This window comes from Amblyraja radiata, chromosome 8 (assembly GCF_010909765.2).
Source record: "Amblyraja radiata isolate CabotCenter1 chromosome 8, sAmbRad1.1.pri, whole genome shotgun sequence".
Lineage (NCBI taxonomy): Eukaryota > Metazoa > Chordata > Chondrichthyes > Rajiformes > Rajidae > Amblyraja > Amblyraja radiata.
This window is the reverse complement of record NC_045963.1, coordinates 48,626,370-48,873,563: the sequence shown is the minus strand read 5'-3', so window position 1 is coordinate 48,873,563 and position 247,194 is coordinate 48,626,370. Positions and strand designations below refer to the sequence as shown.

At 44.5% G+C, this 247,194-nt stretch overlaps 1 protein-coding gene and 1 long non-coding RNA gene across 4 annotated transcripts; both read right to left on the bottom strand.

The window, feature by feature from the left end:
- Nucleotides 1–21,014: 21,014 nt before the first annotated feature.
- crim1 (cysteine rich transmembrane BMP regulator 1) lies at nt 21,015–223,811 on the bottom strand. Of its 3 annotated transcripts, XM_033025830.1 has the most exons (18): nt 222,856–223,811; nt 217,621–217,794; nt 126,826–127,068; nt 121,890–122,010; nt 120,673–120,794; nt 93,623–93,805; nt 90,322–90,519; nt 67,639–67,767; nt 60,163–60,319; nt 55,813–55,934; nt 48,184–48,381; nt 44,144–44,359; nt 40,690–40,911; nt 37,603–37,797; nt 36,479–36,607; nt 29,183–29,364; nt 25,395–25,571; nt 21,015–24,663 (listed from the first exon to the last, which is right to left on the bottom strand). In XM_033025830.1, the coding sequence occupies exons 1-18, from the start codon at nt 223,166–223,168 to the stop codon at nt 24,649–24,651; spliced, it is 3,096 nt and encodes a 1,031-aa protein (XP_032881721.1). In that variant the 5' UTR covers nt 223,169–223,811; the 3' UTR covers nt 21,015–24,648. The 3 variants fall into 3 exon arrangements, with proteins under 3 accessions (XP_032881721.1, XP_032881723.1, XP_032881722.1); XM_033025832.1 differs by lacking the exon at nt 25,395–25,571; XM_033025831.1 differs by lacking the exon at nt 217,621–217,794.
- Nucleotides 142,351–154,903, bottom strand: LOC116976178. Its single transcript, XR_004412887.1, has 3 exons — nt 154,450–154,903; nt 152,556–152,562; nt 142,351–142,360 (listed from the first exon to the last, which is right to left on the bottom strand). It is a non-coding gene; the product is annotated as an uncharacterized LOC116976178 (long non-coding RNA).
- Nucleotides 223,812–247,194: the final 23,383 nt, after the last annotated feature.

Below are 247,194 nucleotides of genomic sequence, written 5' to 3'. Positions count from 1 at the left end.
AAAGTGAAGCTCACAAACTATAATTGACATTGTTCAGAGTGATCACATTTCATCAGCTGCTTTATGTCAGTTGTGGATAATACTTGCCTCTGTGTCAGAAGGTTGTGGGTTCAAGTGCCATTTTGGCAGCTTGATGTGCAAAATCTAAGAATTCCAATATATTTTTTCAGATGAAAACTTAACCTCTGGTCACATCTGTTTTTCAGGATATAAAAGATATTTGAAAGGGAATTGTAATAAATGTCCTTAGCCAATATGTATTCCTCAGTCAACCTCAATGAAAGTGATGATCTGGTCATTATCACATTACTGACTGAATGTGGAATTTGCCAATCGGCACAGCTTGCTCTGAAGCACAACAGTGACAATACTTCAAACGTGTTTTTGATTCTACATTATAGGTGCTTCTGAATAGGATTGTAACAATTTCATGTTTAAGAAAAAACTGCAGATGTATACTTTTATAAAGAATCTCTACGCTTTCTTGGTGAATGAGACTTTCCATTATAAGTATTAGGTTTAGGTTTAGATTTAGGTTAATTATGATCACGTGCACCGAGGTACAGTGAAAAACTTTATTTTTCATGTTATCCAGACAGGTCAGATATACCATAAATAAATACAATCAGGTTAAACTCAGGTATAATAGATAGAGCAAAGCGGGAAAAACACAGTGCAGTATATACTGTAGTTCTCAGCATTGTAACACGTCAGTACCATTGAAAGAATCCAATGACCACAATGGGGGTAGAGGTGAATCGGAAAGTATGTTAGTTTATGGAAGAAACATAGAACATAGAAAAATAGGTGCAAGAGTAGGCCATTCGGCTCTTTGTGACAGCACGGCCATTCAATATGATCATGGCCCGTTCCTGCTTTTTCCCCATATCCCTTGATCCCTTTAGCTCTAAGAGCTAAATCTAACTCTCTCGTGAAAACATCCAGTGAATTAGCCTCCACTGCCTACTGTGGTAGTGAATTCCACAAATTCACAACTCTCTGGGTGAAGAAGTTTTTCCTTATCTCAGTCCTAAATGGCCGACCTTTATTCTTAAACTGTGACCCCTCGTTCTGGACTCCCACAACATCGGGAACAATTTTCCTGCATCTAGCCTGTCTAATCCTTTAAGAATGTTATATGTTTCCACCCTGCTGGCCAGGGTGGATGCTGTCCGCCGGTTGCCCCGTCTGACCACAGTAAAGGGCCTACAGGAATTTGTGGGGATGATCGCCTTTTATCACTGTTTCTTGCCGGCAGCGGCCGCAATCATGCATCCGCTTTTCCACCTGATCGCTAGAGGTTGAGTGGTCCAACGAAGCAGCAGCAGCGTTCGAGAATGTTAAGGAGGCCCTGGATGGGGCCACAATGCTCGTCCACCCACGAGAGGATGCCCCGACCACCCTGATGGTGGACGCTTCTGAGGTTGCGGTTGGGGCAGTGTTGGAGCAGCTCGATGACGGATGAAGAACTACTTCTTCAGCAGGCATCTCAGTGGTGCTCAGCGCTGTTACAGCGCTTTCGACCATGAGCTCCTTGCTCTGTACCTCGCCGTTTGCCACTTTCGCTACTTCCTGGAGGGGAGGCCTTTTACTGCATTTACGGATCACAAGCCGCTAACTTTCGCGTTTGCCAAGGTTTCAGACCCGTGGTCTGCCCAGCAGCAGCAGTTGGCGTACGTGTCCGAGTACACCACCTCCATCCGTTTCGTCGAGGGCAAGTGTAACAGGGTGGCCGACGCCTTATCGCGACCTGCGGTTCACGCGGTTCTCCAAGTCGCAGAGGATATTGATTATTCCGCCCTGGCAGCCGCACAGCTGGTCGATGAGGAAATGGCCGCCTATCGCACGGCGGTATCGGGCTTGCAGTTGGAGGACGTTGTCTGTGGTCCTGGGGGCGCAACGCTGCTGTGCGATGTCTCCACTGGATTTCCGCGACCCATTGTCCCCATCGCCTGGCGCCGCAGGGTGTTTGAGGTGCTCCACGGACTCGCGCACCTCTCCATCCAGGTGACAACGGCCCTTGTAGCCTCCCGCTTCATATGGCATGGGCTGCGCAAGGAGGTTGGACATTGGACATGCACCGGCATCCCGTGCCAAACCGCCAAAATGCAGCGACACCTACGTGCGCCGTTGCAGGAGTTCGCCATCCCTCGGCAGCGATCCGACCTCATTCACATGGACATCGTGGGGCCGCTGCCGCTGTCCCGGGGCATGACCCACCTCTTCACCGTGGTGGACCGCTTCACGCGGTGGCCTGAAGCCATTCCACTAGCTGATTCCTCAACGGCCGCTTGTGCTCGGGACTTGGTGGCGCACTGGATCGCCCGGTTCGGGATGCCGCTGGACATAACATCCGACCGAGCGCCTCAGTTCATGTCGGAACTGTGGTTGACCATGGCACGCCTCCTGGGAATTCGCCTACACCACACGACGGCGTATCATCAGCAGGCGAACGGACTGGTGGAGCTGTTTCACCACCAACTCAAGGCTGCCCTGAAGGCACGGCTCAATGATCCGGACTGGGTGGACGCTCTGCCGTGGGTTTTGCTGGGAATCCGCACCGCACCCAAGGAGGACTTGGCCTCCTCCTCCGCCGAGTTGGTGTAAGTGGGTCCCCGTTGACGGTGCCCGGGGAGTTCATCCCACCAGCGCGGGGCCAGGTGGAGCAGCCTTCGGATGCCCTACAACGTCTTCAGCAGACGGTGGGCAAGCTGGTGCCGGTGCCCACGTCTCGTCATGGGTCCTTCCGTCCGCACGTTCCCTCTGCTCTGGAGGACTGCCAGTTCGTCTTCCTGCGCGGGGATGCTCATCGGACACCCCTCCAGCGGCCGTACCAGGGTCCCTTCTGGGTCCTGGAATATGGCTCGTCCACATTCGTCCTGGACATGTGGGGTCGGCATGAGACCATTTCGGTTGCGCAGCTGAAGCCGGCGCATATTGTCATTTATCAGCCGGTGCTGGTAGCGCGGCCCCGCAAGCGAGGGTGCCCTCCGTCTAGTGTACCTCCTCCAGTGGCTACTCCATCCCCTGCATCTGTTGGTTTGTTGCCTCTTCCTGTCCCGTCGCCGTGTGCGCCCTCCTGTCCGTTTTGTGCCTCGGGTTCTGGGGGGAGTCCTGTGGAGGTCCCTGGAGATTATGCCATTCCTTGGGTCATCCGCCTAGGCTCGGGACAGGGACGATTGTCTGCCCACGGGGTTGCCCAGGTCCTGCTCGCTGGTGTGCGGTGTGTTCTCAAGACTTCGTTAAACTACTTCTGAACCTGCCTGGCATCTGGCCTTTTCCTGACCTCGTCCAGGTCGCTACAGTATCATGATTTAGTAAATCTAGCTAAAGCTTGAACCATGTCTGTATGTGGACTTGAGGTTGGAGTTGAAGGAAAGAAGTGGATTTTCCACAGCAGTTGGACAATTTCTCACTGTGACTTTTGAAGTAAAGTGAATGAAAAATCCCTGACAATGGTGTAAACCATCATTAGTCCCCATTTTCCCGGGGGTTCTACCTCCACCCCTGGAAGAACCACACAAAAATTCCAAACATGTGTGAGGACAGGTCGTAGCTGAGCGAGAATATTTGTTAACACTGAGCAGTTGGCTAGCAGCAAGATATTTCACTGGTGGGGAAGGGTTGAGGAGTGTTGATGCACTTTCAGTGATATCCTCACAAACTCATAATAGAGTGCACTCACAACTCAGCCTCACTCTGCTTGGGCACAAGGTCAGATTCTATAAAGTCTCTGGCACGTGCAAGGAAAGTACCATGAGAGCAGTTTAACTGGACAGGGGCACTTTGAATATAAAGTTGTTTTGCTGTGTTAGACTCAATACCAAGCCTCAACTTAATGTGCAAGCAGTAGCTAGATGTTGTGTACAAAGATTTGGACAGACCACCTTGCCCTCAATTCCACACATGTTAAATTTGGCATTTCATCCACTCTGATGAAAGTTGAAAATTGAGCAAGTCAGTCCACTTCTGTATAAAGGTGTAAATAGGCTCTTGTATAGCTTACCCCCCAGTCTAGTTCAGACAAAAACCACTGAGTCAAGCGCTGGAACAATTAATCTTTATTTTTAGATTGAACAGCAAATTCCCCTCGTGCAAGCAGAAACACTCCAAAAGGTCACACAGTCCCAAGCGCACTTCCAGACTGTGACCTAAGATGGAGCCACCTTTTATAAGTCCAAGAACCTTGAGGGGCCGAACTACATAGGGGTGGTCTCTTTACAATCCAATCAAACATATTAATTACATTAGTACATTATAGACAGTTCCCCAAACCAATAACAGATTCTCCCATACATTGTATCAGGAGAAGCTTCTGGAAGAAAGCTAACTTAACTTGAATAATGCAACATTTACCCTGGAATTCAAACAAACCTGCCAGGGCTTAACATTTTAGCCAATCAACAAACAGCAGGGTAACTGTTTAGCAACATTATTTACAATATTTACAATGCTGTTGCAGTAATCCAATCAACTTCATGCATTTTACACTTCTTTGGAGGTCCTCTGCAGAAATCTCATTCATTCTGTCAATTGAAGAGATACTCATACATTTCTTATCTGTAACACTAATCTGGGACCTAGACTTACTGGCACCGTTCAGCAGCTTTCTTATATCTGCAAAAACACAGACCTGACCAAAATGGCCTAACAATGATTGAATCCGTTACTAAATGTTGGTGCTATTCCTGCTCTGTTTTGGCCAGGATTTACAATGGCACTGTTTGGGGAATTGCCTGCGGGGTCTTTCAATCAGCAGGATTAAAAGCCGGTTTTAACTTTGTCTGCAACTCTCCCTCTGTTTTTAAAAGGTGACACACCCACTGTATATCTCCAAGATAACTCCCACTCTATGACTTGAAAACAGAATGTGACATTTCAGTGGTTAATTATTAATTTGCAGATGGTTAGAATTTTGCGCAGATCAAATGGGATGACGGCCGTTGACAAAAGTATGGAGGCAACTTTAAAATGAATGAATATGCTGTGATGCATTGGGGCATGATGAGGATGTGAAAAAGCATTGTGTACATTCTTACTTTGCTCTTTCTCCATCAACCTATGTAAATCCCAACTGGTTTAGCTGTCACATTTGTTGCAGCATTTGCATGCTGCTGAATCAGTACACTAATGAATATAGTAAACCTGTAATTGAATTCCTTATCAAAATGGACATCAGAATCTGCAGGAACCGGGTTTTTTTACATTTATGTGGAGTGTTGTTCTGTGCTGATTAATTTCTTTCATATGCTCCAAGCTGTCTAAAATCATGGCCCACGCTTGGGATTTAATAACTAATTGGGAAATTATGGCATGAAAATGCGGGAAGCCCACACGAATGGAACAATAACAAATTATTTGCAGTTGCAGGGGACATAGATCACTCCGTTAATGAAGTTGGGGATATTCCCTTGCAAACATAACTACTGATCGCGTTTTCTGTCCCTATTCTAATGTGCGTCCGCACAGTTTCTGATATTAATCTACTTCCGTGAGCAGCTACGTTTATTGGAAGCATTTCTTTATGACTTGGCTGGTGTCTGCAAGTCCCGCAAACCTGGGCTCGCAAATCATGCTCCCAACCATCTTTAACAAAGGCCATAGATCAGACAGCACGGGAACAGACCCCACAGCCAACATGACAGTGTCGAACATGATGCCCAATTAAACTAATTCCTTCTGCAGGCACGTAAACCATTTCCTTCCATTCCCTGCATATTAGAGTTAAGGGCCGGTCCCACTTGGCGATATTTTCGGTGACTGCGGCATCATTGACTGAAGTCAAGTCAAGTCACATTTATTTATATAGCACATTTAAAAAACAACTCTCGCTGGCCAGTGCTTTACATTTGTTATAAGAATAGTATAAACAAACAAACTACACACATATATACATATAGCCCTCGCTCAGTGGACGTCAGGAAAGGCTTGGGAGTATAGATAAGTTTTTAGTCTTGACTTATAGGAGTCGATGGAGGGGGCAGTTCTGATGGGAAGGGTGATGCTGTTCCACAGTCTAGGAGCTGCAACTGCAAAGGCGCGGTCGCCCCTAAGCTTATGCCTAGACCACGGGATATTCAGCAGCCCCAAGACGGCCAATCTGAGGGACCTGGAGGTGGAGTGGTGGGTGAGAAGACTTTTAGTGTAGGAGGGGGCAAGCCCATTGAGGGCTTTGTAGACATAGAGGAGGGTCTTGAAATGTATATGGAGCCGCACAGGGAGACAGTGGAGAGAGGCCAGGATCGGGGTGATGTGGTCCCTTTTTCGGGTGCCCGTCAGGAGTCTCGCTGCAGCGTTTTGGACCAGTTGCAGGCGGGACAGGGAAGATTGGCTGATTCCAGTGTAAAGAGAGTTGCAGTAATCTAGGCGGGAGGAGATAAATGTGTGGATGATCTTTTCGATGTCATCAAAGTGAAGGAATTGTTTTATTTTAGCTATCGTCCGAAGCTGAAAGAAGCTAGCTTTTTACCACGGCATTGACTTGTTTGTCATATTTCAGTGCTGAGTCAAATATCACGCCGAGGTTTTTGACATGAGGTTTGAGTAGTGGGGTAAGTCATCCAAGGCTGCCTGCTATCATTTTGATTGAGTCCGAGGGGCCGAGAAGTACAATGTCACCGAAAAATACGCAGCGTGACGATGTATGATGTGGCGGTGACGCGGTGTAATGACGTATGATGTGGCGTGATGACGTATGACGCACGGTGTTTTTTCAAGTGTCGCAACGACTTTTTTGTCGCTGCTGGATTTTGGAATGTTCAAAATGTTTTGACGACACTGATATGACGCTGGAAAAATCGCTGTGGGACAGACCCTTGAGTCATTGAGCATGGAAACAGGCTTTTCAGCACTATTTGTTTATGCCAACCAAGAAGTCCCATCCTATTGTCCCATTGCTCATATTTGGCCCATATTGCTCTAAACCTTTCCTATCCAAATGTCTTATAAATGTTCTTATTGTACCTAACTCAACCACTTCCTCTGGCAGCTTGTTCCATATACCCACGACCCTCTGTGTGAGAAAGTTACCTTTCAGGTTCCTATTAAATCTGTCCCTTCTCACTGTAAACCTATTCCCTCTAGTGCATGATTTTCCTATCCTGGGTGAAAATTCACCCTATCTATTCCCCTCATGATTTTATGCATCTCTTTAAGATCACACCTCAGCCTCCTGCATTCCAAGGAATAAACTCCTAGCCTGCCCAACCCGTCCTTACAGCTCAGGCCCTCTAGTCCTCGCCAAATTCGCAAATGTTCTCGGACTCTTTCCTGTTTAACAGCATCTTTCCTATAGTAGGGTGGCCAAAACTGAACACAATACTCAAAGTGCGGATTCAGAGGTCTCATACAACAGTAAAATACGTCCCAACGTCTATACTCAATTCCCTGACTGATGAAGGCCAGCGTGCCAAAAGTCTCCTTAACATCCTATTTATATGCAATGCAACTTCAGGGAACAATATACTTGTACATCTAGATTCCTCTGCTGTACTACATACCCAATTCTGTGTTCAGTTAACTACCTCCCCTTAAATGCTATGTAATCTAACTTTCTAGAGCAGCCTACCATGTGGAACTTTATCAAAGGCCTTGCTGAAGTCCATATGGATTACCTCTCTGGCCCTGTCCTCACCACCGTCTTGGTTACTTCTTCAAAAAACAATCATATTCCTGTTTTCTTCCTACTTCCTTTTAAGATATAGCAGCAGCAAGTAAGCTTTTCTCTTCAGGAATCTCTCCCCTGCAGACTATTTAGAACAAGGGCACATGAACAATGTTTGTGGGAAGAATAGGACTTAAATGATGCTGTTGCAAGTCTGTATTTACTTAGGACCACGATGAGAAAATATTTTATATTATTTCATCAGAAGTCCCCCAAAATAGACGGTGAGCGTGGGTCTGCTTGACGGTTTATGGCTGAGCTAATTGTTCTATTATTTTGATAACTATGGATATACTGACAATAGTGGAGGCATCTCCAAGATAAATATAGATGATGTCATGGTCACAGCTGGAAAACTGTTAAAGCAGCATGGATTCTTTCCTCACGTTGATTTGCGGACTTTTCTTGCAGAATATTGCAGATTTTCATCACCAGCCAGTCCTTGGCGAGTCGGATTAAGGAGAATCCTTTGGCATTTTATACATTAAAAGCACGTGGGTTAGCAAGAGTGAGGTAGGATCACTCAAGGACAATGGAGGGAATTTATGCCTAAAGCTAGAGGAAATGGGTGAGATGCCAAGTGAGCATCGATATTCACCTTGGTGAATATTAGGGGATCGCTTGGGGCTTGCCAGAGATTTTTGATTCCCCCAGATCCACAGGTAAGGACCCAGAGGGCTGGAAATAGCCAACACTGTGCTTTATTCAAGAAGGGCAACAAAGTAAATCCTGGAAGTTATAGGCCATTGAACTTTACATCAGTGGTGGAGAGATTAGTGGAGAAGATTCCAACAGATAGGATTTACACACATTTGGAAAAGCATAGACTTTATGTGCTGACATAAAGACAGAGACGTGCTGACAAGAGTCCAGGACATGCACTTTCCTGTTAGAGTGAAAGGAAAGGCAGGTGAGCGTATTGGGCCTGTCCCACTTAGGCGACTTTTTAGGCGACTGCAGGAGACTATGCAGTCGCCACATGGTCGCCACATTTTCGCGGGTGGTTGCCGGGGAGTCGCCTTCATGGTCGTGAGGAGTTCCCGCATTCTGGGAACTAGTCGCGGCCTCATTATGGTCGCCATGAATTTTTCAACCTGCTGAAAAATTAGCGGCGACTAGAATGAAGCCGCCATGGAGAGTAGCGAGAATTCTCGAGCCGTAGGTGGGTCGCCAGGAGATCAAAGGTTCTCGGAGGTTCTCGTAGGTTGTAGCCGGTGCTGACCAGTGAATTTCATTGGCTCATTGGAGAAAAAAAAGGTAAGCAGTAGTTTTCAGAACCAAGGATAACCGACCGGTAATTTTAAATGTCCGCTGAGCTTCTCAGCTGTGTATCTCTGGCTTCTTAAAAATTGTCTCCACTCCTTCTGCCCCCTCTCTCCCCCCTCTTTTAAAGGATTTACCGTACACTGTGCTTTAGCCGTCTTTTTACAGCGCCAACCTTCCTGTTCATCGCTGTGTGTGTCCCTTTCACCTGGGCTTTGCACCGTGTGAATTTTTTAGACAGAGCTCCCCCCGCTTGCCCTGTCCCCCGCCTGCATAACGGGCTGGTGAAGGAAGCGATGTGTTTGTGTGTGTGTTCCACTCTGACAGTCGCAGTTCCAGTTGCCGGTTTTTCAGGCGACTGCTGGCAACTTGACAGTCGCCGGCAGTCCGCTGAAAAATCCCCTAAGTGGGACAGGCCCATAAGGAAGCTTGGATGACTAGGGAAATTGAGACGGAGGCATGGGGCAGGTATAAGCAGCGGTGATTAAGTGTATCCCTGGAGGAGTTTCTGGAACTAAGGAGCAAGTTAACAAAGTAAATCAGGGGGCAAAAAAGGGACCGGTGATAGCTCTGGCTGATAGCATTAAGGATAATCCCAAGAGATTTTATAAGTACATAAATGGAAAAAGAGTATCAGAGAGAGAAAGTGGGACCCCTGAGGAATCTAAGCGGTCAACTCTGCGTGGAGCCACATGAGGTGGGCAAGGTCCTCAATGAGTATTTCTCTTCTGTTTTTACCGCGGAGAAAGACATGAGGACTGGAGAACTTGGGGCAGTCAATGGAGGTGTCTTGATAGCAGCCATTATTATGATCGAAGAGGTGCTGAAGGACCTGACATGCATGAAGGTAGACCAATCTTCCAGACCTGATCAGATCTATCCAAGGACACGGTAGAAAGCTAGAGAGGAAATTGCAGTTTCCCTGACTGAGATTTACGAGTTGTCATTAAATACAGGTGAGGTGCCAGAAGATTGGAGGATGGCTAATGTTGAGCCTCTATTCAAAAAAGACTGCAAGGAATAGCCTGGGAACTACAGGCCAGTGAGCCTAACATCAATGTTTGAAAAATTACCAGAGAGTATTCTGAGGGAAAAGATATACATGCATTTTGATGGACAAGGGCTGATTAGGGATGGTTAGCATGGTTTTGTACGTGGGAGGTCATGTCTTACGAATCTAGTTGAGTTTTTTGAAGATGTGACCATAAAGGTTGATGAGGGCAGAGCTGTAGATGTTGTATATATGGACCAGCAAGGCATTCGACAAGGTTCTGCATGGTAGCCTGCTCTGGAAGGTTAGAGGGTATGGGGTCCAATGAGGGATAGACAAATAACTTCATGGAAGAAAGCAGAGGGTGATGGTGGAAGGTTGCTTTTCGGACTGGAGGCTTGCGAGTAGTGGTGTGCCTCAGGGTTCGATGCTCTAGATCGTGGCTTGGTTCAGCAACTAGAATGTCTAGGAGCGGAAAAGACTACAAAAAGTTGTGACCACTGCCCAGTCCATCACCGGATTTGACCTCGACCCCATCGAATGGATCTATCGTAGTCGCTGCCTTAAAAAGGCAGCCAAAATCATCAAAGACCCACACCATCCTGGCCACACACGTATTTCACCATTGCCATCGGAAAGAAGGTACAGAAGCCTGAAAACTGTAACGTCCAGGTTCAAGAACAGCTTCTTCCCTACAGCCATCAGGCTGTTAAATACAACAACGAATAAGCTCTGAGCTCTGAACTGCAAAAGATTATATTATTATTGCCCTATATTTGTTATTTATTGAACTTTTTTTTTCCTCTTCCCCAATTATGTACTATGTTTACATATTCACAAATTCGGTTGTGCTGCAGCAAATAAGAATTTCATTCTCTCATCCGGGACATATGACAATCAAACACTCTTAACTCTTGAAAGTCCTTCTTCCTTGGTTGGAAATGTCAGATACTAGAGGGCATAGTTTTAAGATGAGAGGGGAAAAGCCTGAGTAGGATTTGAAATACTTTTTTCTTTACGGAGAATTATAGGTACTTGCAATGCAGGGATGATGTGCAAACACCACACAGCACCAGAGGACAGGATCGGACCCAGGTTGTTGGAGCTATGAGGAAGCAATGTTACAAGCTGTGCCATTGTATGCCATCAAACATGTGTGATGATGATACACAGGGAAATGATGCTGTACAATTACCGCAGAGTGAATTCATAATGCATTCTCCACAATTTCATCATATTCTTTTCTCTCAGATGCTGCTAGCCTGTATTGGCCTTATTTATCATCCATCCCTTGTTGCCTGAGGGAATTGTGGTGGGTTTCTCCGTGGCTTTTTTCACTCTTTGTGCTGGTGATGGCTCAATGAAACCTTCAGGTTGGGGAAATCAATTGAATGGTGATAAATAAAAATAATTTGTGTCCAAATTGCAATAGTTGTGACTTACAGTAATTGGGTTACGTTACCCAGGTGTAACAGATTTGCAGCCAAAGAGCAGGATGGTGCAACAATAACACATATGACAGGCTGAATGTCCTCCTCTGCCACATGTTTTCTGTGGTTCAACGAGTTACTACAGTATAGTATATATCTTGTAACTGCTACGAATTTCAATTCATGGCACGAGAGGCGGAATTAGATAAACAACCATAAGATGAATGTATCGAGGGAATTTTTTGAAAATGAACCATGTTGGGATATCATCTCATTGGAAACTAACAAGCTGGCTTTGCTGTTCACAATTTCCTTGGAATCTGGTGATCGTGTTCGGTTTGTAAAATGCTTTCAGCTGTCTGTGTGTCTGATAATGAAGCTTCAGTTTCTGCATTCCTGACAAGAGTACAGGGTTCTCTGAATCCTATTATTTCAGAGCGATGATGACGTATTTAAGTTAAGATCAAATGCCAAAGACAACGCAGATTTTTTTCCTTTCCTGCAATTCTTGAAACAAAATCACAACCGTTGAAGTGGCTCAACACATATCAACTTTGGATGCTTTATGGATATTTTTAGGGTGGAAATTGATAGATTTCTGATTAGTAAGGGTGTCAGGGGTTATGGGGCAAAGGCAGGAGAATGGGGTTGAGAGGGAAAGATAGATCAGCCATAATTGGTTGGCGGAATAGGTTTGATGGGCCGAAAGGCCTAATTCTGCTCCGAGAACTTATAAACTTATAAGGCTGCAATGAGGTCGATAGGGAGATCGGGATCATGTCGTTAAGTTAATGAGAGGAACACACAGTGGTCTTGAACAATGATAAGGCCAATATAGGAAGGAGTTAGTGAGCTTTGTAACCTGGATGTTTATTGTTAAATATTCCTTTTATATAATAATTCCTTATCCATGTTTAATAGTGTTTATTCATAGGATATGTCCAACTGGGTAAAGGCTGTTACCTCGGCTGATTCTACAATTCAATGTGGATTTGCCCAATTGAGGTTGATTTAACCCATACAAAGCAAGTTTTGTATCTTCTGGTTTGTACTATCAGCAGGAATCATCCCATTCTAAGTCTGCACTGATTTGCTTTGGCATTTAGCTTGAAGCCTTTGGCAAGTTTTTGACAATCTTTACTTAATAGAGTTGGTCTGCTTGGCTACAATTACATCCTGAGAAACTACATATGGCATCTAACAATGTGTTTTCAGTATTTCACAAGAATCTATCTATACATAACTAAAGCTCTGATCTTGTTATCTTTCGGTTTGAGCGCTCATTCTATTTGCGCAATAACGGTATGCGATAGCGCTACTATTTTTCCGCCAGCTTACTAAAGGGCCTTGTAATGTTCTCTGTAAGGCCTTGTTGTGACTAGCACAAAGAATTCACGTCCGCCATTGTGTAAGATAAATTTAATCTGCAATGACTGAAACTTCCAGAAGGTCACGAGGCACAGGTACATTTGCCACTTCTGCTTTTGGCCTCAAGGGGCACTGGCATTTACATTAGATATTACATTACATTTATTACATTACATATATTCAGGGCTGCCAACATTGGGTGAGAGTTGAGAGTGAGAAATTGCGAGGCAGCGTAGCGACCGAGGGGGGGAGGGTGTGGGAGGGGGTGTTCCCCCTCCCATAGTAGGCTCCGGAGGCGGCGCCAACGCTCTGGGCTGGGGTTAAAACTCCATGGGGTGTGGACAGAGCTGTCGATGGACGTAGAGCAGCCGGAGGTGAGGGTGGGAGGGGTGTGCCGTGCCTCAGGGAGGAAGGGGGAGGGGGGTTGGTGCCGGTAGTTTGATAGCCCTGCTTTAAACCAATCCCCTCTAGTGCTTGAATCACATATCCTGGGAAAAAGACTATGCATTCACCTGATGTTCCCCTCATGGTTTTTAATCACCTCTAAAACAATTTTTGTTTTATTTTGAACTTTCAGCACCCGCAGATATTTGAGCGTGAGAAATTTTGTGATCAGCGTGAGAACACGAGAATTTTGTGAAATGCGTGAGTCTCACGCTCAATGCGTGAGTCTCACGCTCAATGCGTGAGATTTGGCAGTCCTGCTAATAATGCAAACATTTTATGCACGTTCCAATTGTTTGGACAAAAATCACTTATTACTGCTTTATAACAGTTAAGTTACTCTAAGACCATTTCTGAAATGATGGCACTCAACAAACAATCAACTAACAAATTAAAGCAAACTAAAAAGAAATAACATGTTCCTTTTCCTGACTCAACCTCATAAGTACTTTAACGCTGTTAACAGAGCAAAGGGATATTAATCTCAAGAATCAAAATGGGGAAAGTGGGGGCAATTTTGCTTAAATGTTCATTCTAAGCGCATTCAGATCTTCATAGAGTCAGAGTTATACAACACGTACATGGCTGGCCCAATTTGTCCATAATGATCAAGTTGGTATTCTGCGTGCCCAGGGACTGGCTGCCATTCCCAGATCAGCTCGCGTCCCAGGGACTGGCTGCAGTTCTCAGGTCGGCTCGCCTGCCCCGACCCTGCGAAAACAAATTGAAAAAAAACGTGGTTTTTTTGGGTTACGGGCCGGATTCAGCCTGGTTGCCGAACCCTGTCCTAGATGTTTGGCCTCATTGTGGTCCTCCCCGCTGCCTGGGCCGACGCGCTTCCCCAATCCGTGCAGATCGCTGTCATGTGACGCAAAGAGACAAACTGTGCAGCAAAGATCCTATGACTCCGCTATAGGATCTTTGCTGTGCAGGGACTGAAGTCAGCGTTAGAATTCTGTCTTCAGCGTGAGGGCGTGAGAATTGGCTGAAATGCGTGAGTGCCACGCTCAAAGCGTGAGAGTTGGCAGCCCTGTATATTACATATAGTACATTACCAAGACATCACAGGCCTGTCCCACTGTACGAGGTAATTCAAGAGTTCTCCGGAGTTTTCCCCTGATTCGAACTTGGAGAATGTACATAGCGGGTACGTAGCGGGTACGTAGGAGCTCTTGGGTGTCTCGTAGTGGCTCGTTAATGCTAACGGCAGGTACTCGGGATATGCGGTAACTCGTGAAGTTTTTTCAACACTGTGAAAAATGGCCAAGAGTAAAAAAATACTCGTGATGAACTTACCACGAGTCTGATTTTTTTTTAAACTCGGGAGAGCTCTTGGATAAACTCGCATCGTAGGACAGGGGCTTTACCATTCTACTGTGCTGCGATCACACCAAGTTTCGTTCCAATCGGTGGTCTAATGTAAAAGTTAGCAAGGTTTAAAAAATCTTAAAAACCGTGCGTGTGCGCAAATCGATCCCTGTTAGGTATATGGAACAAGCTGCCAGAAGAGTTGTGAGAGGGAAGTCCAATCACAGCATTTAAGAAGCATTCGGACAAGTGCACGGATATGAGAGAATAGAAGTCATGAGCCAAATGCAGGAAAATAGGGTTAGCATAGATAAACCTCTCAGTCAGCGTAGATGAGTCATGTCTATTTCCATGTTGGATGACTCTAAAATATGAAAATAATATGATGTAATACATCACAATTATTTACATAATTTACAAGAATGCTTTAATATGCCTGAAGAAGCTGCGTTGAAGGACCCATTTGGGTTCCCTTAAGTATGTTGCTGTTGAAGAGATTACATTTAAAGGGAAGATGTGTAGGAAAGAACTGCAGATGCTGGTTTAAATCGAAGATAGACACAAAATGCTGGAGTAACACAGCTCGACAGGCAGCATCTCTCCATTCCTTCTCTCCTGAGATGCTGCCTGTCCCGCTGAATTACACCAGCATTTTGTATCTATCTTCGATTTAAAGGAAAGTTCTACATCACTCTCCGAAGTTTATAATCATTTGATCCACCAAGTCTGCACCAGCAAAAGTACAATCTGTTAAGCAATCTGTTAAGCCCCATTCCCTCATTTTTAACCTTCATCGTACATTGTATTCTCTCAAGCATCTTTCCCATTTCCTTTTAATAGTATTGACTGATTCTGTTTCTGGGACCCCAGAGACAGCAAATGCTGGTTCATTTACTCTCTGACTAAAGAAATTCCTGCTCACAACCATCTTACATCTTTACTCAAATTTTATCCACTCTCTGGTTAAAAAGTAGCTGTGGGGGCATTTGAGTTGTTATGATACAGCACGGAAACAGGCCCTTTGGCCCAATTTGCCCACACCGACCAAGATGCCTCATCTACACTAGTCCCAACTGCCCACATTCGGCCCATCTCTCTCTCTCTCTCTCTCTCTCTCTCTCATCCTTTCCTATCCATGTTCCTGTCTAAAGATCCTTTATATGTTGTTATAGTGCCTGCCTCAACTACTCTCTGGCAGCTCCTGCTATATAGCCACCACCCTCTGCATGAAAAAGTTTCCCCTTGGGTTCCCCTCTCACCTTAAACCTACGTCCTCTGGTTCTTGATTCCCCTTCTCTGGGTAAAAGACTCTATGCATTCACTCTATCTATTCCATTTATAATCTTATACACCTCTATAAGATCACCCCTCATTCTCCTGCACTGCAAGGAATAGCCTGCCCAATCTCTCCCTATAGCTCAGAACATCGTCCTGGCAAAATTCCCATGAATTTTCTCACCATTTTTTCCAGCTTATTGACATCCTTTCTATAGTATGGTGACTAAAACTGTACACGTTGCTCCAAATGAGGCCTCACCAATTTTTCTACAACTGCAACATAACATCCCAACTTCTCTATTCAATACCCTGAATGCCAATGTATTAACGTCCTCTTGACCTGTGATAGACCTGTGATGCCCCCTTCAAGGAACTATATACCTCTACTCCTAGATTCCTCCACTCTACATTCCCTGGGGCCCTGCCATTCATTGTGAAGGTCCTGCCCTGGTTTGACTTTGCAAAATGCAACACCTCACACTTGCTTGTGTTAAACTCCATGAAGCATTCCTCAGCCAATACCAATTTGCAATATTTTTCAACGTATCTTTAAAAAATACAAGCCCAAAGCTGTTTAATACAAATAAAATTAGAGCTAAGAACACCTACAAGCCTCCCATTACAGGACTGGTATCAAATAAGGTCATAAGGACGTAAGTAATAGGAGCAGAATTAGGCCGTTCGACCCATCAAGTCTACTCCACCATTCAATCATGGCTGATCTATCTTTGCCTCCTAACCCCGTTCTCCTGCCTTCTCCCCATAACCTCTGACACCCATCAAGGGTTCTGCCTCTGAATGTTGTGGTCACTGATATCAGTCCTGTAAAGTGAAGACCTTACTAAAGTGGAAAGAGGCTGTGTCTGCAGGTGAGCCTGACCATAAGGTGGAGTGGAGGGAGAGAACTTGAAGAATGGAGAGAGGAAGCCAATGATGATCAGAGCTACCTGCACACTAGCTTCCTTTTGTACACAATCAACTGGCACCTCATTGCAAGCATTTAGTAAGCCCCATCAGGGCTGTCACATCTTGTTTTTATCAACATCATTGATGTGGCCACAGGAGAGCTATGGATCTTCACACATCATTACCTGAACAGCAAGAAAGCAAATATTTGGTAACAGTTCAAATTTACAGTGCTTTCTGATAGAGCAGGTAAATGCCTAATAGGCCATTATGTAAGAACCGTTGTCCCAGGGCATTTATTTCTTGGCTCCCTGCTTTACTCCTGTAGAAAGCCCCTCAGCCAGACTGCTTCAGCAGCATCTGTTCACTGTCCACTTGTTCCTTGTCTCATTTTTAATTAGATGCGGCTAAATTTGTCCTCTGTCAAAAGTGCTAAAGAACTGAATACCAGGCGAGTTTACTCTGTGTGATGAAATTCAGTGAAACCAAATTTCAGAAGCAAATGTTAAAGAGCACATTTTGCACAGTGCACATATTGGACATGGATTGTATATTGAGCGAGGGTGAATTTCTGTCCCAACAGACTATCCTACCTAATTGTTCTTTGTTTCAATTCACAAGTTTCAATTCTACTAACCCATCAGGTGTAAACGGTGCTCTGACACTCCTATGGATTTATTCATAGATTATTTTATTCTCCTGTCTGCATAGAACATTACAGCAAAAGAGCAGGTCCTTCAGCCCACAATGCTCATGCTGAACATGCCAAGTTAAACTAACCTCCTCTGCCTACACATGATGGATGGATGTCCCTCCATCCCCTGCATATCCATGTGCCTACACACAAGTCTCTTAAATGTCACTATCTTATCTTTCATAAAAGGACAGATTTGTCCTCCCTCTGTCCCATCAAGTCCCATAATGGGAAAACCCACATGGTCACAGGGAGAAAGTATAGACTCCATACAGACAGCACCCATCGTCAGGATTGAACCCGAGTCACTGGTGCAGTGCTTTATGACAATTCAGCGGTTCTGCAGTCGTAATATTAGTGTCTATATTCCAGAGTATAGACTGAATCACAGCTGTCATTTCCATGGTGGGATGCATATTCCAGCTAGATTCTCCATCTTACATTTGTCTAACTTTCCACATGGCTTGAAGCTTTCTCACTCCACCGTCCATATGCTAACCTGGTCTTTTCCTTACACTTAATTTCTCAGGAGTCAAGAAGAGTGTTCAATGGTCATATGCACCAGGACCAGAACAATGAAATTCTTACTTGCCACGTTATTGCAACAACACAAAAAAATAAATATGCGATAAATAATAATGCAATAAATAATGTTATACCAGATAACCAGACCATAATAGTGCAAGCCAAGGCACATAGTGCACCATTATACAAAATCAATAGTAGTCGATGCTGAGGTAGGATTGTGGTTAGGGTTGTGCAGTGTGGATCAATAGCTTGATGGTTGATGGGAAGCTGTTCTTGAACTTGGAGGTAACAGTTCTCAGGCTCTTGTATATTCTTCCTGATGGTGGAAACAAGAAGAGAGTGTGACCAGGGCGATGTGAGTCTTTGATTATATTAGATGTCTTCTTGAGGCAGCATTTACTGCAGATTTCTTTGATGCTTGCAACCTGGCCTTATTCACTGCTTTCTGCAGCCTCTTTCATTCTTGGGTGGTTGAGTTACTGAACCAGGGTATGATGCAACGGTCAGTATGCTCTCCAATGTACACCTAAAGAAGTTTGATACCTAGAGATTATTCATTGACATAGCAAATCTCCTCAATCTTCCAAGGAAGTAGAGGCATTGATGGGGTTTCTTTATGAAAGATTACGGAAAGATCCACAGAGATATACCTGGAACTTGAAGTTGTTGGCCTCTCACCACTGCCATCGAATCGATTAAAACATTTACCTGGATCCTCAAGATTACCTTCCTGAGGTCAACAATTAGTTACTTGGTCTTGCTTACAGTAAAACAAGATTTTTGTTTGCGGCACCACTCAAATTATCAGGAAACTCTGAGCCACTTGCGGGAGGCTCGCCCCAGCACCACCTCAAATACCAGCATCAGGGGCTGTGCTAGGCTGGGGAGTGGCAGTGTGCACTTGTCACTGATGATTTACTGGACATCAAGTTGGAGGTGGCAGAAACTTTACAGCAGGGACTGACTCACCGGAGGGCAAATTCCAGTTCTCCTTCAGAGTATCCAAAGCATGACATTGTGGGCCCAGGTTACTGGTGAAAGTTCATGGAGATAGACTAGTGTAGGTGTGTAGGATTCCAAGCATTAGGGAGATAAGGCCTTGCACTTTGAGTATTTAATGATCATCTGTGTAACATGGTTAGTAGTGGGCTGCATGAACTCCTCACTTTTGCATTTGCTGTCAGTTACTGCTGCTATGCAAGGTCAGGTTTGGGAGAACATTATTCTTCACTTTGTTCAGGCATAGAGCTGCAGGAGCATCAAGATTGTGACTGTTTCAGTGGGGCACTTGATGTTCACCTGACTCAAGATGACCGTGATTGCCTCGCCTTAGTCTGTGCATCGGGCATGAAAGTCAAAATACTGCAGATGTTGGACATATAGATGGAAAATTCTGGAAAAACTCAACAGGGAGCCTCGATGGAAGAAGAAACATGTAACTTTTAGCTCATTTTCCACACGAGCTGACAACTTTCTCATGCCATCACCCATAAGCTTAGTTAGTTGTGCACACAGAACACAGGAGTGACCCTGAGCTCTTGGTTTCATTCACAAACCCACTTCCACTCCAACCTCTCTGCCCATGGTCTGCGGAACTCTTACAAGACCCAGGCTCAACCTAAGCTTGGCCCAAGCTTGACCCAAGTTATTGCAAGCCTGGGCTGCAACTCCTCACCTTTGTCTGGTACGTTGCAACCTGGAAGACTTAACATCAAATTCTCCAACGGATGTCTGATCCTTTCTGTTCACACGAGAATCAACCATTTTTTGCCTGCAACTTTTTGGTGTGTTGTCAGTCTATTACACAGGCTTTTCAATGTTGGTAAAATATTACACAAAGAAACGTACTTAATGGCCTCATTATTTCACCCCATCAGAGAAATTCCTCTTGTTCCACTTACCACGTTCCCTGCTATCTAGAGTAACTCACTTCTTCCAGTTTTGAAGAGGAATGCTGACTCAAACGTCTTCGGCCCATTTCTCTGCCTGACTTGCTGTGTTCCTCCAGCAGTTTGATTTTTGCTCCAGGTTCCAGCGCCTGCAGTCTCTTGTGTCCCCCTCTTCCTTGTTTCCATTTCCACAGATGCTGCTTGACCTGCTGAGATTTTCTAGCATTTTCTGTTTTTACCTTATTTTCATGTAAATGAGCTGGGTTTCACAGCACGCAGTCGTCGTTTCCATACAGCTGCCAAAGAACATACAGCCCCTTGAGAATCTGCTGCATAGCAAATCCAATCTATCATTTATTTGCTTGAAGTCACTCACCGTTGCCATCCTCAGTGGCCTCAACAGAAGGCAGGAGCTTTTCCCAGTTCTGCATCCAAAGCATTAATAGTCTCTCTGACATCAGATACTGCCTAACCTGCTGCATGTTCCCAGCACTTTCTGTTCTCCTACCCTTTCCTCCTGACTTGGAAGCTGAAGCATTTGTTAAATGCTGTACCTGTGCAGGAGGCCATGGATGGATCAGAGTGTGAGTGGGATGGTGAATTAAAAGAGCAGTGACAAGGCCTCTTATAATTGCCAGCATGAGTGGCTCACATGTACCCGAGCCTAAATTGTAGATTTCCTGTCAATCCTGGTCAAGAATGGTTTTCTGCTTAATCCCAATTTCCAGTTTGTAATCCTATAAAATTCACCATCATTTAAATGCATGTTCACACATTTTTTAACTGCGTTGAGGGTTTCTGCCTCCAGTACACTTTCAGGCAGTGAACTCTACACTGGTTGATTGAAATAAGTTTTTTCTCAACTGTCCTGTAATCCTTCTACAAATTAACATGCATCTATGCTCTGTATTTATTGACCTCTGCTAAGTTACTTTCTATTTATCCAATTTTTCCTTTCTCATAATATGAGAAGGGAAAAATCAACTATAAAACAATTAATTTCCCACCAGTTTACTTCATTGCAACGAAATCAACCCCAGCCTAGTCCGTCGCGCCTCAGAGCTACAATTTTCCAGCAACAGTATGTTCCTTGTAAATCTCCTCTGTGCTCTCACATACCATCAAACAAGGGCATTGACATCCAGTAATCGAATAACTGAAACCTACTGCTGTGTGAATTCGACTTGAAAATGAGCATGTAATGCGCATCAATACCACTCCAGATTCAAGATATTGACAATGCACAGAAACATGAGGTTTAACATTGTTTATTGTGCTGTCAAGAGCAAATGTACATGAAAAAAATGCCTTACATTTAAAAAAAAAGTAAACAAGCAAACTGCAGAACACTCCAAGTGCCACATACGCATCTATTTTAGAAATATTTTGCATTATTTTACATTAGCACAACAGTAACCAAAGTACAAGAATGTCAGATACAGGACGGAGTGGACAGCTATCTTGTTTTTCTCCTTCTCAGTTTTTTTTGTTGTAAAAAGCATCTTATTCCAATGTCCTGTATCTTCTTTCTTTTTTCTCACCAGAACACAACCACAATCACAAAATAAAAACAAGCAGTGAACGATACCTGTTTAAAAAAAACACTTCTCAACTTAAGTCTTTTGGTTGGGAAAGCAATGAGCAATCGGTCTTGACAGAACATAACTTTTTTGAGCCAGACAGGAACGATCCAATTCCTGTACACAAGGGATGGGGAAGGGTAAGGTGGGGAAGAGGGGAGCAAGAGACAGCAGCTAAGAAAGGTCTCATGAAGTAACTTTGTGGGAAAATAGAAAAGAAAAAGGTCACATAGATAAGAAAATCTCGACCCTTACTTAAACCAGATCACCTTTCTTTTTCTCCCGTACAAATAACGCAAAAAAAAAAACGTACATCTTGCAATGTTCTAACTTTTCATTAATCTCCAGATTAATAAATTAGGGCAAACAATAAATTAGATTTTTTTCAGCCTAAAGTTTAACAAGCTCTGAGCCCAAGTATCTACAACAATACTTGGGAATTCCACTACGAAACAAAAGTACAAATGTTTTCACATTAAAGCAAAATGGGTAATGGATTCCCTCGTGAAAGCACTTTAAAAAGGTTATTACACAAAAAGGGGTAATTAGTACAAAAGTGCCAAGACCTGTCAATTTTTTTATATATTTAGTAAGTTATAACCACTAAGAGGCTTACTACAAAGAAAAAGTCCAGCTTATCAATGCCAGCATTCCAGTAGTTCTTTTGTTAGTAACTCTTCAGCAACAGGAAACATAAAATCTTTGTTCTTGTCTCTCCCTCCAGCTCTCCAGAAATTCCGTCTCTGCGATGCCTTCAAAGTCTTCTGCAGTTCGTCACAATTACCCATGATACAAACTGCATGAGAGAGAATACCACCTCACACTATCCCCACCTCTTGACAATAACATGCATTTGTACAGCAATGAGGTCCCTTGGCACTGCACAGGAACACAATCAGACAACAACCAACACTGAGCCAAAGTAAGATAAGCTAAAGTTTGGCCAGAGAGATCAGCTTTAAGGATGGGATTATGTAAAGGTTGCCAGAGGTTGTGCAAATGGCTATAGCAGGAAATAAGACCCAATTGAGGAGATTGGAATTTGGGACTTGGAGGCAGCAAAGGGTTTGAAGAAAGTGGAGATGCGATCATGTGCTAAGATAGAGGAACTAAGTAGTGTTTGTTTTGAATTGGTTGTTTATGACAGTTGCAAAAGAGAGGGAAAGAAAACCTGATGAGGGAACCTTTTATCAGGTTAGCATAGGATTTGTATGGAAAGCAAAGAAACCATGAGGGAAGGATCTGGGTTCCACAGACAAGCTAGGAACATGCATAAAGATATATGGAACTCAAAGAAGGCATGATTTCAGGGGTCGCCTGGGGATTATGAGCAAGAGAAGGTGGAGGAGGAGAGGGGGTGGCAGTGTGTCAGGCAAAAGACACAACTGAGGGGATAGTCCTGATCTTATTGATAAAATAAGTTCATCACGTTGCATATGCTGTTGGAGATGAAAAGGGAAGGAGTTTACGGTGGCAATTAACTGGTGAAAAGAATCAGAGGCAAGACAGCTATTTTTGGGGTTTCAAGGCCATCCTGAAGGTGTGAGTGGTTTTGACAGGTCACTTCACATGATGCAATTAGATCTGCTGATTGAAGGACTTGCCTGGCAGATATGGGATTGAGGGTGTGTTGGTGGAGGCTATGCTAGAATGTTAGAATTCAGATGCAGATTGAGGATGAACACCACAGGATCAGAACCACCGTCTTTGGCTTAAATAAGGAGTATGGGGGGGGGGGGGGTCAAAGATGGCTTGGTGTTGGGGTAACAGATTTACTGGGATAGATCAAGGGAAATGGTTAGAAAATATTACAGCAATGTAATTGCAGATGGCAAGTTAAATGAGGAAGCTATGAACATAGTTCAGTATGTATATGTGGAATGAGGGATTTAGGGGGGGCTGCAAATTCAGAGCAGGGAGCAAGAAAGTGAGGTGTTCACTCAGGGCTGATCTCACAACCTTGGGCAATCTGATTAACTATTTTTGTCTTTATTGCTGTTTCTTTCCCACCTCTCTCCATCCTGTTGCCCCTTCGTCCATGGTCCATGGACCATGTCTAATGTTTGCTCTTGGTGTCTGTTCAGGGTGTTCATTCTTCACAGGTGCTTGGAAAATGGCATGTTGAGCCTGAAAAGGTATCGCCAGAGTAAAACCTGACCCCCAATTCCATGCATGTTCTTTGCTCAGTTAGGAAATTGATCAGAGGCAGGCAGCCTAGTTGACTGAATTCCCACAGCCTGCTCATCACCCGAAATCTGCATTCCCAACCTGTGGACCGTGTACCTATTGTACTGTCCCTCCTATCACTCTATCCAAGAGGGACCAGCTCAAGTATGACCTGGGTTCTGAATCAACAATCTTCTTGTTCTGTGGACTGACTGTCTCTCCAGGATGTGCATCCCTTCACTGAGCCAACAAGACATTTTATTTTTGATGAAGCCAAAGTCTGGAGTTCCCAGAAGGATCTGGAAGATGGAGGCTCTTTGACAAACTTCCACAGGGGAAGGCAAAAGGAAGAAGCAAACGCAAAGCACACTGTTTATAACGAGAACCTGAAATCATGTGGCCCAGTACGTGATATCCCCAATGTGAACATGACCAGGGATCGGACAACAGATGGACAGACAAGCTGCACGGATTTGTGTATGCTGCAATGGCGGGACAAAATAAAACAGGGATAAAATAATCAAGATCGGCACACATTGGCATTGTATTATGGATAACTGTGAGACCCAATGTGCGATCTTTAAAGCCCTTTGTAGCATGAAATCAGAAATAGTGAGAGGAATGCTGAGGCCATCAGCAAAAAGGCACAAAATCTGAGGCAAAAGGAGATGCTCTTTCCTTCCACGAGTCCTGTGAGCCACCAAGCACTAAAATGGAATGCCTGTTAAGCTAATTTTTTCTTAAACTGGATAAAATCTCTCTAGGATATAAATACATTAAACAGGAAAACATAGAAAATTATATATATGTACAAATACTTTTGTTTTAGCATAATATATATTAACATAAATATTCCTATAATGCTAATGTTTCACAAAGCATAATTTCCTTTTTCTCAGTTTCAAAAAAGGTGCTTGAGTAATATATAATTACGAAGCTTCCTACCACGGAAGCAGTTTCTAATCTGCATACCAGTAAGTACAAAAACCCAGTCTCTTTTCTCTTTCAATATCGAGCAGGAACTCTGTCCAACAAAACGTCTTCTATGTTCACCTTCAGAAACTCTTAGGAAGCCACCAGAGAGGCTGGGAGCATAATGGGAAAAGCTTGCTGTGGTTGTCCTCATCTCTGGTAGTATCTTTACACGATCCAGTGCTAATATCATACAAAACAAAAAAAAAGGATGTTTAGGCCGCAGCCTCACGCTGTCCTTGCCAACCAACTGGCCATCGAAAAGCAGCACACAGTACACTTTAATATGACTCAGTCGACCCACCCTTAACATCTGCCATGCTCTTATAAACAGTAATAAAAAAACGTATTATCTTAATTTTCCATGTGTACTGAAAACATTGCCCCTAAGGCAGGCCAGGGACTATGTTAATTCTCTTATATAGTTTGTACTTGTGGCATACTCGAGGACATTCATGTCAAGGGCTCTTTCTCTCTAGTTTCAGTGAGTTAGACATTGTCAATAACAGATACTGAGAGCGAGGAAACTTAAGAGTCCACGAGCTTGGAAAGTTGCTGTTTGGTAGTCAACCAGAAAGGGTTTTCTTCCCACACAATGTCCTTCACCTCTCTACAGCTATATATTACATGCAGAAAAACCATAGTAACTGCAACTTTGGTGCTAAAGTGTTCCAGCAAACACTTGGTCAAATATCACAAGGAAAAGCGGGAATGATTCATTCTTTCTCTCTGGCACACTGTTGGAGCGAAATGGAGCCCGTCCTGTTCATGTCTCAGAGTTGTACATGAATTCACCAACCCAATACAGTCCATTAAGCAAGTGCACAATTGTAGCTGTTTTTTTTTGTATATTTTTTGTGTTTTTTGTAGCGGGTAAAGAAAAAAGTCTTTCTGTTTATAGAGGTGTCTCACACCGTCTGATAGAAGCTGTCCGCCTGCAAGTTGTTTTGCTTTGTGTTTGGCATGCTGTAAAAACCACTGTGTCTGGAATCCGGGTCCGCCATTCTCAGCATCCTCTGGGAACTATCTACTTGAACCATGGTTCCTTTCTTACAGTCCACGTACACCAACTGGTTGTTCAGACACGAGGGCTGTTGGGATAAACAGAATTAATTCACTAACTTAATACCCACAACTTTGTTCTCTTTTCCACGTTTCCGTCTGTCATGGAATGCAGGTATTATTGTAAAGGCCAGCAGCTATTGCCCATCCCTCAGTATATTGGCATTGGAGGCAGTCCAAAAACAAATTCTTGGGAAGAGCGGGTTGTCTTTTCACCAGCTAAAGAAATATAATCTATATTCTTTGGAGTTTGGAAGAAGGAGCAGTGTTTTCAGTGAAACATATGATAGTGACAGGCATAACAGGATAGATATCAAGATGTTTTCTCACCAGTAATAGAATCTTAACTGGGAGTGTATAGTTATAATGTTGGGGGGGGATCATTTAAAACTAAAGAATAGAGGTTGGGGAATGTGTTGAAAATTTCTACCCTAGCAGGTTATGGAGGCTTGATCATTGGGGTTATCTAAATGGGAAATAGATAATTTTTGAAAGATCAGGGAATTGAGGGCTAGGGGAATCTGGCACAGAAGAGGAGTTGAGGCTTAGGCAGATTGGCCATGCACATATTAAATAGTGGGGTAAGCTTGAGGGACCATTAAGCCTACTCCTGTCATTTCCTTCTATTTCTTATGTTAAACTTAGTGGCTTGTCAGGTTATTCAGGAGGACAGCAACATGTCAGCCATTCTGCTGGCAGTCTGGATCACCTACGAATAACAAGTGTTCTGAAGAAATGGAAGGATTGTTAAATAGAAACAGAAAATACTGAAAATTCTCAGTGGGTCAAGGGAGCATCTGCAGAGAAACAAACAGATTGATCAGTTCCATTTGTTGACTTAGAATCATAGTCACAAAGCTATTCAACATGAAAACAGGCCCACCTTGACCAAGTTGGCATATTGGGCTAATTCCATTTGCCTGAATTTGGCCCATGGTCCTCTAAACCCTCCTATCCATTTATCAATCAAAATATCTTTAAAAGTCATAATTGTATCCACTTCTATAGCTTCCTCTGGCAACTCATTCCTGATACAGATTACCATCTGTCTGAAAAAATAATTACTCCTCTCTCACCTTAAGCCTATGCCCTCTAAGCTTTAGAATTCTCTACCCTGGGAAAAAGACTGCAAGCATTCACTTTATCATGATCTTGTACACCCCAATAAAGTCACCCCAATAAAGTCTCCTATGCTCCAAAGAAAAACATCCCAGCCTATCCAACTTCTCCCTATAACTGAAGTTTACAAGCCCAGGAAACATCCTGGAGAACCCCGTCTGATAACTGGTAAAACATACTGGTAAAACTCTCCACACCCTTTCCAACTCAATGGCATCTTTCCTAGGATTGAGTGACCAGACTGCACAAATACTCCGTTCGATATCACCAACGACTTGTACATCGTGATGTCACATCTTTTGTACAATTGTGTCTTTTTTTGTACTCAATACCCTTCCCAATGAAGGCAAGCATTGCCAAATGTCTTTTCCACCACATTGCCCACTTGACTCTTTTGCTTTCAGAGAACCATGCACCTGTACTCCGACATCGCACTGTTCTGCAACATTCTCCAGGGTTCCACCATGTACTGTGTTACGCTTTACCCAGGTTTGACATACCAAAGTGCAACACCTCACATTTGGCAGGGTTACATTCCATTATCCATTTCTTGGCTCACCTTCCTAACTGACGTAGATCCTGTTGTAAACTCAGATATCGTACTTCACTGTCCACTATACCATTAATTTTGGTGTAATCAGAAAATTTACAAATAACATTAAATACATTGTCGTCCAAATTGTTAATGTATACGATAAAAAGCTGTGGAATCAGCACTGACCACAGCAGCATTCCGCTGGTCCCAGGCCTCGAACGCCAGAAATGCAATCTTCCACGACTAGCCTTTGATTCCTTCTTCTAATCCAATTTTAAATTCAATTGGCTAGCTCAGCTTGGTTTCCATATTATCTAACTTTCCAGATTAGTCAACTATATGGGATCTTGTCAAAGGTCTTTGTTAAAGTCCATATAAATTATGTCCACTGCCCTGCTCTAATCAATCCTCTTGGTGATCTCTTCAAAAAAACTCTCAGATTTGGGAGACAAGATTTCCCATGCACAAAGGCATGCTGACTATCCCTAATAAATCCGTGCCTATCCAAATGCTGGTAGATCCTGTCCCAAATAATTCTTTCAATCAACTTTCCAACCATTGATGTCAGGCTCACCAGCCTGTAGTTCTCTTGCCCTTGCTGCCTTCCTAAATAATGGTACAACATTATCTATCCTCCAGTCTTCCATAAATTCACCTGTGGATAAACATGATACACATATCTCTGCAAGGACATCCACAATTTTCTCCTACTGTAGTTTCTCACAGGGATGTATTTGGCCAGCCCTGGGGATTTATCCACTTTAATAGTATTAATTTAATATCTCTTCCATCTCCTGCAGTTCTACACAAAGGCATCTGTGCTGATCTTTAAGGGAATCTATTCTTTTCCAAACGATCCTTTTATTTTATTTTAGTTTAGATTAGTTATGCTAAATCTGTCATGTGTCTCCATCATTTTCCTGACCAGTACCTGAACATCTCTCATCAACCAGGGTTCCCATAATTACCAACCTTTCCCTTCACCTTAACAGGAACATTCTGCCCCTGTACACTTGCTATCTCACTTTTGAAAGCCTCCCACTTGCAAGCATCCCCTTACCTGCAAACAGTCTAGCCAAAAGTGTAACCTCTACAAGTTCCCACCTTATTCCTCCAAACTTGGCCTTGTCCCAGTTTGACCTTAACTTGTGGGTCCAGCCCTCTCCATCTCCAAAATTACTTAAAGACTAATATAATTATGATCACTGGTCCCAAAGTGTGTCCACTGTTGCACACACTCATTCATGGTGACTATTGGAAGGACCATAATACAGTCCCAAAGTGATCATTCCCTTCCTGTTTCTAAATTCTACAAATAAAGCCTCCCTGGACAACCCTCTCAGCATGATAATTATGCTTCTGTGACTGGATAGCACGTAACAAAAGCTTGTCACTGTACTTCAGTACACATGACAATAAACTAAACTGAAACTGAGATCTCCACGATTTAAAAACCAAACCTTTGCCACTGCACCAGCTCCTCAGTCACGTATTCAGATAACCCATCCTTCTATTTCTGCTCTCACTTGCACATGGTACTGGAAGTAATCCAGAGAGTCATGAAGAAGGTGCAATAAAATAACTACAACATTTTGTAACTACATTGCCACATAATGAATGACATTCCTCACTTAACACCATTATGGTCACCAATATGATAGTCAGTTACTGAATTTAAATTTACCAGGTTCTATAGAGGGATTTGAGCTTACACATTTGGATCATGGGTCTAGGCCCCTCAATTGTTAATCAGCAATTTAGTCCTGATGGAACTTTAAGTTTCCTCCCACTCCAGTTCTCAGTCTTATTGGGACCGCTTGCTCAATCATCAGTTCCACAAGCTTGACAATGGACAGATGCTGTTCCACCAAGGAGACGCGCATTATTTCACAGAAACCCTGCTGCCTAGAGAATGCACAGAATCTCTGGTCCTTTATCTCGATCATAAGTATACACGCGATAAGGAATTAGTTAAGGATGTCGCACCTTTGTAGGAGCTCTGTAGCAGGGCACTGGGATCCACTGCTTCTTCTGGTTAACCAACAGCAGAGCGATGACGAGAATGAGGGCAATCATAACAGGCACAGCTACCCATGCCACTGAACGCATGGCAGAATCTTCATTGTCCCGCGGGTAGTCTCCACCTATGGCGTTCACACGGAGATTCTCTGTAAGGGTAGTGAGAAACAAAGGCTTGTTACTGGAGATAGGCACAAAAACTAGTGTAACTCAGCGGGTCAGGCAGCATCTCTGGAGAAAAGGAATAGGTGACGTTTCGGGTTCAGACCCGGAGGTGGGTTGCCAAGGACATTGAGGCAGAGAAACCAGGTACAAGCTCACGGCAGAGGTGATGTGCATCTACGACAGCAGCGCAACCACTTCAAAACTCATTCTAAATTTCCAGAGGGATAAAAAAAGACACAAAGTGCTGGAGTAACTTAGCGGGTCAGGCAGCATTTCTGGAGAGCATGGATAAGTGACGTTTCACATCTGGATCCTTCTGCAGATCGACCTGCTAAGTTACTCCAGCACTTTGTCTTTTAAAAAAAAAATCAGGACCTTTCTTCAGACTGATGAAAGAGTCTGAAGAAGGGACATAACTGTCTATTTCCCTCCACAAATGCTGCCTGACCCACTGAGTTCCTTTCTGTGGATAGAGATAAAATGCTGGAGTAACTCAGCGGCTCAGGCAGCATCTCTGGAGAAAAGGGAATAGGTGACATTTCGGGTCGAGACCCTTCATCAGTCCTGACCCGCTAAGTTACTCCACATTTTGTGTCTATCTTCGGTGTAAACCAGCATCTACAGTTCCTTCTTAAACATAGTTCCTTTATGTATGGTTTTGAACGAGAAACAATCTCTGACCATTGTTGGAAGTCTGCAATAAAAGAGAATGCTGAAAATACACTGGAGGTCAGTCAGCATCTGTATAGAAGGAGAACGCGAGTTAATATCACAGATTGGTGCTCAGAACTGATCACCTCTTACAAACTGGAATGGCTGTTGGTCTGAAATTGATTAACGCAATTTTGGGTCCCAGGGTGTGAAGCATACAGTATTTGGCAGATTGGAAAGCTAGTGAATTGCCGGAAGGACTTTGAGTCCCTGGATGGTGGGCAGACATATCGAAGGATCAGAGGAGTAATATCCAAAATATTATCGATATTACTGTTCAAAATAAATTCCCTATTAATTATTTTTTACCTTCCTTTGTAACTGTTGTCTTTTTATAGGACGATGGATTCTGCAACCGCTTCCCCTCTTCAGCCTAGTGCTCTGAGGTTACTGAGGATTAGAGGGCTATCTAACCCCTTCTGTACTCATTTGGCTGAAAGCACTGTGATGTGAAAGGTGCAACACAACTGCATGTCTCTATTGCATGAGGTTATCCGAGTACCATCTGGGCCAGCAGTGGGTAGGGTGATGCTGCTGTTCCCAGTTGCAACCCTGGGCAGCATGATGGCGTGGATCAGCTGTGACTGGGCTGCGACATTGTTGCACTCAAGCAATGTGACTGTACTGACAGTCAGGAGTTGTAATAAGTCGAGTCGTACGTCAACATACAACACATATTTATTAAAGTCCACTTACAGATTTGGTCTGCAGGACATTACAATCACTAGCAGCTACTCAGACTGAATTACGTAAGCAAGATCTTGGTAATATAAATTGCATATTAGGCGGAGCAACTACTAACAAGCACTACAATTGGTTAGTAGGAAATAACCAATCTACATCTTTCCTTGTAGAAACAAAATAAAGCATAGATACGTGGGAACATGGTGGCTAAGTAATATAGGAACCGGAACGTTAATAACGCATATGGGGAAGTATAAATGTTTACACAAAATCGTCGTATCTAATGGGTGGCCTGCTGACCCGTCCAGTGTGTGTGCGGTACGAATCCACATCTCCTCCTTTCACCGGTGAAGTGACTGGGGAGGAGACAGTGGATGTGACCGGGGACGGCACCGGAGACCCACCGGGTAGAGGTGGTAAAGTAGGTGAGCTGGGCGCTGAACGCCGTGGAGAGGCCACGGGGGACACAGTCTCTGGTAATGGAGCAGCCGGCCCGGTAGTGGGAGGGTATTCAAAACGCGAGACCTCTAGATACGGAGTTGTAGGACGTGGTTCCTTCACATGAAGGGGATGTTGACGGTTGCATCTGTAAATGGTCCCGTCCGCGCTAACCAGGTAGGAGCGCGGTTCTTTGGCAGGGCTGTGAATGTGACCCAGACGGCCATAGCCCTTGTTGGTCTGAAGGCGAACAACCTGTCCACTGGAGAGAGGTTTAAGTGGCTTACTGGACTTGTCGAAAAAACGTTTTTGTGTATCGCGCTTGAATTGTAGTTGTTTCTGGACTGCGGGCAGAGAATGGACCTTTGGCTGCAGAAGCTGCCGAAGTACAGGCAGGGCAGCACGGGTTTGACGAGACATAAGTCGTTGGGCTGGGGAACCCAGTATGGGATCCCTGGCAATGTACCTTATGTTGGGCAGGTCCAGATAGACGTCGGATTTAGCAAGGTAGGAACGTTCCATTAGTTGTTTTGCACTTCGGACGGCCCGTTCGGCGAGTCCGTTGGACTGCGGAAACTCAGGGCTGCTGGTGATATGTCGAAAGTCCCATCGCTGTGCAAAGTTTTTGAAAAGCTGGCTGGTGAACTGACTGCCGTGTTCGGATAGAGGGCGTGCAGGGGAACCGTGCACGGAGAAATGGCGTTGCAACTTCTGGATAACTGCTTCAGATGTGATGGTTTGGAGTAGATCAATGTCAAACCAGCCCGAATAAGAGTCGACGAGAACCAGATAGTGTTTCCCATGACATTCGAATATGTCGGTGGCTACCGTGGACCACGGTAGAGGAGGAACCGGGTGCGGCAGTAAGGGCTGCTTCTGCTGGTGTGGCATCAGGCTTTTGCAGATGGTGCAGACTTCAGTTTTGTCACGTATATACAAGATCATACCAGGCCAGTAAAACATGCTCTGTACCCGTTGTAAGGTTTCCTCCACACTGGGGTGGCCCCTGTGGACGGCGTCGAAGTACTTGTCCCGGAGGACGGCTGGGACAACTACCTTGTGGCCCTTGACCATAATCCCGTCCTGTAACACCAGTTCGTTGTGAACCAGGAAGTATGGGCGGATCGTGAGCGTGGTGCTGTGTTGTTTATCCGGCCAGCCACACCGGAAGACTGAGGACAGCAATTGTAAAGTCTCGTCAGTAGCCGTGTACTTTACCAGGTTGCTTAGGCAATCAGTGGGAACATACGATACCTTCATTACTGAGAACTGGTCCTGTTACATAGGACCTGTTGTTCGCTGGTTTTGCGTGGGGCCCTTGCTAGTGTGTCAGCTATGTGCATGTCCTTGCCTTTTTTGGAGACAATGTTGAAATCAAAACGGTGAAGCTGCATCATCATCCGTTGCAAGCGAGCCGGAGCAGCGTGAATGGGTTTATTCAAAATGGTGACCAGCGGCTGGTGGTCTGTTTCTATAGTCACAGACTTCCCAAAAATAAAGTCTTTGAATTTTGTGCAGGCGAAAACCACTGCAAGCAATTATTTTTCAATCTGGGCGTAACGTTGTTCAGTATCGGTTAGTGTGCGAGAGGCATATGAAACAGGCTTGCAGTCGCCATTGGTAGTGGTCTGCAGGCAAGCAGCGCCAAATCCGTACTGGGACGCATCACATGTGAGTGTTATTGGTAACTCCAAAGCGAAATAGGCGCTGGCCAACTGCAACTTGAGGATATCAAAAGCTCTTTGGTGCAGTGGATACCAGGACCATGCAGTGTCTTTGTGTGTCAGTTCCCGCAGGGGGGCAGGTATGTCGCTGAGGTTGGGAATAAATTTCCCCAGGTAGGCAAAAGTGCTGGAGAAACTCAGCAGGTGCAGCAGCATCTATGGAGCGAAGGAAATAGGCAACGTTTTGGGCCAAAACCCTTCTTCAGGTTTCGGCCCAAAAAGTTGCCTATTTCCTTCGCTCCATAGATGCTGCTGTACCTGCTGAGTTTCTCCAGCACTTTTGTCTACCTTCGATTTTCAACATCTGCAGTTATTTCTTAAATAAATTTCCCCAGGTAGTTGACTATTCCAAGGAACCTTTGTAGACACGTAACGTCAGTAGTAACCAGCATCTCGTTGATAGCAGCAGTTTTTGTTGGGTCTGTTCTGAGACCATCACTTGTGAAAACATGTCCGACGTAGGTAACTTCCGGGACTAGAAACTTGCACTTCAGGGAATTGAGTTTGAGCTGAATGTCTTTGGCACAGTCCAACACTCTCTTCAGATTGGCGTCATGCTCAGCCAAGTCGCACCCGTAGACGAGAATGTCATCAACAATGATGGCACATGGATACCCCGCAAACAGTTGTTCCATCGTGCACTGAAAAACCTCGCTGGCAGAGTTAATGCCAAAGGGCATTCTCAGGAATTTGTAACGGCCGAAGGGGGTACCGAACGTAGTAAGGTTGGACGAGTCTGGGTCCAGCGGAATCTGCCAAAACGAGCTTTTGGCATCCAGAACGGAGAACACTGATGCGTTGCCTATTTGAGTGGCAATTTCCTCTACCGTTCGCATAGGGTAATGTGGGCGTTTGATAACTGTGTTGAGATCCCTGGGGTTGATGCAGATACAGATTTCCTCCTTGTTTTTCTTCATTGCAACCACCATGGTAGAAACCCAGTCAGATGGGTCAGTAACTTCAGCAATGACACGGAGGGAGACGATCCACTTGAGCTCATTGTGTACTCTGTCACGCATAGCATGCGGAACACGATGTGGTGCTCGAACCACAGGAGTGACTTTGGGATTAACGGCGATGTGGTACTTGAGGGGCAGCTTGCCAAGCTCATCGTTAAACAGTTCTCTATATTGAGACAGTATTTGCTGAGTGGAGTCCTCAGTGAGAAAGAGTTGATGGACAGCGCGGCCAAAGTAGACTAGGCCTAGATCGTAGACTAAACTTCATATAAACCTTCAGGGTATGAGACTGCGAGTCTATGATGCAGTTTAAATCAGTTTGTCCAAGCGGGTGTAGAACATCACCCCCGTAGGCCCGAAGCGTGGCCGAGGCCTTTTCAACATGTTCAGCATTACGTTTTTTTTTAAAACTCAGATAACGAGATGACACTACATTTCGCGCCGGTATCCATCTTTGCGATCACAGGCTGGTTATTCACAAACATCGTTACCTCAGGGTCAAGTTGCAAGTTAGAGGAAGGTAGGAGGGAGTGGATGGCTGAACTGTTATCTTCACTTGCAGAGAGCTGAGCGGGGGATGGCTCCTCAAGCTCCTGGCTTTCGTTATCAGCAAGCTCATGTTGTAATAGGTGCAAACTCGTCCTTGGGATGGATTGAGTCGCACGGGAACAGCAACATTTTGCAAAGTGGTTGAATTTTTTGCAGAAATTGCAAATTTTACCGTAAGCAATACAAAACTCCTGACCCGGAGCATGAGAATAGTTACAATTAGGACATCGAGCAGCAGACCTTCTCTGCTGCCAGGCAGGGGAAGGCTGCAGACGCTTGTTACAACAGGAGGTGCCTGTAAGGTTAACACTATACTGGGATGGCTGCCCAGAGATCACAGACTTTGTGTGAGAGACCGTTATCTCAGCAATCCGAAAGGCGTGTTCGGCTTGATTTAGAGTCAGTTCAGTGTTACAAAGTAATTCGTCTCTCACCTTGTCACTGAGCATACCTCCAACGAGTTTGTCGCGGATCAGTTCATCGCATAAATCTCGAAAATGACAGCGCGCAGCCATGTGTTTTAAGTCACCGATAAAGCATTCCACTGGCTCGCCAACTTGTTGCTTACGAGCAAAAAACTTGTTACGTTCGATAATAGAGTTCGAGAGGAGGTCACACAACTGTCTAAACTTTGCAAGTAGGACAGCAGGGTCATCAATCGTTTCTGCAGGCAATTGGATCTGACCATTTGCGTCTAAAACAGCAGGCTCAAAAGTAAAACGGTCCGCACGTTTCATTACCTCAGGACCAGCCAGGTTTAGTAACACGGAAGCACGTACATCTGGAGGATCGTTGCGATGAACGATGCGAATGTAGTGAATGTAGTCGCGCTCGAAAATGCGCCAGCGTTCAGCAATGTCAGAGTCAAAGATCAGAGGACTAGGACGGCTAGACGAGTTTGCCATGATAGAGATAACATGGACATAAAATAAATATAAAAAACAAAACCCGATAAACGTGAATGGAGTAGGTAAGACTCACTTCTTGACAATATGTAATAAGTCGAGTCGTACACACGTCAAGATACAACACATATTTATTAAAGTCCACTTACAGCATTGGTCTGCAGGACATTACAGTCACTAGCAGCTACTCAGACTGAATTACGTAAGGAAGATCTTGGTAATATAAATTGCATATTAGGTGGAGCAACTACTATCAAGCACTCCAATTGGTTAGTAGGAAATAACCAATCTACAGGAGTGAAGCAACTACCAAGGCAATCGAGGCCAAAGGACCTTCGTGCAACTGTTCCCCTCCTCCAACATGAACCAACAGCTGGGAGCAGGGTTCAAAACAGACGACTAAAGAAGAATGGTGATGAAAAATGATCTGTAAATAGTAGTAATATGTGGTGGATAACACACAGTATGTGCATGATGCAATCGATCACTCCTATTGTACACATTGGGAGTGGGTGACACAAACCACATGACAACCCTTTAAAATGCTGATGGATTACAGCAGGGAATTAAGGCATAAACAGTAATGTGGCTATCTTCAGTCTGTGATGTAGCTGAATAGTTAGTTCCCTTACTCTTTTTCAAATGAAAGACATTGATCGATTGAAAGATACAGCACGGAAACTGGTCCCTCGGCCCACTGAGTCCATGCCGACCATTGATCATCTTCTCACACTTTTGTTTTGCTTCTTCCAGAGAGAGAGCACAATGATCTCAGCGTGGGACTTCACCTGAAGAATAGCGGCTCTGTCAGGCTCACACCCTCACTGCTGCACCTGATGCGAGGTGGTGAGGGTGGAGGCAGCAGTGTTTGGCCAAGATTTTCACACTTACAGTGGAATTTAACCCCACAAGTTTTGATTCAGAGGCAAGACCTCTACTTGGTGATCTACATCTGACACAACAGAAGAGCTAACCTTGGGAAACACAAGGCAGTATTTACAGGTCATTACATCAGAAACTGGGTCCTGGAAGGAAAGTTAACAATGGCTGCAATTCTACCGACATGCAACAGCTCAGAGAATACAACCGAGGCCCGTGTGTCGGGGAGTAAAGTGCCCCCTGACTTACCATCATCCCGAAGGTGGGCAGGGATTTCGTTCCCACTGGGAGTCGGCCAGAATGGTGCTTCCACCTCAATCTCTCCTCTCTGGTCAAATTTTTCAATGGGAATGTTGGTTGGTTCCGGCATGTGCAAGTCTAAAGGAGAGAGCGAGAGCAGTTAAAGGCATGGGAAAGACCCTGTTCCTCGGCGATTGGGTAAACACTGCTAGGTCACATGGAGACAAATTGATGCTGTCCTGTAATGCCCCTGTCCCACTTAGGAAACCTGAACGGAAACCTCTGAAGACTTTGCGCCCACCCAAGGTTTCCGTGCGGTTCACGGAGGTTTTTGTCAGTCTCCCTACCTGCTTCCACTACCTGCAACCTCCGCCAACCACCTGCAACCTCCGGGAACCGCACGGAAACCTTGGGTGGGCGCAAAGTCTCCAGAGGTTTCCGTTCAGGTTTCCTAAGTGGGACAGGGACTTAACACTGCTGATCACCAGGACTCTCAGAAAACCTCTCTCCACGGACATGGATTAGAACATGTTCCCTCCTTTGAGATTGTCCCATTAGTGGAAACTTCTTAACAACTACCCCGTTATGTCCATTGGATCTTATATGTTCAGCAAGAACACGCCTCACTCTCCTAAACTCCAAAGAATACAGATCTCACTATTAGCTATAGCAACGCTCTCCTCCCAGGAAGTTACTTGGTGAATTTGTTCAAGCCTGTCTCCACTGCTAGTATATCCTTTCGTAAATAAGGGGACCAAAACAGTGCGCATTGTTCCTGAAATGGCCTCACCAATACCCTGTGTCATTTTAACTTCTCCATTTCTAAAGATGACACAGGAGATGGTGGAATCTGGAGCAACAAACAGAGAAACTCAGCGGGTCAGGCAACACCTGTGTTTGAGAAACAGTTGACGTTTTAAATCAGGACCCTTCATCTGTTCTCTGCTTCTACACTCCATCCCCTTGCAATAAAGTCCAATCTGCCACTTAATTACCTGCTACACCTGGCCGCTACTTCTTGGTGTTTGGTTAAAGTGTACCATTCTCTGTGTTCCCTGTGGGCTTTAGATAGGAATGATCGTGGAAGAGGGCTGAGGACAAGGTGCGGTCACTAGCCAAGGCAATACATTTACCTGGACACACTGGGCAGCAGCTTCCCTCCATGTAGACAGGCTCCAGGCAGGAGAGGGGTGGGCAGCTGACCGTTGAACAAAGGGTCTGGCCCTGGAGGCAGTAACAGTGGGTGCAGCTGTCGATATCCCAACGCTCCTCATCCGCGTACGTCCTCTCATTGAAGTGGCACACCACTTTACTCGGAATGGTCTCCTCTGTGGCAGAGCGGGGATCATGGGAAACAAAATGGAGCCACATTAGTGTGTTGCCATGGTTGTTCTATACTTCCTGCAGTTGTTCTATACTTCCATGGTTGCTCTATACATTTCTTCAGTCCCTTCAGTCAGTTTCATAATTAATTCAAATTCTTTGGCTCTGCTGTTAGATTTCTTGTCAGCTTGGATCCTTTCCCTGCTGCTTACTGATGGAGCATAGAATCATAGAGATATACAGCTCAGCACCAAGTCTGCTCCAACCATTAGGCACTTGTGCTTCTTCTCATCCTACCCTCAGCTATTTAATTCTCCCCATATTCCTATCAACTGACCCCCAGATTCCACCATTTATCTAAACACTAGGGGCAATTTGCATCAATTAATCTACCAACTGGCATGTCTTCAGGATGTGGGAGGATACTAGTGCCCCTGGGGAAATCCTCACAGTCACAAGGAGAATGTGAAAATTCCACGACAGGAGATCAGGATCAAATCGGGTTGCTGGAACTGTGAGGCAACAACGGTACAAGCTGTACCACTCTGCCACCCACTTAACTTGCTGCTTACTGAGACAGCAAATACTGGTAATATAAAGGGACAATTTAAGGACCTAAAATGCACTGCATGAGGGAGTGATGAGGATGGAGGCTCTCACGACATTTTAGAAGCTAGCAGATGAAACTAGTGCTGGTAAATGGTGCAGATGAGGCTTTAATGGTTGACATGGACATTCTGAACTAAAGGACCCCTTACTGTACTGCATAACTCTATGATTCTAGACTCCCAGGGCATTCGCTAACAGCCTGGCACTGGTGTTATTCGAGCAAAACCATAGTCACAGACTCCCTAAACAGGGAGTATGGGGAAAAAAGTAAACAATTCCCCGTGTGCATTCGCTGAGACTTCATATCCAGCTGCTTTGATCTTTTGTGGCTATGGTTTACAGATCACCAGTAGAGGGAGCAAGAGCACCATGGACAGAGGAACTGCTGTGCTCAGCCTGTGGAGAGGTCAGTGCAAGCATGGGGTACAGAGTCAGGCGTGGAGCAAAGAAAGTTGGGAGGTTTGTCAGAGTTGGGTTTGGTGGGCTGCAGGGACTCATCAAATCCCTCCCCACCTATGTTCTAGACACCTCAGACACTCTCCGCCGCCTCCACGCATTCCACTCTCTGGGCCCTCACCCCCTCATCTTCACCATGGATGTCCGGTCACTCTACACCTCCATCCCCCACCAGGATGGCCTCGGAGCCCTCCGGTTCTTCCTCGACCAGAGGAGCAACCTATACCCAGCGACTGACACTCTCCTCCGCTTAGCGGAGTTGGTCCTCACCCTCAACAACTTTACATTTGACTCCTCCCATTTCCTCCAAACACAAGGCGTAGCTATGGGCACATGCATGGGCCCCAGCTACGCCTGCCTCTTTGTCGGGTACGTTGAACAATCCTTGTTCGAGACGTACCAGGGCCCCATCCCCGACCTCTACCTCCGTTACATTGACGACTGCTTTGGGGCCACCTCCTGCACCTACACACAACTGACTGACTTCATCCACTTCACCACCAACTTCCATCCGGCACTCCAATACACCTGGACCATTTCCGACACTTCCCTACCATTCCTTGACCTCACCATCTCCATCGCAGGGGACAGACTCCTGACCGACATACATTACAAACCCACTGACTCACATGGCTATCTGGACTACACGTCTTCCCACCCTGCCCCCTGTAAAGACTCCATCCCCTACTCCCAATTCCTCCGCCTACGCCGCATCTGTTCCCAGGATGAGACATTCCATACCAGGGCATCGGAATGTCCTCGTTCTTCAGGGAACGGGGATTCCCCTCCGCCACCATAGATGAAGCTCACACCAGGGTCTCATCCATACCCCGTAACACTGCTCTCTCTCCCCATCCCCGCACTCGCAACAAGGGCAGAGTCCCTCTGGTCCTCACCTTTCACCCCACCAGCCGGCAAATACAACACATAATCCTCCACCATTTCCGCCACCTCCAACGTGACCTCACCACTCACCACATCTTCCCATCTCCCCCCATGTCTGCCTTCCGCAAAGACCGCTCCCTCCGCAACTCCCTCGTCAATTCTTCCCTTCCCTCCTGCACCACCCCCTCCCCGGGCACTTTCCGTTGCAACTGCAAGAAATGCAACACCTGTCCCTTCACCTCCCCTCTCGACTCCATTAAAGGACCCAAGCAATCGTTCCAGGTGCGACAAAGGTTCACCTGTATCTCCTCCAACCTCATCTACTGCATCCGCTGCTCTAGATGTCAGCTGATTTACATCGGGGAGACTAAGCGTAGGTTGGGCGATCGTTTCGCCGAACACCTCCGCTCAGTCCGCAATAACCAACCTGACCTCCCGGTGGCTCAGCACTTCAACTCCCCCTCCCATTCCCAATCCGACCTCTCTGTCCTGGGTCTCCTCCATTGCCAAAGTGAGCAACAGCGGAAATTGGAGGAACAGCACCTCATATTCCGTCTGGGGACCTTGCGTCCGGATGGCATCAACATTGAATTCTCCCAATTTTGCTAGTCCTTGCTGTCTCCTCCCCTTCCTCAACCCTCTAGCTGTCTCCTCCCACCCTCCCATCCGCCCGCCCTCGGGCTCCTCCTCCTCCCCTTTTCCTTCCTTCTCCCCCCCCCCCACCCCCCATCAGTCTGAAGAAGGGTTTCGGCCCGAAACGTCGCCTATTTCCTTCGCTCCATAGATGCTGCTGCACCCGCTGAGTTTCTCCAGCAATTTTGTGTACCTTCACTCATTTGATTGAGTTGGGCATAATGGCGAGTGGTTTGGAGAGGATAAATAGCAATAAATCTTTTCCATGAATCCAGGGGCCCTCCTCCCTCGGTTGGTTTGGCGCTGGCACTCACCGATGCAATAAGGGCAGCACTGGCCCTTCCGCAGGACGGGCCGGGGGCAAGTGACGGCTGGACACGACTCTGAGTAGCAGCTGATGATGCCCTCCAGACAGATGCAGCTGGTGCAGACGTTCGGCTTCCAGGATTCAGCCTCCAAGAAGATGTCGCCCTCATCGTTCCTGCAGTAGCCAGGTATGCTTCTGTTGCTTGGCAACAAGGGTTGAAGTGGCTCATCTTCAGACATAAGATACAAAAGCTTATTAGCACGTACCACCAGATTCAGGAATCCCCACTATTATCAGTCTCACTTCATCCCCATTGTTATCAGACTACTGAACAATCCTTTCATAAGCTAAGGGTGTAGTCCTGATCTCCCAACCTACCTCATTGTATCGCTTGCACTTTTTAAAAACCTGTACTTTCTCTGTAGCTGTACCACTGTAATGCTGTGACACTATATTCTACATTCTGGTATTTTACTCTGCACTATATTGATGTATTTGTGTAGGACTTGATTGTACTCATGTATGGTATGATTTCACTTTTTCATTGTATCTCCGTATATGTGAATACTAAACCAATACCAATGCAAGGGAGAGAATAGGCAACAGATTAACAAAGGAATGGTGAACTTCCCCTGATCTAATGTGCTCATCGCATCAATCACATCTATACATCTTGCTGCCTTGGGAAGGCAGCCAACATTAGCAAGGACCACTCACAATCTGATCATTCTCTCTTCTCCCCTCGTCTGTCGCACAGAAGATACAAAAGCTTGAAAGCAAGTACTAGCAGATCCAAGAAAAGCTTCTTCTCCACTGTTATCAGGCTGCTGAACATACCTCTCACAGGCAAAGGATGTATTTCTGATCTTCAAATCTACCTTGTTGTAGCCCTTTTGGGGTACTTTTTTAAATATGCATTTCGACTATATTCTGCACTCTTTTGCATTATCTGTTGTACTCATGTGTGGTATGATATGCCTGGACATGTCTTGAAGTTTTTCGCTGTATCTCAGTACACAAGACAATAATAAAACACCTGTGCCAATACAAAATAAAATATTGGCTATGCTTTAACTGGAGTCCAGTCTGTAAGTAAATATGTTTACCCAGAGGGTTGTTCAACTCACTGTCACAGAAGGAGTGGGGGAAAGTGGAGGGAGGGAGGGAAGATGTTCCCATTATTTGATGGTTTAAAAGTTTCAGCTAAAGATAAAGGGGGAATTGGAGAACCATTTTGTTTTATGCAGACTGGTGATATTGTCACTCTCTGTAGAAATGGTTGAAACAGAGTCAATCAGTTCCTTCAAAGGGAATTGGATTAAACGGCCCTGGAGAGAAGGAGGGGGGTGGGATAGATGGGGGCACTGCACCAGGAGCTGGAACAGACCTATTGGCCCAAATTGCAGGATTCTATGAATACATCGATAGATTTAAAGGGATACTAGCAAAGGCTTCCAAGCTGACAGTGCCGCCTAACACTGCAAAATAACCCAGTGAGGAATGTGGAGGGAGTGCTCAAGCTCCGTGGCAATTCACAAAGGAAGAGCTTGTGTGGCGCAGAAACATTGCCCAAGGCAGGATGGCCATGTTTCTGCATGTGGGTGATTTCATTTTTCATACAAACTATGGACAAGCAAAGCTGCCATTTTGAACAGGATACCTCGTATCTATGTGACTGCATGCTCACATAGATTTGATCACCTAGCTTGCATTGACTTCAGAACTATTGTTGCAGTTTCCGTGTTTTAGTACAAAAGCTCATCATTTAGCCTATTCCACAGGGGCTTTTGGTTCATCTCATTTCCCAGCTCTCCCACAGCACATGGCTTTCCTCTCTGGCAAGATCTGTCAAGACTAAGTTCTATTCACCACCTTGATTGTAATATGTACTGGCCTTAAAATAATCACAATTAACATTCCCAATTTTCCTAGTCTTTATGTCTTTCTCTGTGGTAAAAACAGAGGAGAAATATTAATTGAGGAATTTGCCCATCTTCTTTGGCTCCACACACGGATAACCATTTTGGTTTCTGAGGGGCCTTATTCTCTCCCCAGTTACCCTTTTTCCCCACCCTAATAATATTTATAAAATCTTTTTGGAAACTCCTTAATCTTATCCGCCGAGCCATCCCATGGCCCCTTTTTAGCTTCCTGATTTCCTCAATCCCCTAAACTTCTCCAGTGATACAATTGAGCGCTGACCAGGGCCTCAATTTCTCCTGTCATACAGGGTTCCTTACTCCTACCTGCCTCGCCTTTCACTCTATCAGGAACATGCATACTTTGAACTCTCACAATCATACTTTTAAAAGCATCCAACTTTCTGGATGTCCGTTTGTCTGCAAACGACTGTAATCAACTTTTGCAAGTTCCTGTTTAATACTATCAAAGTAGGCACTCCTATATCTGTTGGGTAAACAAAAAATAATCTCAAATCCTCACTAATCTTTATCCCTATCACTTTTCTCTAACCAGGAGATCATTGTTTAAAATGTTTAATAAGTCCACTCCCTCTCTCCCTTATTCCTAAATGTTACTGAGGAATTTCAGCTGTACTCAGGACCTTAGGGTAATCTAGACTAATAAATGTCTGCTCATGGTTGTGAGCTGAACTTTGTCTCTGTATGTACAACTGATGTATTTTTATTTAACCTAAATAGCTTTACAGACCTTAAAGTTCATCCAGTTTACATGTAGAAATAATTATATACAGAATGAGACTATTGATCGGCACAGCATGTTCCAGCTTTATTGAATTGTAAGCTGCTGTACATAGGAGTAGGTACAAAGGGCAGAAATGAGGAGGCCCAAAACAGCTGAAGTGCATTTACAGAGACAATCTGACCCTCTTGTTTCTGTAACTTCTTAACATCCATTAAGCCAGTTATCTTGTCGTTCTACCACTGCCATTATAAATTGGTTGCTATTTATTCTACTCATCACAGAAAGGCTACACTTCAATGAAGCACAGTGGCACAGATGATAGAGCCTCTGCCTCTATCCTGGATTCAATTTGGACCTTGGGTTCTGCCTGTGAGGAGTTTGCATGTTCTCCCTATGACCGCATGAGTTTCCTCTAGTTTCCACCCACATCCCAAAGGTGTGCAGGTTAGTTGGTTATTAAGCCGTTATAAATTGCCCCTGTTGTGCAGGTGGGTGTTAGAATCTGGGGTGAGTCGGTGAGACTGTGGGGAAAATGAATGATGGGATTTAGCAGAGGATTGGTGTAAATTGGTGGTTGATGACCAGTACCGACTCAGTGGCCTGTTTCCATACCGTATCTCTTCATGACACCATGGTTTTCAGTTTTATCCTGATTTTGAGAAAAGTGCGATAAAATGCAATATTTCTCCCATCTGGACTCTCATAAAACCTGTTTTGCGTTCTAGCCAGACAAATCATTCCATAGATCAGTACATCGGAGAAAATAAGCAAGAACAATAAACAGGTTGAGTGCCTACCTGGACACTGCGGGCAGCAGGAGTCTGTGGTCCTGATGGGATCCTGGCAGAGGATAGGTGGACACACCTCAGTATCGCACAGCACCCGGCCACTGTGGCAGGTGCACTGCGTGCATGAGTCGATGTTCCAGGTCTCTCCCTCTACGTAATACTCTCCACCAGGAGCATGGCAGATCGACGAGTCACTTTGTTCTGGCTTCCACAGTCCTAAGTCCTCTGAGAACACAGCAAACAGGAGGTGATGAGAACCAGGGTCTCTGTAGCAGAAATACCCACCGCGGCAGAGATTTAGATACGAGCCAGGACCAGGAGTAGGTGAGTCAACCTCTCAAGCCAGCTCCACAACCCAGTAACTCACAGCTGATCTGACTCTAATTGCACCCCTGCTTTCTTGTCTATCTCTGGTAACTTTTTATTTTTTAACTATCAATCTACCTCTACCTTAAAAATGTTTAGGAAATCTATTTCCACCACCTTTTGAGGGAGAATTTCAACATGAGGTGAAATGGAAATGCTCATAAAGTATTAAAATAATGAGATATAGAGAGGGGGCAGAGAAATCCAGGAGCTGACGACTCAGGTTTAAAAGGCAACACCTATACAGGCATCAACTAGAAGTTTTCCTTTGCTTCAGTCATTTCCTGCAGGTTGTGAATAAAAAGATCAGGTATCGGAAGGAAGGAAAATAATTTTCCTACTGCACATAATAAAGCTCTATATTTATTTCAGTTGATTGCTCCTTTCTTATACTTTGAACATACTTCTGTGTATTACATGGGCAGAATGTATCATGTGCTGCTGGTGAACTGTGGCTCACAGCTATGATTTTTTCTTTCCATTTCCCATATTTCCTTTACAATATAAAAGTACACCTTGGCTCATCGAGTCTGTGCCGGCTCACAGGGCAATCTCTTTCTCTCATTAATTTACCTTTAAACTGTTCACCCCACATTGCTATCACCCCCCCATCACATCACCGTCTCGCTATATCCTACCATTCACCTATCATCCAGAAGTGGCGGCGCTGGTGAACGGCTGCGGCTCGCCTGCAGTCCGTTTGTCTTTACTTTTTTGTGTTGTTTTTTTTCATTTTGTTTAGTTAAGTTTTTGGTTTTTAGGATGTGTTTATGTGGGGGGGGGGGGGGGGGGGGGGGGGGGGGGTTGAAACGGGGCTTGCTGTCTCTCCCTTCGGGGGAATGCGACTTTTTTGTCGTATCCCCCTTCTCTGCCTCCGTCTGCGCTGAGGCCTAATGGTGGAGCTGGCGACCTCGAGACTCCGGAGGCAGCCAGTCAGGACTCACCCTGGGCTCGCTCCCGTGAGGGCGGCCCAGCTCGGGGCTGGAACGGCGCTCCCGTGAGGGGCTGCGATGCTCCCGTGAGGGCGGCCTGGCGAGGGGCTGAGACTCTCCCGTGAGGGGCTGTGGCGCTCCCATCGGAGCGGCCCATCCCGAGGGTGGAATGTCGCTCCCGTCGGAGCGGCCCAGCCCGAGGTAAAATGGCGCTCCCGTCGGAGCGGCCCAGCCCGAGGTGGAATGGCGCTCCCATCGGAGCGGCGCAGCTCGAGGGTGGAATGGCGCTCCCGTCGGAGCGGCCCAGCCCGAGGTGGAATGGCGCTCCCGTCGGAGCGGCCCAGCTCGAGGGAGGAACGGCACTCCCGTCGGAGCGGCCCAGCTCGGGGGAGGAACGGCACTCACGTGAGGGCGATCCGGCTCGGGGCTGGAACGGTGCTCGGGTGGCTGGAACGGCGTTCTGGCGGCGGTGACCTGAGTCCTGGGTTCGAGGGCGGCAGCTTCGACCACCCCGGGCCGCGGTGTTTGAGCCGGCCCGTTTGCGGGGTTCGGTGAGCCGCGGGACTGTTTGTGCCATCGCCCGGTGGGGAATCGCCTCAGCGCAGAGGGAGAAGAGGAGGGAAGAGACTGCAGCCCTAAGATTTTTGCCTCCACCACAGTGAGGAGGTGCTTGGAGGATACACTGTGGTGGATGTTAATTTGTGTTTAGTGTTGTTTATTATTGTATGATTGTATGTATGACTGCAGGCATGAAATTTCGTTCAGACCGTAAGGTCTGAATGACAATAAAGGAATTCAATTCAATTCAATTCAATTCAATAAACTAAGGACAATTTAAAGTGACCAATTAACTTACCCATGTCTTTGGGGTGTGGGAGGAAACTGGGAAGAACCAAAGGATGCCAACATGATCACAGGGACAATGTGGAAACTCCACACTGACTGGATATGGGTCAAACGCAGGTAGGTGGGACTAGTGCAGATGGGGCATGTTGGTTCGAAGGGCCTGTTTGCACGCTGTATGAACCTAAGACATGTGAGAGGACCAGGGCAGATAGGGGGAGAGAGAAAGGATAGAGAGGATGTGCAGGTGAATTCAATGTTCATGTCTTTGGGTTGCAAGTCCCCGAGATGGAACATAAGGAGTTGCAACAACACCTCTCTGCACCTTCAGTTCCTCTTAAACCCAAAGTTCCACTTTCCAGCCCTCTTAAACCCAAGTTCCACTTTCTAAGCTCAGCCACTCATGATTCCCAGTAATAATGCTGCTGCTCCATTTACAATGGCCCAGGATTTCCTTTTCCTTTCACCTTGTTTATGGAGTTTCTACGTTCTCCCCGTGGCCTGCATTAGTTTTCCCCGACAGCTCCGGTTTCTTCCCACACTCCAAAGACGTGCAGGTTGTAGTTTAATTAACTTGGTATAATTTTAAGTTGTCCCTAATGTGCATAGGATAGTGTTAATGTGCAGGAATCGCTGGTCAGAACTGGGTAAATGTTCTTTTAAAAAGATAGCATTGTAAACAATAGTGTGTATGGAGAGTCAGAAGAGGTGATCTCAAATTTGGGGCCACAATTCAATGTTTGTAAGGAATAGGTAGGTCGAAGGGCCAATTTCCACGCTGTATCTCTAAACTAAATTAAGCAGACTTGCAGGCCCAGTGTATGACGACCTCTGGTTATAGGGAGGCTAGATTTGATGCCAGCTTTCACATGAATGCAAGTCTTCTGTAAGTCAATCTACAAGTCTGAATGCAGTAGACAGGGAGAGGATGTGTTCTCTGTGGTTCAATCATCTAGAACTAGGTTACAGCTTAAAAGCAAGAATTCACCCATTTAACAGAGATAATTTGAATTCTGAGACTTTTCACTGTCTTCCTCAAAGGGTGGTGGAAGCAGTGTCTTGGTTGAATATTTTTAAGGCAGAGGTAGATAGATACTTGCTAAGCAAAAGCTTGAGAGATTACAGTGGATAAGTTTCACACAAAATTGAGAATTAGATCGGCCATGTTTTTGTTGAATGATGGAGCAACTCAAGGAGCTAAAAGGCTTGCTCCTACACCACGTGTTCATAGTTCTGCCAGTTTAAATCCAGTACAGCGTGAGGTGTTTACACACTTATTGATTAGTGCAGTGTTCCATTGGTAAAATGCTAACAGTGATAATTTGAATGAGATTCAAGGCCCGATTCAATCCACAGCTCAAAATCCATTGGGGATCCACCATGGCACAGGAGCATCTAAAATTATTCTGTACTGTCTGTGCTTGGTCTCACTCTCACTTTAAATTCAGTGCACATCTAAAAGGCAGAGTGTCTTATTACCATCGAATAAAATTCCCCTAAACGTAGGAAATCCGTCCCTTCACTGAGCTGTGGACAGCTCTTTTCAGAGCCAGCATCTTGTGACATGGTACCTCTTCCCGCACTACGGAATGGATTGATGATGCAAGTTTCTGAATTCGGAAATTTGGAATTGAGATCAGTAACGGTGGCCAAGAAAACGAGAATTTTGTGAACACACGTGTGGTTCAGAAATACCTTTCAGGAGAGGAAACCCGCCATCTCTATCTGTTGAGCCATAATTGATTCCACTCCCAACAATATGGCTGACTCTGAATTGCCCCTTCATTCTGGGAACAATTAGGGATGCGTAAGAAGATGGCAGCTTTCTCAGTGATGCCCATTATTCCGCCAATGAATTTCCCCTCCTGTGCTGTTGCCCAGACTGGTGTTGGTTTGAGTGTTTCTTACCTGGACACGTTGGGCAGCACTGTCCCGGGCGAATGGCTGGGTTTCCACAGTTGGGCACAGAGCAGGTGATGAGCGCGCACATCTCACGCCCGCTGTTGCAGTAACACTCCCGGCAGCCATCGTGCCAGCTCTCACCGCTCTCGTGTCGGCGGCCATCCACGCTCAGGCAGGAGCTGGCCTTCATGGTGGTGGGTATCTCTGGAGGGAAAGAATGAGAGTCAGCTTCTGGGAGGAGGGGCGGCACAATTTCTCCCTCCAAGCATGCAGCAATTTACAGCAATGTTGCTGTGGAGTTTTACACAGGAACATGTGTAGGTCCTTTGCTTCCAGAGACCTGGAGATTAATGATTTGGCCATAGAGTCACATGGTGACAGTACGGAAACAGGCCCATTTGGCACACCTTGTCCATGCCGACCAAGTTGCCATTTCACATTTGGCAGCATTTGGTCCATAAACCCATGTATCTGACCAAACGCCGTGTGAAAGTCATAGTAGTATCCATTTCTATTGCTTACTCTGGCAGCTCATTTCAAATACCGACTAGTGAAAACATTTCCTCTAAGGTCTCTCTTTCTCATCTCAAGCCTGAATCCTCCAATTTTGGAGTCCTCCGCTCTGAGGAAAAAAAAACTGAGCATTCACTTTATCCATCCCCTCATAATCTTGTACACCTCAATAAGGTCACCCCTCAGCATCCTACGCCACAAAGGAAAAAATACCAGGCTATACAACCTCTCTATAATTCAAGCCCATTAGCCCAGGGAATATACTGGTGAATCTCTTCTGACCTGAGTTTGAATCCCACTTGGTAGCTGAGCAACTTACATTTGAACAGTAAAATAAATCTGGGATTAAAAGGTTATGCTTAACTATAGTGACCATTAAAACAATGGCTTGGCATTAAACTCAAGAGGTTCCTTATTGCTTCCTGGGAAGGAAGACTGCTGCCTTTGTCCGAATATGACACGTGACTCGCCAAATTATTTCACTCCAAATGGTCTGGCATGCCATTCAAGTAGGGATGGGTAGTAAACATAGAAACATAGAAATTAGGTGCAGGAGTAGGCCATTCGGCCCTTCGAGCCTGCACCGCCATTCAATATGATCATGGCTGATCATCCAACTCAGTATCCCGTACCTGCCTTCTCTCCATACCCTCTGATCCCCTTAGCCACAAGGGCCACATCTAACTCCCTCTTAAATATAGCCAATGAACTGGCCTCGACTACCCTCTGTGGCAGGGAGTTCCAGAGATTCACCACTCTCTGTGTGAAAAAAGTTCTTCTCATCTCGGTTTTAAAGGATTTCCCCCTTATCCTTAAGCTGTGACCCCTTGTCCTGGACTTCCCCAACATCGGGAGCAATCTTCCTGCATCTAGCCTGTCCAACCCCTTAAGAATTTTGTAAGTTTCTATAAGATCCCCTCTCAATCTCCTAAATTCTAGAGAGTATAAACCAAGTCTATCCAGTCTTTCTTCATAAGACAGTCCTGACATCCCAGGAATCAGTCTGGTGAACCTTCTCTGCACTCCCTCTATGGCAATAATGTCCTTCCTAAACACCAGCCATGTCAATGATGCCCACATCCTGTGGACACCTAAGAAATGATAAGGTGTTCCGGTTTCCACCCGTGTCCAACAGACATGCGCGTTGATTGGTTAGTTGCCCCTAGTGTGTAGGGAATGGTGGAATCTGAGGGAGTTAATAAGAATGTGGGGAGAATAAAAAAGGAGATTAAAGTAGGAATAGTGTAATGGGGTAATTGATGGTCAGTGTGGACTCCATGGATTGATGAGCCTGTTTCCATACTGTATCTCTCTATGATTCTAGAAAATAACTAAATTAAAGTATTAACATAGTGTATTTTACAACCTTAGGGTATTCCTAGAATACAAGATCGCATTGAAACTTATAACTTTATTACAGGGTTTGAAGGGCAGGGAGGAGCCAGTCATTGAATTCAGGAAGCATGATGGAAGCATGATGGAGTACATGCCCCAATCAGTATCAATGGTGCGGATGTGGAAAATGGTCGAGAGCTCCATTGGGTTAATATTACCAATGATCTGTCGTGGACCAACCACATTGATGTGACAGCCGAGTAGGCACATCAATGCCCCTACTTCCCGAGGAGACTAAGGAAATTCACCATGTCTCCAGTGACTCTTACAAACTTCAATAGATGCACCATAGAAAACATACTTTTGGGTTGCAACACAGTTGGGTTTGGGAACAGCTCTGCCCAAGACCACAAGAAATTGCAGTGTTGCAGATGTAGCCTAGTCCATCAAACAGACCAGACTTCCCACCATTGACTCCATCTACACTTTATGCTGTCTTTGAAAAGCAACCAATATATCAAAGACTTGTCCCAAACTGGTCATTCTTTCTTCTCCCTGATCCCATTTGGTAGAAGGTACAGAAGCTTGAAAGTGTGCACCACCAGACTCGGGAACAATTTCTTCCCTGTTATCATACTTCTGACTGATTCTTCCATAAACTCGGGTACTGTTCGATTCCCCTCTATCACATTGAGGACATTCGACTTTGTGTAAGGAACCGAAGTGCTACAATGCTGAGAATTATATTCTGCACTCTGTATCTTGCACCTTTGCTCTATCTATTGTACTTGAGTTTGAACTGATTGTTTCTATGTATGGTGTATCTGATCTGTTTGGCTAGCATGCAAATCAAAACTTTGCACTGTACCTTAGTACATGTGACAATAATAAACCTAAACTTGAGAATCTAAGGCGTTCCCCACCTTGGAGGACTGTTGAGGTTGCAGAACAGAGATCAATAATGTTCCAGAAATTAAGACATCAAGGGATATGGGGATAGCATGGGAAAATGGTGCTGAGGAGAAGAATCAGTCACGACCATGATGAAGGATGGAGCAGGTTCAAATGGCCTCCTCCTCCTCTGACTTTCTCTGTTCAAATCTCTAATATTTTATCGGCAATGAGAAGCTCTACAAGCGTAGCCACTTTTGTAAAGTTGCACACAGCCAGATCTAACAGCAGCAACGTATTAAAGACTGCATAATCTGTCTTTGTGATATTGAGTGATGGACAGGAGTGATACCTCTTCTGTTCTCCTTCAAAGAAATCATTCACATCCATCCAGCATAGTAGATTGGATATAGTGACACATCCATAAAAGGAGACACAAGAGACTGCTGATACTATTCATTTTCCTAGCTTTCTTCCGCCCACTCCATCAGTTTGAAGGAGGGTCCTGCCTGAAACATCGTCTGTCCATTCCCTCCACAGATGTTGACTGGCCCGTTGAGTTCCTGCAGCACTTTTTTCCCCCTCATCCATAAAAGGACATTGACAGCACTGTGTTCCTTCAGTAGTTCACTGATGTGTCAGCATCTTTCTGGAGGGGAGCCCTGACCTCTGACCTTTGGACTCAGAGAAATGTGTTTCTCACCCCAGAGCTCCAGGTATCTCTCAACGCTCCCTTTCCTCTTTCCCAATAAGTGGATAATCAGAAACCTTGATAAAAAGGATCCTCCTTTCATTTGTCTCTTCTGTGTGTTCCAGATAATGGAGTCCTGCTTGTATCTTCAACAATGTCACCTCTCTCCTGACCCAATTTCATTGGTTTTAGGTGGTTAATATTCCCCACATTGCCTTCATATTTTTAATGTATCCCAACCTACCACATTGCAGACCATGCACTTTAAAAAAAAAATCTGCACTTTCTCAATAATTGTAATGCTCTTATGCTGTAACATTATACTTCAGTCTCTGGTATACTTCTTTTTGCACGACCTCTTGTACTTGTGTATGGCTTAATTGTACTCATGTATTACATGATTTGACTGCATAGCACACAAACAATATTTTTGCACTGACATTAATAAACCAATACCTCTTCTGCACCACACTATTGGGACTCCTCACACCTATCGATCTGCTGACAGCCATTGCGGGTTTAATCTCTGTGCTGGATGAGTGGCTCTGCTGCTAACCCGAGTGCTAGGATGGGAATCTGCAGTTACCGTAAACAATTGCTCGACAAAACAGCTCAGTCCAAAATCCCATGTGTTAATTGTGCTGAACTGATGCATCGGAACATTTGGCTGCCAAACACATTTCCTCACTCTCCCTTTCTGTTTTAACGGTTTGACGGGCTTCGTGTTGTCATTTGAGAAATTGTGCTTCACATATTCAACATGGGGCAAGAATGAACACACACACACACACAAATCCTCAAATGAGACAAAAGGGTAAGCAATAAATTAATCAATGGTACTTAACTCTTACTGTAAAATTACTTCTGAGAACATAGTCCCAGTCCCTGGGATCAATCCTTCCAGGTGAGACAGAGGTTCACGTGTACCTCCTCTAACCTCATCTACTGCATCCGGTGTTCCCAATGTGGCTTCCTGTACATCAGAGAGACACAGCGACCATTTTCGCCGAACACTTGTGCTTCATCCATGGAGACGAGGCAGGACATGGAGATATTGCAGAAGTTTTGAATGAAGGAGGGATGGGACTAAAGGGCCAAATGGCTTAGCCCTGTATCTATTAGTTATGGTTCACAGGTACGCCTAGTTGACCAGGTCCCAGCGTGAGAGCTAACGATGAATCTTATTTGATCATAAGGGGTATCGAGTCCAATACTGCCCCTTTATGAATCACCCAGATAACGATTGAGAGCTGGAAGTTCCCCTTCCCCAGAGAGAAGTAGAACGGTCCAGTAGCTCACTTCCAAAAGCACAATTTAGTACTTTGCATGACAACATTCCAAATAATTTAATTTAAATATTCTGTTGTTTTTAGAGAGTGACCTAAATAATTTCTGATTTGCAGTAGAGTTCCAAGTGATTCAAAGTGTAGTGATTAAAAGTGGAGTACTGGGAGGTTCCTTGGAGACACTGGAATTGGGTCATGCACAGGGAGACACTGTGATGCCTTCTTTCTTCCATCATATTTCTCTTTACCCGCTCCCACTTCCCCTCTAGGCACAGACTCTCTTCAAAATGACTGCATCTCCGCCAGCACCGAACATTCTCCAATCCCTTGGCCCACTTGTGCCTTCAACTGCTACTGCCTCAGCTCAGACTCCTTCATCAAGAGACAGAGGACATCAAGTGTCCTTTTACCTCGCACCAGCCACACTTCATTCATTCAATCACTGCTGCCTTCACTCTGTCACAGATCTTTTCCTTTTAAATTATACATTCCCTTCCACAGCCTCACCCTTCTCTCTCTCTGTAATAACTCTCTGTGAGTGTTAGGTTTGTCCCTGCCTTCTGCTCTTGGAATGGTTGTCCCTTTAACCTCAATGTCTAATTGCTGAGAGTAGGCTCATCTTGAAATCAATTAGAGGCTAAATATTCTTCAGCCACATCCTGTGATTAATTAGAGGGCAATTACTCCCCACATACCTTGAGGTCAATTGGAGGTCAAGGGCATTCTGAAATATTCTCCTTTAAGATCGTCTGGATAGGCACTCGCTAATACAAATACTTAAAATCTTAGTGGACTAGATGGTAAAGTGGACTTTACCATCGCAGTGCGAGCCGATCCCTTGCCGGGGATCCTCCGGAGAAGAGCTCCGACCACCGGCCTGCGGCCTATAACATCCTGAAGCCGCGATCTGTGGTAAGGAAATGGCCGATTCGGGCGATCCAAGCCGCAGAGTGTGTTCGATCTGTCCCGACGTCGGAGTTTCGATCATCCCGACGAGAAGGCTTACACATTGGGCCGTCCGTAGCGGCGACTGCGGAGGTTCAAGGCCCCCGACCACGGGTGAACAAAGGAGGAGGACTTTATTGCCTTCCATCACAGTGAAGAATGCTGTGGTGGATGTTTATGTTAAATTCTATTGTGTATTGTGTTCTTTTTAATTGTATGGCTGCATGGTACCTCATTTCACTGTACCTTAATTGGTGCATGTGACAAATAAATGTGAACCTTGATTAGAATATTTGCCAAACACAAACCATGCGTCATCTGCTGTCAAGTTAGTTTTAGATTTATTATTGTCACGTGTGTAATGAAAAGTTTTGTTTTGCTGCTATCCTACCAGATCAGATAATACTATTCATGAATACAATCAAGTCAAACTCAAGTACAATAGATAGAACAAAGGGGAAGATACAGTGCAGAATATAGTTCTCAGCAACGTAGCGAATCAGTTCCAGAGACCAAGTCCTATGTCCGCACAGTACGCTAGCTTATTGAAGGACCCTTTCCTATCAATCTAAATCAGCATGTCTGACAAAATCCAAAGAAACGTAGAACTATTAAATCTTCCCTTAACGTGGAAGGGAATGTAAACACATCTGCGTGGGTACTTATTCCTGCCTCAGGAGGGGTTTCGGAGAGCGAGGCTCAACAGCAGATGTTTAAAATTAAATTTTACTTGGCATGGTGCAAATAAAACAGGAATCATCATGCACAGTGAACACTTCTCATCCTTGCTCTGCAGCAGGGAAGGCTTCGAGCTAATGTGCAACAATTAAATGAAAAACATCCGGGTGACTGTCAAAGACCTTGCGGCAGAATTAGCTCGCAGGGCTGGCATGACCACATGTTTCCAATTTGTCTATTCCACGGAGGTTTAGAGAACATTTTGGGGATTAATCAAAATTGGCACTAAACACAGTTGATGTGACTGCCTCTTGCTACACTCTCGTAGCATCAGGTATTTGGTCTCTCCTCACTGCCCCGACTCACAACAACTTCTATTGAAGAGGCATCTTGAATCTGTAAAATGTACCAAGGTGTAATCAAACAAAATCTGACACTGAGTCGCATAAGGTTAAGTGACCTGGACACAGGAGGTATTATATGGTATCGGGACAGAGCAGAAATATAGTATTGCGGTAGAGGATCATCAAAGATTGTAGTGAATGATGAAGCAAGCTCAAAGGGCTTGCTCCATGTTCCCAATTCGCAGTCCAGGAAAGAGGTTTTAAGGAATGTCTTAAAGGCAGAGAGTGAGGTGGGAAATCAGGGAACTTCAGGGAGAAAATTCTAAAGCATTAAGCCATTGTTTGGCTGACAATGCTGGAGCAATTAAAAATCAGGTGTGTTGTAGAGGACAGAAAAAGAGTCACAGTAATCTCAGAAGGCAGAAGGTAACTGATATAGGGAGGTGATGGGATCTGAAAACAAGAAGCTGAAAGTTGTTTAGCTTACAATGGTTGCCAGAGTCTGAGTGACTATTACCTCACCGGCCTCTGGCATATTAGCTGTTGAGTTAGGATTCAGCAGCAATAGCTTGTTACTCACACAATCAATCTACTAATACAAAATAAAAAAATACTGTCAGCATGTAACCTCTCAATGGAATTCTCAATTGTTTCACTTACCTGCACGCCAATGTCTTCCTGAAAGGCAGTCTGCACTATGTAAATGGTACATATGCAGTGTGAGTGATTAGCTTACACTCTCCACTTCCCTTGAGGGAGCTGGATACAATCAAACCCCTTCCAGGAAAGGTGCCTTTGCTGAAGATGACGATCTTAATTAACACCAGAGTCGACACTGCAATTTTCCTTCGGCCTCAGAAAAATGGGATTCCCATGGCAATTATTGTCTCCTTCCTTAGGACCAGTGCAATAACAGCTCAATACACCAGGTAAAAGCAATTTGCTCCCCTACCTCTGCATTTGCAGATAAGGCAGCCATATACGTCCTGCTCGAATCCCATTGGACAATACTTGTCACACGGGCGGTCAGGGCACTTCTTGCAGCGACAGATATCACAGCCATGTTTGTTCTTTCTGTTTTGAAAAAAAAAGATAATGGCGAATGAATTCCCAAACTATCATATCCAGCCTGTAAAACTTGATGAATATACTTCCCCAGAAAGGATCTGCAGTCCAGCAAATTGCTTTCAAATTTTCAAACCCACGGTTAGAATGTCAGACCCAACCCACTTGGATTTTGCATTACAGCTTGCTGTAGCCTTGATTTTCCAATTCAAAGGCCGAAGATTGGGGTAACAAAAGGTCTCATGATCGAGTATCACACGTGCAGGAATTTTCTTTTGATTTTTGGGATGTGGGTGTTATTGGTAAACCAGCATTTTTTGCCCATCATTAATGATATCTGAACCTAGTCTGTTCAAACCCAGTTGTCTATCTCAGTGAGGAGGTGATGAGCAAAGGCTAATAAACTAAGAAGAAGGAATGGTGGAGTCCTACCACATAGAAGCAGGGCATTCAGCCCATTCTGTCCACGCCAGCTATTTCTACAATTAATCCAACTTCCTTTATCAACACCCCAGCATGTTTCCTAGCTCCTTTTGGAAGGCACCATTGAATTTGGTACCATTGAATTTGGATTGACTTGCGTATCACAGTGCAATAAGCCACTGCATATAAAATCCACTTGTGCTTCCTCCAACAATTACTTTAGATCATAACACAAAGTGCTGTTGTAACTCAGCAGGTCACAGACAGCAACTCTGGAGGACATGGATAGGCGATGGTTCAGATCGTATCCCTTCTTCAGACCAATTCACATCTTCAGGTCAATGATTCTCTAGCTACTTTCCTACCCTTTCAAAAAATTGGTCCTAGTTTTGAACATTTCTCTTGATGAGAAGAAATATTATAACTGGATCACTTATTTTCAGAGTGGTTGAGATCTGGAAGAGGTACAGATGGCTGGGATTTTAAACAGGGGAGTACATAAAATATTACCAACGTAGAGAAAGATAGGAATTTAGTTATTACATTTGAGAAAGATTATTAATGATGATTATGTTGAAGAGAGAATTAGATTGCCTGTTATTAGCATTGTTGCAAGTATTGCTGTGGACGAGCTGGAATAACTTCAGCTGAGATTAGTAAAGAATAATACTCCAGTGACTGTAGTGTTGTGTGTGTGCAAGCATGTGTGTCTCTGCGCATGTGGCATGAATATGTATGTGTGTGTATATGCATGCATTCGTGTATGTTTGTGCGCACGCACATGTGTGTGCGCGCCTGTGTGTGTTGCATGAATGTGTGTGCTTTCCAGTCCCCCCCCCCTCTCTCTCTCTCACACACGCACATAACTGAGCTCAGTGGCATTTCAAAGGCAGCTTCATCTCTTGTCCCTGCCCTGGGAAGGAAAGGTCATTGAGGGTTCCAGGCCCTGATTGGAGCCGAGCAGAGTAAAAATGTGCACCTTGAGATTGGGGAAGGGCTGATGTGGGTTTCTCTGCAATGGCATCAATGTTTGAAGAGCCTGCCAAAATGCCATTCTTGAAAACAACTGTCTTGTGGTAAATATTTCTCTTTTGAGAGCCTGGGTAACACGACTGAGTTTGCCTCAGCCTGTTGTGCATGTATCTGCCAATCTTGACCTCCCTAAATCACAGGCATTCACGACCACATTGAGATCCTATCTTTTATTATTAAATAATTACCCAGCTTAGGCATGGCTCATGATCTGAGTGCTGATAACAGAGATGTCTGCTAAACCCTTCTGCTTGCTTTTGCCTCATTGAAAATAAAGAAATGTCTGTGTGATGGTTCAGTGAATAAAAGCACCACATGGTGATCTGCTGATTTTTCTAGACCCAAGCAAGCCCTTGGTTTCATCACTGCAGTGTGCTCAGTACCAGGGGCGGGGCCAAGGAAAGAGCGTTCACGTCGCGGCCCTGTTTCAACCAATCTTTCCACCACCACGCACAAGAAGCACAAGAAGCGCAAGACAGACACCATTGGGCAGATGCCAAGAAGTGTGGTCAGCTCTGGCTGAACAACTTCTAATCTTGTGTGTGGACTCGATAAGAAGAAGAGTACCAGGGGCACAACAACACAAGGCAAAAATATATAACCAGGTGCCTGTTAGCAACACCTGGGAGCAAGCTGTTAATAATAACTACAGGACAGATGTTTAGGGAAGGAAGGGATATTGGGATATTGGGAAGGAAGGAAAAGGGCACTGAGGTAAAAGATGAGCCATGATCATACTCAAATGCAGAACAGGCACGAGGGACTGAATGGCCTAACCTTGTTGCTGTTGCTTTCATTTTTACGTTTAATCTTGCTGCAGCCAAGGTGACACTGCAGGTATAACTGCTGCCTCTCCACTTCAGTGACCTGAGTTCAATCCAAGCCTCTGGTGTGTGCAGTTAGCATATGCTCCCTATGCTTGTGTGGGTTTTCTCCCTAGTGCACTGTATCCTCATGTATCCCAAAGCCATGCTGGCTGGTGGGTTCATTGGTTACTGTAAATTACCTTGAGTGTGCGTGGATGATAGGTGCTTCATGGTGGAGTTGGTGTGCATGTAAGAGAGGTTACAGGAAAAAACTAGGGAGATGGAGAGCTGGTACAGGCTCAATGGACCGAATGGCCTCCTCCTGTGTCATCGAGAAATATGTTTATTCTACCTGCTTATTACAGGTAAACAGAGTTTCCGAAGCACAATGACGAATAATGCACATTCTACTTTTTTTTTACTCTATGTAAAACCATGAGGCTGATAGAGTCATAGTAATGCAGCACAGAATCTCACTTTTTGGCCCAACTTGTCCATGCTGACTAAAATACTAAAATGCCAGAATAAGTTTGTATTGAAATACAGCAAAAAAAAAAAATAATTCAGGAAGTCTGCAGTTTGGCAGCTGGGAGATAGGTATGGCAGCCTTTAAATGTCCTCGAATGGTAGGCTCACCGGGTCCGTGCCGACCAGCGATCCCTGCACATTAACATTATCCTACACCCACTAGGGACAATTTTTACATTTACCAAACCAATTAACCTATAAACCTGTACGTCTGGAGTTGAGAGGAAACCGAAGATCTCGTAGAAAACCCATGGAGGTCACGGAGAGAACGTACAAATTCCGTACAGACAACACCCGTAGTCGTGACCGCCCTGGAGTTTAACTCCCTGGGATTTGAGAAGAATCCTTTATTCGGTGCGAAAGACTATTGCTGTTCACCTTATCTATGCCACTCATTATTTCTTAAGGTCACCCCTCAGCCTCCTACGCTTCAGGGAAAAAAAGACCCAGCCTATTGGCTTCTCCTTATGACTCAAAACCTCCAGACCTTGTACCATCCTTGAAATCCTTTTTGCATTCTTTTCAGTTTAATGCATTTTTACTAAGAGTCCAAGAAACATTTAGACAGGCACATAGAAAGAATAAGCTTAGGTCGCCGAAATTTTCAACATGTTGAAAATTCAGTGGCGACCAGAAAGACGCTATGACTCTTTGGAGACCTCTCACGACCATAGGAGACCTCTCATGACCATACAGCCAATATGGTTGTGAGAGATCTCCTATGGTCGTGAGACGACCTATCACGAGTGCCGGCAGTCGCCTGTAAAGGTCGCGTAAGTGGGACAGGCCGTTTAGAAGGATATGGGCAAACGCAGGCAGGTGGGTCATGTTGGTCAGCGTGGGCAAGTTGGGCCGAAGAGCCTATATCCATACTGTAGGACTCTATGACATCCTGTGTTCACACTGTGTTTTTGATTTTCTGTTTTTGGATTGAATCCTGTTTTTAATTTGTGTCTCTGTGATGTCTTTATTGTTATATTCCGATTATATGTTATTCCGATATACTATGTAAGGTGTCCTTGAGATGTTTGAAAGGCGCCCATTAAATAAAATTTATTATTATTATTATTATCCTAAACTAACACCGTGTTTGATTCATGAAAATGAGTCCTTTAGATGCATATTTGATACTGACTTCCAAAAAACATGAGATATTTATTACAGAGCAGGCTCGAGGAGTAATTACATTGTCTGTCATGTGCACAAAGATATGAAAGACATTAAGAGATGGACAATAACTCACAAAAAAAATCAAGCGAGCATAAGCTCTAATATATGACACTTTGCAAATTAGTACTGATCATCCTCAACGGAAAGGAAAATAATCCTGGATATGAAACAATGCTGCCAACTTTACTCACTCACCCCAGCCAGTGCCTTGATATCTCTCTTATTTCACTGTGTCAGTATTGGGAAATGCAAGGTCATATTAGTAAGAAAGCACATACGTGTATCCGAATGGGCAGTACTTGTCACACACAACGGGCTTGCACTTCTTTGGTCGTGCCCGACACTGGCAGATTTCGCAGCCGTGTACATCAGTCTGCAGGCCAAATGGACAGTCCAAACCACAGCCTGAGATCAGGCCCGTACAAAGCTCCTCTCCTGCAATTAAAACAAAACGAGATTAAACACAAACTCACAGATCTGATGCTATTGAAAGGAAATGATTGCATTTGTATCGAGTCATTTATAACCTTGGGGAGAACCAAAGCCTTTCGTGGTCAATGAGAGGCAGTTAATGTTGCCTTGAAGGAATCAATTTTGACTTTTAGTATAATTACCAGAACCTCCGTGACTAAAGCACAGGAGGCGAGCGACTCAGTGGGTCAGGCAACATCTGGGAAGGGAACGGACAGATTGTGTTTTGGGTCGGGACCCTTCTCCTGAGCTGTTCATTCCCGACACAGATGCTGCCTGACCTGCTGAATTCTTCCAGCACTTTGTTATTACTCAACATTCCAGCATCTGTAGTCTCTTCTGCCTCCAGCCTCTGTGAAACCTGAGAATGCTGGAATAGCTTAGAAGGTCAGGTAGAATCTGTGGAAAGAGAAGAAGAGTTAACATTTTAGATCAATGGCCTTTCACCAGATCTGAAACGTAAACTCTGTTTCCCTCTGTAATCTAAAATTGGCCTGCTCCTCTTAGGAAGTCTGCGTGTGTCTTGCTTTATGTCTCTCTTCTCTACCTCCCAGCCATTGGGACTTAAGAAAGTTGTAATTTTGTAACACATTTTATGCCAAAAGCCAATGCCACAGCCGACATAGGGAAGATGAAATAAATAAATTAATGCTGGTAATACATAGCAGATCATATAGAAAATCTAGAGAGAGGGCAGGATTCAATTCACTCTGAAACATGAACTGTTTCCATTCCCAGGAATACTGCCTGACCTGCTGAGAATTTCCAGCAAATTCTGTTTTTATAGGCAAAGCTGAAAGCTAATTTGATTCAGAAAATTCCCACAAGTAACAATTAACACAGGTCCGGATCATTTTATTTGCTGAGAAGAATGTTGTCCATGACCTTAGGAGAACTGACTGCTCTTTTTCAATTATACTGTAAGCCTGGAATCTTTCATGGATATAACACCTCTGTTTCATTTCCTCAAATTGTAATAGCAAAGATTTCATTCCTTTGCTTTCTCTTTCATACACCTCCCATCCCCTTCCCTTCCCTGGCCCACCAGTAGTTTAGTCCAAATCTCACCATGCGGGAAAGCCACAGAGCAATCACTCCAGGGTAGACCCTGCCAAGAGCAACTTTGGAACAATTCTTGTGATCTCTGGCACCACATTGGCATGGGGGTACTTTTATCACCAAGTTCAATCTCCTGCCCTCACTTGAAAATACACTGCTGTTCCTTCATTGCTGTTGTTTCTAAATCCCGGAACTCTCTGCACTGAAGGAGTACCTTTACCAGAAGGACCATGGTGGTTCATCACTACCTTCTCAAAGGCATGTGACATTAGGTAATAAATGCAGGCCCACGTCATTTAAATGAAAATTAAAATAAATATGGGTATGTCTTTGTGCTTTAATATATATGATGATTTCCATTTGAATTTTCTTATGATAGGGAAAGGTTAGAGGGATATGGACCAAACATAGGCAGGTGGAACTGGCGTAATGGGGTATCTTGGTCAACATGGATGAAGGGCCTGTTTCCATGCTGTATGACTCTATGACATTGGCTGCATTATGCACTGTCTACTAGATACAGTATATTAAGCATCATACAATGGCTAATTCAAACTCCTTGCTGCCGGCCTCCAGTGTGGCGCCCTCTATGGAGCTCCCGACCTGGCCAGACTGTGTCTCTTTCGAGCTCAATCCATTCAAACATGGCCGATCTTCTATCTAAAATCCCTATCCATAACTTGCTGGCTTTTATGGAAAGTGAAGAACACATTCCTTGTGGCCAATAAGAGTTGGGATGTTTGTGTAGCAACCTTACAAAACATTGGTTAGGACAAACTAGAAGTGTGGTTGCCATACCATCAGAAGGACAAAGTACAGATGAGATTCACTAAGATATTGCTTGCATTGGAGGACTTTAGTCATGAGGAGAGGCGGAATGGGCTGGGCTTGTTTCCCCTAGAGTGAAGTAGGCTGAGGGGTGACCTGAGAGTAGCTGGAAAGATTATGAGAGATCTAGTTAGGATGGAAAGACAAAACATTTTCCTCATGGTAAGGGTATTAAGGGTCAAAGGAAGGAGATTTACAGGGAATGTGCGAGGTTAGTCTTTTGCACATAAAGTGGTTTATACCATCAGGAAGATGGTGGAGTGAGATACAAACATTACGCTTAAGAGGTTTTAGACAGACTCATAAACAGACAAGGCTTTTAGACAGTCTCTTAAATAGACAAGGTGCAAAAGGAAACAAAGTGCTGGATTAACTCAGCAGGTCAGACCAGCATCTCTGGAGAACTTGGATAGGTGATGTTTCGGGTCAGGATCCTTCTTCGGACTGATTATAGGGATGTGTGGGAGGGAATAAAGCTGGGAGAGAAGATGGGCAGGACAAAGCATGGCAAGTAACAGGTGAACACAGGCGAGCGGGGTTTCTCATAGGCAGATGGTTGAACAAAGGATAGACTTACAAAGAAGTGTGAAAAGTTGTGTAGCCAGAGGAAGGAATGTAGGTGAAGGAAGATGGGAGAAGGAAATGCGTACAGGTGGTGCACGGTGGGGGGTGAGGAAGAACGGGGATGTGGAGGAGAAAGGAGATTGGGAGGGCGGGTGGTTTGTTAGCGGTACCTATAATCGGAGAATTCAATAGTCATATCGTTGGATTGTAAGCTACCCAAGCAGAATATAAGGTGCTTTTCCTCCAGTTTGCGTATGACCTCACTCTGACAATGAAGGAAGTCCAGGACAGAAAGGTCACTATGGGCATGGGAACAGAAGTTTAAATTGCTAGCAACTGGGTAAACTGGTATGCCTGGTGGACCGAGCGCAAGTGCTCAGCGAAACGCTCACTGAGTGTACCCTTGTTCTCGCCAATGTACAGGAGGCCATGTCGGGAACACCAGATGCTGTAATTGAGGTTAGAGGAGGTGCACATGAACCTCTGTCTCACCTGGAAGGAATGCTGGAGGCTTTGAGTGAAGGCAAAGGAGAAGGTAAGAATGGTCCTGACCAAAAACATCACCTATTCATGTTCTCCAGAGTTGTGGCATGACCTGCTGAGTTACTCCAGCACTTTGTGTCTTTTTTTTGTGATAAAACCAACATTTGCAGTTCCTTGTTTCTACAACTAACAGAAGGATATGGATGTGGGCAAATGGGATTCATATAGATGGGCAAAAAGGTCAGCATGGATGTGGTGGGCTGAAGAACCTGTTTCTCTGCAGTATGACTCTGTGTCTCTACCTGTCCCATGGGGTTGAGTTGACAAGCTTAAGGTGGGTTCTCCCTCAGAGGCTTACAAAGGCCAATAATTGGGTGTAGCCAATTTTTGCCAAGGTGTTCTTTCCAGCTCTTTTTGGAACACTTCCATACTGCCGGGAGCTCTCCCATCACCAAGCTCAGGGATGGGGCAGGAATGGTCAAACATTTCTTCCTTTCTCACCAGGGACCCAAACAGTCTTTCCAGGTGAAACAGTGTTTCATTTGCACTTCCTCCAATCTAGTGTACTGCAATCTGTGTTTGGTTTCTCCTCTATGTTGGAGGATCCAAGCACAGGTTGTGTGACCACTACAATGTTAGCTCTATTTCTCTTTTCACGGACGAGGGCTGGCCTGCTGAGTTTTTCCAGCATTTTCTGTTTTTATTTTGGATTTCTAGCTTCTGCAGGTTTGTTGGAACTCCTTGCTTTAGTTGCTTGGCTCCATGGATTGGCATTCGTCAAACAAATAAACTATATCAACAAACATACAAGAGGCACAAGAGGTGCAAATTGATGGCAGATCACCACATCTGAGTCGCGCACATCAAGCTTTCCTTTCTAACATCACCATGGGAACTCCATCATTACAAGTATATCACCAGTTCAAAGAGATGGTTTGCCATCAGCAGCACATTCATACCAGCTCATCGAGCCCACATTAAAAAAAATAAGTAACAAACACTTTGCAGGAGAAACTCAGCAGCACCCATCGGTGGAAAGGAATGATCGACGTTTTGAGTCAAAACCATCCATTTCTCTGCACAATGCTGTCATCGATTCTGCTTGACCTGCTGAGTTCCTCCATCAGAATGTTTCTTGTTCCAGATTCCAACCTCTGCAGTCTCAAAACATTTTCAAAGTCTTTTCCTTCCATGGCCCTGATCCTATCACAATGGTGATGCTCTGATTTACCATACTTATTTCTTAACCCTCTGAAGCTTTCTGATATTCAGAGGTTGCAAATAAAGGCACACGTGGAGATATTCATTAACTATGTTAAAAATGTAAAATACAAATAACACACCGTTGATTGCTTCAGGGTGGTCACTGTCCTCATAATGAATCAGCTCTTAAATTCCTTCCAGCAGGATAATTAACAAAATGTATTGTAGGAATTCCATAAAATGTGGTGAATGGAATTTTTATTGGTTTCTGAACAAAACATTCTGGGCCTGGGTTAGACACAGCCTGAGAAATACTGGATATGCATTGCCAACCGTAAAGACAGATAGCACTAAACAAGACAAAGGAAACATAGCTGACAAAGAGGGAGGATATTCAACATTGGTACGCATTTCTCTATAAAATTTACCTCATGCCTTTTAAGACGTGTAAGTTCATGAAACATTTAATGACTGAGAGCTACTCCCTGGATATGTTTATGGAGGTGATTCTGGCATATATTTAAAGTCTACAGGTGAGAGCTTCAATGCAATCTTCACATTTTTCCTCCTTTTCTAAAATTCACTCATGGATTTCAGGCACTGCGACATTTATTGCTTCATCCACAACTGTTCTTCAAGAACTCAAGATAATACGAGAGGGTGTAGGCCACCAGGCCCCTCAAGCCTACCATACCATTCAATATGTTCATGGGTGCTCTATGCTGGCCTATCTCCTCAACTTGACAAAATGGTAGTGACACACTTTCTTGAATTGGTCCTTTAGTTTAGTTTAGGCATACAGCGCGGAAACAGGCCCTTCGGCCCTTCAAGTCCGCGCCGACCGTCGATCCCCGCACATTAACACTATCCTACACACACTAGGGTCAATTAACAATTCTACCAAGCCAATTAACCTACAAAACTGTACGTCTTTGGAGATCCTGGAGAAAACCCACACAGGTCACGAGTAGGACGTACAAATTCCTTACCGACAAGCACCTGTGTACAGAATCGAAACTGGGTCCCTAGCGCTGTAAGACAGCAACTCTACCGCTGCGCCACCGTGCCATCCTGACCAAGGTGCTCACAGAGTACGATTGGAGAGGTCGGGTTAATTTCCAAATCAAGATGAGGTGTCACTTCGAAATAAATCCTCCCTACCCAACAACACTGTGAAGAGGAACTTGCTGCTGTCGTGCCTGCTGTTCTTTCTGCGTGGTGGAAGTCCTAAGTTTGGGAAGCACTGCTGAAGTAGAGTTGGCGAGTTGTGGCAGTGCATTTATGCATGGTACACACTGCTGGCTTCCTTTGTGGGGAAATAAATGCCCTTTCCTACCTCATCTGTGGCAGACAGACCACAATTGTGACAAACTATTTGACCACAGGGAGCTCGCGTCAATTGTATTCCTAGCCAACATCCATAGGCAGGCACAAAATGCTGGAGTAACTCAGCGGGACAGGCAGCATATCTGGAGAGAAGGGATTGGTGACGTTTCGGATCGAGACCCTTCTTCAGCCATAGGCAGGCATTGGGGGAACTGTGACTTATCTTTTGTGTTGGAAGGAACTGCAGATGCTGGTTTAAATCGAAGATAGACACAAAATGCTGGAGTAACAGCAGGACAGGCAGCATCTCTGGAAAGAAGAAATGGGTGACGTTTTGGGCAGAGACCCTTCTTCAGACCCGAAACATCACCCATTCCTTCTCTCCAGAGATGTTGCCTGTCCTGCTGAGTTACTCCAGCATTTTGTGTCTATTTTTGTTTGTCATTTCCTCTATGGCACAAGGATGTTATGATCGCCTGCCACAACTGGTAACAACCAGCTCAAACATCAATCGGTCAATGAAACTGGGAGTTTCACGGTTTAATGTGAATCAGTTACTCACTTGAAAATCTCACTGAGCCATTTTAGAAATGGAAGCTTCGACAGAAACAATGTGTTTTTTTAGACCTTGCTTCCTCATTAATCTTTAAAAGGATTGTTAAACTTAGGCGAGGTGTTATTTTAGAATGTAGAATTTTAGAATTTCCCTGCTTTGGAAAGTCTCCCTCCATAGGCTGATGTTCTACGGCCAATTAAAAAGCCGGCTAAAGCCTGATGGGAAAGCTGACAACAGCAACTGCACATTGAAATAAGTTCCTTTGTTGACTGGAAGGCATTTGGAGATGTCCTGAGATTGTAAAATGCAATTTTTTTCCCCAACTTCAAAAAGTTCTGGCAGTGTCAGAAACCACACTACCGATTGGGAATGTAAATCCTGAGACTTCACACATCTGGGGATGTTACCTGCTATTGCCGTGCTTGGGCTCAGCTATCCAGAATATATACTGTATCAAAGTGTATAAGCACATGAAAGGAAAGCCTAACTTTTCCTTTTTCCCCTTTAAAACTTAAAAGATACTGAGCATCGAGTGCCATGAAGTGAGATATCACTTCACTTCACAGTTGCTCTCATTTGAGAGTATGTGAAGCAACGCCAGGCAAATGAACAAACAGAGGCATTTCCCTGGCACAAGACCACAATGTTGAAGTGTCACAACAACAGCGTTTCACTTCACTTACTCTGTCTACAAAGAAATTCTTACTCCCTGTCTGATACCCCATAACAAAAGCCTCATGAGCTGAATATGTGGCAAACTGCAATAAATGATATATTTTCCACTTGTTTGGCTGCTCTTACCAACTTGTGAATCATTTGCTTCACAAATCTTTAGCGATCATACACAGAGTGCTATTGCAATTCCTATTTATAAGCCTGTTAATAGATTCAGGTGGCAACGCAGACTGTTTACCATCTGTGGCAATATCGTCACACAAACTCGAATGCATGTTCACAGACAACCTGCGTCTACACACAACACACGTACACATGCATACACTCAAGCATATGCACAAACACATCTGCACAGGCACACACTCCAGTAGTACATACATGTGCACAGGCATGGATACACATGTGCATGTGTACACATGGTCACAAACACATTCAGTTGCATAGACACACCACCCACCAGCACACTCACACATGCACACATGATCTATCTCACACACACACACACATAGAAGCGCACACACACACACACACACATACTGTGCTATGTGCCAGCTGATAGGTGATGTACAGAATGAGATGGTGTACTCACTGGTTTTGCACAGGCACACGCGGCATCCACTGCTGTCTAGCTTGAAGCCGTAGATGCAATCCCTCTCTGTCAGTGTGCAGTTGATCAGCAGCTCGCAGATTGGCGGCCCGATGGTGATATACGTCGGCTCTGCAGAAGCAAAGGAGGAAGGGAGGAGAGTGAGAGGTGTTACAGAGGATCAGCCGAACACACCATTCCCTTCTTTCATTTTGCTTGGCAACATACACACTCTGGCATCAGAAAGTTGCCAGAGTGTGTCCCTAGCCATAACCTGAGCTGATCATTCAAACTACACAGCACTTCCTTGGTGCTGAACTATCTGATGTACTGTCCATTGTCTAAGGTGCTGTGCACCATCTGTTCCAATGGATCAAGTGGATGTTAAAATGCTCCTATGACACTACTTAAGAAGTTATGATGTCTGCCACTGCCTTGACTGAACCAACACTATCCAGCCGAACAGACTATAGGCTTATAATAATAATAATAATAATAATAATAATAATAACTTTATTTATAGAGCACTTTAAAAACAACCACTGTTGCAACAAAGTGCTGTACATGACTAATCATGGACAAAAAATTATTACACGACAATAAAAACATTAAAAGAGAGAGTAAAAACAATAAAAAAAACATTAAAAACACTAAAACAGGAGCAAAGTCTCATGCAGGGTCAAAAGCCAAGGAATAGAAATGGGTTTTAAGATTGGTTTTGAAGATGGACAGTGAGGGGGCCTGTCTGATGTGCAACGGCAGAGTGTTCCATAACGCCGGAGCAGCAACAGAGAAGGCTCTATCCCCTCTGAGCTTCCGCGTAGACCTCGGTACCTCCAGGAGCAGCTGATCAGCTGACCTGAGGCACCGGGCAGGAGCGTAGGGATGAAGCAGCTCAGAAAGGTAAGGCGGGGCTTATCATTGCACGGCCAGTTGTTGGGCTGTTTCTTTCAGAATAGCTATTGGAATTGCCTGTAAAGCCACTCCACTTCAATAATAATTCACTGCATGTCGCACACGGCCACATTCCAAGTGAATAGCATTGTGCCCGTGAAAGCCTTTTATAATTTTAATTACACATCGACGCACCGCAGCTAACTGGGTAACATTTCATGCTTGGAATAAAACCAGAAAATACTGGAAATGCTCAGCGGGTCAGGTCGCACTGGTGGGAAGAGAAACATAGTTAATGTTTCAGGTCAAAGATGTCTCCTTGACTGGAAAAAAGATTTCCTTAATCAGCGTGTTCAATTAATTTTATCATTTAAATCTAATGCCATTTTCACTCACCAGACATCTCCCTGGAAATGTGCACATTATTTTTCTCTGCAGCAGCATGTACAAGGAGGTGGGCAGAGAATCGTAAACAGGGGATCGCGTCGGCATCTTATGGAGTATCATTCAGGGACTTAATTGATCAGCCAAATGAATACTGTGGGTACAAGATTGTGACAGGGGCTGGGTATCCTGCAGAGAGCGACTCACCTCCTGACATGCTGAAGCCTTTCCTTGATTTATAAGACACAATTCAGGATTGTGATAGACTGCTACTACTTTGACTGGATGAGTCCAAGTCCAAAACTCAAGAAGCTTAATGCCATCCAGGACAAAGCAGTCATTTTTTTCTCCATCAGGCAGATTGGCTGCAGTGTATATTGTCTACAAAATACACTCCGACAGCACCTTCCAAACCTGACTTCAACTACATAATATATCTCTCTCTGGTCAGGGCGTTTGCAAGTTGTAGAAAGCCACCTGAAGACTTCATTCAGTCAGTCTGAAGAAGGGTTCCGACCCGAAATGTCACCTATTTGTTTTCTCCAGAATGCTGCCTGACCTGCTGAGAAGGGCCTGTCCCATGAGCATGCGATCTGCATGCGGCAAGCGCGACCTAAAGGGCCGGTCCCACCAGCATGCGTCTGCATGCGGCAAGCGCGACCTAACGTGGTCGCTTGAACCGTACGGCATGCGGCAAGCGCGTCCAAACCAGAAGCGGGAGCCGCACGGAGCAGGTCGAGTGAGTGACACGGCGTCGAGGCGGCTGCGGGTTGGCAAGCCGTTGCCGCGCGGAATTTTTAAACACGGTCAGTTTTTCGGAACCCCGCGTGATGTCGGGACCAGCTCCGCTCAACTCCATACGGCTCCGGCAATCGAAGTGGGACCGGCCCCGCGGCTCAAGCGACCACGTTAGGTCGTGCTTGCCGCATGCAGGCGCATGCTGGTGGGACTGGCTCTTTAGGTCGCGCTTGCCGCATGCAGGCGCATGCTGGTGGGACTGGCTCTTTAGGTCGCGCTTGCCGCATGCAGGCGCATGCTGGTGGGACCGGCTCTTTAGGTCGCGCTTGCCGCATGGAGTCGCGTGCTCATGGGACAGGCCCTTTACTCCAGCATTTCGTGTCACTCTTCATTCTAATGTTATTTCACAAAATTTGATAGTGATCAAAATCGAGGCACAGCAGGGAAGATGGTTGAAGAATTAGTTTTGCAATTCTCCCTGTGAGGAATTTGCACAATTTCCTATGACCGCATGGATTTCCTCTGGGTGCTCCAGTTTCCTCCCATATCCCCAAGACGTGCGAGTTTGCCGGACAGTTAGCCTCTGTAAATTGTCCCTATAAATTGTGGATGAGAAATTGGGATCAAATAGAGTATGAATGGGTGATTGATGATCAGCATGGAATTGCTGGGCCAAAAGGCCTGTTTACATGCTGTGTATCTAAATTCAACTAAAGGAGCATTTAACAGGAGGAAAGTGGAGCTGGAGATGCACAGATTTAGATCCCGGTATGGTTACCATTGATGGAGTGATTACAATTTTGTCTGAGCAAGAACTGAAAAGGTGCCAGGACTTCTGAGGGTGTGAAGCCAGAGGCAGTTAAAAGATTGGGGAGGGGTCGGAAAATAGCAATAAGAATTTCAACATGAAGGCCTTGCCCAACCAGTGACCAAGGCAAGTCACCAAGCCTTTAAGTGAAGGGGATTTGGAAAGTGCAGCTGGGAGGCCAGCCAAGAATATATTGGGAGAGTCAGATCCAAGAGCTATAATGGAGGCCAAAGCATTGCTCGCTGATTATTTCATAATTTGAGAATTAATTCCATGCAGATTGCCTACATAACCAATATCAGGACATTCAAGATGCTTATGTTACAATGTTACACGTATATTAGTCTGCTTAAACAATTCATGCTCTGAACACTGATGAAGGTGTTCTTATACTTTGAAAGATTCACCTGGAGTTAAGTTACTGGTCAGTTAAGATCTAACTCTCTACGGAACAGGCTGGATGGGACGAATAGCCCCTCTCCTGATGTACAGTATGTGTCTATTACATAGAACAGTACAACACAGGAACAGATCTTCAGCCCACAAAGTTCATACCTAATGTGATGGTAAGTTAAACTAATTTCTTCTGTCTTTGGTTTGCATAGTTAAGGTAGACAATCAGAACATATTTCCAAGATGGAAATATCAAACACTAGAGGGTATACTTTAAAGTGAAAGGGGCAAAGTTTAAAGGTGCGTGGGACAAGTTTTTTTAACATGGAGGGTCATGAGTGCCCGGAACGTGCTGCCAGTGATGGTGATAGATACAATAATGGCATGCAAGAAACATGTTGATAAGAGCATGGAATGGAGGGATGTGCATGCAGATAAGGGTTGGTTTTAACAACATGTTTGGCACAGAAATTGTGCGCTGAAGGGCCTGTTCCTGTGCTATACTGTTCTATGTTCTATGTGATCCATATCCCTCTATTCCTTGCATATCGTATGCCTATCTGATGGTGTCCTAAATGCCATGTATCATATCTGCCTCCACCACCACCCCTAGTAGCGCATTCAAGGTACTCACTACTCGGTGTAAAACATTTGCCCCGCTCATCTCTTTTAAACTTTGTCCCTCTCACATTAAAGCTATGTCCTCTTGTCCTTGATATTTCCACTCTGGGAAAAAGGATTTGATTGCCTACCATATATGCCTCTCATTCAATTGGTTTCATGTAATGAACTGCGTAACGTCTCACGACAAGAAGTAAATCACCACCTTTTGTGAAAAGCACCTTCAGGTTCTTAGAATCATACAACACAGAAATAGATATTTCCGTCCACCATGTACAAGTCAGCCGTCGATTACCTATCCATGCAATCACATTTAACAGCACTTGTGTCCATAGCCTTCTGCCTCTTGGTGATTCAAATCCTTCTTTAGGTACTTTTTGTGAGAGTCTCTACCTCCACCCGCACTTCAGGAATGTGTGTTCAGATTCAAACCACCCACTGATCCCTTAACTTAAACCCATGCTCTCTAGTTTTAGATGCATCTGGTATGGGGAGAGGTTTCAAACTATCTACCCTATCTCTGCCTCTGTGCCCTATCTAGGTCCACGTCCCATCATCTAATCTTCTCCGAATTCCCAACCTAGACTGAGAAGAGGGTATGATATTAAAGTAAAACACAAAGTGCTGGAAAAGCGGAGATGTTGCGGGTCAGGCAACATCTGTGGACGAAATAGACTGGCAGTGTTTCAGATCGAGACCCTTCATATGATTAATGTGATATGAAAGTGTTCAGTGATGGCCCATGCTGAAGGTGACACTTGTAGTGCATGAAATTGATGCATTCAGAACATGATCTAAATCCTGGGCCCTCGCTCATAATAAAGTAGGGTCATAATAAAGTAGGGTGGCGCAGAGCGCTGGAAGGTAGCTGAGGCAAAGGTCACAACTGTAAGCCTTTCTGGAATTCATATGAAATCCTATGAGATTGATGCCTATTCAAGATTTAAAAATTAACTGGACTTTATTCCACTTAGCCAAGCAAATTGATCGAATTGTCCCAAACCTTTGTTTTTTATTACAGTTCTCTAAGTAAACCTGCCAACACCTCAGTGAGGGGAGCATATTTCACATTTCATGCAAACCTCAATGGCTATTTACCGTGCAAGGAATGTCTCCTGGACTGAAGCTTATGGTGGCCATAGGGTCAAAGGGCACTGGCATGGCCCATTTGTCACCAGTCAGCTGTAGCTGTGCAGGAGCATGACAGTCCCAGCATTACATTTACAAAGGACTCGACAAAACAAAGTAGCTGATGGTGCACCTGGTTACATGCAAAAAATGCCATTTAATTTCCGGCAAGGCAACTCAGGAATCTTAAACACGGCCACAAAGGTAGGAGTTTTACATGGCTGGTCACAGAGGTTGGAGGGAAACGAAACTGGCTAAAATAAGGATTTCCACAGACCCAAAACTGGGTTAAAATCCACCATGTGCTACATTGGGTAAATACCCACTTCAGGTAGATAGGGACTCATGGTTGTACTAATCCCCCTTTTCTGGATTTGAAGCAATTTATTGTAAGTATAACTTGCTGGCACAAACGCAATTTGATGTCTTGATGCACCAGTTGAAAAGCATTTGTGATTAAATAACAACTACATAATATATAACCAAACTTGTATAAAGCCGCAGATTGCTGAAACATAGAGACACACAACGAGATCCCACGTAAATTTGTGGACACTTGGTCAGATAATTTAAGTGATGTCTGTGCAGGGATTTTCGTGTCCATTGCTTTGTTTAACATAGGCTAATAACTTGGACCTGGATGTGAAGGGCACAATTTCTTGAAAGCAGATGCAAAAAACAGAGGAGTAGTGAACTATGAGGAAGGATGATATTGACCTCAAGAAAATACGGATAGGCTGGTGAAATATATGGTTGGGTAACATGCGACATTGCATCCATCTGCCCATTACCCCCACTCTTCCCTTTGGGTCCCTCCCCCGACTGTTCGTATCTGCCTACTCTGCCTCCCTTATTATGTCCCATACTCCACCATCCCATCAGATTCCATCATCTGAAACTCCTTGTTATCTCCACCAGTCATGTCCCAGTCCCTGCCACTATCTTGACCCTCTCTCCCCCCACCTGACTACATCCATTAATCCACCCCTCCTCACCTGGATCCTCCTATCGCTTGCCAGCTCTTGCACCACCTCCTTCACCTCTTGATGCTGGCTATTTCTCTTCCATCTTTTAGTCTAGAGAGAGGGTCTCGACCCAAAACTTCGACTGTCCTTTCCCTTGACAGATGCTCCCTGACCCGCTGAGTTCCTTCAGCATTTTGATTTTATGCTCATAATCCCAGCATCTGCAATCTCCTGTGTGTCCATGTTGTTCCAGCCACCAGGAGCATGAGGCAGCTTGATGGACCAGTTTCCCTGCCTATTCTACTGCTGTGCCTAAGAATGTGACCACCCCTCTCAAGCAGGAGTTGTGAATTTGTGGAGGTCTCTGCCTCAGAAGGCAGTGGAGGCCGATTCACTGGATGCATTCAAAAGAGAGTTAGATAGAGCTCTTAGGGCGAGCAGAATCAAGGGGTATGGGGAGAAGGCAGGAGCGGGGTACTGATTATGGATGATCAGCCATGATCACATTGAATGGCGGTGCTGGCTCGAAGGGCCGTATGGCCTACCCCTGCACATATTTTCTATGTATCCATGTAAATAGCGAGGTTGTGGGAGCTCACTAACAGTCACAGGGAGAAGCTGCAAAGTCCATGCAGACAGCACCCGGGGTCAGGATTGAAACTATTTTGCTAGCATTGTCAAGTCACAGGCTTAACTAGCTGCACCACTGTGCCAGCCATTTACATCCTCCTCTCTCTGAGGAACTTCACAATCCCTGAGCTAGGGAGTTGACAGGTGGGGATAACCTGAACAGTTTCACCTTTCCTGCATGGGAATGATGGGCAGAATGGCCCACTTTCTTGCCATAAACTTAGAAGGTTCTGTCTTCTCTCAGAGGTATATGAATCATTGGATTTCTTTATCCAGAGATATGTATCTCAAATCACTATACATATTCACGGCTGTTGGACTGCAGAGGAATCAATGATTATAGGCAAAAGGCAGGATCTGAGGCCAGTGATTACATTATTGAATAATAGAGTATGATCAAGGGGCTGTATCGCCTATTCCTGCTCCTGTTCCTAATGTTTTCATGAATGAGCTTAGAGGGGAATATATTACTGAAAAAGGATGGCACTGATAACATATTAACTGACTTCCAGGCCTTGCTTTGAGAAAGAAAATGTCAACTGAACGTATGTCCTGTTTACGAGTTAATAACTATTTTCCTCCAGGAATTAAGTTTGGTTTATAGCCAATAACCACTTCACTAATAATTGTATTTTCTGGGGGAGGAATCTCAAGTTTAGGGCATCTACACGCACATCAACATGGCAATAATTTAAAAAAAATTAGCAATACTATTTTTATGTGACAGCTTAAGAGCTGCAATAGAGGAGAAGAAACTGCTGAGCCTCTTGGCTATAGAATAACACAAACATTGTTGAGGGCTGTAAAATATAAATAAGAGTGCGGGCAGGAGAGTGGAAAAAAACACTATTTGAAACGCTCTTGCACAACATTTCCATTTTATCCCACAAAAACATTCCATCAGCTTTTCTGCCTCTCATGTGTAACATTCTTTCCACTTGCTCAAATATCTGAGCATTTACAGCATCGGCTCCGATTAGGCCACACAATCCCAGGTATCTGTAATTCTTTGGCAGAAAAGACGCTCACTCTGAAAAGTCAGCCTTGCAATGATTGTTTCACTCATTAGATGGTCCCCGTTCAAGGTCAAAGGCAGTCATGGCAGCTCAGAGTTGCCATGGAAACCCACATTAACCCAAATTATATGGAGGTTGGGGGCACCATCAGAGAACGACCGTGACAGCGGGGTAGAGAGACAGGCAGATGCACACACACATGCGTGCACACAAACTCAGCCCAGAGTTCTCACAGAGCAGAACATACATGGGCACAGGAAAATCATGCACACACCTGCATACGTGATAACCCACGCATGCAGATGCAACACAAACACACACATCCCCCACTCCACCCCTATCCAAATGCGTACACGATTGCCATAATAACGTGTGGTCAAGCCGCAAATTCATGGAGTTGGAGCATCCTTCACAGCCCCGCAGCAGCATGCTGCAACAGCTGCTAAACGTGATGGGAGTATGGAGTAAAGTTCAACTTATTCCTGCTATTAATCATCTGAGCACGGACAATATCTTGTAGCCCGAGGTAAAGTTAGATATGTTTTTTATCACTTATCTCAGAAAATGAGAAACAACGTGAAATGCAGTCCCTTGGGGTCCCGTGCGCTAAAGTCAGACTGAGTATCAACACAATGTGGTTAAAAAGAGCAAAAGTCAATACAAGTTGGCATTTAAATCTCATTTTGATCTATACGTTCCCACAGGGTATTTTCTTCTTATATTAATTTAGCTGCTACTCTTGTCTGCATTATTAGTGATATAAAACAGTTTCTCTTATTTATCGATCTATCAATCCTACATGTTCAGTTGATGTACATTCCGTCAACATTGGCTGCTAAATCACCTCTCATTAACCCCCGCCTCACACATCACCACCACCCCACTGCCCCACCTAAAATGACCATCTGAATGAACAATCGGGGAAAATAATTGCGTGAAGGTTCTCCACAAAGCAACAACTACAAAAAACTTCAGTAACAATGTGCTCTCACCAACTCATATTTTAAGGCATGCTAGGTGGCGTAGACCCAAATCCTGGAGAGGGCCATTAAAGAAGTGTTCTTGTCACCACCCTTCATGAGAAGCCCTCAGTAAGTGTGTACAATACATTGAAAGATGTGTGACCTTGCACTTTCTCACTTGCTGACACCAAAAGGTTCATTTTTAAATCTTCCTTTGATTTACTACATTGACACGTATTTTACAGTAAGAAGTGGGACCTATACAATAAGAAGTCTCACCTTCCATGTGGAATTTATGTAGTTTGACAAATAAGAAGCATTGTGACATACAGCACAGAAACACGCCCTTCGGCCCATTTGTCTTTGCCGACCAATACACCCCATCTAAGTTAGTGACATTTGCTTGAGTTTGGCCCATATCCATCTAAACCTTTCCTATCCATGTACCTGTCCAAGTGCCTTTTGAACATTACTCTGGTACCTGCCTCAACTACCTCATCTGGCAGCGTATTCCACATACCCATTATCCTCTGAAATAGTTTAACCTCAGGATCCTGTTAAATCTTTCCCATCTCACCTTAAACCCGCATTTACCCTATCTATTCCCCTCATGATTTCAGAGGTTTCTTTCTTACTCCCGTACTGCTATTTCATCAGCTGGGGCAGGGATAGTAGTGGTTGGTTGAAAACCCATGTGGTCACTGGGAGAACGTATAAACATTACTCAGTTTGTATTCAGTTTACACATACTCAGTTGAACTTGTATTTTGCTGGCAATCCCCAATGGAAAAGATCAAGAACTCATGGCAACAATGGAAATCCAACAATCTTTTAGTTTAGTTTAGAGATACAGCGCGGAAACAGGTCCTTCAGCCCATCGAGTCCAGACTGACCAGCAATCGCTGCACATTAATACTATCCTACACTATGGACAATTTTTACATTCATACCAAGCCAATTAACCTACAAACCTGTACGACTTTGGAGTGTGGGAGGAAATCGAAGTTCTTGGAGAAAACCCATGCAGGTCACAGCGAGAACATATAAACTCCGACCAGACAAGCACCCGTAGCCAGAATCGAACCTGGGTCTCAGGCGCTGTAAGGCAGCAACTCTACTGCTGTGCCACTGTGCGTCATTCCAACATCCGGCACCTACTCCTGAAGAATTCACGTTCTACTTTGACAGGAAGACCCCAGAGTTTAGGCAGACTAGCCTCAAATATCAATTAGAGATGGGAATAGAATCCTAACATGGCAAACGCTACAACACCAAGGCACACAGTATAGCCTGTATTTTAGTTATGATTTTCACAGTTTCAGGGCATCTCAAAGCACAAAGAAGGCAACGATAAGTCTGAAACCATCCTGGAAATTCTTTGTGGACTGCAAGTTCTCATAAAGAGAAACATGACTTTGACCATCAATCCTGTTTTAGCTTGTATATATTCCAACGTATATATTTCCAGATATGTTTCCATATATTCTCTGAAGTATGGATTCAAAAAGAGATTAATCTGACGTAGAAGAAGACCATTAGTCTGTTGTCCACACTGACTCACTGTGCAGTCCTATTCCCCACTATTTTTTCCTGTTACCTATTCTCCCCAATCAAGCCAACTTCAATCTCCCTGATTCTTCTTCAACTCCCTTCAGATTCTACAGTTAACCTGCACTAGGAGCAATTAGCTGTGGCCTATTAAAGTACTGCTCCGCATGTCTTGCGATGTGGGAAGAGCATCCGAAGGTCACAGGGAGAACATGCAAACTCATGCGGTTCCATAAGTCGGGATTCATCCTGGGTTCAACGCGACCTCTACCTGCTGCTTATGACCATGAAGCTTATGCTTCTTCTTCTCTCATCTTCTCTCCTAGAAGAGTCATACAGCACAACAGCAATTACAGTACAATGGTTCTTTGACCCATCATCACCCTGACGACTATCCGTTGTTGTCCACTTTGAAGTGTGGACTTCAGCTTGAAGAAAACACCTTCAACACTGTAGCACTTCTGGGCTGCATTTAAATATCAGCCTGAACTCATGTACCTGGAACAAGAAAATGACAATGGAAATCTGAAAGGAAAGCAGAAAATGCTAGAAACACTCACTTCACACTGGAAGGTCAATTCTCACAGCTGCTGCCTGACCTGCTGGAGTTTTCCAGCATTTTGTGCACTGATACTGGAAGTAGAACTTATAACATCCCTACTGCCGGGTAAGAGTGCTACCCATTGATCTATTTAGAGGAACTGTGGGGCTGAGGCTGGGAAGCTCAAAACTGCTTTCCCCATTGGCATGTGTGAAGTGCCTGCAGGCAAGAATTTGTGGACAGGCTTGTGTGTGTTATTTTATTCATGTCAAGGTGCATACAGTGCCCTCCATAATGTTTGGGACAAAGATCCATCATTTATTTATTTGCCTCTGTACTCCACAATTTGAGATTTGTAATAGAGAAAAAAAAATCACATGTGGTTAAAGTGCACATTGTCAGATTTTATTAAAGGCCACTTTTGTACACTTTGGTTTCATCATGTAGAAATTACAGCAGTGTTTATACATAGTCCCCCCATTTCAGGGCACCATAATGTTTGGGACACGTGGCTTTGCAGGCGTGTGTAATTGCTCAATGTGTTTAATTCCCTCCTTAATGCAGATATAAGAGAGCTCTCAGCACCTAGTCTTTCCTCCAGTCTTTCCATCACCTTTGAAAACTTTTATTGCTGTTTATCAACATGAGGACCAAAGTTGTGCCAATGAAAGTCAAAGTAGCCATTATGATACTGAGAAACAAGAATAATACTGTTAGAGACATCAGCCAAACCTTGGGCTGACCAAAATCAACTGTTTGGAACATCATTAAGAAGAAGGAGAGCACTGGTGAGCTTATTAATCACAAAGGGACTGGCAGGCCAAGGAAGACCTCCACAGCTGATGACAGAATTCTCTCTATAATAAAGAATTCTCTCTATAATAAAGAAAAATCCCCAAACACCTGTCCGACAGATCAGAAACACACTTCAGGAGTCAGGTGTGGATTTGTCAATGACCATTGTCCGCAGGAGACTTTATGAACAAAAATACAGAGGCTACACTGCAAGATGCAAACCACTGGGTAGCTGCAAAAATAGGATGGCCTGGTTACAGTTTGCCAAGAAGTACTTAAAAGTTCTGGAAAAAGATCGTGCGGGCAGATGAGATGAAGATTAACATATCAGAGTGATGGGAAGAGCAAAGTATGGAGGAGAGAAGGAACTGCCCAAGATCCAAAACATACCACCTCATCTGTGAAACATGGTGGTGGGGGTGTTATGGCCTGGGCATGTATGGCTGCTGAAGGTACTGGCTCACTTATCTTCATTGATGATACAACTGCTGATGGTAGTAGCATAATGAATTCTGAAATGTATGAACACATCCTATCTGCTCAAGTTCAAACAAATGTCTCAAAACCCATTGGCCAGTGGTTCATTCTACAGCAAGACAATGATCCCAAACATACTGCTAACACAACAAAGGAGTTTTTCAATGCTAAAAAATGATCAATTCTCTAGTGACCAAGTCAATCACCCGATCTTAATCCAATTGAGCATGCCTTTAATATGCTGAAGAGAAACTGAAGGGGACTTGCCACCAAAAGAATCGTAAGCTAAAGATGGCAGTAATACAGGCCTGGCAGAGCATCACCAGAGAAGACACCCAGCAACTGGTGATGTCCATGAATCACAGACTTTGAGCAGTCATTGCATGCAAAGGACATGTAACAAAATACTAAACATGACTACTTTCATTTACATGACATCGCTGTCTCCCAAACATTATGGTGCCATGAAATGGGGGGACTATGTATAAACACTGCTGTAATTTCTACATGGTGAAACCAAAATGTATAAAAATGGCATTTATTAAAATCTGACAATGTGCACTTTAACCACATGTGATTTTTTTTCTATTACAAATCTGAAATTGTGGAGTACAGAGGCAAATAAATAAATGACGGGTCTTTGTCCCAAACATTATGGAGGGCACTGTATTTGAACACTGTTATTTATTTTATGCATGCCTGTGATTAAATGAGCTGCGATCAGAGGACAATGGAAATAATTTCACAAAAAAATGCAGTCTGAAAAATAAGTATCTGCCCTTTTCACTTCACTGGGCAAGACCCAACACATAAAGCCAGAGCCAGTACCAGACTGGTGCGCACTTGAATAGACAGACATAGTTAACTTGGAAAACAACTAACAATCTAATCTACTTTGACTACTGTGCTCTGATAGTGAGACAAACCACCAGATTCGAGGGAATAAAAACAAAAGATGGGGGTGGGGGGTGGAGAGAGAATTGTTACAGGTCACTGTGAGAGCTGATACAGAGACACAGATCCCACTGACCCGTCAAATTAATCCTCTTTGGTTTTACATCGTCACCCACAAAGACTCCACCCCGTCACCCTGACATCGCCCCCCGTCTCAAGTATTCTCCTACATACAGGGGTACAGTCATTTACTGAGACCACCTTACTTATTTAACCCTCGCCTGCTGACTTCCTGACAATATTCCATGACCACCAAGTCCCTACCAAAAAAAGTTTGCATGGCACTTTGGTTCGCTTCTACAATACAATCAATACAATCACAATCAGTTTTATTCGTCACATTGCACATAAAGTGCAAGTGAAATGAATTTGCCAGCAGCGGTACAATGAAAAAGAACACACAAAAACACACTAAAAATTTAACACAAACATCCACCACAGCATTCATCGATGTGGTGGAAGGCACAAAAATTGTACCGGTCCTCCTCCATTTTCCCCCATGGTCGGGACCTCAACCCTCCGCAGCCGTCGTTGCGGGCGTCCAGATGTGCAGACAAGGTAAAAAGTCCAGGTAAGTCCTGAAACGGTGCCTCCACCACCGGAGACCGCGGCTTCAAGTTGGTGTAGGCCGCAGGCCTGCGGTCAGAGATTTAAAGTTCACGCCGCAGCCAGAAGCACCGCAGACTGCAGGGCCGACAGACGAAGCTCCCCTCCAGGGATCCCCGGCGAGGGACCCCGCCCCTGATGGTAAGTCCACGCCGCGCCCGCGGTAGAAGTTGGCCGCGGGCCGGCCGTCGGAGCTTCTTCTTCCCACGGGTCCTCCACGAGGGATTCCAGGCACAGGACACCCAGCCAGCTGGTGCTCTGCAGACCACGGCTTCAGGCTGCCACCGGCCAGCGAACGGAGCGCTCCCCTCCGACGAGGGCTCACCCGCTCCACGCCGAGAGTCCGCGCTGCGCCCGCCGCTGAAGCCCCGGGCACGTCTCCGGGAAAGGCCGCACCGACCCTTGCTGTTAGGCCACGGGGGAGGCGACATGAAAAATGTCGCCACTCCGCGGAGGTGGCGACCGAAGCGGTTTCCCCCTTACCCCCCCACACAAAACGCACAGAGGAACATTAAAAGCCACATTAGGACATACTATAAAAACAAAAAAAGTAGAAAGAACTAACACGCTGCTGGCAGGGCTGCTGGCTTGCAGCGCCCCCACCGACCACTGAAATAAAAACAAAAAATGCAGCCAACACTCAGTTGGTCAGGCAGCTTTGGTGGCGAGAGAAACAAAGCCAATGTACCAAGGAGATGATCTTCGTTAAGTCTACCACAATATAGATGATGAAAGTCAGATTTTCTGAGCCATCCACCAACGTCAGCAACTCTCTTTCAACCTTGGACTTTGTCTAATTATCTCAATGGATATCACTGGCAGGGCCAGCACTTCCTGCCCATCCCAAAGTTCCCTTGAGAAGATGATGGTATTCTACCTAAGAAAGACACAAAATACTGGAGGAACTCAGTGGGTCAGCCAGCATCTCTGGAGAAAAGGAATAGGTGACGTTTCGGGTCAAAACCTTTCTTCAGACTGAGAGTCAGGGCAGAGGGTAACTAGAGGCATGAAAAGGTTCAGGAGATGCTACCTACTTGATTCACTGCTATCTGTACTACAAAATGCTGTTCCAGGAATTTGATCCTGCAACTATGAAGGAATTATGAAATATTTCTAAGTTTGTCCATTTGGTTTTGTCTTAGTACGTATTTTTAAATTAAGTTGTACATAGAACGTGGACATCAGTGGCAATGTTGGAATATCCTTAAATGAAAGAAAGATGACAATACGATTCAACAGTATTGCTGGGTCTGGAGTTACATACACATTTCCCTTGCTGATGACCCTTAGTGAATAAGATTTGTTCCAACATGATTGTTCCACTAGCTCTTTAACAACATTTCAGATGTCATGAGGGATTTGCTCTCGTCCTTCAATCATGTGGCCCAGATGTCCAGTGAACTAGTCCAGGAACATAACCATGATGCTACTATACCTCAACAGCAAAGAGGTTAATTTAAAGAATTTTGTAGTCATTTTAGTGTCACTATTAGACACCAGACTTCTTTCCCTAAAAGATCTGGTAAACCAGACGATATACAACAATTCTGTAGTTTCCTGGCCATCATTGCTGATGAAAATTAAAAGATTCACATGCTAGAAACCTGAAATAAAAACAGATAATGCTGGATATATTCAGCAGGGACTGCAGTATCTGTGGAAAGATAAATAGTTCATGTTTCAGCAAAAAAACAAACTGCTGGAGGAAATTAATGGATCAGGCGGCAGCTTTAGGATCAAAATGTTGTCTGTCCATTCTCTCAACAGATGCTATTTGACCCGCAAAGTTCCTCCAGCATTTTGCAATTTGCTCAAGATTCCAACATCTGTAATTTCTTGTGTCTCCGGTTAACATTCCAGTTCTGATGATGAAGGGTTTATCAGGTGTGGCTGATGAAGGATTCCAGAGCTGAAATATTAATTGTTTCTTTTTCCACAGATGCTGCTTCACCCTCTGAGTGTTCCCAGCATTTTGGTTTTTGTCTCAACAATTCTGATACTGGTGTTTTAAATACCAAATTCTGAAATTATCTGAATTTGAATTACTCAGATGCATGAAGGGATTTAAACTCACATTATTCGTGAAAGCACCAAGGTCCCCACTCTACTATCATACCATACATGAATACATCAAGTAGTGCAAAATAGAAAATAAACAGAATGCAGAATAGAGTATTACATGTCCAAAATTATCTTCTCACTCCCTTTCATCTTCATCTTCCACAGGTGGGATTGTCTCACTAGAAGCAAGTCTAGTAGTAAATTTCTTCTGCGTCCGATCCCAAGCACCATTCGTTCCTGGAGAGTAAGTCGTGCTTGGTTTAGAATGCCACAGTGGAAATGAGGCCCACTGCTGGGGTTTCCTATCCCAACACTGGAAAAAGTTTCCAGTGTTTAATGTTCCCTCTACCTCGACGACTCAAATTTCACCCACCACCAAAAATGAAGGTTGCTCTGCTTTATAAACAAATGAAATTCAACTGCTGCTGCCCTAATTTAAGCAGTAAATACCTTTGTCTATTCTTTCTGATGTTATTATTAGTACATCTGTTTATCCTATCCTGCAGTGTGCACTGATTTCCTGCAATCTATTATAATAACAACACTTGCCTCTATGCACTATCTTAATACCAGGAAACATCTTGAAGTGGTTCAGACAATGAAGTACTTTTGAACTGTGCTGATTGCTTCAGGAGACCCCCTACAAACAGTTATTGTGTAGATTGGGTAAGGGTTGTTGGGGTGAAGGAAAGGAATCTCCGTGATGATAACTCTTTTGAGTGGCTTCCAGGAGACCATGTCTAATACCCTCATTAATGACTTAACCAATCCTGGTCAGCTCCAATCCATTAAACTAATCATTAAGACCTAATAGGGAATGACTGGAAATTAAATCAATAACTGAGGTTATTGCTGGCTGTGCACATTAGTGTTGGTTGTGGTACAGAATATGCAGAGGTGTGTTCCAAAGTTCTTTTACACCTCAGCGCAAGTGATCAAATATTTAACCTCTTTCCAGAGATACTAGATCACTGGGTCAGTAAACATTAGGCAAACCTAAACCATTAGAGTAGGTTCATCAGACTAGGTGCTCATTACAAGTCCCAGGTGCGTAAGGAAGAATGAGGGGTTATGTTATTCAAACATATAGGATCCCAAGGGAGCGTGATGAGGTAGATGTTGCAATTTTTTCACTGCCTGGGGAGTCTCAAATGAAGGACATTGCTGCAAAATAGAAGGAGCTGGGGCCAACTTAGGTCAACAAATATCTAAGGGCAGGGTTAAGGGGTTGAGTGGCTCTTACTGATCAGGTAATAAAGATAAAGTTTAGCACTTTCAGAGAAATAATAGGTGACATAGTGGCGTAGTGCAGTGAAAATTCATGTCACTGCACCTTATGGTGCATGTGACAAATAGATTTGAACCTTAGTGAGTGGAACCACTGTCTCGCCGAGCTAGAGACCCGGGTTCAATCCTGGATTTGGATTCCAAATGTGTGGAGTTCACGTTCTCCCTGTAACTATGTGAGCTACACCAGATGTACCAGTTTCCTTGCACTTCTCGGACGGTGGAGGGTTGGTGCAATAATTGGCCATGGTAAATTGCCCCGAATGTAGATGAGTAGATGAATCTGAAGGAAGTTGAAAACAATGTGGGGAGAATAAAATGGGATTAATGTAGAATTAATGTAAATGGGTGGTTGATGGTCAACGTGTGCTGGATGAGCGTAGACTCAGTAGGACAAAGGGCCTGCTTCTGTGCTGAATCTTGCAATGACTTGAAAATCTGGGTTCTCAGGCCCAAAATGTCAACATTTCCCTTCCCAAGGATGGTGCTTGCCCTGTGAAGTGTATCCAGCATTTTCTGTTTTTATTTCACAAACCCAGCATTTGTAGTTATGTTTTAATTTTCATTTAGAGAATGTCGTTATGCTACAAAATAATTCTCTTATTCAATTAATTTGTGGAAAAGCAAAATATTCTTGTTTTGTGGAAAAGATACTGCTTTATTTTTAAAAGACTTGAACCATGGCCTCCCCTCCAACTTCTTTTTGCTGTTGAGGAACCCCCTGAAGAGTGTTGTTCCTTCCGTTGGTATGCAGGGCTTTGCTTGCGACAGCTGCCATGAGCTAATTCTGAAGTGTTACCCTGTCACTGATGATGTGTTCTGAAAAATGCAACAAAGGTTGTGCTGATCCGCAGAACTGGCAGCCTGGGATTGCTCTTTTCCGTGTGAAACTGCTGGCATTTGATCCCACTCTCTGTACGGCAGTCCCTGATGGGTATCAGGTGACACGTGCTGTGCTCCTCCAAATGACTATGAATAAAAATCTTACCGCTTGCGGTGATGGCTCACTGCGAACGGATCTCGAAGCTGGAATGTGATGGTACCACCCATCCCAAATTCTTTCAGAGGATATGGGTCATGGCAGCTTTGGATCTTTGTGCTGAAAGCCAACTAGGGTAGTGTTGGCTTATGGCACCTGCTGACCTCATTGGGTTACATAGCCTTTATAGAGTTTCACAGAGACATATAGCATGAAAACAGGCCTTTCTCACCAACGTGAATCATGGCTTCCAAAATTCCTATCTATGTAAATCCCATTTGCGTGCATGTGGCCCATATCCCTCTAAACCATTCCTATCCATGTACCTGTCCAAATAAATAAACTGTAAACAATGTTTACAAAGATTCCACGTTTACTCAATGACCCAGGTAACCAATCGTGGCCTGAGCAGTGTTTTGGGCAGGTTCAACAGAACATAGGAGTGACAAATGTGTCATATCGCACCCAATCACACGTTCATTAAGTTGATTTCAGCTCCCTGTATCCAAACAGTCAGAGCTGGTGCAATGGAGTGGGAGATGGGGGTGGATGAGGGGGACATAGTGCAGGAGGGAACTCTAACATCCTGATTAGTCTTCACAATGCATGGCAACCAAAGACCTAGCTGGTCCAAGGGAAGCATTGTTACACTCAAACTAACCAGGCCCTCACTATCAATAGTACAATAGAATGTCCTCATATATGTGGGATCCTCCACTGCACAGATTGTCTGTCTGAAGTCCTACCATTCATAAAAAAGCACTTCATTGGCTATGACGTGCTTGGGTTATTATGAAAAGAGTTGTGTGAATGTCAGCATTTTTGTAGTTAGATACAAAGGAGAGTGTTGCCTCTCGTGCTTTTTCTTCTGGCTAATGGGCACTGGGGTGTAGTGAAGCCTACTGATGATACTGAGAGGTCTGACATTTTTATTCTGTGTGTAACACTGTACAGCAGGCACTACTGGTAACATATGAACACTGCCAGGTCTCTGGGAGACTAGTTACTCTCTGGGCTTTGTTAATACACTTCTCCTTGTTCAGAGGCAGAGGCAGAGTCATTGATTCAAGGTGGAGATTGATGGACATTTAAGTGAGTGAGTTGATGGGCGTGGTGAGAGAGTGAGGTGTTGTGGCTAAGACAAGATAAGCCATGATCTTAATAAATGGTGGTGAGCCTCAAGGGGTCCACTGGCCACCTCCTCTCTCGTTCTTATGTTATTGATTTTAAGGCAAAATAACATCAAGGTTTTCTGGACAAGCCATTTCCCTATAGCAGTTGGGAGATCAGGGATGGACCTTAATTGGTACACGTGACAATAAAAGACCTTTGAACCTTCGAAACAGGAAAGGTATCAAAATGAGACACAAAATGGTGGATTGGGCAGCATCTCTAGAGAACATGGATAGGTGACGTTTTGGGTTGGGATCCTTCTTCAGACTCTGATTTCCTGGTTAGATACGAACTAGGAGGCATGGAAACAGTGTTGGAAGCCAGCATCTGCAGTTTCTTGTATCCACATGGTATCAAAATGAAACTGATTTATAAGAAACATAATCACCCTAAACTGTTCGAATTGTGGGTGTGATCCAAGGTAGTTAACATGGTTGGGAAGTGAGGAAGTTAAGAAAAACAAAGTGTGAGCTACTGGGATTAATAAAAGGGAGCAGTGTTGACAAACAAGAACAGTTAATGAAGTATATGGTTTCCCTCTGGTTACCACCACTGAAGAAATCCTCGGACCATGTCCCAGGAAATTCCCAACCTCTGTGGAAAACATTTATGCTGCAGAATTCAGGATAATAAAATGTAAAGGGGAGAGCGAGAGGGAGAGCTTGAGGGCACTAATTTAACAGTAGTTTCAAAAATAAACACGTGAACTGCTTCCAGTTTTTGTGATTGAGACATTGCCCCACCTTAATGATATATGCTCAGGTTCATTACTGCTGCTGCAAGATTGTGCTTGTTCTGCAGACTTCCTTCAGGCAAATCTTAGGCGGTAATCAGTGTTCCATTCCATGTACACTGAAACAGTCCCTGTGTGATGTACTGGCGTGCAGTTTCAAGTTCCGACCCCTGTTCGATACTTTTTTTAAATGGGCAACCCCATGACTGTTCTGGCATCAGGCTGGCAAGACATATTGTGCACACCATTTAACAACGGCCTCTCATTCGATGCCTTGGCTGTTTTGTCCCAGGATTTCGCCTTCTCTTCTGTGCCAGATCCGCATCGTCCACAATTCCTAGATCACTCAAAGATCTATCTACTTCCACTTTAAATGTCTGCAGAGATTCAGACTCCACAATGCTCTGTGTTGCAAAATCCCAGAGATTCACTACCCTCTATGAGAAGAAGTTTCTGCACCCCTCAGTTTTAAGTAATCTATCCCTAATCTTGCAGTCATGCCCCTCGTTGGAGATCCACCTGCAAGTGCAAACATCTTGACATTTACCCTGTCATGCTCCGAATAATGTTATACGTTTCAATAAGATCACCCCTCATCCTTTTAAATTCCAAACAATATAGATCTTCTATCTTTAGCTGCTCCTGCCAAGACAACCCTCTCTTCCCAGGAATTTGGTGAGTGAATCTTTTTTGTCCCAATAGACCAGGCAGGTGCTGACATTCCTTATGAGTTGCCTCCCCCCTTTCTTCATTTCACCCAGCCAAAAATATTTGCATCCAATTTCTAAGAAAGTTAACATAAGTTTTACTGGCTTGTCTGTGTTGTACACACTGCTTCTGAAATTCAGTTGCAATTACCTCAATGGAATGGAATTTTAGCAGTACAGAGGCCAATTTTTTTACTCGTGACCTGATCAAACTGCGTTGCTGTTTGGGAGCCTATCTACCTGGAAGAATCATTAGGTCTAGGGTTTAATGCCTCACGACAATAGCAGTGACCAACTTATACCACTCTGGAATGTTGACCGAGGGATGATGCGCACATCCCTGCCACAGCTGCCACAAATAGTCAATCACACTGTGTTGCATTGGGTCTGGATTCGACCAGCCCAGCAAGCATGGCACATTTCCTTCAAAGGACTTTTAATACTTCCAGTAGTTTCCTGGTCAGCATTACTGATATTAACTACTTGTTCCTTAAGTTTCTCAGCTGGCTTGGTGGGATTCCAAGTCGTGTCTCCAGATCACCCAGTCCAAGCCTCTTAACACCAAGTGCGGTAACTTAACTATTATGCTGCAGAGTGTAAACATATGGCTCAATTATCAAGGATGGATCTTGAACTGGTGGCATTCTAACTTAGTTTGGGACAGAAAAAAGAAACCCAGACAAATGCTTTTGGATATTGCAAGACAGAAGGGCATGGTATCTATAGGATGAGGCACATACATGCATTTGTGCTTGCATGCACACACACACATGGTCACACACACACACACACACACACACACACACACACACACACACACACACACACACACACACACACACACACACACACACTCTCTCTCTCTCTCTCTCTCTCTCTCTCTCTCTCTCTCTCTCACACATCAAATTACTGCAGGTCTTCCATGTCACCGGGTTCCAAGGGGTGAATGTCGAACTGAATTACCAGACTCAGTACAAAAACATACCTTACACCGAGGTACATACTGGATATACTATAAAGCACAGATCACAGGGAAATAAATCAAGCTCTGTTTCCTTGTTGCCTCAAAGCAGCCACCTGCTAGGCGTGAATTTGAAAATGTACTCTAAATGTTGTTGTAAGGTCCCAGTGAAAACATACAGATCAGTCCAAAAATAACTTTTCCTTTACCACTCGCATTCCTCAGATTCCTGATTTCCCATCTGAAACAGGGGAATTACCTACTTTATTTGAAGCAGTGCTGCCTAGCTTCAGTCAAGCTGTGGGTGTGTGTCTGGATAAACCAAAGGGGCTATATTTCCAGTAATCCCATCTCACAAGTACTTCCCGGAATATGTGCGTCTGTGTGTGCATGTGTGCTCCACTTGCATGTGTGCATTTCTTATGCGTGTACCTTTGTGTTTGTGCATGTGCATGTTTGCACCCTTATCTGAGCCGTGTTCATGCATGTGTGTGCAAGCACGTGTTTATATGTATTGTGAGTACATGTACATGTGAGTCTGCATTTGTGTGCATGCTTACATGTGCATGTGTCTATGTTTGCATGCGCATTGATTGTGGGCTTGCTTAGTTACATGTGTGTGTGCCAACTTGGGTAAGAGTGCTGGATTAGAAAGAAAATAGGTGCAGGAGTAGGCCATTCGGCCCTTCGAGCCAGCACCGCCATTCAATATGATCATGGATAATCATCCAAAATCAGTACCCCTTTCCGGCTTTTCCCCCATATCCCTTGATTCCCTTAGCCCATAGAGATAAATCTAACTATCTATTGAAAATATCCAGTGAATTGGCCCCCACTGCCTTCTGTGGCAGAGAATTCCACAGATTCACAACTGTCTGGGTGAAAATACAACTCTCTAGGTGAAGAGGGATTCATCCTTCCCTCTTACTTGGAAGCACATGCATGCAAGGCTGAGTGTGAATGGCCGTCATTTGGATCTGACCCACGTGCTTGTGCCATGAAGGTCAGGAGCCGACACTAATCAGGGCTGATGCTGCAATAACGATGCTTGTCACTGGATGCTGATAACACTGGTGCCCAATGAAATGGGTTCAGAAAGAACCATTGCATTATGCTATAGGTTCCCTGTGGCTCTGGAGCAGCAGGTGCTTGGGCCTGTCTTGCTTCAGACTTGACTGCTCATTGTGGCCACCCCCACAAACAATTTTCTAAAAGCTGCAGCATATTCATGCACATTGCTATCAATTATTGCGTTCCACACTCTACCTTCAGAGAGCATTTTCTCGGCTCCCAGGACACGCTGCACTAATTTTGCGGCTCCTTACCTTCGCATACGGGGCAGCACTCTCCGGGAATTTTCACTGGGTTCAGGCAGCTCTGTCCGCAGGCTGTGGCCATGCAGTGCGGCTCGCCGTTGACACACTGGCAGAAAGTGCAGTCGTCTTCTCGCCAGCGGTCGCCGTGCGCGCGGATCTGTCCATTAGCGTAACAACCGGCAGGATTGTGGATCGGGTAAATCGGATCTGTTGGAGTGGCAGTGGAAAGAGGTAGAACAGGGTTAGCCAGCTGCACAAGTGGTGACTATTCGATGGGGGAGATACAAGTGTACGGCAAAGAGGCAGGCAGACATGAGCAGGGCAGCACGCACAGCAACTATGATTTAAAGTGTGCAATATAAAGTGTGGAAACTACCCCACCCTATTAAACAAAGGAGCCCAGAGCAAAACAGTGCTATGGCAGGGTAAGAGATCTGCTACAATGCAGCTCCGTGATCTACTAACCTTTCCTGTTTCTATTTCTAATAAGCTCATCCATTCAATGAAAACCAACTGGTGAGCAGAGATTGTCATTGATCACTGGACACAAATACATTCATCAGGATCAACATCTTAAGAGTCGTACAGCATGGAAACAGGCCCTTCAGCCCAACGACTAAATGCCATCGAAGCCAGTTCTATCACTTTCCACCCTTCTCGAAAGCAGGGAGTATTCCTGCTTTTTTCCACCCAATCTTTCACTCATATCAACAGTATCAACAGTAAATGAAGGTTGGCAACATTTGACTGGGATGGTATTTCAATTATGAGGAGAGAACAGAAACATAAGAAGCTGCAAATGCTGGAATCTGATGCAAAAAATTCAAACTGCTGGAGGATCTCAGCAGAACATCTGTGAGAAAATTGTCGACGTTTTGCGTCGAGACCTGCATCAGGACCATGTGACATTGTCCTCTTGCTGGTTTTGATCCAAACATTGACTTCTCTGACTTCAAGTAGCCCTTGCTTTCCCTCTCTCTCCATCCCCTCCCCCTCCCCTCCCCAGTTCTCCGGCCTGTCTTACTGTTTCTGACTACATTTTATCTCCGTACCGTACCGTCCACGCCCATTTCTCTCTGGAGATGCTGCCTGTCCCGCCGAGTAACTCCAGCATTTTGTCTCTATCAACAATTCCTTTCCCCCCCTCAGATGGTGCCTGGCCCGCTGAGTTCCGCGAGAACTTTTCTTTTTGTGTAACGAGAGACTAGATGGGCCGGACTTGTTTTTCCTTGAAGCAGTGGAGGGACTTGAATGAGATTTACAAAATTATGAAGGTATAGATAGGGTTGGCAGTAAGAAACTTTTCCCTAAAGTAGAGGGAATATTATAACATTCAAGGGCATAGGCTTAGGATAAGGGGGAAGTGATTGAGAAGGAATCTGAGAAACAAATCTTTTACCCGGATGGTGGTTTGAATCTGGAATGCACAGCCTGAAGGAATGCTGGAGGCAAGTACTCTCACAACATTTAATTATTTACAAGAGTCTTGAACAGAAGGCTTGAAGGCAATGGACTAATTACTGATAAATGGGGTTAGTGTACATTGCTAGGTGATGGTTGGCATGGACCTGATGGGTCTAAGGAGCTATTTCTGTGCTGTTCGACACTATGAAAGGACATGTTTAACATAAAGTCATTGAGCTGAACTGTACAGAAACAGCCCTTTGGCCCCATTTGTCCATGGGTGAACATGTAAGTGTCCTTAACATGATCAACGATTATTGGGATTGGATTTGTGCCCTTGCTGCCCTCTCATAGGTGTGAATTCCCCTATGTGTTTACTGCTCTTCCAGATGGTACATGTCGTCTATACTGACAGAGGGGTGACAAAAGTCAAGACAGTAAGCCGAGCCAAAAGCTTGGGTACTTCCGGGCGGGTAGCATTGTGACCATGTTAGATATAGATCTCAGGGCTAACCATGGAATATGGGGAGAAAGCAGGAATAGGGTACTGATTCTGGATGATCAGCTATGATCATATTGAATGGCGGTGCTGGCCCGAAGAGCCGAATGGCCTACTCCTGCACCAATTTTCTATGTCTTTGTTTCTATGACCAGAGGCCAGCATGGGGGAGGATTTTAAACATGGAATTACACAGGCAGTACAGCATTGAAGCATCAATGTTTATGCTCCACATGAACCTCGATACATCTCAGAGGCAACAAAACTGACAACAACACCTTAGGCCCTGCCAGCAAAAATGTACTGTGGATCTAGGCTTGAATCCAGAGTCCTCTGATCTGTGCAACTTGGAGCTAATCTTCAACTCTAATTATAGATGTACCTAATGTTCAATCTTACGCTGTCTTCTAAGGTTAAGCCCCACTCCAGGGACATCAGTATTGGACTCTAGTTCTGCATGGTCAGAGGAGCTGGCGTACCTCATCTGATATAATGGATGCAGCTGGTTGAGTAAGAGAAGGGGATATGTTCTCCTCTGTGCTTTGTTTGTTTGCCTTGAAAGCCAGCATCATTAAACAATTTGTTGACTAAAACATTGCATTTTTTGGACCTTGTAATGGACCGATTAACTGCTACATTCCGTCATGTGACCAGCCATGAAGTGTGTTGGAATATCCTGAGGTTGTGAACGGCGCTACATAAATGCAAGTAACCTACTGCCTTCAGCACAGGGGCAGAATTGCTGCCTTACAGCGCCAGAGACCTGGGTTTGATCCTGACTACAGGTGTTATCTGTACAGGGTCTGTACGTTCTCCCGGTGACTGCATGGGTTTTCCCTGGGTGCTCCAGTTTCTTCCCACACTCCAAAGGTGTACAGATTTGCAGGTTAATTTGGCTTTGGTAAAAATTGTAAATTATTCCTAGTGTGTAGGATAGGGCTAGTGTACGTGGATCGCCGGGCCGAAGGGCCTGCTTCAGCACTGTATCTCTAAACTAAACTAAACTAAAGCTCACTTCAACCAGCCCAATCAGCCTGGGTAATCAAATACATTGATCACTACTTTTAAAGTGTTAAAATGTTTACATTTAAAATACATTTGGACATGTATGTGGATAGGAAAGATCTCGAGGGATATGGACTAAATGTGGGCAAATGGAATTAGCTTAGATGGGGTGTCTTGTTAGACATGGATGAGTTGGGCCAAAGGGCCTGTTTCCATGCTGTATGACTCTTTGACTATCCATGTATCGCCTGTACAATTTTTTATCCATTGGGTCTATTGGGAGGAGTAGTGGTAGAAGGAGGTTGACATGTTCTAGGCTAAATAGGGTTGATGAAGGCTCCTCCCCGCTCCCCCCTCAACTCCCCATCCAGTGTAATTGTACGGGGAAGCGGCAAGTCTTACCTTCACAGACGGGGCAGCACTCTCCCTCCGGCACGTAGTATCTGTCACAGTGCAGCTCACCGCACTGGGCTGAGAAACAGATGGAGACACCCCCTTGACACCTGCAGAAGCGGCAGGCATCCATCCGGAACATGTTTCCATCGTAATACTCCACGCCGTTGAATATGCAGGTGGGCTTTGTCTCTACAAGGACAGAGCAAAATAAACCGGTTCTATCAGAATCTGTCATAACACAAGGGCACTTCAGTGAAAACTGGATAAGCTTGAAGAAATATATGGCTGGGTGCAAGAAGGAAACAAACAAGATGAGGAGGCCATTCGATCTATCTAGTCAATGCGAGCTCTCACAGAATTTCCATCAATCTTATTCCCCTTCTAATTTCCCTGTAACATGTCCTCTCTAGAAATGCACATCAATTGCCCCTGACTCTCCTGCTACTCACCTACACCAATGGTAATTCTACAAACACATGCTTATTTACAGAAAAATACACAAAGTGCTAGAGTATCTCATCAGATCAATGATGGCGTTAATTTTACAGACGTCAATTAACTTGACAGTGCATCTTTTGGATGTGGGAAGAAACCACGGGACCCAGGGAAAATCCACAGTGAGACATGCAAACTCTATAGAGGGAGAGGGAGAAGAGTAGATCGGAGGTGTCAGTGTTGCAGTTGAATAAAGGGGAAGTTGAATAAAGGGGACTATGGGGCTATGAGGGAGGAGCTGGCCAAAGTTGACTGGAAAGATACACTAGCAGGGATGACAGTGGAACAAAAATGGCAGGTGTTTCTAGGAATAATACAGAAGGTGCAGGATCCGTTCAATCCTAGGAGGATGAAAGATTCCAAGGGGAGAAAGGGACGACCATGGCTGACAAGGGACGTCAGGGACAGTATAGAAATTAAAGTGAAGAAGTACAACGTGGCAAAGATGAGCGGGAAGCAAGAGGATTGGGTAATGTTTAAAGAACAACAGAAGATAACCAAAAAGACAATACAGGGAGAAAAGATGAGATACGAAGGTAAGCTAGCCAAGAATATAGAGCAGGATAGTAAAAGCTTCTTTAGGTATGTGAAGAGGAAAAAATTAGTTAAGACCAAAGTTGGACCCTTGAAGACCGAAAAAGGTGAATTTATTATGGGGAACAAGGAAATGGCAGATGAGTTGAACAGGTACTTTGGATCAGTCTTCACTAAGGAGGACACAAACAATCTTCCTGATATAGTAGTGGCCAGAGGATCTGGGGCGACAGAGGAACTGAAGGAAATCCACATTAGGCAGGAAATGGTGTTGGATAGACTGATGGGACTGAAGGCTGATAAATCCCCAGGGCCTGATGGTCTGCATCCCAGGGTACTTAAGGAAGTGGCTCTAGAAATTGTGGATGCATTGGTGATAATTTTCCAATGTTCTATAGACTCAGGATCAGTTCCTGTGGATTGGAGGGAGAGAGAAAACAGGGAATTATAGACAAGTTAGCCTGACATCGGTGGTGGGGAAGATGCTGGAGTCAATTATAAAAGATGAGATAACCGCACATTTGGATAGCAGTAACAGCATCGGTCTGAGTCAACATGGATCTACGAAGGGGAAATCATGCTTGACTAGTCTTCTGGAATTTTTTGAAGATGTAACTTGGAAAATGGACAAGGGAGAGCCAGTGCATGTAGTGTACCTAGACTTTCAGAAAGCATTTGATAAGGTCCTACATAGGAGATTAGTGGGCAAAATTAGGGCACATGGTATTGGGGGTAGAGTGCTGACATGGATAGAGAAGTGGTTGGCAGACAGGAAACAAAGAGTAGGGATTAACGGGTCCCTTTCAGAATGGCAGGCAGTGACTAGTGGGGTACCGCAAGGCTCGGTGCTGGGACCGCAGCTATTTACAATATACATCTATGATTTGGATGAAGGGATTCAAAGCAACATTAGCAAATTTGCAGATGACACAAAGCTGGGTGGCAGTGTGAACTGTGAGGAGGATGCTATGAGAATGCAGGGTGACTTGGACAGGTTGGGGGAGTGGGCAGATGCATGGCAGATGAAGTTTAATGCGGATAAATGTGAGGTTATCCACTTTGGTAGCAAAAACAGGAAGGCAGATTACTATCTAAATGGCGTCAAGTTGGGAAAAGGGGAAGTACAACGGGATCTGGGGGTCCTTGTACATCAGTCTATGAAAGTAAGCATGCAGGTACAGCAGGCAGTGAAGAAAGCGAATGGCATGTTGGCCTTTATAACAAGAGGAATCGAATATAGGAGCAAAGTGGTCCTTCTGCAGTTGTACAGAGCCCTAGTGAGACCCACCTGGAGTATTGTGTGCAGTTTTTGTCCCCTAATTTGAGGAAGGACATTCTTGCTATTGAGGGAGTGCAGCGTAGGTTTACAAGGATAATTCCTGGGATGGCGGGACTGTCATATGCTGAGAGAATGGAGCAGCTGGGCTTGTACACTCTGGAGTTTAGAAGGATGAGAAGGGATCTCATTGAAATATATAAGATTGTTAAGGGCTTGGACACACTAGAGGCAGGAAACATGTTCCCGATTTTGGGGGAGTCCAGAACCAGGGGCCACAGGTTAAGAATAAGGAGTAAGCCATTTAGACCGGAGACGAGGAAACACTTTTTCTCACAGAGAATGGTGAGTCTGTGGAATTCTCTGCCTCAGTGGGCGGTGGAGGCAGGTTCTCTGGATGCTTTCAAGAGAGAGCTAGATAGGGCTCTTAAAAATAGCGGTGTCAGGGGATATGGGGAGAAGGCAGGAACAGGGTACTGATTGGGGATGATCAGCCATGATCACATTGAATGGCGGTGCTGGCTCGAAGGGCCAAATAGCCTACTCCTGCACCTATTGTCTATTATCTATACTGACTGTATCCTCGGACTTGGATCCAGGCCACGGGGCTATGAGGCAGTGGCACCTTGCCACATTCACCCCAGTGTCTTTTCTGTGTGGTAATCACAGTGCAATATTACCATTGCATGAAGCGTGATTTATCTCACGTTGTCAGCAGCTGCTTTACATGCTGTCTTGTTCCAATTTTCCCTACTATTTCTGTAGTGATGACATTTTAATTTGAGCTGCTCTCTCTCTCTCTGTCTCACCTTCACTCTTCCTTTCATTATTTCTGTCCATCTTTCCCTTTCTTTCCATCCCCTTTCTCCCCCCCCCCCCCCCCCCGTTGACCCTCCTCCCTCTCGTTTCTGCACAAAGTCTCCATTCCAAAAACGTTGGACTGGACTTTTCTCCATTCACCAACGGATGGTTGGGAAATGTGGACTGAAATTCAGAGTTATATTCAGTCAGAATATCGATGCAGTGAAACTAAAGATGAGCCGCACTTGACTCTGCTGATAAGTAGCCATCTGAAACTTTACTGCAGAAAAAAAATCTGGCATGCTCAGGTCTTTGGTCATACTAGACGGGTACATTTTCTAAACTACCAATGTTGTTCCATTCACTTTTTTAAAAAAGATGTTACACAATCCTACAGTAATTTTTCCAGTGAACCCAGAAAGTTTAAAGCATAGAAATTAGTACTCTGGTGAGATTAAAGGGTGTGTGGGTTTCGATAACTTGAAGGGCAGTGCAGGAATCAGAGCCCCAGTGTGTTACCTGGAGTATTGCGTACAGTTTTGGTCTCCTAATCTGAGGAAAGACATTCTTGCCATAGAGGGAGTACAGAGAAGATTCAACAGACTGATTCTTGGGATGTCAGGACTTTCATATGAAGAAAGACTGGATAGACTCGGCTTGTACTCCCTAGAATTTAGAAGATTGAAGGGGCATCTTATAGAAACTTACAAAATTCTTAAGGGGTTGGACAGGCTAGATGCAGGAAGATTGTTCCCGATGTTGGGGAAGTCCAGAACAAGGGGTCAAAGTTTAAGGATAAGGAGGAAGTCTTTTCGGACCGAGAAGAGAAAAACATTTTTCACACAGAGAGTGGTGAATCTCTGGAATTCTCTGCCACAGAAGTAGTTGAAGCCAGTTCATTGGCTATATTTAAGAGGGAGTTAGATGTGGCCCTTGTGGCTAAGGGGATCAGGGGGTATGGAGAGAAGGCAGGTACGGGATACTGTTGGATGATCAGCCATGATCATATTGAATGGCGGTGCAGGCTCGAAGGGCCGAATGGCCTACTCCTGCACCTATTTTCTATGTTACAGTGAGCGTAGGAACTCGGTCCTTGGTGTGTTAAAGGAAGTATAGGAACTGAGGCCTTGGAGTGTTAAAGGGAATGCAGGAACTGGGGCATAGGTGTGTTACAGGGAGGAAAGGAACCTAGGCCCTGTGGCATTTACATCACCCTGTCCCTAGGAGGCTGGGTGGTCTTGAGCCTGGTTATGATCTCCACTGCCTCAACTAAGCCCAACTAGTTCAGCCGAGGACAAGCCAGAGAAACCTGATGCCAGAGTAATGCAATGCCCCAGCGACAGGTAATAATGGCATCCAGTGAGTCATCCGCATGTACCGTCCAACATCTGCGGTGAGGTTGTGGGAGGGAATTGTTTCTGCAACTGATTGTTCTGTCAACAAGCCTGTGGAACCAGCTAACCTCAAGCACTGAGCCCAACCACAAAATAAAGATCTGACACTTAGCTGTCCTGACGAGTTTGCAGCATGAACTCCAGCAGATGTTTTTCATTGACAAATCTGAGCAGCCAGCTTTCAGAAGAAGCCGACAAAATTCCTCTGATCTGGAAGTCAAAAATAGCAAGCCTTCACCCCGTGATCGCAGTATCTACTGGAACTGACGATAACAGCTCAATGGACCGTGAAAATAACTTTTGAACTGGTGAATGATTGCATGTGACTTCATTCCCATTTTTGGGAAACCTCACTTTGCACAGGTTGACACTGGGAACAGGAAGTTGGTTCCTACAGACGCATAGAGAGCCCTAGATTTTTCAGACGATCCCACATCGAACTGCCTTGCCCAAGCTTACATGAGCAAAAATGGGGAATTATGGAAATTTACAGTATTGGAGGAGGCCATTCAGCCCATTATGACCATACCAGCCCAGAACAAAGCTATCAGGTCAACTCCCATTTTCTAATTCATTGTCCTCCCCATCAAGGCACATCCGTGTTCTTTAGAATGTGGTGGGTGTTTAGTTTAGTTCAGTTTAGAGAAACATGCCCTTCGGCCCACCATGTCCACGCCGACCAACGATCCCTGAATATTAACACTATCCTACACACACTAGGGACGATTTTTACATTCACCAAGCCAATTAACCTACAAACCTGTACGTCGTTCGTGTGTGGGAGGAAACCAAAGATCTCGGGCAAAACCCACGCGGTCACGGGGAGAACGCACAAAGTCCGTACAGACAGCACCCCATAGCCAGTATCGAACTCGAATCTCTGGCGCTGCAAGCGCTGTCAGGCAGCAATTCTACCGCTGCGCCACCGTGCCGCCCTATAAGTGGATTCTTGCCATCCACTACCCCTTTGGGCAGTGAGGTCCAGGCCCCACACTCTCAAAGTGATTTTTATTATGATATGTTTTACCTATTACTTTAAACTCATTATTGACACCTTTGCTGAGGAAAAGGCCCCTCCTTTACACCCTATACAGGCCCCTCCTAATACTATGCAGTCTGAAGAAGGGTTTCGGCCCGAAACGTCGCCTATTTCCTTCGCTCCATAGATGCTGCTGCACCCGCTGAGTTTCCCCAGCAATTTTGTGATGCTTCTTCATTACTTTGTTCTACAAAGCTCTGGTCTAGCTCATGACTAAACTTCTACAGGACATGGCAAAATCTTTGTGAATCTCTTCTTCATTCTCTCAGCCTTCGTATAGTGATCACGGAACATAGAGCATAGAAACGTACAACACAGTAATAGATCCTTTGGACCACAATGTCTGTGTTGAAAAATGATATCAAGCTGAACTAATCTCATGTGCATCGGATCAGAAGTATACACAGTACCAACTGCATTATCTTCTGTCTAAATTATGCTGCCTCGTTAGTCTATGGATCCACAAAACGATCAGAATAAGGCAGGGGAGTTTACCGATACAATGGGAACTTTGGTCAGGCTCTCTCCAACAATGAAATGCAGGACAGCATTTGTGTACACAGACACACGCGGGCACAACATACATACACATATGTACCATCACACTCACACAAACATGCATGCCTGCATAATATACATACACATGCCAGCACACACACACACCAGTAAAAGAAAGACGAATACAGATAGAGATGTAGTGAAATGAACAGAATGAGATACTGACATTATAGGAAAGTGACAAAAAGAGATTACGACAGGGACAGGCAGAAAGCTAGAGGACGAGAGCCCATTTTTACTCCAGTAATTGGTGCTTCATTTATCTAAGCGCAGTTGAAAACTCCTGTCCCCAGACAGTTAGCTACTGCTGAACTCAGTCAACAATCATTATTCAAATTGGAAATAGTGCAATAGACAGTGTTATAGAAAAAAGACAAAACAAGCAAAGAGCAATCATGCAAGCCTCAAAAAACCATTATTCACTTTGTCTTATACTAGCACTTCAACGGTTGCTGCAGGAGCTGTTTCATTCCCCGAGGCTATACCTGGAACATCTTACTGACGCTGAATAATTGCAATCTTGTTGCTGATGCTGCCTGCTGAATGAGGCTGGATTTTCTGTGGGCACCTTTGGTACTGGGCAATTATCCTGAATAAGTGTGCTGAAGACCAGAGAGCTTCCATCCATTTCGCCCTGAGATATTTAGCTTCAGGAGAAAGGGCAAGTAATGCACCTGCCACGTTGGGAGGGAAGCCTTTGCCTTGCAAACAATAGCAGCTCTCCCACAAATCTATAATGAAATGAGAGGAGGTGGAGGGTTGTTTTCCACGCCAGAGGTTTGGGCACTGTCGACGAGGATGTGTCGCATCGTCACCTTGCAGACAAGACCCTGTTTGCCCTCTCACGTGACCCAGAAAGAGATGGAAGCAGGTTGGGGAGGGAGTTTGCCCTGGTGTCCTAGTCAATATTTAACCCTCCCCCTTCAATCAAGCACGTTAGTCCGTTTAATGTGAAGTCCGTTCAATGGAAGTAAAAGCTTTAACTTGAGTCTTTTAACATCAGTACATGTTTCAAGGGAGTGCATTTTCCCTGAATATATGCTGATGATTAAAAAAAAATGTTTTTTTACTTTGCTTTCTTAGAAAGACCATTGCTCTTTTTAAAATATGTTTTATTACCGCATGTCTTCCATGTGGTTTATGGGATCTTGCAGTGCACAAATGCACTTCAGGAGTAGCCTGTGGGGTGCCAAGTGCTTTGGGCTGGGTTGCACTCACAGGAGGTGCTGCATAAAAGGCAAAAAGTTCCCCTTTGCAGAGGGGTCCGGGGTAAATAGGATGCAGAGATGTGGTCACGACCCTGCAGTGTCCTGAGATCAACGTGCAGGTGATCTGACGAAGGGCCTGGCTCATAGGTTTGTCCCTACACCCCAGGGGCAGCTAAGAAAATAAAATACAACATGAAGTGATTTTAAAAAACAATTACGTTAAAAGAAGGGAATGCACATCTGCTAACACTGCTGGCAATGCATGTCCCCGCTGAAGCATATTTTTATAGAATTAACCGTGATTAGGGAGCCTGTTTTCAGCACGCACCAAGAAAGGCCCTGCTGTGATCTCACATGGCAACACTTCTAACATGGCAATGCAGACTGCAGCCTTCTAAATTGGGAATCTGGAATGTTCTGGGAGGGAGCCAGGGCTCTGGTTTCTATTCTCATTTCATGGGGTACCATTTGTGGCAACATTTGCCAGGGGGCAGGCTTGAATGTTGGGTGCGCTCCAATACAAGGATAAGCGAGAGAAACAGTGCTTTCAATCATGCTTACTTAAGAAGTCAGTGACACTTCTAAAATTGCAGTTGTCCAGGTTGTTTTTTGGAGTCAGGGGCCCGACTTGCCTGCGGGTGTCATTACCAGACAAGTGATGACGGCGGGTTTGAGAGACTGCTGGGAGACCTGGGAGACCAGGGCCTCCTGTTCTAACCTTGGTCTGAACTCGAGATATAGCACGGGTTGGGGACTCCCAGAGCATGAACTTCCTCAGCCTTGACCTGGATGTCTGGGTCATGAAGGAAAACAGGCGCTCATGCATCAGTCCTCGTGCTAGACCCTGTGCTTTGCACATGTATGTATCCCCACTTAAAGGGCAGCTGGGTGATATAAGGGTGCTGGAGGAAGGGGATAGAAAGAAAGTCTTATTTCTTTGAGAGCATGACATTTTCCTGTTGCTCTCCAATTCTCACGGTCCTGTTCAAGTGTGGATAAATACACTTTGTCTGGCAGCTTGTTACATGTACCCAACACCTGTGTGAATCACTTGCCCCTCAGTTCTCCTTTTAAATCTTTCCCCTCTCAACCTAAACCTATGCCTTCTAGTTTAGACTCTCCTATCCAGGGAAAATACTGTGACTTTATGATTTTCACGATTTTATAAACAGTAACGTGACCCCTTGGCTTCCTTTGCTCCAGGAAAAACAGACCCAGCCTAGGTTACAACTAAAGCCCTCCAGTCGTGGCAACATTCTTGTGATTTTCTTTTCTGTACCCCACTAGCCTAATCACATCTTTCCTATGGGATGGTGACCAGAAATTGATACAGTGTTCTAGATGCAGTCTAACCAATGTTTTGTACAATTGTAACATGATGTCCCATCTCTTGTACTCAGTGCCCTGACAGACGAAGGCAAGCATGCTATATATCTTCTTCGCTAATCTTTCAACCTTTGTTGCCCCACCTCCTTCCCCCCCCATAGTCCTGAAAATTTGTTCTTCTTTCTTTAGGGGGATCCATTTCGTAGCACATCGAACAGTACTGCACAGGTACGATGTCCGTGCCGAACATAATGCCAAGTTAATCCCCTTTGCTTGCATATGATCCAATTTCCTTTATTCCCGGTCACAGGGAGAATGTACAAACTCCATGCAGACAGCATCCATAGACAGGATGGACCTCTGTGAGACAGCAACTCTTACTACTGTGCCACTGTGCTGCCCCAAATCTGTGGGTCTCATCTCAAATCTGTGCCAGATTTGTGCATTCCAGTTATCGGTTACCAGAAACATTTTCCCTCCATCTGCTCGATCAAAAGCTGGTGTTATATTTATAATGCGTTAAGGGCTCAAAGGATGACGATTCCTCTGTCACAGCATGCTGCAGTCCTGACACGCTCTGCAGGGGTGGGCTGTAGGTGCAATTACTGCATGCAGTGTGAGCAGCCTTGAACATAGATTCACATGAAACTGGAGCAGGACAAGGCCAGTCAGCCCTTCAAGCCAGGCCCGCCACTCATTTGTCATATCCCAGCCTAGGGAATTATTCTACCCTTATTTAGTCTATCTAACCCTGGGTCTAGATGTTTGGCACAAACATGGTGGGCTGAAAGGTCTGCCATTGCTCTATTCGAGTTTGTATGTTTCAATTAGACACCCTGTCGTTCATCCAAAATCTATTGAAGAAAGGCCCAGTCAATCCAATTTCTCCTTATACAACAGTCCAGCGTCACAGAATCAGACTGTTGAACTTCCATTACATTTCCTCTATGGCAAGGATACACTTTCTTCATAAATAGCTATCAGGCCACACGGTGAGCAGATGAACAATGTCAATACTGCTGGTCAATATCTCTCATTAGAATCTAGATGTCTCTTGGAGCTGGGAGTGTTAAAACATGTTGGGTTCACCTGAAGTCAATAAGTTGTTGGTTGGATGTCTCGTGCTGACAATGGAGCAGAATGTGATGGAGTAGAAGATGTGCACAGCTAATCACTGAAAAGGCGGAGGTTGTAGACTTCAATGAAGACTGGTAATGAATTTAGATAGATGAAGGAATATCTTCCCACAGAGCACTTCAAGTAAACTTTGCACAAAACACGATGTGGGTAGGAAGATTGAGAAAGGAAGAGGCCTTTCAATCAGATTATGGCAGCTCTGCTTTTAACTTGGATCTATATGCATCAATACCCTTATTCTGGTAGAAACTGATTGCAGATTTTAAATTATTAATGGAACTTAATGTGACATAACCCTTTTGTGAGAAGTGTTTGTCAACTTCTCTCCTGGACAGACTAACTCTGATGTTAAAGTTATGCCTCTTCATCCCACACTTCACTTTTTGACATTGATTTATTATTGTCAGGTACATTGAGATATGGTGACCCCGATCCCCTGGCTCCATCAATGGTGTGGATGTGCAGTTTACCAGGGAGTAAAAATACCTTGGAGTGTACCTGTACAGTAAACTGGACTGGTCCAGGAATGCTGAGGCCCTGTACAAGAAGGGACAGAACCACCTGTACTCTTTGAGAAGGCTCCATTCCTTCAATGTCTGCAGTAAGATGCTGCAGATGTCCTACCAATCGGTGGTAGCCAGTGCCATCTTCTTCACTGTCGTGTGCTGGGGCAGCAGGGCGAAGGCCGCGGACACCAATAGGATCAACAAACTCATCAGGATGGCTGGCTCTGTTCTGGGGGTGGAGTTGGATTCATGGGAGGTGGTCTTGGAGAGGAGGATGCTCCTCAAACTGCGAAGCATCTTGGACAATACAGCTCACCCCCTTCATGACCCCCTGGTCAACTGAGGAGTACCTTCAGCAACAGACTGGTTCCACAAAGATACAGTACAGAATGCCACAGGAGATCCTTCTTCCATGTGGCTATCAAACTGTACAGTTCCTCCCCCTTCTGTCGTGGGGTAGACTGACTCCCTCCCCCCACCCCCCTCCCCCCCCCCCCCTCCCCACCCCCCAATCTTTGTGCATCCCCAATCCTTTCCACTCGTCACTTTAATTTCATGTATTTTGTGTTTTATGACTGTTGGCAGATTAATTTCCCTCCTGAGATAAAGTTCTATCGTATCCTAACTTATTTCCACTGTAGAGTGATTCTCTCTTCACTTTCAATTCCTTTCAAAATCCCAAACACCTCAATCATGTCCTCAATGGAGAAATATTGAGACCGTTGGAATATTGCTGCTGCTTTGGAAACCTTGTAGCTCTGATTATACCGATGGATTCATACCAAAGCTAGAGATGGCCACAATATCAAGAGTAGTGAAGCTCTCCCTGCTGCTTTGGCACACATTTATTCGTAATTCAACATTAAAAAACAAATGATCTGCTTGGTTTGACATTGGTAATTGTGGGAACTTACTGCGCACAAACCAGCCACTGGGTTTCCTGCATTGAAGGTACTCCATTGACTGTGAAAGGGTTTTGGGATATCCTAATATCCTATATAGAATTTGTAGTCGGAAGAGATCAAACGGCCCGAAACGGCCATCAATCCTGAACCTTCTTGCAGGAAGTACTCTTTATCTTTATATCCAAGTAATCATTGCTATTTGGCACAGTAATGTTAGATGCTCTTCCATTTTAGACTTAACTACTGCAATAAGTATGTGTGCATTTGTGAAGGGTTAGTGATCACCCTCCTTTTTATCTTCCAGCACCTCTGGAATGCAGAATTCCACGAGTTATTTCTCTCTTTGACCATTGATCATCCTGTTAAATTATTGATCACCTTTTGTGCTGCTACATATTTTATGAAGTGCTTTCCCGATGGTTGATTTATCACTGTCTGTGTCGAATTTCACGGAAGCTGCCGTGCCCACGACAGCACTTTGTGGCTTTACATGTGCTCTCTATCTACTTGCTTCACTTCCGATAATTTGTAACATGGTTACACACCCTCTTGGAATTGTTCAGCTATTCTACACTCTGCATTCTTTCTGGGAAGAGGAGCTCTGTGTAGGAGTGCTGGAAGAAAGTTCTGGTTTTGTTTTGTGTGCTATTTCCTGAAAATTCCAGACTCGTGAGTACTTCTTCCTGACTGTTGACACCGGGAGCTCAAAAGCCTGCACACAGCTTGAAAACAGAATGCTGACAATTTCCACCCCCGGAGATCCCCTTCACCATCCCAAACCCCCCCAGCTCCCCTCCCCCCATGACCCATTAATGGTACAGTATTGAGTTAGAAATGCAGTGGCGTCCTGAGTAAACACACAATTCCCCTATCACCCAGCCTTAGCCCCAGCCACCCCCACTCGACTGCTGTTCGAACAGAAATGTCCTTCAACTTTCTTTGAGAATTTGCCGTGAAGCCTCCGTGTCAATAACATGTGACCACTTGCTTTCTTTTAATCAACACTACGCCAGTTTAAACCACTGCGTGTTTCACAGGGGATTGAGATAGGGAACGTCATCTGTCAAGATCTCTTTTGTTGCTGCCTTGTAAAAAAACTATTTTTCCCATCTTACATGAATACAACAGTTCTGCAGCAAGGTGGGCAATATATTTGTCAAAGGCAGTCTTTCAGCTCCGTCCTCTGCATGAAGTTTAAATATACAGGGAGCAGGTTCAGTTATATCTCTGAATGGAAAACACGGGGCAATTCCTGTCCCTCTCCTCCAGTGGAGCAATATGTGAGGAATGGAAGAGTCTGGAAAGGGCAACTAAAAGTAATAAGTTAATTTCTGCTGTGTAACATGCTATTCCACCATGGGCAACCATGGAGATAGCATACGCACACCTCTCTGACCAGGGTAAATTAGCAGTTAGGAAAGTGGAACCACGTTGTTAGTGAACAAAAAATACGAAGGTTGACTGAAGATTATAGAAAAGGAGTTGTAGTATTGAAATGTGTAGGAAGGAACTGCAGATGCTGGTTTAAACCGAAGATAGATACAAAAAGCTGGAGTAACTCAGCAGGACAGGCAGCATCTCTGGAGAGAAGGAATGGGTGATGTTTCTGGTCGAGACCCTTCTTCAAACCTATTCAAATAGTGCCTTTCACAAATCGGGGAACAGTGATTAAGGTACTATTTGAATTACACAGATATAATGCAGTAAACAGAATGCAGCACAAACGATAATGCATTGAAAAATCATAGAACTATAAAATAACCTCTGCTTCTTCTTATTATAGCAGACCCATTCCTACTCTTTCCCCAGAGCCTTCTCTTAACTAACTGTTCAATTATTTTTACAAATCCCTGACATATTGCTTTCATACTCTTTCAGGCTGTGAGTTTCAGATCTCTGTATAAAAATGTTTTTCCTTTATTTTGTATTTAACCTAACACTTTAAATCTGCTCTTGAAACATCCATTAATGGGATCCCCTCCCTTCTATCTACCCTACTATCTAAACCTGCCACTGCATTAGACAACTCCTCTTAACTAGCTTTCTCAAAGGGTAATCCCCTTGTGTCCTTGGTTGAAGGAGGAAGATTGCTTAGGACATTTTACATTCTCCCCCTGTGACTGCCAAGGTTTCCTCCATGTATTCTCTTTTCCTCCTATATCCCGAAGATGTGTTGGTTGGTAGGATAACTGGAATTGATGAGCATGTAAGAGAAAATAGGTCATGAACAAATGTGGGGAAATGAATTATTCTGAGAGCTGGCATATACTCAATAGAGTAAATGGCCCTCAATGTTGTAAAAATAGCATGAAAACTAAATAAATCCATGTATTTTTCAACGAGTATCTCAGAAACCAAACAGAAGCTTAGGTGCACATCTCATGCAAAAGACAGAGACAGTGCAGCTTCAGTGCCACCCTTCAAGGTCTCGCCGACTTTTGTCCATTTTCTCTCAAACAGGAATAAATGCAACTTAAATTTCTTACTGTCACTGTCAAAATATTAACAATGCAAATTTAACCCTTTTAGTCAAAGTGATAGTGTGGAAACAGGACCTTTGGCCCAACATGCCCACACCGACCAATATGTCCCAGCTACACTAGTTGGTCCATATCCCTCCACACCTGTCACATCCATGTACCTGTCTAACTGTTTCTTAAACATTGGGATAGTTCCAGGTTCAATTACCTCCTCTTTTGTATCGATTGCATCTACCATGTTCCTACTGGATTAGCCGATTTTTACTTTAGATCTAGATTGAGACTTGAGATTCTGGCAGCCTGATGAGTCACATCTGCTAAATAGGGTTGACTTGAGTAGAGGGCAGGTTGGTTGTTGGTTGAACGATGAATGATTATTCTGCGAAGATGTCGCACTGCAGTTGGAGACGTTTCAACACGCCTAATATCCTACTGAAAGCCACCTGGTACCTGCCTGGTGAGTCTGCACCCAGACTGATGCAGGCAAAATAGATTGGAACAGCAAAGTAGGGCGCTAGAGAATACTGAAGAGCGGTGAGACCTTGATGTACATGTCCAAGAGGCCCTGAAAGTGACTGCATTTGGTGGTATGAAGCTAAGTAGACATACAGGAAACTTGTCTTCACTTGCCTTCACATTGGGTTTGAGAGCAGAGAAGTTAAGGCAAGACAGGAAGGATGTTATTGAGCTGGAGAGGGTATTGTCTGGGATGGAGCATTTCAGTTATGAGGAGAGACTGGATAGCCTGGGTCTGTTTTCCCCGGAGCAAACTAGGCTTGGGAGGGGAATAGGGAGGGGTTGTTATCTGACAAGTTATGGAAAGTTATGAAGTTTGGAGATACTTTTCTCCGCAGCTGACCTGTGAAAAATTAGAAAGCACTAGTTTGGTTTGGAAACTTGGGAGGCATGATAGAGATGGGCTGAAGGGCCTGTATATTTGCCGTACAGCTTTATACCTTTAAATAACAGGAATGAAAGGTAAAATGCGGTCAGCTTCAAGAGCTTAATGGTCTAGGGCAGACTTAAAACAGTTCAGATCCATGAGTAAGATGCGAGTAATGAGAAAGGAGTCCTTGAGACTGAGCTCAGATATTTTGACACACAGGAGTATTAAAAACTCACTTCCCTTTTTGGTGACCATTGTGGAGTCTGTTCAAAGAATTCATCCCACAAACATTTGTGAAGCATTACTAATACAACCACACTTTAAACCTTTCATTTGTTTTGTTTTTTAGTAAAGAAAAAGCAAAAAAAAGGCTTAATTTCTTGGCACAAGTTAAAGTTATTTCAATGTGTGGCCCCCAGATGTCTGTGACGACTTCCTAACAGAAGCAAGCTCTATGATGTTGATTGCCAACAACTCTTGCACTCTTTCAATCACAGAGCCCAGCCCTGGTATGGAAATGAGTTTCAGGCTGGTAAACCACAGGAATCCAAGAACGTCCGTCATCACAGAGTTTGTCTGTCTACTCCTGTGTGCTGCAGCCCTGTTTGTCTGTGTTGTGAATTCCTGAGCAATGACAAAAGAAGCTCAAGCATGAATACATTCATATCCACAGACCGGATTCCTCTTCAGCAGCCCACACCCTGCACCCCTCTCCCTTGTAAACAACTGCCCCCCCCCCCCCTCCCTCCTGCTACCACTGAACCCTCTGCTCTTTCCCACTTCTGGCTTGTGTAAGCACAGCTGCACACGTGTGCATGTGTGGCCACACTGTTTCACGTGTACTGAAAGGTGGGATACATCCATGTACCTGCACAGCATTCAATTTCCAAAAAAGTCAGCTTCATGGAAAGTGTAGAAAGGAACTGCAGATGCTGATTTAAACTGAAGATAGACACAAAAAGCTGGAGTAATTCAGCGGGTCAGACAGCATCTCTGAAGAACAGGAATAGGTGACATTTCGGGTTGAGACCCTTCTTCAGACCTTCTTCTAAATGAAGGTCTTGACCGGATTTGATGAAGGACCTCGAGGTTAATGAGCCATCAGGAGGCAGTGACCATAACATGGTCAGGTTTAATCTACAATTGTAGAGGGAGAAGAGTAGATCGGAGATGTCAGTGTTGCAGTTGAATAAAGGGGACTATGGGGCCATGAGGGAGGGGCTGGCCAAAGTTGACTGGAAAGATACACTAGCAGGGATGACAGTGGAACAAAAATGGCAGGTGTTTCTAGGAATAATACAGAAGGTGCAGGATCAGTTCATTCCTAGGAGGAAGAAAGATTCCAAGGGGAGAAAGGGACGACCATGGCTGACACGGGACGTCAGGGACAGTATAAAAATTAAAGTGAAGAAGTACAACGTAGCAAAGATGAGCGGAAAGCAAGAGGATTGGGTAATGTTTGAAGAACAACAGAAGATAACCAAAAAGACAATACGGGGAGAAAAGATGAGGTACGAAGGTAAGCTAGCCAAGAATATAGAGCAGGATAGTAAAAGCTTCTTTAGGTATGTGAAGAGGAAAAAATTAATTAAGACCAAAGTTGGACCCTTGAAGACCGAAAAAGGTGAATTTAGTATGGGGAACAAGGAAATGGCAGATGAGTTGAACAGGTAGTTTGGATCTGTCTTCACTAAGGAGGACACAAACAATCTTCCTGATATAGTAGTGGCCAGAAGATCTGGGGTGACAGAAGAACTGAAGGAAATCCACATTAGGCAGGAAATGGTGGATAGACTGATGGGACTGAAGGCTGATAAATCCCCAGGGCCTGATGGTCTGCATCGCAGGGTACTTAAGGAAGTGGCTCTAGAAATTGTGGATGCATTGGTGATAATTTTCCAATGTTCTATAGACTCAGGATCAGTTCCTGTGGATTGGAGGGTAGCTAATGTTATCCCACTTTTTAAGAAAGGCGGGAGAGAGAAAACGGGGAATTATAGACCAGTTAGCCTGACATCGGTGGTGGGAAAGATGCTGGAGTCAATTATAAAAGGTGAGATAGCCGCACATTTGGATAGCAGTAACTGGATCAGTCCGAGTCAGCATGGATTTATGAAGGGGAAATCATGCCTGACTAATCTTCTGGAATTTTTTGAAGATGTAACTCGGAAAATGGACAAGGGGGAGCCAGTGGATGTAGTGTACCTGGACTTTCAGAAAGCATTTGATAAGGTCCCACATCGGAGATTAGTGGGCAAAATTATGGAACATGGTATTGGGGGTAGAGTGCTGACATGGATAGAGAAGTGGTTGGCAGACAGGAAACAAAGAGTAGGGATTAACAGGTCCCTTTCAGAATGGCAGGCAGTGACTAGTGGGGTACCGCAAGGCTCGGTGCTGCGACCGCAGCTATTTATAATATACATCAATGATTTAGATGAAGGGATTGAAAGTAACATTAGCAAATTTACAGATGACACAAAGCTGGGTGGCAGTGTGAACTGTGAGGAGGATGCTATGAGAATGCAGGGTGACTTGGACAGGTTGGGGCAGTGGGCAGATGCATGGCAGATGAAGTTTAAAGCGGATAAATGTGAGGTTATCCACTTTGGTAGCAAAAACAGGAAGGCAGATTACTGGCGTCAAGTTGGGAAAAGGGGAGTACAACGGGATCTGGAGGTCCTTGTACATCAGTCTATGAAAGTCAGCATGCAGGTACAGCAGGCAATGAAGAAAGCGAATGGCATGTTGGCCTTTATAACAAGAGGAATCGAATATAGGAGCAAAGAGGTCCTTCTGCAGTTGTACAGAGCCCCAGAGAGACCACACCTGGAGGATGGACATTCTTGCTACTGAGGGAGTGCAGCGTAGGTTTACAAGATTAATTCCCGGGATGGCGGGACTGTCATATGCTGAGAGAATGGAGCAGCTGGGCTTGTACACTCTGGAGTTTGGAAGGATGAGAGGGATTCTCTTTGAAACATATAAGATTGTTAAGGGCTTGGACACGCTAGAGACAGGAAACATGTTCCCGATGTTGGGGGAGTCCAGAACCAGGGGCCACAGTTTAAGAATAAGGAATAAGCCATTTAGAACGGAGACGAGGAAACACTTTTTCTCACAGAGAGTGGTGAGTCTGTGGAATTCTCTGCCTCAGAGGGCGGTGGAGGCAGGTTCTCTGGATGCTTTCAAGAGAGAGCTAGATAGGGCTCTTAAAATGAGCGGAGTCAGGGGATATGGGGAGAAGGCAGGAACAGGGTACTGATTGTGGATGATTGAATAGCGGTGCTGGCTCGAAGGGCCAAATGGCCTACTCCTGCACCTATTGTCTATTGTCTAAAACGTCACCTATTCCTTTTCTCCAGAGATGCTGTCTGACCCGCTGAGTTACTCCAGCTTTATGTGTCTATCTTCAGCCTCACGGAAATCCTGGAACAAATTTTCAGATGTGGAATACAACACACAAAAGTGACCACAGTGCACTTTTACTTGAACATCTCCCTGAATGTGAATTAGGTGCAGACGTGTCAATCAGCATTTGTCAGTACACTTCATGCCAGGGTCAGCAAGGAATTAACTGTGGACTTCAAAAAGGGAGGTCAGGAGACCACGTGCAAGTTTTCACTGGTGTGTCGGCAGTGGACAGAGTTAGCAGCTACAAATTCCTGGACGTTAACATCCCAGTTGACCTGTCCTAGGCCCAGCACTTAGATTCAATTACGGAGAAGGCATGCAGTGCCTCTACTTTCTTAGATGTTTAAAGAGATTCAGCATGTTACTGAATAGGCTAACAAAACTCTACTGATGCACCGTAGAAAGCATCTCGATTGTTTGCATCATTGCCTTGGACGACAATTTTAATGTAAGAGGCTGCAGAGAGCATTGGACTTAGCTTGGTCCATCATGGTGACATCTGAAAGCATCTACATACAGAGGGTATTTATCATCTACGATCCCCACTCAACCAGGTACAGCCGCCTTCTCGTTGCAGCTGTCAGTTTAGTTTAGTTTGGAGATACAGCGCAGAAATTGTCCCTTCGGCCCACCGAGTCTACACCCACCAGTAATCCCAGCACATTAACACTTTCCTACATTAGGGACAGTTTTGGCATTTATACCAAGCCAATTAACCTACAAACCTGTAGGATTGGACTGTGGGAGGAAACGGACGTTCTCAGAGAAAACCCACGCAGGTCATGGGGAGAACGTACAAACTCCGCACAGACAAGCACTCATAGCTCAGATCCAACCCTGTCTCTGGCGATGTAAAGCAGCAACTCTTCTGCTGCACTACCGTGCCGTCATTGAGGTCAGGCAGGAGGTAAAAAGCCCGAAGTTCCATACTTCGAACGACAACGGCAGGAACGACAACTTTTCACAACTATCACGTTCTTAAACTGGTACGACCCTAATCTTACATCGACAATTGAATGCCATGGACCATCTCTTCAACTGACATGGTAGTGCAAGAGGTTGTCTGTAGATTCAAGTGTAGTTTTGCACATTTCTTGTATTTTGCTCAGTCGTTTTCTTTTTACAATTTATGTTTTTGTGTGTTGTCTGAGTCTATGTTCATGTAATGTTGTTACAAGCACGATTTCCATTGTATCTGTACCTCAGCGTACTTGTATGATAAAAATCTTGACTTGAGTATACTGCATGCCTGTGTCAATATCTGTAAGTGTGTGAGTGTGTGTGTTTACTGCAGTTAAGCAACAGACTGTACACCTGTTCAAAATCAAACAGATAAAAATGTCTTGTGGGTAGAATATATTCCATTACAGACAGCAGACAAATATAGAGACAACTTATACATGGGTTGGCAACAAACCAAAATATAAATTGGTAGTTGTCAATGGGAATGGCTTACATCAGCTTTTAAAAATAAGTTGCTTTTCCTGCAGACGAAACAGAATTATTGTTTTGTTGCTCTAATTCTGCAGGGCACATGGTTATGTTGGGGAATCATGATTAGCTTTAACTGGCAATTATTCCCCCACCCTCTCAGAAAGAGCCCTGCCATGAAAAGACCAATGGTAGCAAATACTTTTGAGTTGAGATAATCTCTCACAATGGTCTGCAAAGGTGCAATTCTCTCCCTACCCTTTGTTCCTGCCTGGAACAACACAGACTGATCATTAATACTCGGACATTACATCAGCTTTGTACCCACCAAACTTGCCATTCCTCATTGGATTTCACTGGAAGTTTCTGATACATGACACACAGGAAACATGTTGGCAATTTCAGATGAAGAATGCTAAACAAGTTCTCGCCACTGACTGATATGTTGTTAGTGTTGTTAACCCTTTAAAGAGATATATGAAGCATATCTCATGAATGTGTGAGGTTCTGAATGAAGTAAGCTGCGTGTCTTTAATGGCTTTCCCACTCAATGCATCTCGTTGATGTACTTCTGACCACCTAGACTGCCCCCTACCCTTAGGCATGAGAGTGACTGGCTGTGAAATCAAACAGAAAATGCCAAAATACCTAGTAGGTATGGCAGCGTCCATGGAGCAAGAAAGTCACAGGAAACATTCCAGGTTTAATAAAGAAACAAAAATGTTGAAACACTCATCAGGTCAGACAGCAGCTGTGGAAATAAACCGGGTTAACAATTCTGTGGAAGGGACTTCAACCTGAAACATTGACACTGTTTATCTTTCCATAGATGCTGTCTGATCTTTAATTTAGTTTAGGAATACGGTGTGGAAATGGGTCCATCAGCCCACTGTGTTTGCGTCAACCAGTGATCACCTGTACATTTGTTATCTCCTACACACGAGGGACAATTTACAGAATTTACAAACCTGCAAGTCTTTGGAATGTGGGAGGAACTTTGAATCACTTCCCCTTGGAAGGCGACTCCGGACTATCAAAGCTGCCACAACCAGACATAAAAACAGCTTTTTTCCACGAGTTGTAGCTCTACTCAATAACCAAAAATCTTCCTCCCTTAGCTCTGGTATTTTATTTAATTCACATGTTTAATCGATAATGTTTTATTATTAATGTTTAATGTTTTATGTGTCATTCTTAATGTTGTCACTTGTGAGCAGAGCACCAAGGCAGATTCCTTGTATGTGAACAAACTTGGCCAATAAACTTAAACTTATTCACAAACTTATTCACAAGGGAAACCGGAGGACCGGAGTAAACCCACATAGTCATAGGGAGAACGGATAAACTCCATGCTGACTGCACCCGAGGTCAGGATCGAACCCGGATCTCTGGCACTGTAAAGCAGAAACTCTACTGCTGCATTACTGTGCAACCTAGTATATCCAACATTTTCTATTTTGATTTTAGATTTCCACCATCTGAAGTTTGGGGATTTTTATAATCTTTTGGAAAGACAACACCTCAGTATGAACTAGTGAACAAGCACATACAGTGCCCTCCATAAGAGTTTCAGGCGAGAGCAGAACTGTGCTTTCCGTTTCACATGCAGCCTATTGAAGGCTTGGAACTAGTATAGAAGCAAATCAGCCGTCATCATATTGAATGGTGGGTAGGCTTGAGGGGCTGAGACATACTCCTGCTCCCTTTTTCTTCTGTTCTTAAATTTGTAGGCAGTTAACAGGTTGTTGGGGTCAAGGAAAGAGCGTTCACGTCGCGGCTCTATTTCCACCACCATGCACAAGAAGCACAAGGTGCAATTGTATGCAGATGCCGAGAAGTGTGTTTAGCTCTAGCTGAACAATATCTAATCTAATCTTATGATGTGGACTCGATAAGAAGAACAGGCTGTTCAAATATGCTGAATACAGCACCCTCAGATCTGTTTCTCTCTCTTCAAATGCTGCAAGACCTGCTGAGTATTTCCACCTCTACAATATTTTGCTTCTGTATTATTGAACGGTGTGATGAGAGGATGTGGAGAGTTTCAAACGCTGAAATACTTCAGAACTACTTTCTTTCTGGGTGGCACTGCGGTAGATTTGCTGCCTTACAACGCCGGAGACCCAGGTTCGATCCTGACTACGGGTGTTGTCTGCACGGAGTTTGTATGTTCTGCCTGTGACCACGTGTGTTTTCCCCGGATGCTCTGGTTTCCTCCCACATTCCAAAAGATGTACAGGCTTGCAGGTTAATTTGGCTTTGGTAGAAATTTTAAATTGTCCCTAGTATGTAGGATAGTATCAGTGGACGGGGATCGCTGGTGAGTGCGGACTCGGTGGGCCGAAGGGCCTGTTTCCACGCTGTATCTCTGAACTAAACAGTTTTGACTAAATGTCAGTACATGGAGTGCAAGTTAATTGTGCTGTTATCAAGTGCATTAATTTATCCTTTCAGACATGATTGTCATTGGGCCAAACATTTCAGTGAGACAGAGCACAGCAGTCTCTATATTTAGTTTCCAGCAAGGTTTAAACATTGGGCTATATTTAAATAGCCAGCTCCTGCTGAGGCAGTGTTGCTACGTTGACTGTTTAGAAACACCACAGCAATAATAAATGTTATGGGCAAGGTATCATTCACACTTTGCAAAATACATTCTTTCCAGTACGATTCGTGTTTTTCTACACCCCATCTCCATAAATAAGTCGATATGAAACTTCACTCGGTAACAAGGACTTATGTAGTTACCTTGTTCTTTGAGTTATTGGTTGAAGAAGTGGTAGGGAATTTGAATGCTACGCATAGATCTTCTTGGGGTGACGGAGGAACAGGTTCTGCCAAGGTGCGGAATGTTTATGTCAAGATTGAGCATTCTTACATTGGTTTACGAAAGGATGATTAGTACGGGCATCAGAGGTTATGGGGAGAAGGCAGGAGAATGGGGTTACGAGTGAGAGATAGATCAGCCATGATGGGCAGAATGGCCAAATTCTACTACTATCACTTAGGATGATCTATATCAATAGACTGGACTGAATAAATAGACCACCAGAACTTTGGAAGAGCTTCCTCCCATCCAAGTGCTCAGGGAGGACATGAAGATGGGGGATTTCTGGTCACAATGATCATGGCTTTAAACACTTTCTGCCAACTTTCTGACAATCATCTGCAGTGCATGTCAGATGGTACATAATAACAGGAGAAACAGAACAGGAGCAGGCCACTTGGGCCTGTTTCACCATTCAATGGCTAATCTTACCTCAGTGCCACTCTTCTGCACTAACCATATACTAACCATATCCCATAACTTGCTTCATATCCAGAAAAATCTATCAATCTCTATCATGAATATATTGAACAACTGAATCTGCACAACCTTCTTGGGTACATTCACAGACCTCCAGGTGAAGGCATTTCTTCTGATCCGAGTCATAGAAACATAGAAAATAGGTGCAGGAGGAGGCCATTCGGCCCTTCGAGCCAGCACCGCCATTCATTGTGATCATGGCTGATCGTCCCCAATCAATAACCAGTGCCTGCCTTCTCCCCATATCCCTCGATTCTACTAGCCCCTAGAGCTCTATCTACCTCTCTATTAAATCCATCCAGTGATTTGGCCTCCACTGCCCTATGTGGCAGGGAATTCCACACATTCACAACTCTCTGGGTGAAAAGGTTTTTTCTCACCTCAGTCTTAAATGACCTCCCCTTTATTCTAAGACTGTGGCCCCTGATTCTGGACTCGCCCAACATTACGAACATTTTTCCTGCATCTAGCTTGTCAAGTCCTTTTATAATTTTATATGTTTCTATAAGATCCCCCTCATCCTTTTAAACTCCAGTGAATACAGGCTTAGTCTTTTCAATCTTTCCTCATATGACAGTCCCGCCATCCCAGGGATCAATCTCTTGAACCTACGCTGTACTGCCTCAATCACAAGGATGTCCTTCCTCAAATTAGGAGACCAAAACTGTACACAATACTCCAGATGTGGTCTTACCAGAGCCCTATACAACTGCAGAAGAACCTCTTTACTCCTATACTGAAATCCTCTTGTTATGAAGGCCAACATTCCATTAGCTTTCTTCACTGCCTGCTGTACCTGCACGCCAACTTTCAGTAACTTGTGTACAAGGACACCCAGGTCTCGCTGCACCTCCCCCTTACCCAACCTAACCCCATTGAGATAATAAACTGCCCCCTTGTTTTTGCCGCCAAAGTGGATAACCTCACATTTATCTATATTATACTGCATCTGCCTTGCATCTGCCCACTCACTCAACCTGTCCAAGTCACCCTGCAACCTCCTAACATCCTCTTCACAGTTCACACTGCCACCCAGCTTTGTGTCATCCGCAGACTTGCTAGTGTTGCTCCTAATTCCCTCTTCCAAATCATTAATATATATGGTAAACAGTTGCAGCCCCAAGTCCTGAATGGTTATTCTTTATTTTAATACTGTGACCTCTGGCTCTTGCCAACCTATTCAGGGAAGCATCATCCCTGCATTTACGCTATCACGCCCAGTAATAATTATTACAAAGGTATCTTGCTTAGTGTTCTGGATGTGTTCCCAGTAATGAGAGAGCGTTCATGGATTTGGCACGAAGAGGAGTCATTATAACCTTTTATCCATAGAGATGGTTAGCTGGCAATGTTGCTGTGCCTGGAACCTGGTGCAAACCCCTGTTTCCTGATGCGGTTCGCACAACCTGCCAGAAACTCTCCACTGGTGTTCCTGCAGCAATTAAATGGTGTAAGTGACCTAATTGCTGAATGGTTTTGTGTAGAGTGAACAGAGGGTACCTGAGAGGGCTGGTGTCGAACAGGATGTGGTAGGCAGCTTGGCTGCTCCATGCTGATAAGTGGCACACAGGGCTGCACCCTGGCTGGCATGGTGAGTGTGAGCAATTGCAGAGGGTTGACTGCACCTGGTCTATGTGTCGACAGACTGCCCGGATACAATGATCTCTCTCTTCAACTCTTGTCAGATGTGGTGAAAGCTAGTTTCCCCTGATCTATATTTAGGTACACAGCTCTCTCCAACTCTGAGATATCGAGATGGTAACAAACTCTATGTTGTCTCTTTTAACAAATACTTAAAAAAACATCCATCTCTTCCTTACAATCTTACCCTCCTTACCTAAATACATTTAGTCTGTGTGTCATGGATTATTTCCTTGACTGTCTGCTGCTCTTTGCCTGTCTGTTAATCTCTTGGTCCAGTCTACTTTTGCCAACTCTGTCCTCATGCTGGTATAATTCCATCTATTTAAGCTGAACACTGTTGTTTCTGACCCAAGTTTTACCTTCTCATATGGAATGCAAAATTCTATCACTTATGATTAGTATTTTCTATGGAATCTTCTAATCTGAGATCATTTGTTAAACCTGCTGCATATCCCTTTACCAGGACCAAGTCAAAGGGGCAAGGTTAGCTGGACAAACTACTGCTCCAGAAAAATCTTCTCTATGAATTCATTCTTATCGCCACCCTCTCTAACTTGATGAACTTAATCTAAATGAAGATTAAGATCTTCTATAATTATTGTACTGCTCTTTTTACAAGGCCCCATTATTTGTTCATTAGAATCCTTTCTCACATAGTAGCTACTGTTTGAGGGTCCTTACACTACTACCAGTGCCTTCTTTCCAATGCAGCTTTTAACCTCCACTCAAATGGACACAACCATGAGCTGCACAGCAGTGCATTGGGTAGATCTGCTGCCTCATAGCGCCAGTGATCTGGATTCAATTCAGATTTCCAATGCGGTCATGTAGTTTGCAAATTCTGCTCAAGATTGTTTGTGCTTCCTCTGGGTGCTCAGGTTACCCCCACAGCCCAAAGATGTGTGGGTTGTTAGGTTACTTGGCCACTGTAAAGAGCCCCCAGCATACAGGTAATAGGTAAGGGGAGACTATGTGTTCGGCACGGACTAGAGGGGTCGAGATGGCCTGTTTCCGTGCTGTAATTGTTATATGGTTATATGGTTATATTCTAAGGGCACTAGAGAATGTGCACGTAAAGAGAATAGATAGCAAGGAAATATTACAGGGGAATGGGATGGCTCTCTGACCTATCACAAATTCCAAGGGATGCTAGGTCTTTTACATAATGGAGTCTTACAGCGTGGAAACAGGCCACACCGACCAACATGTCCTATCTACACTAGTCCCACCTGCCTGCATTTGGCCCATATCCCTCCAAACCTGTCCTATCCATGTACCTATCTAAATGTTTCTTAAACGTTCTGATAATACCTGCCTCAACTACCTCCTCTGGCTGCTTGTTCCATACACCCACCACCCTTTGTGTGAAAATGTTACCGCTCAGGCTCCTGTTAAATTTCCCCCCCCCTCACCTTAAACCTATGTCCCCTGATTCTCAATTCCCCTACTCTGGGCAAGAGACTGTATTCCTCTCATGATTTTGTACACCTCTACAAGATCACCTCTCATCTTCCAGCATTCTAAGGAATAGAGTCCTAGCCTGCTCAACCTCTCCCTGCTCAACCTCTCCCTGCTCAACCTCTCCCTGCTCAACCTCTCCCTATAGCTCAAGCCCTTGAGTCCCGGCAACATATTCATAAATCTTCACTGCACGCTTTACAGCTTGACAACATCTTTCCTATAACACGGTGTACATAACTGAACACAATACTCTAAATGCGGTCTCACCAATGTCTTGTCCAACTGCAACATGGCCTCCCAACTTCTATACTCAATACTCTGACTGATGAAGGCCAATGTGCCAAAAACCTTTTTGACTACCCTATCTACCTATGATGCCACTTTCATCGAACTATATACACGTACTCCAAAATCCCTCTGCTTCACAACACTCCCAGAACCCTACCATTCACTGTATAGTTCCTGCCCATGTTAGTGCTCCCAAAATGCAATACCTCACATTTCTCTGTATTAAATTCCCTCAACCATTCCTCAGCCCACCCTCCCAACTGATCAAGATCCTGCTACAATTTTTGACAACCATCTTCACTATCTGTAATACCACCCGCTTTTGCGCCATCTGGAAACTTGATGGTTACATCGTGGGGAAATATGAAATGTCCTGTTCATGTTCAGCCTTTGCCGTGGAGTTAGCCTGTAGCATAACTGCTGCAGCAGCTTCACCACAAGACCTGAAGCTGTTCAAGGAGATGTCTCTTACCACACGAAATGAGCAAAGAAATTCACCCTTAATCAGAGGGAAAACAAAATTGAAAAGGCCACCATCTTGTTTCCACAATCCAAGCAAATCCTGAGGAAAAGGGGTAATGCAGGGTTTGCAACCCAAACAACTGGCTTTTCCTATCGTACTCTTCAAAATTAATGATACATCGGAGCAGGCAGAGCATCTGAATGGAGTAATAAAAGTTTCAAAGCAACTTTGTTGCAAAGGCAATCAAACCTTGAAAATAGCATTGAAAGCATCTCCAAACACATAAACATAAATGCTATATAGACTCATTTTTTAATTAGACTAAAGTATTATCAATGAAGACCAACAACATCCTCGCTCCTGACCTCCCCCACACCCCTGTTTCTCCTTCTGGCTGTTTCCCTGACCTTCACTGTATCCCCACTCGCCACTCTGCAGTGAAGATTTTGGGTCAACATTTGTACAGCAGGCTCTGAAGACATTGGTATTAAATCTGTACGTACCGTTGATGCATTCAAACCGATCGCAGCAGTTGCCGGGCATGCCATCCCCGGGAGAGATGATCCGTGGCACCATTCCAATCTCGCACTTTGGGACCAGGCAGATTCCCAGCAAACACTTGCACCTGGAACACAAATCAGACACAATTATTGAGAGGCAGGAATGCACCAGGACTTGTAGCTGTCTTGCAGGAAACCCAGGCTCGCGAACGATGTGTTCGAGGCAACATTCTTTACCACCAGGCCTTTCAAGCCTGAGTCTTCTATACAAACCAAAGCTCCTGGTTTTCTTATGTCTGGGCCTTTCGACTAAAAGCTCAAGGGATGGACTTTGTTTTCAAACTTGCTTGAAGATGCTTACCTGGTACCCACCCCTCCAATGTTTTCATCTAACAAAATGCCTGGGGAAAGCTCCAGGGATACACATTCTGAAACAGGCCTCCGGCACCAGCTTGGGCCCTGCATGTCAATCATCCATTCATTGATTATGCTGTGGCTGACTAGTCCAGCATTACTGCCCATCCTCATTGTTCTTGGACTAAGAGGACAATTAAAGGGCACTGCTGTGAAGGTGTGTGAAGATAGCAGATTTACTTCCAAAAGGGCAGAAGCAAAACAGAGAGGTTTGACAGCAGTCTTGTAGTCTATTCACCACTTTTGGTGATACCAACTCTCTATTTTGGAATTATTTAATTTGAATTTCCTGGGAGATTGGTGGGATTTGAATTCACATCTATGGATCAATAATCTAAATGAGTGAATAACCAACATGCTAAGTACCCATGTCAATGCCTGCCATTGTTTGACAGAATCTATCATTTTTATACATTAATCTACCGGCTGAACATATGGCTGCAGAATGGTACTGAATGATACATACTACAGCCAGTAGAGCTACTGCCTCACAGTGCCAGCAACTAGGTTTGGTCCTGACCGATGCTGTTTGTGTGGAGTTTGCACATTGTCTCTGTGACTGTGAAGGTTTCTTCCAGGTGTTCTGTCTTTCTCATACACCCCTAAGACATGCAAGCTGATGGTTTAACTGGCCACGGTATATTGCCCCGTGCATGCAGGCGGGTGGGAGAATCTGGGTCAGATTAGGTAAATGTGAGAAAGTCAGACCACCCCCGACAGAGCAAAGTAACATTTGAAGAGTAGCTCGTGTGTGGATGGTGGTGAAAGGGAGTCCATTCACCGAGCACAACCGCCGACAGACTCACCGTATCGGGAGAGTGCAGCAGCCATCTGTGGTCAATCGGGTCGGAGTCTCCTGGCTGTCGGGAGGGCAGTCCACTGGCTGGCTAGCAGGACAATCCACCATGCTGCAGTCCACATTGTAGACTACAAGAGACAAAACAAAGCGTCAACATTGGCCACATTCTCCCCACTCTTTGCTCAACCAAGATACATGCGTAAACCCATTCGGGTGCATGCAGCAGTTGTGTACTGCTGCTCCGTGGCTCCTCGACATTCATTTCTCCTTCACAGACTAAGGATGTTGGAGAGTAATGTAGAGAGATACGGCGCTGAAGCAGGCTCTTCAGCCCACTCAGTCCGCTGCCTCTGAATTTATCACCAAATCAGTGGAACCCAAGTGAGTGTGAATTCACAACACCCCTGCTTAGTGAACTGGAGGGACTCCCCTATCATCACACACGCAGTAATTGATTCCTTTGGTCTATCCTGAAGCTCTATCCTCCTCTACCTATATGGAGATTTTACATTTACTTTAATAGTTACTGAAATCTGCGTGCTTGTGAGTAAGTAAATGAGTGTGAGAGAGAGTGTGCATGTATCAGTGTGTGCTCGTGCATGTGTCTGTATTTCTCTGGTGTGTGTGCGCATGTGTGTGTTTAATTACTTGTATATCTGTGGCTGTCGGATGGATGAGGGCAAAATGAATGTCAGTTTCTTGAACCTGAACAGATACAATGCTCTGTGAATGTAACAAGGTTTGAAAGCATGTGTCACTATACTAGTACCAAATGTGTTCATGGTTTCACTTAAAATTCTTCTGTGCTGTTTTAAAGACCTCAACGTGGATTTTGCATGACTATGCTAATGCTTTCACTTGCAAGCATTGTAAAATGTCTTCAGCCCAAGTATTCCAAAATAGCAACTACATTTAGTTAATGCCGTTAACACTGAACCAACCCAAGGTACTTTGCTTAATAGTGTTCATCAGAATAAAATCGATGCAGTGGTACAGCAGTAGAGCGATAGAGCTGCAGACTCACAGCGCAAGAGACTCGGGTTCGATCCTAACTATGGGTGCTGGCTGTGCAGAGTTTGCACATTTGCCTTGTGACCATGTGGTTTTTTCCTGGTGCTCCGATTTCCTCCCAAATTCCAAAGACGAGCACATTTGAAGGTTAATTGGTTTCTGTAAATTGCACTTAGTGTGCAGGATACGTAAGTGGGATAACATAGAACTAGTGTATGGGTGATCCATGTTTGGTGTAGACTCGGTGGGCCGAAGGGCTTGTCTACATGCTGTGTCTCTACACTAAACTAAAACAGAAGTAAAGGAAGTGTGGTGGTTGACACAAGCTGAGTCAAAGGAATCTGAAAGGAGCCTGAAGGAGGTCAGAGAGATGAGGTTTAAGGGAATGCTGGGATGTGGAGACTTGCAAAGAGAGATGCCAACTAGTAATAATGAATGACAAAGTTTAAACTCAAGATGCTGGGCGAGTGAGCTTCATGTGAACAAGAAATGTAATTGCATTCTGGTGTATACGATAATAAACTAACATCACCATTGTTGGACAATTTACAGATGATGAGTCGGAGTATAGGAAGGAGATCGATCGACTGACAAAATGGTGCCAGAACAACAACCTTGCTCTCAACCTCAGTAAAACCATGGAATTGATTGTTGACTTTGGAAGAGGAAGGTCGATGATCCACAAACATGTTTTCATCGATGGGACCGTGATGGAGAGAGTTAAAAACTGTGAATTCCTGAGATTACATATCTCTGAAGATCTGTCCTGGACCCAACACAGGATGTAATCATAAAGAAAGCCCATCAATGCCTCCACTTCTTTAGAAGTATGAGGAGATTTAGTATGTCAATGAATGCTCTCTTAAACTTCTACAGGTGTGCAGTAGAGAGCATATTGACTGGTTGCATCACAGCCTGGTTCAGTAACTTGAATACCCAGGAACAAAGAAGATTGCAGAAAGTGGTGAACATATACTGAACTTTTGTTTATTATGGTGTTTACAAAGTACTATGTTTACATATCTGCTGTGTTTCTGCAAGTTAAGAATGTCATTGTTCCATTTTGGGAGATATGACAAAAAAACTCTTGACTCTTGAATCTATATCTAAAACTAGGTGGCCAAACGGTGGGATGATGGGTGAGCAGGAAATGCGTGGGAGAGGACATAGCTAGGAAGGATTTCAGTTTGGTTGAATGGTGTGGAGAGTGGAGTGCAGAAGGCCAGTCATGGGAGCAATGGAAGAATCACATCTGCAGGTGATGAAGATGTGGATGAGCATTCTGGCAGGAGATGAGCTGAGGTTGGGGATGTCATCCAGGCATGTTGTTGTCTTTGAGTTGGATAATGCAGTGGGGTGGAAGTTCAGGCCAGGATCATAAAGCAGCCAGAAGTTGCATAGCATCTGGGATATAGAGAGGATCGGTGAATGGGAGAAGGTATGGCAGGGGGAGTGTAACGTTTGGCCATGTGCATTTATTTAATCACTTAGTTAACTAAGGCAAATGAGTTACCAACCAAATCACTTAACTTAGTTGGTGAGTTGGTTGATGGCTCACAGTTTGGTGAGCCACCTTGAAGCACTGTAGTGCTCCTAGTGAAGATACCCCCAATGCTACTGGGGAGTGTTCCAGGATTTGTGCCACCAGGAGAGGTGTGGAGAATCTCTGGTTGATGCAACACTTTGGGATGCCAGCGGAGTTTGTCAACTAATTGCAATGACAAAACCAGTGAGCTTCTTCCAATGCCTTCACTGTTGCTGACAAATTAGGAACACTGGTCACTGAGCAGTTTTCTTACTTTGTGTTATACCGGGTGTGGGGAAATTCCAGGATTGGCTAGACTAGAGGCTCGTCAGCAAAATAAACAGCACCTGGATGTGCAGAGGATTTAATTTTGTAATCTGCTAAATGCCGCTGTCAGCAGTTTAAGCCAGCTGATGAGCGAAGGACTGCTCCCAGATCTCACAGGTTTGGATGTTATCGCATTCGGCAGGAGGCTGGATTCAATCAGAACTTAAAAGGGATGTTGAGCTTGGATAGGCCAATTGCTCCTAAAAATACTCATGTCCTCATTAGTGCTATTTTTAATCAAGACACAATCATGGTGACAAAATGCAGGCCGAGGAGGGGGGCTGGGTGGAATGCAAGGGCTGAGAAAATAGGGAAAGGGGCGTAGAACAGGAAATGGGAAACAAAGCAGGTTTTGGATTCAATGGAGATTCCACGTGACATGTCACTTCTCTTGCAGAGGGTTTCCCCTTTCTCAATGGCAAAGATGTGTTCTCTGTGTTTTCTTATTTCTATGGGCCTGTCCCACTTAGGCAATTTTTCAGGCGACTGTCAGCAACTGTCAGGTCGCCGGCAGTCGCCTGAAAAACCGGCGGCTGTCAGAGTGGAACACACACACATTCTTCATCAGTCCGTTATGCAGGCGGGGCCAGGGCAAGTGGGGGGAGCGCGGTCTGAGTGAAAATCACACGGTGCAAAGCCAATGTCCAGCCACACACCGTGATGAACAGGAAGGTTGGTGCTGTAATTAAGACGGTGAAAGCACAGTGTACGGGAAGGGTCATGTAAGTCCTTTAAAAGAGGGGGACGAGGAGGGGGGGGGGAAAGGGGGGAGAAGGGGAAGAAGGGGGAAGAAGGGGATAGAAGGAGTGGAGACCTCACCAAACACCTTTGGTTCGGAAAACTACTGCTTAAATTTTTTTTTCCCAATGAGCCAATGAAATTCACTGGTCAGCACCGGCTACAACCTACGAGAACCTTCGACTTCCTGGCAACCCACTAGGACCTCCTGTCGAATTTTAATTTTCCAAGGCAACATAAGGCGTCAACATGGCAGCGCTGCTTGTCGAGGTTTTCGGGAAGCCTAAAGGGCCGGTCCCACTTGGCGATTTTTCCGGCGACTGCCGACATCATTGACTGATGTATCAGGTCACCGAAAAAATTCACGGCGCGATGACGTATGACACGCGGTGTTTTTTCAAGTGTCGCAACATTTTTTTTGTCGCCGCTGGACTTTCAAATGTTCTAAATCTTTTGGCGATACTGATATGACGCCGGCAGTCTTAGAAAAAATCGCCGTGGGACAGGCCCTTAAGTACTGGAGGTAAGCACACCCGAGGTGAATTGCTGCAGGTGATTGTAGTTTCAAGGTTGCAACTTGCTTGGATGGTTTGGGTTAAATTATTGTTATTCTAACTTAAAAAAGACTTCTTACACTTTGAAAATGTACAGAGGGGAACGAAAGGCAGAGTTTCTGTCTATACCAGTCACTGGTAGATGGGAGGGGCTAACTGAACCTGATAACAATAGCAGTTATAATTGATTGACCTTTCATACATTTTTTATCATCAGACTCAAACTGCTCCTCTTAGCCTGACAGAGGTTACAATTTCCCCAAAGGAATGATGTGCATGTTGAGTGGAACTGAGTTGAAAGGAGGTGATAATTCCTCTCAAGTGTGCAGATGTAACCAAGTTGCTGTCATGGGCTAAAGGGCTGTTCCTGCAGTGTAGTATTTGTTCTATGTTTCATATCTTAAAAGTCATACTCCCCATTATTCCCCTTATATATGTGACACATGTTATGGCCCTTTGTAAAACAAGAAATATGCTTGATTTGTCGATTTTCAGTGCTGGTGGAATATACACAGGGTGACAAACTTACATAGAAAGCCTTCCATTATCAAAGTGCCCACATTTGAGAACAAGAAGACCATTCGACCCCTTGGATCTTTACTATCTTTTTGATTGCACCAAGTCCATTGACTGAAGTGTGGTCATGTTGCCACTGAGACTGCGTGCCTATGATTAGCCATCAGGGAAATACCATCTCCTCTTCTGAAACTGGAAGAGGAAAACTAACAGTGTGACTAGGTCACTCTTAACAAGTAATCTCTAAAGGATGAAATGGATTTTCCCCTCACCTTTCTTGCATTCATAGAGGTCGCAGCATTCCCCTGGCTTTCCTGAAGCCTTGGAAACCAGAATACTCTGGTATCCGGGCTGGCAGACTTTCCTCAGGCAGTCGGCTGGATTGCACATGCAGCGGCTCGGGAGCGGGCAGCACTCGCCGGGTGGGGCATAGCCTTCGATCAGGATGGAATCCTCGGGACAGCGAGGCGAGAACTGGACCTCACATCTGGCTTTTGAGCAATCCGGCTTCTCTTCTGCAAAATAAATAAGGGAGGTTGGTGGAGGGCAGATGTTAGAGACAGTTGTTTGACCCACTGTGTTGGCGCGTTGATACCATGTCGTCTGGGCTGCTGTTTTATTGTTGGTTTCTCTGCACCCATCCCTCTGCTCATCCTACCACCACATGGGTCTCTACCCCCCCATCCATCCAGTTCAGGATCTTAAGCCACAAGATCAGCTGGGATTTCATTCTGCACTACTGATCTCCATCTTCTTGTCAACCCTATACCCAGGTCATCCTCTATCTTTCTGCAGTAATGTTCTGTCCTTCTATCATTTCTAATGTTCTTCTTTATTGCACCTTTCCATTCTTTCCCTTTTCTTCCTTCCTCTCATTTTTCTTACTTCCTTGCCTTCCGTCTTCCTTATTTCCCTCCATTCTTCCTACCTCCCTTTCTCTTCCTATCCTTAGGAATAATGCCGGAGAGCAAATAGGAGTCCCAGATAATTATTTGCTTTGAACATTGATCTCTTGCGTTGCCAAATCTGAGGTCAACACTATTCCTGTTCTCCACGTGTCTGCTACAGTTCAATGCTCAGCAACACAATCTCTTTCTTGATTTAACTTTCTTTTATCTGTTACATATTTTGTTTATTTTTTGAATCTGACATCTGCCTTCTTTGAAGGTTGCTGAGTGCAAGCCAGGGTAATACAGATATGGGGAATGTGGGAGGACGAAAGGGAGAGAGGCATGACGTAACCAGTAAGCATTGCAGTGTAATGGGGGCCTAATCTTGGGTAGCAGTTAAATTATTAGCACAATGGAGGAAAATACCCAGCTCTGTATTGATCCCTGACTCATGGTCCATTGGCCCAAGTTGGCCTGAGGGAGGGCGATATCCGGGTACAGGTTGCAGAGAAGATCCCACCTCCTGATCAGTCTGGGGAAAATGTGTGCGACACTAAGCGAAAATAAGATTGGGACTGGCTGTGTTTACTGGAGTAGGATTACAGAGTTCTGGACTGACGATGTGCAGGCATGTGATCCCATCCTGTCAGTGCACTGGGGAACATTTAAACTCATACAATTAAATAACACTGGCATGAAAATAACGGTGCTCGTGAAACGTAGATTGTCATCACAAACCCATTTATGTTTATAGCTCAGCCTGGACTCCATGCAATGATTGCCCCATGGAAAGTAGGCTAGTCTTAACTATTCTCTGGAATGGCCCTGCTGCTGTGACGGGGGATGGGCAATACATGGCAGCTTTGCCAGCCACCTTCACTCACAGTGAATGAATAGTGTTACCAGAAATCCATAGTAGCCCTCAAAGCTGTATTCCAAGAGGTGGCTTCAGGAGGGAGGAACAGGGAACAGAGGAAGAATGGAAAAAGATTACAAGCCAGAGGCAAGATGGGCTGAATCTGCAAAGTACAGCAGCTTGAAAAGAGCAAAAAAGAAAATGGGACAACCAACATGAAAAACGAAGTGGGAGCTCATTATGGAACTGAGGCTTGCCAACGTTGCTCTGCTGTTACAGGCCCTTGATCCTGGGCACTGGTTGCTGTCCTGTGCAGGAAATTACACTCTAGCTTTACCAACAGAATCAAATAGCAATCTTGCCACTATTTATAAAGAACTTACTACCTAGAAGATTGGAAATTCCATCATGACCTTTTCAGGGTCCATCTGGCATACAATCGCAAAAGCCTCATATGTGAGATTGAAAAGCTCTGCTTGGTTCCACTGTGGTACAACCCTGGTCCTTAGTCACAGCCACAAATGGGTTGGCACTTTTCATAATGATGTCCTTAACCCGGTCACTATCACTGCCGCCCTGGAAGACATCACGTAGACATCTGTGCAGTTCTTTCACTCTTTGCCAAACAATGTAGCCCAGTGGGACGTGTCCCTGGACAATGGCCACAAAACAATAAACAATAGGCAATAGGTGCAGGAGTAGGCCATTCGGCCCTTCGAGCCAGCACCGCCATTCAATGTGATCATGGCTGATCATCCCCAATCAGTACCCCGTTCCTGCATTCTCCCAATATCCCCAGATTCCGCTATTTTTAAGAGCCCTATCTAGCTCTCTCTTGAAAGCCTCCAGAGAACCTTCCTCCACCGTCATCTGAGGCAGAGAATTTCACAGACTCACCACTCTCTGTGAGAAAAAGCGTTTCCTCGTCTCCGTTCTAAATGGCTTACTCATTATTCTTAATCTGTGGCCCCTGGTTCTGGATTCCCCCAACATCGGGAAAATGTTTCCTGCCTCTAGCGTGTCCAAACCCTTAACAATCTTATATGTTTCAATGAGATACCCTCTCATCCTTCTAAACTCCAGAGTGTACAAGCCCAGCTGCTCCATTCTCTCAGCATATGACAGTCCCGCCATCCCGGGAATTAACCTTGTAAATCTACACTGCACTCCCTCAATAGCAAGAATGTCCTTCCTCAAATTAGGGGACCAAAACCTATCTTACTAGCTGACACCTCTCACACTGACTTAGATTGGATTCTAACACACATTTCATAAATGCTCCTATTGTAGTTTAAGTACCAGACTCTGGTGACCAGCAGCGAGCAAATGCTATTTGAATTTCAAATCTCCAGCAGCCGAGCTGTGTCCCTTCAGTCACCTTCAGAGCAAACTAAACGTTACAGAATTTATTTTCTTGTAAACGCTTCTCTTGCTGCTACCTTCTCTCCGCTCATTCTCCAGGGCACGGTTTCACATCCCCCAATCTGCCTGCCAGGCTACTTGTCTATTGCAGATGAATCTATTCTGTATACACACACACCTCATAGATCAGCTGAGGCTTTTGGCTGTATTTCTACATTCCAGCAGCACTGTGGCCAAACTGTGTGTGACACAGTGATGCAGCTATCAGGCCTGCTGCCACACAGCTGCACAAACCAGGCTTTGATCCCAATTTCCAGTGCTATCTGTGTGGAGTTTAAGTGTTCTCTCTGTGACTGTCCCAGATTCCCCTCAGGTGCTCCAGTTTTGTCACACATTGTAAGGTAGCGAGTTGGTAAGTTAATTGGCTGCTGTAAATTCCATGCAATGCTAATGGGTAGTAGGAGAGTTAGAGGGGAATTAATGGGTTTGTGAGGGAAAAATGGGTTATGGGGAAATAAGGGATTGCTCTGAGAGCGGGTATAGACAATAAGGGCTATGTTGTAAGGAAATAGTAAATACTAGACCAAGTGCAGACCCGTTGGGTCTGTTCCCCCAATGTGTGGTTGTGGGGGGGGGGGGGGGAGGCGGCATGCAGCGTCACACACACTAACTATAGAGAGTGAGGGCAAAGAGAGAAGGGGCAGAGACAGAGAGAGAGGGGAGGAGAGAGAGAGGGTGAGATTGAGGGGGAGAGAGAGGGGGTGCTGAGAGGGGGGTGAGGGGGTGAGGTGGAGAGCAGGGAGGGGGACAGTGGAGAGAAGATGGTAGGGGGTGTGAGGGGAAGGTGTTTAGGGGAGGGAGGGAGGGGATGGAGGGGAGGGGGGGAAGAGGAGAGGGGGGGAAGAGGAGGGGGGGAAAGGAGGGGGGAAGAGGAGAGGGGGGGAAGAGGAGAGGGGGGGGAAGAGGAGAGGGGGGAGGGGGAGAGGGGGGGGAGGGGAGTGAGAGGAGAGAGGAGAGAGGGTGAGAGGAGGGGGGAGGGAGAGGAGAGGGGGGGAGAGGAGAGGGGGAGGGAGAGGAGAGATGGGGAGAGGAGAGGGGGGGGAGAGGAGAGGCTAGAGGAGAGAGGGGGGGAGAGGAGAGGGGGGGGAGAGGAGAGGGGGGGAGAGGAGAGGGGGGAGAGGAGAGGGGGGAGAGGAGAGGGGGGGAGAGAGGAGAGGGGGGGGGGAGAGGAGGGGGGGGGGGGAGAGGAGAGGGGGGGTGAGGAGAGGGGGGGAGGAGAGGATGGGGAGGAGAGGGGGATGGGAGAGAGGAGAGGGGGGGAGAGAGGAGAGGGGGGGAGAGGAGATGGGGGAAGAGGAGAGAGGGGGAAAGGAGAGAGGGGGGAGATGGGGGAGGAGAGGGGGGAGAGAGGTGAGGGGGGGAGAGAGGTGAGGGGGGGAGAGAGGAGAGGGGGGGAGAGGAGAGGAGAGAGGGGGGGGAGGGGGAGAGGAGGGGAGAGAGAGAAAGGGAGAGAGACAGGGGGGGAGAGAGAGAGAAAGAGAGAGGGATAGGGAGAGAGAGAGAATGCCTTTTTACTCAACCCAAACCCCCCAAACAACCATTTGCAGGCAGTGCTTTTTTCCCTCAAACTAACCATAACCATATTTTCATTTTCAAACCAAATTAAGGGTACTTACTCACAGCTGTGTAGACATTTGTTCAGTCATTCAGAGCTCAGACCTCCATGTTGTAGAGACTGATTGGGGCACACCACTTCCTGGTTTTATAGTCCCTCCCCCTCCCACCAGCAGGAGCAGCAGAGAGAATGGGTAATTTTGTAAAAGCATTAATATCTCTGTCATTTTTCATCGACGGGAAAAATCCTCGGCACACATACGGCGGAGGGGGGCTCCGAGCAAGGTGGCCAAAAATGACGGCCGTAGGTGGCGGCGTTCTCTCGGAAATCGCAGCACAGAAGGCCAAAACAGGTCAAGAACAGACTTTTAGTAATATAGATAGATAATAAATGTGAGTGGCCATTGTGCAATACAATGTCAGTATGGCAAAGAATCACACTTGGTCATTACATTATATTACAGATACTACATTATCATGCCATTGGGAGGAACTCCTAAAAGATACTTTGACCATGTGAAACACACTATCCTTTTTCCCCTTCTCTTTCTACCTGTGTCATGTGTTGATTGCAGAGTGGCACTGTAACAATCTGGTCCTCCTGTGGCTAAGAGTGTCTATGGGCACTGTGGATTAGCAGTACTCAAAGGGCACGAGGCTCAGTCACAGCGACTCCTGGATCCCTGGCATTTACTCCTGAACCTCCCTGTCAGAAGAATGGAGTTGGAACTTTGCAGCTGTCTACACTGCTTGCAGGCCTCTGTTTAGCACCAGTAGAGTATGATGGGTGGCACCACTGACAGAGGGAACTGGCGTAACATGGGCATTTCAAGCCTTTGGCTCTTAACACTGTTTCGTGGAATTATAGAAACATCCAGCACAGAAATCCTTTGGCCCACCATGTCTATGCTGAGCATCAAGTATCTATCTATTCCAACTCAATTTATCATCTTTTGATCCATAGCCTTCTATGCCCCGTCAATTCAATTATTCTTCTGAAAAGACTTGCATCCACCACTCCCTCAGGCTGTACATTCTGCTGCTTCTCATCCACCTTCCCACCCCATTGCCTTCCTACTACCTATAACTGCAGCAGACTGAAATGTATCTGTCCTGTCTTGTGTACAAGAGAAAACAATGAAGCAACACTGAACCCACAGACACAGTTAGCTCTTCAGTTCAAATAGCATTAGTAGGACCACTGACAAAGACCTCATATTCCTTTTCACTTTCATCATCTTTGTATTGATCAAAGCACTGACATTTGAGACGATTAAGCATTCTGTGTGTAAATTTAGGGCAATTAACCTTTGGTATATTGTCAATCACTTTCTACTTTAAAAACCAGGCAATTGGAAAATGAACCCAGCCAACAGAGCGCAGTAATTGGTTTCAGTACAAGCTTTCTGTCTTTAAAAAAAGGAATTGATTAGACTGATTTCAGAGTTTTTAAAATGATAACCCATAGCTTAAAGTTACTGCAACATATTAAACAAGGATATTTAATTAAATGATATAAGTTAAGGGACATCTAGCCATATGGGAATCCAATTGCCAACCAGCTTTCTCTCAAGGGAGAAATTGCAATTTCTGATCAGTGCATCCTCAAATATTTTAATGCCACTTTAATGTTGATCTGCTTCTTCCCTTCAACACACAATTTATCATCAGCAACATTGTAGGGAACTCAATTCCCTTTGCCATTGGTTGTGCCTTTAGGAAGGAGGGAGATTAAAATGGAACTGGGTTGTGATTATTTCTGAAAAAGACCAGGTTTAGGACTTTGTACAATCAGACAGGCACATTTATGGATGTGCACGCAGACACACAAATGCACAAGCACATAGGTTCAACCGACTTATACATGTAATCTCATGTGCACACATATATACATACACGCATACACTCATTTGCACATGCACTCACACTCAACTACACTTAATACACATCATCACCTGCATGCACACAAACATTTGCACGCACACACTCATATATACATGTATTATCTACATCGACCTCTGAGCTCTACCGCAGGTGCCTGCGGATTTTAACACCATGGAGCCCGTGGTCTCAGGTCAGAGACTGACATCGGGAACTCCACGCTGCAGGAGCTTCGATCGCCCGAAGCGAGGGCTTCGACTGCTGGCTGCGGGAGCTTTGATCGCCCCGACGGATGGTTCAACTGCCTCGACCGCAGGGAAAAAGATTGGACTTTATTGCCTTCCATCAGTGAGGAATGTGGGGAATCCGCTGTGGTGGATGTTTATGTTAACTTTTATGTCGTTGTGTGTCTTGTTGCTTTTTTTGGTATGGCTGTATGGTAATTCGCATATTACTGTACCTTAATTGGTACACGTGACAATAAAAGATCTTTGAAACCTTTACTCACATGCAGACATGCTCATATACACATTCATGCATGCTTGTACCATAGATTTCCATTTTAATAATATAACAGCTGTCTACAGTTCAGTCAACTGTGAGCATGTATAATTAAAGAGAAATGTTGGCTGTGTGGGACATGTCTGCAAAGCAGTGAAATCAAACAACATCTCAGACACAAGACTCAGCAGAAGCAGGGCTGCGAATGACCCATCCCAATGTGGCTAAACTCTCTGTGAATGCCTAATTTGCCACAAGGATTCCTTTGAGTGCATCTTGCTTTTGTACAGGCAGAAACAAGACTGCTAACATTGCTGAGATCCAGTTTTGATCCACCACAACAAAGCCACAATCTGTCGCCAATTTTATCCTTAATGATATTCTATCAACCAGTTCACCATTTTTTCCCACATTATTAATCCTTTTTCGCTGGCACACATGCAAGGGCAAACTCACAACTAACGAGATCTAGTGTTTAAGGAGCTCAGTTCACAAGTGATGTGGTGGACTTTCTGAAGGTGTGCAGATTATTCAGAATAAGCTAAAAGCAAAATCTGCAGTTACAGGAAATCTTAAATAATAAAAATACCGAGGCTACTCAGCATGAGAAGCATCAACTGTGGAGAGAGAAATAAAGTGAATGTTTCAGGTCTATGATCTGAACTGATACAAAGTTATTGCTCTGAAAGGTTGACTTAATTTCTTTCTCCACTGATGCTGTTTGGCTTGCTGAGTGTTTCCAACATCTGCAAGATTTTGCATTCGGAAAATTTTGCATAGGTAACACTAGAGGTTTGGTCTGCTTTCTTAGAAGCAGCTAATATCTAAAAGCAAGCAAACTAAGTCCTTAATCAGTTAAATGATCACGCTGCTGGGTGGAGCTGCTCATATTGCTTCTATCCAATGTGCCATGGCAGCGGCTGCTACTGACAAGTACCTATAGGTGGTGCAGCCATGTTGGACAGTAAAACCCAGCAAGAAGTGGATGGGGACACTGCTGATAAAGTCAGCAATTACTGCCCATACCCAACTGTATCCTCAACTCACCTGGGCATTTCAGAGGGCAGTCAGGAAGTATCTGGAGTTAAAGATAGGAGAAGGATGGCTGATTTCTTCCAATGAAGCATATTAGTGAGCCAGAGGCTTTTCATGACAATGTTAAAGACAAAACTTAAAAACTGCAGATGCTCGAAAACTGAAATAAAATAATATCAGCTCATTGACCAGAAGATTTCGCTCTGTTCTCTCTAATATGCTGCCCGGTGTGCTGAATGCTCCCAGCTTTTTATGGCTTTGTCAACATCACTGATGCTTGCTTTCCTTTTAATTACAAACTTGTATCTTTTTTCTTCATTCATCTGGGGTTTGTGGATGCCATTGGCAAGGCAAACATTTATCATCCAATTCTAATTGCTTTTGATTTGATTGGCTTGCTGAATCTGGAGTCACGTAAAGGACAGAGAACAGACATTCTCTCAACAACATTAGTGAAATGAATGAATTTCTAACAACAGTCTGGTGGTTTCATGGTCACCATTACATTGCCAGATCAAATCCCACCATGGCAGCTGAGGAATTTAAATTGAAGTTTTTAAATAAAAGCTAGAATTGTAATCATTCTACCATTTTATTATGGATTTATTTAAAAACTTCAATTTAAATTCCTCGGCAGCCACGGCGGTATTTGAACAGGCAATTTAATGACTGTGCTGCTGTGATGAAAACAATGTTCTGGAAGCGCTCAGTTGGTCAGGCAGCAGCTTTGTTGACTGAAACAGAGTTAATGTTTTCAGTCTGAGAACTTTTCTCAGAACTGGGAAAGTTTTAAGTTAAAAGAGGAGGATGGATGGATGCGACAAACATCTCGGTAAAATGGGGCTAGGATTAACCAGGTAATTTCAATGACGACGTAGCCATCAGGTTTATAGATTGTTAAGGGGATTAAAAGAGAGAGAAAGCAAAGGAACATGTTGAAACTGTGAAGTACAGGTCAGAGCTGGTGGAGAGAATTAAAACAAAGAGAATGCTAGAAATGTCCAGCTAGTCAGTGGAGAAAGTTAATATTAATCAGGGCTCTCACTTAACTTTTTTTCACTGTTGCCAGCCGGGCAACCTAGGCAGCTTTTTAAGTTGCCAAATGACAGTTTAGGTGGTCATTTAAGACGGTTTGCATGACGCGTGCGATAATGTGCTCGGACGAAGTGCGTAGTTACCAGTCGGAATTATGCTCAATGAAGCATTCACATATTATTTCTGCTTCAAATAAAGTCACAAACTAAACATATTCACCAATCAAGACATGATATATACCACAATGACATGCAGCAACATTACAATACAGTATCTCAACTCTTTTTACACATTGCAATTAATGCAATTTCTATTAGTTCTTTCCACTTCCAAACAAAAATTGGATTATTCAGCGTATGATCAACCTGTGTCAATAAATCCTGGACCATGGTAACATATATGCTTAACCATTCACACTACAGATTGATGCAAGCATGTTTTCTGTGAAGGACCGAAAATTATCATGACATGGCCATAGCATGGGTCGTTATTGCTATTGGCACAGAAACACTCTCGCTTCCCACGTAATTTATCCATAACAAAATAAACAGGTTGCAAGGAAATTTCTAAAGGCATTTTATGATAATAGCTGTTAAAACTGACTATACCCATCTGACAGGTTAAACATTACACTAACTGACAAGAGATGGCCAAAGGACATAACTGCAGCAAATGTTCTTTTGGTAATATGTTTAAAGGTGTCAAAACACCACATTACCGGACATTCAGATTAGATGTACGTGTTGTGAACAGCAATGAAGATACCCAGTTTGTACGCACCAGATTAAAAAAAATTATTGATAAACACTGTTTCCATCATTCCCACTTCAGAATTAACGTTAAAATTTCAACTGAAATATCTCCTGACCATATTTGTGATGTATATGACCGACTGTAGAAGTAAAACCTGGATAAATCCAACGTATAGTTGTGAATGTTGCTCATTAAATAGCTACAGATACTCCATATTAAGAGCATTGATTTGCCGTTAAAATGAATTCTGCAATAACGTGTCAACGGTAGCAGTGACAATTGAATACTGCGGTTTTAATGTTTCACGTTTTCACAATTTAATTAATCCATCTTTATGGACTAAAACAAATAATAACATTGGGAATTAAAACACATTTGATTGCATTCCGTTATCAAACATAGTAAATGTTCGCTCTGAAGACATTTCCAGCACAATAGGGTCAGGGAGGGGGGGGGGGGTGTGAATCAGTGCGGATGGATAGATGGCGGGGGGGGGGGGGGGGGGGGGGGGGTGTGAGAAGGGAATCGGTGCGGAATGGATGGATTGAGGCAGAGGAATTAGTATGTGTTGGTTGGTGTATGTAAAATTGTGAGGGGAAAGCATGGGGGATGTCAGTGGTGTTGAATTGGGGGGGGGGGGGGTCAGTACGGGATGGATGGGGGGGGTCAGTACAGGATGAATGGGGGGATCAGTACAGGATGAATGGGGTAGACCATAATGCTGGAGAAACTCAGCGGGTGAGGCAGCATCTATGGGGCGAAGGAACTAGGCAACGTTTCGGGTCGAGACCCTTCTTCAGACTGTTCCCCCCCATTCTTCTTGAATAGGGTGGATCAGTACAGGATGAATGGGCGGATCAGTAAAAGATGAATGGGGGATCAGTACAGGATGAATGAGGGGATCAGTATAGGATGAATGAGGGGATCAGTACAGGATGAATGGGGGGTGCAGTGCAGGATGGATGGGGGGTTCACTAAAAGGTGAATGGGGAGATCACTACAGGATGGATGGGAGGATCGGTGCAAGATAAATGGAGGGTGGGTCAGTACGGGATGAATGGGGGGTTCAGTACAGGATGGATGGGGAACAGTGCAGGATGAATGGGGGGTGCAGTGCAGGATGGATGGGAAGGGGGGTCAGTACAGGATGAATTGGGGGACGAGTGTCAGATGGATGGGGGGGAGGATGGCAGGAGAATCAATGCGAGGTGGATAGGGTGGTCAGCGCAGGCTGAATAGATGGGGGGGGGGGTAGATGGGGAGGGGAACACAGGTGATGTCAGTGAGGACCTAATAGAGGCGGGAATGGGGATCAGTGTGGGATGGAGAGGAGGGGTCCCAGGATAAGGGGGAGGGGTGGAGAGGGGCGTACAAGAGAGTGAGAGAGAGAGGAGGTCGGGAGGAAGGGAGGTCAGCGCTCCTCGGACAATACAGGCATCATCGCCTTATCCGTCCCTGTCCACCACCAAGTGCTGCCGCCAAAGGAGGAGGCATTTGGGATCTCCTCGGCACTGCCTCCCCTCCTCCGCCAGCCAACATGAAGGTGCGGGGCCGAGCGGTGCAGCTGCTTCAGACGGCAGAAGGAGGCCTCCCCCTCCCTCCCTCCACCTGGACTCGGCGTGCGAGAGGGTTTGTTTTGAAAGCGCCATTGGCAAGCAGCGGCCGCTATCATGGCGGGCTGGGTGCGGGAGGAGGTGGAGCCGCTGTCGCTGCTGCCGCTGTGGGCCCGTCATTCGCTCTGACGCTCCGTCACCCTGCACCTAGTATCCTTGCCCCGCACTACAGCCGTCGCCGACACAAAACGTCACATACCTTTTCTCCAGAGATGCTGCCTGACCTGCTGAGTTACTCCAGTTTTTTGTGTCTATCTTCAGTATAAACCAGTATCTGCAGTGCCAAGCTGGGCAAAATGACTCGCCGTTTAGGTTGCCCGGTGGCACTTTGGGTGGTAATTGGCACCCGGGCAACCGCTAATTTCGAGCCTCTTTGTACCTCTTTAAGGGGCTGTCCCACTTGGGTGAACTAATTGGCGAGTTTAGAAGAGTTTGAAAAAATGACATGTTGAAGACCTCCTTCGACTATGTAGAAGATCTCCTTCGACCTCCTTCGAATATGTTGAAGACCAGCTTCGACTAGCTACGACTAACTTCGGGAAAATTGGACACCGAATAGTGGAGAGTGAAGACGATCTCCTTCGATCTCCCTTCGACTATGATGAAGTTTATCTACGACTACCTTCGACTACCCTTGATTACCTACGACTAATATGCCGACCTACTACGTCTAAACCTACGAGTAAAAAAAGTATCGATTTTTTCCATGGCGACCATTTATTACTCGCGGGCATTTTTTAACATATTGAAAAAAACGCCGCGATCTAGCTGAGGCCTTGGGTACGCGGAGACCACTCTCGAGCATGAAGGAGAGTTACGAAGACCTCCTACGACCTCATGTCGACCATGCTGTGAGTACGAGTCGAGGGCAAACTCGCCAGAACTCGCGGATTAGGTCGCCCAAGTGGGACAGGCCCTTTATCCTGCACCAATCCCTGAATTTAAACTCCACAACTGCCCTGCTACAAAACATTCAGATCAATAGTTCAAGCCTCTGGATACTGGTTCAGTGCAGTGACAGAATGCACATCTTATGCCAGTATATTCAATGTAATTCTACAAGTAAGCTTTAAGTCATCTTGGGCTTGTGAGCAAATGGGTAAAGATTTCCGTTAAATTATACAAGTAACAGTATAATTAAATGTGAATGCAATTTATATTTGCCCACAAAATCAAGTCATTCTTATCCTACGGTAAATAATGAATCAACACTCACAGAAAGAAGCTGCAAAAATAGACATGCCTATCACAGTTTATCATTAGCATGACCTATGGTCAGTTTATTAATGTGCTTGATCGCAGCTGAATATGACAACCTGAACATGATGAATGTTCTTCTTTTTTATGCACAGGCAGCTTGGAACTGTGATTGGGAGCAGGGGTCGGCAGGGATATAAAATAAAAACCTGGTCCAAACCGAGTAAGACCAACCAAAGCTATATTGAAGGCAAGTACTAATGTCCTTCTTCCATTCCTGTCCTGACTGTGAGGCGTTTGCAGACAAGCTGAGAAAAGGACCGGCTATGCTGCCCATGCACTGTCATCGATCACACGCAAAGCACAAATATAGCAAAACTACGCATATCGTCTAGACTCAAATACAGAACACATTTGGGCCAATAAGGAATTGCCCAACCAGATGTGCTTGAATCGGGAGCATCTTAAGCAGCAAACTAAGTGACGGTTACCAATGGCTCCCACACTACAAACAGATTTGTTAGGGCTTGAATGGTTTTTAAATTTTTTTATTAAATTTTAATTCCTCAGAGCTTTTATTTTTATATTAGCGTTCAGGTTTCGAGTATTTTTAGCAAAACAAATCTCGGCCAAAGATATGCTTCAACTGTTGATCAAGATGGCGGCTTCTGTCATCAGGGATCATCACCATCCGGGCCATGGCATCTTCTCACTGCTACTGTCGGACAGGAGGTATGGAAGCCTGAAGTCCCATCCCCACCAGGTTCAGAAATATCTACTTTCCTGCAGCCATCAGTTTTGAGAACAAACCTGTATACACCCTATCCCTAACAAAAATGGAACACTGGACCACCTCATGCACCACCATGTTTTTTTCTAATTACATTTTGCACATATGTCTTTTTTTTGCAGTCTTTTCTTTGAATGTCTTGCAGAGGTTTGTGCAATTTATGTTTTTGCATGTTGTCGGGTCTATGGGCCTGTGATGCTGCTGCAGGCAAGATTTTTATTGTACCTGTACCTCACTGCATATGACAATAAAGAACACACTCAACTTGAAACTGGGCACACCTAAATCAAAAGCATACAATGTTCTGGAGTAACTCAGTGACCAGGCAAGATCTCTGGAGAACATGGATAGGTGACCTGCTGAGTTACTCCAGCACCTTGTGTCCCTTTGTGTAATTCGGCATCCGCAGTTTCCCCGTTTCCGCAGCTAAATCAAAATCCGTAACAATAAGCTACAGAATTGTCCAGGCTATAGTGTGATTAGTCCTTCAACACCTTAATTTTCATTCATATATCTGCAAACACATTTTGTTTTTCGACCCCTTTCCAGGCACATTTTTCATCTTCCATTCCCTCTCACCAGCAAAATGTCACTGACCAAAGCCTTGGACAAAAGGTCAATTTGTCATCTATATGAACATATTGAAAGCTTTGCAAGACATTTTTAAAACAAACTGAATGTAAATGTAAATTATGGTGTATGTTTAATGCTTCAACTTCATCAGTGAAATGAACCGTCAAGGGGGTCTTCTGGAGTGCAGGGGGCTGAGGGGTGACCTTAGAAGTTAATAAAATCATCAGGAGAATAGATAGAGTGAATGCACACAGTTCTTTTCTCACGGTAGGGGAATCATGAACTAGAGGGCATAGGTTTAAGTTGAAAGGGGAAGGGTTTAATGGGAACCTGAGGAGTAACTTTCTCACGCAGAGGGTGGTGAGTATACAGAATGAGCTGCCCAATGAAGAGGATGCAGGTACAATAATAAAATTAAAAATACATTATTTCAGATACATGGATAGGAAGGGTTTAGAGAGATAAGGGCCAGGAGCAGGTAAATGTGACTAGCTTAGATGGGGCATCTTGGTCAGCATGGACGAGTTGGACAGAAGGGCCTGTTTCCATGTTGTTTTACTCTTTGACTCTTTCTTTAATTAGTTACAAATGAAGAAGTCAAGACTCAGATATACTTAATGACAGACAATTCAAGATAAAGGGATGATGCTGATGCTGCCTGCAAGGTCAATATTTTTTGATGAATTATAGTATCAGAGAGCTGTTACAATGGAGGTCGAGGACATTCAGCCCATTTGTATTGCTAGTAAGAGTAATTGCTCGAGTAGAGCAATCCCATCAGTCCCTTGCATTGTATCCCTGCAAATTATTCTCTCTCATCCTGATCCAATTTGAAGGCTGAAATTGAAACAGCATCCACCACCTCTGCACCAGTGAGTTCTACAACAATGAGTAAATAAACTTTTTCCTTAAATCCCTCTTGAGCTTTTTGCCCTTCACGTTAAAACTGTGTGCAGACCTTGAATGACCTACTGATGGGAACATCTTTTCATTCTCCACCTATTTTAATTAAACGCAGGCAAGATCTTGTTCACCGCTTCTAAATCTCACCTCAACCCTAAATTTCAAACTTCTGACTTGTTCCCATCTACCGAGACAACACTGTGAGGTTTCAATGAAGGCACACTCACAAGTAATCAGATCAGCTCTGCAGTTTCTTTCTTTCTTTCTTTCTTTCTCTCTCTCTCTCTCTTTCTCTCTCACTCTCTCTCTCTCTCTCTCTCCCTGACATCTGCCTGGTTTTTCAGTATAACATTCTGCTTAATGAATCCAGCATTAAAAAATGCCTCTGGAGCTCGCCTCTGACTGGAACACATTCCCTCAATGGCTCCCAGGAGGGCGGAGGCTTGGGAAGGCAATTTCATGCAAAGATCCAATGTGACTTCACTGCCAATAACTTTAACGGCATGCGTTAAGAACAAACTGACATCTTAATCCAACTGCACTGCCAAAGAGGCCGGCGCCTGCCATTTACTTTTGTATGCCAATCTACTCCACCTTGTTTTGGACAAGCACTAATGCTGAAAGTTCTCATGTGACCCTGCGACCAAGCACTAGAGACAATGAGCAGGATCTTGGAACTACCAGAGTGGAAGAAAACACATTTCTTACAAAGAAAGCCATGAAAGAAACTGTGTACACACAGGGCGAGACAGGATAAGAAGTAATGAGGATTCATTTATACAAATTTGGCTCAGGCTGCCTATGCTTCTTTCAGTGCAAACTCTCGTAGAGTCATAGAGAGATACAGCACAGAAACAGGCCCTTCAGCCCACTAAATCCTCACTGACCATCAACTATTCATTTTTTAAGAAAGAACTGCAGATGCTGGAAAAATCAAAGGTAGACAAAAATGTTGGAGTAACTCAGCGGGTGAGGCAGCTTCTATGGAGCGAAGGAATAGACTGGAAGTGTCTCAACATGAAACGTCACAAATTCCTTTTCTCCAGAGATGCTGTCTGACCCCCTGAGTTACTCCAGCTTTTTGTGTATCTTCGGTTTAAACCAGCATCTGTAGTTCCTTCCTATACAGGAATCAGGAGGATCTGAGAACAAACCCCTACTCAAGGAACAGAGACCTAAGCTAACTTGCCTGTGCAGTTCTGATGGTGCTGTTTATCAGATGAAATATTTTAGGCCAAATTTGTTGTCTCAGATGCACATAAACAAAAAGCTCACAACACAATCTGCAAGTAACATATTCCTCATGCCCTGGTCCAATTATCCTCCAATTAAAATGTTCTGGGCACCAAATGCAGTGTCTTTATTGCATGGCTGTTTAAGGTATTTCTCTGGTGTAAGGAGTTTCATGAAAGGCACAATGTAAGCACAAGCCAGTCTTTCCTCCTTTATTGTCAGAGGAATCTCCATCTGTGCCTGAACAACATTCCTCCCACCAGTATCAAAAGGAGAGGTTTACTTTAGGGTCACAGCATGGAAACAGACCCTTTGGCCCACACCAACCATTGATCACCTGTTCACCCCAGTTCGATATTATTTCACTTTCTCATCCTCTCCTTACAGAACAGGGGCATTTCCAGAGGTGAATTAATCTACCAAACCACACATCTTTGGGATATGGGAGGAAACCAGAGCACCTGGAAGAAACTCACGCAGTCATGAGGAGAACAGGCAAACTCCTCACTGACAGTATCCGAGTCAGGATTGAACTTGGGTCCGTGACACAGAGGCAGCAGTTCTACCAGCTGCGCCACTGTTCTGCCCTGCACAGTTCTGCCAGCAGCCATTGTTTATACAACAGTTGGTAGGGCGCATGGTTTCATCAAAAACATGAACAAACTGTGGAGCAACTCAGTGGTTCAGGCAGCATCTATGGAGGGAAATGGACAGACCACATTTGGATCTTGACCCTTCATCAGACACAGGATCCTGACCTCGAATATCGTCTGTTCATTCCCCTTTATTTTCCGCCCAAGATTCCAGCATCTCGTGTCTCTGCAAGGCATCAAGGTTTTACAGCACTGCATTTTAATAGTGTTAGCTCAATCATTTCACCCGAGGAGAAATCTAATTGACGGCTTGCTAATGGTATTTTTCTTGTTATTTTCTTGTCGATGCTGGGATTAGATGATTCTTTTGTTCAGCTGATATGTCGATGTTCACATTAGCGGTTTGAGATGGTTCCCGGTAAGTACTGCTTTTGTTGACACTGTCTCCCTTTGCCCCCAAAGGAGTGATGGCTGCAAGATTCCTTTCTCCTGCTCTCAATCTCCATCTCTGAGCTCACCAGGCCATGCCCATGTTATCTCTTCATTTTTTAAAATTCATTCTCAGCATGGACATGCCACTGGTTAGAACTAGGAGAAAACAGGCCCTTCAGACTATAATGTCTGTGCCGAACATGATGCCAAATTAAATCATTCCCACTTGCCTGCACATAATCCATATCCTGCCATTCCATGCATATTCATGCACCTGTCTAAAAGCCTTTTATATGCCATAACTAATAGTAACCCAGGCGCTCACCAATCTTTGTGTAAAAAAAACTCACCCGCACATCTGTTTTAAATTTTCCCACTGTCATCTTAAAGCTATGCTCTCCAGTATTTGGCATATTCAACCTGCAAAAATATTCTGTCAACCAGGCACATGCCGTCAGGGTAGGCAAGGTAGGCACTGCCTATCCAGACTAAAATTATAAAATGATAATTATTAAATATAAATAGTAAAGGCATGGGAGAATTATGCCTACCTAAGAGATCGATCTCTTAGGTAGGCATAATTCTCCCTGCGTTTCATGCGCAGTACATGTAACACGGGAAAGTGTGTGCAGCCCACGTGCCGTGGATGCTGCGTCAAGCCGTCAATTTCAAGCAGAGCTGAAGGCAGCTGAAATTCTGCCTTTGCAGCGTGGACTGTGTACTGCACATGCACAGCGCAAGCGTCTGTAAAGTGGGAAGCGGCTGTAAAAGGACAGTGCCGCTGGGGGGGGGGGGGGGGGGAAGAGTTCCTTTAACAGCATGTGGGGAGTCTGGCCAGCGGTAAAGTTGCGGGAGGGCAGGAGCGTTGAGAAGGTGGGGGTCGGGGGTCAGCGGGCGATGGATAACAGGACAACGGGCGGTGGAGCTTACTCCATGTGTCAGTGCGAGTGTCACTGATATGACGCTGGCTGTCGCCGAAAAAATTGCCAAGTGGGACAGGCCCTTAAGGAAATTCAGTGACTCCAACAAGTCTTCCAAATATTTGCTGATGCAGCACAGAAAGCTTGCTATCTGCATACATCACAGCTTAGTTTGGCAACTGCTCTGCCCAAGGCCACAAACAATTGCTGAGAGTTGTGAGTTCAGCCCAGTCCATCGTGTAAACCAGCCTTTCTCCCTCATACCATCGACTCCATCTGTACTTCATGCTGGATTGGGAAAGCAGACAACAAAATCAAGGATCTCTCACACCACAGTTATTCTCGCTTCTCCCCTCTCCTGTCCGGCACAAAAGCTTGAAAGCCTGCACCATCAGATTCAAGAACAGCTTCTTCACTGCTGTTATCAATCTCTTGCATGGACTTCTCATCAGCTAAGGTTAAATTGTCAATCTTCTAATCCACCTTGGTGCAGCACATAATTTTTAAAATCTGTACTTTTTCTGTATCTGCAACATCATTTTCTGCATTCTATTTATATTGTCTTTTGCATTACCTGACATTCATGTACGGTATGACTTATCTGGACTGCACTGTGTCTTGGTATACTTGACAATAATAAGCCAACACCATTACTAAAGTCACCGTAGACACATGTACTGCTCTACTCTCATCAATCACCATCGTCACCCCCTCAAAAAAATCAGTCAGATTTATAAGAGGGATAATCTGGTATTTGTCCAATATATATATTATTAATAAAATTTCCAATTACACACAGAACATTCATCTGTTGTCATTCACCTCCCCAAACATTTCAATGAGTTTGCTTACAGTATTTATAATAGGTCAACGTGGCATCAATGTTTATTTTCCAAACCTTCCATCAGTGATGTGTTTGATAGGTAATTACAAAAAAAAGAGCAGTGGGAGGAACCTAAACTGTGGCCCTTCTCCTATGTGTGGTGGCTGCACAAACACCTTTGTGTGTGTCCATCAGCATATAGCTGAGTAGTACAGAATGTGCCAATCAGGGGCATTTGTTTGCAGACAGTTGTATGTACTCAAAAAACAGTAACTTTTGGGTATATCAAAGTGCTCTATTCATTGAGTTGACGATCTTCCTGAAGTGATCAATGTTTGATTTCTGTGTATATCCCTGGGAGGAGCACATAGAACACATCATTCCATGTCATCTGCTTCTTGATTCCTCTACTCCGGCTAAAAGATTCCTCGCATTCACCCTATTTATTCCATGTAGACAACCTCAACTGCCCTACCCTTCTGGCTGCTCAGGATGGAGATGATGGGAAGGACCTTACCCACTTCCAGCCAAGCAAGAAGGGTTCCGACCCGAAACACCACCTATCCATGTTCGCCAGAGATCAACCTGAAGAAGGGTCCTTTGTGTCTTTTTTGTTGTTGTAAACCAGCATATGCAGTTCCTTGTGTCACCTAGCAAGTTCCTGTTGATTGTATGAAAGTTCTGAAGCTGAGGAATTCTGCCAAATTAGTTTGACAGTCTGCTTGAGGGATTATCTAGAGGATCCACAATTGTTTCCCCGCAGGCACTCAAGGATACTGCAGACCACTGCCTGAATGATTTGTGGTCAAAGATATTTGCACAAACATTTTTACAAGAGTCGCGTGGTATGGCACAGTATAACAGAATGCACTTTTGTGAAACAGGTTTTTTTTTACTACGGTAGCAATCTGTCACCATTTACTGTCATCATTCCAATGCTGTTTTTTTTAAATATTTACCTAACTCAATTTCAGTTCCCCACAGGCCATCGTGAGTTTTGAATTCACACCCCCAGATCTCTGGAATGCATCACTGTGCAATATATGTATAGAGCCATAGCATTGTACAGCATAGAAACAAGCCCACTGAGTTCATGCCAACCACCAATAACCTACTTTCACTAATCCCATTTTATTTTCTTCAGACTCCTATTAACGTCCCAAGATTCCTCCATTTACCTTCACACTAGGGGCAATTTGCAATGACCAATTAACCTGCCAAGTAATCCGCATGTCCTAGGGATGTGGCAGGAAACCTATGCCATCGATGGGCGAATATACAAACTCTACACAGGCAGTACTCGAGGTCAGAATTGAATCCACTGGGGCTGTGTGAGGCAGCTGCTCTATCACCTGGACCATGTTGCAGGACCACCTCCTCCACCAAGGCTGAACCTGGGTCCAATCCTGCCCTTGGTCCACCACCAAGCACAAACAATTACCAGTCACTGGACAATGGCAAGGGGATGTGTGCAGGCTTTCTTTCTCCAGTGGAAATAGCGACCTCAGCACCGAGCGACATCAGCAGCGTCACATGACACTGTCCACGGACACGGCCTTACTTGTAGTATTTCCAGTTTTTATTTCAGATTTCCAACAGAACATCTTCAGAATGTTATAGTTTGGGAATTGGACACGAAGGTAACAAGATTTTGCTTCAGGTATATGGGCATTAGTGTGACCACACCTGGAGTACTGTGTGTAGCACTGATGCCCTTCCTTAAGGATGGATGTCAATGCTTTGGAAACCACAGAGAAGAATTCTGAACTAATACCTGAAATGGACAGTGTAGGAGTCATTAAGCTTAAGTCAGTATATTATAGCCATGTCTAACAAGTAAGAAAGGTGTACTTAGTAAAAAAGAAAGCACAAATTTCACCTGACCTCGTTAATGGTTGTTCTTCATCAACATCCCTAAAAGCAAAATCTGGTCATTATCCCATTACTGCTTGTGGAAGCTTGCTGTGCATAAATTGGCTGTAACATTACGGCATTCCAAAAGTAACCACACTTCATGAAGTATCTCACTAGTTTTAAAGTGGTTCTACAGCCCTGAGGACGTAAAAGAACCATATCAGTGCAAATTGTTTTTTATTAGATCCACGCATAACTGACAACCACATGCAAGAACTTTACAGCAGAGTGACAGGATCATAAATTGCAAGAGGTTGGAACCCCAAGTACTGTTTTACCTCCGCTGACATGAGTGCCAGAAGTTCAAAGTTACCCAGTTCACCATCAACCAGAGCATTCACCGGGAGCAGTGTCAGCCCATGAGTTAAAGGCAGTATGGAACGTGTGGTAGGACTTGTAACAAGCAGTCTACATGACAACTTGCACTTACTATGGTAAATCATCATATAAGTGCTTTCTAGGGGGTTATCAAATACCAGAACAGCACAGTGGTGCAGTTGGAAGGCATGGTGGTGCAGTTGGTGGAGCTGCTGCCTTACAGTGGCAGTAACCCAAGTTCGATTCTGACCTCTGGCCTTATCTATGTGGAATTTGCATGTTTTCCCATCATTATTTCCAGTGCGTAAATCATGATGACTATCCTTTATCAGTTCTTGTCTATCCAAATGTAAATGCAACCTTCCCTCAGTATCCCTCCCAGTGACTTGCCAACCACTGATATTAAACTGTGGTGCCCTGGCTTCCTGCTAACCTTCTTAACTAAAGACACACTAACTATTCTCCAGTCTTTTACCTCACCTGTGCCTAATAAAGATCCAAAAGTCTCAGCTGGGCCTCAGGAATGCCCTTCCTTGCTTCCCACGACTTGCTAGGATGCACATGGTCAGGGCCCTAGGATTTATCCCAGGCACGTGCCGTCAGGGTAGGCGAGGTAGGCACTGCCTACCCTGACTAAAATTATAAAATGGTAATTACTAAATATAAATAGTAAAGGCACGGGAGAATTATGCCTATCTAGAGATCGATCTCTTAGGTAGGCATAATTCCCCGTGCCTTTCATCCGCAGCACTTGCAGCACGCGAAGGTCTGTGCAGCCCACGTGCCGTCAGCGCTGCTTCAAGCCGTCAATTTCAAGGGGAGCTGAAGGCAGCTGAAATTCTGCCTTTGCTGTACTGCGCAGGCACAGCAGCCTACTGCGCATGCGCAGCGCTAGTTTCTTGGCGGGTTTTTCAAATATGGATTGCCATTATCTGAAGAGTATCTTACGAAACAAAGAGAGAAGAATGGAGTTCATATACAAATGATGTGGTAAGTACATTTCTTGGTGTTATATGTTTTTAAATAACGTATTTCCCGGGGTGGGGGAGTTCCTTTCACAGCGTTTGGGGAGTCCGGCCTGGAGTAAAGTTGCGGGGAGGGCAGGAGTGTTGTGAAGGAGGGGGTCGGGAGCATGCCACTTGCAACGCTCCTTGCACGGAGGCGTGCAATGTCACTGCATTGAGGACGGGGGGAGAAGTAGCTCGGGTGGCTGTGAGCGGCCGCCGGGCCGGACAGCGGAACCAGCCGCCACCTTAGCTCCTTCTGCCGGCCCCCGCTCACCTCCGTCTAAAAACCTCTCCCCTGACGCTCGCTGGCCTCATTTATGTCAGCTGCTTCCCGCAAATCCTTAAATTTTGACAGCGCGATTGAGTTTACTCGGCTGTGGGAATTTAAGGATTTGCGGGAAGCGACAGACATGAGCGAAGTCGGCGAGCAGCAGGTGTGAGGTGTTCAGACGGAGAGCACTGCCAGAGGTGAGCGGGCCGGCAGAAGGCACTGAAGTGGCGGCCAATTCTGCTGTCGGGTCCCGGCGGCTGCTCGCAGCCACTCGAGCTGCTGCTATTTCCGGCTACAATGTGGTGGCGCCCGGAGGGCCGCAGTGAGTGAGTGAGTTACTGGCATTATCCCCGACCCCTTCCTTCTCAACACTCCTGCCCTCCCCGCAACTTTACCCCTGGCACAGACTCTCCACACGCTGTGAAAGGAACTCTCCCCCCCAATTGGTCCCTTGAACAAGTGTTGTCATTCAATTAGATGACAGCTGATTCAACTTTTTCCTGTACTCCCGTTTTTCCCACCATCTCTCCACCTGCCATCACCCTTCACCCATTCAGTAATTCAGAATAAAGGAGACTTGGAAGCCTTGGGAAAATTTAATTATTACTGTCTTTATTTTTATTTTTACGGAGAGAACAATCTGCGCATGCACGTTTAAGTTTAAAAAAAAAAGCCGACTGACTGCCTACCTTGAGTAATTACTGACGGCACGTGCCTGATTTATCCATCCTAATGCATTTCAGGACCTTGTGTAGCTTAGTTCTGTGTGATTAACTCTATGACTGCCTCCCCAATCCGCTCACACCTCTATCCCCTTTAAGATGCACCTTAAAAACTACCACTCCTTGCCTAATGTATCCTTTTCTGGCACATTTTTACATTTTCCATATTCCATATCAACATGCCATTGAAGGTCATTTGTCACATCTAGACTATGACACCTCTCAGAGCAATCCTACTTTTACATTGATTTTCACTGTAACCTTACATCTCCTTACATTGCTATCAACATTCCTCCTCTCGGCACCAAACCACACCTCTTTGGATATGAAAGGAGCAGTCTACCATTTGAATGAATGATTTACAAATTGTATTCCTTCTTTTGAAGAGAATGATGAATGTAGGGCAGCAGACAAGGTCAACATGGACTTTTAGCAAGGCCTTTGACAAGGTCCCACGTGGTAGTCTGTCTGGAAGATTAGAACTCATGGGATCTAAGGTGAGCTAACTGATTAGATACAAAATTGGCTTGGTGGTAGGAGGCAGAGGGTGGTAGTTGAGGGTTGTTTTCCCCGATTGGGGCCTGTGGCCATATATATATAATAAATAAATATAAACGATTTGGATGAGAATGCAAAAGACTTTTAATGAGTATGTTTGCTAATGACACTATAAATGGTGTACAGTGGAGAACGGTGTCTAAGGTTCCACAGAATATCGATAAAATGGGAAGATTGTCAAAGGAATGGCAGATAGAATTTAACATGCGAAGTGATGAATTTTGGGAAGTCAAACCAAGGTACAACATACATAGTGAAGGTCAGGGTCCTCGGGAGTGTTGATAAACAGAGTGGCCTAGGGGTACAAGTACATAGTTCCCTGAAAATGGCCACACATGTGGACAGCGTGAAGAAGGCATTTGGCATGCTTGCCTTCATCGACTGGGGCACTGAGTACAAGAGTTGGGACTTCATATTACAGTTGTATAATACATTGGTTAGACATTGGAGTATTGTGTGCAGTTTCAGTCACAAATGCAGGAAAGAGATTGTTAAGCTACAGAGGGCGCAGAACTTGTCCTTTAAGGAGATCTGCGGGGTAAATATTTCTCAAAATGAGTAGCTAATATTTTAGTTTTAGTTTTAGAGATACAACGTGGAAACAGGCCCTTCGGCTGACTGAGCCCATGTCGACGAGCAATCAGCTGTACACTAGTTTTATCCTACACTAGGGGCAATTTACAGAATTAACCTCCAAATCTGCACATCTTTGGGATGGGGGAGGAAACCGGAGCACCAGGAGGAAACCACGCAGTCACGGTGAGAACGTACAAACTTGTACAGACAGCACAAGTAGTCAGGATCGAACCCGGGTCTCTGGCGCTATAAGACAACAACTCTACCGCTGTGCCACTGTACCAATATCTGTAATTAACTGCCAGAGGAGGAGATGGAGGCAAGAACAGTAACAATAATTAAGAGGAATATGGACAGGTAGTTGAATGTGCACAGCATAGACGGATATCGAATTAATACACACAAGTGAGATTAGTATAGATAGACATGATGGGCTGGCATAGATGTGGTGGGTCGAAGGGCCTGTTTCTATGCTGAACAACCTGATGATTGTGTTGAACGAGTTGAGTCTTATATTACAACTGACAGTCTTCAGATTCTATTTAAATGTTGTCTCTAAAAACTAGAAAAACACTGAACTCATGCATGACCAAAGCTACAGCAGTCTCCTGAGAAAACCAGCATGATTTCTCCAGCAAAATAAAGACAGTTTTGGATCATTCCATAATTCAGGTTATGTAACACCATTCCCAGCCACATACAGCAGTAAGTTTCCTGCAGTTCCCAAAGAGGGTATTACCTAATCTCTTAATTATGTCTAAGAATTGCTCTAGCTTTGCATGCAGCTATCTGCTATACAACATCTTATCCCTGGGACACTGGGGTCAGTCACACATATATGTTTAACTATCGCCCTGTACCTTTGCCAAGAACCACTGAGGAAAGGTCATCCTGGCATTGATAAGAGACTCTCAGAATTTTCCATGAGCAGATGGTTCAAGGAGCACAGTTTATAATTTTGGCCAAAAGATAGAAGGGAGATAAGAGGAAAATCCTTTCATTCACAACCAATTTGCTGCTGGATCTCAGCGGGTCAGGCAGCACCTGTGGAAGGAAATGGACAGTTGACACTACCGGTTGGGACCCTTCACGTGGACATGATAAATTCCTCCAGCTGATTGTTTGTTACTGCGTGAATGATCTGGATGTACGTGGGAATAGTGGAAATATTCTGTGCCTTCAAAAGGGAAATGGGCAGCCCCTCGTATTTTGCAATGCTTTGGGGAAAGAATGGGGAATGGATCTTACAGGTTTGCGAGAAGGTGGCACAGTCACGTATAGGCCAAATGGCTTCTGTCAAAGCTGTACAATTGTCCTATTCTATTCCTGAATCTCTCCACCTCTGCTATATTTGCCAGCAGAAGGCCCATTCCACTCAACAGCTAATTAAGGACCCCCTGGACATGGTGTTGCCATTTTGCATGTCGATGTGAATGTCCAGTGAAGCTGCACCCAAATCAATTGATTGCCTTGCAAATGATGGCCAAATATGTACTGTATTTTTGTCACAAGAGATTTGTGAAATTTGAAGCACTACATGTGAGCAATAACATCCTGTCTCTCTGTTACCAAGACTTACCTGCAGAACACATTCCATGTCTGACACACCTATGATACACCAATGGTGGGCACCTAAATACTGAGAAAGTGCGGCAGAGAGGGTGTGGGAGAAAACTAGCTATGAATCTTCATGAAGAACTAATAAGAAACTTACTAGTAGACGCGTACTATACTCTGCTTTCCAAAGCTTCATTCCATTGACGTCACAATATTGCCGCAACACACATTCATCACTGCTGACTGAGGAAGTATGGGTTGAAAAAAAAAAAAAAGCTGATGAGGAGAAAATTATTCAAAAGCTCTTCTTGAAGATTCGTCACCAGTTTTCTGTGCCGAACGACGTCATTGAATATCAAAGAATGCACACACCAGCTGAAAACAACCCGTCGACCTTGAAGGTATTCAAGCTACAGTCTGGCTGGCGGAGCCCCGTGACCATGGCCGGCTGGATCCTGGTGGAGGAGGCTGCACTGCTTCAGCCAGAGGGGAAATTTTAACCATCTTTATAAGTAAAACAAGAAAACAATTCCACTGCAGCAGTGATTTGTCGGCCACTTTGAAGGGACAACGGGCTGCTCGAACGTGTCAGGACAGATATCGCAATGGGGGCGCTGAGGAATGTCAGCTCGACTGATTGATGATGCCAGCTAATCTCAAGTGTCTGCAAATTAGTGTGAAGTTGGCAGGCAGCGCAGAGGGAGGAAATCGGGAGCTACAATTTCCTAGATGTATTCATGACCCATGCTCACATCTAGAAAAAGTCTGTTACAGGAGCACAGCTCAGTGCCCTCATTTATTTATTAATTGCATTTTCAATTTCTAGCATCTAGCGCACATAAATGAAATTATTTATGAGGATGGATTAAAAATTAACGCATTTATGTCATCGGTAGCAAACATTCCAGGTTGTACTGGCATCGTTTCCTTACATTCAGCTGCATCCAACAAAATGGACTGATGGTGCTACACTGGGAAATAGGATCCAGTCTTCTGGATGGTGACCCTATCCTGCTTACCAATCAGTGTTGGGTACTTTCATATGTTCCCGATGTTGGGGGAGTCCAGAACCAGGGGCCACAGTTTAAGAATAAGGGGTAAGGCATTTAGAACGGAAATGAGGGAACACTTTTTCACACAGGGAGTTGTGAGTCTGTGGAATTCTCTGCCTCAGAGGGCAGTGGAGGCCAGTTCTCTGGATACTTTCAAGAGAGAGCTTGATATGGCTCTTAAGGATAGCGGAGTCAGGGGATATGGGGAGAAGGCAGGAACGGGGTACTGATTGTGGATGATCAGCCATGATCACATTGAATGGCGGTGCTGGCTCGAAGGGCCGAAGGGCCGAATGGCCTACTCCTGCACATATTGTCTATTATCCCTCTTCACTAGATGTCATCAAGATAGGATACTCGAATGAATGACTGAGTTGATACAGACAGGTCTGTAGTGTAATGAGTAGCATACAGTGTTATGCTTCCTATTTTAAATAAGCAATGAGTCATTTGCAGGGGTGTGAGGCTGAGGAGATTGGGGTACAAAAAGAAGGCACAAACTGGGCTATAAAAAAAAGAACAGCAGATGCCTGTTTATACCAAAGATAGACACAAAATGCAGGAGTAACTCAGGCAGTATCTATGAAGAAAATGGATAGATGGCATTTTGTTTCAGGTCAGGACACTTCAGACTGATTGTAGGTGGGGGGACTGGAAGCAAGAAAAGACCAGGACTACTCAGGGCCGGCAACAGATGACCTCAGGCAGGAGGTTCCCTAATAGGCCAATTGTTTGTTTGGAATAGTGTGATCTCAAGAGGGATAAATCATTGCAAATTGTGGAACTCGGTTAACCGACTTTGAGAGAAGAAGGGAGGTGTGTGGATAGGGGGAATGTGGGGGGGAGAGAGAGCGAGAGGATGGGGGAGGGAGGTGTTTGTAGAAGTTACCTAAAATTAGAGAATTCATCGTTCATACTGAAGGTGGTGTTCCTCCTATTTGCATGTGGCCTTACTCTAGCAATGGAGGGGGGCCATGACAGAAAGGCCAGTATGGGAATGGGAAAGTGAGTTAAAATGGTTGGCAACCAGGAGATGGAAGCGAAACGGTCATCCTGTCTATGCTTTGTCTCACCATTCTACTGTAGGCCACATTGAGAACATCAGATGCAGTAGATGAGGTTAGAGGAGGTACACGTGAACCTCTGTCTCACCTGGAAAGACTGTTGGGAGTCCCTGTTGTTCCCAACTTCTAGCTCTCTTTTCACTCCCCTACCCCATCAATCTGAAAAAGGGTCCCGCCCCAAGCTCCGTCTGATCATTCCCTCCAGACATACTACCCGACCCAACGAGTTCCTTCAGTACTTTGGGTTTTTTAAAATTCAGGAACATTACTCATTGGAATTCTATAGCCAGGAAGGCTGCAGAACCTCAGACACTGAGTATATTTGAGGAAGTTACAACCTGACATAAATAATGTACATTTTTAGGCCTAGCCAATTGTGAAACATGACCCATGCCAAATACATTGCAGAGGGACAGACATCAATGAGAATGTACAAGGCATGATTAGTAAGTTTGCTGACTAAATGACAGTCATTTATGACTCGGATGTCAGTAAAGTAGGTGATATCATAGATATATAAGGTGTTTATCAAAAGTCACAGCAGGACCTTGATCACTTGGGAGAGTGGGCTGAGGAATGGTTAATGGAGTATAATGTAGATAAGTGCGAGGTGTTCTGTTTTGGGAAGTCAAACCAGGGCATGACCTACAGTGTTGTAGAGCTGAAGGATCTATGAGTGCAAGTACATAGTGTCTTAAAAGTGGTGTCCCAGGTAGATAGGGTGGTGAAGGTGACTTTCGGCACATTGGCCTTCATCAGTCAGGGTATTGAATTTATAAGTGGGGATGTTATGTGGGACAGTTGTACAATATGTTAGTGAGGCCACATTTGCAGCAATGTGTTCAGATTTGGTCACTATAGGAAATACTAGACTAAGTGGGACCCGTTGTGTCCCAGCATCACACGGGAGGGCTGGTCCCCCAACGCAATATTCCACCTCTCCACCAATTCCAACATTGGTGGCCAGTGGGGGAGGGCGGGGTTCTGCAGCGCTGGTATGGGTGTTGTGGGCTGAAGGGACTGGTTTCCAGAGGGCTGGTATGGACATTGTGGGCCGAATGGATTCCTGGGCTGGCAGCTCAGTCACTCAAGCCTGTTGTGCTGGCAGCTCACTCACTCATGGCTGGTGGGCTGGCAGTTGACTCACGGCTATTCCTTGAAATTCCATTTCAAGCAGGGTGCAAGGCCACCAAATTCAAGTGCAGTTTCATACCAATTCAAGCAGGGTGCAAGGCCACTAAAGACAGCAAGTCGTGACCTCTCCCTCCTCCATCTTGCAGAGACTGAGCCATGCCCACACTTCTGGGTTTTATAGTCCCTCTCCCCCTCCCACCAGAAGGGGCGTGACCTTCATGGGATGATTGACAGGAGAGAGAATCTCAACATTTTTTAAACACAAATAACTCTTTTATTTTTCATCGATGGGAAAAATCCGTGGCACCTGATGAGCGGAGGGGGACTCTGAGTATACTGGCCACAAATCACAGTCGTACGTGGTAGCGTTTTTTCTAAAATCAATATAAAGCTCAAACAGGAATTGGTCAAGATTAGACTTTTAATTATATAGAAGGCAAGGCAACTTTAATTAGGCAAGGCAAATTTAATTTGACAAGGCAACTTTAATCAGGCAAGTCAACTTTAATCAGGAAAGGCAACTTTAATCAGGCAAGGCAACTTTAATCAGGCAAGGCAACTTTAATTAGGCAACACTGCTTTAGCATTTCCAAACCAAAGGCAACACACTTTAGCATTTCCAAACCAAAGGCAACACAGCTTTCGCATTTCCAAACCAAAGGCAACACAGCTTTAGCATTTCCAAACCAAAGGCAACACAGCTTTAGCATTTCCAAACCAAAGGCAACACAGCTTTAGCATTTCCAAACCAAAGGCAACACAGCTTTAGCATTTCCAAACTATATTTTCAAACCACATTAAGGGCACTGACAGGTCAGTAAAACCACTCATAGTTTAGTAGACATGTGTTCAGTGTTAGTCACAGCTCAGACTGAGAGAAGTGACCCTCTAGCTCCCCCATCTTGCAGAGACTGACTGAGGCACTTAACACTTCCGGGTTATATAGTCCCTCCGGAAGGGGCGTGGCACTGCAAGGAGAGAGAATCTTAACATTTTTTAAACACTAATAACTCTTTTATTTTTCATCGATGGGAAAAATCCTCTTGTCCTGCACAGCGGAGGGGGACTCTGAGTAAAGTGGCCAAAAATCACAGCCGTAAATGGCAGCGTTTTTTCTAAAATCAATATACAGAACGACAGGAAGTGGTCAAGATCAGACTTTTAGTAATATAGGTGTTGTTGAGCTGGAAGGAGTGCAGAGAAGATTTACAAGAATGTTGCCAGGGCTTAAACTACAGGGAGAAGTTGAACAGGCTAGGACTTTATAACTTGGTGCATAGGAGGATGAAGGGTGATTCTTATAGAGGTGTATTAGATAATGAAGGGAATAGATAGGGTAGATGCACAATGTCTTTTACCCAGAGTTGGGGAATCAAGAGCTAGAGCAGATAGGTTTAAGGTGAGAGGGGAAAGATTGAATAGTAACCCGAAGGGCAACTTTTCACACGAGGGTGAGGAGTATATGGAACGAGCTGCCAGAGGAGTTAGTTGAGGCAGGTACGATAACAAAATTTAAAAGGTACTTGGACAGGTACATGTATAGGAACTGTTTACAGGGATATGGGCCAAGCACGGGCAGGTGGGACTAGTGTAGATGGGACATATAGGTCGGCAAGGGCATGTTGTGCCAAAGGGTCTGTTTCCATGCTGAATAACTGACATTATTTCATTCCTCTGTTTGTGGAATGTGGATATGCAAAACCCAGATTTATTATCAATTTGCCTCTTGCCTTTGGTGGATAAGGAGTCACGTACAATTCTTTCCTGTTACACTGGTGAATCAGGTGGGTTCTTAACCACTATCCCGTGGCTTCATGATCTGCTTCATCACTACTAGCATTTTATTCCAGACTTACCTCAAAAATTTGAATTTAAATTCCCCAGTTGGTAAGATGGGATTCGAACTCCTGTCTCAGGATAAGGTCCTGAGAAATAGAAGCCAGAGCAGGCCATTTGGCCCTTCATGTCTGTCCTGCCATTCAGTTTGAGCATGGCTGATCTTTAATTTTTCTCAGCTACTTCCGTGTGCTAAGCCCATATTCCTTCTTTGCCTTAGTAACTGCCTTGAATAAACTCAGTGTCTGAGGTTCCGCAGCTCTCTTGGGTACAGAATTCCAATGATTAATGTTCCTGGCCTCTGGACAGACGTACAGTAACAACCCCCAAGCTGTCTTATCTTTAAAAAAGAGCCAGGCAGCCACAAATAGATGGAAAACCCGCAAGGCTCCAGGTAGAGCAGGAAAGGTGACCACGTTCTCCCCCGAGTACCGAACATACAGGAACTATGAGAGCCATAGGCGCAGAGAGTATACAACACTGTCAAAAGCAGAAACAGACACATAGCGAGTGAGCTGGCAAGGGAAGGCATGCGAGGAGCAAAGTGAAAGTCGAAATGGAGTGTGTGAGTGATATGCAGAGTTAGGAAGTAGGATTCAGACAGGAAGATAACCACAGCAAGAAAAAGGGTGACGGCTGCTCTCACTAAATACACGCAGGTGTGTCAGCTGCTGGGTGTATCACCACAGTACACACAATGCAGGTTATGTCAAGTGACAACAGAGCTCCTGGCGATTTGGTTTCAACTTTGTAAATGAGCAGCCCCACTGGAGATCAGTCAGAGGCCAGACAAAAAGAAAAAACCATGGCTTCAAAATGAGGAGAGGTAATTTATTTTACCTCTGATTCCTCTGCGTGCTGCCTGTCAAACTGCAATGTTACTGAAGTCAGTCATATTGGCAGCAAACTCAATGTGATGACAACACTTGTAATTAAATTTAGTGGGTTTTGCGGTTTATTGTTTATTGTGTGGGATCTGATGCTGAGGAGCACTGTCAACTTGCTCATCCATGCAGACGGGTTGGAGAATGAGCCTGAAACCCTAATCGATGGAAGAATTTAGCAAAGCTACATTTAAAGAAGGTCTTATGGTCTTCTGGTTGATATCTGGCCAGACTGACAGGCTGCCTGGGATTGCCATGGGGGATACACTGTGTAGAAGATGCTTGAGAAACAGGTAGGAGATCATGTACGCAAACTGGTCTCCAGAAGGAAGTTGCCTTCGACTTTGCAGTAATACTAATAACTGTGCTGTTGTCAGCCATTATTACTAAAGGAGAGAAAACTGGACAGTAGAGATCAGACACTAATGGATCAGTTTCAACCACCATCCCCTGCAACGCGTTCCAGGCACTCTCTGTATGAAACTTGCCCTGTAAATTTCCTTTAAACTTTGCCTCTCTCACCTTAATGCTATGCCCTCTATTGCTTCTATCGGCAGAAAAAGATTCTTACTGTTGTATCTATTTATGCCTCATAATTTTATATACTTCTCTCTCAGGTCTCCATACGACCCCCAACGTTCAAAGAAAACAATCCAAGTCTGACCAACCTCTCCTTTTAGCTAATACCCTGTAATCCAGGCATCGTTCTGGTAAACCTCCTCTGCACCCTTTCTATAGCCTCCACATCATTCATGTAATGGGGCAACCAGAACTGCACACAATACTTAAATATGGCCTAAGTCCTATAAGGGCCCAGACTTCTTGCTTCTGCCGTTCTTTGATTTAACAAAAACAGGAAGGAGCTTCGTATTGGCAAAAGCAGCTCATAAATGGAAACCTTGTCAAAAAAAATTGAGTTAAATTAAAACTGTTTTTCTGTAAAACATGTACTATAATAAACAGCAGGGAGGTTTTAATGAAAAGGGACATGGTATACTGACATTAATAAGCATTGTGGCAGCCTATCGGATTCAATATTGAATTAAACAATTGTGGATCATTTATTTTCTATGTTCTGATGCAGCTTACCCAAGTACAATATAAATCAGTCTTTCCTTTCTCCACTGACATTGCTGATCTCCTGGGTATTTCCTACAGTTCTGACCTGCATTTCACAGCTTTTACATGTTACTTTATTTGTTTTCCCTCTCTCTAATTACCCTCATTAATCTATTAAAAAAAGGTAGCCTCATCAACACTTTATCCCCAAGGCAACCCTATTAGAGATATGCGCTCTCTTATTAACCCTTTACTGCCCTGTCTGCAACTTGGAACTGTTGTAAAACTCCGATAGTCTGATTTGGTTTGACATCTGGGTCACCAGGTGCTGTTTCCCTGCTCCTATTAAACACACCCCTGCCCCATTTCCTGTTCTCCCTTTAAATGCAAGTCGTCTATTGTTATTGGCACACAGATAGTGACAATGAAAATCTTGCTTGCAACAGCATCAGGCACAAAGACTCAGACAATACACTAAATCATAAATTATACCTAAATTATACATAGATTCTGCAGGACAGTGAAAGGAAAAGCACTATCCAAAAAACAAAGCATTAGATACATCAGGACCCATTTCTCATACGTGTTCAAGAAGGAAATGCAGATGCTGGAAGATCGAAGTCTGAAGAAGGGTTTCGGCCCGAAACGTCGCCTATTTCCTTCGCTCCATAGATGCTGCTGCACCCGCTGAGTTTCTCCAGCAATTTTGTGTACCTCCCATTTCTCATACTCCTGTTAAACATAGCAGGGCCTGTTTCCTGTTCCCCCTTAACCCTATAAATACACCAGAGCCCATTTCCCTTGTTCCCCTTAAACACACCCGGACACATTACTCGTGGGCCTTTTAGACTCACCACAGTCACTGGAAAGTTTGTTAAGCTACTGTGTAAAATTTTGAAAAAGTGAATTTGTTGTGTCTAGTGGTATTAAATAAGAGTAATATCCAATATTCTAGAAAATTTGCCAGTGTGGATCATCACAGTTTTACTGTAACTAGTTTACTTTCTCTCAGTTCTGAAGAAGGGTCTTTGATCTGAAATGTTAACCGTGTTACTCTTTCCACTAATACTTCCTGGCCCATTGAGCATTTCCATACAGCCAGACAATAAATCTTCATTTAAAAAAAAAAACTTTCATTGATGAGCATCCACCAATAAATTCAGGTTGTTTATGGTATTGCAGCCAAATAACCACAAGGTAGATTGTGATATTGATCTATGATTAGCAACACCATCTCTTCCTGGTGACTACACACGTAAATAGGAAACCCTGGCAATGATCAATGATGAGGCTGCTTGGGAGATTACAGAGGTCCCTGGCAGATAGCAGGAAGGCCAGGATTTCCTCTTCCAAGAATATTAAACATATTCTTCCTGTTCTTATTATTGTTGCTGCAATAATCCATCACTATCAAAGGACAACAAACTATGCTAAAGTCCAATGGAGGCAGGAAAAGATCTCCCTTATTGAAGTCTGGCAGTTTAACAAATCAGTTTTATGGGCAATATGGATAAATATTACAATAAATGTCTGAATAATGGTTAAGTATTCCCTATTGTGAAAAAAATGGATTTATCATTAATATCGAACATCCATAAAAGACATAAAAATCCCACTGCAGGAAAAGCAGCTGCTGAATAGTTTAAATATCTCCAAGGAAACATTAGGACCCTAGTTTCCATGCTTTACTTTTGACCTTTCATCTCTATGGTAACATTTTGTTCAGGTTGCCATGGAAGCAGTCTAACTGAGCATCTGTTGCCATTAGAGCTTCTGGCAAGGTGACAAGGCCCAGGCTTAGAGCAAACATCAGGAACGTCTCTTGTCTCACATACTGCAGGTAGAACGCCAAAAGAAAGAGGGATAACAAAAACAAAAACAGCCTATATCACAAGGAATAATTCACAGCGTTCACAAATGTTCTGCTCTGGGCTAAGACCTGCCTGGAGGAGTATAGCAATATTAAGTAGAGTTCTCAGTGCATGTGCCTGTGCAGATAACGTTGCCTACAACAGTAAAGGATGTGTGCAGCTCTTCCTCTGAAATTCAGTTCCATTGCTTTCACCAAGATCGAATTGTAGAATCAACATTGAAAATTACCACATTATGCATTTGTCGTGTGGAATTAGTGGACAAATTCCTACCCCAATTTTCAGATTGTATACCGTTGACGTTCGGGGTGATGGTGGAGAAATGAAAATTAAAGACACGATAAAAAGTCTGCAGAATGTGCTAGCCAGAGGACCAGGGAGGCAGGGCACTTGAAAACAACACTAAGGGTGTTCAGGTCCAGCGCCTGATGCTGGATCCATCCAGTGAGTGCCAGCATAGTTGAGCAGCATCCTTGCCTCTGACGAGGATGAAAAGCTGAGGGAGAGTCCCACAGCAAACGAGCACTGATCGAAGCACAGTGGGGGCACTGCCTGTCAAACTCGATCTCATTCCATTCTCTCGGGTGAGATTCAGATGATCAGATGGTTCTGTCCCAAAGAGCAGGGAGTTATTCCTTAAGGCAGGCCGGCTTTTACCTCCCAATCAACCTCACCAAAGTACATTATTTGGATCTTACCATGTGGTTGCTTTTGAAGCTTGCTATGCACAACCTGGCTGACAGATTCCCCACATTACATTAGTGACTGCACATCAAGAGTACTTTTCTGTCTGTGAACCATTTGGAGAGGACATGAAACTATGGAAAACCCTGAAAAAAAGCATCCTGTTCTTTTGTTTTCCCCAAGTCATTCTTCCCCTATTATTTTTTCTTCAACTGTCAGGGTCCAACTAATCTTCCATGGTTGTGTCCATACTGTAACATTTCTTCAGTGGCAGGTTGAAGGCAACTATCCTAATGTTATGCCCATAAATTCCCTATCCACGAGTCAGTGAATGTATTATTTCACAATTTACTCCTCACAGCTTTACTTGATTCTTTTCTCGGGGAGGGTGCTGGTTAACCTCCCTGGGTTGTGTGATAGGAGTAACTGGTGCATTAGGCAAAAGCAGGAAGAGCTGGGATTAGGAAGAAATTAGTTTGGAAAATGGAAGCCCGCAGCACCATGGGATCAATGTCAAGTGAGATTAGTTTTTATTTAAACAACTTTCTCTGTTGACAACACCGACATGTGTTCAAAATGATTGCTGCGTATTGTGAACTGCCAATACCCTGATGATATGCCTGTACTCTCTGCATGTTTAAATTGGTCATTAACAGTGGCAAATTAATCCATTTAACATGTCTCCGCCCACTACTCTCTCCAACCCCAGCATCCACACCTTCTTCTCCCTGTCCCTCTGTCCATGGGCAATTCTGAAGATGACAGGCAGTCTTTAAGTGATGCAGAGAGGAAATTCCTGGAACTGCTGCATCTTCAAACCTAACCCCCTCTGTCGTCCAGTGGCCACACACCCTTCTGATGAAAGAGTAGAGCCAATGGAAGAGAAACTTTCCCAAGCCTATTGTAACTCCCAGCTCAGTGCCCCAGAGCTATGACCCACTCATTCCTGGGCTACACTGACCAACCATGTATAATCATCAAATTTACACGACAGAAACAAGATTAGCACAGGGCCATCTACTTTGCTGGAAAGGTTTAACAATACAAAAATGCTGAATTCTACTTGTACGCTGCAAAGTACAGAAATTGTTATTTTAACATTACACACACAAAGTACTCCAATATAAAATTCATCGTTGTTTTTCACCACAGGTGTTAAATGACACAACAGGTGATGTTCAATTGGCTTAAGGTAACAGAAGGAATTGAAAGGTGGATGGAGAGCAACTTTTTCTTCTGATGGTGGAGCTTGGGAGGTAGTGATTATCTCAGCAATTGTTTCTCCACTCAAGGCCTGATGAAATCTTGAATACCTCTCACCAAATCTCAGCAGAGGCTGGTGGCGGGTCATGTAATAATTTTTTCAGGCAATGCTAATTAGAGTTACCATAATTAATGCTGATGTTTAAGAAAGAACTGCACATGCGGGAAAAATCGAAGGTAGACAAAAAAAGCTGGAGAAACTCAGCGGGTAAGGCAGCATCTATGGAGCGAAGGAATAGGTGACGTTTCGGGTCGAGACCATTAATGCTGAACTACACAGGTAGGCAGCTTAATATCGAGATAGAATTGAAGAGCTCTAGTCTGCCCTTTCTTGCTATTTCCCTATGTAAAATAATTCAGCACCCCTTATACAGGTCTGTGCGAACTGAACATGAAACTGTTGCTATTCCTGGTATCAGCGCCTTGAATCACTGTAACCAGATGTTGAAAGTCAACGCCACTCTTTCTCAGTGGTTTCAAAATCAAATAGTGTCAATCGCTCAGAGCATAGCCACTGTACATACATACTGCTTCATCAACAGTATTCATGCAAAGCAGGTAAGGTCTCCAGCTGATTAAACATGGACTAAACTCCCTGCAAGGGTAAACGTGCTTTAAACAGGCAACTGTTTAAACCTTACTGTTTACAGGCAACCCCACATTACTGGGGCTTGACCATCCAAGGAAACAGTCTTTTTCACGGTTTTCCAATAAAGCAATGCTAAGTCAAAAGTACATGCATCAAAAAGTGAGAGTTGAAGAAAAGTAAATGATGTGTTTATTTGCTTGCTTTTTTTCCTCACTTAAATTCCATTAGAACTAATTTTATTAACCTCAAAGTTATGGTGGCGATTTGTGAATTCTGTAGGGATGCATTTCTGTTACCCGAGGGTCACCTGTATTGCTTCGATGTGTGTCTCAGTTGATTTACATTTTGAGAATTTGGACTTTGGAAAAGAACATGATTGCATGGCTCAGCACAGTTCCAATGAAATCTACATATTCACCAATGACACCACTGTCTGAGCAGCACAGTGGTAGAGTTGCTGCCTTACAGCACTAGAGATCCGTGTTCGATTCTGACTATGGGTATTCTCTGTATGGAGTCCCCCCCCCGCCCCCACATCAGTCTGAAGAAGGGTCTCAACCCGAAGCGTTGCCTATTCCTTCTCTCCAAAGATGCTGCCCCACCCGCTGAGTTTCTCCAGCATTTTTGTCTACCTCTGTTTGGAGTTTGCATTTTTTCCCTGTGACCACGTGGGTTTTCTCCAGGTGTTCCAGTTTTCTCCCACATTCCAAAGATGGGCAGGTTTGTAGGTCAATTGGGCTCTGTAAATTGTCCCTAGTGCATAGGATAGAACTTGTGCATGGGTGATAGATGGTCAGCGCGGATTCAGTGGGCCGAAAGGCCTGTTTCCACACTGTAGATGTAAACTAAACTAAACTATTGGCTGTATCATGGGTGGCAATGAGACAGCATACTGTAGAGATATAACACCTGGTTGAGTGGAGCGACAACAACTATGTCAATCTGCTCAATGCCAACTAGACTAAGTAACTAATCGTTGACTTCACAAAGAGAAAGTCAAGAGACAAGTGGCCAATTTTCATGGTGGGTCAGTGACGGTCAGTAGCTTCAATTCCTGAGCATTTACATCTCGGACGACCTGTCCTGGGCCCAGCAGATGGGTGTAATCACAAAGGCAGCGTACCAGTGTCTATGTGTAATGTCACCGAATACTCTAATAGACCTCTACAGGCGTACAGAAGAAAATATCCTGCCAGGTTGCATCGTGGCCTGGTACAGCAATTCCATTGCATAGGTACACAAGAGGAACTCAGCCCAGTCCATCACAGGCATCACTACCCAACATCAAAAGCATCTTAGGTACAGCCTCAAGAAAGGACCATCTATTTTTGTTTGTATGTTTGCATGATTTGTGTATATGAAATGCACGCATGTGTGCACTACTCTCTGTTGTGTGCACCGTGCATGTGGCAAGTATATTGTGTGTGTGTACGTGCTGTGTGCTTATGTGTATATGTCTGTGCTTGTGTGTATATGTCTGTGTATGTGTGCATGCCTGCATATGCTGTGTGCATGTGTCTGTAGGTTTTGTGCATACGGTGTGCATGTGTGTCTTGTGTCTGCTGGTACAGTTGATGTGTTTGCTTTGTCTGGTATTGGGGGACCCAGAGCCTTTCAACTGGATCAGCATTTACTGGCCTCTACCACCTACAATTTCAGTGGCCTTTCAAAAGCCAGCACAACATAAATTAACCATATCTGCATTGTCTTTCAAGAATCCCAGGAAAGCTGCCTTCTTGTAACATGCCTCCAGAGTTCATATCACAACATGACTATAGACTAAAAGCCCAATAGTGCATCAGTCATTGTGTTGGCTGTGAATTTGGTTACACAAGATGCGAGTCCCAGTCTAAACTCTCTGCTGTATATGTCTGAAGTTTTTCCATTGAACTATACAAGGAATTCACTGGCACTTCATCTAATGTTCCCTTCAAACAAATATTCCATTAAGTGGATGATGCAGTGAGTTATAACACTGTCCTTTCACCTCTGGGAGCAGGATTTGAAGTAAAGCCAGTCCATGGAGAGTGTGGTCTCTTTGCTGGCTCTGTGCGTCCTATGTGAAGTGATCTCAAACCACAAGGCTTGGTCCCAGGAGACAAAATTGCTTCTGACAACGAAAATCAATGGCATACAAAGGCTTTCTCTGCTGGATAACCCAGCAAAGACTGCACATGTACTGGGTGTATTCCTAGGGACCACTAGTGTTAAAACACTGAAAGAAAAGACCTAAGGAATGCTGTATTGTACTGCTGAAATGTTTTTTTTTATTGGAACCCAGAACCAGAATTGATCTTAAAATCAGAGAAGGTTGAAGCTCAAAAGAAAGTCACAACCGTCCAAAATAGAACTGGAGAGCGATTCCTACTCCCTTGGTTCCTTGCCACATTGTTTTTAACATATAAAGTACACTTTAAACATGGTGAGGTAGCGGCTTCGAAGCCGTCCATTGCCCTCACCCCATCACTCCTTGAGCAAGAACATTTCTCTCAATCTTCCCTCCTAATCCTTTCCCAATGTTCTTAAATCTATGCCCCAAACATGGAAACAAGTCAATAGGACACAGCACCATTCAGCTCGGCGATCTCCTGTATTGCTGGGAATCCCCTCACATTTGCTGGGGTCCAGTGCGGTGCAAAGCAAGTTGGTATAATTTGGCCCGATATAGGAAAAGGATTAACGCTAATGTATGCAGCAGACGTCATTGCTCTGAGACTGAGTATGCAGTGCTTTGGTGATCAGAATAGAGCGCGTGTTACTCTGCACATGTACTGGCAGTGATTTATGCAAACACTAGCTGACACAGAATCCCGTCAACAACACCAGCATCCCAGTGAAACAATTGGTGCAAAGCGTCACTCATAGTTGCTCACCACTGGAAAAGGAGAACGTGTTTCCCCTCTGCTGTTGTGGGAGCAGAGTGTAAATCCCCACGTCCTTCAGGTACTCAAACTGGCTTCACCACCGATCTTGTTCATACACAAAGAGATTCAGCACAGCGGTTAAGCCAATCACTTGGTCCATGACGGAGGGAAAGGCCTCATCCCCACCTGTTGGTTTTATGGTGCCCACCCTGCTGACTTGTCTCCCCATCACAATGCACCTCTAAGCACCTTGGGTGTATTATGGCTGGCATTGACTTGGTGGACTGAAGGACTTGCTTCTGTGCTCTCAGACTCAACCCGCCTGCTAACATGAACTTCTCACAGAAGCTTTCCCTTTGTACACCTGATTGGTGACCTGACACCCACACTTAACCTGGGGCTTTCAAGGGACTGCATAGAATATCTGGCACAGAAACAGGCTCTTTGGCCCATCTAGCACATTCCAACTCCACGTCAGCCCCCTCCCATCTTTCTTCATACAAATCTCTCATCTAATCCACAATTCCCTTGTCTCTCGTATACTTGTCATAAATGCATCCGCACTGTATGCTTTAACCATTCCCTGTGGCAGAGTTCAACATCATCACTGCTCATTTAAAAAAAGTGGTTTCTTCTGAATGTTCTATTGAGCTCTGTCAACACTCCAGGTGCTCAAGTTATTATCCATTGGAACAAAGCCAAGGAGAATATTCCCACCTTGTGAGGAAGTACCCTGAGTCTGGAAGCATAATCAATTAAGATTGAGAACTTGACAAATAAGGAACTCTGGTAACCAGTACCACAGATCCCCTCTATGTGAGAACCCATTTATGAGAAAATGATGCATTATAAGGGAAAGATATGAGACACATTAAGCTGATTAATCACCCACCAGTTCACAACGAGCTTTCACTAACACTGAAGCAAAATAAACCAGCAGTTCACTCAACAGCCAAATGGTAAGGCAGAGATAAAATCTAACTGATTGTTCACATCCTCCACTTCCTCTTTGAGAAGATGAGAATATGCTCAATTTAATGATCACAACACTCGGTTTATGTGGATTGCAGATGTTTCTTTATACATCCAATAATGGAGACTGTTTTTACAGAACACTATTCTTGGCAACCAAACAACAGGCGGGTCAAACGGGGGGGCCTTTCCGTACACTTTCACTGTTGGCCGAGGAGACATAAACAACCCGAGGTCACAGCACTACAGACAATGTGTTACTGGCGGTTGCCTTTACCACAGCCTCAACACCAATGCTACACACACAACCAGTTTAGTTTTGTTTAGAGATACTGCATGGAATCAGGCCTTTTGGCTCAACGAGTCCGCACCGAATATGGATCACCCATTCACACTAGCTCTATATTATCCCACTTTTGCATCCACTCCCTACACATTAGTGGAAATTTAGAGGTCAATTAACCCACAAACTCCCATGTCTTTAGGATGTGGGCGGAAACCGGAGCACCCGGAAGATACTCATGCCATCACTGGGAGAAATGTGCAAACTCCACACAAAGCAGTTATCGAGATCAGGATACAACCCAGGCTTCTGATGCTGTGAGGCAGTAGCCCTACCAGCTGCACCATTGTTCGACACTACCAATTGATTGCTTCAAGTCTGGCAATGATTGGCAACAGAAGCAATAAATGAAATGGTAAGATACTCTACTGATGTAAACAAAACATTTAACTTTTCTTACATTGAGGTGCAAGTCACTCGTGTGGGAAGGGTGGGTTCCCCAGATATTGCAAAGTGATTCTGACCAATCACAACCACCTATGACCCAACCCCAGCAAACCTCAGAGATTCTGGGTTGGGCACATTCCCAAGAATCCAGACTCACAGAGCAGCTGCCTAGCAGCACCGGAGTTCCAGGTTCAATTCTGACCAAGGGTGCTATCTGCGTTCTCCCAGTGGCTGCTTGGCTTTCCTCTGGATGTCCTGGTTTACTTTCACATACCAAAGGGATGTGGGATGGGAGGTTAAAGGCTGCTGTGAAGTACGCAGGTGAGTGGTAGGTTTTGTGGAGAGAGCATGAGAAGGTAAGGAGGATGAAGAAGTGGGATTAATGTAGGATTAGTGTAAATGACTATTTGATGGTCAACATGGTCTAGCGGGTGGAAAGGCGTGTTTCTGTCCTGTATCTTCCTGACTGTATGGAAGACACCCAGCAACTGGTGATGTCCATGAATTGCAGATTTCAAGCAGTCATTGCATGCAAAGGATATGCAACAAAATACTAAACATGACTACTTTCATTTACATGACATTGCTGTGTCCCAAACATCATGGTGCCCTGAAATAGGGGGGACTATGTATAAACACTGCTGTAATTTGTACATGGTGAAACCAAAATGTATAAAAACGGCCTTTATTAAAATCTGACAACGTGCACTTTAACCACATGTGATTTTTTCTATTACAAACCTCAAATTGTGGAGTAATGAGGCAAATAAATAAATGATGGGTCTTTGGTCCAAACATTATGGAGGGCACTGAAAATTCACTAATGCAGCATTTCACTTCTAATCCCAATCTTGTATCCTGGGCTGACCTTTATCTGTACCTCACTGAGACCGTAATGTGCTGGGAACTTACTCTGAACAAATTAACTCCCATCCATCCTGCATTAAAATAGAGAGAATTCTGTTGTCTGTGATGTGTTCAGCAAACTTGATACTCAGAGGCATACCAATAGCCAGCTGATGGCCAGGATTGCCACAGCACCAAAGGTAAACATAGAAGCTGCCAAGTGGGATTTCACATGGACGCTTCAGAAATGCTGCCTTGCTGGAGGAATCAATTAAAAGTGTCAGTCTTTGCTGCCCTGGTTCCGCGGAGCTGCCGGTAATGTACAGCACCTCAGCTGGCTGCTCGCAGAATGTCTGTGATTATCATTAACCCAGGACACTGCAGGGGACAGCATCTGATTCTCTTATTGAAGTGCGACTCAATAAGAGGCAGATTAAAAGGCAACAAAACCGGCGATTAGTAAGATAATAGCAGGAAAGAACATCACAGGATTAAATGGGCCCACGAATGCACATAATACACAATAAAACACAACACAGTAACAAAAGAGACTGACCAAACAGGAAGCAAGGCGATACACAGACGCGTGCACGCACACACGCGCACACACACACACACACACACACACACACACACCCACACACACACACAATGGAAATTAGTTTGGAGAATTCCACAAAACCCTGGAGTAATTTTGTGCACATTTCTGGACACCTAATGCGGAATGGGAAATTCTTCTTGTTTTTCCATTCTCCCGAGCACTTTTTTTTCTGGTGTAAACCTCCCCCAAATGACACATATTGTGCAATGCACAAGATTTGCCTGCAGAGAGGTTTTCTATTTCATTAAGTCTGAAAAATTACAGTTTTTATTTTCTCACAATACCATGCATTTTTACTAATCCCATTTCTTCTAGCATTGTGCTAGAGGGCTAGCACTCAAACTGCACTCGTCTTCACTGAGATCTGTGATCGCCTATGACTTCAAGTTTCACCTCATACGTGTGCGACAAACAGCCTGCTGAAAGAACTCAGTGGGCCGAGCAGCATTAGTGCAGTGACATCAAAACCCCCCAGCCCCCTATCACCCAGCTTCCTTCTCCTCCCCCACCCACTCTAACTGTACATCACCCACACACTCCTTCCTTTGGGCACCCTCCCCCCATTATACACATGTGCCCACCCTACCTCCCTTATTTGGTTTCATGCTAATGTTCCGTCTTATCCGATTCTATTATCTACAGACCAGTTAGCCCGACTTCGGTGGTGGGAAAGATGCTGGAGTCAATTATTAAAGTGGTAATAATAGGGCATTTGGATAGCAGTAAAAGGATTAGTCCAAGTCAGCATGAATTTATGAAAGGGAAATCATGCTTGACTAATCTGGAATTTTTTGAGGATGTGACAAGTAAAATGGATGAAGGGGAGCCAGTAGATGTAGTGTATCTAGACTTTCAGAAAGCCTTTGATAAGGTCCCGCACGGGAGACTGCTGACTAAAATTAGAGCATATGGTATGGTAGGGTGTTGACATGGATAGAAAATTGGTTGGCAGACAGGAAGTAAAGAGTAGGAGTGAACGGGTCCTTTTCAGAATGGCAGGCAGTGGCGAGTGGAGTGCCGCAAGGCTCGGTGTTGGTGCTACAACGGTTTACCATATATATTAATGATTTGGAAGAGGGAATTAGGAGCAACACTAGCAAGTTTGCGGATGACACAAAGCTGGGTGGCAGTGTGAACTGTGAAGAGGATGTTAGGAGGTTGCAGGGTGACCTGGACAGGTGGAGTGAGTGGGCAGATGCATGGCAGATGCAGTATAATATAGATAACTGTGAGGTTATCCACTTTGGTGGCAAAAACAAGGGGGCAGATTATTATCTCAATGGGGTTAGGTTAGGTAAGGGGGAGGTACAGCGAGACCTGGGTGTCCTTGTACACCGGTCACTGAAAGTTGTCGTGCAGGTACAGCAGGCAGTGAAGAAAGCTAATGGAATGTTGGCCTTCATAACAAGAGGATTTCAGTATAGGAGTAGAGAGGTTTTTCTGCAGTTGTATAGGGCTCTGGTAAGACCACATCTGGAGTATTGTGTACAGTTTTGGTCTCCTACTTTGAGGAAGGACATCCTTGTGATTGAGGCAGTGCAGCGTAGGTTCACGAGATTGATCCCTGGGATGGCGGGACTGCCATATGAGGAAAGATTGAAAAGACTAGGCTTGTATTCACTGGAGTTTAGAAGGATGAGGGGCTATCTTATAGAAACATATAAAATTATAAAAGGACTGGACAGGCTAGATGCAGGAAAAATGTGCACAATGTTGGACGAGTCCAGAACCAGGGGCCCCAGTCTTAGAATAAAGGGAAGGCCATTTAGGACTGAGGTGAGAAAAAAACTTTTTCACCCAGAGAGTTGTGAATTTGTGGAATTCCCTGCCACAGAGGGCAGTGGAGACCAAATCATGGATGAATTTAAGAGAGTTAGATAGAGCTCTAGGGGCTGGTGGAATCAAGGGATATGGGGAGAAGGCAGGCACGGGTTATTGATCGGGGATGATCAGCCATGAATGGCGGTGCTGGCTCGAAAGGCAGAATGGCCTCCTCCTGCACCTATTTTCTATGTTTCTAAGTAGGCACGGCACAATGATTGTGCATTGTGGTAATGGGATCAATCTGATGTGCAGGCTCTGTGGTGCAACCACAGTCAAACCCATCTCTAGTTGCCATTTACAGCAGGAGGTGTTTAACAAGTGGATACCATCCCTCCCACAGTACCAACCAGGAGCTGTACTATGCTACACCAGCTGACATTAACTCTCTCAGCAAGCACCTCACATCAAGTCAGCGGCCTTAAAGATCTGCTTAGCTCAAAGGAAGGCAAAAGCATCACTTCTCAATTCTCCAGCCCACTGAAGTCTTTTGATGCGCAATAGCTGTTGTAAGAACAGCAGCCAAGTTGAACAGGACAAGGTGTTAATTACCAGATAATCTGTTCCTGTGATGCTGGCTGTGGTGGCAGTCATGACTCAGTAGGCAGAGCTCTCACTTCTGAATTAGAAGGCTGCCAGTTCATGTCCTCCTCCAGAGAAGCCACAAGCCTACACTGACATTACATGTGCAAGTGATGCACTCCTGTGGGTATCAACTTTCAAGTGAGTTTATTCTATGCCTCTTCTGTATTGGTATTGGTTCACTATTGTCACACGCACTGAGATGCAGTGAAATGTTTTGTTTTGTGTGCTGTCCAGGATCTTACCGCTGTATGACCATCCTCCAACCCACCCAATTGCACCACCTCACTGACAGCCCCTGCCTCACACCTCCCTCTCACCTCTTAACTGGCTATCTCCCCTCTACACTCTTAATGCAGGGTCTTGACCCAAACATTGACCATCTGTTTGCGTCCACAGACGCTGCTTAACCTGCTGAGTTCCAGCAGCAATTAATTTTTTTGCTGTACGATCATGTTCTGATCTAGTCCTTGCGTGTGCCTTTTCCAAATATTTGTGTGTGTATGTGCATCTCTGCCTTTACCTGCATGTTTGTGATTGTGAGCATGTGTGCATGTGTTGTATGAGTGTGTGTGTGCGAGTGTGCGCAAATATGTACGCATGCAAGTCTCTGCAGCTCTTTATGTGGTATGTGCTGATATTGGGTGCACGCATGTACGCACATACATTCTCAAAGTCTGAAAAGATGTGATATTGTATGTGTGACTGATATTGGGTGCATGCGTGTATGGCAGGTGTACATGCACGGAAGGTTTGCGTACATGTGTGCACGTGTGTATGCATACATTCTCAAAGTCTCTGAAAAGATGTAATATTCTCATCAAATCCTCTTTGGGAATGAGGTAGGGCAGGTGTGTGAAGTGTCAATGGGGCAATATTTTGGAACCATCATTTTTATTAGATTTAAAGTAGTTATGAAGGATAGGACTGCCCATAAGTTAAGGTCCTAAATTGGGCAAGATCGATTTTGGAGGTGTTGGCTGGTACTTGCATAGGTCTAAGGTACCCCATCAGCATTAATGGTCTGAATGGGAGATGGTCGAGAGTTTCAAGTTTCCAGGTGTAAATATCACCAACACTTTCTCGCGGACGAACCACTTTGAAGCTATGGCCATGAAAGCACACCAAGAAAACACAATATTTTACCCAGAGTAGAGGCCAAGAAAACTAAGGAAGTCCAGCAAATATCCCACACCCCAAGCAGCAACATGATTTTGCTGACTCTGATAATGGAAGCCTTAAGACTGAAGAACTCACATGGCATCACGGTTTGCTTGATACAACCCAGACCCTCAGATGCAGGCCTTGTAATTCTTAATAAATTCCATGGTTGAAATCTATAGTCCTTTCATTGTTTTACAATATCCTGATTTACTGGATCTTCTCTCCTGTAAGTTAGATTTGGAGTATTGTGTTCAGTTTTGGCCACCCCGTTATAGGAAAGATGTTGTTAAGGTGGGAAGAGTGCAGAGAAAATTTTCAAGGATGTCGCCCGGACTTCAGGGCCTGATCTATAGGGAGAGGTTGGGCAGGCTATGACTTTATTCCTTGGAGCGCAGGAGGATGAGGGGTGAAGCTTATGAGGGGAATAGATAGGGTAAATGCACAATATTTTACCCAGAGTAGAGGAATCAAGAATCAGAGCTCATAGGTTTAAGGAGCACAGAAAGATTTACTGGGAAGATGTGAGGCAACATTTTCACACAGTGGGTGGTGGGTCCATGGAATAAGTTGCCAGAGGAGGTAATTGAGGCATGTACTATAACATAATTTAAAAGGCATTTGGACAGGTACATGCATAGGAAAAGTTAACATAGATATGGGTCAAATGTGGCCAGGTGGAACAAGTGAAGATGAGGCATCTTGCTTGGTATGGGCAAGTTGGGCCGAATGGCCTGTATCCGTGCTGCATGACGCTATGACTCCAAGTGGGCGATGTTTTGTTAGTTCTTGGCTATGATGTTCAGGTCACAAATCTTTTCATGCATTAATAAACCAGTACAGAGACTGCGCATTCTTAAAAGTCTTCCCATTCTTAAGTAGCTTTGCTCAAGGCTTATGATTCACGATAGATTTATCACATACTATTTTCCTTCCAATAAGGGAAGTTAATGTTGCTTTAAAGGACACCAAAATACCAGCAGCATCACGTACTAAGAATTTCTAATCAGGATGTGGATCAGGATGTTCACAGGGAATTGCTGTCCAAGATATAACACTGCCTTCCACATGCACAGTGGCATGACTTTATATTAGAGCCTTTAACCCATGGATGGAAGTGACAGGCTACACTTTCTGCATCAGTTCCTCCTGGCCATCTCTAACAGTAGCACACAATGACCATGCTGGTTAACTGATGCTCCTCTCTCCTTTGTGTCCTGGCCGATATTAAATACAAATATAAATACGTCCCAAGGGAAAAGAAAACGTCCCTACACGATGTGTGAAATCAGACAGATTGACAGTCAGTAAAACCTGTCGGCCAGGGCAGGAATGGGCAAAGGGCTCTGTGTTACACAAGAAAACACAAGGGCATTTCCAAACCTTCACTATCCACAGAGAGAACCTCAAGCAGGGGTCAAGCAGTGATCAGTGGCTTAGTTTAGTTTAGAGGTACAGTATCGAAAAAGACCCTTCAGCCCACCAGGTCCACGCTGACCATCGATCAATTGTTCACACTAATTCCATGTTATCCCACTTTCTCATCCACTCCCTACACACTAGGGGAAATTTACAGAGGCCAATTAACCTGCAAACCTGCACTTCTTTGGATGTGGGAGGAAACCAGAGCACCTGGAGAAAGTCCATGTGGTCACAGGAAGAACATGCAAACTCCTGTTAATGTCCTTGGGGGCACAATGTCCACCGTCATAGGTGTTGGTGAGAATTTGTTAGGTGCATCTAAGAGGGTTTCTTGAAACATTATGTGGATAGTCCAACTAGAGGAGGGCCATACTGGACCTTGTACTGTGCATCGAGCTTTGCCTGGTTTTTCACTGGAAGAGTATTTTTGGGAACAGTGATCACAACTCCATAAGATTCAAGATAGTTATGAATAAGAATAAGCCTGGACTTTTGGGGGGAGGTAGGCAGACTTTAACATTGTTAATCTGGAGCTAGGGAGAGTAAAGTAGGAGCAGCTGTTATTGGGCAAGTCCACATCAGACACGTGGAAGCATTCAAAGATCAGCTGATTAAAAGAACTCAGGATCGCAATGTTCCAGTAAGGAGGAGGGATAAGGATGACAAGGTAAAGGAAACTTGGATGACCAGAGGGGTTGTAAATTTGCTCATAAGGGAAAAGGAAGGCATATATGCAAGCTTTAGGAATATGAAGTCAAATAGGGCCTTTGAGAAATATAAAGCAAGCAGGAAAGAACTCAAGCAGGGAATATGAAGGGCCAAAAGAGGCCATGGAATGTCATTGGCAAGTCAGCTTTTTATACCTACATTAAATACAAGAGGGTAACTAGGGGATCTGTAAACTGATTTATATCCTGCTGTATCCTTGGATAACTGTCTTCACTGTCCCTAGCTCCACCAATTGTGGTTCACCTGCTGACTTGCTAACCATCCCTTCTATATTTTGTGTAGAAACAAGAAATCACGGATGTTGGCTGACACAAAAAGACACAAGTACCGACCGAGCAGGTTGGGCGTCACCTCCGGAGAACATGGATGGGTGCCATTTCAGGTCGGGACTCTTCTTCAGACTGAATGTGTTGGGGGTGGGGTGGGAGGGGAAGAAAGCTTTATTCCCCCTCCACACCACAATCAGCCTGAAGAAGGATCCCTGCCTGACCCGCTGAGTAGCTCTAACACTTTGAGTACATTCTGTGCAAGTCATTTATATATATCACAAATAACAGAGATCGCAGCACTGATCCCCACGGAACACAACTGGTCACACATTCTGGCCTGAATAACACTCCTCCATTATCCTCCTCAGTCTGAAGAAGGGTCTCGACCCAAAACGTCACCCATTCCTTCTCTCCAGAGATGCTGCCTGTCCCGCTGAGTTACTCCAGCTTTTTCTGTCTATCTCCGGTTTAAACCAGCATCTGCAGTTCCTTCGTACACACTCCTCCATTACTCCTCTCTTCAGTGTGTAAGCCGATTCTGAATCCAAAGTACCAAATCGCTGGATCCCATGCAACAGGGTTTATGGCCCCGACCATGGATGAACAAAGGAGGCGAACTGACTGAACTTTGTTGCCTTCCTCCACAGTGAAGAATACTGTGGTGGATGTTTGCGTTGAATTCTAATGTGTATTGTGTGTTCTTTTTAAGTGTATCGCTGCTGGCAAATTCATTTCACTGCACCTTCGGGTGCAAGTGACGAATAAAATTGACTTTGACTTAATGTGTAGGAAAGAACTGCAGATGCTGAAGAACTGCAGGTCTGAAGAAGGGTTTCAACCCGAAACGTCACCCATTCCTTCGCTCCAGAGATGCTACCATGCAACTTAATATTCTGTATCAGCGTACCATGACGGATCTTGTCAAATGCCTTACTAAAATCCAAATAAACAACATCCACTATCTTACCCTCATCAATCACCTTTGTTGCCTCCTCATAAAAAGCAATCACCTGCCCCAAACAAAGCCATGCTGACGATCACTAATTGTCAAGTTTTTCAAATGCAAGTAAATCCTAATCTTAAAAATCCTCTCTAATAACTTCCCGAGGCTTTTTAGAGGACCACAGTCCTATAATTTCCTGGATTATCCCAATTTCAGTTTAGAGAGAGAATAAGGTGTAGAACAATGGGGAAATATGTAGCTGGAGTATAGGACTGATGAATGAATGAATGAATAAGTTTATTGGCCAAGTATTCACATGCAAGGAATTTGCCTTGGTGCTCCGCCCACAAGTGACAACATGACATACAGTGACAGTTAAGAATGATACATAAAACATTAATAATAAAACATTATTGATTAAACATGCGAATTAAATAAATTACCAGAGCAATAGGAGGCTACAGATTTTTGGTTGTTGAGTAGAGCTACTACTCGTGGAAAAAAAGCTGTTTTTATGTCTGGCTGTGGCAGCTTTGACAGTCCCTTTCCAGAGGGAAGTAATTCAAAGAGTTTGTGGCCAGGGTGAGAGGGGTCAGAGATGATCTTACCCGCTCGCTTCCTGGCCCTTGCAGTGTACAGTTCGTCAATGGAGGGAAGGTTGCAGCCAATAACCTTCTCAGCTGATCGGACGATTCGCTGCAGCCTCCAGGTGTTGTGCTTGGTGGATGAGCAAAACCAGACCATGATGGAGAAGTTGAGGACAGACTCTAAGATGGCCGTATAGAATTGGACCATCATTGCCTGTGGCAGATTGTGCTTCCTCAGCTGCCACAGGAAGTACATCCTCTGTTGTGCCTTTTTGACTGTGGAGTCGATGGTAGCCCCCCACTTAAGGTCCTTGGAGATGATGGTTCCCAGGAACTTTAAACTCCACAGATGTGACTGTGGTGTTGTTGATGGTGAGTGGGGTGAGAGGAGGGGGAGCTCTCCAAAAGTCTACAATCAATTCCACTGTCTTTAGAGCATTGAGCTCTAGGTTGTTGCAATGGCACCAGGAAGCCAGCTGTGACACTTCCTGTCTGTAGGCAGATTCCTCCCCATCCTGGATCAGTCCAATCAGGGTTGTGTTGTCCGGAAACTTGAGAAGCTTGACAGAGGAGTCAGTGGAGGTGCAGACATTGGTGTAGAGATAGTAGAGGAGAGGGGAGAGTACACAGTCTTGCGGTGCTCCTATGCTGAGGGTTTGCGGGTCCAAGATGTGCTTTCCCAGCCTCACATGCTGCTTCCAGTCTGTCATGAAGCTGGTGATCCACCGACAGATGGGTTCAGGCACAGTCAGCTCGGAAAGTTTGGAGTGTAGTAGCTCTGGCACAATGGTGTTGAATGCAGAGCTAAAATCAACAAACAAAATCCTCGCATAGGTCCCCTGGCAGTCTGGATGCTGGAGGATGAAGTGCAGGCCCAGGTTGACTGCGTCATCCACAGATCTATTGGCCCGATATGCAAACTGCAGGGGGGTTCGTGATATTTTTCAGCTTGGCCAGCACAAGCCTTTCAAGGGTCTTCATGACTTCAGGCTGAGAACTTGCTCCTCAACTTCTCAGAGTACCTTTCTTTGGCAGCTCTGATTCCTCTTCTCAGCTTGTACTTGGCCTGCCTGTAGAGGTCTGCATCCCCGCTCCTGTATGCCTCCTCATTAGACTGTCGGAGCTGTCTGAGTTCTGCAGTAAACCAGGGCTTGTTGTTGTTGAACCAGGTCTTGGTCCTAGTTGGAATGCAACTGTCCTCACAAAAGCTGATATGATGATACAGTGTCTGTATACTCATCGAGGCTTGTGGTTGCTTCCCTGAACACATTCCAGTCCGTGCTGTCAAAGCAGGATTGTAGGTTCTCAATGCCTTCGCTTGTCCACCTTTTCATTGTTCTGACCACAAGCTTAGCAGATTTTAGTTTCTGCCTGTAGGTCGGAATAAGGTGAACTAGCCAATGATCAGAGCGATATGCGTTCTTGATTGAAGTGTAACAGTGGTCAAGTGTTCTCTGCCCTCTGGTGGGGCAGGTAAGCTGAAGTCTGAAGGAGTGATTACCTCCCATCAGGGAGGTCCTGAGGGACCAAATGGTCACCAGTTGTAATAATGAAGTCCGATTAGTTAGAGTATTCTTCCAGTCAAGAATACAATGAGTCTGATTAGTTAGAGTATTCTTCCAGTCAAGAATACTCTTTTACCCACTCGGGGCACCTACATTAAATTAAAATATGACTACAGTACCCATTAACTCAAAGCTAAACAGCTTTCCTTTACTTTTATGTGATAGCTTTTCAAAGAAGTGAGATTTAGTTAATGAGATTGACTTCTCCAAATGCTTTAAATAAATGAATGGTTTAACTAACATCTCGTAATCTGTTTCTAAAAGGTCATTCAATAAGGCAAACTCTACTGGAAAAAAAGAGCTTAGAGTTCTCCTAACTGTTTGTAATTAGCTTCTGACTTATGCCTAATGGCATTTATTGCTGTAGGTTCTGCCCACATTCCATAGCTGTTGATTAAGGTGGTCTTTCTACCTTAATTATCAGACAGCAAACTGAAATAATGTGACATTTGGACTTAAGTGCCTGTGGACCAACAACAAGGTTGTTATAAACCAAACCAAATTACCACCTTGTGACAGAAAGATATTCATTTTACCGTGTTCATAGTCAGGGGAGGGAGAGTGGCGACAGAGAGAAAATGGATGAGAGAGAGAAAGGCAGAGGGACATCAGCAGAGAGACTGCAAGGCAGGAAAGAGAATGTGTAAAATGGATATATTTAGAAACAGAGATGAAATAAGAGAGAGCAAAAAGCAGAAATAGTGAAAGGGAGAAGAAAAAGAATTGGCATGAGAGGATGGGAAAATAGGAAGAGAGGGGAGAGTGGAGGGAGAGAGCGTGGAGGGAGAGAGCGTGGAGGGAGAGAGCGTGGAGGGAGAGAGCGTGGAGGGAGAGAGCAATGAGAAGGCAGAAGTGTGCATGTACACTCACCATTTTTCCGATATTCATTTTTGTTGTATAAAGAATTTCATGTCAATTGCACAAACCTACAGTACTTGTAATTAATTCCCCGAGTTGAATCAATGCTATTTAGATTACACAGTACAAAGTGAATCCATCTTTTTTCACATAACTTAAGGAATGCACTACTAAAGAAAGTCGAGTTGAAATTCATTTGCTTTGATTTATCACTCCAGTGGGATGCCAGGAAGATTTACTCCTTGATATATTACTGTTTCTGCCATCAAACTGAATCTGAGAACAATTTAAATGTTGCCATCCCGCTGACTAACAAATCTTCATTTCCCTCCTGTCATACCTCCTGCTGGAATTATGGCGAGCATGAAGTATCTGCATCACCCTCCAAACCCAGGCCTGTTGCACAAAACAGTCGGCTCATAATGGCCTTGTGGTGGGTGGGTGTGTGGGTGAGGTGGAACTCTCCCATCACGGCAGACAGGATGTGGCTGTTGAGAGCACTGTAAAACGATAGTTTTTTTATAAGGAGATTAGGAGAATCTATAGGAGATAAGGAGACATTTCTTTAGTCAGAGGGTGGTGAATCTGTGGAATACTTTACCACAGAAGGCTGTGGAGGATGTCAGTGTATATCTTTAAGGCAGTGATAGATTTTTGATTAGTGCAGGTGTTAGAGGTTATGGGGAGAAGGCAGGAGAATGGGGTTAGGAGAGAGAGATAGATCAGCCATGATTGAATGGCCGAGAAATCTTGATGGGCCAAATGGCCTAATTTACTCCTATCCCTTATGACCCAAGTCCAGCTTTTTGTGTCTATCTTCAACCAGAGGAAAGCCACACGGTTAGAGGGAGAACCTGCAAACTCCACGCTGACAGCCTCGGAAGTCAGGATTCAATTCAGGTCCCTGGGCCTATGTTCTACTAAATCCACCACTGAATGTCTGGGTAGTAGAATGTGTCTGTTAAAAGCTAGCACTGGCCTGAGAGGTCTGATTAGATGGAGGGAAGAGGGCAAAGAGGTATAGATAAGGTTTATGCTGCATTCCCTTTTTTCCTTGCTGATTTTCAACCCTCCCTCCCATCTGGGAAGCGGCTATCTGTCTCATATGATCATTCTCAACACGTGTGTATACAGAGCATTGACAAAGCAGCGGTAGGGTGGGCGTACATTGGAGGTAGAACTGTCGACTGTGTGGCAGATTATTCACTGGGCATCACAGCACAGGCAAAATGTCATCCTATGCTTGCATGGCATCACCATTGGCAGGTAGGCATGAAACACAATGGGTACTGCAAGTGGTACTGCCATTCTAGTTCGAGCAACCCAAGTTCAATCCTGGCCTCTGGTGCAATCTGAGTGGAGTTTCCCTCCCACCCCAAAGTAAGATTCTCTGCCGCAATAAATTCTCCCTGGAGTAGGTGGCTGACAGGAGAATTGGGAAAAGGAGAATGTTAACAAAATAGGTTACAGATAACAGAGAAATAAGTGGGGGAATGGTATTGCTTTAAGACTCAATATGCAGAACACTCTACTTTTACACCATAGGAAAATATCTGGAGAATAAAATGAAATGAATGTAGGAGTACAGAGTTGGGATATCTTGCTGCAGCTGTACAAAACATTGGTCAGGCCACACTTGAGTATTGTGTACAGTTCTAGTCATCATACCGCAGGAAGGATGTGGTTGCATTAGAAAGAGTGCAGAAGAGATTCACAAAGACGTTGTCTGTGCTTTATTTACGAGGAGAGTTTGGATAGGCTGGGTTTATTCTCACTGGAATGTAGGAGGTTGAAGGATGACTTTACAGATGTTCACAAGATTATGAGAGGCAATATCAGAATCTTTTTTCTTAGGAGGGGGAAGTCTAAAACTAGAAGAGATAGACAATAGGTGCAGGAGTAGGCCATTCGGTCCTTCAAGCCAGCACCGCCATTCAATGTGATCATGGCTGATCATTAACAATCAGTCTAACTCTCTCTTGAAAGTTTCCAGAGAACCGGCCTCCACCGCCCTCTGAGGCAGAGAATTCCACAGACTCACAACTCTCCGTGTGAAAAAGTGTTTCCTCATCTCCGTTCTAAACGGCGTACCCCTTATTCTTAAACTGTGGCCCCTGATTCTGGACTCCCCCAACATCGGGAACATGTTTCCTGCCTCTAGCGTGTCCAAACCCTTAATAATCTTATATGTTTCAATAAGATCCCCCTCATCCTTCTAAATTCCAGAGTATACAAGCCCAGGCGCTCCATTCTCTCAGCATATGACAGTCCCGCCATCCTGGGAATTAACCTTGTGAACCTACGCTGCACTCCCTCAAAAGCAAGAATGTCCTTCCTCAACTTTGGAGACTAAAACTGCACACGACCAGGTGTGGTCTCACTAGGACCCTGTACAACTGCTGAAGGACCTCTTTGCTCCTATACTCAACTCTGTGTATTGGTTTACTCTCACTCAACATAGGGTTAGAGTGAGAGGGGAGAAATGTAAAGAAGATCTAAGGGGAATGTTCTTCACACAGATGATGATGGTTACATGGAACAAGTTGCCACAGGAAGTGGTAGAGACAGGTAGAATTACAATGTTTAAAAGGTATTTGGACAGGTACATGGATAGGAAAGACGAGGAATATGAGTCTGTTTCTGTGCTGTAAGATTGTAAGAAATATGGGAATATTACGGGTCCTGTCAGGATTTAGAATGAAATAACCTGCCTTAACACAGAGCCTTTCATGACCTCAGTGCTTATGACAATGACGTGTTTTTGTTCAGACTGACCACGGCAGTGCAGGATCCCAGCGCAGAGCAGCAAGGTTCAGATCATCTGGGTTTTTAAGGTTGTGCTTGTGAGTGGAACACATCAACCACAACATTGCGGTTGTTTTATTTCAAAAAACTGTCATGGGATTATTCCAGTATACCTGAGAGAACAGACAGGTCCTCAGTCCCGTCTTCCATCTGAAAGACAGCAGCTCCCTCAGTGCAGACTCCCTAAGGCATCACAGCATGAACCAAGAATCAAAATGGGACTAGTCTACAACAGTGGCTACACTTCAAAAGCATTTTTTTTTAGCTCTAAAGCACACTGAGCTGTCTTGGGTGTGAAATGCTCTACGAAATTCAAGTTCAGCTTTTCGTACCCTGGTGTATGTCATTCAGCAGCATGGATGACAGAGTTGACATGCAAACCGAAGCACGAGGCTCCTTATTCCTTGTGAGTTGTACGTCTCAGACACATATATTCATCAAATAAACGGTACAATACATTCATAAATAAACTTACACCAATCAGAAACTCAAACATGTAAACGCACTCTCTACATGTCTAACTCACTGACACAATGCTCTCCCTTGGTCTTGTTCATTCTCTCCCTCACACATACACTCCATCTATCCATTTCTCTCTCTGCACCCATGCTATCCCTGTCCTCCGTTTTTCTCTCACACATTCCTGTCTTACAGTCAACCCTCATGCATTATGTTTGTCACACATGCATACCCACTCGTCCTCACAAAACTTTCACTCGTCCTCACACGCACACATTCACTCTCTCATGCATACACATTCTTCCATACACACACACACACGGTCTTCCATACACACACTCCTCTGCACCCTGTCATGCGCACACTCCCACATATACACCCATACTCTTCCTCATACACACTCTTCCTCACACACCTTTCCTCCCTCACACATAATCTTCTCAACACACACACAAACTTCCTCTCACATGCTCTTTATCCTCCCTCTTGCTCACACATATGCAGACACATAAACACACATGCACCACACTTGCCCCCAGCAATGCTTAATAACAGAGTTACCTGTCAAGTTCAGTCGCTCTTCAGAACACTGAGGTTTCTTTAAAATTAAACAAGTTTCTCTAGCTAAGTGCATTTCCGTGCATGCACAATATCTCAACGCCCTGTCACATAACACTTATCCTCCAATTACTCAGGTTACTCTGCACTCTTTCACTGCCATTCACCTCCCTCTCACTCTTTATGCTGACAGTGCCACAGGTTCTCTCATTACAGGAGCCCTCTGTCAACACTGTGCACACAAAGGAGAAACTTAATCTGTGGATTAAAATGTACTTTAATATATGATATTGTATCTGAAATTCTTTTTACAACATCTGACAGCCACGTAAAATAATACCTTTTTGAAGCAAGGACAGTCCATATAAAATAAATGATACAAGTAACAATGCTCTTAGATTTCTTTGAAAGGTATTCTGTTTGATTCCCGTGTTTAAACTGCAGATTTATTTGAAGGATTTTTTATTTCAGGCTTTTTTGGGAGAATGTCGGTGAATTCTGTGATCAAACAAAGGTACCATTAGGGAAACACAGCAGTATACTGTCTTTTTAAGGCTTGTGTGGAGATCAAACTCCCAGAGAGACACAAACACAAACTACTGCTGCTGCAACTCTGACAATGTTCAGCAATCCTGTCAACAGCCAAGGAGAAAGCAGACAGACGATTGACATCACGGGTCCATTATTCTAGTCAAAGCCTCTTTTGTGCTGCTGGAGTTTGGGTATCCCAAATGTCTGGCATTGTGTCTCCTGGTTATGTCCTTTCTAAATCCAGCCCTCACATTCTGTTGCTGGCTGTACAGTGCTGGGCCACGACCTGGAAAACTCTACACTCTTTAATCCCACAGTCTGCGAAAAACTCAACAGGATTAATTTTTTCTTTGGCTGAGGATCTGAGATGACTAGCATTGAATCAGTTGAATCCATCTCTCCGCCTTTCAGTTTCCTTTGAAAACACCAAACACATTAACTCAGTATTCTAATGTGGCATTCCTTTTTCATCTCGTTATCAAGTAGACTTTACCAAAGGAGACCTCTTCATGGCAAACACGCAATCAAGATTTGCGATCATTTTTTCACAGCTTTCCTTACAAGGTCAATCTTCTAAAGTATTTTTGTTTCATGCAGCCGTAGGAAAAGTTGATCCCAATTTTGACATTTCTAACTGATCTCCACCTTCCATCACAAAATCTCCTTGAGGGGCTACTGATACAGATGAATGGTAAATTTGGCCATTCTTATGTATATCACAATAACTCCAGCACCAAAGTTTTGTAAATGAATTTTAAATTGCCAAAAGGCAGTGGTGAGATTTGAACTCACACTCTGGATTCTGAAGTTCATGAAATTGCAGGCTAACACCACCTGAAACAAGGAGAATTTTCAGCAGTCTGCTGCTGGCAACTGGAAACTAATGCTGTCTATTTCGGTTTTTCTTTCTAAAAACACTACAGAAAGCCAGGAATTGCAGCCAAGTCATGAAGAATGTTTTTTTTGGGGTACTTTTTCCATAGTCTTTTTTCTTGTAAGTTTTCGTAAGGTTTAAGGCTCCAGTTCCTTCCAAAAATAAAAAGCTAGACAGAGCAGCAGTGTAACAAACCCCTTCAGGACCCAGAAGTGACTCTTTGACACAAACACACACAGTGCTGCCCCACCCCCAAAGTAAATTACACCCAGTTACTTTACATGGGTCAAGAGCATGGTACTGCTTCACAAAAAAACTTTATAGCTCCAAAGCAGCCACAGTCAGTTACTCACTGCGCAGCCACACAAAAGAGTGATTATACTTTTCAACTCTGGAGAACCGACTGCAAGAGAAATAACCGTCAAGAACAAACTCACGACATGCGGTAATTGAAAAGATGCCACAAGCAGGCTGCTTGTGACACGGCAGGCAGGTAAATGCACTGGTGGGCCCTTAAGACAGTGTTTTAACTGGATCAGAACGTACACAGCAGTGAAGGAGGAAGTACTGAGCAAGGGCGGCCAAAGAACTTGGCTAGAAAGGTGGGTTTCAATGGATGCAAGGCATGTGGAGTCAGTCACACAGCAAGAAACAGGCCCTTCGGCCCACTGAATCCATTCTGACTATCGCACACTTTTTTTTACACACACACACACTAGACCAATTCTAAGCCATTTTATTCTCCCCATATTCTCATCAACCCAGCCCCACTCCCACATCATCTACCAGGTACTTGATGTAAACGATTAGAGGGCATAACTTTAAGATCAGAAGGGGAAAGTTTAAACAAGATGCCCGGGCAACATTTTTTTTTACACACAGTGGTGAGTGCCTGGAATGCACTAACAGGGGTGGTGGTGGAAGCACATACGATAGTGGCATTCAAGAGGCTTTTAGATAGGTGCATGGATATGCTGGGAATAGAGGGACACGTGCAGGCTAAAGAAATTAGTTTAACCGGGCATCATGTTCGCACAGACATTGTGGGCTGAAGGGCCGATTCCTGTAATAAACAGCAACTGCAGATGCTGGCTTACATCAAAGATGGGCACAAAATACTAGAGTAATTCAGTAGGTCAGGCACACTGATTGTAGACTCCCCCACCCCCCCCCCCCCCTCCTCCCTCCCATTTGCAATCAGTCTCGACCCGAGACATCACCTATCCATTTTCTCCAGAGATGCTGCCTGACCCACTGAGTTATTCCAGCATTTTGGGCCCATTCCTGTACTGTTCTATGTTATGTATATACGCTAGTCAATTTACACTGGGTAATTAACCTAACAAGCCATATCTGTGGATGAGAGAGGAAACCAGAGTATCTGGAGACCAAAAACCACGCACTTATCGGGAAAATGTGCAACTCCACACAGACAGCACTGGAGGTTAGGATTGAAGCCTGGTGCTGGAACTGTGAGGCTGAACCACTGCATCACTTGCCACTGTTGCTGGAGGCAGTGGGGTTTAAGGAAGCTCTGAAAGCTATCCACCTCAGTGCAGTAAGAAGATGCCATACACAAGGTAAGAATCAGCATTCCTCAGCGCTGGATTGGGGGTGGGGGGTGGAGTGAAGTTTAAACATTAAGACGAAAATGTTCAATGGGGAGGAGAAAAATAGTAGCAGTCACTATCAGTAAGCAAAGATGGGATGAGAGATGGTACACAAAATTGCTGGGGAAACTCAGCGGGTCCATAGATGCAGCAGCATCTATGGAGCGAAGGAAATAGGCGACGTTTCGGGCCGAAACCCTTCTTCAGACCGCCATGAGAGATGACAGCTGAATGATTCATGTACGTAATGCTGCAAACCACTGACTGCTAGTATGATTACATAATAAACTAGAAACAAACTTTATTTCAAAACCACAAGATTTAACCTACATTTGTCATACTTTATGCTTTTCCACGGGGTTATGTTAGGACAGTGTTTATCTTACCAGTGCCAGCCCAGAGACAAGGCACTGTCTTACAACATTGGCGATGTTATGCCACAGGAGGAGGCCAATTGGCCAATCGAGTCTGCTGCAGCTCCTCGAAGAACAATCCCATTGCTCCTACCATTTGCCCCGTAATTCTGCAAATTTTTCTCTACTGAATCACACACATTCAAACTTCATCACACCATCTGGAGTATTTCATTCAGTTAATTGAATTAACTGTGGAATGTAAAGAGCTGGCGTCAAAGACAGTAAACATGAAGCTACCAGCTACCATAATGGCAGGAGTTATATAAATTGGGTTTTTGTTTAGAATCATGGTGTAATACAAGAGAGACAGGCCCTTTCGCCCAATGCCAGCCAAAAAGTACCCATTTACACCAATCCTATACTAAGTCCTTTATTTATTCTCCCATATTCCCATCTCCTTCAGATTCAACCATTTACCTAGGGGCAATGTACAGTAGCCAATTAATTCACCGGTCCCCACGTTTTTGGGATGTGGAAGGAAATCAGAGCACCTGGGACACACACCCACCCACGACGTCACAGGAATAACATGCAAACTCCACACAGACAACACCGGAGGTGGGAACTGAACCCAGCTCACTGGAGTTGTGAGGCATAAGTTTTACTTGACACGCAACACCAATTCCTCAAATGGTGATATTAATCTGATTATTACTTCAATACTCCTGATGGGAGCTTGCTGCAGGTAAATTGGCTGCTGATTCTCTTATATTGCAACAGAGGCCATCCTGCAAAACAGGGCTTCTCAGTGGCCTGGGTAATCCTGAAGCGGTACATATACCAAGTTTACAATGACGGGGCCGAAGTAGAGATGGTTGAAAACATCAAATTCCTCGGAGTCGATATCACCGACAACTTCTCCTGGACCACCCATATTGAAGAAACCTGTGGGCCGAGGAGCTTTACTCTGCAGTTTTGTGACCCAAGTCACCAAACTACATGAAATTTTCACATATTGTGTAAAAAAATGTATATAAATCACCCCTGAAACTCGATACGAAGAAGACTTGCACATTTTTATTAAATTAGAAAAAAACCGGAAAAATGTCGGGAATTTTTTAGTCCAATCAAAGCACGTTTAACATTGAGTTGTCTGCCAGTTGGCCAATCACGCGCTTTGTTTCAGGCTAGCACACAAAATGGCTGAGGGGGCTTCACAGATGCCTGTTTTACTGGAGATTCCGATGTGTTGTTCTGTGGAATAAATGTCGTGGAAACTTGCAGCAGGTAATTGTATTTAGTGGGAAAAGCATTAAAAAGGCTGAAGAAAGTGCTGCGAAGGGTATTAAAGTGCAAGAAAGTCTTCAAAGTCCCTGCTGATGTGCTGGAACACAAAGAAGGCCCCCATGAATCAACTCTAACTGAAAGGTAAGATTAAAGCCTGAATTTATGAAAATCTATCTGTATGGACTTTAATTAATTTAATTGCACCATTTTATAATGTGAATAAATTCATTCATTCACTCACTCACTCACTCACTCACTCACTCACTCACTCATTCATTCATTCATTCATTCATTCGTGAAATTGAGGGCCTAAACTATAACACAGTCAATTAAACATTTTCACTAATGCCAGCCTGTAGTAGAGTAATAAGTCTTTAACAAATAATCTCGGAGCTGCCTGCGAAAACTTACCGGGAAAAAGTGCTCCGACCGCGGGGCCTAGGTACTCGCGGTAAAGAGCCATCAATATCCCTCCGTTTTTCTCCCGTTATCGGGGTCTGAAAACGACCGCTACAGACGGCACTATGTACAGCCTCCTCCTCCCCCCCCCCCCCCGCCTGCGGAGATGATCCGTGGCTCCGCGATCGCGAATCGGCCGCTTATTAATTGAGACCGCGGCTTCACTTTACCGCGAGTACCTAGGCCCCGCGGTCGGAGCACTTTTTCCCGGTAAGTTTTCGCAGGCAGCTCCGAGATTAGTTGTTAAAGACTTATTGTCACTAATGCCAGCTTGTTGTAGAGTAATGTTTAATTGACTGTGTTATAGTTTAGGCCCTCAATTTCATGAATGAATGAATGAGTAAGTGAGTGAATGAATGAATGAATAAGGAATGAATGAATGAATGAATGAATTTATTCACATTATAAAATGGTGCAATTAAATTAATTAAAGTCCATACAGATAGATTTTTAATAAATTCAGACTTTAATCTTACCTTTCAGTTAGAATTGATTCATGGGGGCCTTCTTTGTGTTCCAGCACATCAGCAGGTACTTTGAAGGCTTTCTTGCACTTTAATCCACTTCGCAGCACTTTCTTCAGCCTTTTTAATGCTTTTCCCACTAAATACAACTACCTGCTGCAAGTTTCCATGACATTTATTCCACAGAACAACACATCGGAATCTCCAGTAAAACAGGCATCTGTGAAGCCCCCTCAGCCATTTTGTGTGCTAGCCTGAAACAAAGCGCGTGATTGGCCAACTGGCAGACAACTCAATGTTAAACGTGCTTTGATTGGACTAAAAAATTCCCGACATTTTTCCGGTTTTTCTCTAATTTAATAAAAATGTGCAAGTCTTCTTCATATCGAGTTTCAGGGGTGAATTATATAAATTTTTTTACACAATATGTGAAAATTTCATGTAGTTTGGTGACTTGGGTCACGAAATCCTATATCTAGACACATTTTTGATGCTCGGCCCACAGCCATAACTTCCTTAGAAAGCTTAGGAAGTTCGGCATCTCTATTATTATAAAACTCTGATCTTGGATGTGGATGTATTTATTCGTAAACACAAATAAATTAGTCTGTGATTCACATCTCCTCGTAAACACGATGTGCTAACGGTGAAATTTTTACATATTCCGATAGAGATTTACCTTGTCTGAAAATTCTAAAAAATCGCGTCTGAAAATTTGATTCATTATTTCTTGAGTTTTTTAAATTAAAATTGTCCACAAATCTGAGATATTTTTTAAAGCTAACGAGCTGATGATGTCACAAAAGCTCTGCTCCTCGCGTCCCGCTGCACACAGTTTTCAAAGCGCAGCCTGCTGGCCACTGTTTTTGCACGTGCTGCGAGTTACGTTAACCCCCCCCCCCCCCCGCCCGCTGACTCGGTCATTTTGTCGTCTCCTGCTCGTAGTCAACTCGCACTCGGCCGGCCGTCCGCAGCGCCCCACCCGCAGCCCAGCCGCCCTCCCCACCCCCAGCTCTGGATTGAAGCCGCTGAACACGCAGTAATTTGGTTGGGCTTCTGAGGGCTTCAGAGGTCCCGAGGCCCGCTCGCCGAGTTCAAGTCTGCCCTCTCCCTCTCTGCTTCCATTCCCCCACTCCCCCTCCCTTCCCCCCCCCTCTCCATCCCCCTCTCCCTCTCTCTCTGCCCCTCGAGATAGGGCGGGGATGGGGTAAAAGGAGCCAATGAATAATATTAATATATCAAGAAGGGTGGTTAGTGTGTATGTGAGGGAGGGGTGGTTAGTGTGTGTGTGTGTGTGAGGGAGGGGTGGTTAGTGTGTGTGTGTGTGTGAGGGAGGGGTGGTTAGTGTGTGTGGGGCTGGGTGGTTAGTGTGTGTGTGTGTGGGGGGGGGGTCAGTGTGTGTGTGGGGGGGGTTGATTAGTATGTGTGTGACACCGCAGGACGCCGTCCCCCACCCTCCCTGTAGATGGATCGATTGTAATCATGTATTGTCTTTCTGCTGACTGGTTCTACTGACTGCACGCAACTAAAAAGCTTTTCACTGTACCTCGGTATACGTAACAATAAACTAAACTGACCGTCTTAATTTGAGTTCTTGAATTTTACGGGGGGAATCAGTGCTTGGGTGGCACAGTCGTGGTAGAGCTGATGTCTCATTGTGCCAAGGACCCGATTCCTCGTGCAGGATGGTGGATTAAATCATTGTACGTGTACCTCACATGACAATAAGCCTGAACTTGAAGTTAATTGGATATTGTAAATTGACCCAAATGTGCAGGTAACTGTTAGAATCTGGGATGCGGAGGAAGCTGATGAGAATGTGAGCACAATAAAATTATATTAGTATTGGATTTGTGTAAATGGGTGCTTGTTAGTAGTCGCTACTTCAGTGGGCCTAAGTCCGTGTAACTACTATGCTGTATCTTTCCATACGTGGCTCTTGACTCTTTCGGGAAAGAGGGAATAGAGTGCAGAGAATGAACTGGCAACAGCTGCGAGTTTGCCCTTTGTGCAGCAGGAGTACTCTGAATCCACGGATATGTTCTCATCGAGGACCTCCCATTACTAGGCTTCCCTGCCACAGTGGATAGCTGTGATGATCACAGGATGCATGCGGCGAGCAGACTCTCATGGTCCCGGGAGCCTGCAGCAAAAACAGGTCACCAGTAATCCTCTTGTATAAGCTGCAGAGATTCTACAGCCACAGCCCCGCTTCACCGAGCATGCTTTGGCATGCGAGAACAGGAACAACACAGAAACCTCAGATGTGCTAATGCACACATAACAAATGCTTGACTTCCTGCCTCTGTGGTCAGAAAGTGAAACTGCCTCAGCCTGGAACGCCTGTGGTACAATAACACCCTGTCACCACAGCACCATGCTCTGCCTGAGGCAGGGTGGGCTCAAAACCAGCAGCCTGTTGTGGGTGACAAAGTTAGATTAGATTTAGATTAGATTCGTTTATTGTCATTCAGACCTTTCGGTCTGAACGAAATTTTGTTTCCCTGCAGTCATACATATAATTTTAAAAAATGACAAAAACACACAATCAACACAAATTTAACATCCACCACAGTGAGTTCACCAAACACCTCCTCACTGTGATGGAAGGCAAAATCTTAAAGTCTCTGTCTCTTCCCTCTTTGTTCTCCCTCTGCGCCGAGGCGACGGTTCAAACTCCGCGGGTGGTCGCTGCCTCCGCCACAGCTCCAGGGCCGAGTCGGGTCTCCGCTGCCGCTGCCGCCGCCACAGCTCCAGGGCCGAGTCGGGTCTCCGCTGCCTCCGCCACAGCTTCAGGGCCGAGTCAGGTCTCCGCCGCCTCCGCTGCCTCCGCCACAGCTTCGGGGCCGAGTCGGGTCTCCGCTACCGCTGCTGCCGCCGCCACAGCTCCAGGACCGAGTCGGGTCGCCGCTGCCGCTGCCGCTGCCTCCGCCACAGCTTCGGGGCCGAGTCGGGTCTCCGCTACCGCTGCTGTCGCCGCCACAGCTCCAGGACCGAGTCGGGTCTCTGCTGCTGCTGCTGCCGCCACCGCCACAGCCACAGCTCCAGGGCCGAGTCGGGTCTCCGCTGCTGCTGCTGCCGCTACAGCTTCGGGGCCGAGTCGGGTCTCTGCTGCTGCTGCTGCTGCTGCTGCCGCCACCGCCACAGCCACAGCTCCAGGGCCGAGTCGGGTCTCCGCTGCTGCTGCCGCCGCTACAGCTTCGGGGCCGAGTCGGGTCTCCGCTGCCGCTGCTGCTGCCGCCACAGCCACAGCTCCAGGGCCGAGTCCGGTCTCCACTGCTGCTGCCGCTGCTGCTGCCACCGCCGCCACAGCTTCGGGGCCGAGTCGGGTCTCCGCCGCTGCTACCGCTGCTACAGCTCCGATGCCGCCAGCTCCGCCATTAGGCCTCGGCGCAGACGGAGACGGGGAATACGACCGAAGAAAAGTTGCATCCCCCGAAGGGGGACCATGGGAGAATGAAGAAATGCGTTGATGGATGCATATTAGTTCCTCTGTCAGCTGGAACCTAATCCTGTCTGCAGTCTGAGGGAGGACGTGGGCCGATAACAGGAGGGATTAGTTCACCCTGGCTGCCGCTTTCCTTTCTCTGATGAATTACAGATCTGATTAAAACAGGAGCTGGGTGGCTCTCCCTGCCAGGCTGCAGGATATTTAAACTTGCCTTTAATGCCACTTTTCTTCTCTAAGACAAAGTTCGATTTATAGCAGGTCTTCAGCAGTAGAATCTTGGCATGCTGGGTGTTGGAGAACCCTGGTCCCTCCTGCGGTATAAGCTGGAAATCTGGGTCCTAGACAATGTGGGACCATCATCCAGGCTTTACCGTGGCAACCAGCCAAGGTTTCTTCTCCCACACTGGGTGTTATCTTAAAGGACCAGGCCCACAAGCAGTGGTGCAGCTGGTAGAACTCCAGCAACTCTGGTTCTGTCCTGATCTTGGGTGCTGTCTGGGTGGAGTTCACTTGTTCCTCCCCCAGGTTAATTGGCCACTGTAATATTCCCCCTAGAATCCATACGAGTGCAAGTATATAAGGGGTGAGGGATGGGATTGATTGGAATGTGGGGAGAATAAAACAGGATGTGTGCGCCGTCTACAAACTTGTCATGGAAACCAAAGGAGAACGGTTGTTGAACTGCGTATCAGTGTCTCATGAACATGACGATGGTAAAATCATGGTTTGGTCTTTCTCCAAGTGTAGCTACGGTGACTGAACAATCACGTACAAGAGTGAATGAACTTTGCTTTGCAATTTTCTTGGTGGAAGTTGCCCTTGCTTAAAGATATTTCTCTTGTGTCCTGCTCGTGAGCTCCTAGTAATCAGTCATCTAAGGTCAAGTCAAGTCAAGTCAAGTCTATTTGTCACATACACATACGAGATGTGCAGTGAAATGAAAGTGGCAATACTCGTGGACTTTTGTGCAAAAAGACAAACAACCAAACAAACTATAAACACAATCATAACACACATATACCTTTACATAATAAATAATGGAAGGAAAAACGTTCAGTAGAGTTAGTCCCTGGTGAGATAGGCGTTTACAGTCCGAATGGCCTCTGGGAAGAAACACCTTCTCAACCTCTCTGTTCTCACCACATGGCAACGGAGGCGTTTGCCTGACCGTAGCAGCTGGAACAGTCCGTTGCAGGGGTGGAAGGGGTCTCTCATGATATTGTTGGCTCTGGAGTTGCACCTCCTGATGTATAGTTCCTACAGGGGGGCAAGTGAAGTTCCCATAGTGCGTTCGGCCGAACGCACTACTCTCTGCAGAGCCTTCTTGTCCTTGGCAGAGCAATTCCCAAACCAGATGGTAATGTTCCCGGACAAGATGCTTTCCACCGCCGCTGCGTAGAAGCACTGGAGGATCCTCGGAGACACTCTGAATTTCCTCAATTGCCTGAGGTGGTAAAGGCGCTGCCTTGCCTTACTCACGAGTGCTGAGGCGTGTGATGCTCAATATCATATCCTCGGAGATGTGGACTCCCAGATATTTAAAACAGTTCACCCTATCCACAGGATCCCCATTTATCCTCAATGGAGTGTACGTCCTCGGATGATGTGCCCTCCTAAAGTCCATGATCAGCTCCTTCGTTTTTTTGATGTTCAAGAGGAGGCTGTTATCCTGGCACCAGAGTGCTAGATCAGCCACCTCCTTCTCATTATTCTCAGTAGGCCTTCTCATCGTTGTCTGAGATCAGTCCCACCACCACAGTGTCATCAGCAAACTTAATTATTGAGTTGGAGCTGAACCTAGCCACACAGTCATGTGTGTACAGGGAGCACAATAGGGGGCTGAGGACGCAACCCTGGGGCGATCCTGTGCTCAGGGTGAGGGACTTCGATGTATTCCCTCCCATCTTGACTACCTGGGGCCTGGCGGTGAGAAAGTCCAGGACCCAGGCACACAGGGAGGTGTTGAGCCCCAATTCCATTAGCTTCCCGGCCAGTCTGGTGGGGACTATCGTGTTGAAGGCTGAACTGTAGTCTATAAACAGCATCCTCACGTAGCCCCCCTTCTGGCTGTCCAGATGGGAGAGAGCGGTGTGCAAGACCTGGGAGACCGCATCGTCCGTGGATCTGTTCGGACGGTATGCGAACTGCAACGGGTCCATGTTCCGAGGGAGGAAGGCGCAGATGTGTTTCTTCACCAGCCTCTCAAAGCATTTCATGACTACCGAAGTAAGGGCCACCGGACGGTAGTCATTCAGACAGGCTGGGGAGGCATTTTTTGGTACCGGTACAATGATAGATTTTTTGAAGCAGGCAGGGACCACGGACTTGTCCAGGGAGAGGTTGAATAATGTAGTGAGCACTGGAGCTAGCTGCGTAGCACAGGACTCGAGTACTCGCCCCGAGATGCCATCGGGGCCTGCAGCTTTCCTCGTGTTCACCCGTGTCAGAGCCCTCCTCACGTCGTGCTCGGACAGCGAGAATGTGTGCACATTCCTCCCTTTAACAAAGTATGACAGGGAAACCCTCTTAAATCCCTTTAGCTGTGGAGATCTCCACCTGTATACATACACGGGGTGCATGCCGGAATAACTAACTGAAACTCCCTTTACCTGGACAATGCCTGCTGTTTCTGCACAGCAGTCATCCTTAGGACAAACTCAAGCCTACAATATACTCTGGCAGAGTGATGTGTAAGAAAGAACTCAGCGGGACAGGCATCACCTCTGGAGAGAAGGAATTGGTGATGTTTCGGGTCGAGACCTTTCTTCAGACTGATCGAGTGATACTGGTAAAGCAGGGTATTTGCTGCGAAAGGGAAGGAGGGGAAAGGTGAATAATTTAGAAAAGTTCAGAGAGAAGGAAACAAAAACTATGGTAAATGATAATTCTGAGGGAAAGAAAGAAAATCTATTGGAAAGCACATTGGGAGTGAGGAAAGAATAATTCTGGGGAAGAGATAGGAGAATTGGACGGCAAAAAGAAGGGATTTGGTCAGAAGAGGAATTAAGACATCTGAGTTTTGGTGAGACGGATTAAAGAAGAAATATCACACACAATAAAACATCCTTAAAGGCAATGGGGCGACCATTAAAAGCAAGGATCCTTTAAGGAAAATATAGCAATGGTATACAAAGGATGATTTCAACCATGGAGTTCACGTCACAGGACATTAGTAACAGTAACATAATGTACTGAAAGAACTATTGAAGGATAAAGCACTATGGGACTGTTCTATGCCATAGTCCGAGCATTAGGCTCCAGTGCCAGGGTGATAACTGTCAATGAGTTAAGTGGTTTACTGCCAATTTCTCAATGATCATGAGTGATGGCGAGGTGCTGTAATGTTATTGTGATAACATCCATAATCAGGAACATTGGGCACAAGAACAACTTCAAAACATTTGCACTTTATTTGACAATAAATTGTGGTACAGCAGGGATTGATTTCAAGGTCTCTACATGGGGGGGGGGGGGCACAAACTGCTAAATATATTCTCAGAATCTGTTGATTAGATTAGAGCTGTATAATCCTCCTTGCGACGGTAACCATTATTCTCCATTTAGGTTAATATGATTAGGATTCTAATTCATTTTCAAAGAGATTATGTAAGTGGCAGGAGACTTCTGATATGTATAAAGGAGGAGAGGTCTCACAGGGAGAACAGAAGCTTTTAGCTGTCTTTAGTCCTGCCCTCCAGAGCTCTCTTCACACATCTTCCCTCTGCCATGTCATTCACTGGTTTTAAGAACCTCCTTAAAAGTTAAAACTATTCTATCCATGTTTATTAATTTTACCGCATTTAAACACACACTTGCCTGCCTGAAATCCCTTGGAAGAACAGGACTGCATTAAAGGTATATGATCACTGCAAGTCACTGTGCATTGGACTCTCATTTCTTCAAAGTTCCTATTAATATTGGCTTCACAGTGTGTACCATCTACAAAATGCAGTTGTTCATCTAGGCTACTCCCACAGCACCTTGAAAACCTGTGAGCTATCACAGAGCAGGCACTGGGAACACCACCATCTGCAGATTCCCCTCCAAGTCATATGTAACCGACTTGGAATTGCACCGGCATTCCATCATCATGACTAGTCCAAATACTGGAGCTCCCAAAGCAGTAGGATTTTGGTAGTGTCCCTACCAGAAGAATTGCCACACTTTCAGACAACATCCTAAATAAGGGCAATTGATGATGGGCCAATAAATGCCAGCCTTCGCAGCAATGCCAGGATTCTATCAATGAATAAGACTGATCTGCATAGCTATCTATTAAGATATGCTGATTTCACTGTTGCTTGTGCAAGAGAGTGAACTCTACTTGGTGTATGCAACTGAAAGGATAGATGCAGCTGAGACCAGGGACTGGTTGCCATCCTCCTTTCTCTTCTTCATCTTCCGAGACTGTCCTTTTGAACTGAGGAATGATGTGTTTTGATTCAATTCTGAGAGAAATTGAAGATGACTTTGCTTGAATTCCTTTTACATGGAAGCTGCTACATACCAGTAACCTTACAGTCCTGATAGAATAAATGATAGAATCAATCAGCTCAGTTACAGGGAGGTCTAACAGAGGAAGTGCAGATCCTGCTCTCCAGCCCAAGCATCCATCCACATGCGCACACACCCGCACACTCTTTTCCTTGAACCATCCATTTCTTTGCATTCTACGATTCCCCTCTTTCCCCTTTCCTCAGCCTACCTTTGTCCCATTCAATAATTACCTACTTCAAACGTCCCCCTCCCTCATAGCTCCCTCCCTCACTTCCTTCCCTCTTAATTCCTTTCTCCCTTTCCATCTTGATTCCCAAAGGGGAAATTAAGGACATAGTTCAATCCTCCACCATGCATCAAGTGATTCATGACTAGGGTTATAAATTGAATCCATTTACTCGCGCTCTGGTTATGCGAGTTTGGCACGAAGCTTCACTTCACTACACAGGTCATCAGCATTATCAATCCTACATTAGTTAACTGCTCAGACCAGAATTGATTAAACTTAAATGATGCTGTTTGTATTGAACGCCCTTATTCCCACACTGAGTACTGTTGTGTGATACCTTGAAGAGTCTCTCAAACTCAGTAATCCATCAATCTCCATTATCCACCCAGCAGTACAGTGTGATGGGAATCTCCTCCAGTGAGGCCCACTTTACCCACAAACTATATTTCTTGAACACAACTGATAGACAAGAACTTTGAATGCCCAGGCAACTGAATCTCATTTGTGTCAATGATTTTAATTTGCTGATTTATCCTGTTTGGACAGCCTGGGCCTGGAGATTTGGAAAAGGACTGTGTGCAATGCCAGCCCGTCACCAGAACAAATAAATCCTAGCAACACACGCACTGCATGTACACAGCTTGCTCTCCTCACTTTCTACACAGGGACACCAACACCTTGATGATACTTATAAATTCTGCATCAGATCAACCTGCAAGTAGATACTTTCCACAGATTAGTTAGTGCAGCAAGCAATGTGGAGCCCAGCAACATGAGCTGGCCATTTATCCCTTTGAACACATTGTGTCATTAAAGGAGATCATATTTAAAGCATTGCTTAACTCCATCCGCTTGCTTTAGTTCCATATCTCTTACTCAACAGCTTTTTAAAACCCTGCCTACATTTCAATGGTTCAACAGTAAAATTACCAAAGTGCTTGAGGGTGTAAAAAGTGTGAGTTCTTTTTAATGGAAAAGCGAAACAAACAATATAACTGTGAGCTGCACTTTGCTTCAGATATTCTGGCCAGTCGACAGAAGAAATATTGGAAGGAGGTGACAATGTGGTTTGACTATCCAGCAATAAAGGTTTGGTTTCTAAACCTTGTTTTCCAAGCAGTGAATGTATGAATTTGTAAAATGTTAAAATTATCTGTAATTTCATGGCATTTTTCCCTGATGCACCACCCAAGTAATGCGGCATTCCACAGATGGCTGATCACAGCCCTTTCTGGACCTCCATACCCCTGGCTCAGCTTTACAACCCTCTCAACACTGATAGCTGTCAGTCCATGTGCTTGGAACCTAAGAAAATGGGTATCACAGGCGACTGGCATACGTGGGTGTCAAATAGGAGCGGCAACCCATCTTCAGGCAGTTTGTGCCAGTGAACAGGGAGTGCAGCCTTCCAGTGCAGTACCAGGAAAGCAAGGCTCCCCCTGACCTTGTATCTCTTTCACATCCCCCGCCCACATCACCAGCAAAATAATGCCTTCTCTGCTAAGAAAATACACTAGTATTTTTGTAGAGGGGAAAATAGTTAATCACTTACAGACTAAACACAGCCAGAACACGTTATTATAAACTCGACAGCACCAACACAATAGATTATTAAGGTTTGCCTTCCTATATTAAAATGTAGCTGTAGCTACAACCACAGGAAAAAATTGTGATAATGACAGGAGTATAATAATAGTTTGTCTTTAGTGGATGGGGACCATGGAAGGTGGTAATAATTTTCATGCTTCGGGAGATAGCAGATGTTAATGTAAACTCATGTAGAGGGTTATCAGGTGCATTAAGTAACCAATTTTATGAACCCTATTTGCTATCTGAGATATTGTATGGATCTGTTCCGTTTCCTTCCCAACCCCTACATTTAAGACATTTGGACAGGTTCATGGATAGGAAAGTTTCGAAGGATGTGGTTCAAACATGCAAAAAATGAGACTACTTAGATGGGCATCTTGGTCAGCATGGATGAGTTGGGCCAAAGGGTCCATTTCCCTGCTATATGGCACTATGACTATGATTCTACATCTACGTGCATTGGCTAGTGTTACCCAGGGCTACAGTTATATCATAGTGCAGCAACAGATAGGTTCCAATGGGATAGGACATTGGAAGAGAGATCAGGCCCTGCACAGGGCTGGGAATATCTTTGTTTACCTCAGAGCCTTTCACTTCCAGAGTTCTTTTGTTGTTCCTTTCAGTCCCTCGTGATTTATGTCCATGGATTTTGCATTATAGGATGCAGAAACCATGGAGTCATTGATTCAGAGCAGGGAAACAGGCCCTTCAGCCCATTAGGTACATGCTGACAGTTGAACCTATCTATACTAATCCCATTTACCTGCAATTTATTTCTACGTCAGGGTGATTCAATGCTTCCTAAAGGTTGATAGAAACCTGCCTCCGCCTTGGGAAGCACTTTCCAGATTTCACCCATGCTCTGCATGAAAAAATGTTTCTTAGAGCCCGCAGATCCCCTCTAAACCTTCCTCACATCTTAAACCTATGCACTCTTGACTTAGGCACTCTTAGACACTATCACCATGGGAAAACGATTATTAATTACCTAATCTACCCTCCTCATAGCTTTGTAACATTTATTATTTACTTCTCAGACTTTGCTCCAGGAGGAACAAACGCAACCTATCCAATCACTTCAATTTATGCACTGTAAGCTCCCACAAGCAGCAATGCCAGGTACAAAGCTCGAGCCACAGGTCTTGCAGAATACATGGGAACACAGAGACGCAAGAGACTGCAGATAAAGCAAAATACAAACTGCTGGAGAAACTCAGTGGATCGAGCAGCATCTGTGTGTAACAGGGGAAGGCATTGTCGATAACTCTCTTGCTGCAGATCTTTAATGCTAAACTATGAGAGCCAAGTTAACACCTTCGCCACCTACTGTGCAGCACTCAAACACCACCCCCCTGCAGTCTCAGCCTAGAGTTTTGAAGATACAAATGTGGAATAGGACTTGAACTCAAAATCCTCTGAATCAGAAGCAAGAGTGTTGAAAATGATTGCAAATGGTACAATCAAAATGCCATTCTGAACAGCTGTAAGCCAAAGGTACACAAAGATGCTGGAGAAACTCAGCGGGTGCAGCAGCATCTATGGAGCGAAGGAAATGGGCATAGTTTTGGGCCGAAACATTGCCTATTTCCTTCGCTCCATAGATGCTGCTGCATCCGCTGAGTTTCTCCAGCATATTTGTGTACCTTCGATTTTCCAGCATCTGCAGTTCCTTCTTAAACAGCTGTAAACCAACTCGGCCTCAGCTGAGCATGAACCTGCATGATCTGTGGCTGGACTACAGTAGATTCTATGATCTACTACGAGGCAGGGAATTTTCATGAATGGAGCACCAGTACTCATTAGACCATTCAAAAACCTTCCTTCAAGCAAGGAAATTAGCACCAACTCTTCCCAGCAACACTGAGCATTCTGTCTCCCGAGCTTAGGTCATCTATATTAAGTAATCGCCTTCACATAGAAAGCATTGTGGGTACTTGCAGTCGGTGGCACTTTAGCAGTGCAAGCTTGTCTCCTGTTTTAACTAAACCCTACAAACTGTCACAGCCAATAATCTTTATTCAGGCAGGGCTTCCTGATGATGTCGACGGCTAATTAACAATACTGCCGGTGCACGAAAAGAACCAGAGGAAATGGAGATAAATTAAAAACACATGCTGGCGTTCATCGCTAATTCTGTTCTGAAAGTGCACGATTCTCCACGACAAAGATTCCTAATGGCAACACTCACACTGTAAGCAGAGCTGGTTCACTGCTGCTCCGGCTGTAGACAGCTCAACAACTCAGCGGACTAGGCTCAACAAGTCCACTGCCCATCAGCTTGCCCTTCAACTCTGTCCCAGGAGCAGCGGGCTGATAGCTGCTGTGGGTATATTGAAAACACAACCTTGTTCCAAGGACAAACAGCAAGAATGTGACTAACCAACAAGATTAGCTGTGGAAGCTTTCTGCACAGTGATGGGGGCATTCCTGCAATTTTCCCGTTGCAAGATCTATAAAAGGTACAGTACTGAAATTAAAGATAAGGCACAAAAATCTGGAGTAACTTAGCAGGTCAGGCAGCATCTCTGGAAAAAAGGAATAGGTGAAGTTTTGAGTCGAGACCCTTCTTCAGATGCTGACTAGCTTATATTTTGGTAACACATATACAGGAACTGGGTAAGCTCTTACCCTCCAACCCTAGAACACAACGTAGTCACACACGATAACTGTGCAATCATTCGGAAGCCATTAAAATCTTCAACCAATTTTATACAGATGGAATAAATCCAACCCACCACTCCTTCCACAACGAGTGCCTCGCCTGCGTACATTACACTGATGATCTTTGCATAGAAGTTTGGATTCAAGCTGAGATACACACACCGAGTAAGCTGCAGCATCTTGGCAGTATTGAGTCATTCCACCAAACGAGGGAAGAGATTCCATGCCTTGAGGTTATATCCTTGGTGACTCTACACTACCAACAGCAATTACTTGATGGCCAAGACTTTTGATATTCTGCACAGCCTATTCCAACCATCCATTTATAGGCAACCATAAGCCCCCAGTTACAAATCCCTCGAACCCCCCCCAAACTGTTTTGGACAATATAGTTCGTAATTTTGCAGAAATCACTGCTTCCAGTGGTTCTGAGATGCTGAACATTTTATCATCAGGACACATGCTAACATCTTCGTATTGCATTGGCCAGTGGCCTGATGCTCCTATTGCTGCCTGTTACCCATGCAGCTAGTTATATTTTGAGCAAAGCATAGGACGTTACTGGATTAGTATCCGGACACTTTGGCCTGGAAATCTGCCTGCCTGGAAATGCCCCGCATTTTTCTGGCATTAAAATGCGTTTGCAATCTCTTTTACTCTAATTCAAAAACAGTGAAATTATTTTAACACCTGTACCAAAAGGTACATTAAGAACCTTCGGCAAACTTTTCTATCCCTTAATTTTCTTCACAGCTCTGAACAAGGGTCACATCACAATGCAGCCAGCCCTCTGTTGGCCGTTAGAGAGGGCTGGCAAGGATATGAAAACGCTCTATTGTAAACTTCATCCATAGAAAGAAAAAAATATACAAAAAGAGAACTGTGTAAAACTCTTAATACATCCTTAGTGTCTCCATATTCAATATTGTTAATGTGATACCCAGTAGTGTTAACACCTCCCCTTTTCTTTACACGTAACATGGGTGTCAGGGGTTATGGGGAGAAGGCAGAAGGATGGGGTTGAGAGGGAGAGTTAGATCAGCCATGATTAAATAGCAGAGTAGACTTGATGGGTTGAATGGCCTAATTCTGCTCCTATCACTTATGAACATGGGCACCATTGCCACTCGGCGGTGTGGGGAGGGGTGCAAAGCAAGGAGCAAATGCATACATCAATGAATGTGCATGGGCAGAGGGGTGTTTTAGTGTGATTGGCAAAATCCTCACAAGATCTCACAACTGGGCCCTGGTGCGTTTAAAGGGACTGTTGGATACAGGACCCCAGTGAGTTTAAAATTGACATCAGAAACAGCACCCTAGTGAGTGCAGATGGGACATGAGGAAAGGGAATCCTGGAGAATTTCTGTGAGTTCCCTATGCACGCCCTTGGGGTTTTCCGTGCCTTCCCAAGTGCTCCTTCTCCACTTTGAACAAGCATGGGTCAGGGATGTCGAGGATCAGTGGGATCCCAAGGGGACACCTCAGGTAGCCTTGGTTTTCTTTTTCTCTGACCACCTGGCATCCTATATCAGAACTTGGAATAGTGTCTGTGAAGGGCAAGCAAAAAAGCCAGATTCAGATTAGTGCAGTGTTATATACATCAGGGTGCACGGAAATTGCTTATTCACTTGAAGCTCAGAGTAAACAGTATCCATCATTGTTTATATCTCTCAATTCCCTTATCCCTAACCAATCTGAAGAAGGGTCTCGACCGGAAACATCACCCATTCCTTCTTGCCAGAGATGCTGCCTGTCCCGCTGAGCTAGGCCAGCTTTCTGTCTACCTTCGATATATACAGTATATGTACAACAATAAAGCCAACAACCAGTGCAAAACAGCAGAATGGTGCAAGATTTTAGTGCAATCTGTCAGCGCACCCTCCCCAGCAAAAGTGACCCAGTGTAAATAGCACCTCAATGCTGGGGATGTTGGCCTGAAAAAAGGTTTATTTATCCAGCCGGTTTATTTAGGTTTAGGTTTATTATTGTCACGTGTACCGAGGTATGATGAAAAGTTTTGTTTTGCATGCTTTCCAATCAAATCGGATAATACTATACATAAATACCATCAAACTGAACTCAAGTGCAATGGGCAGAGCAACGGGAAAGATAGAGTGCAGAATATAGTTCTCAGCATTGTAACATATCAGTTTCTGGATCTAGCAGAACACATCTCGCCTGTGCATTAAGATGTCTATATTCCACTATGTGACATTTCTTATGGTACAACAGTAACCACATTTCAAAACCCTTAAAATGCTTTGCAATGTCCTAAAAGGCACATAAATTAAATAATACCTACTCAACTAAAGGAGGGAGTTATTTACAAAAAGGAGTTAATTACATTGTGGAGAAGCAGATGAAAATGGTTAGCTCTAGCATTAGGCAATGAACATGACATGGTAACCGACGATGGCCTGCTGTCAGGTCCTGTCCATTTGCAGCACTTAAGCTGCTCATTTTCATCAGCAAAAACTGCCATTGCTCGGAACAGGCGAATTATCATTCAGACATTAAAAGCCCCCCAAACATTAACGACCCACAACTTTGACATGCCATTGTTTCCTTTTACCCTCTCCTGTCTACACCTGTCATTTGGGTGAATAATTGTCCAAGACTGGAGGAGAAGTGACTGGGAGGGGGTTACAGAGGACAACTGCATGATGAAGCTTAATTAGCATCAGCAGTGATGCAAACATGAATCCCGAGAGAGTCCACAATTGCACGACTTTAAGCTTGCAAGATGCTTAAGCGTGCAGGTACCTACAATTTTGATTGCGGTATTTGATGATTTTGCTGCCACTCATCCTTTCCAAAAGCATGCATCAAATGTAATCACAATTCCTTCTTGTTTTTTAACATGCGTCCTGATAGTGAGAGGCTCCCTCCTTTAAACAATGCAAATGCTGACAAGAACAGCTTTTGTCTGCAGCCAGTGGGACTGACTGTGGACCAATATATTCAAGAGGAGAGCAAACAGTTAAAACACTGCAAATCGGCGCTAGAGTTCCTGAATACTCACTGCTCGGAACAGTGCGAGATGACAAGCCAAGCAGGCTTCCTCATCTTAGCACGCTCCGAACCAAAGTTGCTCTGTAAGGTTTCCCTTAGTCGATGGGAAGGAGGAAGACCTTGCTCAACAACAATATGCATTTACATAGGATGTTTTAATACTCTTGGTGCCTTGCTGGGCTGATGCTGGCCAGGGTCTGACAGTGACTCACACAAAGCATGAAGTGGTATTAGAACTGGTGACCAAAAGGCTGGCCAGGGATGTGGGTGGTCTTAAATGAGGGTGGGGTGCAGAGGCTGAAATAGTCAGCATGGCCACAACATAGCTCAGCGCCAAGGCAGCTGGAAGCAGAAAAGCCAACAGCGATGCACAAGATCAATTTTCAAAACATCGTCTTACAGCCTGGTACAGAAAATCCATGGGAGGGTCCGAAGCCAAGTAACAGTAAAGCACATGGGGCGATGGGGGAAGGAAAGCAAGAGAGGCAATCACGTAAAATGTCTTAGCAAGACTGGACAGACAGATGAAGCACGTGATGAAGAAGCCTGTCAAAACTGAGCTTGGCTGTTGCTCTACGAGAGAGGCCATTGAGAACAAGCAGTGATTTCTAAGCACAGCTGGAATCCACTAGGTGTTGTTCCCCCCACAACTTCCTTATAAAACAACAAATTGTTCAACAGCACCAGGGCTGGAGCAGAGAGCAACAACATGTTGCTCTTGGCACTCATGACTGTTCTTCGTCCACACAAAGGCTCCTACAAATAGCTGCCTGGTACAAATATTCATTACTGTTAGCCTGCCAAAGATTATAAAGACACAAAAGCAAAGCGATGGAATGTGAAGCATTTTCTCTCCAATGTCCTCTAGTTGAGAAGGTCGTAAGACTAGAGGAGTACAGCTCTGAATTAACACCTCCTCCTCCAATATTTTCCTGTGTTAGCCAAGTCCCACACAGAGATCATTAAAACAACATTTGTTTTGTGGGACACGATTAATACTAGCTCTGCATGCACTTTGTTGCTCATTATATCTTGAGAAACAGCGTACAACGTCTGAGCTACTTCTGAAAACAAACCTTCACTGAGTTAATAGAAGCAGGGATTAAACTCCAAGGAATTATAGTCAATATCTGGGAAAGCAGTAAGGGTTATTGCTCAAACTTACAGCTCCAATAACTGTGTAGACCCAGGGGGACAAACGTACAATGACAGGCATCATCATTTCAACCCATTTTGCGTAACAAAAACATTTAAAATAATCCCCATCTACTTTATGTACTCAATATGACTAATACAACAATGAAACACTACAAAATCAGTACCAGCAGTAAATTAATCTGTATCTAAAATTCACATACAATGGTATTGTAAATGTGAAGACATCAGTGATGAAAGGAGTAACCTACACAACAATGTGGAAAATAGCCCAGGGATACCCGCTCATAAACAACAGGGCAAATATAATCAGACCACTCTTAATCATCAGCAACAATGGACAAGCCTGTCTACAGTGCAATAACGTGGCACTTACTCAACGATAATCTGCTTGTAGAAGCCCAGTTTTGCCAGCACCATCCAGCCCTCATTACAACCTTGGGCTTGCAGTCAGATCATCCACAATCTTGTGAAATGGTGGAGAAAGCTTGGATGGTCAAATGGTGAATTCTGTTTCTAACTCATACATTCTCATGTCATTAAGCGACCTTGGTGGAAGGTTAAAGTGCCAGGCAATTATAATTTCCGGTCAGAGAGTATAGCAACCTAACCATGACATTCTGTAACATTATTATTGCCTGTGTCCCAATCATCAATATCACATTGGTTCTATGCTCAGCTAGATCAGGCATGTAAATATTAGAGCTACAAGAGTGGGTGAAAGGCTGTGGATTCTGCGGTGAGTGCCTCGTCCCCTCACATTCCAAGGCCTTTCCACTATCTACAAAGTGCTAACAGCAGGGTGATCACTCATTCCCAATGCTCAATCCAGCGTCTTCTCTCAGCCTACAATCCTGGTGCTGTGTGCCAGCTCTCATGCTAACCAGCCTGTAGTTCTAATGCAGACTAACACACAATCAGAGTTCCCCGCATCAACATGCAATCCCCATGCCTTTTCTCAGTACTCAATCCCAATCTCTGTTCCCAACACATAACCAAGACAATTTATCCATTCTGAAGAAGGGCCTTGATCCGAAACGTCATCCATTCATCTCTACGGAGATGCTGCCTGTCTCGCTGAGTTACGCCAGCATTTTGTGTCTATCTTCAGTTTAAACCAGCATCTGCAGTTCCTTCCTATAAATTATCCCAGATCCAGTGCTGGTTCCTGAATTTTATCCCAGTACCTGTCCCCAACATCAAAACCCAGCACCTTTCCTTGACATAATCCAATTATTCAAACTCACCACTAGCTCCCATCATTCCATCCCAGAGCCCGTTTCCACAGTCTGTGTTTTGAACTGTCACTTAATCCTTTAGCCTGTCGCCCACGCTCATTCCGAGTGCCCCTTTGACAATCAATTCCAGTCCTTTTTTTCTCGTTTACACCCACTTTTTTTGTACCTGTAGTGTCTTTGATGGGAAATGATTCCCCCTCTCATTAATGGTTGCGATAAGGAAAGTAGTACAAAATTAAATATTTAGAGCTATTCAGCAGGAAACATTAATAGAATAGGAGCTCCAGGAAACTGTTTCATTTAACGGGCAGGGGAGGTGTTAGATTAGATCTTTACTCTTTTGTTTAATTAGTATCTTGAAAATCACAACCTTGCCTGCTGTAGTGAGAAAATTCAGTCACCTCTTGTCCTCTTTTAAAACAGGGAAAAGGAGTCTGAAGACACCGCAGTACATTTGTGCCTCTCTAGATACAGAAGCTAAGCTTCCCATGTGTGAGGTTTGGTTTCTGTTAGTTTAAGCTGTGTATTTCTAATGGAATGAAAGGGAAAACATGGAACAGGGGTGAGAGTGTGCTGAGAACAACGACTGAGTGGTTTACATCTTAAATTGATCCCAGGTGGCTTCTTACTGACCTTTTATGGAGCAATGTGCTGAACCACTTCCAGGTCACAACACCAAGACATCAGAAAGTTAAACTGAATGGAGGTGGAAAAGAGAATTCTTCCCCTCTTCTGCAAACAACCCTGGGTGCACATATGCATTAGATAAATATACAAATGATTTTAAAAAAAGTTACTTTGGAATTGATTTTGGTACATTAGGAAATTATAATTGTTACAGTAGGTCATGCAAATGAGAAATACGAATTAGAAAATAAATGCCTTTTAAGAGTTCTGCATACTGAAATTTATACATAGATATTAATCACTCAGCCTCCCCTCTCATCTGCCTTCATTGCAAACAGCCAAAGATACTGTCAAGTCAAGTGAGTTTATTGTCATGTGTCCCTGAAAGGACAATGAAATTCTTGCTTGCTGCAGCACAACAGAATATTGTAGGCATAAATACAGAACAGATCAGTGTGTCTATATACCATAGACCATATATATATACACATAAATAAACAGATAAAGTGCAATGGGCTGTTACAGTTCAGAGTTTGTTTGAAGTTATGTTTAATAGTCTGATGGCTGTGGGGAAGTGGCTGTTCCTGAACAGAATCTGTTGCAGATTTCAGGCTCCTGTACCTTCTACCTGATGGCAGTGGAGAGATGAGTGTGTGGCCAGGATGGTGTGGGTCCTTGATGATGTTGGCAGCCGTTTTGAGGCAGCAACTGCAATAGATCCCTTCGTTGGTAGGGAGGTCAGAGCCGGTGATGGCCTGGGCAGTGTTTACAACTTTTTGCAGCCTTTTCCGTTCCAGGACGCTCAAGTTGCCAAACCAAGTCACGATGCAACCAGTCAGCATGCTCTCTACTGTGCACCTGTAGAGGTTCGAGAGAGTACTCCTGGACATACCGACTCTCCTTAATCTTCTCAGGAAGTAGAGGCGCTGATGTGCTTTCTTTATAATTGCATCTGTGTGCTGGATCCAGGAGAAATCTTCGGAAATATGCATGCCCAGGAATTTGAAGTCTTGACCCTTTCCACCATCAACCCGTTGATATAAACGGGACTATGAGTCCCCATCCTACCCCTTCCAAAGTCCACAATCAGTTCCTTGGTTTTGCTGGTGTTGAGAGCCAGGTTATTGTGCTGGCACCATTTGGTCAATCGGTCGATCTCACTTCTATACTCTGATATGTCCCCATCAGTGATACGTCCCACAACAGTGGTGCTGTCGGCGAACTTGATGGAGTTCGCACTATGTCCGGCTACGCAGTCTTGGGTATAGAGTGAGTAAAGCAGGGGACTGAGCACGCAGCCTTGAGGTGCTCCCGTGCTGATAGTTATTGACACATTTCCACCAATATGGACAGACTGTGGTCTGTGAATGAGGAAGTTGAGGATCCAATTGCAGAGGGATGCGCAGAGACCCAGTTTGGTAACCAGCCTGGAGGGGATGATGGTATTAAATGCCGAGCTGTAGTCAATGAATAACAGCCTGACATATGAGTTTTTGTTGTCCAAGTGGCCCAGCGCGGAGTGGAGAGCCAGTGAGATCGCATCCACCATTGATCTGTTGTGGCGGTAAGCGAACTGCAGTGGGTCCAGGTTCATGTCGAGGTAGGAGTTGATATGCGCCATGATCAACCTCTCAAAGCACTTCATCACCACAGACATTAGTGCCACTGGTCGATAGTCATTGAGGCACGTCACCTTGCTCTTCTTGGGCTATTATTGATGCCCTTTTAAATCAGGTGGGAACCTCAGACCTCAGAAGTGAGAGGTATAAACTCTAGCCAGTTGGTCCACACAGGTTTTTAAAACACGACCGGGTATACCATCAGGTCCAGACGCTTTCCGAGGGTTCACCGAAGGATCTTCTGATGTCGGCCTCTGTGACTGTGACCGATATACCATCACGACGAATGGGGGCTCGGGAAGGCACATCAGTGTTCTCCCTATCAAAGTGTGCGTAAAAAGCATTGAGCTCGTCAGCGAGTGATGCTTCGCTGACATTAGAGCTGTCTCCTGATTTTGCCTTGTAGGAGGTGATTGCATTCAAGCCCCGCCACAGTTGCCGAACAGCCGTCTCATCCTCCAGCTTAGAGCAGAAGTCCCTTTTGGCCTTTTTGATGGCCTTACCAAGGTCAGATCTGGACTTCTTATAGACCTCTGCATCGCCGGACCTGAATGCCTGGGATCTGGTCTTCAGAAGAATGCAGATCTAATGGTTCATGCAAGGCTTCTGGTTAGTTTGGGCTGCAGTCATCCACACATTTCTTTATGAAGTCTGTAATGACTGTGGCGTATTCATTCAGTGGCGTATTCACTGCATTATCCATAATGGTTCAGGATAAGAACTTAACACCCCTATTAATTAACACAAACATTATCCTTATTTTTGCTGCTCTGCCTGCTGTGTTGAATAGATAAAAGACTAAATGCAAGGGAAATGATTGTACCAATCCGGTGATTGGTATGCAGTAAGGACTGCAGCCCAAGGCAACAGACAAGCTGTTCTCAGCGAAGCCCAGAACTAGAGCCATTTCTCGATTTACTGATTCTTGCTACAATGCCATTGACTCTGTGGGGTACATATCTTCAATTGATGGGTTGACAAGGCTAGATGTTTAAAAAGGAAGTAGATACATTATTGAATGGGGGGGGGGCGATAGGGACTGGCAGCTAAGAGAAGATGAAGCCTATGACAGATCAGCCATGATCATATTGAATGATAGGATGGGCCTTCTCTTGCTCCTATATTCCTTTGTTATTCTATTTCTCACTGTAATGAGAAGCGTGCTCACTCTCCAGCCATGGCACTGTACTGTCCCAAAATTCCCATCGTGCACTTCACCCAGCCTTTTTGTTTTGCTAAAGTGTGTTTAATGAAATATATCCAGGACTGTGTAATAATGAGGACTAGTCTTAGCAAGTAAGTCCAGCCCTGAGATCCCAGGAACGAGTAGGTTAACATAGGATGAGCGTTTGTCAGCACCGGGCCTGTACTCGCTGGAGTTTAGAACCTCACTGAAACATATAGAATAGTGAAAGGCTTGGATAGAGTGCATGTGGGGAGGATGTTTCCACTAGTGGGAGAGTCTAGGACTGGAGGTCATTGCTTCAGAATTAAAGGACGTTCTGTTAGGAAGGAGTAAGGAGGAATTTCTTTAGTCAGAAGGTGGTGAATTTGTGGAATTCTTTGCCACTGAAGGCTATGGAGGCCATCAGTGGATATTTTTTTTAAGGCAGAGATAGATAAATTCTTAATTGTACATGTGTCAGAGGTTATGAGGAGAAGGCAGGAGAATGGAGAGATAGATCAGCCAAGAATAAATGGCGGAGTAGACTTGATGGGCTGAATGGCCTAATTCTGCTCCTATCACCTATGATCTGGTCTATAGAGCAGTACCTCAATTTTTAATGCTGATCATAGAATAATAGATTAACTTGTGCCAAGTTAGTGGAAGCTGAAAAAGCAGCAGCATTTTATTCTGATTATAATGTTAAAACAGCTGAACAAATATTGAAGGATCCATGTCACTTGGGCAGATTAAATCATGTAGGTGGCCATTTTCAAAGATCCATACACGTGAATCCCAAAATCTCTGTTCCTTTATACCTTTTGAACTATGTCATTATGTCTATATTGCCTCTTCTCATACCTTCCGTTGAAACACATCACCCCACATTCTCTATATTAAAGTCTATTCTGAAAGCCTCTCTATGTCCGGTTAGGAGCTTCACCGTAGTCAGGATACCCCACAAAGGGACTCGATTTAAAGCTTTCTAGAAGTTCGTATAATTAACATGCATTAAATTTTCCTTGTCTACTACTTTAGACAACCTTTCAAAAAATTCAAGCTGACATGTTAGACATGATCCACCCTTTTCCAGTCTATGCAGACTCTCTGATCAATTGAAAGTGTTTAAGGTGTTCAGTTACATATTAATAATAGACTCCGGTAATTTTCTATCAGCAGATTGTCTATAGGTAGGTACACAAAAATGCTGGAGAAACTCAGCGGGTGCAGCAGCATCTATGGAGCGAAGGAAATAGGCGACGTTTCGGGCCGACACCCTTCTTCAGACTGATGGGGGGTGGGGGGGGAGAAGGAAGGAAAAAGGGAGGAGGAGGAGCCCGAGGGCGGGGGGATGGGAGGAGACAGCTCGAGGGTTAAGGAAGGGGAGGAGACAGCAAGGGCTAGCAAAACTGGGAGAATTCAACGTTCATGCCATCCGGACGCAAGCAATCCAGGCGGAATATGAGGTGCTGTTCCTCCAATTTCTGGTGTTGCTCACTCTGGCAATGTATATGGCATACACTGGCTCTGGCCTACATCGGTACCGATTGTCTATAGGTATGTGGGTTTCCTACTTCACCCATATGAGAACCTTGTGACATTCTAATTAGGGCTGTCAACAATGTCTTCATCCATTTGCAACAAATCTTTGGAAAATATTTGGTCTTGGGGACTTGCTTTCTCCTTCACTGCTATTTTGCCGTGTACATTTTTGTGAGTCCTTGCCCCAATTTCACATTGATTTTCCCAGGAAGCCAACTTACCATTTTCTTCCAGCGCTGCAAATGCCAAAGCAGAAAATTCAATACTTCCTAGTTTTATTTAAGAGTATTGTAATTACAGTATCTGCATGAAGGGGTTCACTTTCAATGCAACAACCCTATTTTCCTAAGCTAAATGTGTTACTTATGAAAGCTCTTATATCTTTATTTGTTTTACTTCATCATTTCAGCTTCCATCTCTTTTTAATTACATTTTGTTTCTCTCAGTAACTTGGAGCTCCAGAAGTTTTAGTTTGTCTGTGCTTCATGTGCTACTTTTATATTGTCCTTATCCTCTTTAGTCATCAGTGTTTTTTGTTGGCATACACAGCTCTTTTCCCTTAGGTGCATATACTGGCTCTGAATCACATTAAATTCTTTTGTGAACGCCTCCTGCTGATCTTCTGTCGTTTTACCCATTAATGGATTAACTCAATTTACAGTAGACAGTCTATCTCATCGTGTTGAAGTCAGCCTTTCCTAAATCTGGAATCGTGGCAGCTGTTTTACATTTCTCACTTTCAAACATTGCACTGTACTCAATCTTATTACAATCACTATTGGATAAATGTTCACACGCCATTAGGTTGTTAACCAAATCTGCCTCTTTACTCATTACTAAATCTAATATAGCTTGCTCCTGTTGACTCAAGGGCATATCATCACAAAAAACTACCCTGAATACGTTCCGGAAAATCTGTATCATTCAGACATAAGCTTTGTCTGCTTATTCCATTCTACGTGAAAGTTAAACACACACCCTACCCTGTCTTTACAAGATTCTTGTCCAATTTCTATATATTTTTTTATATCACATAGTCATGGATCATACAATGTTTCTATGGGTCACACCGCAACATTAAACCTTTCTCTACTTGATAATTCTACTCAAAGTTTCTACTGTCAGTGCGGCTCTAGTATACACTCTTTTATTTAAAATAAACTGCAATTATCCACTGAAAGCATCCTGTTTTTGAATGCAAATTCAAACTGCAATTACCAATCACTTCCCAGACATATTTCCTTGATTTGCATCACACCTTTGCTTAGATAATCTCCAACCAACCCTTCAGACAACCTATTACTTGCAAGGCCACATCCAGCATTTTACCATAGTTATTATCTGTGTCCAGCCACTAATTTTTCTACACCAAGCACCCCGCTTGATTTCACCATCAGCAATATTAATCTGCTCCTCTCCACACTCCAGTCCTTGGATATCCAATCCTTCAGTCATTAATTCACATACATATTGACTGGGTCTGTAGAGCCTGACATTCAAAGAGTCTGATAAATCAAACAACTCAAATGATCGAGGCAACCTTATCACCCTTGTTCAGAGGAATAGATGTTCTTTCCCACATTTCCAACATGCATATCTCTTGGATCAATTACTGCAATGGCATGCCAACTTTGACTAGCAAAATATGCAGTTGTGCCAAGTAATGAAATGGTCCAACACAAGTTCTCAAACCATTAACAGAGAACATTATGTGGAAAGGCAAACTGGGTGGATCTGTATGTTAGTTTGTTCAATTATCGTTCACCGAGGAGCTGGTCATAAACCCCCTCCAGATCCACAGCAGGAAACCTCCCTGAATTCCCCTCCCCACATGTTGGCATGACACCAAAACAGGGTTTGAGCAGTCTAGACTTTCTTACAGAAGGTACAAACATGAACCAGTACTCAGTGGGTGAACATTGCAGTTGATGGAAGTAACAAACCTAATTTATAAATAGGTTAAATGTACATTCAAAACCTTACTCTGAGGAAATTACACTGCCTACTCAAGCTTCCCAAGGATTGCAGTAAAATGGGGATGATATATCAAGGACAATAGAGGTTATTTTCAATGCATTTGGAGTAAGAAAGAGTGAGCAGTACTGTGGCGCAGCAGTGGAGTTGCTGCCTTACAGCGCCAGAGACCTGGATTCAACCCCGACTACAGGTGCTGTCTGTATGGAATTTGTACGTGACCACGTGGGTTTTCTCCGGCTGCTCTGGTTTCCTCCCACACTCCAGAAGCGTTCAGGCTTGCAGGTTAATTGGCTTCGGTAAAAATCGCAAATTGTCCCTAGTGTGAAGGATAGTGCTGATGTACAGGGATCGCCGGTTGGCACAGACTTGGTGGGCCAAAGGGCTTGCTTCCATACCGTATCCCTAAACTAAAACTAAACTTCTACATTAAACACCTATCATTCCTTATGAAGAAGTTCATTCCTGGAATCTTTCCGGGCACATTAACTGGAACAGACTGAACTTCTCTACCCAACTGACCGAGGTGTTGTCAGAAGGGGGCAGCACTGGGAGGGTGAGCAGGAATGGGCAAAGGCAGGCAATAACAGAACTATGCCAAATGACTTGCAGCAAATTCCACAGGCTGAACCTTCCTGTTTTGTTTTTCCACAGACAGGTGGAGCCTTTTCAAGCATTGCTCCATCTCCAGTGAAAGAATGAGACAGCTGCACAGCTATCTGCCTGCACCTGCTCACTGGCAGGGCTACAAACCCAAACAAATCTACCAGGTATTTGTTTTCAGCACATCTAGACCAGCAAAATAGTTAAGGCCTGCTGTGAAATAATTGGATAAGGGTGCTGGCTAAGCTCTATCTGCAGTGATACCTTTCACAGATACTGTTGCAGCTAATCTGCAGCCACAAAACTGGCAGTGTTTCCTCAGGTTGCCGAGAGGGAATTCAGAAATCGACCTGAATACACACAGACACAGACAGAGAAATATACTCACACACAAACTCATATGCATACATACAGATATACATACTTACACACAGGCATACAGACATATACACTTACAGGGACAAACACATACACACGCATAGATATTGACATTTCTAGCATTTGTGTTTACTTTATGTACACTCACCACACACTCGGACCCATACATTTACACGGACAGATACACAAACACACATATTCACAGCGACATATGTCCAAACATATACACTGAGGCACACACTCAAAAAGACACACATATGACACTCAGACACACACGTACAAGAGTAAAGATGTGCGCTCCTGCACAATGGCACATGCAGGCATGCACACCCTTCTGTATATACTCCCATACAGTCACATCATACACACACAACATAACGCATGGATACTCAAACCTTCTCTCTCCCACACACACCCAAGCATATGCCCAGACACTCCCAACATATACTTTAGTGCGCATAACACACACACAAACACCATGATCACAATGAATGGCAGTGCTGGCTCGAAGGGCCAAATGGCATCCTCCTGCACCTATTTTCATTTCATTACATTTCAACATCCCTCTCCCAGGAAGCACACTCACCCAATCACCATGTCCGCACTTAAGACTCTCTGCCCATACCAACATTGGTACACACGCAAACACGCACCTGCAAACCATACGCACGCACTGACATCCAACAAACACACACAACCTCCCATGCAAGTATGTGCGCACATGTACACGCTCACAAACCAACACAAGCGAGTATGCAGGCCTTCCTGCCACAAGCACACCTCCCCATACAGAGACATAAGCATATCAAAGTAAATAATCCACAGCTCTATTCACTCATGCCCAACCAACCCCAGGCACAAATTACATTCACATACATCTACCATCTGCACCACCCTGATTATCTTTGCTGCCACTTTCAGGGAACTACATGTTTCAGAGAACTATGTACATCTAGTGGGCCTCAACATAATTCTTGAGGATCACAACTCGCCTTTAAACATGATAGATTACAACTTCCAGGAGTAACTTCAACACTTATGTAATAAATAATTTAAAGTAATTTCTATTCATACCTCCTGTGGACATGTTTCCTGTTTCTTAATCTCTCATTTACCCCATTCCTCATTTCCCTCCAGCATCTCGCCTTTAGATAATAAACAGGCTGGAGTATGCTATTCATAAGTACCTAGTCACTAGTTACGGTGCTTGTCCCTGCCTGCCAAGCAGGCACACTGTAACTCGGATGTCAATAGCAAGCTGATGCCGTGCACTGGACATCCCATCAGTTCCTGGAGTTCAGGGACAGAGCTCAAACCATCAGATCCCACCTGGGAGCCCATTGCATTGTATTGTACTGCTCAGCTTTACTCCAGGAATGCCTTCAATATGAAGCACAACCACATTCATATCAATGCAATCTGAAACTGCTGGCAACATTCAGCAGGTCAGAGATGATCGGTGGTGAGTTAGTATTTCAGGTCAATGACCCTTTATCACAATGGCTTTAATAAATGGTTATTGACCTGAAATGTTAACTGTATTTCTCTCTCCATTGATACTGTTGGACCTGCTGCATATTTCCATCATTTTATGTTTTTTTCTCCCGATTGCCTGCAAGTGCAACGGTTTGCTTTTCCTTTGAATAGAGTCACCAACTTTGTTTATTTGAAAAGGCAAATGCAGGTGTCTATATTTTATATATTTGAAAATCATTTAAATCCTTTTAAACTATTTTATGTGCCCTTGATTAAGAGTCTAAAGCATTTGGTACCAGAAAGCCTGGGGAGGTGATCTTAGGATAACCTATTAAGCACCAATTGGTGTCTACTTGTGAATTACTCTGCTGTGCAGGACAACCATGCCAATGAAGCTGAAAGACGTTTGAACCCATGTGGCCACAGGAACAGATAGATGAGCAGATTGCATGCCTGATCCAGCATAATGATGTTCAAAACCTCCAGCATATTACTTTATCCCCCAAATTTCCCTTTTGATCTTTCCTCCCTTCCCAGCTTTCTCCGTGTCCACATTAACTCTTCCCTGGTCAATGCGGAGCTGAAATGCTAACTCCGTTCCACTCTTCAAGGGTGCTGCCTGGTCTGCTATTTCCTGCAGTTTTCTGTTTACAAACATAACTCCAGCTTTACTAGATGCCAGAATATACTGTGACAAAACAGATACTTTCAAAGAGGAAAGAGAGCGAAAGCAAGAAAGAGAGAGTCAAACAGCATGGAAACAGGCCCTTTGGCCCAATATGTCCATGCAGATCAAGATGCCCAAGCTATCTAAGCTCGTCCCATTTCACTACATTTGACCTTTATCCCTCTAAAACTTTCCTAACCATGTATCTGTGCAATTGCCTTTTCAATGCTGATATAGCACCTGTCTCAACCATTTCCTCTGACTTATTTCTATATACCTACCACCTCCCAGATATCTGACCTCAAGTATCTATGGAGATGACCCGGGGATTCTACAGAATGACTACACCAACTCGTCACAAGCCCACATCCACAGTTTACAATGTGTGATAATCTGTGACAGAAAACAATGCTAAATTATACAACTCCAAACCCGAGGTGCTTCACCATCATTCTGTGCTTACTCACCTTCAATCCGCTTTAGAGCTGAGAGACAGCTTTCCCGATCGGGAAACCCAAAGGGATTATTACAGGTCCGAATGGTATCGCATTCGCACTTCCCATTGATAATATTGCAGCCTGTTGCTAGGTTTTTATTGCAGGGCTCAACTCCAAGAAGCTGGTCGTCCTCCCAGTTCTCATCTGAAAGAAAAGTATTCTCAGAACACGGCCAGGATCAAAACAAGCTCACATCATGCATGCTGCTGTAAACGGGACTTAGCCATTAAACCAGTCACAACCTTGGCACCCGCTTAGTCACCAACGTAATTGTTGCTAATAAATGTTTATGTGGACACATGTAAGATCATTTTAGCTGTTGTACACACATGTGGATTCCAGGCAAGAGAGGGTACAGTAGCATAGTGGTGGTGTAACTGAATTGGCAGCCAAGAGTCCTGGACTAATGACCCAGAGACACAAGTTCAAATCTCACCACAGCAACTAGAAAATCTAAATTTGAGTAATTAGATAAATCTGGACTCAGCGTCAGGATCTTTCACATGAAGCTCTGCATTTTGTATGAACCCTTTCAATTCATTATCATATTCATCAGGGAAGGGCCTGATGAGACCCAAGAGTGGTCAATTTTCTAAATTTCCTCCCTGGTTCAGGGCAAATAGAGATGGACATGAAATGCTAGGCATTGCCTGGTAAATTCCCTCCTGTGAACAAAAAGAATCAGAGGCTAGTTTCATTTTATGCAGCGAAACACAGGGCTGCAGTTTTATGCATAAGGCTTTCCATGCTCAGTTAACAAAGAGCATGTAATTTCTTTGGCATGGTATGTTTTTAACAATAGAAACCTAATTTCTTCTCTTCCTGCACTACATTAGACCGTCTCTAAACACAGCCAATGTGTTCGATAAAATCGAAGTTATAATAAGGTATAGACTTACCTTTACATTTGTTTGTGTATTTGTGTCAAACTCCACACACTATGCTACTCTTATACAGGAATAGGATTCATGCTAGAGACTAATTCAGTTACAAAATAACCAGGAAATTGATTGATCGATTGAAAGGTAATGGAAACAGGCCCTTTGGCTCACCAAGTCCATACCGACCACCTGTTCCCACTAATTTTATTCTATCCCACTTGCACATCCACTCCTTACATACAACAGTAATTTTACAGATGTCACTTAACCAACCAACCTGCACATCTTTTGAGATAATTTAGTTTAGAGATACAGCATGGAAACAGTCTCTATAGTCCACTGAGCTGACAATTGTTCACCCGTTCACACTAGTTCGATGTTGTATCACTTTCTCAAGTATGGGCTTCCTCCCTCTTTTGTGTCCTGGGATGATTCTCAGTCTGAAGAAGGGCCTCGATCAAAAACGTCACCTATTCCTTTTCTCCAGAGATGCTGCCTGACTGAGTTACTCCAGCTTTTTATGTCTATCTTCAGTTTAAACCAGCATCTGCAGTTCCTTCCTACTCCTCCTACCATTGTATTTTTATACTGGAGACACATACCTCTCCAGGCAGGCACCAACACAGACGTGTGGAGACTCACCACACCTCTCCACTCATCAGTACAGACCCGATTGGCTAAATGGCCTCCATCCATATCATACATTTTCTCCGATTCTTTTTCTACAAATGTTCCATAGTGATAACATCAACGCACTAATTTAAGTGCCAGGAAACTGGAAGTAACTTCATATTCATAGAAATTACACCCAGATGTTTTATCTCTACATGTTGTTCCACATGGTTCTGCTGCCAGAGTTTTTTTTTAAATCTTCTTTCTTTAAACAAAATTCAGTCGTTAAAGAGAAATATCAGCATGGGAAGGAGGAAAGTACTTGCATATTCTAGTACAGAGGTGGGGCATTTAAGTTTTGAACAGCATTTTTCCTTTAAAAATAAATTAATGCGTCTGAATCTCTCCCAATCCATGGTAGAGGTTACCATTTCAGACACACAAGGACTAACTGCTGCAATCCATTTCCCAGCTTTCCTTTTATATTCTTCCCTTTCAAATATTATCCAATTTTTCTTAAGCAGTGATAAAATCTCAAGTCTCTCTGGGCCTGGTGAAGCATTCTAAAGTTCCCAGATAATCCTCTGTGCGAAAGCATTTCTTCCAGCTTCCTATTCCATCTGGTGACATCAGCACGTTGTAACACTCAGTCCCTGGTGACACTAATTACAACGTTAGCTGTTGCAACAGCCCAGTACAAGAGCCAGCATAATAATTTTTCAATAAGAACTCATGCAACTGAGGTCTGTGAAGAAATCCTATTTTATAGGGGTTTTAACTTTTAGCCTTCCTAAACTAGGTACTAACTATCTACAGTACTGGTTAACAAAATCTTTCAATACTTCAGCTATAATTTATGTTATCGGGTTTGTAAAATTCACACTTCTATCAAAGTGCTCCTTTTCACACCAGGGTTTGGTTGTGCAAAGCCTTGTAAACCTTTGGTACCTTATCCTCCTCTTATAGAAACACTACTTCCTAATACATCCGTGCTGTTATTTTCTTCTATTCATTCTTTAAAGGACTGAATGGCCTCATTCTGTGTCATTGTGAGTGTGAGATTGGGGCATGGGCATATCTGGCCTAATTGTCATAGTCACAACTAAGTAACATGGAAACAGGCCCTTCGGCCCAGCTCATCCATGTCGAGCTTGTTCTACTTGCCTGTGCCTGGACCATATTGGGGAAGAATCTTGAATGTCTAATGATCTGAAATATTGTTTAACGGTTAGGCTATGTCAGAAGGCTGCTGACCCTTCAACGGCACAAGTTTTAACAGACTACCTATAAACACCTTTGGCACTGACGCTAAGATTTGAACTCACATCTTTGATCATTAGTCCAGCGCTCTGGATTAGTAGCTCCTTAATTTAACACAATGCTACCACAACTGTGTACAATTTGTTTTTATCTGATTATCAAGTTGCTCCATCATACGTCTGTCAGGCTGAGGTCAGTGGTCAGGAACAGTGCACTTTCCATGTCCTAACCCCAAGGTTATTGAGGGCAGCCACATCCTTAAGAATGTTATAATTCACAAGCGCTTGTCTCAGTTTAGGGACAGCACAGTGGCGTAGCTGGTAAAGGTGCTGCTGCACAGTGCTGGAGACCTGGGTTCGACACTGACTTTGGGTGCTGTCTGTGTGGAGTTTACATGTTCTCCCTGGAACCAAGTGGTTTTCCTTTGGTTTTTCCCCCACATCCCAAAACCGTGTGGTTAATTGGCCACCGTACATTGTCCCTAATGTGTATGGAGTGAATGCAAAAGTGGAATAACATAGAACTAGTGTGCACGGGTGATCGATAGTCGGCGTGGACTTGGTCGTCTGAAGGGCTTGTTTCCATTCTGTGTCTCTAAAGTAAACTAGCTGACATAACTGTCAACAGGCATGTCAACTTCTTTCCTTGAATTTCAAACTAAATTTCAGAAAGATTAAAAAATCCATTGCTTTGTTTAAAGGCGAGGGAACACAGCTCACGCTTTGGGGGTTTCAGCTCAATCCGCATTATTTCATGACATCTTAAGTGGGTAACTCTAGTCTCGCTATATCCGTTGCACTACGTTTGGAGATGTGCCTGCAAGTTCCCAGTAAAGGAAATCCTTGGCATGTGAAGGAGAGAGAATGTAGGCTCTAAATCTCCAGGATAAGAAAGGAACAAAATATACTGCTGTCGAGGAATTTGGGAAAACATCCTTGCGCCCCAAGTCAAAACTTTTTACCTTTATAAAAACAAAAATATTTCTCAGGCACACTACATTCCCTTAGCTCCCAACCACCCTCCTCCGCCCCTTTAACAAGTGCTAACTGCGACTGTAGCCAGAGGAAGAAAGAGTTCCTGGAGAAGTTTTGAATTCAACTGTTGTTTTGTTCTATCGTGAGAACTTCATTCGCTCGACTCATTGCTGCCGCCTGCCTTTCAAAGTTGAAAGCTCATGTCGCCTCTGTAAATTCTTCCACATTAAAAATAACAGTGAGAATTTGAGCTTGAGATCGCCGTTTTTTTTTTTACTGCAGTCTTATCGATAAAACGTATTTTAAACATGAAAGACCTTAGCTGACTGAGTAAAATCATAGGATCACATGGTCAGATTTGGAAAAGGCAACTGTTTCTAATATATTTGAAAATTGGCTGACATTTGTGTTTTTATTTCTCGAGCCAATTTCATTCTGTGAAGTTAAAAAAAAAAGAAAAGAAAAACAGACTCTACATTTCAAGTCATCCCTTTCTTATTTACAAATCAGGGTCTGGTGTGAGCCAGCTTTGATGCTACGTTTACTGTAAACTGCAACCTGGTCATTTAAAAACACGCTGCTTCATCTTAATGCATTAAACTCTGATGAAACCAATCGGTGCCCATCAGTGGCTAGCATAAGGTTCACACATCGAGTATGGCATTATCTTTTTAGAAATAACGGCAAAGCTCCCTGCACCCTATGCTGAGGGAATGGGTGAAAGTTGCGCTGGTAAGTTCTTGGTGCGTCGCTGTTATTAGTGACGGCTCTGAAGTTCGCTGAACACGCGGAGAGTGAAGTCACTCGCCAGCTCACGGTGTCTCTGCAGTTCAGTCCCTTCCTTGAGGCTCAGTGTGGCTTCCAAGTCTGGGATCCGATCCACTAGCAGACATAGCAAACATTCCTGTCAAAAAAAGCCCTCCAACAGTCAGTCCACCGTGAAGAGGCAGGACTGCGCAGCACCGAATCCAAAAACAGCAAGGAATTTGTTAGCAGAAACAGCTAACAACAACAAACATAAATAATATCGTTTATACGTTTCCCCACAATCCATGCATTGGGAAGAATGCGTGTCTGGGTGTGGAGGGTATTATCTACTAAGTACACATTTTATCAGAGAATCCTTTGCAGCGCAAGTAAGCTGCAAAGATCACGCTAAAGCTAAATAAAAGGAATCTGCAATCAATATACTCATAAGAGGCAGAGTACAATGCAATGTCCAGAAACAGCAAAAGCTGCAAAAAGGTGCATTAGTTCCGGGGAGCACGGACAACTGCTTAATAACTGCACAATAACTCGGCTCTGCTTTAATAGCGTGCATGGAATAGTAGCATTATAAATATGTATCCTTTAACAAAAAAACAACACGAATCCTTTTCTCTCCCACCGAATTGTGGAAAAAAACAACTGGAGTTAATTTCAAAGTTACAGTATGTCTTCGCGCCATGTTAAAAAAAAGTCGGCGTTGCACAACCTACCTTGGCATATCCCAACTTCGTAGCCGGTGATGGAGCCGCCGCTGAAAGGTGGTTTGATAACGCACTGGAGGCCCAGGTCGCAAGTGCCGTACAGTCCGTAGACTCCGCCGCAAGTCTCGTTCTGCTGCTTGGCGCAAGTCGCGCAGCAGCCGCAGAAACCCATCAATATACTCCCCGAACAATTCCTCGGCTCCTCGCACTTGGATCCATTGCAGGGCAAGCACACCAGAGCCCAACTGCTCTGAGCCAATAAATTAATAAGGTGCACGACTCCCAAAAACCTCACAGCCAGGTACATCCAAGAAAGGGCCATTTCCACCACTTTCTTTCAGCGTTAAGACAAATGTTTTTTTCCCCCTCAAACGTTTCTTCCCCCCCCTCTCCAAAAATGGAGTTTAAAAAAAAAATCACAGCGAAAGTTTAAAAAGCTCTTGCACTGGACGTCGGGGTGGAACGAAGATCACCCACAGATGCAAACGCCAGCCCTTGTATATAAGCCAGCAGCATGCGATGTAAAAAAGGAAACGAGATCCCACACCCCTCCCCACCACAGAAAAGTTTCTTCCTGGTTAAGGACCAACAAAGTTTAGTCGGATTCTTATTTTCTTCACTCGCGGCTACAATTGCCTCATAAACTTCTGCAATTTTTGTCCACTGTCGTTGCCGTGATTCCAAATTCGGTTTCTCTTTTTGAATCAGATGCAGACGACGCCTCTCTTTTTTTTCCTTGCAGGTTTTTTTCCTACCCTCTTTGAGGGTGCTAGTAGCGGTATAGCTAACAGCGCCTGTGCTGTGCTGTGCTGTGCTGGGCTGTCACACTGGGCGCTGGGCTGGAGCTGAGTGCGCGGCGCCGAAGCCGCAGCAACACATGGACGCGCATCCCCGGGCCGCGCCGTACCAGCCAACCAGCCTGCACACCCGTCCGTCAATCCACCCACGCTGCCATTGTGACGTGGCCGCCCAGGCTCCGCCCTCCGCCCCGCTCTTCGCCCCGCCCACCCAGCAAACGCAGCGCGCCTGCGCGCATTCCACAAATTGTTACACGGGCGAAACGCGGGTCCGCGTAATCCGCTGCAAATTCCCCTTTTACCGGTCTTGTTATGGCCCCCCCCCCCTCCCCATCCATGACATTTCTTGCAGCTCTCTATGTGTTCTCTTTCAAAAATGTGTACAAGTAATGCGTGCAATAACGTATAAAGATTCTGGGAAGGTTGGTGACATTTCAAAGCCCCATCATTTCTAAGGTAACCAACGAGACACTAGAAAGAAGAAAACACATTCTACATTTCCTTGAACCCCCCTCCAGCTAACGATTAACCATCCTACGTCCTTAATCAACGTCTGCTTAGATCTGTCGTTTTCTCGTCTTGTCCTTCCATTTATCTAGTTTCCCTCTCCCCTGACTCAGTCTGAAGAAGGGTAACCCATTCCTTCTCTCCAGAGATGCTGCCTATTCCGCCTATTCCCCTGAGTTACCCCAGCATTTTGTGTCCATCTTAAAGACACAGAAGAGAGGACGCATCCTGCAGATACCAGAGGAAAATAAACACGTATTTGTTTTAAAAAGTTCGCTCCCCAGAGCACCAATACAAGGCTTGCACAATAGTTGTATTTCTTTGCCGAATGGATTTTTTCACATTCAAACATTTAGCACCTGATCTTTTGACATTTACAACGTATTTCCAAATGAATGCAACATTGAACAGATTGATGCACGTCAGTGGCAAAACGGGGGGGAGTGGGGGTGGTGACTCACTTAACCTTAAATTACAGGAAGTAACCGCATGAGCTGTGCAAGAAAGACCCAACGCGACATGCCGTTTCATTCCTTAGATCTCTGCCGAGAGTTTTAAATACTTGTAATCCACCAAATCGTATGTACCTTTCCCCGCCCCGTCCCTTCTCCTTGACTCAAATAAACAAATAAACACAAATGGCACGAGTAAATGAGGTAAAGAAGAATTTTCTGTGCAACATTCCAATAGGGTTACTCAAATAATTTCCCCACGTGGGGCTCTCGTTAATCCTGTTTCCAGAATGTGCAGGACTGGGAAAGGACAGTATTCCAGCAACATTCCCCAGGCTGAAGAGTTCACCACTGTGAGTGTTTTGCAGCGTTTAGTTTAGAAAGATGGAAGAAAACAAGGGCAGCACTTTAGTGACTGTCATTCAATTGTTGATTATGTAGGAGCTTGATGGTCTGGTGCCGGTTTGTTCTTGTTCCAATGCCCACCTCCATCAAACAAATGATCTTACATATTCTTGCAGTGTGAACATTGCTCCTGATATCAGCATTAACTGCTCTCCCCTATTTTCCCTTGAGAAGCTGATGGTGATCTTGCACCATTGCGATTCTCATGATGAATGAATGAATGAATGAATGAATGAATGAATGAATACGTTTATTGGCCAAGTATTCACATACAAGGAATTTGACTTGGTGCTCTGCCCGTAAGTGACAACATGACATACAGTGACAGTTAGGAATGACACATAAAACATTAAACATTAATGTTTTAAACATTAAATATAAAACATTAACATTAAGGTACTCCTGCCATGCTGTCTCCTGATTTCCCCCAGTCACACCGTAATAATGGTGATGTATTTCAGTGGTGTGAGCCTGCAGGTAGGTGTTTAGTCCCTTATTATTCTGGACGGCGGAAGTCACAAATTGGAAGTAAATAGATATAAAAATATCTACAAAAAGACACAATGTGCCAGAGTCACACAGCAGGTTAGGTAGCATCTCTGGAGAACATGGATAGATGACGTTTTGGGTCAGGACCCTCCTCATCCATCCACCTTTGTTCCCTGGAGGCACCTTTATTAACCGACCTTGAGGGGACAATAGGCCAGAGCCCAGTTCCCTCTTCTCCTACCGACTTCGCTCCTCACCAGTCGCATCCATCATTGTCACTGGCTCCATCCTTTCGGTCTCTAGTCTTTGGGGGACGTGCAGGGACTGGCTTGGTGGCCTCCCCCATGCAGGCCGCCCTATGCTGGGTCCTATGAGTAGAGCTTTACATGCAGGTTCACCATAACTACCTTGCTTTTTTCTCACAGAGAGTTGTGAGTCTGTGGAATTCTCTGCCTCAGAGGGCGGTGGAGGCCGGTTCTCTGGATACTTTCAAGAGAGAGCTAGATAGGGCTCTTAAAGATGGCGGAGTCAGGGGATATGGGGAGAAGGCAGGAATGGGGTACTGATTGGGGATGATCCGCCATGATCACATTGAATGGCGGTGCTGGCTCGAAGGGCCGAATGGCCTACTCCTGCACCTATTGTCTATTGTCTATTCTCTATTGCCTCTGTTAATGAATCTCACAATCCCAATGCTTTACTAGTCAATCTCTCAGCATGTCCTGGCACTTAAACAAAAAAAAAAAATGCAGATACGTACCCAGCTCTCTCTGTTCCTGCACATCCTTCAGAACATTAAGTTTGTATTGTCTTCCTGAACTACTTCTCCCTAAATGTATAATTTCATAACTTTTGTCTGCCCTCCAACCACTCATTCCACTAGACGATATCCTTCCGCAGTCTATTATTAACCTCCTCATTGTTCACTGCATTTCCAACCTTTGAGTCATCCCCACATTCAGATTTTGACCTAAAACACTCATGTCATAAGTTCATAAGAGATAGGAGCAGAATTAGGTCATTCGGCCCATCAAGTGTACTCTGCCATTCAATTATGGCTGATCTATCTCATCTTCGTAACCCCATTCTCCTGCCTTCTCCACATAACCACCGACACCCCTGTCTGTCATTAATATATTAAAACAGCAGTGATGCCAACAATGACACCTAGAGAGCATCAGAATCTACCATCCTCACATCGGAAAAGCCATTAATGCAGTCAAACTAAAAAAAAGTGTTTAATGTATTGTGCTCTTTAAGGTAAATATGTTCAATTTGTTAATTTACTTTTACTCGGATTTATTTTCTAGAGTCAAGGAGTCATACCATAGAAACGGACCATTCAGCCAATCACTTCATCACCAACCATCAAGTATCTATCAATGCTAATCCCATTAACCAGCACCACTAAATGTTCCCCATCCCGGCTTCCTGAATATACAAATTACATCATAACTAACAGGGGTGGCAGTGGTGTGAACAAGAGAGAACTGGAAATGGACTGGATTAGAGGGTGTTAGCTATAAGGAAGGTTGGACAAGCTTGGATTGTTTTCTCTATAGCATCCAAGGTTGCAGGGAGACCTGTCAGAAGTATGTAGAATTATGAGAGACACAGATAGGATGAACAGAACTTTATTCCCAGAGTGGAAATGTCAAAGACGTGAGGCCATAGTTTTAAGGTTAGAGGGAGAAAATTTAAAGGAGATGTGCGGGGGAAATTTTGTAGAGAGTGGTGGGTGCCTGGAATGTACTGTCATGGGTGATAATGGAAGCAGATATGATAGTGGCTTTTAAGAGACTTTTAGATGGGCATATACACATGTAGGGAATGGGATGTGAATCACATGCAGGCAGAGGAGTTGGTTGAACTTGGCATTATGTTCAGCCAATTGTTCATTATATTGTGGGTGGAGGGGCCTGCTGTGGTGCAGCACTGTACGATGTTCTGTGAACATTTGGGGAGAGAGTATGTTAATCTCAGTTACGAGCAGGGATCTTCAGTTACCTGAAGTGATTTGAGCAGTTGATGTTAGGTTCAATGTAACTACCTTGGAGAAGGAATGATTATAAGAAATCTAATAAAGATATTAGCCACTTTGATAAAGCGACTGTGAGACCATGTTTTCTCTGGCGAGCAGATTGGCACAAAGTATCACACAATACTGAGAGGGCTAGACAGATGAGATGTGACGAGGAAGTTTACCCAGGATGAAGAGTCCAGAACAACAGGGTCACAGCGTCAGGATACAGGGCAAGTCATTTGTGACTGAGATAATGAGAAACAACTTCACTTCTATTCAGATTTTCTAAGAGACTTGGCTAGTTCATTGCAGTTGAACTAATTTCAAGTTCCAGCTGACAAATTGAGAGATGTTCATGTTACTTACTGTATTTTAGTGGAGTTTGCTTGAATGCCATAGAAAATAATTTCTGGGGAAACACCCTAAGCTTTTTCCTCAGGTCCATGAAGGGACGTGCATGAGGGACTAGATCCTTGCTCTGTCACTTAGGGGCACAAATCTGCATTATGATAAATAAATCTAAAATGAATTGCTATTGTGGCTATTGTTGAGGCTTGGATGTAAAATTGGCTGAGTTGCAGACAGTGAAGAAAGCTATGAAAGGATACAACACGATATAGATATGGCTGGAGAAATGGCAGATGGGTTTAATTTGGGCACTTGTCAAGTGTTGCACTTTGGAGGGGTCAAATGTGAGGGGAAAGGGCATTTAGCATTGTAGTCAGGAAGTCATGATGCAACTTGACAAAACTATGGTTGGCCGCATATGGATGATAGCGTGCATTTTTGTTATAGCTAATACCCTCTAATTCAGGCATCACCTTGGTAAGCATCTTCTGCACCCTCTCCAAAGCCTCCACATCCTTTCTGTACGATGCCCCCATTCAGAAAGGATGTGGAGGCTTTGAAGAGGCTGCAGGAGATATTTACCAAGGTGATGCCTGAATTAGAGGATATTAGCTATAACAAGAAGTTGGAGAAACGTTGATTGTTTTCTTTGGAGCATTGGAGGCTGAGGATAGACCTTATAGAAGTATATAAAGTTATGAGAAGCACAAATAGTGTAGACAATCAGAAACACCTTCCCAGGGTGGAAATGTCAAAGCCTGGAGGGCATAGCTTTTAGTTGAGGGAGCAAAATTTAACGGAGATGTGGGGGGCAATTTATTAACACAGAGAGTGGTAGTTGCCTAGAACACGCTCACATGAATGGCAATGGAAGCAGATACAATAGTGGCATTTAGATATGTAAATGAATGTGCAGTGGTAGAGGGATACAGGTCATGTGCAGGCAGAGGAGATTAGTTTAATTTGGCATCCAATTGTTAGCATAGGCATTGTGGGATGAAATACTTGTTCCTGTGTGGTACTGTTCTATGTTCTATGTATTTTGGAGAAGAGCAAGAGCTCTTTTGGCATCTTCTCTGCGATTTGAGCCTGTAATCGCATTGAACACCACCAGATGTACCTCTAGTATGTTTGAGTGACCGTATAGTGTGCATGGTATTTTCTTGCCTTTACTCATATAAGGCCGTACTCGCATCAATACAAAAAATACTAGAAACAATAAAACCTATCGGATGAACTCAGCGGCTCAAGCAGCATATGTGGGGGGGGAAAGGAATTGTCCATGTTTTGGGTCAAGACCCTGCATCAGGAATATGGATTCCAGCATCTGTAGTCTCCTGTGTTTCCATTGCAGGCCAGGCCCAAATTCTGACAGAATTAGCATTAGATTGTTGTCATGAACATGGTGGGCCACAGGGCTGTGAGACTCCATGACATGTCAGCTGTAAATGCAGTTCAGAAGTGATTGATTGGCTGTGATGCACTTTGGAATGTCTTTCAAAATATGGAAGAGTGGCCAGGCTTTTTAAATTATGCTGAACATGTGCAAATTTCCCATGCTGGCGTGTATCCCTGACTGAACTACAGCTGAGCTCACAGCCTTTTAACTGAGAGTTTATGTCTGTAAGTGTACAAGATCCAAAAGGCAATTTTACAATTGTGTGCTACTGGTAGGAGGCTCTGCCCGTAATTGAGAATTTGCAGGTAACCCAACTCCTATTTTCAAATGAGAATTAATTTCTGCTTTGGATACTTACAACGATCATGTACTCCCTGATTAGGTGTAGTACAGTCAGAGCGGGAGTATCCTTAACTCTGTTCCCCAGCCACAGAACGCATCTGCTATTGACAGGGCGTTATCTCTATTGGGTCTGAGTCTCACTTCCAAGTTATGCTCTGAATCTGACACTCACGAGGTACCATCTTTCAGCTGAGATGTTAAACTGAGGCCCTATCTCCCATCTTGGATGTATATGATAGTTCCCGGGGGCTATACAGAAGAAGAACAGCAGTTTTTATAACTGTCCTGGCCAATATTTATCCGTTGCTCAGCATTATAATAAAACGTTATCTGATCTCATTGACATTTCTGGGATTTTTCTGTGCAAACATTGGCTGAAATGCTATCCTTCACTGTAGAGCTGGGGTGAGGGATTGCAACCTTCACGTGGTCCGCCCTGTTTTGACAAATGCAATCAACCTGGTGTGCACAATCAAATAAGATAAAATAGAACAAGTTGTCCTACAACTTTAGGCTGTGCACGCCATACACAAGAAGAAGAAGACTGTAGAAGTGGAACTTAGAACAGTATAGTACAGGAACAGGCCCTTAGGCTTACAATATCTGTACTGAACATGATGCTAAGCCTGCATGTGATCCACATCCCTCCATTCCCTGCATACCCATGTGCTTAAATCAAAAACCTCTTAAATGCCCCTATCAAATCTGCCTCCACGACCAACCCTGGTAGCATGTTCTAGGCATCCACCACACTTAACTTACACATCTCCTTTAAACTTTTGCTGCTCTCATCTTAAAGATATACTCCCTAGTCTTTGACATTTCCACCTTGTTTAATTTAATTTAGAGATACAGCGCGGAAACAGGCCCTTCGGCCCACCGAGTCCGAATGGACCAGCGATCCCCTCACATTAATACTATGCTGCACACACTAGGGACAATTTACACATACACCAAACCAATTAACTTGTACGTATTGGAGTGTGGAGGAAACGGAAGATCTCGGAGAAAACCCACGTGGTCACGGGGAGATTGTTCAAACTGTACAGGCAGCGCATGTAGTCAGGATCGAACCCGGGTCTCCGGGGCAGCAAGCGCTGTAAGGCAGCAACTCTACCACTGCGCAACAGTGCTGCCCAATTCCACTGTGAAAAGGGATCTGGTTGTCTACACTATCTGTACCTCAGAATTTTATCAACTTCTATAAAGCCTCAGCCTCTGACTTTCCAGGGAAAACAATCCAAACTTGTCAAACTAATGCCCACTAATCCAGGCAGCATTCTGGTAAACATTTTATGCACCCTCTCCAAAGTCCCCACATCTGTTCTGCAATGGGACAACTAGAACTGCATGCAATACTCTGGCCTAAACAAGTCCTATAAAGCTACAAAAATGATTTCCTAACTCTTATACTCATTGCCCTGACCGATGAAGGCAAGCATACATTAAGCCTTCTTTACCTCTCTACCCTCAGGGTGCTATGGATTTAGACCCCAAGATTCCTCTGTGTCAAACATCCTTCTGCACATTAAAACAACATGTCATTTGGAAATCTTTGAAAGGGAGGTGAAGGGTGCCAAATTATTGAAACACCTTTTCCTTCATTCCTGACCATATCAGTATCATCGTTATCCCTCAGTTCCTTCTGCAGCAATTTCTGAGTACGTTCTGTGTGAAACAAACAGCCAATGCATAGATCTTTTATTTGCAGGTTTGCTTTAGCTCGGAACCGAGCTGAGACTGACAAAAGCCAGTGTGATTAGGACTGTCAAAGAGGTGGAGATGGGAAAGAAATCCCCTGTAGTTGGACTCAAATTGTATCTCAGGATGAAAGGGCACTGTGCAAATCCGCTGCACTTACCCTGCGATATTCAGTCCCCCAAGGAGTGACAAATTATACCTTTTAAAAGTGCATTCAAAATCCAGATCCTTATGTTTGAGTAGGGAGCAGTGAATTCCTTGTGAAAATGTACTTGGATATTATCTGGTACCACAGTTTAAATTGGCAGTTTTTGGTTCCCTGACAGATGTTGGGAAGGCGACCTTGTAACATAGTATTGTGGCCTTGCAAAGTCATACATTTTATAAATGTATATGTGTGGAATGTGCACTTTGTGTATTTTTAAGAGAAGGATATTTTGTTTCCTTTAATGTGTTTTGGAATTTGCAAACCTTGAATGCAAAAGTGGAAAACAATCGAGTAAATTAAATCAAGCAAACTTTCATTTTTAATGTGTAGGAAGGAACTGCAGATGCTGGTTTTGGGTCGAGCCCCTTCTTCAGACTGGGAGTCATGGGAAAAGGGTCCCCTGATTCTCAGTCTGAAGAAGGGTCTCGACCCGAAACGTCGCCTATTCTTTTTCTCCGGAGATGCTGATCCGCTGAGTTATTCTAGGTTTTTGTGCCTATCTTTAATTTTTAATACTTGAACATTCTCATCTTGTCTCCGATGTCACTAATACATTTCTACATATGCATATTAGAAAGTTCATAAGTCATCAGAGCAGAATTAGGCCATTCGGCCCATCAAGTCAACTCCACCATTCAATCATGTCTGATCTATCTTTCCCTCTCAACCCTTCTGCCTTCTCCCCATAATTTCTGACTCTCCTAATGATCAGGAACCTGTCAATCTCCACTTTAAAAATACTCAATGACTTGGCCTCCACAACCGCATGTGGTAATTCTTCCTCAACTCCTTTCAAAAGGTATATCCTTTTATTCTGAGACTATGCCCTCTGCTCCTAGTCTCTCCCACTAGTTGAAACATCCTCTCCACATCCTCTCTATCCAGGCCTTTCACTATTTGGTAACTCTTCAATGTCTCCACTCATCCTTCTAAACTTCAGTGAGTATAGGCCCAGAGCCATCAAATGTCCATCATACATTAACCCAATCATCACCAGGACCTTTATTCCTACTACCAACATTCATGACCACAGACCTTGCTACGCTGTATTCCATCTACCACTTCTTTGCTCACTCTCCTAAACTGTCCAAGTCCTTCTGCAGACTCCCTGCTCCCATAGACGCACTACCTGCCCCTCTACCAATCTTTGAATCATCTAGCAAACTTGGCCACAAAGCCATCAATTCCATCATCCAAGTTATTGATATACAATGTGAGGTGTAGTGGCCCCAACACCTACCCCTGCGGAACACCACTGGTGATTGGGTTCCAGGTGGCCCAGCCGCCGAAAGGACTCACCCGACGCCGGGGCAAGACCACCCGGTGAGAACGGCCAGGGACATCGGGCCTCCGTAGAGGCAATTGCGGTGGCCTCAATAGGCCTGACTTTGAGGTGAACATGGGGTGGGGACTGGACATTCTGCCTTCCTCCACAGTGCTATCCACTGTGGGGGGATGATTTTTTTGTCTAATTGTAGTCCTGTAGGTCTGTGTCCAAGATGGCTGCCGTGAAGAGAGAGTGGACGCTGGCGCGCTTTGGCTGCCGCTGCTCCCTCTTCACACTGTGTTTTTGATTTTCTGTTTTTGGATTGAATTCTGTTTTTAATTTGTGTCTCTGTGATGTCTTTATTACTTGTTATATTCCAATTATATGTTATTCCGATTACTATGTAAGGTGTCCTTGAGATGTCTGAAAGGCGCCCATTAAATAAAATTTATTATTATTATTATTATTGGCAGCCAACCAGAAAAAGCCCCCTTTGTTCCCACTCTTTGCCTTCTGCCATTCATCGAGTCTTCTCGCCATACTGGTATCTTCCCTCTAATACCGTTGGCTCTCATCTTGTTCAGCAGCCTCATGTGTGGCATCTCAACAAAGACCTTCTGAGAATCCAGGTGAACAACATCCACTGACTCTTCTGGACTATCTGGACTACACTTCTTCCCACCCTGCTTCCTGTAAGGACTCCATCCCCTACTCCCAATTCCTCTGTCTACGCCGCATGTGCTCCCAGGACGAGGCGTTCCACACCAGGGCATCTGAAATGTCCTCATTCTTCAGGGAACGGGGGTTCCCCTCCTCCACCATAGATGAGGCTCGCACCAGGGTCTCTTCCATACCCCGCAACACTGCTCTCTCTCCCCATCCCTGCACTCGCAACAAGGGCAGAGTCCCCCTAGTCCTCACCTTTCACCCCACCAGCCGTCACATACAACAAGTAATCCTCCGTCAGTTTCGCCACCTCCAACGTGACCCCACCACTCGCCACATCTTCCTATCTTCCCCCATGTCTGCCTTCCGCAAAGACCGCTCCCTCCGCAACTCCGTTGTCAATTCTTCCCTTCCCTCCCGTACCACCCTCTCCCCGGGCACTTTCCGTTGCAACCGCAAGAAATGCAACACCTGTCCCTTTACCTCCCCCCTCGACTCCATTCAAGGACCCAAGCAGTCGTTCCAGGTGCTACAGAGGTTTACCTGTATCTCCTCCAACCTCATCTACTGCATCCGCTGCTCTAGATGTCAGCTGATCTACATCGGTGAGACTAAGCGGAGGTTAGGCGATCGTTTCGCCGAACACCTCCGCTCGGTCCGCAAGAACCTACCTGACCACCCGGTGGCTCAGCTCTTCAACTCCCCCTCCCATTCCCCATCCGACCTCTCTGTCCTGGGTCTCCTCCATGGCCAGAGTGAGCAACACCGGAAATTGGAGGAACAGCACCTCATATTCCGCTTGGGGAGTCTGCATCCTGCGGGCATGAACATTGAATTCTCCCAATTTTGTTAGCCCTTGCTGTCTCCTCCCCTTCCTCAGCCCTCGGGCTGTCTCCTCCCATCCCTCAGCCCTCGGGCTCCTCCTCCTCCTTTTTCCTTCCTTCTCCCCGCCACCCCCTATCAGTCTGAAGAAGGGTTTTGGCCCGAAACGTTGCCTATTTCCTTCGCTCCATAGATGCTGCTGCACCCGCTGAGTTTCTCCAGCATTTTTGTGTACCTTCGATTTTCCAGCATCTGCAGTTCCTTCTTGAACACTTTTTCCACTGACTCTTCGTTGTCTATCCATGCTGACTTTGGCCTATTTTATCATGTACTTCTAAGTATCTGGAAAACTCATGTTTAATACTGGACTCTAAAATCTGACCAACCACTGAAGTCAGGCTATAGTTTCCCTTCTTTTGCCCCACTCCCTATGCACAGGGAGAGTGATGAACTGGCAACCAATCAAGCAGGTTGGTTTAGCCTGGATGATGTTGAATACTAAAGTGTGTTTATTCATTCAGAAAAACTGCAAGCCTACTCTGATACTGTGCTCTGTGCCTGCAGTGTGTGCCATATACAAAATGCTCTGCAGCAACTCACCTACAACACACCCAGTTATCTTTATCCCTAAAACATGGAACGCTTTCTCAAAACTGGCATAGTACATTCTATTAAGGTTTATATCTTGTGTGAATTTCAGTCCTTCATAAGATAAAGAATAGCAGCTATGGTTCCATTGGACTTGACACTATAATTAATTATCACACTTAACAAGCATTCAAAATTGAATGAGGGATGTTCAATAATTTATCATTGCAATTACATTGTCAGTGGAACAGCAGTTCAAGTGGATTCAAACTTTCCAGAACTGGGCATTTTCACACTGGGAAATGTATAACTGCTGTGTCTGAAATTGCTTTTAGTTCATTTAAATTTGATTTTCATTGAGGCCATTCAAAGAAGCACCTTTGCACCTATTAAATATAATTCAGGTACTTTAACTCCACCCAATTTCTTCCTATGACATATCTCATATGGGCTGTAAAATGTACAGAATATAATTTTTTTTCTAAAGACTGTAACATTTATAAAGGGTTACTGATAGTGAAATTCCATCCGTCATAATGCCAGACCATATAAAAGTGGCTTGTTGGGAACAGCAAGACATCTAACTGGACAATTGGTTGTTCCTGATATTTGAAAGAGCTGTTGCCAAAGGAAGATTGTATCCTTATCAAAGTTATATTGTTTTAGGGATCTCTTTGGAAAGAAATTAGAGCTACCATTTCACAGTATTATGCCCCTGTCCCACTTAGGAAACCTGAACGGAAATCTCTGGAGACTTTGCGCCCCACCCAAGGTTTCCGTGCGGTTGTCGGAGGTTGCAGGTGGTTGCAGGTAGGGAGACTGACAAAAACCTCCGGGAACCGCACGGAAACCTTGGGTGGGGCGCAAAGTCTCCAGAGGTTTCCGTTCAGGTTTCCTAAGTGGGACAGGGGCTTAAGGACATCCTAAAATCATAGTTATACAGCATAGAAATATACTCTTCAACTCACCACTTCCATGCCAATCTATATGCCTATCTACATTAATTCCATTTGCCCTCATTAGGTCTATATCCTTCCATGCTTTGCCTATTTAAGTGTCTTTCTAAATGTCACTTAAATGTAATGATTGTATGTGACTCCACCACCTCCCCTGGCAGCAAGTTCCAAATATCAACCAGTCTCTCTGTACAAAATAATTCCACTCAAATCTCCTTTAAAATTCCTTCCTCTCACCTTACACCCATGGCCTCTTGTATTTGATACCCTCACCAAGGGAAAAATACTCTGATTACTACACTATCTATTCCTCATTTAATTTTAGCTATCTCTATCAGGTCCTGATATTTCACCATAACTAAAGTCCTTCAATCCAGCACCATCCTGGTGAATCTCCTCTGCAGTTCCTCCAATGCACTCATCTCCTTCCTGTATTGTGGCGGGCAGAGCTACACACAACACTCCAAGTGCAGCACTTTGCAAACGTCCCTATTGTATATCCTAATGATTGATATCTGGAACTTGCTGGCAGAGGGGACGGTGAAGTCAGATACAATCCATGCAAAGGTTCAGAAGAGATTCACCAGAATTTTAGCTGGACCTGTGGGCTTGATCACGGGGAGAGGTTGGAAAGGCTGGGACTTCTTTCTTTGCACTGTAGGAATCTGAGGGGTGAAGTTATTGAGGTGTGCAAGATTGTGAGGGACATCGATGAAGTGAACATTCACAGTCTCTTTGCCCAGGGTAGAGGATTTGAAAACTAGAGAGCAAAGGCTTAAGGTGAGAGAGGAAAGAATTACTGTAAAAGGCATGCTAAATTGGGTTCAGATCGGGTGATTGACTTGGCCACTCAACAATTGACAATTCTTCAGCTTTGAAAAACTCCTTTGTTGCTTTAGCAGTATGTTTGGGATCATTGTCTTGCTGTAGAATGAACTGCTGGCCAATGAGTTTTGAGGCATTTGTTTGAACGAGCAGATTGGATGTGTCTATACACTTCAGAATACATTATGCTACTATCATCAGCAATTGTATCAACAATAAAGATAAGTGAGCCAGTAACTTCAGCAGCCATACATGCCCAGGCCATAACACCCCCACCACCGTGTTTCACAGATGAGGTGGTATTGTTAGTATCTTGGCAGGTTCTTCTCTCCTTCCTACTTTGCACTTGCCATCACTCTGATATTAGTTAATCTTTGTCTCATCTCTCCACAAGACCTTTTTCCAGAACTGTGGTTGCTCTTTTAAGTATTTCTTGGCAAACTGTAACCCACCATCCTATTTATGCGTCTAACTAGTGGTTTGCATCTTGCATACTGTATTTCTGTAGCCTCTGTATTTCTGTTCATGAAGTCTTCTGCGGACAGTGGTCATTGACAAATCCATACCTGACTCCTGAAGAGTGTTTCTGATCTGTCGGACAGGTGTTTTGGGGTTTTCCTTTATTATAGAGAAAATTCTTCTGTCATCAGCTGTGGAGGTCTTCCTTGGCCTGCCAGTCCCTTTGCGATTAGTAAGCTCACCAGTGCTCTCTTTCTTCTTAATGATGTACCAAACAGTTGATTTTGGTAAGCCTAAGGTTTGGCTGATGTCTCTAACAGTTTTATTCTTGTTATTTACTCATAATGACTTATTTGACTTTCATTGGCACAACTTTGGTCCTCATGTTGATAAACAGCAATAAAAGTTTCCAACGGTGATGGAAAGACTGGAGGAAAGACTAGGTGCCGAGAGCTCTCTTATACCTGCATTAAGGAGGCAATTACAAACGCCTGTGAAGTCATGTGTCCCAAACATTGTGGTGCCCTGAAATGGGGGGGGACCATGTATAAATACTGCTGTAATTTCTACATAGTGAAACCAAAATGTATAAAAATACCCTTTAATAAAGCCTGATGTGATTTTTTTAATTACAAATCTCAAATTGTGGAGTACGGAGGGAAATAAATAAATGATGGGTCTTTGTCCAAAACAGTATGCAGGGCACTGTAAGAGTGTATCAATAGGCAACATTTTTCACTCAGAGGGTAATACGTATCTGGAACAAGCTGCTAGAGGAATCTATACCAGCGGGATATAATTACTATGTTTAAAAGACATATGCATGGATAGGAAGGGTTCAGAGAGTGATGGGTTAAATGCAGACAAAATGCAGAATGCTGAAAGTAATGGGCCTGTCCCACTTTCACGACCTAATTCACAACCTTTTTTACTCGTGGACATTTTTCATCAGGCTAGAAAAATGCCTCGACCTACATGATGCCACGAGTACCTACGACTAGCATCACGACCTGCCTACGACCTACCTACGACCTCCTACGACATCCTACGACCTCGTGATGAGTATGAGTCAAGGGCAAACTCAGCAGAGGTCGTGAATTAGGTTGTGAAAGTGGGACAGGCTCTTAAGCATGCAGGTACAGCAGGCAGTGAAGAAAGCAAATGGCATATTGGCCTACATAGCGAGAGAATTTGAGTATAGGATCAAGGAGGTCCTACTGCAGTTGTTCAGGGCCCCGGTGAGACCGCACCTGTTGTATTGTGTGTAGTTTTGGTTATTTTGTAATTTGAGGAAGGACATTCTTGCTATTGAAGGAGTGCAGCGTATGTTCACTAGGTTAATTCCCGGGATGGCGGGACTGACATATGACGAAAGAATGGATCGACTGGGCTTATATTAACTGGAATTTAGAAGGATGAGAGGATATCTTATAGAAACATATAAACATTTTAAGGGATTGGACAGGCTCGATGAAGGAAAAATGTTCCCCATGTTGGGGGAGTCCAGAACTAGGGGTCACAGTTTAAGATTAAGAGGAAGACTATTTAGGACTGAGATGAGGAAAAACGTTTTCACCCTGAGTGTTGTGAATCTGTGGAATTCTCTGCCACTGAAGGCAATGGAGGCCAATTCACTGGATGTATTCAAGAGAGAGTTAGATATAGCTCTTAGGGCTAACGGAATCAAGGGATTTGGGGAGAAAGCAGGAACGGGGTGCTGATTTTGGATGAGCAGTCATGATCATATTGAATGGCGGTGCTGGCACAAAGGGCCAAGTGGCCTACTCCTGCACCTAATTTCTATGTTTCTATGTTTCTAAATGGAGGAGTCCAGCATGCCAAGGGCAAGTTGGGCTGAAGCGCCTGGTTCCATGTTGTACTGATCAATGACCCTATGACTTTGGAAACTGCTACGTATCCACAACAGCTCCCGGGCAACAAAAGCAATTGTGTCATTGGAAGTAAAAATGTTGACAAGAAGTGAAGCTAACGTGTGCCACCATTGCTGTATTAGCATGTTGTGTTTGGTGCTCGAGGTGTTGCTGTCAAAGGCCACAGGCAAAGGCCTCACTCTTAGCCCAGGCAGCGTTTGGCTGATGTCAGCTGTGCAGAACCGACATCAGTGACTGGGGGAAGTGAATCAGTCCTTGAGGAAACACTTATTGTTTGCAGCTTTCTAAGGTCACTTTCAAAGTGGTTTCAGCTGCTGTGGATGTGTCCCCACTGAATAAATCCGCATCTCATGCACAACAATTGGAACAGCAGGCAATGTTGCAGATTCATGCTTTCCTACACTGCCCCAACAAAGCGAAGCACCTCACAGTTCTCAATGGGAGCAACTTCAAGCAAAACATCATACTGCACCATGTAAGATGGCATTAGGGTAGAGGATCCAATGCTGATCAAAAGACAGGTTTCAAGGAATCTCATCAAGCAGGAATGAGAGGCAGAGAGGGAGGTATTTTGGTGAGCTTTACATCCGTGGGAGGGAAGTTGTTGAAGAACATAAACTTTATTCTAAGGACAGTACAGCACGGGAACAGGCCCTGTCAAGTTAAACTACTTTCCTCTGCCTGCACGTGATGGATAATGGATGGGATTTATATAGCGCCTTTCTAATACTCAAGGCACTTTACATCGCATTATTCATTCACTCCTCAGTCACACTCGGTGGTGGTAAGCTACTTCTGTAGCCACAGCTGCCCTGGGGCAGACTGACGGAAGCGTGGCTGCCAATCTGCGCCTACGGCCCCTCCGACCACCACCAATCACTCACACACATTCACACACAGGCAAAGGTGGGTGAAGTGTCTTGCCCAAGGACACAACGACAGTATGCACTCCAAGCGGGATTCGAACCGGCTACCTTCCGGTTGCCAGCCGAACACTTAGCCCATTGTGCCATCTGTCGTCCCATTCCCTGGACATCCATGTGCTGAAACCTCTTCACCGCCATTATCAAACCTGCTTCCATCGCCAAAATGGAGTGTGTTCCAGGCACTCACCAGTCTCTGTGTAAAAACCTTGCCTCACACTTATCTTTTAAACTTTCCCCCTCTCACCTTCAAGCTATTGCCTCTAGTCTTTGACACTTCCACCCTGGTGAGAAAGTTCTGACTATCCACCCTATCTATGCCTCCCATAATTTTGTATACGTCAATCGCATCTCCCCTCAACTTCTCACGCTCACATTTGGATAGCAGTAACAGGATCGGTCCGAGTCAGCATGGATTTATAGACGATAGACAATAAGTGCAGGAGTAGGCCATTCGGCCCTTCGAGCCAGCACCACCATTCAATGTGATCATGACTGATCATCCCCAAATGAAGGGGAAATCATGCTTGACTAATCTTCTGGAATTTTTTGAGGATGTAACTAGGAAAATGGACAAGGGAGAGCCAATGGATGTAGTGTACCTGGACTCAGAAAGCCTATGACAAGGTCCCACATAGGAGATTAGTGGGCAAATTAGAGCACATGGTATTAGGGGTAGGGTACTGACATGGATACAAATTGGTTGGCAGATAGGACACAAAGAGTAGGGCTTAACGGGTCCCTTTCAGAATGGCAGGCAGTGACTAGTGGGGTACGACAAGGCTCGTTGCTGGGACCGCAGCTATTTACAATATACATCAATGATTTGGATGAAGGGATTAAGAGTAACATTAGCAAATTTGCAGATGACACAATGCTGGGTGGCAGTGTGAACTGTGAGGAGGATGCTATGAGGATGCAGGGTGACTTGGACAGGTTGGGTGAGTGGGCAGATGCATGGTGGATGCAGTTTAATGTGGATAAATGTGAGGTCATCCACTTTGGTGGCAAGAACAGGAAGGCAGATTATTATCTGAATGGTGTCAAGTTAGGAAAAGGGGAAGTACAACAAGATCTGGGTGTCCTTGTTCACCAGTCACTGAAAGTAAGCATGCAGGTACAGCAGACAGTGAAGAAAGCTAATGGCATGTTGGCCTCCATAACAAGAGGAGTATATGAGCAAAGAGGTCCTTCTACGGTTGTACAGGGCCCTGGTGAGACCACACCTGGAGTATTGTGTGCAGTTTTGGTCTCCAAATTTGAGGAAGGTCATTCTTGCTATTGAGGGAGTGCAGCATCGGTTCACGAGGTTAATTCCCGGGATGGCGGGACTGTCATATGTTGAAAGAATGGAGCGACTGGGCTTGTATACACTGGAATTTAGAAGGATGAGAGGGTATCTTATTGAAACATAAAAGATTATTAAGGGATTGGACACGCTAGAGGCAGGAAACATGTTCCAGATGTCGGGGGAGTCCAGAGCCAGGGGCCACAGTTTAAGAATATGGGGTAAACCATTTAGAACGGAGATGAGGAAAAACCTTTTCACACAGAGAGTTGTGAATCGGTAGAATTCTTTGCCTCAGAAGGCAGTGGAGGCCGATTCTCTGGATGCTTTCAAGATAGAGTTAGATAGAGCGGATAGTCAAGGGATATGGGGAGAAGGCAGGAATGGGGTACTGATTGTGGATGATCAGCCATGATCACCGTGAATGGCGGTGCTGGCTCAAAGGGCCAAATGGCCTACTCCTGCACCTATTGTCTATTGTCTATTGTCTAAGTTTGTCCAATTTCTCCTTATAGCCAACCTAAGTAGGTAATGTTCTGGTAAACCTCTTCCACACCCTTCTCCAAAGCTTCCACATCTGTTCTGTAATTGGGCGACCAAAACAATACTCCAAACGCGGCCTAAATAAAGATTTAATAAAACTGCAAAAGGACTTCCTGACTCTTATACTAAAGTGTTAATTGATGAAGGAAGCATACTTGCCTTCTTTATCACTCTATTTACGTGCGACTTCAGCCAAAATAACACGCTTCCACCAGTACCCGCAGTCCTCTATGTGTAGGAAAGAGCTGCAGATGCTGGTTTAAATCGAAGGTCGACACAAAATGCTGGAGTAACTCAGCGGGACAGGCAGCATCTCTGGTGAGAAGGAACTTCTTCTAGAGCCTGAAGAAGGGTCTCGACCCGAAACGTTACCCATTCTTTCTATCCAGAGATGCTGCCTGCCTGAGTTACTCCAACATTTTGTGTCTACCCGCAGTCCTCTATACGTAAGCCAGTTCTGAATCCAAACTACCAAGTCCTGGAGGATCCCATGCATCTTCACCTTCTGGATTATGAGGAACTTCATCAAAAGCCTTACTAAAGTCCATTAGACAACATCCACTGCCCTACCTGGAGATCATGTGTCACAAATTGTTTTGAAGAGGTAACTAAGAAAATTGATGAAAGCAGAATAATAGGTCTGCTTTACAGGGACATGTACGTATAGGGAAGGTGTGAAGGGTTATAGGTCCATCGTAGGCAAATGTGATTAGTGTAAATAGACAACATGATTGGCATGGATCAGATGGGCCAAAAGGGCTTGTTTTTCTGCTATCCATTTCTATGAATTCTTTCACTTCCGGATCTGGGAGCCTTATGAAGGCGGTCTACCAATAATGGAGCCATTTAAACCCGGGATACCCAAGAGGCCAGAGTTGGAGTAATCCAAGTATTTTGGGGCTTGAAAGATGTACAATGGCCATGCAACTAAAACATATTCACTTTTGGTGCCCAAAAACCTGGCTGTGTGTTGCACAAACTCTCAACCAGATCCCATGCAAAATAAATGAAGATCATTCATAATTTAGTTTGAAATGTGATTAGGGTGATTACCTCCCTGATACAGAGACCAAAGCAAGACCTGTATGGTTCCTGATAGGACCTCACCTACATTCACATACTGTACTTCCTGACACTTTTCTGTGTGGTAATCAGAGGGATGCCAGCCTTTGAAGGCACACTTCCCGAGGCAGTGGCCGAACAGAAATGCACCGTTTGGTTGTGTGGTGGATACATGGTTACAAGTGGGAAGTGAAACACCCTCACTTACAGGAACATGCAAACAGGATCACTCAAAGGGCGATGTAAGTTGTGGTTATGCAAGATACTGGCCAGAAGGAAGTTCTGTACTCAGGGAAATCTCAAGATCCACCAAGCCCATCACAAGCAGAGTAAGGACATTTAATGACTTGACAAGATAGATCTGTTTAGAACTGAAGAGTAGAGATCATCACAGGAAATGCAATTATGCATATGCTTGAGCTCTTTAAGATAGGTGGATACATCGGGAAATACAGGGATGTTGTAGCAAGCTGTTAAAAATAATTGGAACAGGGTTTCATTCATTCATGTTACATTTAGTCCAGCCAAACTTGTGTAGCAGAATGCAAGGAGATTTTAAAGCATCATTTCAGTTCTCCCAGCCAATTATTGGTGATGTATACTCAGGACTGGAATGTGGTGGGGTTACTTGGCTTGCACTTTGCAAGCTCCTTAGGAAAAGAGTCTCTGTGTTTGAAAATCCCTGATATCCCTGTGGCCAATGCCCACCTCTTCTGCTCAGCTGGGAGGTGAGGTTGTAGATGGTAAGCAGAGACAGACACTGATAGCATTTGCCTCCTTCCACTGTTCATCTCCAGGCTCCGCTTCGCAATCCTTGGAGTCTGGATACTCATAGATCTTCTTCCACTGGCTGCTGTCTTTGGGTGACATGCAGTGCACTGGGTTGAACACTCTGCATCATTTTTGGCATCTACCACAACGTGCCTCAGAAATGATGCAGGAATAAAACCTTACCTTTGAGAGATTGACGGCATTTTCCCCTACAATCTTGGTACCTCTGTGGCTCTGCCTCAGCTGTAATGGCTGGAAGGCCCACTTGAGCAAGCATCCACAGAAGCAGAAAGAAGGCCTCATTTCCCATGTTCTGTCCCTCTGATGAGTTACTGACCACTGAAAATGTCCAGCAGTGCTGACTCTGTCACATATGCTTCTAGGAATCATGGTACTCACCGTGAGGAAATGCTTGCCATGACCCATAATGATCGGCATGTTTAGGGATAGGTCATAATGAGGTCTGGTTATGTAGAAGACTTGAATGTTAACTGCATCTATGGGAAGCCAACAATGCTGGCAGATCCCTGGGCCACATCTCCTCATTGAAATTAGGGTGGCCTGGGTTCGATCCGGACTACAGGTGCTGTCTGTACGGCATTTGTACATTCTCCCCGTGACCACGTGGGTTTTCTCAGAGATCATTGGTTTCCTCCCACACTCCAAAGACGTACAGATTTGTAGGTAAATTGGCTTGGTATAATTGTAAAATGTCCCTAGTGTGTGTAGGATAGTGTTAATGTGCGGGGATCGCTGGTCGGTGCGGACCTGGTGGGCCGAAGGGCCTGTTTCCGCGCTGTATCTCTAAACTTGCTGTGTAATGGCTGAATGTGCAGGCTTGATCTGTGATCCACACAGCTAGGCAGCCTTAGCCAGGGTTGTTGCAGTAGTACTTAGAAACATAGAAAATAGTTGCAGGAGGAGGTCATTCGGCCCTTCGAGCCAGCACCGCCATTCATTGTGATCATGGCTGATCGTCCCCTATCAATAACCCACCCGTGCCTGCCTTCTCCCCATATCCCTTGACTCCACTAGCCCCTAGAGCTCAATCTAACTCTCTCTTAAATCCATCCAGTGACTTGGCCTCCACTGCCCTCTATGGCAGGGAATTCCATAAATTCACAACTCTCTGGGTGAAAATGTTTTTTCTCACCTCAGTCTTAAATGGCCTCCCCTTTATTCTAAGACTATGGCCCCTGGTTCTGGACTCACCCAACATTGGGAACATTTTTCCTGCATCTACCTTGTCCAGTCCTTTTATAATTTTATATGTTTCTAGAAGATCCCCCTCATCCTTCTAAACTCCAGTGAATACAAGCCTGGTCTTTTCAATCTTTCCTCGTATGACAGTCCCGCCATCCCAGGGATCAACCTCGTGAACCTACGCTGCACTGCCTCAATCACAAGGATGTCCTTCCTTAAATTAGGAGACCAAAACTGTACATAATACTCTAGATGTGGTCTCACCAGAGCCCTATACAACTGCAGAAGAACCTCTTTACTCCTATACTGAAATCCTCTTTTTATGAAGGCCAACATTCCATTAGCTTTCTTCACTGCCTGCTGTACCTGTAAGCCAACTTTCAGTGACTGGTGTACAAGGACGCCCAGGTCTTGCTGCACCTCCCCCTTACCTAACCTAACCCCATTTAGATAATAATCTGCCCCCTTGTTTTTGCCGCCAAAGTGGATAACCTCACATTTATCTATATACTTGAACTGGTCTGTTTCTCCCTGTCCCCACCCTGGTCAAAGAGAAGAAAATTAATAAGATTTCTGCATCCTTCCAAAGGTGTGCAAGTTTAGACAAAGGTTGGGGGGAGGTTTGGGCTCAGGAGGGTCAAATAAGCAGGTTTAATTTGCTGGTTCACTCAAGGGCATGTCTTCAAAGTGCTTCCCACAAATAAAGAGCCTAAACCATGCAGAACATTGGGGACTTTTTAGGAGACAGAAGGAAAAATGAGACCAATAAAAAGAAAATATGAACACTGTAATAATCTTCAGCTGCCGCAGTATTGTACGGGCATGAAAGGGGTTCCAATGGTGATTAATGCAAGAGCTTAAATCTGCAGGATATGTGTGCCAGTGCAAGTTGACAGAGCCCGAGTCTGAACACAGCTCGATGCTGAATTCAGCACAAGAACCAACATGTGGATGAGAAAACCTGCAGCAAACATGAATAAACTAAAACAATTAGGGTTCAGGTGGTAATTTATTGTATTAATTTCTTATTAAGCTGCAGTGTAATGTTCACAATCGTACTCAGGGAATAAGATTTTGTTATTATATATCATTGATCAAATATGAAACATAAAGAGTGGTGTCTATTTTTCCCACACTCATCGTAGGCTGTGGAATCCCCAAGTAATCGCAACACGTAGCCCATAAGTAAAGAGCTAAATTGAGAAATTGTAACGGGTATAGCTTGGACCCAATAGCAGCACAGAATCAGGCAGGTATAGTTGGTAACGAACTTTATTACGATACCGCAACACAGAGTAGTAACACAGGAATGGGTACACCATACTCACACAGAGGCTCAGGATTGAGCGAGGGTTCTGAAGAGGGGCAGGCAGGAGACGTAGTCGGGGTAGCGGAAGATCCGGTAACCAGGAGATCCAACACACGATGCAAACAAACCAGCGAGGGACAGACGAAAGGAGAGTCGAAGCCAGGCAGGAAGTCGGGAAATCTGGCATTGTGTGAACGGTGAGGAGAGTCTATATACCGGGTTAATTGGTGATCAGAGGCAACTGAGTGCAACAGGTGAGGAGAGTTGGGCTGATGAGAGGGGAGTGGCAGGCGAGGAGAAGGAGGGACCGGTGGAAAAGTACTGGGAGGTGAAGTGGATGAGAATGAGGAGAGGGCAGACTGTGACAGAAATGCATTATTACAACGGCTGGAGTAATGGTCTTAAACCTTTTGGGTTGTGTCTGGGTCCAATTCAGAGAGCTGATACAAATAATATGAATGTAGACCTTGGTGTGCAGATTGTTTGAGTCCTCAGTAATTATTAATCACATTTGCCATGGGTTGATCATTTCACAAGGCACACCAATGGGTGACAAGTAAAATGGAAATGCTATCCTGCCACTGTTGGATGTTGCCACAGCTGGAGTTTTACATCACGGCCTCACCTGCTGATCTTGTTGCCGCTGTTTACCAATGAAACCAAGAGCAAGGTCACTTTTCCAAGGGAAGAATCCATGACTTTGCAGATGGACAGTAGAAGTGGGATAGAGACACAAGGAACTGTAGATGCTGGAATCTTGAGCACAAGAGCTGGAGTAACTCAGTGGGTCAGGCAGCATCTGTGGAGGGAATGGATGGGCAATTCTTCGGGTTGGGACCGTTCTTCAGAAGTGGGATATTCAGTTTCTTACTTGGGCTCCAATAATGTTACCAGGGTACTGAGGAAGAGTTTTTCCATAGGTTTAACAGATGCTTTGGTTAATCTGGAGTGGGTGATGTGGGTGCTTGAAATGAAAAAGGAAAGTAGTCTCTCTCAGAGATTAGTTGCCAAGACATTTTTCCTCAAATTAACAGGCGTAAAATATCTGAATTTATTGGAATTTTATTAATAAGAATTGTGTTCCCCAGGCTTGTTAACCTTGA

Excerpts from the sequence above, each read along its gene's own strand:
- crim1 (XM_033025830.1), bottom strand. The coding sequence starts at position 223,168 with ATGGCCCTTTCTTGGATGTACCTGGCTGTGAGGTTTTTGGGAGTCGTG. Across the intron at positions 127,069-217,620 it reads AGCTCTAAAGCGGATTGAAG|AAGAGAAGCCGGATTGCTCA; the intron begins GTGAGTAAGCAC and ends TTTATTTTGCAG. Across the intron at positions 122,011-126,825 it reads CCTCTATGAATGCAAGAAAG|TCTACAATGTGGACTGCAGC; the intron begins GTGAGGGGAAAA and ends TGTCTCTTGTAG.